The sequence below is a fragment of the Podarcis bocagei genome, assembly GCF_964188305.1.
Source record: "Podarcis bocagei genome assembly, chromosome: 11".
Taxonomy (NCBI): domain Eukaryota; kingdom Metazoa; phylum Chordata; class Lepidosauria; order Squamata; family Lacertidae; genus Podarcis; species Podarcis bocagei.
Genome location: NC_138136.1, coordinates 44529304 through 44799007, shown reverse-complemented (window position 1 = coordinate 44799007; position 269704 = coordinate 44529304). Strand labels below are relative to the sequence as shown.

The 269704-nt window shown below is 43.5% G+C and overlaps 1 protein-coding gene across 7 annotated transcripts; it reads left to right on the top strand.

The window, feature by feature from the left end:
• Positions 1 to 44012: 44012 nt before the first annotated feature.
• PARP8 (poly(ADP-ribose) polymerase family member 8) lies at positions 44013 to 207233 on the top strand. Of its 7 annotated transcripts, XM_081212747.1 has the most exons (27): positions 44013 to 44106; positions 44911 to 45012; positions 45967 to 46027; positions 130325 to 130362; positions 132443 to 132532; positions 135980 to 136050; positions 140013 to 140093; positions 149464 to 149558; positions 154927 to 154987; positions 157303 to 157393; positions 161410 to 161476; positions 162241 to 162366; positions 164918 to 165503; positions 168121 to 168174; positions 168277 to 168372; positions 184175 to 184267; positions 188236 to 188361; positions 189326 to 189391; positions 192000 to 192067; positions 193352 to 193400; positions 198522 to 198634; positions 198925 to 198997; positions 199828 to 199897; positions 201921 to 201997; positions 203119 to 203188; positions 204635 to 204719; positions 206781 to 207233. In XM_081212747.1, exons 2-27 carry the CDS (start codon positions 44922 to 44924, stop codon positions 206881 to 206883), a joined length of 2601 nt encoding a protein of 866 aa, XP_081068873.1. In that variant the 5' UTR covers positions 44013 to 44106; positions 44911 to 44921; the 3' UTR covers positions 206884 to 207233. The 7 variants fall into 7 exon arrangements, with proteins under 7 accessions (XP_081068873.1, XP_081068872.1, XP_081068876.1 ...); XM_081212746.1 differs by lacking the exon at positions 44013 to 44106 and having other exon boundaries at positions 44186 to 45012; XM_081212750.1 differs by lacking the exon at positions 44013 to 44106 and having other exon boundaries at positions 44187 to 45012; positions 45967 to 46021; positions 140016 to 140093.
• Positions 207234 to 269704: the final 62471 nt, after the last annotated feature.

Genomic DNA, 269704 nt, shown 5'->3' with positions numbered 1-269704 from the left:
TCGCCAGAGCAGCTTCGTCACGCTGGCCACGTGACCCGGAAGTGTCTGCGGACAGTGCTGCCTCCCGGCCTCTTAAGCGAGATGAGCACGCAACCCCAGAGTCAGACACGATTGTCCCGTACGGGCAGGGGTACCTTTACCTTTAGGTTCAAGTATCTGAAGAAGTCTGCATGCAACACAAAAGCTTATACCCAGAACAAACTTAGTTGGTCTGTAAGGTGCTACTGGACATTTTTTTTTATTTACTTTGCTTGCTTGTTACTCTCTGAGTTTCATTTAGGCAGGAGAGGGGAAGTGACTAGTAAATAGAAGAAATAAATAATAACCTGCATCTGCATTGCAAGGTACAATCAGTGTAGAATTCCTGACCAATGGCCAACCAGCCACTACTTAAATAAATCCAGTGAAGGTTTTGTTATAGGACTGGGGGCTGATTAAGCAACCTTTATCCATGACTTGGCTGTATTGCCATAGAAACAACTAACCAGTGATGCATTTAGTTGGAGATGGCCGGCATTGCCACCTTCCAACCTGGCTGGAGGCCACATCATCTGAGGTGTAGGAGAACAATAGACCAGGGACTATTTTTTGGCTAGGAAAGCTGGGAAGACACAATGGCTTGATTTATTGCTCTTTGCTGAACTCGCCAAGAACTCCAATGGGGGAGATCTGATTCTCTGGTGCTCAGCTTGAATATATGTGTAAATAAAACCATATTTAATAAAGACACCGTAGCCATAGTGACTTTCATTCCAAGGAAATGAAAACAAAGGTAAAAGTTGGTACCCCTGAAGTCTCTCACCACTCAGAGAAGTGTGTGTATCAGTACTTTTGCATGTATGGTTGAGGCACCACAGAACTAACCTCATAAGGTTATGAAGAAGAGCCCCTCTGGATTAAACAAACAGAAATCTCCCCCCCCCCCCGAATGCTCAGCCATATATAAGCAGGAACTGAAACAGGACAGCAACAGAAACACACACACCTCGACTCCACCAGCACTGTTTGTTTCCCATCAACAGGTATTTAGTGGCTCAGCAGTCTTTGGAGATAGCCATCCTGGCCATTGATTGACCAAGTCCCTTTGTCTTTGAATTAGCCTAATCCCCTGCTGATGCCTATTACATCTCCTGAAAGTGGAATTCCAGGCATTTATGTGGCTTGTGTGAAGATGTACTTCCTTTTGTCCTAAACCACCCATCAAGTGTAGAGGAAGAGGGAGATATATATTTTTCTAAACCTCCATCACAGAACCTCTTACAGCACAATTCTATACAGTAGTACCTCGGGTTACAGATGCTTCAGGTTACAGACACTTCAGGTTACAGACTCCGCTAACCCAGAAGTAGTACCTCAGGTTAAGAACTTTGCTTCAGGATGAGAACAGAAATCATGCGGCGGCAGCGGGAGGCCCCATTAGCTAAAGTGGTACCTCAGGTTAAGAACAGTTTCAGGTTAAGAACGGACCTCCAGAACGAATTAAGTTCTTAACCCGAGGTACCAACGTATATGTTTACTCAGAAGTAAGGCCCACTGAAGTCAATTCCCATGAAAATGGGCAATTGTACCCTGTTCCATTTCTACTCCAAACACTGGTGTCCCAAAATGCCTTCACCTTTCCCTGCTTTGTGATCGAGTCTCTTATCTTGACCCACACTTTGATAATTTTGCTTGCTCTTTCCTGCATCTTTTGCAGCTCTAAAATATTCTTTTTTTGGGCGGGGGATGCACAACTTATTCCCAAAGTCACTCCATCATATATTTCTATAAAGGCATTGCAGTATTATTCCCTGTTATAATTTCAGCCTTATATTTTATAATTTTTTCCTACCACTAAAGTTTTCATTGAGCTGTCCACCATGTTCTAAAAATTTTAAAGACTTGATTTGATTAGTTAATTAGTTAGTTATGAATGACATTTTGTATGCTGCTCCATAAAATGAGGCAGTGGTCTTCAGCTGGTGCATCGGGACTGCTATTGGTCTGCACCCTAATCTAAAGTGGGTCATAATAGCAGCACTCCACCATATGCTTTTTAAAAAAGAAAAGAAATGGGCTCTCAAATGTGTGCTCCGGTTAAACATGGGTCTCAGGTCTGAAAAGATTGAAGAGTACTGATGTAAAGTACTCTGTGCAGCTAATTCCAGGGACTCAGCAGGACTAACCTTTGATGCTTGCTGTAAATGTCAGAGCTCAGCCGTAAGCATGCTAATATTAATAAAATAAAATAAGAATACCTCAGACCATGCGCAGAGTGATTTTACCCTTCCTAATGAGATACTCTTGTCTCACCCAGTTCATCTAGATCAGGCATCCCCAAACTAGGCCCTCCAGATGTTTTGGGACTACAATTCCCATCATCCCTGACCACTGGTACTGTTAGCAGAATCAGCAGCAGAGCTAGCCCTTTAATGGAAGGGAGGTGGTTGAGGATTTCACTGGGTGATTTACAGGGTTTCTGTCTCCCAGTTGTTTCAAAGCAGCAGCAACAAAATAGCTTTTCTTGCTAAAATTAGGCTGCTGAACAGGCTTAGCAGGAGTGGACTTAACATGAAGGCTTTGTGAACTCAGGGTACAGAACTGATAGCCTCTTCCCAGGCTCAGGGACATTCTGTTTAATTTCCAGCTCTGGTTATAGAGTTGGAAGGGAACTTAAGGGTCATCTAGCCCAACCCCCTGCAATGCAGAAGTCATAATGATGATGATGAGGATGATGATAATAATAATAATAATAATAATAATAATAATAATAATAATAATAATAATAATAATAATTTATACCCCGCCCACCTGACTGGGCTTCCCCAGCCACTCTGGGCGTGGCTTCCAACAAAATATTAAAATACAGTAATCAGCAACTAATCACAGGTTAATAGACCTTGGGGGTTCTAGTGCTAAATGTGCGTTCTCTTCAGCTGTCTTGTCTTTCTTTAGCTGTGAAGCCAATCACACCAAATGATACTGAGGTCTGCCCAGCCCTGCTCAACCTGGACCCGGCTGGAAGTGGGCAATTTGGCCTGAGCCTGGAACTCAGCAAGGAATGAGCACAACCTGCCTCTCTCTGCCTCCTGCCATATGCACAGCCGAGGATGCACAGCTCAGTTTCATGTGGTGTAGAGGTTAGAGTGTCGGACTAGGACCTAGGAGACCAGGGTTCAAATCCCACTCATCCATGAGGCCCACCTTGGACTAGTCACTATCTTTCAGTCTGAGCTACCTTGCAGGGTTCTTGTGTGGATAAAATGGAGAAGGGAGAAGATTGTGTATCACCTTCGGAAAGGTGGTTGTAAGTGTAATAAGTATGCAAGCAAACATTCACAGTAAAGTCTGGCAAGTACAGTGGTACCTCGGGTTGCATACGCTTCAGGTTACATACGCTTCAGGTTACAGACTCCGCTAACCCAGAAATAGTGCTTCAGGTTAAGAACTTTGCTTCAGGATGAGAACAGAAATCGTGCTCTGGCAGCGCAGCGGCAGCAGGAGGCCCCATTAGCTAAAGTGGTGCTTCAGGTTAAGAACAGTTTCAGGTTAAGAACGGACCTCCGGAATGAATTAAGTACTTAACCCGAGGTACCACTGTACAGTGGACGCACAGGTTGAGAACGTGATCCAACCCACAGCATTCACAACCCGCGTCTGCGCATGCTCAGGTTGCGCTTCGGCGCATGCACAAAGCACAATTTAGTGCTTCTGCACATGCATGACCACCAAAACCCGGAAGTAACCCGTTCCAGTACTTCCGGGTTTCAGCAGTCCATAACCCAAAAAAACACAACCTGAAGTGGCTGTAACCCGAGGTATGACTGTATTCTGAGCACTAAATACATTGTAACATAAAAACAGAATAATGTTTCCATCCATTCTTTTTGACCCCTTACCATACCCGTGCATACCCTCCACAGTGATGGACTTTAGCATTAAAGTTTTGCCTTTGCAATCAATGGGTCATGAGTTTGCACAAAAATACCTCCAGCAAGTGCTTAAGGTTCTTTCAGACCATTTTTGTTTTGAAATTCCAAGGCAACGTGGAACCATTCAGACTTTTATTTATAAGCATAATCCACTAAACCCCACATTTTGGCATCCAGTGGTGTCAGCCTCTTGTGGCATCGAATATACAAGGAGAGAAGCAGTGACTAAAGAACAAAGCAAATCTAAAAGGAAAGGATTATATAGAAAAGAGAAGCAATTAAAAACATCTAAACCAGGGATTAAAAATGGCTGAGGACCAAATTCAAAGGCCCATTAAAGGTCCTGGAAGCCTTCCCATGCAGTCCTAGGGGTGTAAAACATCGACAAGCCTTTTAAAGGAAGTTGAATTGCAATCCCTATAAAGAGTGCTATTTCTCAGCTGGAGGATGTCAGAGTGCAGTTCCAGCACCTCTCAGGTATGCACCATGGTGGGCCACCACTCTTCTTGCCCGCTTCCTGCCTTTATGTGCTTCTGAGAAGCCCAAAATGAACATTTCAAGTCAAAACAGAAGCTGGCCAGCGTGTTGAAATAAAAAAAATAAAATAAAATAAAATAAAAATAAAATAATTGTCCAGTAGTACCTGGTCTCTAAGGTGCTACTGGACATATATATATATATATATATACCGTATTTTTTGCACCATAACACTCACTTTTTTCCTCCTAGAAAGTAAGGGGAAATGTCTGTGAGTGTTATGGAGGAAATGCCTACGGGTGGCATGCCTACAGATTTTCCTCCTCTAAAAACTACGTGCATGTTATGGTTGGGTGCGTGTTATAGAGCGAAAAATACGATATATATATATATATATATATATATATATATATATATATATATATATATATATATGTATGTATATGTATATGTATATATCGACTGCATCAGACCAACACAGCTACCTACCTGAATCTGGCCAGCATGTGTGAGTCCGAACTTCCTTTAGACTCTACCAAGCTCCTAGCTAGCTGCTCCTAGCCATGAATGGTCAAGCTATGTGGCACAACCAATTTGTATTTCCTTTTCAATTTGTCTCCCATGTAGCAGCTTTAAGCTTCCCAGTGGCTTTAAGCTTTCCAGCCAGGCCTCTACCATTGCACACGTGTGAGGGCCCTTCTGAGCTTCCCTAGCCATCCACTTGAATCTAAGAGAATATGGGAGGTGGGGGCACTTTTATTTGACCTGTGCCAGAAGCAGCGGCAACCCCCAAACCAGCTAGAGAGACAGTGTTATAAGAATGAGCAGGGGTTTTTTACTTATATCAACAGCTTGCCATAGTTTTTAGCACCTCTATGGTCAGTGAATTTGACTATTGTCAAACCAGCATCTGTTCAGGGCTGCCCCGAGTCGCCTGATGATTTACTGTAATAACTTCATGGTGAGTTCCTGCACCTATTTTTCTTGGAGGGGGGGAGAGCGCTGCCTATAAACAAATATATGCTAAGTAGTCAAGGAAGGCAGACAGGATTGATGCAATTTACCGGTAATCACGATCGTCATTTAATTCCATCCCATACAATGAGATTTACTCTGTTCCTAGACGTCCTCCGTTTAATCTTGAGGGCATCTTCAGGATGTGTGGTGAAGCTTGGGCCTCACGCAGGATTTAGGGCCAATGCAGCTGATGTTCTGTCCCATCCAGCAAGTGTACAAGCCAAGGATGATGGGAGTTGTAGCCCACTAAAATTGGAGCAGTTTGGTTACCAAAGATTTAGGGTCAAGGTCAGTCCATAATGAATGCATACAAAAAACCAAAAACCAAAAAAGGTATTTGAATGGATAAAAGTTGCATCTTCTTCAACTTACCTATGATGACAATATCTGCCCTCCCTTCCCCACAGGTGGGCGGGGTTTGTGGCACAGAGCGGGGCTCACCTTTGACCCGCCCTCAGCCAGGGAGGACAATCGATGGACGGACGGGGGTGGGCCTAAGGCCAAAAGAAAAGAGGCTGATTCGGTTGTCCAAGCCTCTTTTGCTGTTCTTCCTTCCAGGATCACCCTCCCTCCCTCCCTCAAATTAATAATTTCTTGCCTCCATAATTTCATCCTAGGTCAGCGGTCTTCAAGTTATTGATTCTTTCCTTACAGGCTAATATTTTGCGTTCCAGGTCAGCGGGCGCTGCTGCGGTTGTAAGATGGTTGCTGTATTCAGAAGCGGGAAGGAATTTTCCCTGCATTTGCAGGTTTTCCCTTCCCCGTAGCATTTCGTCAGAAATTTGATGAAAGCAAATACATTATTGTCCTGAAGCTGTCTTGTTTAAGCCACCTAGTGGTAAAAAGGCAGAACAATTATTTAGCCACTCACCTACGAGGAAAGGTTGCTGTGTTTGGGACTTGAGCCATGATAGAAGTTTATAAATTCCTGCATGAATAGAGAAAAGTCTCTAGAACTCACAGGAATCCAATGAAGCTGAATGTTGGAAGATTAAGGACAGATGAAAAAAAGAAAGTACAGTGGTACCTCGGGTTAAGTACTTAATTCGTTCCGGAGGCCCGTTCTTAACCTGAAACTGTTCTTAACCTGAAGCACCACTTTAGCTAATGGGGCCTCCTGCTGCTGCCGTGCCACCAGAGCACAATTTGTGTTCTCATCCTGAAGCAAAGTTCTTAACCCGAGGTAATATTTCTGGGTTAGTTTAGTCTGTAACCTGAAGCGTATGTAACCCGAGGTGCCACCGTACTTCACACAGCACTTTGTGAAACCACAGAACTCACTCCCACGCGAGGCAGTGATAGCTACCAACTTTGGTGGCATTAAAAGAGAATTAGACAAATTCATGGATGATAAGTATGGCTATCCTCATGGTCAGGCACAGAGTGCTTCTGAATAGCAGCTGCTGGAAATTGCAGGGAAAGGGTTTGCTGAGCTTGCCTGCTAGGATGATATGGATATTCAATCCAGACCGACTGAAGCTGATTTGGAATTTATCTGAAATCCCTAGGGTAGGAGTGGGCCACATCATCCACCCTTCCAAGAGCTGGCATGGTCAGTGTATATGCAAACAAACACACTGCATACACATCCCTCATCCACAGGTATGCAAACACAAACCATTTTCTCTCTCTCTGTCCCTTCTTCCTCTCACACTCAGGTTAGCCACTCCTGCCTCAGGGCACTATCAAAGTGAAGTCCCATTATCTCCACGGAAGAGTTAAGTACTGCTTACATTTATCTTGCTGAAATGAATGGGACTTAAGGGAAGGAGGAAAGATGCCTTGAGAGCCTTATCTTCCACTAAATAGTGGGACATAAATTAAGTAGGTAAATTAGTAACTAAGAGACCAGAATGCTGGCCTAATGAGGCTTTGGCTTCATCCAGCAGGACTCATCTTAAATTAAAAGTTCAGAATTCACTTTGGGTAGATTGCGTCCCTGGAGTATCAATTTTTTTTTAAATAAATTTTTTATTAAGTTTCCAAATACAAAATAAAGAAGTACACACAAAATCCCATCACCAAAGAGATAACAAACAAGAAAATCAAGACAAGTACACCAACAAACAATATAGAAAAGAAGAAAAAAATAAAAAAATAAAAAAGAAGTAAAAGAAACCCAACTATTCAAAGCATTTTTATATAACTAACTGGACTTCCTCACATCTCCCTTACCCTGCGTTCTTCATAATAAACATATCAGCAAATTATTACCTTGTTTCATACCTTATTTTGTACTTTTCAAATGCTATACTTCTAAATTTAAAATAACTTTTGTCAATTACTTATACCTTAAGTTAAACATAATATTGCTTTAAATTTCAACCTTTTCTTACTTATAACTTAATTTTCTGTTTCACAAAATCTAATTGCTGGAGCCGAATTTTTCTGGATCGTGCAAGTTCTTAACATTCATACAACTTATATTGTTTTTGTAAATAGTCCTTGAATTTTTTCCAGTCCTCTTCCATTGTTTCTTCTCCCAAATCTCGGATTCTGCCAGTCATTTCAGCCAGTTCCATATAGTCCATCAATTGCGTCTGCCACTCTTCCAGTGTGGGCAAATCTTGTGTCTCATCCCTGGAGTATCAATTAATACCCACATTGGACAAAACTGATTAATTTGTGGGGATCAGCAGACCCAGGTTGTGGAAGATGAGCGTTACCCTGGGTAAACCCCTTTCATGATCACACACGGGCAGAATTTATTGCCTGACTCCTCAGTCATGTCCACACGCTCCTCCTCACCAGTTGTGGCTTCATCCCAGGAGCTTCATTTTGTTAATGGTACTGAGAGTTCTTAGGATGATATGAAAGAAAGTACTGAAGACCAGTACTTTTTTCTGGGGGTACACAGCGGTACGCATACCCCTAAACGTTTTCTGAAGCTTAGTACTTTTGTCCATTTACTGTATTTATTTTTCCTGATTTGAACTATAAAATGGTGATTTTCTTGAGTCAAAATGAGAGTACAATGGTACCTTCGTTGTCAAACCTAATCCATTCTGGGAGTCGACTCCTGGAACCATTCAAAAACCAAGGCATAGCTTCCAGTTGGCTGCAGGAGCTTCCTGCACTTGACTAGAAGCTGTGTCGGATGTTCAACTTCTGAAAAGCGTTCGCAATTTATTTCTGGGTTTACGGCATTCGGGAGCCATTTTGTTCAGGAGGCAATTGGTTCGAGAACCAAGGTACCACTGTACCCCTAAACACACGCACTCTCTCTCTCTATATATATAAGCACTGCTGGAGACTCCCCATGCCTAAGTGAGTCCTCTGAATCAGAGTCCTCCTTGGGGTAACACTGGGACATGTTACTTAACTTCATTTATTTATTATTCATAACAATAATTGCGGGCGGCAATTTCATAAATTGCCAAAGTGGTTTACGACAATTATATGAAGCTGACTGGGGAACCTTGTGCCAGTCACTGCCTAACCTACCCCACAAGGTTATTGTAGGGATAACATAGGGAGGAAAACCCCAAGGATTGTGGTCCTTGAAGGAAAAGGTAGGATATAAATGTAATAATAAATAAATAGTACAATTAAAAACCACACAAAAATTAAAAAAATAAAACAGTACACCAGCTGACTACTAGAGAAAATGGTGTGTGTGTTTTTTAACCGTTTAAGCATCTAATAGTTTATTGCTAAACAAGTCAATAACAAACAAAAGTCTCTACTAAGAATAGAAATGTTTCTTGATTGTTTGCATAAGCCTGTTGGCAAAGAAGAGTTTTCAGCAAACGTTTGAAAGTTAGGAGAGAGGGTTCATTCCACAGGACTGGGGTGATAAAAACTAAAGGCTTGGTTCCATGTCAATGTCAAATGAACCTCAGAAACTTTGAAACACCAGTAATATTGGTGTTGTGGGGATGAAGGAATCACACACACAAACACAAAGGTTCCATCCATCATGGTGAGGCTGAACCCTCGAGTGAGGAACTAGGGCAGGGGTGCCCAAACTTTTCTCAAAGAGGGCCAGATTTGCTGAAGTGAACATGTGTGAGGGCCGACCAAAGTTGTTGAGCTATTCTTAGGATTGAAGTTGTGAGGTTGTTGTTGTTTTTTTTACAATTTTACCCCTGCTACGGGGGCTGGATTGAATTGACCGGCTGGCCAGATTAGGCCCCCGAAACGGACTTTGGACATGCCTGAACTAGGGCAAGGCCAGCAGGTTCAGAGGATCCTCTTTGTTGTGAGAGTTTTTGTGGTGACCTGTGAGTTTGTTTGGGCCCTGCCTGGGTGGAGTCCTGGGTGAGAACAAGGAGGCTTTCATACAGCAGCCCATAAACAACTGACTTTTACCGCAATGTTAAGGATTCCAGTAGCTCGGGAAAGTTTTCAATATCTGGGGGTACAAATTACCCATAATTTGAACAAGTTGTATCAGTCTAACTTAAAGATATTTTGTACATCAAGCAGTATAGAAAAGTTATTTGGCTAGAAACATATTTTTTCGAAGGAGAAGCCTGAACAATGGTTTTTCTCTCCCTCTCTAGCAGCTTTACATATTAGCTCCAGGAGGGCTTCCAACTCTTTAATTAGCTGCAAGAATCCTTTCAGGGGACTCCTCCCATCTTGCTGCTGCCTTTCCCTAAATATTCCTTTGATCAATGCTTGACCTGAAGAAGTCTTGGCTCCTGCACAACAGTAGCACATCTTAAGAAAAATAAGAAGAAACCAGAACAATCTTTCTTCAGCAGAGAGATCCCTCTGGCAAAGTAAATGCCGATTAGAGAGCAGACAACAGACCTTGTGTGGCTGGCAGCCTCCACACCCTATAATGAGCCATTTGGTGATAAGAGAGACTAGGGAAGTTTGGCTTTGGGTCAGACTGGAGTCAGGCGGCCAAATGCACTATTTCCTTGAACAATGTGTGGATGGCAATGATTAGACAGGCTCCTTAATTTTACTGTTTTCAATACCTGCTAAAAACTCTTCTGGTGTTTTGTTTTGTTTTAATTTATTCATGTATATTCATGTACTGTATATTCGTTTTTTAAAACCGTTTATTTTCATCTGCCTTTGGATCATTTTATTAGGCCTTATTAGTGTTTTTAGAGTCTGTAGATTTTATAGTACTTATGAATATTTTCCGTAATTTTATGTAAACGGCCCAGAGAGTTATTTTTATGGTTATTAAGCAGTATCTAGAGCATAGGAAGATACTGAATCAGACCATGGGTCCATTTAGTTCAGTCCTGCCACAGCTTTTCAGGGTCTCCAGCCCAACCTGGAGAATGAACCTGAGACCTTCACTATGCAAGGCAAGGCTGGAAAAAGAAACTGGAAGGGAGAGGAGGTGTGATGGACTCCCTACAAGGCTGGCTCAAAATATTTTGGCACCTGAGCCAGTGTGGTGTAGTGGTGAAGAGTGGTGGACTCATAATCTGGTGAACCAGGTTCGATTCCCCACTCCTGCACATGCAGCTGCTGGGTGACCTTGAGCTAGTCACACTTCTTTGAAGTCTCTCAGCCCCACTCACCTCACAGAGTGTTTGTTGTGGGGGAGGAAGGGAAAGGAGAATGTTAGCCGCTTTGAGACTCCTTCAGGTGGTGATAAAGCAGGATATCAAATCCAAACTCTTCTCTTCTTCTTCTTCTTCTTCTTCTTCTTCTTCTTCTTCTTCTTCTTCTTCTTCTTCTTCTTCTTCTTCTTCAACACAAAATGGTGGCCTCCTCCCCACCAGGGAAGAAGGGATGAATGAAGATCTACATCAGTAACAAGGGGGAAAATACAAGATCTACACTGTGAATTTGTTCATCATTTGCTTTGTTACCGTTAGACCCCCACCTTTCTTCCACCATGAAACCCCAAATGGGATTCACCCATCCAGACCCTAGACCCAAACCTGCTTCACTTCAGCAAGTATATTTTTAATATATAACAAAAGTAATAAACAAGTGAGCTCTTATGAGGAAGAAGGGTTAGTCAGAGTGTTGCTTCTGCCTCCCAGGCACTACGAAATTGACAGGCTATTAACTAGGGTATTCAATAAATAATGATTTGCACTTTGCACTTGCCCTTCATCTTGAAACTCTTGCATTAGTTTGACAGCCCAGGAACCTCTTTGCAAGAAGTGAGTATTGCTAAAAGCTCTCTTCTCCCTACTGCTGGTTGAATCTCTGCATATTTTCATTGGCTACTACATCACAAAAATCCCCCCCCCAGCCTTCTGCCATGCACCCACCTTCTCAATCAAGCTTTCCTCTTTGTGTGGTTTATAGGCTGCATGCCCCATTAGCCCAAGGATGCTGCAGGCCCTTATAAGCTGTGTTAATGGGGAAGGAAATGTCTATGCTATTTGTTATTCAAATAGCATTGTAAGTTTATGGTGAAGTGAAGTGATGGCATAGTCTGAGTTTATTTGATTGGATGTTATCCATTTGATCAGGTGTTTTATTATTATTTAATAAATTGTTACTTGTGGTTTTTTGGGGGCACTAGTACAGCTAACCAGTACAGATGGCTGATGAGTTCATGACGTACAAAACAATAGCGTGTTTGGTACCGTAAAAAGAAAACAACAACAACAAGCAGCTATGTATATGCCTGTTCAATCAGGCCGTGTGTTTTAAGAAGAAGAAGAAGAAGAGTTTCGATTTGATATCCCAGCTTTCACTCCCCTTCAGGAGTCTCAAAGTGGCTAACAATCTCCTTTTCCCTTCCTCCCCCACAACAAACACTCTGTGAGGTGAGTGAGGCTGAGAGACTTCAAAGAAGTGTGACTAGCCCAAGGTCACCCAGCAGCTGCATGTGGAGGAGCGGAGACGCGAACCCGGTTCCCCAGATTACGTGACTACCGCTCTTAACCACTACACCAGTTTTAAGACAACTTCTCCAAATAAATGACTTTATCTGCTTCCTGTAGCCAAACCAAAATAAAAAAATGAGTCTCAGCTATGCACAGAATTTCCCCAATAAAGGCATAATGCGATATTTATTACTGCAATGCTTAATGGAATTGGGCAATCCATCAGTAGGCAGATTAAAAGAAAGATCAGTTGCTTGACTATACATTTGAACTGGGCTCCCTTACTAACAAATGAGAGTTAAATATATTGCATAAGCTGAATTTAACCCCATAAGGGAGGGGGATGGAAGGAAATAATGTAGTTTAGGAGAGATGTTCAAAGTGAGTTGAAGACATATATTGCCACTACCCCAATCACTAATTATGTTTTATCGTTTATTGGAAGTATTTTTAAAAAATCATGCCTTCCCATTTTTACAACAAATCACATCAGCCCAAGCCACTACAGCTATATCGGATGTGTCTGATGGGAATTGCAGTCCAAAAGATCTGGAGGACACAGTGTTTGGGAAGGCTGGTATACGGAATATAAGTTGTGAATAAAAAATATACAGTATATTCAAGTAACTATGGGCCCCTTCAGATGAGCGGCATGCGTGAATGACACAAGCACACCACTCAACATGCGCACACGTTTTTTTGCATGTCACCATGGAATATTGAGGGGGCTCAACCCCCTCTTTGAAAATTTCAGGGGGTCCTCTACCCCCCTAGATGGCACTCCCGATATGGGTCTAGGTTATGGGAAAATATGTGGGCATGGAACAAGGGGGGAGGGTCTGTTGTGCATGGCAGGCAGAAATCAACAGATCAGGGTTTTTTTTAATGATCCTATATCAGCATTGTAGATTTCCGACCAAAATATAGTCTGCTAGAGTCACAATGATTCTATGCATTCTTATTATTTAATATACTGCTTAGATCCCAAATAGAATTCTTAGTAGTTTACACAGAGTATAAAAGCCAGTTACAGAAACATTAAAATACAAACAAAAATACAAAGCAATCTCATTATAACAACACAATGGCAGAAACAGGAAGCTCAGGTCAAAGAGATCAAGGGGATGGCTGTATAAGCAGGCTCATCTTCAAAAGGTTCATTTAAAAGGTTGCATGACCTGGGAAGGCCTTTCCCCCTTCACCTAAAATGACTAGCACATGAGTGAATCACCACATGGTGGCAGTGAAGGGGTATCCTCTACTCAGGTTTGGGGGAAGTCCAGGTTACATGAAGCTGGCTGCAAGCCATGCAGCGCCTTCTCTGCTCCAGCAGAAAGATGTTATGACCAGGCAGGGTGAATTAAGGGAACAGAATTACCTTAAAGACAACCCAGATTCCAGGTTCCTTTCACTTCCCCTTAGATTCGGACCTTTACTGCAGGAGTGCTGAAGACTGGAAACTGCCTGAATGGTCTGGCTAGCTCAGAATTGTCTGTTCTGTGTGGCAGTAGCTGCTTATCTTCATAAAAATGTCTCTGTGTGGAGATGCCAGGGATCAAAGTTGAGACCTTCTGCATGCAAGGCAGATGCTCTACCTCTGAGCTGGGGTCTGCCTGTACAGAATTGGAGAGTTGGAACATAAGAATAATCTCATCCAACCTCCTGCAATGCAGGAATCTTTTGCCCAATGTGGGGCTCAAACCCCTGACCCTGAGACTAAGAGTCTCATAATCTACCAGCTGAGCTGTGATGGACCCCAACTCCTATCTGACCCAGCCAACATGGCTAATGGTGGGGATTGCAGTCAGACAACAGATGGAGGAACATAGGTCCCTCACTCATTCTCTATCCCATTCATGCTATTCATGCAGTTAACAATTGTGTGAAGGGCTTTCCCCCCCAAAGTAAATTGCAAGCATAGGGGTCCTGATCCGGACCGGGGCTCTAGCATGCAGGCAGTTGGAGAGGGGCTTTCACCCTTTGCTCCCCACTGTGGTCATGCTCCAGAACACCCCCTGGCATCCCTGCTACAGTATCTGCATGGTGTATGTGTGTGCATGTGGGGGCGAATCTCTACTGCAGGGGTCAGCAAACTTTTTCAGCAGGGGGCCACTGTCCCTCAGATCTTGTGGGGAGCCGGACTATATTTTTTGGGTGGGGGGAAATGAACGAATTCCTATGCCCCACAAATAACCCAGAGATGCATTTTAAATAAAAGGATACATTCTACTCATGTAAAAACACCAGGCAGGCCCCACAAATAACCCAGAGATGCATTTTAAATAAAAGGACACATTCTACACACGTAAAAACACGCTGATTCCCGGACCATCCGTGGGCCGGATTTAGAAGGCAATTGGGCCGGATCCAGCCCCTGGGCCTTAGTTTGCCTACCCATGCTCTACTCCCCTCCATACCAGAGTACTGATCTTGAGCAAGCCAGTGGCTAATTGCACAAATAGGTTTTTCATCTAGTTCAGCCTCTAGTCTACATATGAACAAAAATGAGTTGGGGTGGAGGAAGAACCACATGTTTGAATGCTTTCCTTTCGCCTGCAGGTAGAAAGCTAACTCATTAGGGAATGAACTCTTCTGGAAATTTTCTCCCTTGGGCCTTTGGTTAGCCACTGTGGGAACCCAGCCTTTGATCTGGTCCAGCAAGGTTCTTCTTATACTTTGTTTTACACACACACACACACACACACACACTCAGTATATGGTATAAGTAAATTTATATGCTTTTTTGCCTTGGGGATTAATGCATTTCCTCTTTTTCAGTGAGTCATAAATGGCCTGGAGCTGGCCCTCAACCAAATCAGCAGAATTATTCTCTGTTGTTTCAGCAGGCTTTGGGTCAGGCCATGGCAGAAATCACAGTCCCTGCTGACATCCACAATGAATAGGTCATACAGAGACTGTAAACAAAATGATCAATAGTCATTAGCACAAAATTAGTTTCACTTTCTTTCCCTGTTGCTCTTGCCTGGGTATGTGTCAACCAATGTCCCAGGTTACTATTCTTGACAGATAATTGCTTAGTCTAGAGAGCCCTGCCAATCTTTCTCTTTCCCAGCGCCTCTCTACATGGACAGTTGCTTCCAAACTGCATATCAAAGTGCCTTTTGGAGAACTTTTGCTACACATAGCGAAAGGCAGGTGTGGGAAACCTTTGGCCTGCTAGATCTTGCCAGCATCCCTGGGCATTGGCTATGTTTTTGGAGATGGTGTAAGCTGTGGTTCAGCTACAATTGGAAGCCCAAAGTTTCCCCACACCTGACTCAAGGGATTTAATCATTTGTAGGGAGGTGGTGCAGGATTGTGCCCCTGGCCCCAAAGACAACTTCCACACATGTCCATCAGAAATTCAGAACAGAGCCTGCACCTGTACAAATGTATGTGCACATTTATACATTTTTAATTTGTGCATATTTATACCCCATCTTTTGAGTCTAACCTTGAATGGCTCAATTAACAGAACAAATTTTAAAGCCTGGGATTCCTGAAAAATAATAATTAAGGAAGCAAAACAAATTCCACATAGCAGTGCAGCAAGGGGTAAAAGTGTGTACAAATTGTAGACTTAATAGGCCCCTTAAAATGAACACAATGAAGGCAGGACCAATGGGTGTGATCACATTACCCCACCTGCATTGCATATACCCAGTTCACATCCATAACATACATTTAAAGCACCATGAAACAACTTTAAACAGTCATGGCTTCCCCCCAGTAATCATGGGAATGTTAGTTTATTAAGAGTGCTGAGAATGGGTTGGAAACTCTTATTACTCTCACAGAGCTACAATTCTCAGAGTTCTTGGGAGGAGGGATGGATTGTGAAATCACTCTGAGAATTAGAAGCCTAGTTTCTGGGTGCATGGCATGATCACACACTCTCTATTTCGAAACTTCTCATACATTTTACTTAGAGTAATTTAGAATTAATAAGCTTTAATAGGCTTTGTTGAGGGCTTTCACTTTCTTAGGTAATATACCCTAGAGCATGATCGGATACAGCTATTAACAACATAGTAATACCTAGGGAGGTACGAGCATTAATTATATCATTAGTAAGTAATTGTAGAATGTTTTATACTTAACGCAGAGATCTTGGGAGTTTCATGCTCTAAAAGTTAAACAGCGCCAAGGCAAATGAATTGCATTAAACATCTTGGGGGCAGCTAATATTTCTGCCCTCTTGGTTTCAGGGGGACCTAAATTCTACTCACTTACACTGCAAGCCTATGCCTGCCTACTCAGAAGCCCCACTGATTTGAATGGCACTTACTCCCAGACTGCTACAGGATTGCATTCTGAGTCTGGATTCAACCATTTGCTCATGAGGTTGCTGTCTGATTCCTCTCCCTATTCCCACCCCATAGCAATAACCAGGGTTGCAATCCTGCGCACGGTTAAGATGCTGTTGGAATCCTGTTCAATATGTAACTTAGCATACTGTGTGATACACTTGGGTTGGGGGCAAGGGGAGTTTTTCACCCTGAGGGATGCATTCCCTTCTGGGCAACTTTCCTGGACCACATGCCTGGATGTGGCAGGATGCACAATGCAGGCAGCAGCAGCAGTGGCAGAGCGGGAAGTAATGGCAACGGCGGCAGCCTTAGGTATGGCAGCACTGGTGGTGGCAGAAGCAGTGGTGGTGGTGAAACAGGATGCACTGGCCCTGGGAACCATGAATATAAATTTTACTTTGCACAACAGGCTATTTTGCATAACAGGCAAAGAATCCTGAAGGGCCACATTTGGGCCCTGGGTCTGAGGTTCCCCTTTAGATTTGTTGTGTACATCAGTTTATTTTATTGTTTGGCTTTCAAATTTCAGATCTTGCTGGAAACTTGCATACAGTTTTCAGTACCGTTAAGTGGGTGTGAGGTCAAATGGAAACTTTCTTTCTTTCTCTATGCAACAGAAGCTATAAAAATGAACGACAGAGCCTTACATATTTGCCTAGAAAGGTCAGGCTCTTAAAGTGGCAACATGCGTCAACTAACGCTGGAAAGTATGTGGTTTGGAAAGCCTTGTCATCCTGCCAGCAGCATTGCTTTTCTGATTCAGTCTGAGTGAAAAGAGGAGTTGCACTTTCCCTTTTTCTTTTACAATTCAGAGTTTTGTACCTTTCAAAAGAGCCATGGTTATACAAGGAAAGGTGTGTGAGTGTTCACTTATAATGAGCTGTAATACAACTGCTGAGCAATATTTGGCTATGACTCATATGAAGCTGCCACAGATGAAAGCCATTAGTTTAATCTTTTCTCCCAGCTCTGTTGTGGAGTTCAAAACAAAATGGGTGACAACCAGGAATTGAATCTGGGACCATGTGTGTGTGTTACCACTAGCCAAGGAGTGGGCAATCTTTTTCAGTTGAGGGGGGAAGCCTGCATTCCCTCAGGGTGGGGGTGTCAAGTATAATTGTTTAATTCACACTGAAATGGAGTATTTTTGAAAGGGTTTAACTGGAAGATTCAAGTGATGCTAAAGAAGAGCAAGAAGGGTTTTCTAAGCTCCTAGATGGGTTGATAATGAACTGTTATTGTTCTCTATTCTAACACATGAGTATTTAACCTTAAATCACATGGGAGGCTGTTGAATTGCAAATCACCATCTTGGGGAGATGGTTTTTGGTCTTATGTTCCCAGCCAGCATGGAAGTCAAATCTGATAATAAAGCTCTCCAAGGAGCTGCATAGCCTTAGGTGGGATGCAGGCTAATGCAGGCTGGTATGGGAGCATGGGCGTAGCCAGGGAGGCAGGGAGGGGCAGCTGCCCCTTAAATAAATAAAAAATCAATAAACATACATAGCAAACTGAGGTTCTGCCCCTCCCAACAAAAGGCTTGCCCCCCCATCAAAAATCCTGGCTATGCTCATGAAAGTTGGGCGGAAATCAGGGTCCAGCTCATTGTCTGGATCCAGTTCCCCACTTCTGCCTCAGGAATAATCTGTCAGAGGTTGCAGACCTGCTTTAGGTAGGCCTGAAGTCCCAGGGTGCGTGAAGTCCAGGGTCAGGTCAATACATTTGGGCACCTCAGAGTGACCTCAAATTATGCTCCCTCCCCACCAGGGAAGAAAGGGTGATGGAAGATTTACACCAGAAACAAGGAGCAAAGGAAAATCACTGGTGGGATCTGTTGCCCCAGTGAATCCTGCTGCCTGAGGCAGTCACCTCAACTTGTTTCATGGGTGGGCCGGCCCTGGTGAGGTCAGAGCCTAAAATGGATGGGACTAGCCTCTTCTCTCTCTCTCTTTCTCCCACTGTTATTTTCTGTTTCTTCCTCTCCTTGCTTTCTACAGGGCATTAGGCCTGGGGTCACAGGAAATTAGACGAAGGGCCACATGTTTTTCTTACGATACAAGGGGGCAAACAACTAAATATTACTCTTTACTATTAAGTTACTACTAGCTGCTACAAGAAAAGTGAGGCAATGGGGCACTTAAGGCAATTTTTTAAATCTTTCTGCTTAATAGTCTTACAGGGGAACTTTCTTGGGATGCTTATTATGTCATTTGCTTCAAAATGTGGTGACCCAGTGCTGACGCATTTTGGGGCCTTTCTGCTCATTATGCTGAGTGGAGCCCTGCACTTCTGCCCCAAAGTCCAGCTCTGATGGCACCACTGAAATAGCAGAAGATGTGAAGAGACAATAGCTGTCTTACATCATTTCCCAAGTGGTTTTGCTGCCACTCGAGGGAACCGGGGAGGGATAATGGTTACGCACAATGCATTTCCATCCCTTTCTCACATTTCACAAGCAAAAGACTGAGTCAAAATTAATGTTTTGTCATGGCTCATCTTTTGTTATCGTTCTAATCTGTGTGTTTATCTGTCATTTCTCATTTGCACTCGCTATTGTTTCAAAGTAAAGACGCTAGCTGTTTCGTGTTGAGATCACTTTGTGCCTATTTGGATGATTACCTTTTTCTGCCTGTTTCTTTGGGGAGGGTTGTGTCAAAATCTTCACAAGAGGAATTCCAAAGGGGAAGAAATCGGATGCAGGTACTGTGAATGAAAACAGAACATAATCAAGCAGTCCAGGGGAAAATGTCACACTATGGTCCCGCCAGACTTTTTGCAGGTGTATTCTGAACTCCCCTCTCACCAAACACCACCACCAATTTTTAAAATTTTCAATGGTTAGCTGGCAATGGATTTTCAGTTGACATTTTGCCCATTATTGCTGCAGCAGAATGTCGTTGATGCAGTAATAATAATGCATTAGTGCTGGATTGATACTGGGATGTGCACAAATCATTCCGCCTTATTAGTTGTTCTGCAATGCTTCCCCAGTGCTATTGTATTCTTGTTGTATGCAAGGGGCACTTTTGCACTTCAGTGCAACAAAAATGGGACTCTCTACCTGCCTGCCTGCCTCTCTCTCTCTCTCTCTCTATATATATATATACTTGTTTGTGGTATAAGAAGTTAAAGAATTTCAGCAGGGGATTACAGGGACTGGTTGGAAATGTATTTTTACGTTGTGAACCACCCTGTGATTTTTGAATTAAGGGTGGTATACAAATTTAATTAATAAATAAAACAAATGCAGTGGTATGCCTACTCCAAAACTCTTTCAGGCAAGTATTGAAAGCAGGATTGGATAGCTTGGATACCATCGTGATCACAAATTATCATGACCAAATGAGAAGGAGTTGGGCAGGCCCAGGAGGGAATTCACTGTGTTGCAGTTGCCCTTCATTAATTGTTGTCATCTTTTTCTCATCACACTGAGGTTTGGGCCCAAACATATTTCCTTTCTGATGCTTGTGAATGAGGCAGTCATTTCTATTTTAGAAAGCAGCACTTTGCTAAATTTGGACAGCAAACCAACTCACCACCAGTTTCATTTCTATGCACCAGCCTACTCCTGTGGCCCAGCAAAAGGTTGCTCTGTCGTTTATGGGCGATGTTTAATTTTGAAAATGAGAAAGGCTCGGTCCTCAAATCTGCATCGAAAAGCTTGCCCTTTGCATTAATCCCACATTGTGAGAGTGTACTGGGGAAATGGGAAAGCACAATCAGTACATAATCAGCAGTGCTTCCTGTTTAATATTATTTTCCTGGAGCAAGTGGTTATCACTGCTGGATCAGTCCCAAAGCCCATATGATACAGGGATGGAAAAATTGTGGCCTTCCAAAAGCTGTGGGACTCTCACTTCCCATTAACCCTAGTCTGTACAGCCTGAAGCATGGAATGACGTTTCTAGCCCAACAATATCTGAAGTGCCACAAGTTCCTTCTCCTTGATCTAATCCAACACGTTTTCTCCAGCTGTGGCTGTCCAGCTGTCCCAGAGGCATCTGGGAAGCTTACAACATGGTGCAGAATGGAAAGGAGCTTTCATTCCATGTCTTTCCCCAGCATTTGGCAATCAGAGGTGTTCTGGAAATGGATTGGAACACTAGAGCAGTTGGGTGGGTCCCAGGGTCACATTCCCCAGAAGAGCAATCTTCCGGGGGCCACATATCAGGGGTGGGTGAAGCCAGACTCACACACTGCTCTCTCCTAGTTATTGTTCCCCCACCCTGTTTTTGTTTGTTTGTTTTTGAAATGTACGACCTCATCCCCTCAAACATTTCTCCAATGAAAATAGGGAAATAAAGGAAATAAAGAACCAGTTGGCTGGAGGCACTATACAATACCTTGGAGCCTTGGCATTCTTCTCTTTCATGATGTGTTCCGTAAAATATAAACCTGTGGTCCCATATTTCTGCTGCACATCAAAGGATTGCTGGTAGAGGAAATGGGGTGACCAAAATGGCTCCCTGACCTGTACAGACCACTCTAGCCCTCTCAGAATTCTATGATTTGTACTATATATGTTGATCCAGATTTATTTCAACCTGTACAGCTGCCTGGCCTGGCCTGGCCAATGACATTATATCACCTTAGCTTTCCTAACTGCTGAGCCTTCATGAGGCACGGCACCTTGTTATATCAGTCTTTCCTATTATTTGTTTTTATCTCTCCAATGCACACAACTCTTTCTAAAAACGCCATTCTGTGCCCTGATGAAAGCCGCCGCTTCAATAAAATAGAACATTGTCACACTCCACAGCGGTACGATAAACACAGACCCTGTCCTCTTTTATTCTCATCTTTCAAAAAGGCAACTCTATATGTGTTATCAGGCCACAGTTTAATATTTCAAGGGATGACAGACTAATTCTTTAATCTCCTTTGACAATTTTAGTTTTGTTCCACCGAGTGTCAAGAGCAGCGGAAAACAACAGCCATGTATTGAACGGAGATGTAAAACAATCACGCCATGGGTAATGGGAACATTGGAGTTCTTCTTGGAGCCAAGTAACACCTGCATCTAAAATTCTGCTCACCAACCATTTTTAAGCTTCACTAAAAATTGCTGAAGTGGTTCCATTGTCAGCAGTTTGCCTGAAATTTTTATGCATGCAATTTGTCATCAGTTTGTTTCCCTCTTAGATTTGGCAATGATTGTTAAAATATTCTTTTCCAGCAGTAAATGATCATTTGAAATGCACTCAGTTTTGTTTTGTTTTTTTAAAAAGCTCTCTGGCAACTTGCAGAATGAATATGGAGTGGTGTTGGAGCTGTTATAAACTAGGACAGGTGGCATTCCAGACGCCGTTTATAAAACAAATGTTGCATTCAGTGTCACAAAGTTAAGCTGCCCTTGTTATCCATTTCACTCCTCGCTTGACACAGAAGAGCTGTCAAGCTTTTCAAGGAGAGGAGGGTGGCTCCTTGCATCTGGGAATGGGTAAACAATATGGCTAAACTTCATCATTTTATTGTTTGTTAAACTTTTAAATTGCCATTCACCTCAAAGGATTCTAGGGCAGTATACCAGGGGTCAGCAAAGTTTTTGTGGCTTGGGCTGGTTTACGGTCTCTCAGATGCCACAGTGGGCCACAAACGCTATTTCCAGCACTCCTTCCAGCCCGGAAGAGGCGTGTGCAGCTTCCCATTGGCTGCAGGAGCTTCCTGCAGCCAATGGGAAGCCGGCCAGCATCGCTGAATGCAGTCCCCAGAGCTGACCGAGCAGGCAGCGGGCGTCCATGGGCCAGTTAAACGACCCTCATGGGCTTCTTGTGGCCCATGGGCCTTAGGTTGCTGACCCCTACAGTATACAAACTAACACACAATTAAAACGATATAAGTACATTAAAGGGATGTGGGTGGCGCTGTGGGCTAAACCACAGAGCTTAGGACTTGCCGATCAGAAGGTTGGTGGTTTGAATCCCCACGACGGGGTGAGCTCCCATTGCTCGGTCCCAGTTCCTGCCAACCTAGCAGTTCGAAAGCACGTCAAAGTGCAAGTAGATAAATAGGTACTGCTCCGGTGGGAAGGTAAACAGCATTTCCATGCGCTGCTCTGGTTCACCAGAAGAGGCTTAGTCATGCTGGCCACATGATCCGGAAGCTGTACGCCAGTTCCCTCGGCCAGTAAAGCGAGATGAGTGCCGCAACCCCAGAGTCGGTCACGACTGGACCTAATGGTCAGGGGCCCCTTTACCTTTACCTAAGTACATTAAAATGCAATGCCCTACAAAACATTAGCAAGATCGACAAGACAGCGGCAATAAGACATTTAAAACTCAGCTCCCCCACAAACACCTGGATAAAATGATGCATTTGGAAAAGGGAGACCACCAGCAGCAGCAGCAGCCAGCAAGGAGTAGTAGGGTTATACCGGTAATGCTTACCTGGTTTTCCGATGCAGAGGTCACTGCTGGCAACAAAAGAGATGGAGGTCAGTATGATGCAGGCGCAGGACCAGAGTCACAGCCTCATTGAGAATATTGAAGCTCCCACAAACATTTTGGAATTTCTAGCAGGCTGTCCTTGGGCCTCATACCAGGCACAATTCTTCAACTCTGGAAATCCCTTATTTATTTATCAGACATGTTCTCTTTTAGCATCTATTGAAGAACTTCATTTCCCAAGAAGTAGAATTTTTTTATTTCTAGCTGTATCTGCATTGGACTTCAAATGGGTTTTATATACGTTGTATTGTAGATGTGTTTATTGTTAAATTGTTTAGGGATGTTTTTTGAGAAGTGTTGACCAAATTAAATTCTGGTTCCTAGGTGGATTCTTTTCCTGGAGAGCTATATGGAACTTAAACAGCACACACGCAGTCCTTCAATTTGTGTTGGTGTTGCACTGAATACCTGGATAGACAAATCTAGACCACCCAAGTTGTTCACACAGGTGTTGGTATTGCACAGGTTAGCACTCTCATTCACAATTAAGTTGTGAATTTTGTTGTGATCCGACATCAACAGCAGCTACACCAGGTGAGAGGGCAGGTTGACTGAGAAAAGACCCAGAACAGGTAACAACCTGAAGACATCTGACACATCTTCTCACCCTGCTCAGCTGTCTCCCTCTAGTCTAGACAGCATCTGACCATTGTACTGTTGTTTCTCACTAGAATTTTAGAAGCAAATTAGCACCCAAATTTATCCCCTAATTTTCATCACTTTTCAGGTACCTTCATTCTAGACTGTAGCAAGTAGCCAACTTTGGTACAGGTAAAAAAATAAGGCAAGTTGAGGATATTCTTTATTACCTCTGAGCCATAAACCAATCATTCCCACCCCAGCTCTGTTTAAGCTCCTGTCCTTTCTTGTTTCACAAATATAGAATGGTCTGTTCTTGTTCTGCCTCTCCTCTGTACAGTATTTTACAAGCAAGTTGATTTGTGGAAGGCAAAAAGTGGATGAAAACTGCTCCACAAAGTACATAACTAAAAATTACTGTTCCAGAAGGACTCGTACAGTTTGAGCACAATCTGGAGTACTCATAATTAACTCTTACTCTTTTTTGGTGGGGAAACAAACCAAGAATGTTGTCATAAATGCCAACAAACTCATCTAAATTCATGAACAGTCTATCCTAAGACTTATTTATGAGTGTCCTGGTTGTCTTTAGGTTGGCTTAATTTGTGGTAGGAATGTTACGAGCCATACAGTAGGGAATTAGATCAGCATAGCAAGTGAGGAAATCTTATGATCAAAACATGCAGGTGACTTGAAGCCCTTGATTCAGTGGAAGGAATGGTGGAATTGCTCATGGAAGAAATGAGAGAGAAGGGGATTCTCAGAAGTGCCTGACTTTTATGGAAGCTCAGTGCATTTTCAGAAATACAATTTCCACGTCAGGCTTCAGTAAACTTAGTCACTTTTGAGAATCCATTTGCTCATTTCTTTACTGCATGCAGCACTGGTGCCTGGTGCTAATCAGGACTGGTAGGGTGGAAGGCAGGGAGATCAAGAGAAGCTGGTGCCAGAGCCAATGACGGGCAGAACCATGTAAATGCACACAAAAGGTCTTTATTATGAGAAATTCATGCTTAGATACTGATGAATTGTCCTCAGATTGCTGCAGAAGGTGGAATACTGGATTTAAGATTGGACAAAAGAGAAAATGAAAGAATAAGAATGGACATTTTTGTCCATCGCTAGTTAGGACTGGGGATAAGGAGTTTGAACAAAGCATAGTGGAATTTGCTGCCAAGGAGTGTGGTGGAGTCTCCTTCTTTGGAGGTCTTTAAGCAGAGGCTTGACAGCCATATGTCAGGAGTGCTCTGATGGTGTTTCCTGCTTGGCAGGGGGTTGGACTCGATGGCCCTTGTGGTCTATTCTATTCTATTCTATTCTATTCTATTCTATTCTATTCTATTCTATTCTATTCTATTCTATTAACTGTTAGTGATGTTCAATGAATGCCAGTGAGTTTAACAGCTTCACAGAATCTTTTTTATTGTCTAAAAACTCTTGCAACAAAGCCACCCTTTAAAATATCCCCTGCCTTCCTTCCAGTCCTTCTGTGTTTCACTTTCCATGTCCTAGGCATTCTCTCTGCCTTCTCAGTAATCTCTCCTCAGGATCACATTTCACTGCAGCTTTGATAGCTTGTAAAAAGGACTAGATGTGTTCAGGCAGAGTTGGCCATGATAGCAATATGAAACCCACATAGACAGGGGCAGTATACCTCTGGATATCAGATTTGGGAGATAAAGGGGGCAGCCTAGAGAAAGGTTATATAGAACCCTTTTTATGAACTCCCTCAAAGTCAAATGCTCCACCTGCTGCTGGAAACTTTTAAAATATTTTTTATTAATATTTTATTGTTGCAGGAAACATATGGATCATTGGTCCGAACCATTGTTATTGTTATTATGTTTCTTGCTCTGCCATTTCATTGGCCCAAATGATTATTTTGATGGGATTTTCTTTTTTTCAAAATAAACCCAGAGGCTAACAATGTGAAAACAATACAGCGACAAACGCTAAATACAAATTTACAAAATATAATGATGCGCTGGCAAATGATGTTGTGCTACTGGTAATATTAACCAGATAGGGCTGCAGGCTGTCTGCACACACTTCCCATGGAACAAACCCAATAGGACTAACTTCTAAGTAAGTACGAATGCCAGCATGTGAAGGTTTGGATCCAGAAATCTGATGGTATTCAACTTAGTATTACTCAGAGCAGGCCTATTGAAATTAATGGACCTAACTTAGCCATTTTCATTAATTTCAGTGGCTCTACTCTGAGTAAAACCTGTTGCTGTTGTTGTTGTTGTTGTTGTTGTTGTTGTTGCTGTTTAGTCATTTAGTTGTGTCAGACTCTTCGTGACCCCATGGACCAGAGGACACCAGGCACTCCTGTCTTCGAGTAAAACTTAGCCAAACACTACTAAGGGCATCCGTCCATGCTGCTGGAGAGAATTAGGATCCAGCATCCGCTGCCAGTGGAGGAGCTACCATGGGGGGAAGGCTCCAAAATGGGGTGTTTTTTTGCAGGGTGGGGCAGGAACAGAGCTGAGTTAGCCAAGGAGCTGCTGGATCTTGATCTCTTTGTTGGCAAAAATTCTGTCCTGGCCAGCAGAATGAATGGGACTCTCATATTGCCACTGATGTTCCATTCCTTGCTTGATGTGTAATGAGCTGTGGGCAGACAATCATTCTTTTCAAGAAATATAATCCAGGTATGTCTCCTCTCCCCCCCCCCCCGTGTTCCCTCCCCGCTCCCGTTAGGTTTTTAAATGATTCTTGTATTGTTCAAAGAAGAGAAAAGAAAATACCAGTGAATGAATGAATGAATAACAGCATGGCACTGATATCCCATTGATTTCAATGGAAACTAAATGCAGCTAAGGCTGGAATTGTAAACCATTTATTTGTGAGTAAGCCCCACTGAACTTAACTGGGACTTGTTTCTGAGTGCATAGGATTGCATTGCTAGTCTGAATGCAACTCTAGGTGTTTTGACACAGTATAAAGTTTAGTTTTCTGAAATTTTGCTTCATTTTTGTTTGGGGTATGTGTGTGTCTGTGTTTTCAGACCATTTCAGGCCCTCCCATCAGATGTCAAAGAGATAAACAACTACCTGACATTTAGAAGATGTCTGAAGGCAGCGCTGTTCCGGGAAGTTTTTAATGTGTGACATTTTAATGTATTTTTAATCTTTGTTGGAAGCCGCCCAGAGTGGTTGGGGAGACCCAGCCAGATGGGCGGGGTACAAGGACTTGATGGCCCTTGTGGTCTCTTCCAACTCTATGATTCTATGAAATAAATTATTATTATTATTATTATTATTATTATTATTATTATTATTATTATTATTGAATCAATGTAATCTGAAGCACATGAATTTGCTCCAACGTTTGTTGTGAATTTGTAGACAATAGGAATACAGAGTCATTTGTGATTGCTTATAGGTATTCTCCACAGGTATCAACCCTTCCGCAGTCTTGGCATGGCATCGCCTTTGCAAATAGAAGGTCCCAAGTTCCATTCCTGGTGTCTCCAGGTAGTGATGGGAATATATCCTGTCTAAAATCCCAGAAAGTCTCTGCCAGTTAGCGTAGGTAATAGTGAGCCAGATGGGCCTCAGATCTGACTGAGTGCAAGGTAACTTTCTGTGTTCCTATATACAATAAAAAAAATTATAAACATAGATATCTTGCATGAAATTAACAAAGTGCTTGTTAATAACTTTATCTCCTAGCTACTGTCAGGGCAGCATTTCTCAATTTCCTAAATTCATAAATCGTAAGTATTTTATTTTTCCCTGTTTAAAGATTCATGTCAGTATTCCATACTGTGCCAAATCAAAGAGGTTTTGAAAATTGAGATAATTACTTAGGAGGATGGAAAATTAATTTCAGATCAAAATAGAGTTTATAAGACTCGACTGTATTTGTTGATGCATAGCAAAATTCACCAAGGCCTAATGACTGAGATAAATCTTGTTATGTAACATTTTATCATTGCTGTGCACACCACAACCTACCCTGTTACCAACTGCTATAACAAAAATGGCTTAACAATGACAATTGATGTATTAATCATTGATTGAAAGGAGCTGCAGATTTAGAAAGAGAAGCTTGATGAGGCAATAAAGTTTCCAATAGCACATTTCTCTCTAGTTATTTAGCTGTCCATGCACAGTTATGGCAGTGAAAGGTACTTATGGCATGGAATTGCAGTTTCAGAAAACAAGGGAGAGGTCAATCTATAAGAGGGCATGGTGGGGGAAGGCTAAATCTGTGTTCTTCAACCTTAGTTCACCAGACATTCTTGGACTACAACTTTCATAATTCCTGGTCATTGTCTATATAGTTGTACCTTGGCTGCCGAATGCTTTGGTACTCAGACATTTTGGCTCCCAAACACTGCAAACACAGAAGTGAGTGTGACCGTTCTTTGGAACCCGAACATCCAACAGGGTTTCCACAGCTTCTAATTGGCTGCAGGAGCTTCCTGCAGCCAATCAGAAGCCGCGCTTTGGTTTCTGAACATTTTGGAAGTCTAACGGGCTTCTGGAACGTATTCCTTTCGACTTCCAAGGTACGACTGTAATGGATATGGATGATGGGAGTTGTAGTCCAACAACATCTGGTAACTCAAGCTGAGGTCCTGCTTGCAAGCTTCCCATAGGGATCTGGCTGGCCACTGTGAGAACAGGACACTGGATCCATGTTGATTATTGAGTATTTAATTTCTAAACTGCTTAATATATTAAAAGTATCTCATATGTTCTTAAAACTTATGCTGATGATCATAGTCTTGATCATCTTATGACAAAATGGAATTACTGATGGTTGGTTCTTTATCTGACTTTGGAAGTAGCATTCAACCTTTTCTGGGTTGGATTGTGCTTTCACTCAGAAGCTCAGGTTCACAGTTGGGGGGGGGCGCTGTCAGGTTCCCCCCTCCAGTTTGGGGTGTTCAAGTGGCATTGGTCCCAAAGTGCCTTCTACCTATAACTTTGGCCACTGTTATCCATGTGATCTCATGTTCTCGAAAACTGGGCTACTGCCCTACATTATATGTACATGGGACTAATTCTGAAGACTACTCAGAAACTTTTGTTGGTCCAGAATATTCCAGGGGTAAGCCTACCATTAGATAGAGGTTAGCAGCCACCCCAGGCAACTGAATTTAGGGTCATGAAAGAGCAGTTGACTGTAATTATTTCTGAATTACTCCTACCAGACAAGAGGAGAGGTGCTTGAGGGATTTTCTGCCTCAGGTGCTAAAATAATTTGGCTAGCCTTGGGTACTATATGTACCTTAGCTTAGTGGCAAGGACAGAAGAGCATCATTTGCTGCTCTGCCTCAGGTGGCAGAAATTAATGGGCCAGCTCTTTGCTAGACTCTTGACCAGGACCATCTGGATGGAGTACATTATGCCAGTACTTTATTTTAATTTTTAGCAATCAGTTTGTTGTTAGTTTTATTGGGTTCTTCTGACAAAGTTATCCTGTTCACACAAGGATTTCTACTTATACAATGGAGCTTCATTTCCCAATGATTTCCCCTGAATCTGATTTGAAGTGTGGGAGAACCCCAAAACAGTGCACAGTGGGTGAAGAGTAAGTTCTGTTGCTCCATTGGAATTCTTTGCACAAACAGGGTGACTCTGTCAGATATAATCCTTTGTTTTAGCCATTAGCCACAATAACAGAAAGTGCAGGTTACCATAGCTGCCAATCATTCACTTAAATGAGAAAACATTAAAACTCTAGGGCAGAAGTTATGTCTTGCTGGTTAAAAAATTTAGCACAAAAATTGCTAAAATCTTCTGTTTTTTTAAAGCCACTTTATGGGTTCCATTGATGCTACCTTAAAATAATCTGGTTCTGGGAACAATGATCCATAGTCTTCAATATATCTCAGTGGTATTATTCTCTCTCTTGCAGTCTGCAAGTGCAGGAAACTACAGAAATATTGAGGAAGATTCTGAACTTGATTATTACCACAGTTACAGAAGCAAGACTTATGCCCACAGAGAGAAGTGGGGGGTGGGGTGGGCACTGAGAACAAAGAAAAATGAGAATTACTTTGAATTTTCTAAAGGCCATTAATTTTACTAGCTACTGTTGCACAGGGGCAAGGAAGCAGAGAGATCTGACCACCCGCAGGCTGGCTAAAGAGTGCAGCTGATATCTTCTGTGGTTTCATTCGAAAGAGCCAACTTGGTTCCCTGCAGAGGCTGTGGATTTGAATTCCCACCATCCCTGACCGTTGGCCAAAATATCAAAATGAAATATTGTAAATGAAGGTGAAATACAAAATACACATTTAAGGCAGCATGACTGACAGCAAAACAAAGCATTCCCTTAAACGTAAAAGACTTTGTAGATTAGTATGTCAAATGCAAAAATGCAAAAAAAAAACCAACCCTCCAAAAACACCATAATTAGCAGCTAAATAAAATAACTGAAACCAAAGAAGAAGAGTTTGGATTTGATATCCCGCTTTATCACTAACCGAAGGAGTCTCAAAGCAGCTAACATTCTCCTTTCCCTTCCTCCCCCTCAACAAACACTCTGTGAGGTGAGACTGAGGGGCTGAGTGAGTTCAGAGAAGTGTGACTAGCCCAAGGTCACCAAGCAGCTGCATGTGGAGGAGCGGAGACGCGAACCCGGTAATAATAATAATAATAATAATAATAATAATAATAATAATAATAATTTATTATTTGTACCCCGCCCATCTGGCTGGGTTTCCCCAGCCACTCTGGGCAGCTTCATTAGAAACAAAAAATACAGTAAAATATCACAGATTAAAAACTTCCCTGAACAGGGCTGCCTTAAGATGTCTTCTGAATGTCAGGTAGTTATTTATCGCTTTGACATCTGATGGGAGGGTGTTCCACAGGGCGGGCGCCACTACCGAGAAGGCCCTCTGCCTGGTTCCCTGTAGCTTTGCTTCTCGCAATGAGGGAACCGCCAGAAGGCCCTCGGCGCTGGACCTCAGCGTCCGGACAGAACAATGGGGGTGGAGACGCTCCTTCAGGTAAACTGGGCCGAGGCCGTTTAGGGCTTTAAAGGTCAACACCAGCACTTTGAATTGTGCTCGGAAACGTACTGGGAGCCAATGCAGGTCTTTCAAGACCGGTGTTATGTGGTCTCGGCGGCCGCCCCCAGTCACCAGTCTAGCTGCCGCATTCTGGATTAGTTGTAGTTTGCGAGTCACCTTCAAAGGTAGCCCCACATAGAGCGCATTGCAGTAGTCCAAGCTGGAGATAACTAGAGCATGTACCACTCTGGCGAGACAGTCCGCGGGCAGGTAGGGTCTCAGCCTGCGTACCAGAGTTGGTAGACAGCTGCCCTGGATACAGAATTGACCTGCGCCTCCATGGACAGCTGTGAGTCCAAAATGACTCCCAGGCTGCGCACCTGGTCCTTCAGGGGCACAGTTACCCTATTCAGGACCAGGGAGTCCTCCACACCAGCCCACCCCCTGTCCCCCAAAAACAGTACTTCTGTCTTGTCAGGATTCAACTTCAATCCATTAGCCACCATCCATCCTCCAACTGACTCACACAGGACCTTCACCACCTTCACTGGTTCTGATTTGAAAGAGAGATAGAGCTGGGTATCATCTGCATATTGATGGACACCCAGTCCAAACCCCCTGATGATCTCTCCCAGCGGCTTCATATAGATGTTAAAAAGCATGGGGGAGAGGACGGAACCCTGAGGCACCCCACAAGTGAGGGCCCAGGGGTCTGAACACTCATCCCCCACCACCACTTTCTGAACACGGCCCAGGAGGAAGGAGCGAAACCACTGTATAACAGTGCCCCCAGCTCCCAGCCCCTCTAGAAGGTCCAGAAGGATGTTATGGTCGATTGTATCAAAGGCCGCTGAGAGATCCAGCAGAACCAGGAAACAACTCTCACCTTTGTCCCTAGCTCGCCGGAGATCATCAACCAGCGCGACCAAGGCAGTTTCAGTCCCATGATGAGGCCTGAATCCCGACTGGAAGGGATCCAAATGGTCCACATCCTCCAGGCGTGCCTGGAGTTGTTCAGCAACCACGCACTCAATCACCTTGCCCAAGAATGGAAGATTTGAGACTGGGCGATAGTTGGCCATACTGGCCGGGTCTAAAGATGGTTTTTTTTAAGAAGCGGTTTAATGTCCGCCTCTTTCAGCGGATCTAGGAATGTTCCCTCACAGAGGGAAGCATTCACCACCACGCAGAGCCCATCGCCCAGCCCTTCCCGGCTTGCTTATATTAGCCAGGATGGGCAAGGATCAAGGAGACAGGTGGTTGGTTTCACGCGTCCAAGCAGCCTGTACACATCCTCGGGGGTAACGGGTTGAAATTGATTCCATGCAACTTGACCAGACAGAGCTCTAGCACTCTCCTGCCCCAGGTTCACCAGATTACGAGTCTACCGCTCTTAACCACTACACCACACTGGATGCATCCATCCCGCCCCCGCCCCTCACCAGTAACATCTATGATAATAATAATAATAATAATAATAATAATAATAATAATAATAATAATAATTTATTATTTATACCCCGCCCATCTGGCTGGGCCTCCCCAGGCACTCTAGGCGACTTCCATAAAAACCAAAAATACAATAAAATATCACACGTTAAAAACTTCCCTGAACAGGGCTGCCTTAAGATGTCTTCTGAATGTCAGGTAGTTGTTTATCGCTTTGACATCTGCTGGAAGGGCGTTCCACAGGGCGGGCGCCACTACCGAGAAGGCCCTCTGCCTGGTTCCCTGTAGCTTTGCTTCTCGCAATGAGGGAACCACCAGAAGGCCCTCAGCGCTGGACCTCAGCGTCCGGGCAGAATGATGGGGGTGGAGACGCTCCTTCAGGTATACTGGACCGAGGCTGTTTAGGGCTTTAAAGGTCAGCACCAACACTTTGAATTGTGCTCGGAAACGTACTGGGAACCAATGTAGGTCATTCAAGACCGGTGTTATATGGTCTCGGCGGCTGCCCCCAGTCACCAGTCTAGCTGCCGCATTCTGGATTAGTTGTAGTTTCCGAGTCACCTTCAAAGGTAGCCCCACGTAGAGTGCATTGCAGTAGTCCAAGCGGGAGATAACCAGAGCATGCACCACTCTGGCGAGACAGTCCGCAGGCAGATAGGGTCTCAGCCTACGTACCAGATGGAGCTGGTAAACAGCTGCCCTGGACACAGATTTGACCCGTGCCTCCATGGACAGCTGTGAGTCCAAAATGACTCCCAGGCTGCGCACCTGGTCCTTCAGGGGCACAGTTACCCCATTCAGGACCAGTGAATTCTCCACACCTGCCCGCCTCCTGTCCCCCCAAAACAGTACTTCTGTCTTGTCTAAAATAATAATAATACATTCTTAGCAACATTCCACTTGCAACCACACTCTCAAGCATCCCCACTAATGGAACAAAACCCAGCTAATCCTCAGTCAAAATAATAAAATAAATCTCCAGCAGGGTTAAGCACAATTTACAACATATTGCCAGGTGACTGAATGGAAGTCAGCAAAGAGCTTTTGGGGGGAAATGGCGGGGTTTTGAGTATGAGCACATTTTACAAGCATATTCCAAACCAGGCTACTTCAACACATTTGGTGACATCACTCATCTAACTTCTGACTGTGGGAGAAAGAACAGAGGAGTTAAATAGTTGACAAGGCAATGGTAACAAGGGGCTCAGAAGACAGAAGAGAAGAGCAGATATATCTGGAAAGGGTCGAGAGTTCTCTTGATTCATGTTGACTTGCTGTGACAATGTTTGAAAATCTCTGGCTTAGACCAAATGCTACAACAAGCATCTTGACGCACTCAGCAGCCACAAGTCCATTAGTCAGACTCAGAACCAAGGCTAAGTGAATATCTTTTTTAAAACACACACACACCCTTTCTTGGACATCACAGAAGTCAAGTCAACATCTGAAGAAAATGGAACCTGGTTGTAAAGCTGACTGATGAAAATTCTGAAAAGTTTTGGCTTATGAAACTATTGTGTTTGATTGTGTTCTGATTGCCTTGAAGACGGAGAGCAGAAATAAATCATTTGTTGTGTTCATGTATTATGACTGTGAAAGATTACTGGAACCTCTCACTTCAATACAAGCAAAAAACAAAATAAAACACACAAAAATCCAGTGATAATAAGAGTGTTGCGGTTTTTCCAAGTTTGGAAATGCTTGGTTTAATTTTCTCCTTTAGAAAACAAGAAGAAGCAGTACATAAAGAGTCCACTCTGGGCTACCTTCTGGTGGCCAGATTCCTTTTGGTGGATGGGAACAGAGGCAAAGCAGACCAAACAACATGTTTTTGTTTTTTTTAACTTTTGCACAATAAACTGGTTTCAACAATCCAGGCATTGTCAGGGTTCAAGGACTCATTCTAGTCAGGCAAAAATCCTTAAGGAAGCAGGGAGAAAGAGGGGCAAGGCATAGGGAGAGGGTAGTTATGATCAACTGGTGGAAAGAATAAACAAAGAATCCAGCAACACTTGACTTGAGTTATTTGCTGTCTAATGGTTTGTTGTCAAAGCCCACAGGTCACTAGGCCTGTGATCGAATTCTATAAAGCCCACCTAAACAAATGTCAAGCAGTGGTCTTAATTCTTTTCTTAAATTTGCAGTTCCAAGTGCTTATTAAAAACAATGCCTTTGCTCCCCCATGCTTGACATTAACTATACATGATTAATACAGACTAGCCTAATGGAAAAGCACTAAAGCAATTGTGCTCAATGATGAATAAACCATAGGCGCTGATTAGAAGAGAGAGTATGGTGTAAAAATCTACGTATATTCTTTTGAATTGTTAAACAAATCTCCTTCCACTAGATTCATGCCCATTTATTTGCTATGAATTATTCACCGGCCTCTTGGGCAGATGGGTATTAATTGGTTTTCCAGGTGCAGGGCTGGGTTTAAGGAACCTATTTGAATTTTACTGTGTAGTTTATACACTAGATTGCTGAAAGCCACTAATATGGATCTCAGGCACAAGCCACCAAAAGTTAGTCCCATGCCACCTCCATTCATTCCTTTGGGAAATAAGGCTGGTTTGGTACATCACTGAAGTTACAGTTCTGTATCCAACTTTGCTTGGAGAAAGTTCTTCTGAATTCAGCAATGACTCACTTCTGTGTAAACATGTATAGGAGCGTGCCGTAATTTTCATTTATGGTCAGTGAACATCTCCCATACAACCAGTGCAGAAGGGTGTTGTGGGTGAAGAAAAAACCCCTGGAATACGGCTCCCAACAACTGCATTGGAAAGTGTTCCTGCACAACCTCACTTTCTACAGTATACAATCAGTGCTTTCAGCCGTAACAACAGCTTGGGAAACAGATTTTAATTTATTTGTTTAACTTTTCTTACAGATACAGGTAGGTAGCCATGTTGGTCTGCCGTAGTCAAAACAAAATAAAAAAAATCCTTCCAGTAGCACCTTAGAGACCAACTAAGTTTGTTACTGGTTTGAGCTTTTGTGTGCATGTGTGTTCAGGTATCTGAAGAAGTGTGCATGCACACGAAAGCTCATACCGATAACGAACTTAGTTGGTCTCTAAGGTGCTACTGGAAGGATTTATTATTATTATTATTATTATTATTATTATTATTATTATTATTATTATTATTATTGTCTTACAGGGTGCGCATGCCACTTGTCATCTTGATTTGTCCCAGGCGCAGATTTGTTTTACGATGGGCCTGTGTCCCAAGTGGCTAGTAACAACCCTGTTGCAAGGTGTTTAGTTTTGGTCTAGGTTGCATCTAGTTTTATTGAGAAAATGAAGGGAGAGATAAAATTATAATACAATCCCAGAATTGAAATGGACCAAAAATGGTCCAACCCTAGGAATGTGGGAAAACCACAGTGAGATGAAATTTACAATCTGATAAGTCTATGAAGGATGACGAATACATTACTTAATCCTTGCTGTGACAGCATCTTAAAAAGCAGAAACATCACCTTGCCAACAAAGGTCCGTATAGTTAAAGCTATGGTTTTCCCAGTAGTGATGTATGGAAGTGAAAGCTGGACCATAAGAAAGCTGATCGCTGAAGAATTGATGCTTTTGAATTATGGTGCTGGAGGAGACTCTTGAGAGTCCCATGGACTGCAAGAAGATCAAAGCTATCCATTCTTAAGGAAATTGGCCCTGAGAGCTCACTGGAAGGACAGATTGTGAAGCTGAGGCTCCAATACTTCGGCCACCTCATGAGAAGAGAAGACTCCCTGCAAAAGACCCTGATGTTGGGAAAGATGGAGGGCACAAGGAGAAGGGGACGACAGAGGACGAGATGGTTGGACAGTGTTCTTGAAGCTACTAACATGAGTTTGACCAAACTGCGGGAGGCAGTGGAAGACGGGAGTGCCTGGCGTGCTCCGGTCCAGGGGGTCACAAAGAGTCGGACATGACTAAACGACTAAACAACAACAACGTGACTTTTGTCCAGGTGACATGTTTAATTATTGGTAAAGAGATGGGACTTCAAAGTAGTTTGTTTCTGAAGTACCAGTGGTTGGCTACAAATGTCAAGTGAGTTTACTCAGAAAAACAAACCTCCATGGCATTTTCTTCTAGACAAATATGTTTTGGATCAAGCTGCCAGCTTTTCCTGTTGCTTTGATCTAATCTGGACACTTTTCAGGAAAGTCTTTCATTAATTGTTTTCTCTCGTTGTAAGAAGAGCCCTGCTGGATCAGGCCAGAGGCCTATCTAGTCCAGCATCCTGTTATCAAGTGTGGTGGCTCTCAGAAGGGGCAGCACTCTTCTTTGGCTAGAAATGAGAAGACTGATGCTTAGCTTTACATACAAACAAGTTATAACAGACAATGGAAGGGTTGTTAGTTCCATGAAAACAAGATTGTTAGTAACAAAGTACTTCGCAAACATCAAATAGCTCTCAGACAATAGAAGGCTCATAGTGAAGGAGACACAGTAATGTATTGCATTATTGTGAAGTTTAAGAAATCCCTTTAATCCATTGTTTTCAGAATTAAGGAGTGCCATAAACGTAAATTCCCAGCAACATTCTTTAACCTTGCTTGCCATTGGGAATTTTTCAAACCTCTGAATTGCATGGCCTGATCTTATCCTTTATCAGGAAAAGTAGAAAAATGGATGGGAGCAGGAGAAGACTTGGGGCACGACACTGGGCCAGTCCAACATTGCAAATCAATTTGTCCAAGACAAGTTTCATGTGGAAAGAAAGCATCGAAGGGAATGTGGGGGATATGCAAAGGGCTGTAGCTCTGGGGCAGAGCACCTGATTTTTATGCAAAAGGTCCTTGGTTCAGTTTCTTGCATCTCCAAGTAGGACTGGGAGAGACCCCTGTCTGAAACTCCAGAAAGCTATTGCTAGTGAGTGTAGAGTTGGAAGGACTAGGGTCACGTAGTCCAGCCCCCTGCAATGCACTTCCCTGATACTGAGTCAGATCATTGGCCCATGCAGCTCATGCATACAAGCTAACAGCTTTCTAGAGTTTCAGACAAAGGCCTCTTCCCAGTCCTAGCTAGCAGGGATTGAACCTGGGACCTTCTGCCTACAAACAGAAGCTCTACCCCAGAGAAACATTCCTTTCAATTGACTAATGTTCTGAGTCAGCATCCTATGTTCCTATGTTCTGGTGCGAATGATTATATACTATTCATAGGAACAGGACTCAGCTCTTAACACATTGATATGAGGATAGATCCTACAAATTCAATAGCAGATAAACATATCTACAGACCAGAAAGAGAAGAGCAGGCTTGCTAGCCTTCTTCACTAGGTGGGGCTGCCATATGATATTTCTAGAACCCTCTTGCCAAAGTCAAGCGTTTAGGCTAGGCTTCCTCAACCTCGGCCCTCCAGATGTTTTGAGACTACAATTCCCATCATCCCTGACCACTGGTCCTGCTAGCTAGGGATCATGGGAGTTGTAGGCCAAAAACATCTGGAGGGCCAAGGTTGAGGAAGCCTGGTTTAGGCATATATTGGTGCTTATGAATTTTTTAGCATTGAAAGCATGCAAATTAAACAAGAACTTTTATTTTCTTGGTTCAGACACATTTCCCTTCTTACCATGACAATCTTCCTTAAGCAATCATTTCCTTAAGTTGTCCTTTACCCTATATTAAAATTCACAGATGAGTAATTGTAGATAAAGGAGGTGTGGTTGGTTTTTTGTTTTTTTTTCCAGGAACCCTTAAGCATGATAAAGGTCATGGTAATATTGAAACATTCACTCTGAACCATGAGGAATTCTGGATGTGTCTAATCTGAGTGAGGTTTAGAGCCCTTTTCTGGAGATGAACTATCGTGAGATATTTGGGAACTACTTGCCACTATATATACCGTATGTTACAAATTGCAAATGTATCTATCATTTTTTAAAAAGAGAAGAGTATATAATGTTACTTCAATGGAAACAAAATTTATACTGTTACTTCAATGGAAACAAGGTGTATATGTTACTTATATGGAAACAGGAAGATTTAATAACAAAACAAAATGCAGAGCTAGCCTTGCCTGCCAACCCAGATCTCCCTGCCCTTTCTTTATGTCAGTCTCCCTTGCTCAATGTTACTTTCCTCCTGCCCCAGCACTTTCAGGCACTGGACGACTAGGAAATTAACTTAACAATACTTTCACTGAGCCCTCAGCTGGGGTCAAAGTAATCTGGTCTGCAGCCAAGGATGGAGAACGCCAAGGGAGCTGTTCACATATGCAGTTCTGCAGTCATAAAAATGTGTCTGTGAACATAAGAACTTCTTTGCTGTACCAGACCAAGATCCATCTAGTTCAGTATTTTACTATGAGCCATGGCTAGCAGATGCCTATGGAAGCCTTAAGCAAAGGATGACTGTGGTGGCTGTCCTTCATTGCCTGTTCCTAGTATTCAAGAGTGTACAAGTGGGACCTGCAACAAAATGTTGCAGCATGGATTGCTCCAGTTCAGGGTGCAGCCAGCCAGCCATGCCTTCTTCCAGGAAGCTCTGTTATATTTCTCCTTCCATCTGAGTTTTCTGCAGAATTTTGAGAGACATGTACAGACTTCTCACTTTTGCAGATGGGGCAGGGAACCTACAAGGGACTGCATGCTATTAGAGATCTGAAAATTTTAGGCAATATATCTAGCCCAGCTGACAAATGTGCATGGAAACTTTTTGCCTGGGGCAATGCAAGACCTAGAGCAGTGAGCTGACTTGCAGGATCTATTTTGTTTTTCTTTGTGTGCAGTCATTTTATTGCTGTCATTGTTAAACAACCGGGAGTAAGAAATTCTTGACGACCTACTGGAAATCATAACAGCAGATCTGCATGCACACCATACCCTGAAAGCACACAGCTTTCCCCAAAGAATCATGGGAGATAATCCCTCACAGCAGTGGCATAGCGTGGGAGGTGCAAGGGGGGCAGGCCGCACCGGGCGCAAGTTCGGGGGGGGCGCTCGCTGCCTCCGGAGTCGCCGAAGAGCCTCGGGCGCAGGCTGTAGCAGAGCCGCATGTCTTGCGGAACCGACGAGCTGTGCGCGCGTCCGGGCTGAAGGCGCCCGGCAGGCAGCGGCTCTCAGCGCTCGCCGCGGAGGACGCGCCAGGCAGCCCCTCCTCACAGCCCAGCCTCCGCCGCTGCTGCAGCAGCTGCTGGGCCGTTGCATTTTCCTCGCCTCTCTGCCCCCCTCCTCCTCTGGGCAAGCAGCGTCGTTTGGGCGGCAGCGCCAGCGCCAGCGGCAACTCGCAGGTTAGGGGTTGGGGGGGCGCAAATTACGTGCCTTGCCCCGGGTTAGGGGGCGCAAATTACTTGCGTTGCCCCGGGTGCTGACAACTCACGCTACGCCGCTGCCTCACAGAGCTACAATTCCCAGAACCTTCACACGCTTACAGGAGGGAAGCCATGTGTTTTAAATGTCCTTGACATGAGTGGTATGGTTCCAACACCTTCTGCCCACCCCTGGCTTAGAGGAAACCTTCTGGCCATAGACAATGATACTATGTTTCATCACCAACAATTTGCTGCCCTTTCATGACCCCCAAAATCAGCTGCCTGAGGCAGCCCGCTGACTTGCCTAATGATAGAACCAGGCACACCCCTTGTTCCTGAGGAACATAGGAAGCTGTCTTATATTGAGCCAGAGACACTGGTCCATCTAGGTCTGTATTGTCTACATGGCTGACTCCAGAGTTGGCTCTCCAGAGTTTCAGACAAAAACCTCTCCCAGTCCCACCTGGAGATGCCAGGGATTGAACCAAGAACCTTCTGCATGCAAAACAGATGCTCTACCACTGATCTACCTGCCTTCAACTAAACTACAGTGCCCTAGTTGTGTTCTAGCCACTGGCTCACCCTTTGTTAGCCTACAGTTTCATTTTCTCTCCTAGCCAGTGGTGCATTTGCTGCTTAATCTACCTCTTTTCCCCACAGAGGCTGAAGGCATTTTGACACATCGCATTGAAAAGTGCTATGTGCATTTCCTGTGTTTGCAAATCAACTATACACCCTTCATTTAAAAATGACCTCTTCCTGTTTTTTGTTGAGCTTTAATCTCTCTCTCACACACACACACACACAAACTTGCACACTAATAGCTTGCCTCCTCACACATTGCATATTTTTGTTAAAGGGGCACACCAAATACATTTCAGGTATACATCTAACCACAGCCATATTGGGGTATTTGGCCTGACCATGCAAGGGCAAAAAAGTGGTCAAAGTGGTTTTGCCTGGCAAGCGGCAGTGAGAATACAAGGTAACCATCTGAATTTCCCACAATGTCCTGGAGTGTTAGGGACATTGCGGGGAATTAAACTGGTAGCACACAGGCCCAAAGGCATCAGTGCTGGTGGGCCATGGCAGCTGTCTAAGGGTGCTGGGTGCTGATGTTCAGCCTTTGCAAATGGGACGTAACGGGTAACAGCAGTAGAGACAGATCTTCTGCCATGGCTTAAAGCTTGAACAAGTAGACACATTCAGCTGCTGGTAAGAGGCCACAGAAATCTACATGCAGGTGATAAAGAAAAATCCTGGGGTGTGGATTTACTCCACTGCCCAGCTTGTCAGGGTGTCACTCCCTGCAGGTCTCTCCAGTCAGCAAAAGAAGGAGTCTCAAAGCCAAGTTAAAGCAAACAGCGGTCAATAGACCTGATCTTTATTTGTTGCAATAAGGTTCAAACACACAAAGAGTAGGAATCCCAAGCATGGGATTGCGTGAACTTTTAAGACCTCTCCCCATTTCCCATAATACATTTTTCAACAGCATCATCAATACATCACAAATATGTCACCAAGTAGGAATGTTTGGCATGTAGAAACATGAGCCCCTCACCCACCCCTGTCAATAACCCCAGTTCCCAACACCTTTTAACTACCCTCTTCCCCTAAGAACAATAAAACTATTTATACATCCACCTAGCTGCAAGGCTTTCCTGTGCTTCTCCTTTGAAAGTATCAGGATTCAATCCACCATCTGATAGATTTCTGTCTGGGATACGTGCTGCCCTTGATTGCCTCCTGCCTCCTATTGCGTGGTTAAGTTCACACCTTGTAAAGGGGCAAGGAGTATATAACCTTAAGCTTAAGGGATTAGGGAGGCGGGGGTGGGGGTGGGGGAGCCCTGGATTCCCCTCTTCCAGAGGAGTCATTAGGCATTGGAACCAAGGAAATCAGTCAAACTGTTGAATTTTGGCAATTATTAGATTCTATACAGTGGTACGTCTGGTTGCGAATGGGATCCGTTCCGGAGGCTCTTTTGCTACATGAAAAGAGTGCAACCCACAGCAATGCATCTGCGCACGTGCAGGTTGCGATTCGCCGCTTCTGCGCATGCGGTGACGTCATTTTGCGCTTCTGTGCATGCGCGAGCGGCAAAACCCAGAAGTAACCCTTTCTGGGACTTTTGAGTTGCCGTGGGACATAACCTGAAAGAACATAACATGAAGCAAATGTAACATGAGGTATGACTGTATTGGATAGTCAGAGGAAACAGTATGATACATGGTATCTGCTTATTGCTACCATTTTATAGACTACTTTTCTGAGCCTCTTTGCTGTTGCGTATGTATGGTGCTTGTGTCAACGGTCATTGTCCTGGCCTAAGTTAGAGGCTGTGATGGGGACTTGGGATTTTGGGGGGAGTTGTTTAACTGCCCCCCCCCCCATTCCTGGTTTTAACACAGGTGTGAACCAAATCCTGGTGAGGTCTCTTTAGTGTCATATGCAAAATTCTTGCAAGGCCCTGGATGTTGCGGGGTTCCTGAGTCTATGGATTTTGCAAGGCTGACATAAAGAAAGTCATGCTGGATCAGGCAAATTCCCCATCTAGTTCAGCATCCTGTTCTCAGAGTGGCCAACCAGATGCCTGCGGGAAACTCTCTTCTCCTGGGATTTCCAGCATCTAATATTCAGAAGACTGTGGAGGTAGATCATAGAGGTAGATCACTGTGTGAGTGTCTGGAGGCGGTTGGAGGATGGATGGCGGCTAACAGATTGAGGTTGAATCCTGACAAGACAGAAGTACTGTTTTGGGGGGACAGGAGGCGGGCAGGTGTGGAGGATTCCCTGGTCCTGAATGGGGTAACTGTGCCCCTGAAGGACCAGGTGCGCAGCCTGGGAGTCATTTTGGACTCACAGCTGTCCATGGAGGCACAGGTCAAATCCGTGTCCAGGGCAGCTGTGTACCAGCTCCATCTGTTATGTAGGCTGAGACCCTATCTGCCCACGGACTGCCTCACCAGAGTGGTGCATGCTCTGGTTATCTCCCGCTTGAACTACTGCAATGCGCTCTATGTGGGGCTACCTTTGAAGGTGACTCGGAAACTACAACTAATCCAGAATGCGGCAGCTAGACTGGTGACTGGGAGCGGCCGCCGAGACCATATAACACCGGTCTTGAAAGACCTGCATTGGCTCCCAGTACGTTTCCGAGCACAATTCAAAGTGTTGGTGCTGACCTTTAAAGCCCTAAACGGCCTCGGTCCAGTATACCTGAAGGAGCGTCTCCACCCCCATCATTCTGCCCGGACGCTGAGGTCCAGCGCCGAGGGCCTTCTGGCGGTTCCCTCAGTGCGAGAAGCAAAGCTACAGGGAACCAGGCAGAGGGCCTTCTCGGTAGTGGCGCCCGCCCTGTGGAACGCCCTTCCAGCAGATGTCAAAGCGATAAACAACTACCTGACATTCAGGAGACATCTTAAGGCAGCCCTGTTCAGGGAAGTTTTTAACGTGTGATATTTTATTGTATTTTGGGTTTTTATGGAAGCCGCCCAGAGTGGCTGGGGAGGCCCAGCCAGATGGGCGGGGTATAAATAATAAATTATTATTATTAATTATTATTATTATAGAAGCCATGGGTAGCCTTATTCTCCATGAATGGGTCCTGTCCTTTAAAGCCATCCACATTGGAATGCATGTGACTTCCACTGCTGGTAAAAGGCCTACCACATGGACTCTGCTATGTATAAACACATTCGCTATGTGGGGTGACCCATTCACACGCCTGAACTTGATGGAGCGCACACCAAGGAGTTAGGCGGACCCCCATCATGGCAGTCACATCTGGCTTGGCCCCAAGGCTGTGCTTAAGTTATGAGCACGAAAAGCCAGGAGAACTGATTTCAAGGTCCACTTCATATAGGATTCAGGGCAGGCATAAAAGCCCTTCCTTGCTTAAACTTCCAAAGTGTGACCATTAACATGTCTGTCTGTGTTATATCTCACCTTTTCACTGCTTTTCTCTCCCTCTGACTTTTTCTCCTCACAACATCTCTGTGAGGTAGTCTGGGATGAGAAGGGGTGCTTAACCCATGGCTACCCAGGGAGCTTCAGGGCCAAGTGAGAATTTATCGCAATGATGCATCACCTTTAGAATTGTAGAGTCCTAAGAGACCTTGGGGGTCATCTAGTCCAATCCCCTGAAATGCAGGTAACTTTTGCTCAAGGTGGGCCTGGAGATTAAGAGCCTCATGCTTTACCAACTGAGCTATCCTCACAACAACCCTGTGAGGTAGGTAAAGCTGAACAATGAGACCACCCAGGAAGCTTCATGGCTGAGTGGGGATTTAAACTCTGATCTCTCAGGTCAGGCATCAAGCCAGCACAAGGATACCTTACACGGGCATATGTAGGGATGCCAACTAGAAAAAAATATTGGGGGGCTCAGGTAAGCCCCGCCCCGATTACATGATGCAGCACGTGCACACCATCTGAATGTCAATGTCCATCAACTGGGGGAGGCAGGCCCCTCATATCTTTTATTGGAGGACCTCAGCCCCTGGGAGTTGGGCTTCCAGACGATGCCACACTCCAACTCCCAAGAGCTCCGGCCAACACGCCCAGTGGTCAGGGACGACGTGCGTTGCAGGCCAGCAGCCCCTGAAGGGCCACAGGTCCGTCCCCTTCCGCCCTAACCCCCCTCGCTTGGCCGAGCCGAGGCCTAACCTAACCCAGTATCCTAAAAGAGCAGCGCAGGAGCTGGTGGGACTCGCGCGCAAAGAAGCCTTTTTTGCCCCGTGCCCAGCACGAGCCGCCGCCTCCTCCTCTTCCTCTGGCCGCTCCCCGAGGGAGCCACCTCTCCCGGGAAGAGCCGCCTGGCAGGGGAGCGCGGCGGCCACTCGCCTGGAGACCTCTCCGCCTCCTCCTGCTGCTCCTCCGCCTCCACCGACTCCGGCGTCGGCGAGCAACAGTACGTGTGGCGGGCGGAGTGTCTGGGCTGGGAGCGGCGGCGGCGAGGGGAGGGGTTTGCGGCTTGGCGTCGCTGCAGAAGTGTCGGCCTCTCGGGGAGCCGCCACTGTGCGCGCGCGGGTGGATGCCGACGGGGGAAGAGCTTCGCTCGCCCGCCTGCCGCTTCCAGCTGCCGCCGCCGCCGAGGCTTCTTGGGGGCTGCTCTCCTTTCGCCTCCTCCTCCTCCTCCTCCTTCTCCTCCTCCTCCTCCTCCTCCTCTCCTCCTTGTCAACATCTCTCCCGCCCCGCGGTGGCGGAGGGGAGCCGGGATGTGAAGCCTCCGGTTCCGATTCGGTGGGCTCTGCCTCGATCTCCTGGGTGCTGCTGCTGCTGCCGCCTGGCTGCCTTCCCCCCGTGGCTGCCCGAGCGCCAGGATCCCTCTCGACCCCCTGACTCTCGGATCTATTGTCGAAGCCGGGAGGAGGAGAAGGAAGAAGAGGAGGAGGAGGACATCGCTCTGCACATCTGGGCGAGCGCATCTGGGCATGCAACATCGACCTTTCCTCCGGGGTGGGGAGCAAACAAGGAGGAGGAAGACCTTTCCCCCCTCGCCTTCTGGCTATTTTTCTTTCCCCGCTAACCCCCCATCCTTCCTCGGAGGTTTCCATCTTTTAACTGCCTCTTAACACTGGCAGAGAAGGAAGGAAGGAAGCCAACGAGCGAGCGAGGGAGGTGGTGGTGGTGGTGGTGGAGGAGGTGGCGGCGGCGGGGTTGGAAATCCGAAGGCTGCTCTTTTTTTTCTTTTTTAATTTTTTTCCTCCCCCAGGGATTTAGTTCATGGGGATGTGTTCAAGGCAAGAGAGGATTCAGAAGGATATTGACATTGTGATCCAAAAGTGCAAGGCGGAAAAGGACTGCCTGTTTGCAGGTGAGTTTGCCAGACGCTGCTTTTGGTTCTTCCTCGATGCCCCCCCACTCCCGCGCCCATGAAATGCTTTCGGGCGTGTGTGGTTGTTTTTTTTTTGGGGGGGGGGTCTTTTGGTGTCGCCTCCCCCTCCAAATGGCATCACGATTCTCTGTTGACAGTTCTCTGTGAGAACAACGCTGATCTTTCCCCCCCTGAAAGCTTGCAAGGATCTTTCCCTCCTTCCCCCCCACCCCGGTACATACAGACACGCACACACAACACTAATGCTCTGTGGGGACCTAAGTGATGTGGGAGTTGAACCTCAAGCACTGGATGCTTCCCTCAGTTAGGATGCCTTTTGATCTATTTGGTCAGATCTGCCATCTGGTTGATTTCTCAAGAGTCTCCCCCTGTTTTGTTTTTTGGTGTGTGTGATCAGCAGAGCTAAACAAAAACAAATATATACACCAACTGAAAATTGTGCCCATATTTTGTGTGCACGGGGAGCAGGCTGATGGTGGCATAGAAGAAGGCTTCTTCCAGGGTGGAACTTGAGAGATTATTATCTACAGATGTCCAGAGCTGGGCTGTCTTCCTTTTTGTGATCTTCCCCTCTCCACCCCATCTCTCCCTCCTCAATATTTGGCTTGTTGCTTTCCTCTATGATCATTACTTGCAATGTTTAATATGCGTTTAGCAGTCTGGCTTGTTGCTGCCTGTTGCCTTTACTGACAATGGAAATTCTTTCCGTTGCCATAGTACCGAGGCAGCACTTGTTGCAGGGAGGGGAGGGGGGTTCCTGCTGTAACATTATTTCTCTCTCCACCCCCCCCCCCACTTCAGACTTAATCCCTGTGCCCATATTGGTGGCCGGCTGGGGGTGGGCTGAACACGAGAGGCAAGTTCACACACCAGGCGTCATGCACAAAACGAACAATAAGCGTCCAGCAACAACACAGCTCTTTTGTGTTTCAGATTTCAGATACGCAGATTCCACTTTTACCTTCACCTACATCGGAGGATCCAAAAGGTATGAGTAAGTTGAAGCCGCTTAATTTCCTTTGACTCTCTATTGATTCCAAGCCAGCTTGTATTCAGTAAGTTAAGAATTCTCCCCGCTCCTTTTTTCCCCTTTGAAGATAGTGTTGATGCCTTGAGGCTTCCTTTGGAAGAAATATTGGTCTGGAAACAGGTGTTCTGTGGGGCGATGATTCGTCATCAGAGGCTCATTGATCAAGGGCTCTACTCTTCCTTGTTTTGCCTTTCCTTGCTCTTGCTCTGAATATATGCAGGGTTATTTTCGACAGGTGTAGAGGGAGGTGGATCACCAGAACAGAAAGTAAGTGTTTTGAGAGGCGTGGGTGTAGAAGAGAGCACAGTCAGGAATGAGTAATGTTTGTAGCACAATGCCCATGGAAATTCAGATCCCGTGTCAACCATCAGCAAAAGTAAAAGGAAGTAATGACAGCAGCGAAGGCAAGGCTGCAATATGTTAACACTGTTTGCAATTTTCTGTGTTAATGCTGCAGATAATTGAAATAAGGGGGGGAAATATTCAATAAAGTTTATGGTGCATATAACTATCACTTCTTTAACAGCTGAGCAATGAACCAATTAACTGTGACACACTTTGAAGTTATTCACAGTTGGTGGACATTGTTTTGGTTACAGTAATCTTCACTTCATTGAATAAATCTCACCCTGTGTTTCATTTTTTTATATAAAAAACCCCTGCAACAGCCATGTAATTTTTTTATTGCATAATGTGCTGTATTAATGGGCAAAGAGGCTTGGCTGCAAGGCAGAAGGACTTTCAAAGGAAAAGCTGTTGTCCATTGTCTAGATTAAGTTGCTTTTTGTGGTGTTATGTTGAGAGACTGACTAGGTTAACATTATCCCTCAAATGTCAGGAGCGAGTGGTCGGTTTTGAAATGGAAGCCAATCTTGGTGATAGTTCCAGCAGTTCCTACCTGGTTTGTAAAATATTTTCATGTGATCTCTGTAGAAGGAGAATACATTGAATTTTTATGAGAACAAGATGCCAAAATACTTTTTTTTTCAATTAGAATTGTCTCCCATACACCTGCTTTTCTACCCATGGGGCTAATTTGGGCAGTATATCTTTCTGTCTGCAGGTGGAAAAACAGTTGGGTCAATTTTGACTGGAAAAAGTGGCCCAAGGGGGGAAAAAGGTTAAGGGTGACAAAGGGTCTGGACACCAGGCCTTATGAGGAACAGTTGTGGGAGTTGGGTATGTTTAGTCTAGATAAGAGGAGACTAAGAGGAGATAGGATAGCCATCTTCAACTGTCTAAAGGGCTGTCACATGCAAGATGGAGCAAGCTTGTTTTCTCCTGCTCCGGAAGGTAGGACTCCGTGGCTTCAAGTGTCAAGAAAGGAGATCCAGACTAAACATCAGGAAGAACTGTATAATGGTAAAAGCTGGTCTCTCCTTCCTTGGAGGTTTTTAAGCAGAGGTTGGATGTCCATCAATTATGGATGCTTTAGCTGAAATTCCCACATTGCATGAGGTTGGACTAGATGACCCTTAGGATCCTTTCCAACTCTTCAATTCTATGATTTTATGATTCAAAGCAACACCTCCAACACGCGCTCACACACATCATATTTAAAGTCCCTGCCAGGTTTGATTTCAGTTTTTTAATCAAAATGTTGAATCCATATTTCCCAGCATCTTATCTACTTCAGCACTCTGGCCTGCATTCTTCAGATTAAACTGTATTTACCCATCGCTATATTACTCCAGTCCAATCCATAGCCCTATCATATGCAGAGCTAGGCACACCTAGATAAGTGGTCCTAGGCTGATGGACCCAACTGTTCACAAAATGAGGTTGCTGGTGAGAACTTCCGGCACAAGGTTCCTATGAGCTACTCTTTAGGGTTGCACCTTGGTCATTTCTGTCTGCCTTGTGGGGCAAGAGTTTAGCTTGTTGTTAAATGCTAAGGGCACCTTCCCTTCTGAATCTGCAGCCTAGATGTGCTTAAATAGTGGTTCGGTGGAATTGTTTCAGATTTAAAATGATTGGCAGCTTGATCCTAAGTACATGAGCACTGTAATCAGTCTATGTAGCCATTCTTGTAGGTGTTGCAGCAACAGCCAAACTTGTGTTGTGACAGCTATTGTGTGGCACCTTGTGTGACACAAGCTGGTCAGAGTTGGATTGTTCCAATATGTTTGTTTCCTCAACATCATTGGTGCACATATGTGCTAGCGAGAGGAGCTGGTGGTCCAGTTCACAGGTCCAAGGATGACACATCAGAGGTCAAAAACAAAACCTTTCTGAATTGTTTCTATGCAATGCAAAGACTGCCTCATCTAACTAAGGCTTGCTGTTGCCCCGATAAGAAAGCAGCATCTGCGATCATCTTCCAGCACTGGACAAGGGGACATGTTGACTTCTTTTTCAAACTCTGGTTCTGCGCTTTCTACTTTGACTGGCAGTGGGCTCTCCAGGGTCTCCGTCCAAGGTCTTCCTGATCACCTGCTACCTGATTCTTTTAACCCAGGGCTGGCCAACGTGATGGATGTATGGTGTGTGTTGCCTTTTTGATGGTGCTTCCCTGAAGTTCTGGGACTCTAGTTCTCAATAGCCCAGGCCAGCATGGTCAAAAGTCAGGGATAATGGGAGCTGTTGTTGGACTACACCTGTGAGGCTCCAAATTGTTTTAACAAGAAATGCCAAGACTTGAACTTGAGGTTTTCTGATTGCAAAATGTGTGCTGTATCCTTGAGCTGTGATCCCTCTTCTAGTGGCTAATAGCCATTGCTAGGCTTGCCTTCCATCAGTGTGTCAGATTCCTTTCAAAGCTGCCTAAGCCAACAGCAATCACCATGTCTTTGGGTGGTGAGTTATGTAGTGTGTGAAGATTTCCTATTGTTTGTCCCAAATTTCCCATTGTGCAACTTCATTGGATGCCCCTGGATTTTACAACTGTGAGCAGGGATGCTTGAGGAATTCCTTCTTTGTGAATTCCAGTATCAGTTGACCTGATCTACAATTCCAGGATGAATGTGCAGATCAAAATGCACTTTTCCGGTGACTTTTGCAATTCTCCATTTTTTGTGTGATGCCAAAATGCATATAATATGTTACTTTTGAGATAAGATATGTTCAGAAAAGCAAACTCAGAATGTGCGTTCAGAAGTACATGTTTTGTGAGAAAACGCGTTCACACACAATTTTTAATACTTTTTTTTTTAAAAAAGGCATAGGCTAAATAAGCTATCAGAGTGAGAAAAACCTTTCCCACTTTTTAGACACATAATTTTATAATACTCTGTGACGTTCACTCATAGTGCTCTTTTACAACTAAATGCCCCAGAATGCAATAGATTTTCTTTATAGGAGTAGGGCATTTATTTGGAAATAGCCCCATAAATTCCAATAGCAATACAGTGGTACCTCGGGTTACAGACGCTTCAGGTTACAGACGCTTCAGGTTACAGGCTCCGCTAACCCAGAAATAGTATCTCAGGTTAAGAACTTTGCTTCAGGATGAGAACAGAAATCGTGCAGCAGCAGTGTGGCGGCAGTGGGAGGCCCCATTAGCTAAAGTGGTGCTTCAGGTTAAGAACAGTTTCAGGTTAAGAATGGACCTTTGGAATGAATTAAGTTCTTAACCTGAGGTACCACTGTACTTTCCTTCCTAGTAAATACGTTCAGTATCGGGAGTAATATGTTGAAGATGCTATGAGTACATTAATGAGAATAACTTTCTATTACCCCAATTTAGCTATGGGAATAAGTTTAAATGCCAGTTACTTTTGCTGTATGTTTGTGACAAACACGGTTTTATATTTCCAGCGCAGGACAAATAGATGCGATTTCAGTCACAGGTGAGGTTTTTGAATGGGTGAAGTCTGCTATGAGAGGGGTTCAGAAATTGTGGTCTGTGGAGCTACATGGTGGTCTACGGGAGCTACATTTAGGTGGTCTGTGGTGTGTCAGTGAATTTGCAGTTGAAGACAAGAGGCGGCAGATCCATCACATTAAATGTTGCTATTGATTTTTAATTGGGTTCCTTTTTTGCGCTTCTTCGTTTCTTCTATTACATTTTATTGCATTACCATTCAAATCCTATGGAATTGAAAATGTAGTACAATAAAATGCAGTCTGTCTGGAGTAAAGGAAGCAATAAAAGTACAATTTAAAATCATACAGCATCTAGCACAGTGCATTACAATTGCTACCAAAGCTAGGAAAATTATTATGGTCCACCAGCGATTTTCAAGGGGTCCATGGTTGGTGGGGAGTTTGACAACCGCTGTCCTATGAAATGCAAACTGTTGTCTTAGGCTACAATTCAAAACAGAGTTACAGTGTAATCCTAAACATATTTACTCAGTAGTAGGACTTCCTTCCATGCAAACATGCATATGATTTCAGACTGAAATGTGTGTAAGAGTGAAATCTTTTAAGCATGTTTACTCAAAAGTAAGGCCAACTGTGTCCAATATGACACACCCGCTGGCGTGTTAGGATTGCAGCGTTAGGCTGCAGTTCTGTGGAAACTTATTTGGAAGTATTGTAAACCCCTATGTAATCAACGGGACTTACTTTTGAGTGCAAAGGATTGATTTTCACATCTGTTGAAATCCCTGAACTTAAGGTGTTTGTCTTGGACTGTGTACTGATGGGTGCGTGTGTATCTACAATAAAGTTTAAAATGTCTATCTAGTGGAAAAAAGCACTAGACTTGAGAGTGTTTTCAGATTTCACAAGATACTGGAATTCACATTAGGGTGTTTGACCTCACAGCTTTAGGTCCTTTAGCTTCAAGCAAGAAACAAATGCAAACAGCATTTACAAGTACAATTAAATTTCATAACCAAGGAAGTTAATGCATTTGCTTTCTCATCAGCAATTTAAGAGATGCTATGTACGGATGATCAATAGCTCAAGGCTTGGACTCAATGACCTTTTCGGTGCTGTGTGATTTATTGTGAAAACTCTTGCAACATTTTTAGTACTCAGATGGGTGCTGGTGATTTGGTTTGCTGATTATTATTATTCTTAGATACATGAAATTGGCTCCTAATGATTGTCCTCATAAGCCAAAATCTCATTCCTTGAACCTGCAATGGGTAATGAGCCTTGTGCATCAAATCACAGTGGAATGATGATATTGCTAAACACTCTATTGACTGTTCAAATAACTTCACATTATTATCTTGGTTATCTTTACAGCACTGTTGTGAGATAGGTCAGTTTCAGCTGTCCTGGGACCCTCATTCTCATGTGGGTTAGCTGCTATGCATGCCATCCATGTATTGGCATTCATAGACCTGTCTTGCATCACTGCATGTTCTGCACATACTTGGGCATCATTGTGGGACTGGATAGACACATTCTAGGAAATGGGTACTGAACGCCCATGATACCAAACTCCTGAACCAGGAAATTGTTTTCCCAATTATTTGTGATCGGATTCTGAGTCTGGGAACGACTGGCTTGTGTAACACCACGTAATGAATTCTTGACTGAGTTGAGAGTTGAACAGGGAGTTTTCTCACTTACGTTCTTCGCCACCATACTATACCAGCTTCCCAGAATTATTATTGTTTTTCTGCATGGGCAGTCCTCAAGCGTGGGAGATCATAATGTGTGAACTGGGCTACAGCAGTTAAATGCTAGGAGCAATTTCCATGATTGTTGCAGCTGGATGTGGTGTCATTAGAATCACAGCCATGCTGTTGACTGCCTCTGCAGATCAGGGCTGTTTGGATGAAAAGAGAAAAGGTGTGTGTGTGTGTGTGTGTGTGTGTGTGTGTGTGTGAGAGAGAGAGAGAGAGAGAGAGAGAGAGAATCTGAGGTCAGTTAACAAATTCGGAGACACATTAACACCCTTCCTCTTCACACTTCTGGCTTTTTCTAACCCTCTCTGCATCAGGGCAAATCCTCATTTCACAGAGGCCAGGGAAGGGATTACCTTTAAATGGCAACACCTCCTTTTAGTGGGCAGAGAGAAAAGGGAAATGAAAGAATAGGCAACAGAGATTAAAATAAAGACTGCAGCCAGTTTGAGCCAGTTTTGCTGTACCGAGAGATGATTGCATAGCTTTGCTTCTGCTGCCAATGGCATATGATCTCCAGGGACTCAGCTACATTGGCAAAGAGAAAGCGCTTTATAGACATTGTATATGCATTATAACACTGTGACACCAGAAGGCGCTGTAGAGTTCTATTTTTGCCAACCCAATTTCTCATAAAAAGTTTACAATGCCTTTAACTGAAATGCTTCTTTGATGTGTTGAGATCCAACCCAGGAGATGGACAGGGCTTGCATTATCAGTGTAATAGCAAAAGCTTTACTAGTTGGTGAGATAAATGGGCAAAGCAATCCTGACCCCTGCAGAAGTCCACCTGAGGAGGGTTAGGATGGGGTGGGACTGCTGTTTCATTGAATGTTCTATCCACTGCAGCTAGGCTCCCAGCACCCCCAAATAAATCTCCAGAAATATAGATGTCCCACTAAGAGTACAGCTCATTTCAGGGGCATGGCAGGGTATGGATCAAGAAGAAGCAGCTACTTATCCCCTGACTCCTGTGTTAAAAATTGAATCCTTCTGCACTGGTCTTTGCATCTGTCTTGTCTATAGCTCAGGATAGCTCAGTCAGTATGGCATGAGACTCTTAATATCAGGCTTGTGGGTTTGAGCCCCATGTTGAACCAAAAAAATTCTGAATTGCAGGGGGTTGGATTAGATGACCCTTGTGGTCCCTTGATTCCATGATTCTTATGACACGTGGGACTAGTGGGGAGGAGTCACTCTGCCGTAAGTTGGGGCGAGCAAACAGCTGCATCCATTTGAAGCTTCCAGAAATCTGCTCACTTTTAAAGCTCTTGAAAGAAGTATCTGCCTATAATATGCATTCAGCAGGTCCTCCAGCAGCAGAGGCATGGGAGTGGTGGAGGTAATGGGGCTTTTTGTGTCCCACTCTATGCAGCTGCCCTAGGATTTATGGTGCTATTACCACTGCCAACAGCATGCCAGGTGGGCAGGAAACCAGGTGAGCAGGTGAGGGGATTGGAGAGGAAGGGTTTGTGTGTTCAGAACACTGAAATGACTTTGTTCCTGCATCTACTTGTAAGAAAGAGTTCATCCAACTTTTTTTTTTTTTTTGCGTTCCATAGGATCGTAGAATTTGTGGGCTTCCGCAAGACAGTTTATTGTGGAGTTGGAACTAATTGTGCATGCAGGCTTCTCACAGTGTCTACACAACGCCCCATATTAGTTTTGCATTTAAACTGGATCTGCTGTTTCCCAGGAAAATCCAGTGTTAGCTCAGAATTCAGTAATGGCCACCTTGGAAACAGCGTTACCGGTATATTTTATCAGAGCAACTTGCAAAGGCCGAAGCTGAAACATTTTGCTGTCAGAATTTAGCAATTCAGTTTTGTCAGTCAGTGTAAAAGTATATATGGTTTTAGTGATTAACTGCACCCTACCAGGATCCAAAAGATACTTGTCTGATGCTTTCATATGTGTCCCTCTGTCTGGTAAATCTTGATTAAAAGAGTGCTGGAAATTGTAGCTCTGCAAGGCATAAACTAGAGTTCCCAGGATACTTTGGGGAAAGTAATGTGCTTTCAATGTGCTTTGTGGAAGCACCCTTTTAGAGTCGGAAGGGATGTTGGTGGTCAGTGCAGGATCGACAATGAAGGGTGCAACTAAGCACTTCTGACAGATGGTTGTGCAGCCGTTGCTTAGAGACCTCCAGCAAAGGGGCAGCCTGCGTCTCCACAGGCAGTATGTTCCACTGTCAAACAGATCTTCCCCTAAAAAAAAAGTTTATCCCAACCTGCCTCCCTGCAATTTCCACCCGTTGGCTTAGTCCTGCCCTGTGGAGTGACAGAGAGAACAAGACTGTTCCATCTTTTGTGTGAAGGTCTTTTCACTGCTAAGTTTAGATGCGATTGAAGGCCCTCAAATGCTAAACTGCCAGGAGTTCACATTGTTAAGTTTTCCTTTCACCTGCCTGAGTTAAGCATTTGAAAGTCGATTATAATTCTTGATGCCTGATGCTGAAGAGAGGGGAATTCAAACCGGCTGACTTATGACATTTTTATTAGGATGGATAATGTTGACTCTGTAAAGACCTGCATCCCTTGTGGCAGAGGCAAAGAGAGGTTAGCATTTCTTCCGTGACTGTGTGGCATGTTTCTGCCTGTGAAGGGAATGAAGAGCACTTCCGTCTCAACTGGCTTCGCTCAAGTGCATGCAGGATGGGATTCTCAGGCTGGCTTCCTTCATGATAGGGGAAAAAATATTTTCTCGTTTACTCTACTGTGCCCAGAAGGGAGATTCACAGCTGAAACTGTACGACCAAAAGGTAAAATTGGCCAAGGCTGATGGGCACAGGTTGACTTTGCATTTTCAGGGATGTTAAATTCAAACAGGCTGCAATAAGTGGAGAATTTGCCTTTTCCACAAAAGTGAGAACCAGTCTGCATATTTTCATAGTCCTGGTTTGTTGGGGTTCCCCTCCCCTTATTTTTATGGAAAGAATTGCCCATTTTATCTTTCTGTTTCATTCCTTGCTGTTAATGTTGCTTTGCCCAATATTAACGATGCGTGTCAGATTCTGTGCTTAAAATTGCAGCCTCATGACTACGATTGCATTCCAGCCTGCACATCGGTGGTAGGTGTGCATGTTCTGAATGCTGAAGGTCTCAGGTTCAATGTGTGGATCAGGGAAGAGATCACAGGAAAGATCCTTTGCCTGAGACCCTGGAGAGCCACTGCCAGTCAAAATAGACAATACTGGATCTTCCGGTCGAGTCACGGACCCGACGCAAGAGGGACTTTCTCGGGAGAGAGAAAGTCTGGGTTCTCGAGGGTAAACGGGGGTGCTACAGGGCGCGGTAGCCCCCCAAAACCTCTCTGGAGGGAAACCAGAGGGTCAGGAGCCCAGCGGAGCCATCTGCAGATCGCCCGGCCGTCAGGTAACTCCGTAACAGGAGCGAAGAGAACGGCGGGTGGAGAAAGCAGGCACCGGGGAAGCCATTGTCTCACCCTTGAGAACGCAGCCCCAGGCTTGCAGGGCGAGTGATCGATTCTCAAAAACAAAGAATCTAAGCCAAATTTGGATTTTGGAATATAATTGGAGCATACAAAAGGAAGGCTTTGGGAAAAGAAGGTGGAAAAAGGGGTCAGTTCTTATCTGAAATCGGAGAATGATGCAAGACTACGAGCGGAGCGCGGAGAGGAGGTTGGTAACGCAGCAAGCGGCTAGAACTTCTCCCTCTTAAAAAACTTGCTATAAGTGATATAAACTGTTGCAAAAAGTAACAAAGAGTTGCACAAGAAGGGAATAACTAAAGGAGGGAGCAGAGGGTAACTATTTTATGACTTTAAAAGGCTCTCGATATAACGAAGGGTCTGAAGGAAGTAAAAAGAAAGGATACTTCTCGGTACTTTCACTTTCAAAAAAACTGCGCAACAAAGTAGAACTTTTGTGCCTCCATTTTAACGGAAAGATAGAGTTACCCAGCTATAAGTAAAATACGGAAAGTTAAAACTAGGCAGCATAAATTACTGTCTCACTATTTTTTACCCCTGCTTTCAAACAAATTTAACTGTTTAAACACAACGGGAAAGGACTGTGTTTGAATGAAGGCTTTACCTTCGTAATTGGTTCCTTTTTATGTGTATCCGTGGAATGAAATGAGAAAGAGCTGCCTAACAGGCTGTATGAAGGACACTATTTTTATTTGGAGTTAAGTGAACCAGGATTTGAACTAACAAACTACTCCCTGTTATTTTTACTCGTCATTTTTATTTTTAATTTGATAGGGGAACAGTCTGGACTATTAAAAATCATTTTGCTCTCTTCTCCCCTCTATTTGTTTTGTACAACTGAACTTAAATTTGATATTTTTAAATATGGAGCCCTTGGTATCTTTTGGATTTATTTTTGGATAGATTCTTCTGGACATCTCCTCTTATTTCCTCTCTTTGGATATATTGGGTACTTTTGGGTCCCCTTATCAATACCTTCAGTAATTTTGGCCATTTAATTGGATTATTTTTATTGGATTACAATATACAGCTATTGGACTTTATTGGATACAACTAATATACAGATATTGGATTACAATAATTTGGGAAACACTATAATTGGGAGATTTATTTGTTCATAATAAACCAATATGGATTTAGCCTAAGTGGTGGCAAGAAGAAGGAAGAAAGGAAGAAAAGCTTTGGTGTGGGATTAGCCTCTTCAAAGTTGAAATTTATAGGTTAATAGGTGTTCCGCCATACAAGTAGAAATTATATCGGAAAAATTTATTTAGAAAAAAATTGTTTATATAAGTTAATTGACATATAAATTTAAGTGTATGAGAATTTAGGAGGGGGATCTTTTTATGTCTTTCTCTATCATTTATATCATTTGTGGAAAAATGTTTTAATGATTGCATATTTGGATTGAACATTTTATTATTATTGACTGCATATTAGGCGCTTGGATTTTGATTATAATGTCTCATACACAAAAGAAAGGGGGTGATGGGGGAACACTGGCAGAGAGGAGAGGTTCAAAACAAGAATCGGATCTCAAAGGGGAGGTTATGAAAATGTTTGCAGAGGTTAACTCCAACATCAAGCAGAGCGAAAAGAATATAGAAGCGAAATTGGAACAAATGGATAAGAGAATGGGTCAAATGGACAAAAAAATTGACGCTACAGTTAATGAGCTGAAAGGGCAACTGAAGGACGTGAGCAAGAGGACACAGAACTTGGAAGAAGGAATGAAAAAGACAAAAGTGGAAATGAGGGAGATGAAGAAGGAAGAAGAGAGAATATGGGCGGGAATGTCAGAAATTAATAAAACTCAAGAGGAGGTCTGGGGCGCAATTTCTATGAATGAACTCAGGCAGAGAGAAGTGAATTTAAGATTGAGACTTGTCCCAGAGCTGCAAGGAGAAAATATTAAAGAGAAATTAATAAAAGAAATTGCACAATGGATGGAGATGGATATAGAAGAGGTGACAAAATCTGTGCAAAGTGCATTTCGATTGAAGACAAGATCAGCTAAGGCAAGAAAGTTTCCAAGAGACTGCCTGATTACCTTTAAGGATAGGGAGATGAGAAACCAGATTCTACAAAAGAATAGAGAGAAGAGACTGAATATTGGTGTGATGGCCTGGGATTCCGATTCGGAGGATGAAACAGAGGAATCCCAGCCTGCACAGGAGTCCCCGCCTCCAGGGCCGGCTGAACTGGGGCAAGGCCTAGAGGCTGAAGAGCCTGCACCTGTGGCAGTGCAGCAGGAGCTGGCCCCAGGTGAAGTCCTCCTGGCCCCAGAGGAGCCTGATGACTCAGTGGCCACAGGTGAGCCTCCTCCAGGGCCCAGTAACCCTTCGGTCTCTCCTGATCTGCGGAGGCTTAGGGCAGAGAGGCGAAGGGAACTGGTTGCCCCCAGGAGGAGTGCTCGCCTTAAGGCCAGAGTAGGTGGGGCTCCTGGGGGTCGGGACCGCCCCTGACCTTAGAAGAGGATAAAAGCCCACTCATCCCGGCCCCAGGTTGCGGGAGCAACGTCGTTGTTGGCTACGGACCCTCCTGTGATCCTGATCCCTGCTCGGCCTCCTGTTCCTGACTAACCGGTACTCCTGTTCCCTGCTCGGCTTCCTGTTCCTGACTATCCAGTACTCCTGTTCCCTGCTCAGCCTCCTGTTCCCGACCATCCGGTGTTCCTGTTACCTGCACAGCCTTCTGTTCCAGCGTTCCTGTTCCCCGCCCGTCTCTCTGCATCGGACCTCGCCCCGCTTCGTGTGGACTCTGCTACACTCACGGTACCTTACCCCCGGGACCAGCACAATTGAAGGAAATTATATAATTATTTTTAAAGACATCCCGATCAGGCTTCTCAAACGGAGAGACCCATATAAACCAACAGTACAGATCCTAAAAAAGAATAACATAGAATTCAGATGCGAATACCCGGAAGGGATCTCCTTTGTCTACAAAAGTAAAAGACATAGACTCACGAGCATGGAAGAATTAGGGAATTTTTTGAGAAAATACAAAGAGCTACGAAGTGAGGACGAAGATGCGAGAGGAGCGGAACCAGGAATGGAGGCTGCAGGAGGAGTGGACCCGGAGGAGATAGAAAAAGAAAAAAAGAAAGAAGAAGAAGAAGAAAAAGAAGAAGAGGTAGACGGATTATAAAATTTTATAACAAAGAATTCAAAATGGCTAAAATGGAGCTGAATTTATGGACTTGGAACATCAATGGGATTAACGATAAAAAAACGTAATAAAATCGAACAACATTTAAAAAAGAAAAATTTAGATATTATCTGTATACAAGAAACTCATGTGGCGAGAAGGCATAAAAAAATTTTAATCAATAAAAGACTGGGAAATGAATTTATATCTTCAGATAAGAGTAAAAAGAGAGGGGTAGTTTTGTATATCAGGAAAAATATTGAAGCTCAACAAATCTTTAAAGATGAAGAAGGCAGAGTTATGGCAGTTCAAATAAAGTGGCAAGCAGAAAAAATAATAAAGACTTTTACAAAAATTTAGAAGAAAAACTGTTCGAACATAAGGATCAGAAAATCATAATAATGGGAGACCTGAATGGAGTGGTGTCAATGGAAATGGACAGATTGAAAACAACTGGGGTGAGTAAAGATGGAAAACTACCCAAGACTTTCTTTTCAATAATAAAGAACTGTGATTTGATTGATATTTGGAGACTTAGACACCCACTGGAGAAACAATTTACGTTCTACTCAGAACCAAACCAATCTCTGTCAAGAATAGACCAAATTTGGGTCTCAAATGAACTAACTCCAAGAATCTCGGAAGTTGAAATACAACCAAGAGTGATTTCGGATCATAGTGCAATAAAATTCGAATTAAAGGGCTTTGAAGAAAGAACGTTTAGATGGAGAATGAACGACTACCTTTTGGACGATCAGAAAGTAGTAGAAAATGCTCAAAAGTATTTGTCAGAGTATTTTTTGAATAATTGCAATAAGGGAACAAAAATGAACATGGCATGGGACGCCAGCAAACCAGTGATGAGAGGATTTTTTATCCAGCAGAATGCTTTGAAAAATAAAAATAGAGAGAAGAATAAGAAGGAAATACTAAAACAGATAATGGAGAATGAACAAAAATTGATAAAGAAACCAAATAATGAGAAGATAAGACAGAGTATAAAGACCCTACAAACACAATTTGCAATGATAATAAATAAGGAAGTAGAAGGGAATATAAAAAGAATGAGACAAAGAAATTTTGAATTCACAAATAAATCAGGAAAATGGCTGGTGTGGCAGATCAAGAAAAGAAAGGAACAGAATACAGTAAATAAAATCATCATTGACGGCACAGAAATAGAAAATCCGAAAGAAATTAGAAAAGGATCCTTGGATTTTTATAGACAATTGTACAAAAGCAAAGAAAAGAATAATATGAGAAAGATAGACAGATTCTTAAAGGAAAAAGAAGTGCAGAAGATCCCGACGGAGAAAAAAGATTTTTTGAACGCCCCAATTGAAACTGAAGAAATAAAAGAGGTAATAAAGAAATTGAAAAAAGGAAAAGCCCCAGAACCAGATGGATTTACAGCTAGATATTATAAGGAAATGAGAAGCATCCTACTTGTACCATTGAAAGAAGTCATAGATAACATATTAAAGAACAGCGAAATTTCGGAAACATGGAAAGAAGCCTTTATCACATTCATCCCAAAACAAGATTCGGATTTGACACAGGTCAAAAATTATAGGCCTATTTCGTTGTTGAATACTGATTATAAAATTTTCGTGAGTATATTAGCAAAGAGAATGAAAAAAGTACTGCAAGAAATTATACATAAGGATCAAGCGGGTTTTCTTCCTGGCAGACAGATGAAAGATAACATAAGAAACATAATAAATATATTGGAATATCTGAATGCCAGGAATGAAAAACAAGCTATCTTAATCTTAATCATGGAACTTTATGTTAAAAAATTTAGAGTATATGGAAATGGGCAAGGAATTTTATAATGGGATAAAGGCAATATATACAGAACAGAAAGCGAAGCTGATAGTAAACAACTATACTACAGAAGACATCAAAATAACCAAGGGTACAAGGTAGGGATGCCCATTGTCACCATTATTATTCATTATGGTGCTGGAAGTTTTGCTAAAATCATTAAGGAAAAATGAAGATATAAAAGGGGTGTCTATAGGGAAAAATGAATACAAAGTTAAAGCATTCGCAGATGACTTGGTAATGACGGTAGAAGAACCAGTGGAAAGTGTCAAGAGAATCTTAAAATAGAGCAATTTGGTCGAGTCGCAGGATTCTATCTCAACAAAAGAAAGACAAAATTATTGCTAAAAACATGGATCAAGAATTAATTGAGGAAATACAACAAAGGATAGAGATAGAAGTGGTGAACAAAGTGAAGTATTTAGGAATATGGTTAACCCCCAAGAACATTGATTTGTTTCAAAACAACTATTTACCTGTGTGGAACCAAATAAAAAGGGATTTGGAGGTGTGGGGAAGACTGAAACTCCTTTTGGGGGAGAATATCTACGATAAAAATGAGTGTGCTACCAAAGATGTTATTCCTTTTCCAATCATTGCCGATAATCATGGGGGCATCAATTTTTAAAGAATGGCAAAAAATAATTTCAAGATATATCTGGCAGGGCAAGAAGCCAAGGATTCAGTTTAAGTTATTAACAGATGCGAAAGAAAGAGGTGGCTTCGCCCTGCCCGACTTGAAATTATATTACGAAGCATCATGCCTCTGTTGGATAAAGGAATGGATCAAATTAGAGAATGGAGAGTTGTTAGATTTAGAAGGATTTGATAACAGATTTGGTTGGCCTGCATATCTATGGTATGAAAAGAAAAAAAATCACAAAGGTTTCGAAAACCACATCTTTCGAAGATCACTGATAGAGGTGTGGGAGAGGTATAAAAATTTGTTGGAACCTAGACTCCCCCACTGGATTTCACCATTAGAAGTGATGAGTGTGAAAAAAATCAATATGAGGGGGAGGTGGACAACATATGGAGAATTGGTAATAAGAGAGGGGGGAAATGGAAAATGAAAACTTATGAAGCGGTGAAAGAATCTGTTTATCACTGGTTACATTACTATCAGATCAATGAAATGTTCAAAAAAGATTGTAAAATGTGTGGGTATGAAGGTAAAGAATCAAAATTTCAAGTGGAGGTATTGAATAATGAGTATAAAAATCTGTCTAAAATGTTGCTGGAGTGGCATACAAAAGATGAAGAGGTAAAAGCAGTAATGATACATTGGGCAAGAGATTTTGGTTATAATATACAGTATGATGACTGGATGAAATTATGGAATGAAAGGTTAAAATTTACGGCATGTACTGCGTTGAAAGAAAATGTAATGAAAATGGTTTACAGATGGTATATAACGCCAGTTAAACTGGCTAAAATGTACAAAACATGCAACAAGTGTTGGAAATGTAAAGAAAAAGAAGGTACTTTCTATCATATGTGGTGGGAGTGTAAAAGGGTGAAAGGCTTCTGGGAAATAATATACAACGAATTGAAAAAGATGTTGAAATATACGTTTGTTAAAAAACCAGAGGCCTTCCTATTAGGAATGGTAGGAAACGAAATTAATAAGAGAGACTGTAAACTGTTTCAATACGCAGTGACTGCTGCAAGGATACTTCTGGCCCAAAGATGGAAGCAGGAAGAAATTCTAACAGTGGAAGAATGGAAAAGGAAATTGACTGAATATGCAGAATTGGATAAATTGACTGGGAAGATTCAATATCAGAAAGACCAAAAGTTTATCAAGGACTGGGGGAGATTTACAGAATATCTGAAAAACATATGTGATGTACAGACAACGCTTGTTGGTTTTGAAGAGACTCTGTGAGATAGTAAGAAATAGTGCAAAAAAGAGAGTAAGAGGGAAAGGAGTTCTAAAAGGCAATATTATGCTTAGAAATGCGTTAACAAATAGAAATTTTACGAAAGATTGACAGAGAAACTGAGGGAAGTCAAAAATTGAAGAATGAGTGTTAAATTATCTGCTGACTGTATAAAATTGTTTGGAAAATGAATAAAAATTATTTAAAAAACAAAAAATAAAATAGACAATACTGGCCTAGATGTACAAATCAGCCTCACCGGATATAAGGCAGCTTCTTTGAGAATGAAACTGTTAGACTACGCTGAGTTGGACAAATTGACTGGGAAAATTAGGTACCAAAGAGACCAAAGGTTCATCGAAGACTGCGGGAAATTTGCGGAACATCTGGAAAACATAAGTGAGGGACAGATAACGCTAGAGGGGTTTAAGAAAGTTCTATGAAAAACTAAGAAGTATTGTCTAAAGAGAAAGAAATTAAGGATATTATTAATGTCAATACATATTATGAAATGCGTATCAAGAATAATAACTATGGGGAAAGCTGAAGGAAGTCCTGAAAAGAAGTAATTTGTGAAAATTGGATGTGAAATTTTATGTTTGTTTTATTTTGTGTTAAATTAATAAAAATTATTTAAAAAAAATAAAAATAAGGCAGCTTCTTTGGAGTCTATGAAAGTTTTCCATTCCCCACAGGAAGCCTCCCTGCACATTTGGAGAATGGCTTTGCTGTATTAGACCTTCGAGCTTATCCAATGCAGTGATACCTCGTGTTACAGATGCTTCAGGTTACAGACACTTCAGGTTACAGACTCCACTAACCCAGAAATAGTACCTCAGGTTAAGAACTTTGCTTCAGGATGAGAACAGAAATCATGCAGTGGCGGCCCGGCGGCCCCATTAGCTAAAGTGGTGCTTCAGGTTAAGAACAGTTTCAGGTTAAGAACAGACCTCCAGAACGAATTAAATTCTTAACCCGAGGTACCACTGTAAAGCCTGTTGTTTCCAACATTGACCAGCCAGATGCCTAGGGAATCTCATAAGCAGGACATGAAAGGGAGAACAGTTCCCTGGTAACTAGAAATGGACAAATCTGTCAAGTTTGGTTTCTCCCCGTTTTTCATTTTTCCAATCTTAAGTTCAGTTCTCTACATTTTCAAATTGGTTTGCATTTTTTTTAAATGTCCTCATTAAAATTGTTTTGCATTTTAGTGCAAATATCTCCTAATGCTCACATTTTTGTATGCGTTTTCCTCTAATACACATTTTTTTCAAATATAATGCATTTATGTAAGTTATTTATGTGCATGTATGTGCGCACCTTTCTAATAGATGCATTTTTTGCACACATTACTTGGCTGGAGAACTGCACTGCGGAATTTGGAGAAGTGCAAATTTCCAAGGATGGCTGTGTTTTGGTTCTCGTATTGTTTCCAAAAGTGTGAATTAAGTAAGTTCGCCTTTAAATGTGAACTGAGTTGAATTTCTTCCAAATCCATCCCAGAAACTAATACTTGCTGGCACATTGCCTCTCAATAGGGAGTGGCTAACTGATGTTGTTCAGTTGGTGCCAAAGGACAGGTTCCTGGAAGTTAGGTTCGCTATATGCTGGTAGGATGAAAGACCTAGGAAAACAGGAAATAGAATGTAGGAAGTTGCCTTTATATTGGAGGCAGACCCATGGTCAGTATTGTCTACACAAGGGGCAGCCAAAGTGGTTTCCTCCAGATGGTGTTGGAGTAAGACTCTTGTTATCTCTTGCCATTGGCCATGCTGGCTGGTGTAAATGGGAGCTGGAGTTCAGCAGCACCACATTGACTCTGTCTGGTCTACACTGTCTGGCAGTGGTTCTTCAAGATTCAGATGGGGTCTTCTCTCCTGGTGCTACCTGAAGATGCTGGGGATCAAACCTGGAACCTTGTGCATGAAAACTACATGCTCTTATCACCAAGTTATAGTCCTTCCCCCATGTTTGGCACAAGGTCACCTGGTGAACGTAATAGCTGAATGGGTATTAGAAGGTCTCATCCATCTTAATTTGGTGCTATAACCATTGAACCACATCCATTCCCTTTGGCATAATCACTGTGGCCATGCAGAGTCATGGATTCCCTAGCAATTAATTGCTCAGGGCCTGATCTCAAAAATAGCAATGCAATGAAATTATTCGGGCAGGTAAGGAAAAGGCTTTATTCACCCTAGTTTCTGCACAGGATCTAAGACTGTAGTTTTGCTGTCATTTCAGTTCTGGCTTCCCATAGAGCCCAGCATGCAATTTTGGTGGTTGGATCAATAAGAACATCTTTACTCATAAACGGTATTGAGCTGCAATATTGTGGAAATTACGTGACAATCAGATTTAGACTGGACATAAATATGGGCAAAGCAGGGCTGGCATTTGAAGGAGTTTGTCATCCCCCCAGCTCCCACTTCAAATAAAGTTAAAGGAAGAAAAAAGAAAATCTCCTGTGGAGCTCAAGTCTGTGAATTGCATGGATTATCATAAATAATCCTTTCCCTGTGAGGCTTGAGTAATCATTTTTTGGCTGTCTGACTGGCCAGGCACTGCTTCATTTTTCGAAAAACGATCTGTGTTCACATTTCTGAATTATTGGAGCTGTTTGACAGGCCTGAAGTGTTTGCTGGTTTAGGAAGACTGTAATTAGGAATTTATTAGTCGAGAACATCTCTGTGGGATAATCTGGGCACTAAATATGGAACAGGACTGTATAGCAATTTTGATAATTTTTAAACTGCCATTTTTGGAAAGCTCTCAGACAAGTTGAGAGATCTCTCCCCCCCCCACCCCATATTGCATGATGCTTAGTCAGGTGCCATGACAGGGCAAGATTTACTTTCCATTTAAACAGCTTGGCTATTTATTTATTTATTTCCACAGGAACGAAAAAATGACATTTAGAATTGCAATGCGTATTTCTGTTGTTCTACTTTGCTGCCCTGCTTTTTGTGGGATGCTGGCCGTTCCAGAATCCAGCGGACTTTAAGGAGTGCTGATATGGCACCTTTGCAAAGGATGGCATATTGTGCCCTGGAGTCTGCAGATATTTGTACTCAGTTTACGTAAAATGAAGGCTTAGTACTTCTTTCTTTCTTTCTTTCTTTCTTTCTTTCTTTCTTTCTTTCTTTCTTTCGCTCCCTCTCTCTGTCTGCTTTAAACAGGGCTTTCCTGTTAACAAATTGATTTCTAATGGCCTCTCTGGAGCTGATTCCTGCACGATCAGGGTTTCTAAATCACGTGGGGAGACGTCACATGACTCCCTTCACCCTTAAACCTGATGTAGGGCTCTGCATGGAATAACACTGATGTGCGAGGGGCAAGGCTTGGCCGCAGTCTCCCCACACCCTTCCTCAGCTGTGAAAGCAGGGGCTGGTGGGAGCTGTGGTCTGCCCCATCTGGAGGGCACCAGGTTGATGAAGGCTGCTTTAAAGGTAAAATAAGTACAGTGGTACCTCAGTTTACAAACACTTCTGGTTACAAACACTTCGGGTTACAGACTCCGCTAACCCGGAAGTAGTACCTTGGGTTAAAAACTTTACCTCACGGTGAGAATAGAAATTGCGCACCGGCGACATGCATAGCTGTCAACGTTTGCCTTTTTTAAAGGAAATTCCCTTATTCTGAATAGGATTCCTCACAAGAAAAGGGAAAAGTTGACAGCTATGACGACATAGCAGCAGCGGGAGGCCCCATTAGTTAAAGTGGTACCTCAAGTTAGGAACAGTTTCAGGTTAAGAACGGACCTTTGGAACGAATTAAGTTCATAACCAGAGGTACCACTGTAGTTTCTTAGAAATGGACCACGAATTTCAGGAGTGGTGCAATGTGTTTCCCTTAGGCAGTCCCACTTGGTAACCAGCTGTTATTAAGATGGGAAGGCTGTAACTTACTGGTAGAGCATTTGTTTGTATGCAGGAGATCCCAGCTTAGTTTCTGGCATCTCCTTGAAGGGTTTGGAAAAAAATCCAGCCTAAAATCCCAGAGAGCATTACACTACTGGACTAGATGGACCAGTGGTCTGACTCAGTCATAAAAGAATTAGGATGATGGAGATCACTACCATTTCCTCCTGCTAGGAGACTTCATCTCTCAAACGTTGTTCTTTGCATATATTATTTTTTGCTGGGCTACTGTTGCACTAGAAGAAAGCTACTCCTATTGCTTTGTAATTCTGTACCCAGCCAAAATGTGAGGCAGAAAGCTTATAAGGTGGCAGAGACCATGAAATTCCATCTTATTCTTCTACCCCCAGTTTTATGTTTCTTGAATGTTCCTGGACTATCGTTCACAATTCTCTTCCACCCAGTCAGTAAAAATGGCAAGATTAATGTGGTTAAGCATGGATGTTTCCACTCCAAGGTTTAGGTTGGAAGATTTTCGGTGACATGGACATGCGCAGACGCGATTTCCGGTGTCTGGGCATGCGCAGAAGCAATTTCCGGAGCCGCGGAAGAGAGTCCCTGTGCCGTGCTGCGCCAGTTTAGCACAGTGCACGGGGACTTGCTGAGTGGGCGGCTCGGTTTGGGGGCAGCTCATGGGCCGGTTAAGCGACCCTCATGGGCTGCTTCTGGCTCAAGGGCCTTAGGTTGCCGACCTCTGGATTAGAACCTGTGGCCTGCCAGAGGATTTGAGACTTCTGCTGCCATGAGCACCAGCCAGCATGGCTAATAGAGATGATGGGCCCCATGATCCACCTTCTGGTTTAGGTGGTGGTGTGTTTGCAAGGCCTACCTCTTTCCCTTAAAAGAAAATGGTGTCAGGGTTCTGTTACATGCATTGGCATCTAACGTGTAGCTAGCTGCTTAACACAGCTAGGCTCATTTACATTGTCAAGGAACTGGCTTTTGCCGGAAAATATATTTTTCTTAGTTATTGGTAAAGGCAGTGGCGTAGCGTGGGGGTGAAGGGGGGGCCGGCCGCACCGGGTGCAACATCTGGGGGTTAGGGTTAGGGGGCGCAAATCCACGGGTTAGGGGGCGCAAATCCACGGGCTAGGGGGCGCAAATTACTTGCCTTGCCCCGGGTGCTGACAACCCACGCTACGCCACTGGGTAAAGGTCCACTATTCCCCACCCCCTTAAATAAAGATAAGCAGATGCTGTTTGTTCTGTTACTACTGCTAGGAAACTAATGTTATTGTTACAGTTACCCTTCTGAAAAGTAAAACCATCCTTCAGAAACAGATAACAGAGACTGAAAAACAGCTAAGGTCAGTCAATTGCAGTGGGTTGACATAGAAGGCAGATAAGAGACAGGGACAGTGCTCATGGTACAGGCGCCTTGATATATCTACTGGTTAAAAATAAATAAATCTGTGTCTGTATAACTGCACGGGTAAAAATAACAAAGGGAAAAAGGGGAGATGCTGGTAATTTCAGTTTGTGTGTCATACAACTAATAGTTTTAGCCTGATGAAGACCAACATCTTGGGTCAGGCGTCACCAGTACTCCAAACATCAGAATTGGTGACCGCACACTTGAGATGGCAAACAATCTTGTCTACCTGGGTTCTACAATAACCACCAACTTCTCCATCAATGCTGATCTGGGCAAGCATATTGGCAAGGCAGCTACAGCAATGGCTCACTTCTCCAAATGGGTATGAGAGAATGAGATTCTAACAACCAATATGAATTTGAAGGCCTACAAGGCTTGCGTGTTGGGCCTCCTGCTTTATGGTAGTGAGTCATGGGCAACTTACACCTACCAAGAGCAATGCCTCAACACCTTCCACAAAGATGGGCTCTCCCAAGCATTCCCAGCATGTTCACACTCCTGTCTCAGTGACAATTACACTGCCATGGCCATGTCCACAGAATGGATGATGGCAGGATCCCCAAGGAGCTATGGGGAGCTGGCTTCAGGCATTAGGCCTGGTGGCAGACCAATTCTGCATTACGAAGATGTCTGCAAATGTTCCATGAAGGTTGGCAACATTAACTTCACTGTGTGGGAATCCCTTGCAGACGACTGCAGTGCCTGGAGCTTGTGTATCCACAGCAGTGACCAAAGGAGGAATGATTTCTGGGAGGAGCACAGAAAGGAAGAAACGCTATGGTACACTTGCATCAGCACAAGTGGATACATTCATTTGCCCCATCTTCAGCAAATTAAGTCTCTCCCGTATTAGTCTCTATAGCCATAGCAGGCGCTGTGGCTCTCCAACAGTTTGACTTAGCCCCTGAGGGTATACTCTTCCATTGTCTCTCGAGACAAACAGATGCCAACCAACCAACCAACCAGCTGGAATTCTGTATATGGTAAATTGAGCAGAATCATCTTATGCTGTCCCTCAGATGGTATCTAGTACATGGGTAGACAAACTAAGGCCTGGGGGCCGGATCCAGCCCAATCGCCTTCTAAATCCAGCCCACAGACAGTCCAGGAATCAGCGTGTTTTTACATGAGTAGAATGTTTCCTTTTATTTAAAATCCATTTCTGTGTTATTTGTGGGGCATAGGAATTTGTTCATTCCTCCCCCCCCCCAATATAGTCCGGCTCCCCACAAGGTCTGAGGGACAGTGGATTGGCGCCCTGCTGAAAAAGTTTGCTGACCCCTGATCTAGAAGGAAAGTGGCACTAGGTTGTACTGAGTAGTGACAAATGGGCTGTTGCCAGTCCTACTCATGCCTTGCCAGGATCGGACCTTTGTGCAACACACCTGGGATGCAAAGGGGAAAGGGGCAGAAGTGCTAGCACATGAACACCAAAGATGGACTTGGTTATGGGATGGTCCAAGCAACAGGGAAGGTACCTGCTTGCTTTATGCTGTGCACCTCAGTCTCGCCACAGTGGCTCCTAGAATCAGGCTTTGAGCCAGAACTTTTCAGACTCCTAAACTCCTAGACTTAATTTTTTTTGTCAGCAAAATTCTCTCTTAGCTCTGCACAGCAGCTTTTGACCATGATGTGCTCTTCTCTCTACATGAGAGGAATGATAATAGCAATGGGAGTTCCAGGCGTGCAGGGAAAGCTGACTGCCAGGATGGAATTGAGCTTAGCAGTTCTTGCATCTGCGAGGAGCATTTTGGCTTAAGTGTCATGCCCTGAGGAGATGGCAAATAGTATAAATCTGCAGGCAAATATATCACGACAAACTTTTATTAATTTTTAAATTAAAAAAACAATGCAAGACATGCTTTAGGATATAGAGCACAACTGAAAAAGATTTGTAGAATATGTTGGAATGCTGAAGCCCTAAAAGGCTAATCACTCTCCCTTCTCAAATTTTGGAGCCACCCACAATTAGGCACCTTTAAATGCACTATACATTTAAAGCATCATCATGCTACTTTAACCAGTCATGGCTTCCCCGAAAGAATTCTAGGAAGTGTAGTTTGTTAAGCATTCTTAGAAGGCCTCTATTCCCTCACAGACTGGTTTCACAACCAGTCCTTCTTCCCAGGGAACTCCTGAGAACTGCAGCCCACCCCAACAACAATTAACACATAATAATTAATAGTTAAAAAGTGAGAATGAGAGGGTCAGAGAGATGCCAGAAAAATATTTTGGGACAGTAGCCCAATCTGCATTATACATTTAAATAGGTATCATAACAGTCATGGCTGTCCTGGGAGAGTTCTGGGAGGTGTTGAATGTTGAGGGTGCTGAGAGTTGTTAGGAGACACTTATTCCCCTCCCAGAGTTCCTTGGGAAGAGGGATTGATTGTTAGATCACTCTGGGAATTGTAGTTCTGGGAGGGGAATAGGGGTATCCTAACAACTCTTTAACCCCCCCCCATCTAACTACAGTTCCCAGGATTCTTTGAGGCAAGCCATGGTGGCTTAAAGTAGTATGATACAGCTTTACAGTGGTACCTCGGGTTACAGATGCTTCAGGTTACAGACTCCACTAACCCAGAAATAGTACCTCGGGTTAAGAACTTCGCTTCAGGTTAAGAACAGAAATTGTGTTCCGGCGGCGTAGTGGCAGCAGGAGGTTAAGAACGGACCTCCAGAATGAATTAAGTTCTTAACCCGAGGTACCACTGTAAATGAATAGTGCCGATGGGGTCTTTTTACTACATTTGCTGTGGCTCTTTTGCTGTACTATGTTTAGTGCCTAGACAGTTTGTGAACCTATGTCTGTCTGTGGCTGCCCTCTGCAATTTGGCACTTGCTACGAATAATGGAAATGTTGGTGTGGATGTTAACACTAAAAAGTTTGATCTGAAAATGGAAGGCAGGGCAGAAGATGGGTGTGAGAGGCTAGGTGTTTGTGATAATGTGGGGGCAGTCTAGATCAGGGATGAGGAACCTGTGGCTTTCCAGATGCTGTTGTACTGCAACTCCCATCAGCCTCAGTGAGTATTGACAATACACAGGGATGATGGGATTTGGAGTCCAGCCATATCTGGATGACCACAGGTTCTCCCAGCCCTGCTGTGTGTGCCTTCCATCTATAGTTAGGAGATTGGACAATGTTATGTATACACTCAGTCTATATCAGAACCTTGGACAGATCCTTGACATCGGTAGCTCTGTTCATGTTTTATAGTTGGAGAAGATCTCCCTTCCCAACAACCTAAGGATAAGTGGATTCTCGTTTGCTAATTTCCTCTCCTCTAATGGGATACTGACAGGATTTCTGAGGACCATCCATTACAACAGCTTAATTGAATTTACCATGTGATCGTACATGCAGCAGATCAAGTACACTGGAACAGAGAAACCTGTCATCTGCGCCATGGTTACCATGGTAAATCAAATCTTTTCAGGGGCCTCATTAATCAGGAGAGCTGATATACTGTATTATAGAGAGAACCAAAAGGCTTTTTGTCCTATTCCACAGGAGTGTATAACAAATTTATATGTAGCGCAGTTTCCCCCACCCCCCTCCAGCTTGTGCTATAGCAGGAAAAAACAAAGCCTTCTTTTCCAACGTTGTCCTTGGCTTTTTAGGCTGCAGTTGTTTAAAGTGATTGACTCCCTCTAAAATCCCCCCAGAGCTAATGCAGCCATCCTCCCAGGATCAGTGAGCTGTGTTCCTAGGAGGAAGAAAATTGGGAATAGCTGGAGGTAGTATCTGCACTTGATGCAGACACGTTGAAAAAGACGTGACTGAGCAATGCTGCTTCCATCATTGGCTGAGTGAGTTCCTGCTGCTCAGCCCCACTCCCTTGCCTCAGATGTCCTCAATGGGAACTGACAGCAAGAGAAGATTTACTCCAACATGCCTGGTTGAGTTCCAACTGTTCTGCCCCACAGCAATGTATTCAGTGCCCTTGGGGGGATTGCAGCTTTCTGCATGATGTCTGAAGGGAAATCCCAAAGGGCTACCATTCAGGGATGAGGACAGAAAATACTGCCTGAGCAATCCTGGCATCAGAGGGACACCCTGGTATTTCTGTTCCTGATACTGCACTTGAATGTAATTGCATTTTCCAAATCTAAGCCGATTTGAGAGCCTCTTGGGGCCATAAAGTGGGATATAGTGCATAAAACTATGTTCCAGAGTGTGGTACAAAGAATGACCTTAGTATCTCCCTCTCTGAGACATGTTTGTATTGCCCATAAATGAGCCAGCTCGTGTATCCCCTTTGCACCAGATTCTTGAGACATGGAATGGTGTGACTCACTTAAATGCCCTCTGTTATCAGTTCCATGTCTTGTGCTAAATATTTTTCAGATTGATCCCTTTCCCTGTCAGTTATTACATCATTACAGGTTCTAGAGTATGCTTATTCTATATAATTTCCATATTCATAGCTGGAGCTCCAGACACATAGAATTGGATCTTCCACAACCAACAATATATTTAGTACGGACCCAGTTCTCACGCTTGGTGCTATGGGCACAAGACACGAGAAACCTCAGGTGCAGCCCCAAGGAGAACAGAAGTGTCCATTTTAGGTCATCCACAATTTAGCCATATGTCCAAATGCTAAAATGTGATTAATTTTATCTATTGCTTCTGAAAGAAGCCAGCTTTTAAACCTATGGTGCAAAGTTGATTTGTTTCAATAAGGAGTCATCAAAATTAACCACAGTTTGTTATGACTGTGGTTAAAAAGGAAGCAAAAGCTTCCCAACTCTGGTTAGGCCAGAGGAGGAAGAAGGAACACAGTAGCTCAAGGATTAATTAGGCTTCTTCTTGTACTGCTAAACTCTGGTTTAGCCGTACAACTGAACCAACCCACTGGATGTTATATTGTCATTGATGGTTTGTAAGCCTCTTCAAGAATCTGTTGTTGGAGTTGCAGTCTGTTTTTAATGGTGTTACAGTATTCTTGAGAAGATGCAGGTTCACAGATTGGAAGTTCCCCTTGATCCAGCATCGCTTGATGCTGGTTCAATCCCTGGCAAGACCAGGAGAGAATCCTGTCTGAAATTCTGGAGAGCCTCTGCTAGTCAGTGTAGGTAGCACTGAGATAGATGAACCAATGGTCTGGCTCCTTAAAAGCAAACTTCCTGTGACAACTTGCTCTAGCTTAGGGTGGAAGGAGCATCTTCTTGGCTGATTATCCTCTTCTGGCTCCTGCTGCTGCTGCTGCAGTTACTTTTCTCATTCCAAATCCTGGTCAAGTACTTAGAGCACTGATGTATTAGAAATGTAATAGAGAGAGAGACGAATGCTAATTACAAAAAACCAAGTTAGTCAACTGTCACTGTGATAAACTATTGTAATCAACTGTTATTTATAGCTCACAGTGTAATGCAAATATAAACGTATGTGAATGATATTCCAGAGATTGAACATCTCCGCTTGGCTCTCATCCTGGAAACTTAAAGAAATATCTGTAACAGTTGCAAGACTTGTTTTTTAAAAACGAGATTAAACAAATAAAACACACAGGCAACTATAAACGAGAAAAGTTTGTGTTGGTTATGGTTTTGTATGCTGTTATAAAAGTGATTTAAGCAACCAAGGGGGTAGGGAAGTAAACCAGAGGGAAAACTCAACTTTTTTTTTTTAAAAAAAGGATAGAGTGAAGGGCAGGAGTGGTAGAGTATCTCCTTTGCACACAGAGGTTCCCTAGTTCAATCCCAGCACCTCCAGGTATGGCTGGGAGACAGCCCTGTCTAAAATCTTGGAGTGCCACTGCCATTCAGCAGGAAAATACTGAGCTGCATGGACCAAGGAGTTATCATTCTTACCATTGCTATCAGATGGCACCATGATGCAGTTTAAAAGATAACACTGCACAAAAGAGCATTCTGGGCATTCTGGAACAACTTGGCTATAGTCAATTAACCAGCACTGAAGCACTATATATTTGGAACTAACCACAGCTTCAGATAAGTGGATACTCAGTGGAAAACAGGGTAATAGTTTGCTAAAAACGCCTTCAGAACTATTCCCCGAGAGCCACTTTACACATTATAAGCAAACATATGAAGCTGTCCTTAAACTGAGTCAGATTATTCTGTCCATCCAGCCCAGGAGTTTCTGCTCTGACTGGAAGTGATGTTTCAGGGCCTCGGGGGGGGGGGGGTTGTTTCTCCAGCTCTGTTTATTCATATCCTTTAACCAGAAGTAACTGGAACCTTACCTTAAGAAAGCAGGACACACGCATGTTCTACCACCAAGCTATTTCTCAATTACATTATTACTTCTGTGAACTTACTTCTGTTTGTAAGATACAAGGCAATGCTTTGCAGCTCTGCACTTACCTCCAAGTAAACGTCTCTAGAACGGAAGGGTTGGTTGCAAGGAAGAAGCAAAAGGGAAAGGAAAACATTTGAGGATGGATTGGGCAGCTTGATGGGAACGATAGCATGTAGAAATGGACACCTGTGATGGCTTGGGAATGGCTTTTTTTTATAATCATATTTATTAAAATTTCCAATAATGACAGAATAGAAAAAATAGAGAAGATAAAGAAAAGAAAGAAGAAAAAAGACCAATTTTAAACCCTTATTTTCATAACCTTTTTTCTGGGACTCCCTCCTTCCCCTCCCGACTGTATTCCCCTTTCCCTAAGTTGGTTCCACAAGTTCTCATTCCCAATTTAAACCTAATATGTTGTGCCTATTAGCCAATTTAAATTACAATCTTAACATCGCTCCTCATCTTTAACAAAATAAAAAAAAGATTTTTCCCCCAAGATCTGCCCCGTTTCCTTCCACGAGTTCCCCCTTTTTTTTTCCAAAACATGTTAAATCAAAATACCAAAGTTATATAGAAAGATAAAAGATAAAAGATAGAAGAAGATTCAAAAAGTTGGTTACAAGCCTTTGGATTCTAGAATTCCCCCTCCCTTCCCTGGTTTGGATTCCCCATGTCCATCAGTCTGTATGTTGTCGGCCTGGAGGTCTCAAGTCCACAGCCAAATTTTCCTCAATCCATCTTGCCGGTTTTCTTTAAATTTGCTTGTTTTGATGCTGTTTAACTTCAAAAATCCAGTCCAATAGAGGCCTTTAATTTCCTTTGGTCGTAGTTGCTCCTCCCATTGTTCTTTCCGTGGCGTAGTTGGTCCTTTGCTCTTTTATTTCTTACTTTCTCAGGTTTCTGTCTTGTTCAGCTGCGAAACCATTCTTATTCCGAAATCTAGTATCTCTACAGAGGTTTGTTATTCAGGAACAAAAACTTACGTCCAGTTCCTACCTTGCTTCAATAGAAAAATTCTATTGTGTTGTCACCTCTGTAGACAAAACAATATTTCAGTTTAGCTGCTTTCCCAGGAGATAAGACCTGTACACATCCCGGAGTAGATTTCCACATACGCCACTTGTAATGTCCCAAAGCCCCTCTAGGGGGGTTGCAGTAACTTTGTATCCTCTAATCCAAAAGTCAAGTTGTTGTTTCTTTTCCCCCCCGACATTTTGTATCCATTTTTATGTCCAATTGTAACAAAGTTTACCAGCAAAATACTTATAACAAAGTCCTCTTTATATTCTCAAGATTTGACAGCTACTTTGACAGCTGTCAAATTCTCCATCTCTCTCTGCCAGGTTCTCCGAATCGCCCCGGTTCCCGGGGGGGGGGGGTTGCCTTTTCCCTCTCACCCTCGACTTTTCTCCTCCAGCACAATTCTTGTAATATCCCATCGTGGAATTGATATTTTTTGTCAGCAATAAGCTTCTGAATCGATCTTGGTTTCTCAGTCCTTGTTTTAGCATGTTTACAATCAGGGAGGGGACTGACTTCCTTTTTAGATCCCCCCCGCTCGTGCCGAATCCGAAAAAAAATTCCTTTTTTTTCCTCCTTTTATACCCGGTTACCCAATTACTCACGGGTTGTTGTTAAATGGCCGAATTTCCGATGGAAGAAGCCAGCGCTCTCCGACGAATGGCATGCGGCTGCGCTCGGCAGGGGAAGCGATAGACTCACAGCACCACGCCGCTCCCCGGCACCCGATCCGTAGCCTTTAAAAAGGCTCCTTCACGAGTCGGGAGGGCGCTAACGGTACCAGCCGAGTCCCCATGTCCACGGTCTCCGTGCCCGTGGTTTTTGAGGGTCCCCGCGTCGCCGGCGTGGTAGGACCCAGCCCCTGCCGAGCAGACTCCCTCCGGAGCTCGGAGGGAGTCCGCCATTCGGCGATAGCGCCAACCCGGAAGTCCTGGGGAATGGCTTTTTTTTTGAGGGGGGAGTAGATTTTGAGGAAAACTTTAAAGGAGATGGAGGGTGGACAGGCCCGGACCTCCCATTAGGTGCTTTGAGGTGGTCACCACTTGCAGGTAATTTGGGCTGTCACAAAAAGACTGAAAATTGATAGTTATTTATTATTGCTATCAGAGCTTTTTTTAGCCGAAGCTCAGTTCTGGCACCTCTCAGGTGGGAGCCATTGCCATTCTAAGAGAACAAGGGAGAAGTTAACAGTGAGCTCCAGTACCTATTTTTGTAGAAAATTTGCACTGATTATAATTTATATTTTGTTGTTGGTAGTGGGGAAGGCAGTTCTGGGATTTTCTGCATCAAGTGCCAAAATAACTTGGCAGACCTTGGGCATTAAACACCTTGAGGGTTTTTGGTTTTGAGGGGAGGGGCACACATTGGTTACTCGGACTAAAGTGACAACATTTCTTTGTCCAGCCCTGAGAATGGAGATTTCCATTCACACCCTGCACTGACAGCCTTCACCCGGAGGAAATACTTATTTTATGTCACCAGCAGTTTGTTATTATGATGTAGACTTTGAAATGAGAATTAATCTGGCAAAAGCAAAAACAAAAAAACACACCCAACAAATGTTTCTGGCCTTGCTTATACTAAATGAATCCCTGCAAAGAGCCTAACGATTGTGTTATTTCAGCAAGACTGACCTAATTATTTGCCTCTGAATGATGATGATGTTTTCTCTGCAATTTTCTTTGGACTGCATTAAAAGCACAAAGGAACTTATAGTGCTTCATTCAAGGAATTACGTGTGCTGAAGTCTGATGACACATGGCAAGAAGCTATACTTGATAAAATTAACACACGGCATCCAAGGATGGAGCCTACCATATAAATGGCCTCATCTGGTAGTACTAGTTAGTGGATTGGAGTCATGCCAAAGTAAAATGAAGACCATAAAATTATATGCCAGAGATATTGGCTGCAGTGCATAGCTCTGAAACGCCATATATGTGTTGGCACATCCCCTTATGCTGAAGTGTGCGGACATCTTTGATTGCATTGCTAGATGAGAACTTATTCTTGTTCTTATTAGTAGCAGTACTAGTAGTGCAATTGTGATTTCACTAATTTCCCACTGAATTCCATGAAAGCAGTACATGCTTTATATTCTCTGTATCATGTGTAGCTTGTAATTAAGGTAAAGGGACCCCTGACCATTAGCTCCAGTCGCGGACAACTCTGGGGTTGCACACTCATCTTGCTCTATAGGCTGAGAGAGCCGGCGTTTGACTGCAGACAGCTTCTGGGTCATGTGGCCAGCATGACTAAGCCTCTTCTGGTGAACCAGAGCAGTGCAATGGAAACGCCGTTTACCTTCCTGCCAGAGCGGTACCTATTTATCTACTTGCACTTTGATGTGCTTTCAAACTGCTAGGTGGGCAGGAGCTGGGACTGAACAATGGGAGCTCACCCCATCGCGGGGATTCAAACCTAGGCCTAGGCTCTGTGGTTTACACCACAGCACCACCCGCATCCCATAGCTTGTAATTGGCTTGCCATTAAAGTAAATATCAGAATTTCTTTTGATTTTAATAGGGTTGGCCTGAACTGATTGGTTCCAGTCGTCTGGGGCAGGGATAGGGAACCTGTGGCCCTCCCAGATATTGTTGGACCACAACACTTGACCATGCCAAATGCTTTTTAATAGGGTTTGCAGGCACCACTGATTAGCAGTGCTTGCAAATGCCCTTTAGGCCGAGCCAGGTTTTATCTACCCCCACACCTGATGTCATATATGATATTTAGTGCAGGACAGATGGGCATGGCTTGGCCAAAATGGCCTCACAGGCCAAATGGGAACCTGGTGAGCTTAATGAGGCCCATGGATTAGACATTTGCGCCTCCAGCTTTTGGACGGCAAGTCCCATCATCCCTGACCACTGGTTCTGCTAGCTGGGAATGATGGGAGTGGAGACCCAAGTTTGGGAAACCGTGGACTAGAGGTTCCCCACCCCTGGCCTAAAGGATAGCGAGAAAAGTTATTCTGAATCTAAAGGACAGAGAGAGAAGTTATTCTGGGTCATTGACTTTTCTGCTCATGGTAGAATATCTGATTTCCTGCTCTGTTTCTCTTCTCTGCTCCTTCTTTCTGTCTACTCTCTTTAATGACAAGGGTTCCTCTCAGCCATCCATGTTAAGTAAAGCTACACTGCTAATTGACATTGCTTTTGTGTCACATTAGAAGAATGAGTTGCAAACCAGACAATAAGCCTAATTGAGGGGGGGAAAGCATTTATTGGTCCAAATTCTAATTTCTGCAAAATGGATGCAAATCCAGAGAATCATCATTGGTATGTGGAGTGGAGCAGTAGATTTATTTCACTACAATTGAATAGTATGCTTGACCCTGAGTGTTCTAGTGTTTTGAAATGCAGGTAATTTTTCATGCTGGGGCAGTTATGATGTGCCCTGTTCTCTTTTATAACTGCTGCCTTTTGAGACATGTTCTCATTTTTGAGTACTTTCTTAGATGGTGGGAGACCTGCAATTTAAGGGAGAAAAGGCTTCCTTTCATGTATTCTTATCAAGTTCTTGCAATTTCAGAGGACAGAGATAGCTAGAAGGCTGCTTGTTGAAAGTCACATTTTTCTTTCAATACTTTTTCAACCTTCGTGTTGGAGAAACAGGATGTCACAGAATTAATTTCTAAGGAGGGTAATTTGTTAAATCTTTAAGCAAAGCCAAATATGTCAGTTCCATTGAATGCATACTTAATATTGAACTAAGTACCTAAAAATAGCTTCAAAATAATTTCTAGGTGAAACAGTAGCTGGAAGTTAAGTTAGTGGGGAGGAACAGTACATGCAAAATATGTCAGCTGAATTTTAAAAGAGACTAATATAAAATAACATAAAATGATTTTCATAATATTTGATATTATTGGGAAATAATAATAATAATAATAATAATAATAATAATAAAATAATAATAATGGATAGTATTTCATAAAGATATAAAGATCCATATTTATACTGAATGACAGAATTCTTTAAGCAATGGAGTGCAGTGTCTAGGAGAAGTAATCACTGAAATAATGAGGCCTGTTAATCTTGGGTAAAGATGGTGGGTTGTGAGGGTCTGTTCTAAAATAAAGAGTGTTCATATAAGGTGTTGTATCCAAGAACATGAAACACCCAATTCTTCAGAAATTGCCGCACTCAAAAACTCTGTTACTGTATATATAGCCTAAGTGAGAATCCTTCTTTTATTAAACCAGCCTTCCCCACCCCAATCGGGTACCAATGTTTTGGATCACAACTTCCATCAGCCCAAGCCAGTATGGCTGTGCTGTTAGGGGCTGATGGGAGTTGTAGTGAGAAACATTTTGAGTGCACCAGGTGGGAGGAAGCTGAAGGGATATAATGTGCCAGGGAAAGTAGCCTAGTTAATGATGCTCAGTTCTACTGCGAGAGCTGGAAGAAAGGGTTAAATGACTAGCATTATAATGAAGCCTGCAGGCTTCTCCTGTATGTTCATCCTTTTTTGTTTGTTTGTTTGTTTGTTTGAACATTTATCAGCCACCTACTCAAATACAATGATATATGCAGATACAATAAAACATAAGATATTGGGAAATCTCTTTCCTTTGTTCTACCTTTTTTGGTTCTTAAAACCCAAGATTTGTATTTCTCTTTAGTTCTTATGTGAATTAGCCATGAATCTCGCAGGCTGATGGTAAATTACTGCTGCGATTATCGGCGGTACAAAAGGTTATATCCCCATTGCTGTGGGGATTGTTGATTTATACATGAGCATGCCAGGCATGAGGCCTTGCGGGGAAGGTGGATTTTTTCCTATTCCCTTCCCTTCTGGCTGTGATTTCATCACAGTAATTTCAAAACAGGCAGGGAGCAAACAGTAAACAGCAATGAATTACAATACGATGGAATACTAATTTTTAGCATTCATATGGTGTCTGCAAGCGCTCAAAGTGTTTTACATACACTACCAAACTGTAACCAGTGGAAGCTGGTTCATTGGGACAACCAGGAGATACCCTTACCAAGTGAAATGCCATGCATTTTTTAAAGTCCCCCCCCCCCAATCTCAAAATTCTTTCACAGTCTCAGCCCCCAAGTACTGCTATGGTCAGAGGGTCCCACTCTTCTGTCTCCAAGCAGAAAAACAAAATACCAATACATTTGTATCTTACTGGAGCTTCTCCTCCATCCTCCAGTTTGTGAGGTTTTCCCTCACCTCATGTTGCCATGATATCCATAGGATATAATATTAGCAGGTTTGATGCTGCGGTAGACCCACTATCCGGTACCTCTGTTCTGAGCATGCTCAGAGCTCTTTCCCTGAAGGCCTTGCAACAATCTTGTGAGGTATTATTATTATTATCGTTTCCATTTTGCAGGGAACTGAGGCTGAGAGATAGTTGCTTGACTAAGACCGCCTAGAGTGAGTTCACAGCAGAGAAGAAATTCAAGCTACTCTTCTCCTGATTTGCAGTAGTGCATTTTAGTTGCTATGCTACATAGCATACAGTGGTACCTCAGGTTAAGAACTTAATTCATTCTGGAGGTCCGTTCTTAACCTGAAACTGTTCTTAACCTGAGGTACCACTTTAGCTAATGGGGCCTCCCGCTGCCCCGCGCCACCACAGCACGATTTCTGTTCTCATCCTGAAGCAAAGTTCTTAACCCGAGGTACTATTTCCGGGTTAGCGGAGTCTATAACCTGCAGCATCTGTAACCTGCAGCGTCTGAGACCCGAGGTCCCACTGTACATTTTTACAAATATGCATTATCTGTGTACAGTGGTACCTCAGGTTAAGTACTTAATCCATTCCGGAGGTCCATTCTTAACCTGAAACTGTTCTTAACCTGAAGCACCACTTTAGCTAATGGGGCCTCCTGCTGCTGCTGCGCCGCCGGAGCACGATTTCTGTTCTCATCCTGAAGCAAAGTTCTTAACCCGAGGTAATATTTCTGGCTTAGCGGAGTCTGTAACCTGAAGCGTGTGTAACCTGAAGCGTATGTAACCTGAGGTACCACTGTAATTTGTAATTCTGTATATTTTAAAATATCTGCTGGTATACCACTGAAATTGCACTGTCTGTATCTGGAAGCATTTGACAACAGTGAAATAAGCTTAACCCTAACCTTCTGAGGTTTTAAAAAGGAAGTTCTAAAGCACCCAGTTAATGAAGAAAATATAAGCCCCTGTAATGAGGGAAGAAAACTTTCAAGAAACTGTTGGATAGGTTTCAGCACAGCAGTAGCCTGGGGAAGCGTGAGGACTTGGTGGCATAAAACCCATTGCCTTGTTGGTTACTAAAGCAGTCCTGCAAATGAGGGCTTTCAGCCACATAGGTTAACTGCAACTGTTGTAATCCTTACAAGGTCAGTCAGCATTATTATGTCCATGTTGGTGATCTGGTGCGGAAGTTGTAAGAAGATGGTGAGATTTTCAACCAAGGACGTGCAAGTTCACAATTTCAAGATCTTAGCTGCAGCTCTAACCTGCCTGATGTTGATAGCTGCAAGGGAGCCAGCAGTAGGATGCAGTGCAAACTTTTGCCTTCCAACTTCCCCCAGTGGAGAGGAATGCTGCTGATGGGGTGGTAGGTAGGTTTTCCCCCCCTGAAGCAGAGGCCTGACTTCCATCCGACTGGGTGGAAAGTTATTGCCAGTGGTTCTCCTAACACCTGAATGGAGGCATTTGGGGGGTGGGGTACCAGTAGCAGGAATCAAAAAGCCCTGTGGTCTGGTTATCAGTCCCTCTCAGCAGTATCAGCCCTAGAGCTAGTGTGGCAAAACTGCAGAGAGAGGGTGGGGAAAGTGTCCTAAAAGTTATCAGTGGACTGTTGTTGGAGCAGAAGGACTTGGTAATGGCATTTGCAAGGCTTCAGTCTTGTCAAATGCATTGGATTTGGCCATTTGATCTCAATTGCTGAGGGTTTTCCCAAAGGAGGCTGGGGGTGTCCTTCCTTGTGACTCATCTGCCCCTCTCAATTTCTGCCTTCCAGTTCCATAAGCTGCAGGTCCCAGGAGCACAGTGTGTTATATATACTCCTGACAATGGCCAAATGCATTTAATCGCGCCCAAGATAGCTGAGGACACAGAATGGATTCTTCTTACTGCTGATCCTCAAGGGTTTTTTGAGCATTCCTATCAAACACTTGAAAATCCACAGAGGGATTTTGGAGTGTTCTCAAAAAGCAAGTTAGCTGTTCCGTCCCCTTCCCAGCCAGTCACACTTTCCCCAGTCCAACACCTACCCTTACCTTGAATTGCTATGAAGTCATCTGACCCAGAAGGGACGCAGGTGGCGCTGTGGGTTAAACCACAGAGCCTAGGACTTGCCAATCAGAAGGTCGGCGGTTCAAATCCCCACAACGGGGTGAGCTCCCGTTGCTCAGTCCCTAGCAGTTCAAAAGCACGTCAAAGTGCAAGTAGATAAATAGGTACCACTCCAGCGGGAAGGTAAATGGAGTTTCCGTGCGCTGCTCTGGTTCGCCAGAAGCGGCTTAGTCATGCTGGCCACATGACCCGGAAGCTGTACACCGGCTCTCTTGGCCAATAAAGTGAGATGAGCGCCGCAACCCCAGAGTCGGTCACGACTGGACCTAATGGTCAGGGGTCCCTTTACCTTTACGTTACATCTGACCCAAGAAATCATGCACCTCAAATCCTGGAGCTGAGACTGTGAGAGAACAAGCCCGGCTCTTTCTTGTGCTCGAATATGGCAGGAAACAGTTGGTAGTGGGCGGACGTCTTTCTGGGAAGATTGTACACCACTCCCAGTTTTCCCATTGGGGAAACATCTGAGAAACTTTCACAAAACTCATGCTGGAATATAGTTGTAACATCACTGCCCTAGATGTAGGCTACTTACTAAACTCTTCCAAATGTAAACAAGTATGCAATTCCCCTTCAGAAACTTGATGTGATTAATTGGATTACATCACTATAAATCACAGAAGAAGTTCGCCTTATCCTCTGTGAACATTTGGAAGTGGAGCAATCAATTGCTATGCGCCAAAAGGGCCATGCTCTGCGTCCACAACCAGAGGCACTAATGGTGCCGAATGGCAGTTGCTGGAAGCCATAGGTGGGGAGAGGGCTCTGGTGCTCAGGTCCTGCTTGTGGGTTTCTCACCAGCATCTGGTTGGCCATTGTGAGAAGAGGATGCTGGTCTAGATCCAGCAGACTCTTCTTATGTTCTTAACTTCCTCATTTTGACTGCAGTAGGAACAAGTGCCCTGTTCTCTTACTCTCTAAAGGCATTTTCATTTAGGCCAAAACAGTTAGTGCATGGGCATTCTCTTGATGTAGATATAGATAGAGATAGAGATAGAGATAGAGATAGAGATAGAGATAGAGATAGAGATAGAGATAGAGATAGAGATAGAGATAGAGATAGAGATAGAGATAGAGTGGTGCCTCGCAAGATGAAAAGAATCCGTTCTGTGATTCTCTTCGTCTAGCGGTTTCTTCGTCTTGCGAAGCAAGCCCATTGAAGGATTAGCGGATTAGCGCTATTAGCGCTATTAGCGGCTTTTAGCGGCTTATCTGCTGATCGGATCAGCTGATAAGCGGCATAGGGGCTTAGAAAAAAGGGGGGAAGGAAAAAAAACCAGCAGGAACTCGCAAGACATTGTCGTCTTGCGAAGCAAGCCCATAGGAAATTCGTTTTGTGAAGCACCTCCAAAACGGAAAACTCTTTTGTCTAGCGAGTTTTCTGTCTTGCGAGGCATTTGTCTTGTGGGGCACCACTGTAGATAGATATATACATACACATTTTTATTAGTTTTTTTAACATATCATTTCCAACAATCATATAACATAACTTCTTATCTTATACAATATTTTAGACTCTGATAATTTTCTGCTCTTTATCACTTATTCTGCATTTCATAATTTCTCTATTACTCTTAATTATCATTAACTAATAATTCTCCTCATAGTCTTTCTTGCAATATTTCAAATACTCCTCCTTACAGAACTTCTTCCAGTCCTACTAGCGTAATCTGTTCATTAAAATTGCTTTTCAAATAGTTCATATATTTACTCCAGTCTTCTAAGAATCTCTGGTCCCGCAGGTTTCGAATCCACTGCATGGGCATTCTCAACTATTGTGTTTTTTACCTCTGTAAACTTGTTTCTTGTGGTTTAAGGAGGATCCAGCCATCTTCTCACAATTTAGGTTTTCGCTTGCTGGGTTGTCCAGCATTCAAAGCACTAGTTGCTGTTTCTGGGGTAACATGCCTCTGTATACTGGGCAGAGTGATCCTAAATGGAGCCTGGGGAGGACTGGAGCAAGGGAGAGGCTTCCACATCTAAAGCTATTCCTTCTATTGCAGCTCAGGATGGGGGGGGGGGAGGCATTTGCATCTCTTCAACTTGCTGAGAACTGAGAATTTTCCTCTTTAATAGAGAGGATTCCATTTGCAAGGCATATTTAATTTTCCATTGCAGCAATTGGTTCAGATGTGTGAGAGAATCTGAACAGGAGGAAAATACTAACTGATCTGTTTGCAGCATTTCTAATTTCCTTATTAGATTAATTGATTTCACAGAGTTCTAGAGTTACAATGCAATTGACAGTGATCAGGCATTGCTGTAGCAACGGAGCATTCCAAATAGCAAACACTGAGCTTATTACAGCAGGTAGCGATTACAATGTGCTTGTGATTAATTACTCAGGGCACAATTCAGCCAAAGGTAAGCACTTTTAAGTCCTGGTGGTATCAATGGGTGATTTAAGTACATGCTTAACAGTGCAATCCTACGTCTGTTTGCTAAGAAGGAAATCCCACTGTGTTCAGCAAGGCTTAAGCCTGTACACACTTACCTGGAAGGAAATTCCATTGAATGCCCTGGAACTCATAGTTAGGGTTGCTGTCATCTGAACCACAGAGCCTAGGCCTTGCCGATCAGAAGGTTCGTGGTTCGAATCCCTGCAACGGGGTGAGCTCCTGTTGCTCGGTCCCGGCTCTTGCCCACCTAGCAGTTTGAAAGCACGTCAAGTTCAAGTAGATAAATAGGTACTGCTCTGGTGGGAAGGTAAACAGCGTTTCTGTGCGCTGCTTTGGTTCACCAGAAGCGGCTTAGTCATGCTGGCCATGTGACCCGGAAGCTGTGTGCCGGCTCCCTTGGCCAATAAAGTGAGATGAGCTCTGTAACCCCAGAGTCGTCCGCGACTGGACCTAACGGTTAGGTGTCCCTTTACCTTTATAAATGTTTTGAAATCAGTGAGACTCAAAAGGGCTGAAAGTGGTTTGACTCTTGCACACGGAGGTCTAGAAAAGTGCATGGCATTTTGAAATGCTCATGTTAATGCAAGGACTTTTTGCCCTTCTGTTTTCATGGCACATAACTTACTGTTAACATAACACAGTGGGGTGGGAGCTCATGATGACCTGCTTATTGAGCAGTTATCCTAATTTGTTTGCACAAAGCTTACATGGTGTTTAGACTATGTCTAGGGTGGGGGTGGGGTATTAACCAAAATTTTGTTAATGGAATGGTTATATGACAGTGAGCATTCATACCGCATTCATCCTGATTTGCTTGTGATATGTTTACACATCTTCCTGCTAGATTCGTTCCAGGGCAACAGAGTGCTTTAGTCCTTAGAGTTGTAGAGTTTGAAGGTACCATGAGGGTAATCTAATCCAGCCCCCTGCAATGCAGGAATCTTTCCCCCCAACGTGGGGTTCAAACCCACGACCCTGGAATTAAGAACCTTAAGCTCTACGGACTGAGCTATGCACTATCCACTGTAATTGAACTTAATGTTCTGCAGTATAGTGACAGACTGGGAGTGACTTAAGTGGCTATCACCACATTTGATGGAAGTTAATTAATTAATTAACAGGTTAATTAAGGTATGTCTTCTTCTGGTCTGTTTGTCTTCAGTGATGGGAACCCTGTCCAGAATGTTTGGTACCTTAGGGGATCTCCTTTCCCCCCACCCCTCACACAAATGTGTCATATGTTGCTGCTTTTGACAGTGGGAACTAAGGGCACCAAGGTACCAGCTCTAGACTGGAGTAAAGGCAAAGGGACCCCTGACCGTTAGGTCTAGTCGCAGACGACTCTGGGGTTGCGGTGCTCATCTCGCTTTACTGGCCGAGGGAGCCGGCGTACAGCTTCCAGGTCATGTGGCCAGCATGACTAAGCTGCTTCTGGCTAACCAGAGCAGCGCACGGAAACGCCGTTTACCTTCCCACTGGAGTGGTACCTATTTATCTTACTTGCACTTCGTGCTTTCGAACTGCTAGGTTGGCAGGAGCGGGGACTGAGCAATGGGAGCTCACCCCGTCGTGGGGATTCAAACCGCCAACCTTCTGATCGGCAAGCCCTAGGCTCTGTGGTTTAACCCACAGCACCACCCGCGTGGAGTACAATGCAGGAGTACCCCTTCTTTTTACCACAGTCATAATTATGTTTTCACCAGCACTGATCAGTTCAGTTCATAGATTGTTAAATAACACTGGTGGAACAATCTGTACTCAGCTGAGCCTGCATTAATTAAAGAGATTCAAACATGATTATTTTTTGCATGACCTTTTGCTCACACAACTTTGGGATTCTCCTTCAAGCAGCATCGTTTAGGATTAGCTTTGGGGGCACCGAGTTTTGTGTTTCTCAATATAATAAGTTCTAGCCGGCGTGAAGCTATTTCTGCTGGAGTGGCTAATGATAGCACAGATTATGATTTGAGAGACAGTATTTGATGGATAGAAATAATCACTGGTGTCTCTTGGGAGAGAGCTCAGAGTTGCCTTTATTTTGCCCTTTTGAAGTTAATAAAGTAGGAAGAAATAGCAAATCAGAAATAGCTTCTGTCATTTCCATGCATCTTAATCTGATCAGAACCATCAAAAATTTCCTGCCTTGTCTGAAAATATTTATACAAATATGCTACGCTATTATTATGGTAAGTGTGAATTTCCCCACAATTGGTTTCAGTCTGTCATTGCCCAAGAGCAGGATGAGGAAACTCCTCTCCCCGAGACTGAGGGCCACATTCATTTCTGGGAAAGCTTCTGAGGGCCACATGGCAGTGGTGGATAGGAACAGATGCAAAACTGAGAGGAGCAACAGAACTAAATTCTACCTTTGCACAGTAGGTTGGTTTCTGTGCACCATCAGATACCCCTCTTTATCCTCTGCTCAGACAAGCAGAAGGCATGATCAGAGCTCAAGGATATGTTTCAGCCAGGCAGAACACTTTGGGGTGTCCAGCAGGGCCAGTGAGGGGTGGACTGGGGAGAGTTCTTTGGACCAGTTTCATGAGTCCTGTGGAGATGTCTTGGCAGGAGTGGGACAGGATTGGGGAGGAGGAGTGGATGTCAGTGATGGTGAGTCCTGTCAAGGCCTCAGGAGCTGGGCATTTTCCTGACTGAACCTGAGCCTGCAAGGAAACCAAGAGAGGTAGCAATTTGTTTACTGCTGCCCACAAACTTTCACCTTTGTAGAATGTTATACCAGTGTTCAAAGTCTCTAGAACCTGAGACCCAGCTGCTGATTGTGGCCCTCCAGATCTTTCCCTCATGACTTCTCAGGTTGGTTCCCAGGCCATAATACCTCGCTCCAAGCCACACATTTCCCTGGCTCCACTTGACTGTTTCAAACTGGTTGAGATGTTGTTTGTTTAATTGTGATCATGCCTCTTGCTTGCCTAGATGAAGGACGGAGAGGTGTGTGCACACAGAAACCTTTTGTGTGGCTGGAATGTGCCCAAAAGCCAAGTGCTGCATGTGGTTCTCTGCCCACTTTTGCCTCTGCACCCATCTTCGGTATGCGGCCACTGGATGGTTACCCATGAGGGAATATGGCCCTTAGGCCAAAAATGTTTCTTAACCCTGATCTAGAGACAACACACCTTTCCTTTCCACTGGCAGTGTACCACTAGGCAATAGGTCACTTTACAGTAGAAATAACATGGAATTGTGATAGGAATCGTTCATGGGATGGGGAGGGGGGTGCATGGCTTTGGCAGTCAGCCTGTTGCCTGTGACCTTTAATTTGCAGCAGTTGCAAACAGGGGATGTTCATTTTATTGGAGCTGCATCATAGAGCATCTTTGGAACATCTGGCATCATGCATCACAGTTTGGTGGCAGCTGGGTAAATCAAATGTCATGCATTGCTGCAGAACTGTAATGCAGGAACATTGTTCATATTTAATTTTAACTTTGCTATGTGGCATCCTCAAGGGACTCTATTCTCACTAGCTACCATCTAGGGCAGCACTTCTCAGCTTTCATTTCAGCTTGGGGGGGGACTTTTAAAGTTACTAGTCCATAGCTAATGTTTTTGATAACCTGTGTTGGGGTCCCATCCAATCCCCACCCAGCTGCCAGCAGGACTTAGCAGCTGTGGTAGAAAGTTGGGGACAGGTTTGGATTTGTTGCCTTCACTTTGGGATCCCATGGATCCTCAACTGACTCAGCCCTTCCCTTCCTCTCAAACTCCCATTTCAGGACCTCCCATTGAACACTGCCAGTGGGGATCCTGGCAACAGCACTCTTGACCACTGTAGGCATCGGCCAGCAGGAGGCAGGGGCGTAGCTAGCTGCATGGGTGCCTGGTGCGGGGGCCACTCATGTTATCTGATGTCCTGCAGCCAGGGGCGGGGCGATCCGCCCATGGGGCAGGGCAAGCCCCTCCTCCTCCTCAGCTGTAGGGAGGCTGAGGGAGAGGCAGTAGGCAGATGCAAGTCCCACGCTGCCGTTTGAGGCAGCGCGGAACCTGCAGGTGCCTAAGTCACCACGTCACTCCTAAAACGTTTCATGAGCCCATTTTTTAAATAAAAAACCCCTCATTTTGTCAAACCCCCCCCCCAGTGATGACACCTGGGGTGCACCACACCCCTGCACCCCCTTCCTTCGCCACTGGCAAGAGGCCAGCATGAATCCAACCTGCCCACTCAGCGCAGAACAAGGGGGGCTTGGATTGCGCTGCCAAACATTTATGGCCCCAAAGTGACAAAACACACAGCTACTGTAAAGCTTTCCTGCTTGCCATATGCAGACAAGTGGCCTCACCCTTTCATTCTTTTATAAGATGCTTCCCTTATAAGCATATTATAAAGCCAAATTAGGCAACAGTAAATTGCACCCAGTTACAATAAGTACATCCAAACTGCACGTCAGATAAAATGAGTGGCTACAAAAGTTTTGAAAAAGCATAGTTCCTAATGGGTTCATGCCGTTTTAATTTGGCTTAAAAGCCAGTCATATTATGAGTTGTCACTGCCCCCTCACTCTCCCCCATGTCTTCTGCACCTGACAAATTGCTGCAGATCTTCTTGGTGGTATTGTACCCCCAGAGAGGTTTCATCTTCTGAGAACCCTTGACTCTTCCTCCTCCCCACCTTCCTCAGCACCGGGAAGGGAAGAGCTATGAGATAGATCCAAACCACATCTAGCCTTCTCACAAAGCTCTACAGGAAATGAAACAAGAACCACCAACCCATGTCTTCTGCATATACTTGAGAATCGTTGGCAAAATAAGCCTGTGCCTTGTTTCACTTCCAGTTTTGGCAGCAGTCTGTTGGCATCCGTCTGTCTCAGGAGACAGTGGAGGAATGTGCCTTTGTGGATGATTTCAAACCATTGGAGAATTAAAGCGCCTGCTGTGGCTGTAGAGACCCAATACAGGAGAAACATGCTTTGTTGCAGCTGGGGCAGATGCAGGCCTCTGGCTGTGTTGCTGCAGATGCACCATGACATTTCTTCTCACTGCGCTCCTCCCAGTGGCCATTCCTCCTCTGGTCACTGCTATGGATGCATGACCTGACTGCCTGTCTTCAGACATTGTGGTCATCCACAAGGGATTCCCACATAGCTGGGTGGATGTTGCCAGACTTCATGTCACATTTGCAGTCATCTTTGTATTGCAGAGTTAGCCTGCCCATGGGCCTGGTGCATGCAGCCAGCATCCTGTGTAGAGCATCTTCCTGCCATCTTGTGTTCTGTGAACATGACCAAGCCAGAATAATAATAATAATAATAATAATAATAATAATAATAATAATAATAATAATAATAATAATAATAATAATAATAATAATTTATTATTTATACCCCGCCCATCTGGCTGGGTTTCCCCAGCCACTCTGGGCGGCTTCCAACTGAATATTAAAAACAGTACAGCATCAAACATTAAAAACTTCCCTAAAGAGGGCTGCCTTCAGATGACTTTTAAAAGTAAAATAGTTGTTTATTGCTTTGACATCTGCTGGGAGGGCGTTCCACAGGGCAGGCACCACTACCGAGAAGGCCCTCTGCCTGGTTCCCTGTAACTTTACTTCTCGCAATGAGGGAACCGCCAGAAGGCCCTCGGCGCTGGATCTCAGTGTCCGGGCTGAACGATGGGGGTGGAGATGTTGCTGAGATAGACGTTGCTGAGACAGGAGTGAGAACTTGCTGGGGATGTGGGCTTCGGAGAGCACATCTTTGTTTGAGATTCTGTCCTGCCATTAGATGCCCAAAATTCTACTGATGCAGTGCGTGTAGAAGGCATTGAGGATTTTCCAGCTACTTGGAAGACCCCGAAAAACCCAAATAAACCGTAAAAGCATACAAAAGGGTTGGCATCTCCTTTGCATCTTGCGGGAGGCAGTGGAAGACAGGAATACCTGGCATGCTCTGGTCCATGGGGTCACGAATAGTCGGACATAACTAAACAACTAAACAACAATAATACTTGCTTATGCCTTCAGTCCTGGGTTCTATTCCCAGTGTGGTCAAGCATATTGAAATATTTTGTGTTTCTATTCCTAGTTTCACCCTTTAAACAAATCCTTTAAACAAATTCTTCCTAGCCTTGTGTATTTGGAGACTGGAGTATATATAACAATCCCATAAAATTCACCTGAATCAGCTGCAGCACAACATCCTTTATAAGCAATTCCCATTCTGAGGTGATTTCCCAGGCAATCGTTCATAAATTGTTACAGAGAAGTAAGCATATGAGATGGAGATTATCTTTCACAGATGGACGGCTGCATTAACTGAGTGGTGTAATTCAATCAGGAATTTATGAATCCCACAAACCGTATGATCGGAATGCAGTCGTTTACATTTAAGATCTCTGAATCATTTTGAGGATGTTTATTTCTGGCGTACCATAAAATGACATTGTGTTGTATCGGCGTGGACATCTGGGGCTCTCTACAGTGAACAGCACCATTGGGTCAATTCTGCTGCAGATCCTTAAAGTCAATTTGATTATGCAAATGTTGCCATAATTTCCCTTACTCTCTGGTGTATGTCTCAACCAAGGGTACTTTGTTGTCATATTTCATTATGTGGCATAAAACACTCAAGGGTTTGCAGAAACATTGCAGGAAATGCTGGATATCACTGTTGCCGTTGCCATTCTCGAGAATTTTTTTTGGGGGGGGGGGTGGAAATGATGCTCCACACTCTATGTATTACTTTGGATGCCCTTCAGGGGCTAAAAATAGACCAAAAATCAGATTGGGGCCACCAGTGTTACGTGCAGCAGCCAGCAGTTCCCAGCTGGAGCTGCTTGAACAGGGCAAGTACTAAATCATGATTCCAGGTGTCCCTTCAGAATGAAATGCCACCTCTCCAACACCTCAGGCTGAAAGACTGTCTCTTCCTCAAGAATCAGAAGGCATTGTTTAGCAGGAAAGGCACACTGTGTAGAGCTTTGTTCTGCAGTGCCTACAGAAATTAGCTCCTGACCATAGAACGAAATAAAAGGCACAGCTCTAGGGCTTACAATTTGAGAGACTAGCATAGGGATGGGAAACGTTTTGCATCCTGAGGGCCATGTTCCCTTCTGGACAGCCTTCCAGGGGCCACATGCCATTGGGGAACAGAGGCAAAAGTAGGCAGAACAACAAATACAAATATTACCTTTGTATGAGCCCAGTATGCCTGAAGGAGCGTCTCTACCCCCATCGTTCAGCCCGGACACTGAAGTCCAGCTCCGAGGGCCTTCTGGCGGTTCCCTCACTGGGTGTTTGATATGAATCAACATCAGTGTTAGAAACAGTAATGAAAGCTAGGAGCTAAGTGGCACCTTAAACCTAGGTTATGGCTGCAACAACGGAATGTCTAGGCGCACATTTTTATAACAAGAATACAAAGCTGAAAATAAATGAACTGAAACTAAAATATTATGTTCATTTTTTCACATGGTCTACCCTGTCCACCCCCCTAATATTCTGAAGAGGGTCTCTCCTCCGGTCTTCAGAGACTACCTGGAAGTGAGGAGGCAGAAAAAGGTCCTCTTTTCCTTCCACTCTGCAGTTTTAATCTGAAAACTTAGGCACAGTACTGCGCCTAGAGCTCAGGAACAGCTCACACTATTGCAAAACACGCCTAGAACAATGAGAGTTTTGAACACTGATCAATGTGCCTTTTCCTAAAGGAGCATTGGAGTGTCCTTCCTCATGACTGACCCTATGCCATCTGATTCCTACCTTCCATAAGGTGCAGGTCCCAGCAGTGCTGTGAAATGTATTCCTGACACATTTTATTGAGCCAAAGATTCCTAAGGACATAGGATGTGTACTCATCCTCAAATTAAATTGTTTTTGGAGGGTTTGTATCGAACACTTGAAAATCCTCAATGGGATTGTTGAGTGTTTAATATGAAGACTTGGAAAGTAATTTAGTTGTTGCTCCTCTGTCCAAGGCAGTCTCCCTTTCTCTAGTCCAACTCCTGACCCTATCTTGAATTGCTATGAAGTTGTCTGTCCCCAGAAATCTTCCATCCCAAACTCGGGAGCCCAGGCTGCCAGAGAACAAAGCCAATGCTTTCCTGTGGTTGCATATGGCAGGAGATGCTTGGACAGCTTTCTTCCACACCATTCCTGATTTTTCATTGGGAAGCACTTAATACGGCTCTCAGGAACCCATGCTTCCCTGGATTTTAGATTGAATATCACTGCCCTAGACGTAGCCTACATACTAGACTCTTCCCAATGTCAAAAAATGTACATTAATTTCCCTTTGACAAACCTGATTTGATTAATTGGATTACATTGGTATAAATCACAGAAGAAGTTGGCTCCAACTTCCTCATTTTGTTCTGCTGCAACTCCTGTAGTCAGTTGCAAATTCTAAGCAGAACAGCCGATTAAATCTTGGCAGAACCTCAAGGCACTTCCATTTCAGGTAAACAAATTAAATCAGAATTAATTGAGAGCTCGACTTGCTCATTCTAGCTTGGTCCCATTGTTGGCTTATTAAGCACTAAGTCTATTGTCACTTCCGTTGTTGGCAGCTAGTGACAAACGTCTATATGTGTGCGTAAAGATAAAGGGGGAAATTTAGTAAATGTGACTTTTAAACGTAACTATTCTTCAATCAGTGGAAACTAGTAGAAGCCAAGGAAGAGGTAAGATATGGATCAGCTTCTCTTGCACTGCCTGCTGATTAGTTGAATTTCTTGGCTAAGGTTTAAAGAAAGTCTAGAGATCCAGTAGATGAGATGTCAATGGTTATGTCTACTTCTAAGCCTGTGAAAATGTCCTTGGCTTATAACAAATTGAATGTTATTAGTGGAGTTAATCTTTAGCCATGAGTTAGGCCAGGTTGGGGAACCAACAGCCCTCCAGAGGTTGCTGAATGACAACTCCCATTGCCCCTGCCCATTGGCCATGCTTCCTAAGGCTGATGGAAATAGTCATTCAGCAATATCTGGAGGACCCAAAGTTCCTGCACCTGTGTTAGTCCATTCATATATATGGCTGTGTCAAAACAACACAGTGTATGGGAGTTTACATGGGAATTAAGGAAGCAGGGAGATAAACGGTGGACAGGTGGTGGTTTTACTCTGTTGGACTCTGGACTCACTTTATATGAGTGATGCAAGAGTGAGAAAGTGACTTGTATGGCAGTGGGTTGTACTAAATCTCTGCCTGCCCTCAGCAAAATCATTGCACTGTCCTTTTCATAAAGAAAACTCTTGAAAAGAAATCTGTGCTAGCCAATCTGGAGAAGTGAACTAATACCACTCCTTCATTTTCAGTTTATTAAAGACTTTTGAGTAAGAACTAGTGTCTTTCCCACCTATCCTTTAGTCAGCCCCTGTAATTTTGCCTCTTCCTTGTGACTTTGAGGTGCGATTTTGTGCTGTTTGTTTTATTTTCATGGATTTAAATCCATCAGTGAAGATGCCCCAAGCACATAGTTTTGTCATGGAGATCATTGTAGTCATGCTTGAATTAAACCACTTCATTTTGCTTGCCCATCTTTAACAGCCACCTGTTCCAAAATTTCATGTGGCTGTAACTCTGAAGCTGAACTGCAAAATGAAGCAGGTTTTCATTTGAAAATAGTAGCGCAAGCGATGCTGCTGGAACATTGGGAAATTAGTTCAGCACAGAGTGCTCGACATTTTGTTTGACAGAGGATTTAGCTTATCTATGACTATGATCTCTACATACTATGAATATTAAAACAATCCTTTGCGGTTCATTGTGGCACAGATAGAAAGGCCTATGTGTTTGTGGGGATCTTGCATTAAGTATTACTCGAATCAATTTTCCTTCCTGCTGAAAAGTGGTTGCAATTGTGCAGAATATACCTACTGTATGTATGTGTGCAGTATGTATAGCCTTAAAGGAAAGAGAAACATGTGTTGCTCACTGCTCAGTATGTTGATTAGCATGTGTAATTTAAGGGCTAATTCTACTTAAGAATTAGCCAACTGCAGCTAACCAAGGTGGTGGAAGTGGTGGAAGTGTTGCTTAGCAACCTGTCAGAGTGGCATGATCTTTGCTGAGGTAGGACAAGATCTGATTGGCTGTGTAGTTTTGTGAGAGTATTTCCCTGTGTGTTTAGTTGTATACCTTACCCTGCTATGTACAAAGGTCTGCTCTAAAAGCCGAAACCTCTGATTCTTTCTTCTCAAATTCTCCTTATTGCAGTAGCATAGCGGGGGGGGGGGGGCGGGGGCAAAGAGGGTACAGGGGTGGCTGCCTTGGGCACAAAAATTGGGCAAAATTTCAACACCCAGCGCTGTCTCAATACAGCTGTATATTTTCGTTGCTGAGCTCTGTTGAAAATGGCTTCTCCATGCCAACCAGGAAGTGATCTTTCCAAACCTCTCTGTGGCTCCAATCTGCAGGGTGACCCTAATGCCATTTTGCAGTTGAATGTGCATGGATACTCTGTCCTTTCCCCTCCCTCCCACCCCACTCCGCATGGTCCTGGGCACTGGCAACCCACACTATGCCACTGCCTTTCTGTGTTTTGTTCAGTTTCGTCAGTAAAGTGGTAATCCTTGCACTGATGGAATGAATTACTTGGATACCACCCCAACTCTAGATATTCCAATTTATAAATGAGAAACAGCAATAACATGCACCACAGGATTAAGCAAACAGCATTGTTTAACTGTGAGCCATTGAATTTCCTGGATTATTGTTTTCTTTTTAAAGTGTTCAGTGTAAAGTGATTTCCAATTCTTGAAGGGAGTCTGGGTGGCCTACTTTAAGGAAGCACAACTCTTGTGAAAGAAATAATGTTTTCCCCAATATTCATGCATTATTATTTTTTTAAAAGCATTTAAATCATTTACATACCACTCTTCATGCAGTTTGGATTCCAGAGTGGTGTGCAACAAGGCACACATACGCACATACACACACATTAAAATAACAAAAATAAGGAAAAGACCAACATCAAAACCATTACACAGGCTACAGTAAATAAAAATGTTTAGTTTGGTGCTGAAAGAATTTCAGTGTGGGTGAGTCTCATTACGGTGGCCATTCCAAAACTGAAGCTCCACCACTGAAATACAGTGGTGCCCCGCAAGACGAAATTAATTCGTTCCGCAATTTTTGCCGTCTAGCGAATTTTCCGTCTTGCGAAGCACGGTTTAAACGGCTTAACAAAGTCGCAAGATGTTTTCGTCTTGCGAAGCAAGCCCATAGGGAAATTCGTCTTGCGAGGCAAATCGCGGCCAAAAAAACCTTTCGTCTAGCGAGTTTTTTGTCTTGCGAGGCATTCGTCTTGCGAGGTACCACTGTAAGTCCTATCCCTTTTAACTGAATGATGCACTTCTTGCAGAGGAGGCAATTAGAGAAGGACTTTGATAGAAGATCTCAAGACACAAGCAACAATAGACTGTTGCTAGGGAGATGTGAGCCCATCTCCCAGCTCTGGAAGTCTATACACTGTCCCTAATGAATGTGGTGTGGTTCATCAGTGCGCAGGTGACATGGATACTTACTGTATGACAACTGTGAGATCACTGGTGAGGGGAAGGTGAAGTTTACCACTGCCATGTTTGCACCTTTTGAGTCTCAAAACACTTGATGCCACAGTAATGGAAGCTCTGCACAAGTGACCTGTGAACAAGAATTGGGAGACAATGTTCGTTCAGGGTTCAAAATGAGCAAAAGCATACTGTTCCACCCTGCTTTCAGCCTTGTTTCTAAAAAATAATTATTGAATCAGTACCATAAAATCCCACTGCGATTTAAAATAAGTTAAGTATCCCAAGTAGCTCTACATGAACGTTCCATCCAGACAAGGATTTCTGCTTGCAAAATGGAATTTCATCCCTCTCTACTTGCCCTGCACACCACCTAAATCTGTTCTATGTGTTCTCTCAGTCCTCTGGAGCAGCTTTGGAGGGTGCACATGGGGAGAGAAGAGGGAAGAAAGTTCCATTGCTCAAGTGAAAATAAATCCTTGCACTGATGGGACACATTAGTTGAACTCTCTCCTTAATCACCCAGTTCTTTGCAAAATATAAACACATCATATTTCTCTTTCTCTCCCCTTCTCTCTTTCTCCTATCTCCCCAACCCAGTTCTGTCTGCTGCAATTTGAGTTTGGCAATATGTCTTGTTTAACCTGAGATAAATCTTGACATCCCATCCACAAATATATTAGAAGTGATCTAGATTTAAGAGCTAGAAAATGCCTTAAGTGGGAGACTGGCTAACTATAAGAATTCATTAAAAACAACAACAGGCCAACTCGTATAGAATAAATGCTTGCAGTTTCCAGACAGCAGCTAGAAAGAACCCCAGCCTTTTCCAGCTTGGTCAGTTCATCCATAGATGAATTTAAGGATGTGCAAATGAATACCCCTCATGCATTGGTTGGGGAAGTAAGAAGCCTCCTGCTGGCTACACCCCCTGGACACTGATGCAGTTTTCCATTTTGAAGAACCACCATATATATGCACATCTGTATAGCTTCTTCACATTGCTGCTGGATGCCCAGCCACCGGCATGTGCGGGCCATGGTCAGCAGGCATGATTTGCCCCTGCACTGCCATGAACCTGTGAACCTGTAGAGAAGTGTGTGCCTTTGTCTGCCCTTGTTATTGGATACCAGTTCGAATATAGAAACTTTTCATTTTCTCTCATTGATTGTTCTGTTTTTATTCTGAAAGATTCTTAACTGCCTCTTCAACCCAGAGGTCTTGTTTCACTAATAGAAGGAAGTTTTCAGCAGGTCAGCTTCCTTCAGTAGTGGGAGGTTGGCTATTTGGGACTTGCCTTTTACAAGCAGTCCAGAGACAGCTCGGCCGTGGTGTGTTGCCACCATGAAGGTCTGCCTGGTTGGTCCCTATGGCCATGTGGCCTTTTCCAGTCTGTGCTGTGATGCTCACCTTGGTGTCAAACACTTCCATACATTGTGCTGGCTTGGAGTACAGCCTTATCTCAGTGGTAGGACACCTGCTTTGCATGCAGAAGGTCCTAGGTTCATACTCCAGCATCTCCAAGTAGGACTGGGACTGTCCCCTCTTCTCTTAACTACAGTCTGTTTTAACTGTGTCAATATAATATCTTAAAAATGATTGTAACCTACCCTGGGACTCCATTATGGAGAGTGTGCAAGGGCAGGATATATTATTATAATACTAGATTGCAAGTTATGCAAAACAAGAGCTGATGTTGAGTTTAATTTTGCTGATAGAATCCATGTGTAAATACTCTGTATATGCCAAAATGTCTGGTTAGTATGAAATGGTCATGGGTGTAATTTTGAGGGCTGTGTGCTCAACAGCATAGCAGCAGGGAAGGACTTATAATAGCTTCCATAGGGAAGAACTATTATTCTCCAGGGAGGCTAAGGTTCTCAATCAGTGCTCTCCCATTTTCTGATCGAAGCGGTTCCAATTGTGACCACATGGAGATCTCTGGATGCAGCTGATATCTCCATCTGGCTGGCCCCTCCAGCTTTCTTAAGCAGGTAAGCAGAAGGGCAGAAGAGCTTATTTATTGCATGTATATCTCATCCTTTTCTTCACTCCCCTCGTCAGTTAATTCTTACATTGACCCTGTGAGGTAGGATAAGAGGCTGTGACTGGCCCAAGGTCACCCATTGAGCTTCATGGCTTAGTAGAGATCTCCAACGTCCTAATCTGATACTCTAACTGCTACACCACACTGACACCCTACCGTACTTCTGCTATGGGGCAGCAATATAAATTAAGTAGGTAAATAAATATGAGGAAAGCAAAATGTCACTTAGAAAAGGATCTGAATTTTTTTTCTTGAAGCTTGGCTTTGTTTATACCAGATTGTTTTCTTTGATGTTTTAATGTGTTGTCAATCATTTTGAGATTTTTTCCCTTTAAAATATAAAGCGGTATAGAAATGAAATTAATAATAATTATAATTATTGCAAAGAAAAGGCGCCTAGACTTTCTGTTGTGGCAACCGTAACCTAGGTTTAAGGTGCCATTTGGCGATTTGCTTTTATAAATGAGTTTTCAACACTGCTCTCAATGGCTACTATGCTGTGCCTTCGCAATTGGAGGAGGTTGCTGGAAACCGCAGGAGAGGAGAGAGCTCTTCTGCTCAGGTCCTTCTTGTGGGTTTCCCACAGGCACCCGGTTAGCCACTGTGAAAAAAAGATGCTGCAGTTGATAGGCCATTGGCCTGATTCAGCAGGGACTCACTATGTTCTTAAGGACTGTTGCTCAGTGGTTGAGTAATTGCTTTGCATGCAGAATGTCCTAGGTTCCTGCTGGCATCTCCAGGTGGGACCACCCAATGTAGACAATACTGAACTAAAGACGAATGGTTTGGCTTGGTCGTGTGCATTCCAGGCGTGCCAGATTGCATCCTCAATCTTTTTTCTTTCTCTGTCTCTTCTGCCAGTTCCATCTTCTGGTATTTGAGTGCCAGGGAGTCACATTCCAGAGAGTCACATTCCAAACTTGGCAGCTTCATCTGAATATCCTGTGGTTTATCAGGATCCCCCACCCACTGCTATGAAATGCTCCAGAACGGTTGTCGCAGCTGACTCAAATACATGTTTTCTCCCCAAAGCTTCCCAAATAGCTCCAAAGCAGCTGGTGTCTTTTAGAATAAAAAGGGAACGCAACATTGCAAGTGAGGATATGTGGCTGCACACTTTATTCAATAGGGTTTTTCTGTATTTTGAATATAGCTAAAGGCTTTCGCAGGCTGAAGTGCTTTCCCAAGAGCGAAAGTATTAGTCTTATTAGTTAAGATGGGGTACTGATGGAGGGCTGGTAGGCTGGATTCAGGTTGCCAAGTAGTTTGGGGCGAGTTGCAAGAATTGTCCTGTCTGTTTACTGTGATTTTCTGGTTTCTCTAGTGACTCCAAGAACTTTAAGAATTTCCTTTTGTGCCTCTGATTCAGTTTTGGCCTGGTGTCCCAATCAAGGGAAATAACAGTCCCACTCTATTCTGCCTTGGCCAGACCACATCTGGGACTTGGCTACATTCGTAAGCACTTTATGTGTGTTATAACACTGTGACACCAGATGGTGTTGTGGAGTCCCGTCTTTCACCCATGGGATTTCTCTGTATGAAGTTTACAATGCGTCTAACTGTCTAGATCCAGTTCTAGAGTGTTGTGTCCAGTTTGGGGCACCTCAATTTAGGAAGCATATAGACAACTTGAAATGTGTGCAGAGGAGGGGAACCAAGATGATTGAGGGTCTGGAAAGGAGGCCTTATGAGGGAGTGTTGAAAGAGTTGGATATGTTTAGCCTGGAAAAGAGGAGAGTGAGAGGAGATGATTGTTGTTGTTGTTTAGTCGTTTAGTTGTGTCTGACTCCTCGTGACCCCATGGACCAGAGCACGCCAGGCACTCCTGTCTTCCACTGCCTCCCGCAGTTTGGTCAAACTCACGCTGGTAGCTTCGAGAACACTATCCAACCATCCCGTCCTCTGTCGTCCCCTTCTCCTTGTGCCCTCCATCTTCCCCAACATCAGGGTCTTTTCCAGGGAGTCTTCTCTTCTCATGAGGTGGCCAAAGTATTGGAGTCGATAGCCACCTTCAAATATCTAAAGGGCTGCCACATGGAGGATGGAGCAAGTTTGTGTTCTTTCGCTCTGGATGGTAGAACCAAAACCACTGGATTCAAGTTACAAGAATGGAGATTCCGACTAAACATCAGGAAGAACTTTCTGACAGTTCAGAGCTGTTTGACAGTGGAACAGACTCTCGCAAGGTGGTGGACTCTCCTTCCTTGGAGGTTTTTAAGCAGAGGTTGGATGGCCATCTGTCGTGGATACTTTAGTTGAGATTCCTGCATAGCAGAGGATTGGACTAGATTACCCTCAGGGTCCCTTCCAATTCTACAATTCTACGATTCTATGATTGATCTCCAGTGGCCTGATATCATGTATGGGTGGTTTTGCTGGGTGGCAGGGGACTTTGTGCATATATAATCACACATTCTTCCCCACCAGTTGTGAAGAACCTGTGAACATCCAGGTGTTGTTGGACTCCGACTCCCATCAGTCCCCAGCCAACCAGCATGGCCATTGCTCAGGGCAGATGGGAGCTGGAGTCTGGCAGCACCTGGAGGGCTGCAGGTTCCCCACCTCTGAAAAAGTACCCTAGAATAAGTAGTAAAAGATCCAATACATTTTGATCAGCAGTCAATAAATATAAATACAGTAGGCCAGGGATAGTCAACTTCTCCAGAAGTTGTTGGACTATAACTCCCATCAGCCCCAGTCAGCATGATCCATGGGTAAGGATGATAGGAGCTGTAGTCCAATAAGATCTGGAAGGCATTACATTGGCTACTCCTGTATTAAAACAACTGAAGACGACAGAAAAACAACACACACACACATCACACAAGCAAAGGCACAACAACCATGAAAATTAATCAAACTACCATAGATTAAATATTATCAACTGCACTAAAGGACGAGTCTGGTCAGTGCCTGGATGGGTGACTGCCTGGGAACTGACAAGTATGCTGCCTTGCATTCTGTGATGGAAGAAACGTTGGCTGTAAATGTAATAAAATAAATGTTTAGTATTATGGAGTAGGGTTGAGGGGATTTCTCCATATCCACCATTGCTACATTGTGCTTAATTGTATGAGTCACACACACACACACACACACACACACACACACACACACACACACTGTCCATCCTTGATTTACCTATTTGCTGTGAGCTCACATCAGATATCAGCTCTAAAGCTGTGAATGATTAATAGCAATACTTATTAGAGACTACTGGGAAGAGCTCTTTAAAAGTGCCATATTTATTTACTGCAGCAATTGAAAGTTATGTGTTTTCAGCACAAGCTTTGGAAAGGCACATCTGAGCACTGCCTCTTCCTCACCATCTCTCTGCCTTCAAGTTGCCTTCAAGTTGTTTGCTGCAGCCCAGGGGTTGGGTGGAAAACTAAAGCAGCACTGATTCTGGCTGTGAGCCTAACCATGTCTGCTCAGAAGTAAGCCCCACTGAATTAAATGAGGCTTACTTGCTGGTAAAGGGGATTAGGTTTGCAGCCCTAGTCAGGACAGAGAATTGGGAAAGTTCTGGAGATGGATGTGTGGGGTGTTTTTCTTCCCATGCGTGCTCTTTGCTGTTTTCTGAATTCTGAAACTACTTATGCAGAGATATTTTCTTTTTCTGTTTTGGCAGACTTTTCAAGAAATTATTTTGCTGTCAGATATCAGGCTGGTTGCAGCTAAAGCATGAACAGGGTTGTGGCGGGAGCCTGCTTCCCTGGCTTTCTGCATTTTATTTCTCTTTGCATGGTCAGTGCCAAATATATTGCATCCTGCTTTTCTTCCCAGAAGCTAAAGGCTGCTGGGTACATTTTTTGAAGTGGAAACTTGCAGATGAAATACATGCCCCTATAGCCCAATTTGTGCAGCTCACGCTCCCTCATCTTGAGGAAGCTGGCATACAAGGCTAGGCAGGGTCTGATGCCAGGATATACCCCAGAGAAAGTCAGACACATCTGAGCAATGACAGGCAGCTGCAAAGTGATATTATGGAATACTTGTTATTGCATAGAATTTTTTTTACAAGCACTGGGGAATGGGGAATTCAGACCCACTGACCCCAGCCATGACACTGGAGGGGGTAATTTGGATCTTCACGAATGGATCAAGGGGAAAATCAAAGGTGTCTTTGAAAACACAACTAAGGATTAAATTAAATTTCCCCTGCCCGTTATGGCCCTATTGGAGTTAGTGGGGCTTTTGAGTAGCAGGATTCTGTCATGATAAGCTATTTCTCCTTCCCTGTTCCCCTTCATTAAGCACTCCATTGAAATGAAATTATCATATTGCAACAACTTTCTTAAGTTTTAACAATCTTAAATTATCAAACTGCCACATGATAAAATTATGAGGCATTCAGTTGTAGTTTCCAAAGATGAAAGTACTTATAAGTGTAACGGACCTACTGGGAAAATGCATACACAGTATGAATGTACTGGGCGAAGTGGTTTCACTTGCATATATTCTGTAATGTCAAAAGGCTTTTTGAAAAACAAATTGATCTTATCTTTGGGTTTCAAACTGAATTACTGTTCTTACTGTTCTCATTCAACAAACCTGTGCAGAATTTATTATTGAAGCAAGGGCAGCAAATCAGTCCTGGGCAGCAGACACCATAAGTACACCTCTGATGGTGTTCGATGTTGGGCGAGCACACTTGTCCAGCAGTTCTTCCTTCCCTCCTTCCAGTTCCCCTTCTCCTGAAGCCTTCTCCATAAGTTAGGTAGGGGAGACCTTCTGAACATGGAAGGCTCTGCATTATGGGGCTGCAGCATGAGGAGGGAGTCACCCCAAATTGGGAAGCTTGCATGAGCGGTGCAAGAATCCTCCACCACATTTGGGATGATTCCCCCCTCTTACTCCAGACCCATAAATGCAATATTCAATAGATTCCCCTGCTTTCCCACACCCTCTGAAGTGGCTTAAAGAAGTGAGGAGTGTAGGAGACTGCAGGAAGAGGAGTGGCAGGGGAAGATCTGTTGGATGAGCTCCCTCCCACTCATACACTTCAACCCAGTATAAATAAGGAAATAGATAGAATTTCTCCTTTTAGAGAACAGGGACAGAGCAAAAGTGATTTATATAAGTTTACCTTAGCAGCCCATTGTCTTCATAGGAATGTCAACCCTCTTATTTCAGCTCCTAATAAATTTGATTAGAAAGGTTCATGATCATACTCATTCACTTGGATACATTTGGGGGTGGGGCGGGAAACAGCTTTTGTTTACATTTGTTGAATATTGGTTTGGTTTCCCTGCAGTGTTAAAGATCAGAGACTGAAATCTACGCCATAGATTGCTGCAGGTTTTCTAGGTTAGAACACACATGCTCTGGGATCCAATAAACTGCAGCTAAATCCATTTGTTTGTAAGCTCTTTGGAATAAAGGTCACAAATTTCTATAAAATGACCAAGGATGTGCCACTGAGCCTGAGTGACAACAAGGATATGAGAAGGAAAATTTAAAAAGTAATATGAGACAGGAAAATAAATCCGAGTTAAACTGACCAGAGCGCTATGCACACAGTGCGTTGAGAAGAGACACTGCATAGAAATCTCTAGGAACCGGAGAGCCCAGCCTGCTACCGAACCTGATTTGACCTTGAACTCTACAGCGTGAGATTGTACAGCAGCTGTGACTTCTGCCCCTTGTGACTCCTTCTACTCCTTTGCCACTTGTTGCAGCAAACAGAGTTTTTAATATCGACCTGCACCATTTGGGAAGAGAGCAGAAAGTAGTTGATCTGCTGGGAGCAGGAAATCTCTGAAGGCTTTGCTGGGGTTCCACATGCTCTTTTGATACATTACACTGTTTGAGGTGTGGTGAACTACCAATTTCCACCAAAAGGTCACCTGCTGTGGATCTCTGACCGTACCTCTTGCTTGACTGGTTGGAGGACAGACAAATGTGTCCATTGGTTACATGCAGAAACTTCTAGCTGTTGTGTGCCTCAAATAGACCCTACTCTACAAAGGGGAAAAAATCACTTCCCTTGCTCTGCTCATTCCCCACCTCCTCTGGTTCCATCCTCCTGAAGGTTGTCCATGAGGGAATATGTTCCTCAGGCGGGGGGGAGGGAAGGTTCCCTACCCTTGTGTTAAGGGACGCGGGTGGCGCTGTGGTCTGAACCACTGAGCCTCTTGGGTTTGCCGATCAGAAGGTCGGCAGTTCGAATCCCTGCGATGGGGTGAGCTGCCGTTGCTCAGTCCCAGCTCCTGTCAACCTAGCAGTTTGAAAGTATGCCAAAAAAGTGCAAATAGATAAATAGGTACCGCTCCGGCAGGAAGGTAAATGACATTTCTGTGTGCTGCTCTGGTTTCAGTGTTCTGTTGCCCCAGAAGCGGCATAGTCATGCTGTCCACATGACCTGGAAAAACTGTCTGCAGACAAACGCCAGCTCCCTTGGCCTGTAAAGCGAGATAAGTGCCGCAACCCCAGAGTCGTCTGCAACTGGACTTAACTGTCAGGGGTCCTTTAGCTTTTTTTTTTTTTTTTTACCCTTGTGTTAGAGCAAATAGCATTGCTTATACCAGTGTGGGTGCATTTGCTTTCTGACAGATGGCCACCACATTATTTTAGGTGCCTTGAAATTTCATGCTTCATTTTCTCAAACACATTTAGATTCTGAAATATGAGAGGCAGACTTTGCTGCACACCGGGACCTGCATTTGAAAGCAGCTTATCGCTCTGACTTTTCCAGATGAGGGGGAAAGAATCATGAAAATGTATTTTGGTGCTAAAGACTCTTCCAAGGCCTCATTGCCGGGCCCAGTAAAGTCTGGGTATCAGCATGATATATTTTCCACACTGAAATAAGTGTAGGCGAGTGTGTGTGTGTGCATGCGCATTACAGTTGTGCCAAGATCAAAGATAATCTGAAGCCTTTTATTTGTATACTTCGGTACTTGAGAATACGTTTGTTTCTGCTTCTCACATGACAGAAAGAATGGTAGCTTCCTGAAATCCCGCCCCCCCCCCGATGCCACAGGAAAATGTGGGCTGCCATCAGGAGTGGGTGAATAAAAAATTCTAAGAGTGCATAACTACTCCCTCTGAAGTGCTTGAGCTGCTAAAGTCAGAAATAGTATGACATGTCACCCAGTCTTTGAGTGGTGAGAGTCTGCAGGGTTTCTAGGCAGGAATTTGCACTTTCTAAATGTTCTGTTGTCCTTTATTAAGGGAAACATGATATAACAGGGTAGCTTCCCATTCAGTCTGATACATGACTACCTGGTCTTCTCTGATGCTGGTTGATTCCATAACAGAAGAACAGCAGGCACTCTGACTAATGCAGCTTCCCTTCAGATGAGATGGTGGGAGGAACTGAAGTGGGGTTGGTTTTTTTCTCCCCAGCCCTGAAAAAAAAAGTACCAAATTGAGTGGGTGATGGCAGCTCTAATTGTCCTTTACTGCAGCTTATAGCACCTAGCTCCTAGGATAATATGTGTGCCTTGCATCACAACAGTTTCTAACGTGCTAACATACCTTCTGGTATAGATTTAGGCAGTGCATGTTCCCTTTTCCCTGTCTATGTTGGAGCCGGGTCAATGATAACACGTTCCTTTGTTTGGAAAGAGAAATGGGAAGGAAAATGTAGCAATGAATGGGGAGAAATAAACTCTCTGCTAATGAGCCTAGCTCAATATAACCCAAGCAATAATTTTAAATAAAATCCATTAGGATTTAGATATCATTGGGCAAGATGATCAACTTTCAATGCAACTTACAGATAATGATATCGAGCTTCCTGATAGCTTCTGCCATATTATGCTCTGTAAGCCTGAGCATCTTGCACTTCAGTGGCAGAACTGCTTCAGGGTTTGAACTCCAAGTTACTTCATTTTTTTTTGTAGTTAGTGATGCAAACTTACTATTTGTTGTTTAGTCATGTCCAACTCTTCATGACCCCATGGACCAGAGCATGCCAGGCACTCCTGTCTTCCACTGCCTTCCGCAGTTTGTTCAAACTCATGTTAGTAGCTTCGAGAACACTGTCCAACCATCTCATCTTCTGTCGTCCCCTTCTCCTTATGCTCTCAATCTTTCCCAACATCAGGGTCTTTTCCAGGGATTCTTCTCTTCTCATGAGGTAGCCAAAGTATTGGAGCCTCAGCTTCAGGATCTGTCCTTCCAGTGAGCACTCAGGGCTGATTTCCTTAAGAATGGATAGGTTTGATCTTCTTGCAGTCTATGGGACTCTCAAGAGTATCCCCCAGCACCATCAATTCTTCGGCGATCAGCCTTCTTTATAGTCCAGCTCTCACTTCCATACATCACTACTGGGAAAACCGTAGCTTTTACTATATGGACCTTTGTTGGCAAGGTGATGTCTCTGCTTTTTAAGATGCTGTCTAGGTTTGTCATCGCTTTTCTCCCAAGAATCAGGCATCTTTTAATTTCATGACTGCTGTCACCATCTGCAGTGATCATGAAGCCCAAGAAAGTAAAATCTCTCACTGCCTCCATTTCTTCCCCTTCTATTTGCCAGGAGGTGATGGGACCAGTGACCATGATCTTCGTTTTTTTGATGTTGAGCTTCAGACCATATTTTGCGCTCTCCTCTTTCACCCTCATTAAGAGGTTCTTTAATTCCTCCTCACTGTACCACCAGTTATTGCTCACGTCGAACAACCCCTAGTGTTTACTTTATCTAGAACAGAGAGTGGTGATGTTGATTGTGGCATTTTTATGTGCTAGTTTTGCACGTAGGAAGAGTATTCAGACAGACAAACCCTGCATGTATTTTTGGTATGGATCCAGGACGACTGATCCATGTGATCAGGCCTGGAGCTCAGGTTACCTATTGTGCAAACTGAGTGGAAAGTGATTTCAAGCAGCCCCATCTTGTTTTCCAAATAAATATCCTGTTTGTGCTTGGCTGTGATCCCTCAGGGCACTGAGCCAGACCCGGAGTCGTCCAGTAACGTGTAGCTGGTCAAGAGTACAAGTTCCTGCTAATGGAAGCAGTGTTAGTCTCAGGCTCTGCAGGATCTAGGAAATCTCTCCCAGGGGAGGCAGCTGTCGATCTGATAAGAGCCCAAAGCCTAATTGAGCCCTTGTATTCCCCAGCAGAGAGCGATGAGTGCCAAAGCTCCATCACTCCCATAGAATTTTAAAATGGCAGAGTTCTGGTTTCAAGGCTTATACTGTGGCACTATTGATTAGCTTTGGACTGTGTGGACTTCTCTATTGGGTGCACTGCTTCTGATGCCGAATGGCACTGTGCAGACTCCAAAAGGTCCAATCTATCCCAAACTCGAGAGGATATAGGACCACCTAGGCAGATAGTCCAAACCAGTCTAAGGTCAGACTTGCACTAGAATGAGGTGGAAATGAGGGGTGTTTTGTACCACTTTGGATTACAGGTGAGGGCAGGGGCGGAGGAAGAGAGAAGAGAAGAAGAGAAGAGTTTGGATTTGATATCCCGCTTTATCACCACCCGAAGGAGTCTCAAAGCGGCTAACATTCTCCTTTCCCTTCCTCCCCCACAACAAACACTCTGTGAGGTGAGTGGGGCTGAGAGATTTCAGAGAAGTGTGACTAGCCCAAGGTCACCCAGCAGCTGCATGTGGAGGAACGGAGACGTGAACCCGGTTCCCCAGATTACGAGACTACCTCTTAACCATTACACCACCCTGGCTCTCATAAGAAGAAGAGGGGGCGGTCCACCCCAGGTGTCACCACTGGATTGTTGTTTTTTACAAAATGCCGGGCAGCACTCACCACAGGGCCTGCAGAACACCCAAGCCATGTGTCTCTCCTGGGAGTGATGCGGTGGCTTGGGCGCATGCAGGCTCCACACTGCCCCACCCTCCACTCACTGCCTCCCCCTCAGCTGTAGGGCAGCTGAGTGGGTGGAGGCAGGCAGTCTCCTCAGAGGCCCAGCGGAGCGTCCTGCCCTGGCTGGCCCCACACACGCCTCCCCAGGCACCCAATTGGCTTGCTCCACTGCTGGGTGAGGGATACCACTTTTGAATGTTTATCCCATGCAAAAACTAAGTCTCTGCAAAAACGTCTACTGGTATTTCAGGGAGAAAGAGGCATTTTTTACCTAACACTCTAGTTTTCTATTTGCAGGACAGTCACTTGCAGTTTGAAATGATGTCGTCTCTTCTCATACTGTTGTGTGTTTAGACCCAGCCAAGGTTTCAGGGAAGCAGGGGGTGTGGTGGTGGTGGTGGGGGGTTATAATGCTAGTGAAGAATGTGGAAATGGAAGTAGAAATAAAGAGATATGGAAGGGACCTGAAGCAACGTCTTATAATACCACTCCTGTAGGCTTGCAATGGCTTCTGTGACCCTGCACAGAGAAACCGTGGCATTGTGAGGTATCTGAAGAAGTGTGCATGCACACGAAAGCTTATACCCAGAACAAACTTAGTTGGTCTCTAAGGTGCTATGGGAATTTTTTAAAAAATTCAATTTTTTTTTGGCATTGTGAGGGTTATACTTTCCCAAACTGCAGGTATTCCTCACCTGCAGAGAACAGTTGGCAGCAGAAGAATCCAAAGTCCACATCATGTGAGAATAAAGGCTGACTGCACAATTTGCTTCAGTCAACAAAAGCACTTCAGCTTCTCTTCCTCATCCTCAGATGGGCTGCTGGTTGGGCATGTGAGTCATCCGTGAAATATTTTTTTCGACGGCAGCAGATAGGCAGGAAGTTTTGAGTGACCTCTCCTGAACTGCGTTTGAGATTGCGAAACCCGTCCTTATTCAAACAGCTTGATGCTGCAACTCAGTCCTTGTGTGGAGGCAAGACAGGACTATAAAAACCAGTGGGAGATTTTGCTCTGGAGGAACTGCTGCAGTCTCAAAAGACACAAAAATGTAAAGAAATAATAATATATAAAAAAGCAGTGGTTTGATGTATGTGTGAACTGAAAAATAATAATTTTGAGCTGGAATATTGTAGCCAGAGGATGAAACAGAAGAGCTTAAGATTGGAACAGAACATCTTCTTGTGATTTAGGCAACATCTCCCCAAGTGATTAATGACTCGGAGGGGAAAGGTTGTAGCTCAGTGGAGGAGCATCTGCAATGCATGCAGAAGTTCTCTGGTTCACCCTGTGGCATTTCCAAGTAGGGGTGGGAAGGGCTCCTTGCATGAAACCCCAAAGAGGTGCTGCCAGCCAGTGTAGACAGTACTGAGCTAGATGGACAAATGGCCTGACTGAGTTTAAGGTAGTTTCTTATACAGTGGTACCTTGGGTTACAGACGCTTCAGGTTACAGAGGCTTCAGGTTACAGACTCCACTAACCCAGAAATAGTACCTCGGGTTAAGAACTTTGCTTCAGGATGAGAACAGAAATCGCACAACGGCAGCGTGGCAGCAGTGGGAGGCCCCATTAGCTAAAGTGGTACCTCAGGTTAAGAACAGTTTCAGGTTAAGAACGGACCTCCAGAACGAATTACCGTATTTTTTGCTCTATAAGACACACCAGACCACAAGACGCACCTAGTTTTTGGAGGAGGAAAACAAGGAAAAAAATATTCTGAATCTCAGAAGCCAGAACAGCAAGAGGGATTGCTGCGCAGTGAAAGCAGCAATCCCTCTTGCTGTTCTAGCTCCTGGGATAGCTGCACAGCCTGCATTCGCTCCATAAGATGCACACACATCTCCCCTTACTTTTTAGGAGGGAAAAAGTGAGTCTTATAGAGCAAAAAATACGGTACGTTCTTAACCCGGGGTACCACTGTATTCCCAAATCATTTCCACAACTGAACCACTACCTTCACTACCACTGTGATCATGGCAGCCACTTCAAAGTGAACATGTGTTCTGATGGTGAGTGAAGTTCATTTTTATTTTAACTAATGGTCAGGCTCACACAGCCAAAAGGTGTTACTGTTGGGATGTTTTGATTTACCCTGCATTGGTCAGGGATGATGGGAGTTGGAGTCTGGCAACACCTGGAGGTACACAGATTTCCTATCCCTGTTCTACAATACATTATGATCAGCAATCAATAAATGCCAGGGATAGTCAACATGGTCTCTCCAGAACTTGTTAGACAACAACTCCCATCACCCCCTAGTCAGTATGATCCTTAGGTAAGGATAATGGGAGCTGTAGTCCCATAAGATCTGGAAGGAACTACATTGGCTACTCCTGTAATAAACCAGCAACTTGAAAGATTGTAGACAATACTGGACTAAATTGACTAAGTGACCTGGTGGGAAGCCGCTTCCTATGTTCTTAGGTGGGATGTGTGTATCAAATGTGTCAGGGTTTGCTCCTGGGAAGAAGGTCCCTGCCCACATGTCCAGAATGTTCAGGATGAGCATGTCCATGAAAAGGCTCGAGATTAGTTTTGCGGATGGGCCAGCGTTCAGAATTCATCAGTTGCATGTTGCACTTGGCTACTGGCCATTTGCAGCCAAGTGAAGGTGCCTGGATGGTGCCTGACATTTCCACCATCTGGAGGTGCAGGCCTAGGGATCCTTGAATCTTGCCTGTTTTCACACACTAACAACACATCCTGTAGAAGTCTATCCGTTATATTTTAACGGCACAAGCAGAACAAATTTCAGGAATCAAAAAGTTGTATTGAAAAATTCAACTTTCAAGCCATCTGGCAACTAGACATTCCATTTTGGCAACTGTAACCTTGGTTTAAGGAGCTGTTTGGCCACCTTGCTTATATATTTGAGTTTCTAACACTGAGTTGGGTGGAATGGGATGTTTTCCACCTGTGGCCTGAAGTCGTACAGTGAGCAACAGAAATATCTGACGAAGCTGCTTACTGTGTTAATCTAAGGACTCTATAGTGGCTCACAGTTAGGCACAAGTGCTGGTGCATTAATGAAAACTATTCCTAATATAGCACTTGTAACAATTCATATATTCTGTGATTACCTGAACACAGTTGCGAATGTTTCCTATCCCCCTCTCCGCCCTGCAGCAGTGCAAATAACAAAATTGTACAGGATGACAACCAGGGCTTGTAATTTACTTATTACTATGCCAGATTATTTTATTTGCAGAGGTCAAGGGCATTTCTTACAGGAAGCTAACTCACCTTTCTCCAGCAACTTAGAAGCTTTGTACGGTGATTAATATGCTCAGGATCACTTTCAGGTGTAACTGAGCTCTTGGAGCTCTCTAGTGTATTTTGCTTTATATGCTGCATGATTTAAGGGCGAAGCAATTTAGGCAAATCGTCATCCTGGCACCCCGACTCCCAATGTCATCTCTGTGAAAAGGTTGCTCATAAATCCCCAAAGATGATTGGTTCTCACTTTAAGTTCTCGGCAGCTGGCTATAAAGATGGCTGCTCACCTGATCCTTGTTAATGTCATTGCTTGAATATTCAGGCATCTCCATGCATTATTCATAAGCAGGGCTGTGTGTACATCGTGATACTACAGGAGCACAGGGAACTGGCAGAATGGAGTATCTTGCACACTGTTCAGCTTCCCAAGAATCTATGGGTATCTTTTCTTTAAAATAAATAAAAACAAAACAAAATGGAACAGTAAGGTTTCTAGTCCTTATTTTAATTTCAGGTCATCTTCTTTTGGGTCCTGTTTGTTGTTTGGGATCATGGTGGTCTTTGTGGTTCCAGCATTCCCCTCGGTTGCTGCCATTTTGGCTTTCTCGTCAATCCTGTTTCGGGTTGGTTTCTAATCCTGAAAGGGATGCTTTGAGATTTTAGAAGTGAGAGGGATGGCTGGATAAGATTTCTAGTTGTTGAGGGTGCTACTTCAGCACCCTCCAGTGCTCCAGTACTAGTAGAATGGGGGGGAAAAAATGTGCAACATAGTAAAAGTTAGCAGAACAGGCATAATAAAATATATCAATATTGAATGATAAGAGTTCGAAGGGAGATCAAAGATCATCTGGTCTGGTGCCTTGCCAATGCAGGGAATCCATTGCTACAGCATTACTGATAAATGATCATCTGACCTCTGCTTAAAAACCTCTGGTGAAGAGGAGCCCAATACCTTCCACAGTAGGCTGTTCCATTGTCAAACAGCTTCAACCATGAAGATATTGCAAATGTTTAATAGACATCCCTTTTTCTATAAGTTAAATCTGTTGGTTTGGGCTTTGCCCTTTGGACAAGAGAAAACAAATGTGTTCCATCATCATCTACAAAACAGCCCCTCAGGTATTTGAAGATGGTTCCTATATTGCTTCTTGGCCATCTTTTCTCCAGGTTAAACGTAACCACTCTCCCTAAACTGTTCTTCATAGGACAAAAGCTGCAAGCCTAACCATGTCTACTCAGAAGAAAGTTCCACTGAATTCAGTGGTGCTTAATCCAAGATACCTGGTGTTAGGATTGCAGCCTTAGACCACATCCACACCATATACTTGAAGCACTATGATGATACTTTAAACAGGCTCACCGTGATCAACTTCCACCCAGAAACCTATGTCCCCACTGTGGAAGGATGTGTGGATCCAGAATTGGCTTCCACAGTCACTTATGGACTCACTGTTAAGACCGTGTTCGTGGAAGACAATCTTACTTGGCTACGAGTTATCGCCAAAGAAGGAGGCCCCTATTCCCCTCACAGAGCTACAATCTCCAGAGTTTCAATCCCTCTTCCCAGGGAAGTCTGGGAATTGTAGTTTTGTGAGGAGAATAGGAGTCTCCTAACAACTGAACCCTTACAGACCCCTTTTTCAGCCATTTGCATCATACAATCTATAATATTATTTAAGTCTCCTAGATCATATTTGCTAGAGCATAGAACTATCACAGTTTATGTTGACCTTAAGAGGCAGTGAGACTATGTGGACTGGTGTATATGATTTGGTAAACCTGTTGTCCACACATCCTCCCATAAATGTCTTTTTAAATGCCTCTTTAACCAGGTCTCTGTGTGTGTGTGTGTCCATATATCTAAAAATGTCATTTGAAGCCTTTGCAGAAGCTAGAATGATTTTGAGGCTTTCACAGAAGAAGAAGAAAAAGATGTGTGTTTTTCATGTTAATTTTCCTGGTGCAAATAAAGGACACTGTTTAACTGTTCCTTTCTGCCCTGGGCACTAATTCTGGACACTTCAGTCCCATTTCTCCCAAGCTTAATGATACTATTGGATGATGAGAGGTGAGTGACCTTTCCAAATGAAAGAGCTATAATCGCAGTCCCCGTTCTGGTCTTCATTTGCAGCCCTGCCAAGCAGGATGAGTAATAGAGCCCTGTGGCATCCCAGTTGCTGGCTGTACAGGAAAATATACTTATCCATTGATCCAGACTCCCTGAAGGTGTCTGAGTGCAGATAAATGCAAAGGCAAGTGGGGAGTTTAACTTCAATATGCACAGATTTATATGTACACATCTTAAAATGAAAAGTTGCTTTCAACTGAGTGTTCTGCTTTCCAGCAAGCTTTCACGCCTCTGCCGTAACCGTAAGCCAGCTGTGAACCTCAGACCACATTTCTCACTCCTTCAGATTGCCCCAACCCAAACCTTTTTGTGCCACCAATAAGGCAGGTGGCGTGACAAAAAGGTGGAGACCTTGTACTCCTGTCAGCTTGGAAAGTTCATTACAGAGGAAGCTTGAGCTTTCAGGGCAGTGTGTGTGGACAGGTCCAAATAGGGGTGACCATAACATAGTGAGGAAAGATCCACACTATTGACTCCACCTCTGTTAAGCATGCATGTTGCCCTATAATGTGGGATTCCATAGTAGGGTTCCAATATAGGAACATAGAAAGCTGCCTTATCATGAAGTGCACCCCACTCCTTGCTTTCATGTGCCCGTGAATTCATGAAAAGCAACTTGTGAAGGGGGCTAATATATTTCCCTGTATCTAGAGATCTGTGCTACACTGAGGACCCTTTCTCTGTTAGAATTGAGGTGGACTCTACCAGCAATGGACACTCAACCTATGGCTGCACAGGCTGGTTTTCAGTTGCGGATTCCCATGCAATTGGGGATGCCAAGTGGTAAATGTGGTGTAGTGGTTAGAGTGTTGGACTGGGACCTTGGAGACCAGGGTTCAAATCGCCTCTCAGCCATGAAGCTCATTGAGTGTCCTTGGGCCAGTCACTCACTCTCAGCCTAACCTACCTCACAGGAATGTTGTGAGGATAAAATGGGGAGGAGGACAATGATGTGGATGCTACCGTGATCTCCTTCAAGGAGGAAGAGAATAGAAATGTAATAAACAAATCCATCTCCATTGTAACCCTGCCCTTTCACCACCTCATGCTCCCTGGCTCATGAACATCTGCATATATCATCCTGAATCCACAGTGTCAAGCTCCATGTTATCCAGAATCCTATGGAATCTTTCCTCTGCACTGAAACATACCACAAATCTCAGTGGAGAAAAGATTCATTTGTGGAGTGTCATATAATGAGCTCCCAATTTACACATGAACAGGGGTTTTAAATGTGTGTGTGCTTATGAACCAAAGTAGAAGACACAATCTCAAAGGCGTTGGGATTGAAGAGGCAGGAACCAGTGCTGTTCAGTGGGCCGAGTTGCATAAAAGATAGGAGTAGAGTGACCACTTATGAATTGCCACTGAGAGGAAATTCTTCACTGGGCTGTAGCTCTGTGGCAGAGCAGCTGCTTGGCATGAAGGAGGTTCCAGGTTCAATCCCCAGCATCTCCAGATAGGGCTGTGAGAGACTCCTGCCTGAAACATGGGAGAGCATCTACCAGGCAATATTGCAATCCTGAGCTGAGTTGGACCAATGTTCTGACACTCAGTTTAAGGCAGCTTTCTATGTTCCTACAAAAGAGGACTGAGATATGCATGAAAATTGTGTGTGATAGTTTTGAAATAATTACAATAATTTAAGTAGTAATACAGTGCACCTCACCTCAGTGGGGAAGATTTTGACAAGGTTACCCGTGTGGCTGCACAATCTGCTGTCCAGCTGCTGACTACAGATTAACATCTTCAGGGCCCCTGCTGCTCTCCGTCTGGCTCTTCATCTTTAAACAGGACTTGGACAGGATAGCCCTTCAAACAGAGATCTGTCCTCTGCAAAGTAGGACACGTGGCCTCCCTTGATGGGTCAGAGAGTGCAAGAACAGTAATTCCTATTCATTTCATCCTTTTTTCTTTCATTTTGAACTTGCAAGTAGTCACAGTATTTTCCACGGAAAGTGTGCAAAATGGCTGTGGGTTTCTCTCCCCCATTTCTCCTTCTCGTCTCTCATTGCTTATTGGAGCAAAGGCGTCGAGCTCACAAAACATTTCCTATGGCAGCATGTACCTGAGGAAGTGGAGGGATTTGTTGTGGTTTTGTCTTCTTGCTTGCTTACTTCCTTCAACTTTTGTTTTTTAACCAAAACTGTTCAGCACAGCTAAAATAGAGCAGCTGTAGAAGAACTAAAGCTTGCTTTTAGGTGAAAAAAACACACACCGCACAAACCCCAAATAATTGCTTGACAAGAGAGAATCGGGTTGCTGAATTGAGTGCTCTGTCTCAAGAGTTTCAGTTTGTTACCCTACCCACTCACTTCTCTGTGTCTTCTCAGAAATTATTTCCACATTTGTTTGTTCATTTGTTATTTACAATATTCTGATACAACTTCTATTTTTTAAATACACATATCTGACACCAGGAGGGACAGGCCTCCATAGAAACATATAATTAGATAAATAATAAACATAAAACTAGATAAATAAATAACTAATACAAGTAATACTATCCTTACAGACTATCCCTGCACAAGTTTGACAAGTTCTGTTCACAGTACAGGAGTTCAAGTTCTCCTCACAGTATCGGAGAAGTATTACAATCAATCATATCTTGCTTCATATTCCCAAAGGCCTTGAATAATTCCCATTCTTGCTCAAATTGATTAATTATCTGCTTCCTTCATTCTACTCATAAAACCCAAGTTATGTTACTGAACCTTGAAAAGTCCCAAAGTTTAATCAACCAGTCTCTTAGACGAGGAATTTCTTTAATTTCCCCCACTGTTTTGCATATATCATTATAGCTGCTAGGAGAGCTACCAATTTTCTACGATAATAGAACAGTTGACTGGAATTCGACATAAAATAACCTAACAGAAGGCCTGGGAGACCAGGATTCAGGTCCCCATTCAGCCACAGAGCTCTCTGGGTGACCTTAGGCCAGTCAGTGTCTCTCTAACTTATCTTAGAGCATGGATAGGCAAACTACGGCCTGGGGGCCGGATCCGGCCCAATTGCCTTCTAAATCCGGCCCGCTAACAGTCCAGGAATCAGTGTGTTTTTACATGAGTAGAATGTCCTTTTATTTAAAATGCATCTCTGGGTTATTTGTAGGGCATAGGAATTTGTTCATTTTAATTTTTGTTCAAAATATAGTCTGGCCCCCCACAAGGTCTGAGGGACAGAGGACCGGCCCCCTGTTGAAAAAGTTTGCTGACCCTTGCCTTAGAGGGTTGTTGTGAAAATGGGGAGAGGGAAGAACCATGTATACCACATTGAGCTCCTTGGAATACAGAATATGGAAAGACAGAATATAGATAGATATAGATATACATTTTTTTAAAAAAAATTAAAATAAATTTTAAAATCCCACAAAACCTACAATGCTAGAAGCAGTCGAAAAGAATATAAAAACATAGCAGACCATAAGGACTGCACTCACTGAAAAGCAAAAAGGGGTTATATCTCTGCCATTCCCCCCCATTTTCTTCCTTTAAAGGATTCCTGATTCTTTAATAGGTGCATGATGAGCAGAAGCTTAGCTAATGAAGCTTTCCCCAGTATGCAAATGCAGCAATTAGAAGAACGAGGAGAGCATTTGCAGTAGTGCTGTGCCAAAATCTGGTCCTCCAGTTTCTTGAAAGTTTCCGTTTTCTGTGACAGACTTCCACCCCCCCCTTGCTTCATTCACAGGACACATTTCATTGCAGGGTCACCATGGTGAGTGCTTGCATGTGTTTTTCGGTGCAGTAAACATTTCTCCGCTGCCTCCACAGCTGCTCAGGCTTCCTGATCTGAAAAAGTCCCCTTGAAGGAGTTATCTCAACTTTTTTCGCAATGCACTTTAGTTGAAGATCAGATTCAACTTATTGTGCTTGAAGCTGGTGTAATGAATCCTACTAGCACATTGGGACTTTGCCCCCTTCTCCCCCGGTGTGTGCCCAGTGTTCTCACCCAAATCTACTTGGGAGGGTCAGGAGAACACCCAGAACAGGACTCAAGGGGAGGGGAGGAGAGGAGAGGAGAGGAGAGAGAGAGAGTTCTTGTTTGGCAAGCAAAAAAATGCTTGTGCTGCAGCAGGGGGTGGGGCATAGCTGTCAACCTTCCTTTTTTTGGCGGGAAATTCCCTTATTCCAGTGCTGCTTCCCGCTATCCCGGATTGTTAGATATCCCATAGACTGTCTCCGGGACAAGTGAGGCTGCTGCTGATCCCATATTTTCAAATCTGAAAGTTGACAGCTATGGGGTGGGGGGGGGGGAGGAAATAGACCTCGATTGCTAAATGGGATGCAGCAAGTCTGGCATTAATATAAGCAACAAAGATATACAGTGGTACCTCGGGTTAAGAACTTAATTCGTTCTGTAGGTCCGTTCTTAACCTGAAGCTGTTCTTAACCTGAAGCACCACTTTAGCTAATGGGGCCTCCCGCTGCCACTGCAGGATTTCTGTTGTCATCCTAAAGCAAAGTTCTTAACCCGAGGTACTATTTCTGGGTTAGCGGAGTCTGTAACCTGAAGCGTCTGTAACCCAAGGTACCACTGTATATGCAAGTTGCTTTTAAAAATGAGAAGTTTGTAAAGGACTGTTTCAGCCTTTGGGTGCATAATCTACCAAGAATGGCCCTTTCACAACCTCATCTATTTGACTAAGGCCTGTATGGAAAAGAGTGCCTGGTGGATTACACCCTTCAGCTGCTTCTGCCAGTTCAGATACTTACGATGCTCTTTGCTCTTGAACTCTTGCGCCCTGTCAGTATTCTGCATACCAGTGTATATAGAAAGGGTATACTTTGAATTTTCATTTCCCTACATGTATTTCTAAAACATGACACCTTGAGGATAGCCAATGTCTATGCCGTTCCTCATTCTCTAGCAGTTCTTCCCATCATAGAATCGTAAGAATTAGTGATGGGAATCATATGGGTTCATGACCTCGCCAGTGCGGAACTGTTCCATTAATTATACTTTACAGCATTTTCCATTCCACATTTTAATGTTATTGAATGATGCAGCTTCCTTCTCTTCTCTTGGGAAGACTATTTTATGTTTTTGCGATCACTTTAATCAGCCCCATTACACTTGTCTTTTAATTTCTCCTTTGGGGAATCCAGTAAATATGCTAAACCTCTCCTGGTTTCCATACCAGATTTGGCAGACTTGTTCAGTACCGAGGGCCATGTCAGACAGAAATGGATCATAAACCAGAGGGCTGCAGCTAAATTAGCATGTTTTACACTGGAAGATGCCAAATGTATGTGACACACACACTCAGAATTATTATTATTATTATACCACCCTATACCCCCAGGTCTCAGGGCGGTTCACAGAATAAAATCAGAATACAAATCCACAAAATACATAATCAAAATGAAAGCAACGAGAACCCAATAACGCGCCCCCCCCCCATTTCAAAAGGCCATAGGGTGTCAATCAAATCAACCAAAGGCCTGCTTAAAAAGTATCGTTTTTGCCTTGGGGAGAGCATTTCACAGATGGGGAGCCACTGCAGAAAAGGCCTGTTCTCATGTGGCCACCCTCCAGACCTCTCGAGGAGGAGGCACACAAAGAATGATGATCTCCCTTCAGAAGGTGACCTCCCTCTGTTCCCTCTATTTCTGTCTATTTTGGTCTGTTAGGGCCTTTGCATATGAAAGAGCATAAGGGCCCCGCTGGATCAGGCCAGTGGCCTGATAGTATCCTCTAGTATCCTGTTCTCACAGTGGCTAAACAGATGCCTGTGGGAAACTCAGGAGCAGGACCAGAGGACAACAGCACTCACTTCCCTGCAAGTCCCAGAAACTGCTACCGTGGTACCTCGGGTTACATACACTTCAGTTTAAATACGCTTCAGGTTACAGACTCCGCTAACCCAGAAATAGTACCTCGGGTTAAGAACTTTACTTCAGGATGAGAACAGAAATATTGCAGCAGCGGCGCAGTGGCAGCAGGAGGCCCCATTAGCTAAAGTGGTCCTTCAGGTTAAGAACAGTTTCAGGTTAAGAATAGACCTCCGGAACAAATTAAGTACCACTGTATTCAGTCATACTTCCGGGCCCAAGTGCTGGTTTTCACCTATAAAGCCTTAAATGGCTCAGGACTGCAATACCTCATGGATGACCTGGGTTTAATCCTGAGCAGCTCCAAGTAGAGCCGGGTATGTCAACAGCCTGAAACCTTGGAGAGCTGCTGCTGGTTGGTGTAGGCATTACAGAGTCACTATAAGATAGCTTCCTATTTCCCTACTAGTCATGTATCGTCATGAATGATAAAGCAAGCTTCATGTCAGAAACAGCTGACAGACAACAATTGCCAACAGGGTTTTATGCGGAATTCAATTTATTCTATTTATTTATTGCTTAAGTTTAGTTTATATTTGATCTACGGACCTTAAACAGCAGCTGCAGTGTGAAGTTATCAAGGCAACCACAGCAGAGGAGAAAAATATTCACAATATACATGCACACAAAATGTGTCTTTTAAATCAAGGGTGTAATAAAACCTGCGAACAATCAGAGATAGTTAAAAATACAAACAATAATTGTGTGGTCTGGCATTAATAGTTATAGCAAGGAGCTTGGCTATGTTTTCCATTATAAAAACCCAACAGATTTTTATGTTGTATTAGATATTATGGTTTATTTATTTGAAAGAAAGCAGCTCGATATAAATACATTTAAAAAGCGAATTTAATTTTCAATCGTTACACACAAGCTAATATTGAGACGTTATGGTCTTATATTTGTATTTTTGTGTTAATCATTATTGTCGAGACCTTGTTTTTAGGCAGCATATGAATATGTTAAAAGATAAGTAAATAACTTAACATTAAACTGCTAGGCAAAATACCATATTCTGGATAGGACATAGATGCAGATTCATGAGATCTTCTTTATTTGTTTAATACATAATTTCTATTTTAAAACTACAGAAAATTAGACACACAAAAAATACTCCAGCAAAAGCCTTCAGCATGAAACAGAAGGTTTAAAAATCATGTGGACATTAAACAACTTTTGTTGATTGCTGCAAATATGTGAGTGCAGGGGGTCAGGTGACTATTTCAAAGAAAGGGCACCATAACGGAGAAGTCCCCATCCCCAGTCACCACCTGCTTCACCTCAGATGGTCATCCGTAGGAGGGTCTCCATTACCTAAATGTATGGGTGGGTTGGTGTGGTATTTCAGTTCCTACCTCTTCTTCCATTTAAGAGATTTCTCATAGAACCATAGAATTGTAATTGGAGTGTTGGAAGGAACTCAACTCATCTAGTCCAACTCCCTACAATACAAGAATCTTGCTCACTGCAATCCCAGGGTGGGCTTGAACCACCAACCTTCTGGTTAACAGCCAAGTGCAGTGACCCATTGTGCCACACAGGTGTTCCTTCAGGTACCCAGTGCCCAAGTCATATAGGGCCATACTTCAGTAGTATGCTTTGCATGAAGAAGATCCAATTTTCACACTCCAGCATCTCTAGGTTAGGAAACACTCTTTTCTGAAACACTAACTAGCCACTGCTAGTCACTGTTGACCCAGAATGTATTACCCCCAACTCCACCTCAGATATTGTTGGATTCCAACTTCCATCAGGCCCAACCAGAATGGCTGATGGTCAGAGATGTCGGGCAAGAAGCAGAGACCACCAGTATCGAAACAATGATTCTTCAACATCAATTCGTTCGACTGGTTATGTTGTTTGGATGCCTGATGATCGTCTTCTAAAGCAACTACTCTATTTCAAACTTAAAAATGGAAAGTGTAATGCTGGTGGTCAACAAAAGAGGTTTAAAGACTCTCTCACCAACAATTGGGAAACACTGACTTGCGATCACTTCAATTGGAGAACAACCTTTACCAAAGGTGTCATGAACGTTTGAACTCAGGACGAAAGTGAGAAACACGCTAAGAGGAAGGTGTGTTTGGCAAACTCACCATGATCAACTCCCACCTGGAAACCTATATCCCCACTGTGGAAGGATGCATGGATCCTCCACAGTCACAGACGGACACACCATTAAGGCCATGTTCATGGAAGACAATCTTACTCTGCTACGAGTGATCGCCGAAGAAGAATACTATATAGACCTAACAATCAGATTTGGTTTCTGTGTATGTCTTGCATGCCCTAATTACAAATAATTTGTCTTCTGGATTTGTTTCTACATGTATTCATTAGCTCTACCACCACCATCACTGTTGTTATCCATTTAATACTCCTTGGGATACACTGAGGTTATTGCTTCCTGAATTCTCTCCAATTGGTTTGACGTATTTATGGCACTGGGACTCCTGGCATCTATTGCAGACGTTTTAAGCTGTATTTTGCCTTCATCCTACAGACTTGGACTGTCTCTGAAATTTATACTTGTGGCCAACAATATAATGCAGACTTTCAGTTTAACTACTGCTGTTGGGTGCTTTATTGTGGCATAAAAAGTAACAGGGTCCTGCTTCATTAAAAAAGGAAAACCAATCCAAAATGGGGTTTTGTGCTCCAACCCAAATATCTCACTTTCTCTCTCCTTCTCTGGAACTAAAAGGATGGCAAAACTTAAAATGATGCCCTTGGGTGCTCATGTTAAAAACCAGGAGCCCAGATAGGAACATATTATTGGATACTTTCTCATTATATATGCATATGCATATGCATATACTCACAATCAATTTCAATAGATTTTTTTACAAACACCCATTTTGATTGCTTCTATTCCATCTTTCAGATCGGTCAAATTCTCTAAGCTGACTACAGATTAAGATAATTTATGTTTGTCAGCCTTCTCATGGTCCTGATTGAACTGCTCTCCTATTTCTAGTGTTACTAACTATCTGCAACTGCCGGGAACTGGTGTAGTGTTCACCACAGGCTGGTCTTTATATAGTTTCAGATAAAAGATTTTTTTGTAGGGAGATACTGACTTCCTCATATATTTATGGCTTCTTTTATTTCCTAGCAGGACTATCAGGGATGCAGGTGGCGCTGTGGGTTAAACCACAGAGCCTAGGACTTGCCGATCAGAAGGTTGGCAGTTTGAATACCTGCGACGGGGTGAGCTCCTGTTGCTCGGTCCCTGCTCCTGCCAACCTAGCAGTTCGAAAGCACGTCAAAGTGCAAGTAGATAAATAGGTACCGCTCCGGCGGGAAGATAAATGGCGTTTCCATGCACTGCTCTGGTTTGCCAGAAGCGGCTTAGTCATGCTGGCCACATGACCTGGAAGCTGTACACCGGCTCCCTCAGCCAATAAAGCGAGATGAGCGCCGCAACCCCAGAGTCGGCCACAACTGGACCTAATGGTCAGTGGTCCCTTTACCTTTACCTTTACTGACTTCCTCAGATATTTATGGCTTCTTTTATTTCCAAGTGGGACTATCAGTGGTCTGTTCTTAAAGAAAAATAAAATAAAGAACAATGAGTTCATGTATGTACCCAAAAAGCTGGATTCTGTAAGCTTCTGTATGCAAAGGTGCTTAATTTGCTTATTTTGCATAATTTATTTGGCTTCTGTCATGGTGAGAAAGGAGTGTGGTATTATGCAGAGCAGCGAAGCCTGACCCTGTGACCACAGGACTTTCTACTTCCCATCTGGTTTCTGTTCTGCTTTTCCCATTCACATTAACCCTGTTCATTATGACCTTTGTGCATTTATCCCTCTGAACCTGTGATACTGGACCGGTCACTTCACTAACCTAACTTCTTTTCTTTTCTTTTCTTTTCTTTTCTTTTCTTTTCTTTTCTTTTCTTTTCTTTTCTTTTCTTTTCTCTTCTCTTCTCTTCTCTTCTCTTCTCTTCTCTTCTCTTCTCTTCTCTTCTTCCCTCCCTAGGATAGTAGTCCTTAAATAGTGATTATGCAATGAATGGAATGACATTGCAACACTGTGTAGTCCAATGAGATTTGACTGCAGCAGGGATGGGGAAAGCTTCTCCTCATCCAACCCTGCCCCTTGTGCAGTAAACAGGCTTGGGGGAAAAAGTCTCACATTGGCTTCAGTGGATTGGTGGTGTATGTGAGAGTGGGACAAAGAGACAGTGAATGAATTGGTGCATGTATGAATGAACAGGTGTGTGTTGTGTATGGGAACGAATGAAAATAGGGACATCCTAAGAAAAAGCAGGACTGTCCCTGGAAAATAGGGATGCTTGGAGGGTCTGTGGGTGTTATGTGTGGACGTGTTTGAATAGCTGTGTTTGGATATGAGGAAGGGAGAGTTTTGTGCAGTCCCACTGGTCTGATTCCTTGATATAGTGGTACCTCTTGGTTGCGAACGGGATCCATTCCAGAGGCCCATTCGCAACATGAAAAGAACGCAACCTGCAGCGGCACGTCTGCACATGTGCAGGTTGCAATTTGCCACTTCTGCACATGTGCATGATGTCATTTTGCACTTCTGCGCACGCACATGCGGTGAAACCCAGAAGTAACCCTTTCCGGTACTTCCAGGTTGCCGCAGGGCATAACCTGAAAGAACGTAACATGAAGTGGATGTAACATGAGGTATGACTGTATATATATTGATCATCCACACATTGGTATGTGAATGATAAAAACCTATATCTGTAGGTTAACTGCTACCAGGTTTCTTTTTTCTTTACTTTTAAGTTGACATTCTTAATATGCCAAACAGCATACATAGTGTCAAGATTCTGTGCTTAGGTGGTGCAGCTGCAGAATGTACATATTATCCTGCCATAGACTGACCTTCTTCTGTGTTGCTGGCCGGCTGTTGTCATTTATCTTTTCTATAGTGCCTGTAACATACACAGGTACTTACAAATCCTCTTTTTACTGCTGCCACTCTTGCTGTTGGCTTTTGTGGCTGCAATCCTGCACCCTTCGTGAGTGGATTGCAGGGAGCTCAGCAACTCCCAGGGAGAGCAAAAGCAACACTCATCTCCAAGCTGCTGCAGCTCTGGTCATAACACAGTGTTTGGTAGTCAACACTATTCTTGAGCCGGCCGAGTGGGGGAGGATCACAGACTTTGTTGTTGTGTGAGTAACGCTGAGTCTCCCTAAGGTCTCCCTAAGTGAAAATAAACATGAAAGAGAGTGAAATTATATAGAAGGTAGTGCTTATCAGAATGATGATAAAGGAACCGAGCGACTCATAACAGTAAATGTTCACTGGCTATTGGCTTTGGAGACTAGGACTAGGGGGGGAAAGTGCTATGCATTGAGAGACATCCAAAATTGGGTTGAGGCAAAAAAGGTCTCGCTAGATGGCCTGAGCTGATTGACAGTGTTGAGCAGATTACCTGGAAAAGGTGGTGGTTTTTAAGCAGAGGCTAGATAGCCACTTATATGGCAAAGCATGTTCTCCTTCATGGAGAGCATGTGTTGTGGTTGGGGCCGACAGGACACTCCAAAGTTGGGGGCGGGCTAATTGATCGTTGGCCACTGATGCGATTGGGCTTCCCTTGTTGTTGGGAAGAAGTTAATGTTGCCATTTGTTGATTGACAGCCAGAAATGCTAAAACTCCTTGCACGAGGCTAGGGCTTCCTCTTTTCGCCCGTGCATTGGATTGCCCGTCCCACCCCCCTATATTTAGGGTTGTTCGCTTTGACCTTGCTATGCCTGTCATGGGGTCGTCTGCTCTTGGGGCAGGGGCCAGGTAGAAATTTTGTCCATCTGGCTGATTGGCTGGGGCCATTTGGTTTTTGCCTACTGTATAGCAAATCGTCACAACTTGTAAGGTTGCGGTTAGGCATTGGTTTATGGTTTGGTTGGTTGAGAGGCATGGATTTGCTGTGCCTGCCCCTCTAATGCTGCTGCTGCAAGGGATTCCGTTAAAGGAATCAGGGGCTAACTATTGCTTGTCCACCCTGTCAAGGGGGCTCGGGCCATTGCAAGAGCTCCAGGTTGCATTTGGGGAGGGCTGAGGGCAGGTTCCCTGCTCTGTCACTACCCCCAAGTGTATTCCCCTTTTCTGACTTTTGCAGGCATGCGGAATGTCAGTCTGTCCCCCATGGGGGGGGGGCAGATAGTCACAACCAATGCTTAAGTAACCACTCACATTTTTGTATTTTAATAAAGTTGTAGCCAAAATTATGCCAAAAACCGTAAACAAAAATTTCTGTGTGATGTGTGAGTTATTGGGGTGGCCCTGGGGACCTCGACACGCAAGGGGTTTGTCTAGCTGAATTTTCAGGTTGCTTCCAACTTTATGTTTCTAGATCTTGATTCCCCCCTAGCAATTGCTCATCCTTCCTTTGAGAGAGGCCAGAATTTTAGAGAAGCCTTCACCACTGTTGAGAAGTAAGGAAAACTTTTTACCAGATTGGTTTGACTAGCGAATATGACCTTCCAAGGTGCTCTCATCCTAATGCCCTAAACAAGTGGTTAGCGGTGATGCTATAAACAGCATCTTAGAAGTGGAATCGCTGTGAGCTTCTTTTGTAGTGGAAACTTTGCAAAGCAGAGGTGGCTGTGCAGCAGAAGCTTGCCACCAGTCCATTTGCATGGCAGGTTAATTCAAGCATCAATTTACAAGTGATACTTGCAATTTAGTTCACTTGTGGTTGAGTCACATGGACAAGCTAACTGTGAGAATTATTCTTAGTGAAAAATGCAAATGTTCAGTACCTTTGACTCAGCATCTGTGTTCCACCAAGAGGCACTGTAGCAAAGGAGGGGGCCGAAAAATTTTCAACGCACGACTGGCTTCTTGCTCATGTATCATGTATCTGTGGTTTAGCTTGCCAGCCCAAAGAATGACAAATTTGCTTATGGGCAGTCTAGGTATTACAGAGCATATATTGCTGCACCCCTTGTCCAGGTTCTCATTAGGCAGCTTCTCAGCACCTTGTAGGCAGTAGCTGTGACATCACACTTGAGAGACCTTGAGCCACTGGAAAGTTTTTGTCTATGCAGTGACTATGGGATAAGCTAGAGGCTATATATAAATCACACTGCTCATCATGCAAGATTCCACTTCAGGATATCTGCAACACATCATTAATTTACTGATTTCCAGTAACAATAAGTGCAAAAATGATCCGGGCCAGAAAAGCACTCCCCCACCACCTTTATATTTCACTGAATTATTGCATTTTTCTCCAGAAACAATAGTAGAGTCATCCAGTTCAATATTTTCTATTTTTTTTTTCTATTTTCTATTTTAGCTGCTCTGCACTGAGTTGGAATTATCTTTAAACTATGAGTAGTAATAGTAATAATAATAATAATAATAATAATAATAATAATAATAATAATAATAATAATAATAATAATAATAATAATGTATTTATACCCTGCTCATCTGGCTGGGTTTCCTCAGCCACTCTGGGCGGCTCCCAACTGAATATTAAAAACACAATACAGCATTAAACATTAAAAACGTCCCTAAACAGGGCTGGCTTCAGATGTCTTCTAAAAGTCAGATAGTTGTTTATTTCCTTGACATCTGATGGGAGGGCGTTCCACATCGTGGGCACCACTACTGAGAAGGCCCCATGCCTGGTTCCCTGTAACCTCACTTCTTGCAGTGAGGGAACCACCAGAAGGCCCTCAGAACTGGATCTCAGTGAATGATGGGGGTGGGGACGCTCCTTCAGGTATACTGAGCCGAGGCCATTTCAGGCTTTAACGGTCAGCACCAACACTCTGAATTGTGCTCGAAAACATACTGGGAGTGACACCCATTACTAGAGTAAACCCATCCAACTCCAAGAATTCAAGTTGCTTACAGCAATTGATTTCAGCTGGCATACTCTTTAAGTTTGAATAATACTGGATAGTACCCAGTATCTCTATCCACCTATTCTGTATCACTCATACAAAAGTATGCTCAAAGGTGAAGGAAAAATTATTTGTCCTAGATCAGTGGTTCTCAAACTTTGTTTCTTTGATGATCCCTATTTTGATCAGAGTTGTGGACTCTCCTTCTTTGGAGGCTTTTAAGCAGAGGGTGGGTGGCTATCTGTCATAGATGCTTTAGCTGAGATTCTTGCATTGCAGGGGGTTGGACTAGGTATCCCTTGGTGTCCCTTTCAACTCTACAATTCTATGACTTGCTTCTTCTTGGTGGACCACCACCTTTTCTTATCTCATCACTATCAAATGGAGGAGTGGTGCTTGACATGTCCCTTCTTCACTTCTTTCCCCTCTGCTGGAACCAAATTCCCACTGGTTCCATTCCTTCTATTCTTTGGTGTTTCCATTGTTGACACTTGACTTGCTATGAATTGGCAGATTACTTGGATGGCTTTGAAAGAGGATTAGAGAAATTTATGGAGAACAAGGCTACCAGCAGTGATAGAAATACCCTACCTCCTGTGATGGAAACAGCTTCTGAATACACATGTGTCTAGGTAGAGCTGAGAAATACGTCCGGCTGAAATTATGGAGAGCTTGATGGACCTGTGGTCTGACTTGATATAAGTCATCTTTCTATGTTCATATTATAAGATCCTTAAAATACTGGATCCATTGTTGATTTAGAATAATAAGTGGGGCAAGGGAAGCTTTCCCCTCCTAAGAACTCTTCCTCTTAAAGCAAAACAGATCAAAGCAAGCACCTATCATTTTCACAAGGTGCTGAAACGGCAGAGTCTACTTGGGGGACATTATGACATTTGTTTAATATTTAATGTAAATAATTATTTCAGCTTTTCATAGGCACCAAAACAAGCGGTGCACACAGTCTTCCTACTAAGCAGTAAAAAGACTGAACTAGTGCAAAAATAAGAAATGGTGGCACCCAACAGCTGTACAAGTACCCATGCAGAAAGAGTCAGCAGTTTTAGGCGAGACTGAGCTCATGCCATCAATTTCACAGACTCTTCTGTTTGCATTACCTGGAATAGTTGCTGCAAATTTTGGCAAAGAGGTCATCCATTGATTTAATGTTACCCTCTACATTTTTATAAATCTTCTCCAATGAGAGTGGGCATTTTTCCTGGCACCAGGAACATTTTTTTTATTAGTATTTCTAAAATTACTGAATATTCTTAAAGCACCAGTAATGGATCGTTTATTTTATTTAAAGTTCTCTTTCAAGCACCTCTGGGTTCATGTGCTCCTCCCCTCCCACTTTTGGCTTGGCTATGTGGAGGAAGATGGGAGATTAGTTTCCACCTTTGATTAGTTTATTGTGTCAACTGAACCTGGCAATTTGTTTGTTGGAAAGTATGGTTTCTTGGAAACAAGTCAATTTCAAAGCATTGGTTATGGAGCTGGCAAGTCAAAGCAGCCCATAGTTGACATGAACCACAGTTTAAGGTTTAGATGTAATGCTAAACAATGGTTAATTGAAATTAAAAGTTCTTTGCAGCTGCACCAGAAGAAGAAGGGAAGGGGGTGGGGGTTGTAAGCCCACAACTCATTGTGGCTTCTTATCACACTTCAGTGTGATTTATTGTGATGCCTGAATTACAATAATTACAATATTTTTTCACAATTTGCACCTTTGATTACATTCCATTGGTTTATGCATAGCTTTGTACAAATGTAATTTGTGTTGTGTTTTATGCAATTCTGGATTCTGAAGTATGATGAACACAGTTGTGAACATATTCCTTTACATGGTACCCACAGCCTAGTACATCCTTTGTGTCCCATGGTAAAAGCCAGACATACTCTTAATGTATGGGAGGGTAGACAGCGATGCTCAGTCTCCACCTTTAAAAGTCTGAGGCTAGAGTAATTTTGCCAGGATTCAGATCCAACTTTAGCTACTGTGGCACCAGTTGGTGAGAAAATTCGTGCGCACATGGTCATTGGTTGTAGTATCAGATCCTGCAATGAATGTGGCATTGCAGGTTAATCACCACTTTTAATATTGCCCAGTGCCATTTAAACACAATACTGACCAGTGGCCAGAATTCAAATAATGGACTAAAAGTGGAGTCCATCATTGTTTTATGGGATGCACCTCTTTTGCTGAATCTATACTGTTCTGTTCTGGCTGGAATGGTTTCACTTGCTTTACTTATCTTTTTTTTTAATAACTGTAATTGTTTTCTTTTTATAAATGTGTATTATACTGTTGTGACAGCTGTAGCTCAATGGATCTTCTTTTGCATGCAGAAGGTCTTAGGGTCATTCCCCAACATTTCCAGATGGGGCTAGGAAGACTCGTCTGAAATCCTAGAGCAGTGTTTCCCAACCGGTGTTCCGCGGCACACTACTGTGCCGTGAGACACCGGCTGGTGTGCCGTGGGAGGGAGGCGGGCGAGAGGCGGCGGCGAGAGGCGGCGGCGGCGGCGAGGATCCGCGTCGAGCCGGGGCGGCTCCGCGGTGGTGGTGCCGAGCGGCGGGGCAGCGCGCGCAAAAGGGAGGCGCGCGAGACAGCGGAGGAGGAGGAGGCCGGCATGTCCGGGCAGCAGCAGCAACAGCAGCAGCAGCAGCAACTCCCGGCGACGGCTCCTCCTCCGCCCGCTATCGCAGCCGCCGCCGCCTCAGCTGCCGCCGCCGCCTCAGCTGCCCTCGCTCTGCTGCCTCCTCCCACCCCGGCAAGGGGGAGGGAAAAAACTTTCATTTCTGTGCGTCCCTCCCGGCGTGACGCTGCGCGCTGACGTCACGGGGCGGGGCTTTAATGGTGGTGTGCCGCGAGATTTTTTTCCGGTAAGCAGGTGTGCCGTTGCCCAAAAACATTTGGGAAACACTGTCCTAGAGAACTGCTGGCAGTCATTGTAGACCTTTGGTTTTCAGCCGGTGGGTTAGTACTCATCATGGCCTTATCTATGATGAGTCATGGTAGCAAGACTGCCACCCTACAAAGGCAAGTTATAAAAACACAGAAAGATGGGTCCAAAAATGCATGTTTGGATTAAAGGTGGGTCTGAAAAGGCTGAAGATTTTGGTGTAGACAAAAGTGAGCTAGATAGACTGATAATCTAACTCCGTATAGGGTTGCTTTCTGGAGACTAATGCATAAAGAACAAGCCATGGCATGTTCCTTCAGGAAGAAGAGCATGTCGCACAGTTTGCAGGATGATTAATTTCCCCGACTTCCTAAAAAAAGAAAGACCCAAGACAGTAAGTGAATGATAGTTGTCATTGAAGGGACAGGCTACTCCTTCACCAGTTGCGCTCATAAGTTTGGGTCCAAAGGCTGCAGTACATGTAACTGCAGACTGCAGGCTATAAGAGAGCAGTCGTGGAAGAATTCATAAATCTTTGCAGGGACTTTGCTCGTAAGTGATTTGTAGGTTGCAGCCCTAATATGTTTTCCTTTAGAAATAAAAATAAAAAAAGACAAGAGAGAAGAGACGGTGCAGAAATACTACTCTGAGCTCATGAGCAGTCAATCTCCATTCTTTCTCTTTTCCCGCCTCCCTGAAATGTGGTTTTGGATTAGAGTGGCACAATTTTAGTGGGGGAGGGGGAAGCAGTGCTAGCACTGTGTTTGGTTATTTATTTATTTGTTTGCATGGCATGCTCTAAAGCTGTCACACTAGTAGTCTTACAGAGCTGTCAGAAATCTATAAATAAACATTGACAGTTCAGTACAATTACCGTATCCCACCCCCCGCTTCTTACAGTCTTCCTTATCTATCTTTCCTTTTTCTTCTCAACAGCATATCCTATTCGGTGCACGTCTCTGAGGATTATCCAGGTAAAGTGCTACTTTCCGTGCCGCTGCTGTTTTTTTTATATATATTAAAAAAAGATTCTGCTGAAGGCATTTGAAACACCATTGTTGTGCCCCTGCATCACCTTTGTGCTAATCACATTCCATTAGCCACTTCATTTGCACTGTTATTTCTGTTTTTCTGCCTTCGTTTGTAGGCAGGGTGAGAATGAAGGAATCCAATTTGTGAAAGGCTGTGTGAGAAAGAATGTGTTTAAATGTGTGTGTGTGTGTGTGTGTGTGTGTGTGTGTGAGAGAGAGAGAGAGAGAGAGAGAGAGAGAGAGAGAGAGAGAGAGAGAGAGAGAGAGAGAGAGAGATTTTCTCTGCCTACAGCCATCAGTGATGGGGCAATCTACTGCCAATGTAACTAAAGGGCCCATTCTCTGATCTCATTCAGAAGCTAAAGGGAGTTTCTAATCTTCATGTCTCACTTGATAACACACGGACAATGTTTCATAAAGGCTTGAGGGGCTCAGATCTTTTGCACAAATCTTTGCCTCTCTCATGTCGCTATGATTCGTCTGCCACTGGTGAAGTGGTTTGCTAAGTGAAACCATCAAAGGCCACTGTGTGGTGCTAGAGTGGAAGGGAATTTTCCTAGTGGGAGGGGGCAGTTGGTGCGTGGGACAGGGGTGCATGATGGCTGAGGAGAGCAGCAGCCCCCACTCCGGACATTGTCCCTTCCACCCAGTTCCCTCAGCCGCCCCCTGCCTATCCAGACCCCCCCATTCCCCTAGCGCACACACTCAGGCAGCTCTGGCAGTTGCAGCTCCTCGATCCACATTCACATCTGCCAGCGTGGAGTAAATACGGTACATACCGTAAATACTGAGACAAAAGTGCAACACACAGGCAGGAGAGCTGGAGCTGCAGCTACAGTGGAGTTACACTGAGCTGACAGGAGCAGCAGCAATTACACAACTTGCCTCACTGCTTGATGTTCAAATATACGGTACTAAATAAACTGGTGTTTTGAATATTTAATAAAATATCAAAATTGTTCTGTTTGGTGTTTAAAATATTTATTTCTTAATTTTGGGCTCAAAAAAAGAGTCGTGTTATATATATATATAGAGAGAGAGAGAGTGCCTTAACTTTAGTATATTTTTCAGAGTGCATGGGGAAAATCTTTACAGCACACATGCAAGCTAACAATACACATAGTGGAAACTAAAAGTTCCATTACTAAGAATCAATGCAATATAGCACACTGACTCTTTTAGGAGCCCTTTAGGAGTCATTATAGTTTAAAGAGTAGGTTCCAATGAATAACTGCTCGAGCTAATGCCTGGTGACAGACATAGGCACTGTCTCTTATACTAAGAATCTGTCTGGGCTCTGCAAACTAGCAAGAGGTATTCCGAGACCTAAGCCTCCTTTCTCCTCATTGCCAGCAGATAGAGAGCCCCCATCCTTCACTTACTGAACTCAGGAAGGGTGGAATTTTCTCCCCTGAACAGTGTGTTCATGTGCCTTTGCAAAGGCTGTGTGCCAGCACCAAGGTGTGCCCTGGTAGAGACAAGATAAAGTAAATCAAAAATAATGGGTATCTTTGTTTCAGGTTTTATTATATCCTGAAGGGGGCTTAAACCAAATAAATCAAAGAGAAATGGGTTCAGGTGGTGGTGGGGAACCATTTTCTAGTTTCCAGATGAGACTGAAAATCAATGAACAGCTAGAAAAAAGGTAGTTTAAGGCCTCAACTAAGTGGGTTATGGATTGCAGCCTAAATCTATACAACTGATTATTGAGTATGCTTTTTCTCATGTATTTATCAGAGGCAAGGAAAGGCTGTTTCCCACAGTTTGGCTTTCTGACTTTGGTATGTCAAAGCTAGTGCTGGGCTGCAATTTCTCCTACAGGGTTTCTAGGGCTCAGGATTTGAATTGCAGGTATCTACTGCTTGGCTGGGGGGCAGGAACCAGAAAGCTTAATGATGAGCCTGTTTTTATCCTAAAATGATGGATGCATGGCATGGAGTGCTTGGGGAGTGTATGTGATCTTTGTACATTAAATCCTTATACACATTAAATTCATTTGTTGTTTTTCTTTTTCCTTTTACAGACAATACCTACGTGTCCAGTTCAGATAATGATGAAGATGTATTAGTTACAACAGAGCCAATTCCAATAATTTTCCATAGAATTTCTACAGGTAATGCTGAGATGACCAGCTGTATTTTGTGATGCATTGAATAAGGCAGACCTTAGCACCGAAGAGGTGGGAATGCTTGGCTTTGGCAGTGGAAAGCTCCTTCAACCATGGAAGAAGACCTGTTCAACAATTCCCCAAGGCTTATCAAAAGGCAAAAGAGAGAGAAAAAAGCAGTGTCTTATACCAATGATAATTCAGTTGTTAGTCAGGGCAATCCATTCCTGACTCCCTTGCAGCTGACTGATGCAACTTCTATCAAGGATGACTGATGATACCTAGAACTTGGCCAGGTGTAATTTAACAGAGGTTAAAGATATGCATTCATATAAGAGTAGTAGCCAGTAGGCAGTGCCACCCTGCTACTCTGCCCACCGCTGCCGCTTACCAGGACAAGTGCAGTGGCTGGGTGGCAAGGAGGTTGGGACTTTGTGGGTACACCAGAGGAAAGTCTACTGTTGCACCAACACATGTCTGACCTTGTGCCTTCCTTGCCCTGCTTTCGGGAAGGTAGCTGCATAGCACAATCGCACTGCACTGACTGCTCTTGCATAGTAAGAAACATGAAGGTTGCAGCCAGGACATAGATATCAGTAAGTAAGGGGATAGGTGTGATTTCAGAATTAACTGGGAACTCAGCAAAGTCAAGGCCCGAGGACTGATATTTTGGGGACTAAACTTTGGATTTTCTATTTTCTTTGACGTGGCTATATTCTGTGCTCCATCGTGGTTATTATAAGGGTGGGAGGTTTCTTTTATCACATATGTTGTTTAACCTCTGAGAAGTAAAGTCTGAAGTGGCAGTTCTCACACTTGTTGGCTGTGTGGGACTTATAGTGAGTCTTTTGGAACTGGTAAAAGACCGGTGGGTTTCCTTTGGCCCTCAACATTGTAAAGCAATTAATGGCAATTGGGAGTGATGGTAAAATGACTGCAAGGAAGAACAGATAAAAGAGACCTAAGATCCAGCATGATCTTCGGGCTTTCAGTCAAATGTGAGCTTTGGGGGTCTTGTAGTGCTCATTTCAAAGAAGAGTTGAGCATCGGGAACTCCAGAAACTCCTTCACCTTTGATTAAAATTCAAGATGAATGCCAAGCTTATTCACTATCATCCAAGTCCTCATCCTGCCCAAACACCCTCTTCTTTGAAAGCCCCACTTGCTCCTGAGCACTGGAGAGGGAAGAAGAGAAAAGACCCATCTCTCAACAACTATTTGCAGTGCCATCACTCACCCAGTCTGTAAGTGGGGCTTTTAAGGGAAAGAAGGAAGAGGTTTGAAGTTCAGTGGCCTCGGTGGGAGAGACTTTCAGCCTTTGTAGGCTTTCTTTGCAAAGTTGGTCTGGATTGCAAGATAAGCTATTCCCCACCTTTTGGAGGGAAGTTCTTGGTTTGCTTTCTAATCTGACCTGATGCAAGCCTAGGATAAATCTCATATTTCTAAAGCTACACAAATCAATACCAGCAGATGAAGAAGACTGGGATGCCATGTTTTAGATCATCTGGAACTGACTGTATTCCTGTGAGACACACCAGGAACCAAGTTTCCCCAATATACTTGAGGGTACAAATAATGCAGAAGAAAAAAGCCTTGAAGATGCCAATAGATGGCAAAATGCTTTCTATAAGTAGCAGGTGGGTGATTATTTGGGAAGTGAAAGGGCAAAAGAAGTATAAGAGATTATAAAACATTGGGAAGGATTGTTGAGGAGTAGCTGGTTAGTATTTAACATATAATTATTTACTGGCTATTATTTAGCAGGTTGCTTTAAGATTGAGGGCTTAGAGTGTTGCACAACAACTATAATAATACATATAGGCAGGAATCCTACATTCACTCACCAAGAGTAAGCCACATTGAACTCCAATCAGACATGTATAGGATTGTGCTATTAGATGGATGGGAAACCAATGGCTCTTCAGGGGCTATTGGACCACAGATCCCATTTCCTTTACTCTTGGCCAGGCTGGTTGGAGCTGATGGGAGTTGGAGTTGGTTCTCTACCGTGTGCTATTTCAATGCCAAAATGTGCTAAGCTAGCTCTGATTGGCCACAGTAAACATAGACCATTTTCTTTACACATAACTTGTTAATTTTGTATTTTCCATCCAGACTGGCCATTTTTACCTCCTTGGTTAAGAGTATAAATTATATTTGGAATACATTCACATTAGCTTTTACAGGGATTGTAATTAAAATCAACAACTCAGATGTGATTAGAACATTCATTCTACATTAGTTTTAAAATAGCACGGTAACACTAGCTGGCGGGAAAATAAAATGTGAGATTTACAAGAGTATGAAATATTTACTTGGGGCTGATGCCTCACACTTACCATGGGGATGGCACTGGGAACATCCTCCCTGTGGTTTGTTAATCACACCCTCTTTGTAACATTTTGAGTGCCTTGTCACACAGATCATCACCACCACATTAAGAGGCTCCACGCCCCTGCCAGATGTTTCTGGCAGCCTCAGGCTGGAATGTGAAGATTCTCAGTGGAAGGCGGCAGTACACAGGGAAGGTGCTCTCTAAACACAGATGGGCACTGAAAAGTCAGTGTCTGGAATCTGATTTTTAGCAAAATCCTTGAGGATTCTTCCAGTTATTGTACTAGCCTTCCCATATGCACCAGAACCCTGTGTCTGTGTATGCAACTACTGCTGCAAGAATGGCATTCGCCCAAAAATGGAAAAAAGAAGTCCCAACAAAAGAAGAATGGCCAAAGAAATTAATGGACTATGCAGAAATGGCCAGACTTAACTGAAGAATTAAGAAATCAAGACAACAAACTTTTTATTAAGGAAAGAAAATCGTTTATTGAATATTTACAAACAAATTGTAAACAAATTAAGACATTAGCAGGGTTACTGGAAAAACTTGCAGTTTCTAAAACATATATGAAATAGATGAGGAAAAGAATAAATTTGAGTTAACTGGGATATACAAAAGAAGAAGAAGGAAAGAGGGTAAATTCATGGAACCGCTGAAAGAGGGGGAGAGAAGTCAACGTTTGATATGTGAGAACTGTTTAATTTTTGTTGTTGTTGAAATGTAAATATAAAAAACAGAACCACATGTCTGTTTCCCTGTGCCACTGCTTTCTGCACATCAAATAGAAAAAGGGACAATAACTCAGTGGTAGAGCACATGATACATACACAGGAAGTCCCATGTTCATTACCTTCACCTCCAGTTGGTGGAGGTGGGAAAGACTTCTGATAGACAGTCTTGAGATCTGCTAAGCCAGAGTGGATAATACAGGCATAGATAGATAGACATACAGGAACAGACAGACAGACTGACCCAGTCTCAGGCAGATTCTTATGGTTTAGTTCTCTCTTGCAGATATTTATATCAAAGTCCAGGGTCACTGAACAGAAAGTTTCCCTTCACACCCTTACCTGCTAACTTTGTCCTCTTTCCCCCTTTTTCTTTTCTTTTTTTAGAATTGCGAAAAACCAGTGATGTCAACTGTTGTTTATCCATAAAATCAAGGTTGCAAAGGGAAAATGGAGAGGTACAGTATTGCTTTGTTAGTGCAGTGCTTGCAAACAGATCGCAGAGTACATTAAGAAAAGTCAGAGAAACCACTTCTGCCAAGTTAGCATGCTCAGAGGAGCCCCAGCTTTTGTCCAAAGGTCTACTCACTCTTTCGTGGAATGTGCACATGGAACTGTCCCTGCCAGTGAAATGAATAGGATGATATTATGTCCATGGAACCTATGTGTACAGGTTATCTGGTGTGAATAAAAAGTCTGAAGACTGGCTGATAGTCCAGTTGTAAATAGAAGTTGATCAATCAAACAATAAATAAAAGTGGTGTGATCTTCCATCACTAGGGATTTTGCAGACACTTGTTATGATCTGGTCTAGAATACAAATTTGTTGACCTAGTAACGCTCAGAAACAGTAATTGCCAAATATTATATCTCTCCCAAGTTCTTTCCAGCTCCAAATGGGAAAACAAGATTTTGAACATGTTCAGAGAGCTGCTTTTTGGTTTTTTGTTTGCTTGTATTGATTTTAATGCTGGCAACCAACTGATTCGCACACACCATATCAAGTGGGTGGCAGGGAGAAGAGAGATTTTAAGGTTGTGGAAACAGGTTGAAATAAGAAAGCACTACTGAAATAAGAAAGAGAGCCAGTGTGATGTAGTGGTTAAGAGCAGTAGTCTCGTAATCTGGGGAACCGGGTTCACGTCTCTGCTCCTCCACATGCAGCTGCTGGGTGACCTTGGTCTAGTCACACTTCTCTGAAGTCTCTCAGCCCCACTCACCTCACAGAGTGTTTGTTGTGGGGAAGGAAGGGAAAGGAGAATGTTAGCCGCTTTGAGACTCCTTAAGGGGAGTGAAAGGCGGGATATCAAATCCAAACTCTTCTTCTTCTTCTTCTACTGGGCCCTACTGGGCCTATTGGAAGAAAGAACAAAAGGTTCTCTCACCAAGCTTTCGGAATCTTCATCTTCCAAATATCTAACTGCATAAAGAGACTCTGCCTGCTGTTTCCCTCGCTTGGTCAGTGATCTTACTCAATATAAAGCAGTTCCTTATGTTCCTAGAAGTGTCTCAACTTGTTGCATGGCAGAGACTACCTTGAAGCCAAACAGCCTGGAAATGGATTTTTTAAAAACATAGTTTAGCTGAGCGGGTTCAATCTATTAGGTGCCTCTCTTTAATAAAATTCAGTGCTGCTGTGAAATTCTCATTTCAGTGGGAGTTGTGCCCACTAACATTCACAGCATGTTATTCCATTTTATGATTTGATCATCTGTGATGAAGATGCATTTGAGAAGGCTTATTTGTTACGGCGAACTGTAGATGTTGCAGCATGTTTCCCCCATTCGTTAAGGTTACTTATAGGGAGAAAATAAAATAAATCAGCATATTTTTTTCCAGAAAATTGGGTGATCCTTTAAAAAAAAAAGTTGTTGTTTAATACTTCTTGACAATACAGTTTTCCTGTCTATGTACATGAAGCACATACTGTAAAGCAAGAATTTGAAGATAACTGTAAAAAGATTAGAATCACAAGCTGTGGAAATTGCTGGCAAATGGAATGTGATTTTGAGCAGATCTCTCTTGCTTTCACTCTCTGATAGTTACACAGCTGATTTCCATTCAGTTACAGACCTGTGTACAAGACATGAATGAAGAAAGTACAATAGCCTAGATCAAAAATGGTTTTGATCAAAGAGGGAAATGTGGGTAATGGGATTCTAATATATACAGTAATGTAGTCATTATGTAAACTGCAGGGATATGACATTGCTAGTTACCTGCTATGTGTCCTCTGTGTAGCTCAGTGTTTATAGATCCTTGTTTAAATAGCTGTCCTCCTGGTTCTGCAACCTTCTGATTATTCAAATGCTGAAATTTCCTCCAAATAGAGAAATGAACGAAGCATGCTATTATGTGAAGGGTTCCTCCAGGACAGTCTATTGCATGAAGAGTTGGGAAACTATTTTAAGTTTCTCAGTGTCTGAATTGTACATTTAGACAACAGTTTTGCAAGAATGGAAAAATGCTAAAATGCTTAGGGGCCAGCACCAAGTATTTAGATGCCCAGGATTTATTTATTTTGTGGACCTTGGCTGCATATGTTACAAGTCACTGTTAGTACATAGGAATGACATAAGGCTAATTCACTGGATCAAAAAATAAACTAAAATACTACACACAGTTGTGCATGGAAAGAGGAGGAGAGAGGGAGAGAGAGAGAGAAGGAAAGGAAAGGAGAGAGAGAGAAAAACTAGTATGAATGAGTATACTGAGTGTGATTTGGACATGCCTTAGATTGGTCAAACAATTCTTCATTAAACAGGAGCTGACACAGTTACTACAGATAGAAAAGGAGCCCAAAGAGTTGCTTTATACATTTATTTTCATGTAAATTCTCTGATATTTAGAATGTAGCTGCAGTCATTGCACTGAGCATTGTTAATGAGCATTTTACATTGCTTGGGTAGGTTCTCTAATATCTGGTATATTCCATTTTACACACAGGAAGCCAGCACCCATTTCCATATACTTTCTAGGCTGTTGTGATCATATAGAGATCTTGTGCATTCAACCTGGGCCATGCACCATTTACAGTCACGCTTGTGTACACAGTCACACTTGTGAACTGTATAAATTGGGACATCTCTTTACTGCTTCAGAGAATCCCCAAGAATGTAGTCACAGCTAATAATAGCCTAGTGCCTAGATCAGTGTGTGATGGCATTGTCAGGTAGCTTGGTGTTTCCTTTGGCTAAGCTCCTGCTGACCTCCCTGAGGCTGACCATTTTACATGGGATACTCTGAGGCCTAAGGCGAGCGCGGCAGTGACCTAGCTTTGGTAGAGACTTGTTTCTTTTTAGTAACAACACTTCACTTCTGTGTAGCTCTTTCAAGTGTTCAGAGCACATCACATTCATAGCTGTGATTCTTCAACCACCCTGTAAATTGGCAATATTATTATTCCTCTCTCACACACATACAGCCCATATTATAGATCAGGAGTGTGCAACCTTTTTTCAGCCCAAAGGTCCAATTAGTTCCTAGGCAACATTCCAGGGACCATATAGTGAGCAGAGTCAGATACAAAAGTGGGTGGAACAATAAATACAGTGTTACCTTTGTACCACAGGTCAGCTTCCTCTTCCCCCAACTTCCATCCCATAGCATTATTAAAGGATGTATTCATCATCATCAAACCTTTATTGGCATCACTTACAAACATTCAGAATAAATAAGCCAGTGTGATCTCATCGCCATTTCAACAGTACAGTAATTTGCCAAAGGGAAGAAGAGGAGAGCAATCTGTTTCATCTCTGTGGGTCTCTAGCAAGGGCAGGATCCTGTAGGGTACTTCGGTGACAAAAAAAATCAAATAGAGGAACATAGCTATGGTCTTGGTGAGCTCCTTGTCTCTCCCCTGTAATAAGAAGTGTATAACCTCCATCTCTGGTTTCCATGTTGGAATACATAGATGGTCTAAAAATTGTTGGCAGAGTTCATCATACATTTTACATTTAAGGGCCATGTGAGCTAGAGTTTCCACATGGGCAGATCCCATCTCCTTCTGCCATACCCGCAAACCTACCCCAAAGGAGGTTAGAAGGATTAGAACTGAACCTAGCTAGTGAAAAAGCCCTTCTTTCTTGTGGGTTAAACAAAAATTGTAAATAATTAAGGTTAAATTCCTGTGCAAGGATGTATTCTAGCCAGGCTAAGAAACCACTCAATAAGGATGTGAAGCAAGGTTAGAGGGAGTCCTGAGGGCCATAGGGGAAGTCTTAGAGGGCTGTGATAGAAGGGCTTACCTAAAGCTTCCTAGTGAATTCATGGCAGAGGTATCATTCTCATTCAAACCAGGGACTTCCGGGCTCATTGTTCAGAATTAGCTAGTGCTGCACAAGCTTCCAATAGTTGAAGAAGAGGAAGGTAAAAAAGGCTGTATTTCAAGTTTACTCAGTTCATCTGCTTTTCTTTTAAGCAGGAATCAAGGCACAGTAGTGCGGTTGAAGAAGATTCAGAAGGAGATAATGACTCAGAAGAGTTTTACTATGGCGGGCAGGTAAGAGAGAATAATTATCCATCTTGTTAAAAATCAAAAGCAGAAGTAATCTGGAGAGTGTGCAGGTGGGAAATCACCTCTGCAGCTTTTTTTTTTTCATCTTCCCTTTGAAAAATACATTTAATTTGGTAAACATTTATTATTTAAAAGAAAAACCCACACCCCTAGTTTTGATGGTAACTTGCTTTGAAATAATTGAGCCATCACTTCCTAAGAGAGATTTTAGTGGCATGGCACCAGTAATAACACAGTACTGGATTTCATTGATTTGAAGCCTAGTTGCAGCATCACAGTGCTCATGTGATGATTGTATATCAGTGATTACCGTATTTTTCGCCCTATAGGACACACTTTTTCACCTCCAAAAATGAAAGGGAAATGTATGTGCGTCCTATGGGGCGAATGCAGGCTTTCGCTGAAGCCTGGAGAGCGAGAGGGGTCAGTGTGCACCTACCCCTCTCGCTCTCCAGGCTTCAGGAAGCTATATGCAAGCCCAGGAGTTCCCGTGGGCTCCCCAGGCTTGTGGATAGCAGCCTGCATCCTGAAGCCTGGAGCGCGCTGAGCAGCACGCCCCGGACTTCGGGCAGATATCCGCAAGCCTGGGGAGGCCGGCGGGAGTTCCCAAGGCTTGCGGATAGCAGCCTGTTCTGGGGGCTGGGGTCGGGGGAAGCTCGGGCTTCTCCTGCCCCAGCCCCGCGCCTGGGGGGAAATGTTTTTTTTCTTTATTCCCCCTCCCCCCAAAAAACTAGGTGCACCCTATGGGTCGGTGCGCCCTATAGGGTGAAAAATACGGTGATCCTATGTAGCTTGCCTATGAAGCTGTAGGACAGGTCCCTTTGCTACATTTGTGAACAAGCCCAGTCCCCCCATAGCACGTGTACCCATTGCCTCTTCCTGTATGGCTATGGGGGGGGGACTGGAAGCTTTGACTTTTAGATTAACCACAGTTTAGTGTTTCATCCAAACACTCAACTGTGGTTACTTTTAACTATGTTTAGTGAAGCAAGCCAACTTCATTAACTATGGTTTGAAGATGGCTTCTTTCCACTAAGCATAGTTGCGTTTAACCACAGTTTGCATAGGTTTGTACATCATGGCAAGCTGCAGTTAATCTTATATGAACACAGAAGCTTCTGATCTGCTTGGCAGTATTATTATTGCAGCCGTGCCAGAGGAGGAGGTGGGAGCAGGTGAGCCTGGCAGTTCTTACAATTTTTTTAAAAAAAGACACATGCAAGCGCACACATGTAATGGATTGACAGCAGATAGATAATGGAGGGTTTAGCAAAGTCTATTTACAGAAAATACATTCATGCTTTTGGACTGCTTATTTTTGAAGACATATGCATGCTTACACATGTAATGGATTGAGCACACATACCTAGAAAGGGTTTCACAAAGTCTGTCTTCTGGAAAAGACCAAGTAATTTATCAAAATCTTAAAATGTGATCTGAAGAGCTGAGTTTCATATATTTATCCTTAACACATTTACCCATCTGCAACCCTAGACTCACTTATCTATGAGCAAGCCCCACTGAATTCATTGTGATATACTTCTGAGTAGATATGCATAGGTTTATAGTGCAGCTTGGAAATAAAACCCCAGTAATTCCAGTGGAATATAGCATTCAAGTAAATGTGTTTAGGAACTTCAGCCTTAACAAAATGGCACTAAAAACCCCCAAGGTGTTATATGGTTCCCACTGAGCTAAAAATGTACCCCAGTATTTTTCAATATTAAAAAGTCAGTTACATAACTTTTTTTCCCCTCAATCCGGAATAGCAATGTCCATTTTGGAGCTTTTAAATCTGATTCACCTTGAGATTTGCTGATTATTATTATTTTTCCTTTTTAAAGCAGGACTGCATTTTTTCCCCTGCCTTGTTTCTTGCTCTCTCAGTGGAATTGAAAATACTTAGCACAGCCTCTTTCCAAAAGAGGAATGAAAGTGCTGTCCCCATTCTGGTGTCTTTTGTGAGAACAATGAAAGGTTTGATTAGGGCACTTTCTTCAACTCATCTTTTTGGTGCTCAGAAGTTGCTTCTCATGCTTTAGGTCCTTTGTAAGGCACATTTGAAACAAAATGTCAGTGAATCTGTACAATCGTTAATGAAATATTGTTGGAAAGACTGTCCTCTATGAAATCCTCTAAACGCCGGCTGGGAACATTTCAGGCCTTTTTGTGTAACCTTCCTCCTCTGTATTCTGCCTTTGATCCTTTGCCATTTTATTCCCCTTACATAAGAAGGTAAAACTTGCATTGCTGGATCAGAACAAAGTCCCATCTGATCCAGCGTACTCCCTTCAACAATGACCTACCAGATGCTTGTAGAACAGGGGAAAGGAACCTCAGACCCCCAAAAGCATGTTAGGAGACCTCTATTCTCTTCACAGAGCTACAATTTCCAGAGTTCCCTGTGAAGAGGGATTGACTGTGAAACCACTCTGGGAATTGCAGCCCTTGGAGGGAAATAGGGATCAACTCTCTCAGCATTTTAAACCAAACTGCAGTTCCCAGGATACTTTTCAGGAAACCATGACTGTTCAAATTGTCCTGACATGGCTTTAAATGCCTAGTGCAGATCATAGAATGATAAAGTTTGAAGAGACCCCCCCCCCCAAAGCATCTGTGACAGGTGGCAATCCATCTGTCCCATTTAAACAATTCAAACTGTATATCCAGTTGTTGTTGTTGTTGTTGTTTAGTTGTGTCTGACTCTTCGTGACCCCACGGACCAGGCACTCCTGTGTTGTCTTTGTCCATGGAGTTTTCTTGGCAGGGATACTGGAGTGGCTTGCCGGTTCCTGCTCCAGGTGGATCACGTTTGGTCAAAACTCTCCACTATGACCTGTTCATCTTGGGTGACCCTGCATGGCATAGTTCATGGCTTCTCTGAGTTATTCAAGTCCCTTTGCCACGGCAAGGCAGTGATCCATGAAGGGATATCCAGTTACAACTGCAGTATATAATGGAAGGCTTAAGACAGGCACCCCCAAACTCAGCCCTCCAGATGTTTTGGGAATACAACTCCCATCATCCCTAACTAATGGGACCAGTGGTCAGGGATGATGGGAACTGTAGTCCCAAAACATCTGGAGGGCTGAATTTGGGGATGCCTGGCTTAAGAGGACAGTCTCGTCAGTAGGCAAGACAACTCTTATTGCCTCTCTTAAACAGGACATAGCTGTAACAGGAAATTCCTGGCTCCATCCATATACAACTAAGTTCAGTGATGCTTAGTGACTGCACCCTATAACGACACAGTATGAAATTAGCAAATGATTGGTAGTGGAATTTTGGGCAATAGCTATGCAGATTTATTTTTTTTGAGAAAGTGAATTTGTGTTATGAATCATTTTCTCTCTGTGTGTTTATAATATCCTGGAGGAATTCAACCAAGAGAAGTAGCAATAAAGTGGATGCTGGTGTGGACAAACTAGCAATTACATTTGTCCTAAAGGAAAACAAAATGAGTACAAGAGGCATAGTTTGTTGGCACTCAGTACGCAAGACACCAAAATTGTATATTCGAAGGCAAATAGAGTATGAGGCAAGATGAGGGATTAGTACAAACGAGCGTTCAAGAGGGAAAACAGGCAGACAGGTTTCGAAATGGAATTTTAAAAGGCAAAGCCAGAAAGATGAAACAGAGTCGAAAGAAGATGGTAGGTGAAGGAAGGAAGGAAGGAAGAATGAAGGATGTCAAGCAATGGAAGCCTAAGATAACAAGTAATGAACATCATTAGGAAAAAGGATGCTATGAAATTGCACAAGTTCTCAGTTTTTACTTCAGAACAAACTGGTGGGATTCCTGAATCTCTCATCTCCTTCTTGTAAGGGGGAGGTCTGGGAGCATTTACTTGCCCAAATCTTGCCGGGGGGGGGGAGGGGAAGGGCGGGCGGAGATCTGAGAGAAACAACTGCTCAGTGGCGGAATCAGCTTCCTTGGTCTCAACCCTTAATGCAGAAAGTAGGCAGGGCATATATTCAACTCCAGTTTTGGGGGTGTAGACCACTGTGAGGCATGGATCAGACCATGTTGTAGCCAGAAGGGAACTTCCAATATTCCTTGTTACCATCATAAAGAAGCTGCAGATGTAGATGCTGAGAGCATTGAAACTATGGATTTCTTGGAGGATAGTATCCCTGTTGCTGTGTGACTGTATTTTTCTCACCCACAAAGAAAAAGGTCCCTGTGCAGTATTTTCTCTAAACATTATCCGTTATTTTTTGTCTGGTGGCTCCCTCCTGCTCAGTGTCACACAACAAAGCTAGGTCTTGTGGAGGGTCCAAGATGGCGGCCAGTCTGCCCTGAGAAAACTACTGGAGAAATTCACTGAAATGGTCTTCCAGATTTCTCTGTGCACAAACTGGGTGAAGTATTTCAACAGGCCTTTTATGCACAGCTCCAGTTTTTAGTAGTCTGAACCAAACAGAAGTGACACGAAGAGCTGTGAGTGATGGGGAGATTATAAGACAGTGGCGGCGAAGAAGAAAACTCTGCTTTGATCTTTGATAAAAGGGTTTCTTTACTCCTGCCAGTCACCTGTGCAGAATTCTTCAGGAGAGAAAAAAATGCTTTCCTTCTCTAGAACAACAGTCAAAAATCTATATCATGTCTCGGTTTAACGGCTCATCTCTTCTAAACACAATCCATTCAGACACAGGAAAGTGATACCTTTTATCTTCGCAGGTATTTTACTTTTCACTGTGAAAGTTTTTGTTTGCTCTTTTCTCTAAATAGCATGTATGGTTAGTTTTTGGCTGTGCTGCTCCTAGAATCTGTTCATTGACAGACAAAACAACAATCCTATATTTAAATTTGACACTCGCCAGCTATTTGTATGTGTTTCTCCTTAGAATGAGTGACACTATATGTATTTTACTTATAACATGTGCTACTGTTGAATTGGATTCTGTTTCTACTCACTAAAAGTGTTATGTTAGAAATAGTTTTGTTTTATTTAAGACATTTATATATCACTTAATTATTCACATTTCTAAGGAATATAGAGAAAAACAATCCACAGAACAAGAGATAATAAAACAATAAAAAATTATCACAAAACCCAAATGCTACCTTAAAATGCTGCCTTAGTTTTAAGAGTCTTAGTCATACACCTGAAGCAAAGAGGGTACCTGGGTGGAAATTATGCAGGCCTGGCGCCACTACATTGAACACACAGCTCCTCATAGTTAAAAGGCATGTATCTCAGTCATGGGGGACCATCAACAGATCTCGGTGATGAGACTGAGATATAAGGGATCAGGTGATCCTTGAGATAACCTGGACTCATGTTGTTATGGGCCTTGTAAACTGATTCAAGAACCGTGAACCTTTTGAAACGCGATACACAGGCATCCAGACTGTACATCATCTGATTCTCTTACCCCATCCCACCAGACGTTTGAATGTATCTATATGCAGATAAGTGTTTCTTTAAATGAAGATACCAAACCTCTTCCCCTTCTCCCAGAAAAAAGGCTTATTCAAACATACCTAGAGAAAGAAAAGATTTGCCTTTCAAAGTTCCCAGACAGATGGATAACACAAGCAGAGACTGGTGCACAGGCCGTCTTGACAGACAAATCCCTGTGCACACACACACACACAAAGACAGATCTGAAACACATACCAATGTAGGTGATGGAATGATACACACAGAGACATCTGCTGCTTGGGCAAATGCATCCTGCTCCATACCCATGAACAAAGCTCTTTCATTTCTCAAGATACATCGCTGTACTCTTCAGAGTGCAGGTAAGGGACCACATTTTTAAAGGCTTTCCCCAAGAAAAGAATTTCCTGGTGCCCTCCAGGTATCCCATCAGTCCTAACTATTTCCTGATTTCAGCAGTATCCCAGACAGAAGCTCGGATTCCTGTCTTATATAAGTGTTGCTAGTATGCATCTCTAATAATCCTGTTTAACAGGTGTGTTCCTAGCCAGCATCCCAACAATCATTGGTTGAGTTTAACTAATCTGGCTTTTTGACTTGTTAGCTGCCTCAGAAGTACGTTTTTAAACAAACAAACAAATAATATATTAGCATTAAGCTTTAGGCCTAGTTATGTTAAGCAGCTGCTGAATGTGACTTCTCTGAATATCAAGTCATTAGCCCCTTAGCAGGAAGACTGAATGTCATATTCACTATTCTGATTAAGGTCTGAGACTCCCCGACATCATCACAGGCAAAATTGCACATTAGCGTTTGACTTTCTACAAGATACAAGACCACCCTGTTCTCTCCTATTTACACCATATTAATGTAAATCTATTTTGTATTGACTTCATTGGAGTCTTAGCTTTATGGGCTGTTAGAGTCATTGAAAATTCCCGTGGGTCTGGTTGATGAGTTAGGGATAATGAAAATTTTCAAGTCATTACTTGGATGACTAATATTTTCTAATATCTGCCGGACCAGGTTCATAGCAACCATAGCTTTTTACATTCCAATTCAGAAGACGGCAGATTGTCTATAATTCTGTTGTAAGTTTATTGTGAACCCCTTTCTTCTTTTTGTCTCTCTCCCACTCTCTTCTTACCATCCCACCACCAGTTCTGTGGCTGCCATTCCTCAAGGCTTTCAATGGCAATGTAGTTATTAAAAAAAAATCAACAAGATGTGTGGCTGCTTCCCATGCTGAGATTTCCCTTTCTCGCTTGATGCTGTAATAACCACATAATTTGCCACTGTCCTGTGTCTTCTAAAAGTGTTGAGTGGAGCAATGGAAGAGGCTGCTCTCCTAATGCAAACATCTACTCCAGGCATCCCCAAACTCGGCCCTCCAGATGTTTTGGGACTACAGCTCCCATCATCCCTAGCTAACAGGACTAGTGGTCAGGGATGATAGGAACTGTAGTTCCAAAACATTGAGAGAGCCGAGTTTGGGGATGTCTGATCTACTTCCATTGTGGGGAAAAACAATCTTTAGATTCTTGCTGTGGCATTTTGAAATAGAGCACGGTGTCATTGGTCCAGGAAGACTGGGGGTTAACTCTGCATGACATATATGAAGTTTTATTAGGGTAAGCCCTAAGTGCACCCAAACAAATAAATGTACATATACCTGCCCAGTACAAAGTTCAGTGCACCTAGGTTGGGAATGGGTGGATTTCCTTTTGGTCAATGTCACTTTCATACATCACTTTCATACTCAGGTGTCAGTTCCATCCCATTTTTGCATTAATTTGTGACACCCCCCCCCGATTTTCTCTAAAATAATGTTTTGTTCAAAACAGGTAATTTAAAGCACATTTTGATACTTTTTTTTAGTTGTGTCACAACATTGGAGAAGTGCAAGATTCAATAGATAGTTCTGTTGCAATCCGCACATTCTTCCAGGAGGTGCATAGCTGGTCAGTTCATATTAGAATTCACAAAGATTTAATTCTTAACTTCCCTAAATCAAAGAAAACCTCTCCTGAAGCAGGATAGTTTAAATCAGATTTTGTTTGAAGGAATGCAGCCTCTTTCTTGTCATTTTAGCTCCACAGTAATGTGCCTTAACATTATTATATGAGCCCTATTTCAATTTAAACAGGCCAAATAATGTTTGCATCACTTTCCTTCCTTTTCATTTTTACCCAAAAGACCCAAAACCCTTTCATTTACATTTCCAAGAAAAAATAGACTATTTAATGAAGGATAATTAATTTTTAAGGGCTCCAGATGAGGTGAAAATACTGCTGAGGGGGACTGAATTTTTTGCTGGTACTGTGTGGGATTGTGGTACAGAGGGAATGCAAAATAATCCAATAAATGAAATTCCCTCTGCAGAACCTCTTTCTCTCTCTGTGTGTGTTTGACTTTGGAGATCACACAGCAAAGAGATTCCTTTAATCAGAGTTTTCTGTCATTGGGCGATCATTGACAGAAGGTATTGCATTTATTTAACCTCCCAAAGACCAGGAATCTCTTATGACCCTATTTTTTTTGGTGGTGGTGTTACCAGCCTGGGGTCTGTGGTAGAGTATGCTTTGTGTGCAAAAGGTTCATTCTTTGGTATCACCTGGTCAGGCTGAGAAAAGATCCTGCCTGAAGCCCCAAAGCGCTGTTGCCAGTCGGTAGCGACAGTACTGAGGAAGACAGGCCAGTGGTCCATTTGGTATAAGGCAATTGCCTACTGCCACAGAGGAAGCCGGTCAGTAAGTCACACAATTCAGGCTGGAGTTAACTCCTCATTAGCGAAACATGACCATCACAGACTTGGCTGAGTTTCAGGCCTAATGAGCACAGCAGCTCTTGCCCTGTAGGTCTTGCTCCATTAAATAGTTGCTGAGACTAAAAGCCCCACTGCCTCACAGCTGTCTCCTCCTCCCTAGGGCTTCTTGCAAGCAATCGGAGACTGCGCCTGTGTGCAGTCAATCTCTCCTCCACTCTTTTCATGCCTCGTCTGGTTCTGGGAGACAAGGGGAGAGGAAAGCTTCTTGCAGCAGGAGGGGGAGACACCCATGCCTCTCAACCAGCCTGACTCATCTCTGCCTCTCAACCTCCCTCCTTCCACTTGTCTGCTTCAGCTTCTTCCTCTGATTCTTGACTTCTCTGTCAAAGATTTTCCCAACTCACTGAGCCCTTTTACCCCTTCGGCTTCTGACACCTCCTCTTCCCAGTCTTCTCCTCCTTCTCTCTGTGACCACCCATCACTGTCCCACCACCAGTTCCCAGACTCTGAGCCTTCTTCCCTTGGTGGTTCCCCAGCTGGTTCCTCCCACTATTCCTCTGTATTTGTATAAGACCACCCAACATTATTGTTCTCTGTATTATGTAACTGCAGGATAGCTGTAAATGCCAGTTGCTTGGGGAAATCAACAGGCAAGGCCTGTTGAATGTATTTCAGAATTTACAAGCTACTGTACATTCAGTGAATACCCGAACAGTGTATACAGTGGTACCTCTGGTTAAGTACTTAATTCGTTCCGGAGGTCTGTTCTTAACCTGAAGCACCACTTTAGCTAATGGGGCCTCCTGCTGCTGCCGCGCCGCTGGAACATGATTTCTGTTCTCATCCTGAAGCAAAGTTCTTAACCCGAGGTAATATTTCTGGGTTAGCGGAGTCTGTAACCTGAAGCGTATGTAACCTAAAGTGTATGTAACCAGAGTTACTACTGTACAATCAACCCTTTTGCCATGCTCTTGTTGTGGGCATCCTAAACACACTCGCCTAGTTTTGCAGGAAAAAAAGCAGACATTTGGTATCATCCACTGAGAATTCTTTTTTAATGCTCTTATACTTTTTTGCACTTCCCTGTGTTTCTGCCACAAGGTGACCTCAACTTTGGGCCAGTCGTTGAAGACGGGTTGTGGGGGGAGTTAATAAGAAAGAAAACCTCTCAGCAAAACATATTTTTCCCTTTTCTCTGCAGGTTAGTTATGATGGAGAACTTCACAAGCACCCACAGTTGGAAGCGGACTTGGCAGCAGTGAGAGAGATCTATGGGCCAAATGCAGTTTCTCTCAGGTATCTATATATTTCTTTGTGAAGGTGAATTAAGGATGGCTTTGTAGCTAAGAAGAAGATGGCAAATTAATATAGCTTAGCACTGAGGGCAAGCTGTATATCTGGTATCTAAAACTGAGTAAATAAAGGCTTCTACAGGGAATCTCGGTTTCAGAACAAGCAGGTGCATGCCCTGTCATTTCCTGCATATACAAAGGAAAAATAAATTGAATAGTGTTTTGTTTTTTCCAGGTATCTGGATTTCTCCCCCTTTGGTTGTATTGGATTTACTGAAATTTAAGATACTGTTCTTGGCTTCACTGCTAAATGTCTTTGGCCATTTGAAGACTTCTGAACATACAGTGAAACCTTCGGGTGATTAAATAAGCAGTTTTTGGCAGTTCAGAGCTGCATCCTAAGCACACTTGCTAAACTTCTTTGAATATACTGGGACTTCACTTCCAAGCAAACATTCATCGGATTGTGATGCATCATAGCTAGCCAAGTTCACCCATAACACTCAGCCAAACCATGGATTAGCACAAACAAACAAAACAGAGAAGATGGTGTCTGCTTTGTTCCTCCTCTGGTCCTGTTGCTACAATGCCTCCGTGAACTGAGCCACAGTTTGGCTTAAGCATTAATGTCCGAACATAAGTTTGTGGCTTATCTCCCCCAGACAAACCACAAGTGGTAAGCCATAGTACAAACCTGGGCTACAGCTCAAGGTTTGTTTGGAGCAAGATAAACCACAAGCCTGGGTTTGGTTGGCAAACTCTGACTTAGTTCATAGCACCCACACATTTGGTTATTCATGCTAAACCATCGTTTGGCTGAGCATTATGTCTGAACTTGGTCAGGCTGCTAATTCATAAACTCTATGGTATCTGTATAGCCAACATAATTTTATTGAAAGAGATTAGTCAAATGTCTAGTTAACTTGAAGAACACCTAAAAGAACAGTCTGCTTCTGTCATTGTGTTTAATTTGCCATTTCATCTTCATGGATACAGTTCCTAAAGTACTTTACAAGTGACCATTCCTCATCACCGTTTCAGCCTGTCTCTATTTTAGCATAGAATAAAATATAAAAAGTTGTCAGAATTTGAACATGAGCTGTGCATATGTTGCTCTCTCCATTTAGTGAAGCCAAATTAATATTCCTTAGAATTCATTTGTTTCATTCTGCTGAGTGGCATATGAATTGAATTTGTGAATGTATGTTGCAGTTCCTTAGACAATACGACTAAAGGAAAATCTTACTTTCATTACGTGCCGTTTTGAATTAAGTGGAATTTCATTAAGTACAGAGCGTATTGGAAATTAAAGGCCAGACATGGAATGAAGAAGATAATCATTTAATTGCAAGGCTGATAACAGCTATAGTTGGGGAAGTTATGCATACCTTCATAATAAGCTCCCTCAGGCTCCACAGGCTATGAAAGTAAATGTTAACTTCTTATAAAAACGTCAGCATGCTCAATTTCTTCAGTACCTGCTTCATTATAATTTGTGTGATCTTCTGAGGCCCAGTTCATTTAATAACTGGCTGCTTCTGGCTTGCAAAAGGAAAGAATAAAACCAAACAACCCCAAAACATTTTACATTTCTTCTCTGTGCCACTGTTGAAAGTGCTTACAAGTTCCTTCGTGGTCAAAACATGCTCCTCTGAATTTTCATTCTTTGCATTGTTGGTTATTCTTTGGCCTGCAAGTCCATCTGGCACCTAGGGAATATCTGCAGTTTCCACCAGAATCACCTTGTGATCTTTCCTGCCCCACAGCCAACCAGCAACTTCACCACATTTTCCAACCTGCGACATTTTCTTTAGCTGTGTGACCATTACATGACTTGTCATACAGGGATCATTAGTGTCATGTAAGGCTTAGAGGGTACATCAATCAGGAAGCTAGACAAGAACTTTATTGCCTCTCTTCAACAGTACCAGCAGTAACAGGAATCTCCTGAGTTCCGTCAACATGCAACTCAATCCAGTGCCACCTAGCGGCTAAACCATATAATGACATTATCCACACAGTTGGCCTAAGACATCTTGTGCCTAGAATAGAAAATCCAAATAGCAAATCTCCAGTGTAGCCTCCCCATACTTGACTGGACAGATGCCATGATATTACTGCACTGAATGATCCACAGTATGTGCATTGAGGAAGAACTTAGCAGTGTTACAATATTAGGAGGAATAATGTATATGGCTGGTACCTTGATATACTAACAATTGATGAGTTTTTAAACATAGCCAGTATCTCTCACCATCCAACAGACTATTATTGGGGCTTAATTGCTTTATCTGGGATTTTAACTTCTTATTGCTCCTGTTGATTCTGTTGTGATTTTACATGATCTTTGTACTCCCACCCTGGGATCATGCTGTGATGGGGGTGGCTTAAAAATACTGGGTAGAGATCAGCACCAGACTATTACAACTGTTCCATCTGGGCATGCAATGCAGCTTGCCAGATGGAAATATCCTCACTCTCCTCCCAATTGCGTGCTGTTCTGAGTGTTTTCCTCACCTCCCCAGAGCCAGTTTCGGGGGGTATACATGAGAGGAGAGGAGGATAAGCCCCATTGTGCAAGTGGAAGTCCTTGTACAGGACTTCTGTTGATCAGGTGCATTGGGTGAATCCCACGCCATTGTAAACAAACAAAAGAAATTAAACATGCCCCAGCCATGTACTTAATGAGAACCTGAGTAAAGAAACTGTGTCCTGTATATTTATTCAGAACCTAAGCAAACACGGAAGACCCATAAAAATGTATTCTTAATCTCTTGGCTTTACTCGATAGGTTGTAGGTGTTGTTAAACCAATTTTTATCTGTGTGGCCCTATCTCTCAACACTCAATGTGTAAAGTGTAGCATGGAAGCATAACTGGCACATGCAATCTTGTTGAAGTGCTAGAAGTTCTTGCATATATTAAGCATTGGCGAATTCTGCGCTTACTGCTTGTAGCAGGAAGGGCAGGCAGTCAATGACCTTGATAGCTTTAGGAGGAGGACTTCAAAGTTCAGGTTTTCTTCCCTCCATATGCATATTGATCAAAATATTTAATATAGATGGGTTGCTCTTCTTCTAAAATACTATTCCAATTTTCTTCTTGATTTTTTATGTGTGTGTGTGTTGGTTTATTTATATGCCACAACAGCTACCAGCCTTTTAGAAGACATCTGAGGGCAGCCCTGTTTAGGGAAGCTTTTAATGTTTGATGTATTACAGTATTTTAATATTTTTTTGGAAGCTGCACAGAGTGGCCAGATGGGCGGGGTATAAATAATGAATTATTATTATTATTATTACTATTACTATTATTATACCAGATGCACCCAAAGTGTTGAATGACATATTAATACAGGAGAAAGAGACAAGGAAAGCACAGTCAATGCAATCAGTCAATCAAAACAAAATAAAACAGCAAAATCGTCAAATATTCGCCAGTCACACTGGATGTGCATTATTGAATTTCATTCACACTCATTTTTACAGTCACTGTTGGAATAAAATCTTCTCTGTATAGCTTACTCAACAAGAGAACAGTCAATTGATTTTGCCCTAATATTTCAAGTTACTGCTTTTATTGTATGTTTGTTTTATCATAAATATTTAAGATTTAGTCCAGCTAAATTTAAAACAAACCACTTTATTTCAGTGGGAGAGTTCAGTACATTGTTAAACGGCTCAGGACTGCAATACCTCAAGGACTGCCATTCCCCATATAAACCAACCCAGACATTAATCAACTTTGACCCATCTTTGTGTACCTCCTCCATGTGAGGTCTAGAGGATGGCAACACGAGAATGGGCCTTTTCTACAGTGGCTCCCCATTTGTGGAAAGGGAGGTTTGTCCGGCGCCTTCATTGCATAGTTTTAAGTGCCGGGCGAAAATGTTTCCTCTTCAACCATGCCTTTGACTGATTAATATTCTGTATCCATTTGACTACAGTGGTACCTCAGGTTAAGTACTTTATTCATTCTGGAGGTCTGTACTTAACCTGAAACGGTTCTTAACCTGAAGCACCACTTTAGCTAATGGGGCCTCCTGCTGCTGCCGCGCTGTTGGAGCCCGATTTCTGTTCTCATCCTGAAGCAAAGTTCTTAACCTGAAGCACTATTTCTGGGTTAGCGGAGTCTTTAACCTGAAGCGTATGTATCCTAAAGCATATGTAACCTTAGGTACCACTGTATTTATTTGTGCTTTTATCTTGTATTTTTATCTGCTGAAACTGTCCTGAGATCTTTTGATGAAGGGTAGTATATAAATCAATCAATCAGTCAGTCAGTCAGTCAGTCAATCAATCAATCAATCAATCATATCTTATCCACTGAAATCAGTGGATTCTTCCTGAAATGTACCTTGGTGTGTATGCAGTTCTCCCCACCCCCTTTTCTTAATTTTTTTTTTTTTTGCATGATTGAACTGCTTTACATATACTATTTTAGTCATCCTTACAACAGCCATCCGATGTAGTCTAGTATTATGAAGTGATTGCACTGTGCCTGACTAGGCTTTCCCTTACCGTGTAGAACAATGGTTTTGTTTCCACGAACAGACAAAACAAGTTGAGGTGTACAAAGAATGACACATTGTGTATCATCCTGAACCATCCTTTCACAAGAGGGGTCCATTTTGTGTGACTTTTTCCAAAACTTAATGATTTCAAAATAAAAAGTCAATAATATGTGGCAATGCTGCTTCATGACTTCCTCTTTGGGGCTGCGGCATTGCACTAGCTGTGTCTGAGAATGGAAATTATTTTGGCTGTTTTGGATTGCACATTCTTTTCTTCCATTTCATTTTTGTGGCTTAGCACGAAACAACGTTTTCACTGTTAAAACCACATCTCCAAACGTGAGCTAAAATGCCACTCATTTCCCAAAGGCTTCCTGTTGGAGGTTATCCTGCCACAATCTCCTCCAGCTTCTTTATGCTGAAGACACAAGAAGCTATTGTCTATCAGATCAGACTATACATATGTCCATCCAGCTCACTACTGCAATGTCTGCTGTGGCTGTTAGTATCTCTCTGGGGTCTGAGGCAAGATATATATCTCTTCATTTGCTACCTGAGCTTTTTATCCAGAGATACTGGAGACTGTACATAATATCTGCTGTGTGCAAATTATCAGCTCTGCTACTGAGGTATGGTCTCAGCAAAAGCCACCCAGAGGTGACATTGGAACCATTTTGGCGCAGGTGCAACAGAACCTATTCAATACTGCAAGAAATCCAATTTTTATGCTGGAGGAAACCGGGTTATATATACGGTTGCCTGTCTTCTAGTTTTATATTCTTCAGTCTGCTGATAGGATATCTCTTTTGGATGGTCACAAGTATCAAAGTTAGCTGTAACATGCTGTTCTTTCCTTTCAGGGAATATGGAGCCATTGATGATGTAGACATTGATCTGCATATTGATGTTAGCTTTCTTGATGTAAGTAATTGAACCATATGGTAATATAGCAACCATTAATACATAACTGCCTTTGTTTTTCATCAAGTTGTGTAGTCAGCCACACACTAGCACATCGCTCTTTTTTTTTACCACCAGAAGCTTCCGTTGCATGAGTCTGTTTTCAGTGGAAACATTGTTGTGATAGGTTCCATGCAACTCTTAAATATTTGGTGTAGTTGTATACATTTATGTCAAGATGACTTAAAATGATACTGCTTTCTCCATTAATATCAAAAGTTTACAGCAGGAGACAAGGGACCTGGTGTCACAGTCCTCTGCCATAGTTCTCCATGTTAAGCTTTGGTTTGCCGTGTTTGCAAGAAAGTGTGTAAAGTTTAGGAAAGACAGGAAAGACATCCCATGGGCCCTACTGCATATCCTCCGGCCTTTTACTCCATGGACGGATGGGTTTTGGTCCAAAAGTGCCTTTTTGAATGGCATGTGTCATCCACAGAAGTGGCCTACTGAACACTAGGGTAGAGCATGCCAATTTAGGAGGTAAAACTTAATTTTTGCAAATTCCTTCAGTGGAGGGTTCTTAAAAATATGTTTTTGGGTGTGAGGAATTCAAATCTGCTATTATTTTTGTGTGAGCTTGGTAGGTCTACATTTGATTAAGAAGCTCATAAACTGCTTTCAGAAAACCAAAGAATTTAATTTTACATTCTGAAAATTAATAATAATAATAATAATATACAACTACAAGTACTTGGCAATCATTTTTAGTGATTTCTATGCAATTTTACACACATTTTCCTTACCAAGCAAAACTAAATTATATTAATTTAACCAAAATATCTTTTGAATTCCTAAATCATGTTAAAACTTTTCAGCACCCCTCATTTTGGGAATTTGAAAGTTGAAAAATTCAACATGCCTTAACACTAGTGTGGCATGAGAAAATGTGTGTGTGTTTTCTATTTTGTACACAAAGGAGCACGAGAATTGTGACAGGACCTATCTTTTGTAAAACTGTGTGAACTCTTACCAGACAGTGCTAGTGTCTGTTTTCCTTCTACGCCCAGAGGGAACGGATTTTCAATGACAGGGAGGAGTTGTGTTCATCTCCATCTTGGATTAGTATCTGAACTGAAGAAGAATTTGGTGGCATGCGTGTGGCAATGCTTGGCTCTTATAGGAAGGTGATGAGTTGCCAAGATTTGTTATCCAAGCCAAGAAATGCAAAGTTCAGGCCAAAATCTCTATGAAAGAAAGCACTATTTTGTTTTAAATGTAGTGGAATAAAATTTATCATTTCTTCATTGAAAACCATTTTCAACCTTTTCCATGACTGCAAAACCCCAAAGGTTTGCTCAGTTGGCTTTTAATATCTGTGATGTTTAGTTCATTCCAAAATTTATCGGTATAGAGATAATAACTGTGACCAATAAATCAGGAATTGGATTCTAATCATCTTTTTATGTAACTTTGACTATGTTCAGAATTAACATTTTTGATGTGGCTTGTAGATGGCAATCTCTCATGATTCAAATGGTTTGTAAGATCTTTGTCCATTATCATATTTAACAGTGTACCATATGGGAATGTATGTTCCTTCAATAGTTCTCACGCTTGAAGAAGAACTTTTATTTTAAATGTAGATATTTCATGGAGGAAATTCAGGGCAATTTGTGGGAACAAAACAGCCCACTTTGTTATAACTCACACCTTGCTAAGTAAAAGCTGTTAACCATAGGCTATAGTTTAATGAATCCATCCTAGTTCTGACTCTGAAACTGGAATATATATTTGTAGTATATATATATCCAGAAGTAATGGGATGAATTTATTTGGACAAAGGCAACCATCCTATACTCACAAGGCGTAAGCCACTGTGGGGGTAAGTGGGACTGACTTCAAGTAAATCTGTATAGAATCAGGTTGCATGTGACTGGAGATGGAAACCATAGTGCCTGCATAGCCCATCCCTCGCCCCCCATTCTGGGGGAATAAAACAAGAAGACTAACTTTTGTACAGCTTCATTTCTGCAAACCTATGGGATAAAATGATGCCCATGGCATAGATTTGTATAGGTACCATGAGAAGGGGAAAGTTCCATATTCTTTTCATTTGTGAATCCCATTTCTGTCAAAATCCAGTTCATGCTTTATTACTGACCTCTTTCCAGTTACTAATATCATGTAGAAGCTGATAGAACTCATGCCTTGGCAAATCAATCTAGACAGCAACTTAGGCCAGCACATTCATTTCCTTTGCCAGCCCTGGAAGCGAGAATGGCGGAATTTGAACCTGATGATAATGGCTAATGGCTTCTGTTGTGCTCTTGATTCAGGAAGAGATTGCAGTGGCATGGGACGTGATCCGCACAGAGCCTATAATTGTGCGGTTGCACTGTTCACTCACGCAATATCTAAATGGCCCCGGTAAGTCACTTTTGTTGTTCCTTTTTCCTATGCGATGCCTTTGTAGGGAGTCCTGCATATGGCGCCCATGATGATTATTCTCCACCAAGCAATTATGAGATCCGATTGTAGTGCATAATTATATTCTCAAGAAGAGAGTATTGGCTTCTGAAGGGCTGTTTAATTTTAGCAGACGGAGACATAGCAATAATCAATGGGTGGATTAACTACAGAAATTCAATTATTAAATCTGTGTGGGCGATTATCAGTCAGAATGGATTGCTAATGAAGTAGAGTGATGGACTCCCAATCAGGTCAGGATTCCGGATCCTTGTTAAGATTTAACTTTGCAACTTCCTACTCTCAGCAAACCCACAACCCTTTTGCATTTGTTTACCTTCTGAAGAACCCTGGTGCCTTGCAGAGAATTCTGGGACACAAATCTGTGGCAGCTTTCCATTCACACAGGGCTGCAGTGAGGACAAACCTACCCACCCTTTCCATGGCTACATATTGCACTGGAAGATCAGTAAAGGCTGGCAATCTGTGTTTCCCCCCACTGTGGTGATCTCATTGAGGAAGCTCTGATAACCTTGCAGGAAACTCGAGGGTTTTGAGGAAAATGGTTTGAAAGTCAGAAGATATTGTGGAGAATGCATGCCTACTGCTGAAAACTTCAGCCAGTTTCTTCCTTTCCTTTTCTGTGTATCACGTAATGCTCCAAAGGCTGTGGTGCTACATCACTGGGCGTCAAGTTTCCCCTTTCCTAGAAAAAGAGGTGTCAGAATGCACCATGAACACACCTTTATTCTCTTATAATGGTAATGGTGCCCACCTGAGAAGTGCCAGAACTGAGTTCTGGTGAGTTCTGGCTGAAAAGGAAAGCCCTGAGACACAGAGAAGACCCATTGAGTGAGAAAAATTCAGTTCCCTACAAGCAATAACATGTATCGCTAAGATTTCACTGTAAGTCTTAAACCAAGCTGTGTTATGATTTTTCTATGCATAGAAAATTCATTATAGCAACAGTCATAGGGGACCAGCCTTTACTCAGTTTTTAAAAACTTTGAAATGAACTTCTGATAAGCTCTTATGTCACCAGCACAATTATTTGATAAGCTGTTCATTCACCCGCACAATTAATTTCATCACTTGACAAAACTATTCTTTCTTTATGAGTATTTCTTTTTGCACTCTCTTGTCTAAGCATCACCATTAGCGCTAATTCAAAGCAATTGTTAGAGGTAGCATCCTTTTGAAAATTAAGCAAGAAGTGTTTAGGGTTTTTTAATCAAGTGGTAGATGAACACTTATTATCTTTGTACTAACAACCGTCTTTCAATAGTTGTTTACTTTTTCACATTTGTGAAAGAATTTAGCCGTCTCCTTGTTATAGCAATCTGTGCCCTGTTTATATTTTTGAGTTGACCTGTGAGGTCATTTCCCCCAAGCCGTATCTGTGACACCATCTGGGGTTGGGGTTGAATCCTGCATTGGCTGTGCACTCCTGTCGCCAGTCCAAAACAGCCAAAGGAAAAGGATTTCAACACCTACCCACTCATCACTTGTATCAATGGGTGCATTCAGACGTGAGGAATATTGTGTTGTTTTTCCTGCTAATAATGCTGGCACTTCTGTCCTGTTCTCTGATGTTCCTGTCACATTGCAGTATCGGTTGTCTTATGAAACTTTTAGACCAATATACTGCTATGCCACACTAAATTTCATTTGCACCAGGGAACCATTGGACAATGTCACTACTCCCCACCCTTTCTGCATCGTCTGCTGATGCCCCAAATTTTGTCATTTTACTCCTGCAGTTTTCTAGATTAATGCGCTATATTTTGGAAGTGGCTTTCACACTCTCTGAAAGGTCAAATACAATCCTGGAATAAACAGGGAAATGTAATAAACTGCTGTGTGAAAGCAGCCAATTTTTATCCACACCAAGTGCCTTGCTTTGTAAATTATACATTACCTTTCCATACTTTTGTCTCCCTTTCTGTTCTCTCTGCTCCCATCCCTCTTGTGTCTCACCAGTACTTACATTAAAAGCCTTCAGGTGATGTTTTTCCTGGAAGCAGGAGAGGTTCTCTCTCCACAGCCAAGTAGTGACTCAAATAATATTGCACGTGTCCAAAGACAGACCTGTCCATAGTCTCATGAAAATCATATGCAGCCAAGCACTCCAGTAGATGGGTGTTGTAACTTGCAGGCTACACCGCTCTTGGCTTTATATCCTTGTTTAACTTCTTGCCTGAGCTAGTTTTCTGTTCTGCAGACTGCAAATGCTTGCTCTTTATTTCGTTGAGCCTAACAATGGTACTGCCCTTCTGTGGATTTTGGATCACATCCAGCAGTGAAGCAGGCACAGTCAGTGGCAGAGCAGCCAGATCAACACCTGCCTTTCTTGCCCTTGCAAGAAATTAATGTGGCAAGCCTTGATGGCGCAGCTGAGTGCAAAAAGCACTTGAACCCTATGGAATAAAAATGCCAGGCTAATGCATGTGTAGAGGTTGGGAATGTGATTTAACATACAAGTATAATAAAGCTGCTCCTGTTGTAGCTAATGCCAGTTTCCTAAAAGCGGATGAGTCCTGCTCCACATTACATAAGGTACAAATATCCCCCCCCCCTCTTTCCTCAGCTGGTTTCTTAAGAAGTAATAACCTATTTAGGATTTTTCCTCTGCTCCTCTTTGAGCCTTTTTGAAAATCCAGGGATTCTGACAACACTAGTGCTGGACTGCCATGGCCTCCTCTTTTCTGCAATTCATCTGGTAATTTTCCAGATTTTGTTTTGCTTTGCTTTGCTTTTCAGAAAGCCTTATCATCCATCATCCTTGCCTTTTCTCTAAGGGTACTTTTCACCCATCTTGGAATTTTTTTTGAAGTTGTTGACCCATTGGGAGAGTTTAGGGTATGAACCTCCCTATTTCAGAACTGACAGGCAAATTATAAACTAGGCCCATGTCTCTCTGAAGTTTTGGGTTCTGGTCACAATTTGGTGGACTTAAGTACCAGAGCTCTTCCCAACACCACAGAAATCCCTTTCCCTCTTAAACTAGCCTGGTGAAGAGAGTGGCCCTGGGAAGGGCAGCTGATGCTTTGAAGACCTGTGGAAACAAGGAAAACATCTTGTTATGTCCAGGTTGGTGTTTCTGCAGCATCCAAATGCCTGGCTAAAACCACCACAGCAGTCTTTCTGGTTGACTCCAGTACTGGGAATCTGAGTGGGGGAACGTGCTGGGGGGTTGGAGGTGTGTTGTGTTCTTGAGAATGTGACATAACCTGAAGCATTGCATGTGCCCAAGATTAAGGTAAAGGGACCCCTGACCATTAGGTCCAGTCGTGACCGACTCTAGGGTTGCGGCACTCATCTCGCTTTATTGGCCGAGGAAGCCGGCGTACAGCTTCCAGGTCATGTGGCCAGCATGACTAAGCCGCTTCTGGCGAACCAGAGCAGTGCACGGAAACGCTGGAGCGGTACCTATTTATCTACTTGCACTTTGATGTGCTTTCGAAGTGCTAGGTTGGTAGGAGCAGGGACCGAGCAACGGGAGCTCACCCCGTCGCAGGGATTCGAACCGCCAACCTTCTGATCGGCAAGTCCTAGGCTCTGTGGTTTAACCCCCTGTGCCACCCGCGTCCCATGGACCCAAGATTGAAACAAGCTAATTCAGAACCTATCTCAACAGTGTCCAAATCCCCTTGCTTTTAGCAATGCCATTCTAAATTGAATCCAGTTCCCTGATGCTGTCTGGCATGGCCTCTGCTAGGCATCATAACCTCTATCAACACAGAACCTGTGGGGAAGGTCCTTTCCATTGGTATGCAGGAAACTCACAATGTTCCACGAGTCTCAGTGTTCCAAAACCTTTTCTCTGTTCAACTCTTCTACAGTCTTGTGAACTTAGCTTGTACACAATTTTCATCAGACGTAATGGGGACTGGGCTCTAATACTCCACTATAGTAATGGTAGGCTTTGGAATATGTGAGCTTTTCTCAGTTTTTCAATGATATCTTCTGTCCTACAGTGCCCACCGTTGATGTATTTCAGATCTCTACTAAGGAAAGATTTGGACTGGGGCATCAGCTGAAGAAGTGAGTTCTGCTAAAACTAAATCCCATATTGTGTGTGTTTTTGTTGCAACGTATTGTGTCTGGCTGTTTTTGGACTGATGCAGTCTGAATTAATAACAGTATTGCCATGAGGACCTGTTTTCCAAGGATCCAAAGAAAGACAGATCTAGGTGTATCATGTCATACCTTTATTGATGTAGTCCAGGCTTCTTTAATCTGGCTCACTCCAGACATTGTTGTTGCCCCCAGCTAGCATGATCAATGGTCAGGGATGATGGAAATTGTAGTCCAACAGTATCTGGAACACAACCAGTTGAGGAAAGCAGAGAGTAGATATTCCTTCACACATTGCAGCAGGGGTGGCTAACAAGTAACGCTTCCAGATGTTGTTGGATTCCACCTCCCATCAGCATATTCAGTAGTCAGGGAGGATGGGAGTTGTGGTCCAACCACAGCTGGAGTGCCACAGGTTCCCCATCCCTGCATTACAGGGTTGTCATTGGTTGTACGACAGTAGCCAATCCCAGCTGGAGAAGCTGGTTGGAAGCCACACCCTGCCTTAAGGCTGATACAACTAAAACACTTTTTATAGCTTCATCACTTCTCTCAATGGCATGTTTAAGGATGGCTATCTCTATATATGTCTTGTATGTAAGAAACATCCAGTGAGCCAAATTAGAAAGAGCAAATCTTCAGGGTGAGATTGGGGGAAAGGGACCCTTTTGAGTCTTACGTACATGTCCAGATGCACATCAAAGATTTGTCTCTGTGTTTTCAACTTTCAGAATCATGCAAACGTTTGTCACGCAACAATGGAAAAATGGCAAAGAGAAATCAAACAGTACGCACAACAAAAAAATGTCAGAGAAGAAGGTGAAATCTCCTCTGCACATCTTTTCTACACTGCGCAGGTAGGCACAAGTGATCATGGAGCAGCACGGTGCTATCCTACTAGAAGATTGAATAACGTCTTTCAGGTTCCTTAAGAGAGAGGTTCACTCAGATCGTTGCAAACATACTTTCCATGTATGAGGGGACCACAATGTCATACCAGTGAGACCCCCTCCCCTAATTCTTGATGTGTGCATCTGACTAAGCCCCTACTAGCTGTGCGTTTGGCAGCAATGCAATTTGGGCAAGGCCATTTTCACATATTGATGTTCCTGTGAAGGGGTCCCCCACGCAAGGGAGAATCCTGGGCTAATCAGGATTCCTACTAGATTTCATGCTCTACTGAGCAGGAGTGCTCTACTGAGCCATTGCAGTGCTACTGATTTGCAGGAGGTGGGGCAAATCACATAAACTGAGTTCAGAAGGTTGTGGCTTTCTCAGACTTTTCACACAATAAGTTCTTTAGGTCCCCATTGCACAATCTCTTTCATCCCACTTCCTGTAAGGGCTTCAGCTGTGCCTTGTTGAGTTCTATTAACAGCAACCATAGAGGTGGTGAATACTGCAGAGTGCAAAAGTGCTAAATATGATTTTCAGCTCCTGCTGCTAAGTGCCTACCATAAGGAGTGCTGCAGATCAGCTTGACCAGCTCTGGGGGGAAATTCACACAGGCGTGATATAATAATTAAGGTTTTACACTCCAGCTTTTATACACACACACACACACACACACACACACACGTGTGTGTGTGTTGCTATAATTGTTCTCTGTTTTATACACATTATATATATATAAAAATATAAAGTATAAGTATAAAACAGAGAACAATTATAACAACAAAAATAGAAATAGAAAAACAAAACCTTAAAATAGGCATGTAGAATGAGTAGTTTCACATGAGTTAAAATAACAAAAGTCCAAGTAAAGACTTTCAGCGTTATCAGATCATCAAGTATAGTTTCAGATTTGCCAGACTTGTGACGCGGGTTGTCTTGAATATGATTGTTCCACAGTATATGTCATAAAGAAATGCCAAAACATATAAGAAAATGTCTGGAGGTACCCGTCCTTATTGCAATTTCAAATTATATGTCATCTTCTCCATTAGATTATTTGCATTATTGTGTTAAGTGCCTTGTTCACTGTCTTGTGGGTAATTTGAATGACTCAGATCTTAAAACGTTTTCTGCTGGTGGAATCATCTCTTGAGCAGAGTTTGATTGCTCCTACCAGCAGGAGAGATAACATACATCAATTCCGCCTTTCTCCACAGCACTTTCTATACCCCCTGCAAATCTCTTTCTGGTGGCTTCCAAAGATTCTCCAGAGCAGGAACAGTTCAGCTGGCTTAAGGGACTAAGGGGGATTCAAAGAAATTGCCATCCCAAATTTTGCTGGTGGAATCCACTGTTAGGTCTCAATTCCATCACCCATGCATGGAAAGAACCCTTCTGTACATGGGTACCTAGTTGAAAGCGATGCCATTATTTCTTTAGCATACCTTAGAAAGGATGGGAGGGAGATTGGCCAACCTGTTGGCCAACCTGTTGCTCTCCAGATGTTTTCAACTACAACTCCCATCAGCCCCTGCCAGGTTGGCCAAGGCTGGGCTAAATTATTCAATATATTAACTAGTTGGATTCAAAGGTTGGCATTAATTGATTAAATATTTTTTGGTGTCTGTGATTAATCAAGCAACGTAGTTTCTTTCAAAGATACTGTTTTTAATTTTGGTAGATATATACAAAAAGCTGCAGAAGGCAATTGTCTCTGAACGCTCTCAAGCACATGATGATGGCCAACCATTCTCTATAGTTTATTTGTCCTTAGTACAGTATCTAATTATGAGAAACATTGGCTAGTTTACTCAGCGTAGACTCATTGAAATTAATGAGTCTAACTTATTCAAGCTCATTAATTTCAGCGGTTTTACTCTGAGTAAAACTTAGCTGAATACCATGCGTACTATCTCCCTCTAATTTCAATAATTTCATTTGGTTAACCTGTAAACCAGTGGTGGCCAAACTCGGCCCTCCAGTTGTTTTGGGACTACAGTTCCTATCATCCCTGACCACTAGTTCTGTTAGCTAGGGATGATGGAAGTTGTAGTCTCAAAACATCTGGAGGGCTGAGTTTGGACACTACTGCTGTAAACCAACCTTTTATGAATTTGTCAGTATTTTCTTAAAGCTATGTAAGCTACTAGTCCTTACCACATTCTGTGAAACTGAATTTCACAAGTTAGTCAGTCGTTGTGTGAAGAAGCATTGGGGTTGTGCCTCTCCTGAAGCTTCATTTAAGAGCAGATGTTATCCAGTAATAGTCTTAATTGCTCATGCTGTGAAGTAAACTTGGATGTATACACTCTACTACTCAATTGTGGCCTTCCCGTTTGGAGCTTGGCTTGACGGTTTGTTGACAGGCATTCACAAGAAGGACCTGGGGAAAGAATAAGAGGGTTCACTTCCAGGTCAAAACAACAACTGAGACCTGAACAAAAGCAAGATGTTGTTGGTATTTCTCATAGCAAGCTGTGCTCCAGTTAATTTCTCTCTCTGCCTGTTTTCAAGGTCGCCGAGTTATCCTCCACCAGGCTGTGGGAAAAACAAATCAAAACTGAAACCCGAACAAGATGGCATCTCAAAAACCCACAAGTTGTTGAGAAGGACTTGTTCTAGCACAGTTAAGGCTGAGGATGCGTGTGTCACCAAGTCCCACCGAACCTTTGGCCGCTCCTTGTCTAGCGATCCCAGGGCTGAACACACCATGACCATTAAATCGCACAAACTCTTGAACCACTCGTGCTCGGCAGCCATCAAGCAGGACGAGTGTGGCACTTTGAAGCCCCACAAGTTGCTCAGTAGACCATGCTCTGGGGATACTCGATGTGAGCACAACAGTACTTTGAAGCCCCACAAACTTTTGAGCAGGTCTTACTCCAGTAACCTTAGGATGGATGAATTAGACGGGCTGAAGAACCACAAGTTGCTCAGCAAGACTTATTCTGGTGTCCCCAAGTCTTCTAAAATGGATCTTTTCAAAGAACCCACCATAGCAGAGGGCAGGAGGCTCTCTCTTACCTCAGGGCTTATTGGTATCTTAACACCATCTTCATCATCCCCATCACAATCTGCTGTGCGTAACCAGTTTTGTTCTGTGGGTTTTCTTTTTTTCTTCTCCACATATTTCTGGGTGTTGGGGGGAGTTAAACATACAATACATGCAGAAGTGGAAACAGAGTTTTGGTAAACTGCATGAAATTGTACCTTTGTTCATAGACGTGTTGTCACACAGTCCATTTTTAACCATTTTCTACTTAAGTCCAGCTTGAATATATGTTATTGATTGCAGCCTTAGAAAACATTTCAGCTTCCACTCACAGTGGTGAACCTTTCTGATTTGATCTGTCCCCTTGGGACTTACTATTAACAAATGTATTGCATGATATTTTGCCATGTTAACATTTCTGTGACTAAAATAATGGGCCTTGTGATCTTGCAACAGAAGGCAACCATTAACCATGGTACTATGTGCCAATCCTGCCGCAAAATCATGTCTGAATGGTATATATTTAATCCATATCAAGAAGATAAGAAGATATATTCTGGGAATATCTCCCAAGGAAGTATTGAATCATGTCTAAAAAAATACTACAAAATATTATGAGGAATCTCTAGGTATAATGATGGCATGGTCTGTTTGTCAACAAGGAGTAGGAAAATGACAATGGAAGTAATTTTGCCATGACTTTATTATTTTGAGTGCTGGTACAGATATTTAAAATCTTATTCATGCAGACAGCTGTTATTTGCTCTGGGAAAATAATGTGAAGAGAATGAAAGGTGTGAGATTCTCTCTGCCTCTCCATATTGGTATTCCTGCTGTTGCAAATTCATGGATAAAGTACAGTAATTAATTTTTATAATACGACTTTTGATGATAGTTTAGCCTTTGGAGAAAGGACTTGTTGCACAATACAGCAGTCACAACCCAATAAAATGGGTGCCTCCAGAGGGGTAAGTTTGTGCTCCAGGCTCCACAATGGCTGTGTTAAGAGATCATGAGGAAAAAATGGTTTATATGTGATGGGAATGAGCTTATGTAAGCCTCCATTTCCCCCTCCATCTTCAGCACGGTTGGAAGGAGGAGACTGGAAGGTTTCACCTCTGGCTTTGATCAACAGCACTAGCATAGCATCTGAAACTGAAACTATGCTTAATATAAGTATAGCTGCACATCCCATGATTAAAAGTTAGATTGTTTCAAAGATTAACCGTAGTTTCTTGGATTCAGGTGACATGCTAATCTGTGGTTAATCAAAACTGAAAGAGCTTCTGAGCTCTTCTTGGTGTTCTTGCCAGAGATAGAAATTAGGGGGTGGGGGATAGCCCCAGAGGAAGCTAGGCTCAGTCATGCCATGATAAGCAATGTGGGCACACTGCCATGAAGCTTCCATGGGTTGACCTTGGGCTGCTCATGATCTCTTTCTGCCTAACCTCCCTGATATGGTGATTGTAATCATAAATTTGGTGGGTGTCAGGAAGCAGGCACATATGCTATCCTGAGATCTTCAGAGGAATATTGGGATAGAAGTCAAAGCTTTTATATTCCCCATTGTGGGCTCTTTGGAAGAAGGGAAGGGAGACTCATTATCATCACATTTAACATGTTTTAGCGAATGTCTGATCAAGGCTACTGGTTCATCTCACCCAGTATGGCTTCACTCAGGAGGTAGCATCACTCCCAAGATCTCAGGCAAAACTCTTACCCAGTCCTGTCCTCTTAGCCAGAGTTTGATGATGATTAAATCGGGAACCTTTTGCTTTCACACCATATGCAGTTCAGCAGCAGATGTTCGTACAACACCCTTTCTGATCTCTGTAGTCAGTATGAAAAGTGGCATGCGAAGCCCAGCTCCGATCAACATTGGCCTCACTCAGGATCTGGTTATGGATGCGTAGAAGTGCGGTGTTAAAAGGACAGATGTTTGCTTTTTTCTTTAAAGAATGGTGTGCAGTTTCCTTTGGTAGAACATAGAACGGCATTTAGGTACAGGTGCACAACTTTCAGAAAGGAGGGCCAAACAAGATGCAGTGCCATGCACACATCTGGCAAATTGCATGAATGGCTTCTTTGAATTGCTTTCAATTCAGGCTATGACTCAGGCATGTGGTTAAGGTGGGCAGTCCTCCAGGCCACCTACCCTGCTTTGTCCCCTCCTTGAATATTTTTGCCCAGCTAGAATACGTCTTGGAGTTCCAATAATGCTTCTTGTTTGCCTCAATGGAGGATACAGATGGGTGTGTGTACAGATACTAGCCTATTCCATGAAAGTACAATTCATGTTTGTTGCACCACACACTTTTGCCATTGACTCCACCCATTACTGGCATATGGTCCCCAAAGGGTTCTTGGAATCAAAAGTGTTCCCCATCCCTACTTTAAACCTTTGCCTTCTCTCCCATTCCTGACCTCACCTGCTATTTACTTTTGAAAAGACATTCGTGCAGTTTGCTAATTGTGCAAATGGTTTGGCCCCTGTTTTCTTTGTTTGGCCCCAATTTTTGTTGCTGCTACTGCTGCTGTTAAACATGCTCAAGTGAAAACCATTGGAATAAGACATGGATTTCCCTTGAGTGCATTCCAGGTGCAAATATCAACAATTTCATGCTTTATATAATAAAGACCAATGCATCTCCTGTTTCTGAAACTAATGCTTCAGTATACCAGACTTGCTCTAATGCTGCTGCTACTTTTCTCTCTTCTAAAACAGCCAAATTACGGTGCAAAATCCATTCCAATAAGAGACCATGGCTTCCTCGTACAGGTAGGACAGAATGCCTCCTCTGTTTCAGAAAGCTGGAGGACGTGGAGCTGCTTGTTAATTATTTTAAGCAGATTGTATTGTTCTCTTTTTCGTTGTCCTCAGACGATTGAGTTTGCAGAACAGCGGATTCCGGTGCTCAACGAATACTGCGTGGTCTGCGACGAGCCACATGTGTTTCAAAATGGGCCCATGCTGAGGGTATGTTGTTGCTCTTTGAACTAAAACAGCCTCCCCAACTTGCTACCTTCCAGATGTTGTGGATCACAACTCCCACCAGCCACAGCCATTTTCTGTAGCCCAAAACATCCGAAGGTCACCAGGTTGGGGGAAGCTGAATGCAACCATGTGGTGTGTTTTTGTGCGTGTCTGCATGTTCCTTAGTACTTTGGAGTAAACAGCTGGTAAAGCACACAGGGGCATTTGTACCTTGCGTTCAGTGAGTGTACAATCTGTGCATCTACTTGCTCAATTACTTGAACTGTATGCTCATGCAGTTCATTTATTTATATTTATTTATTTAAAATGGACCCCCCCCCCATAGAATACCAAGGCAGTGTACAACAAATTGTGTGTTGGCTCCCTGTGCCAACTGGAAAAGCCTCTAAACCTCTGTAAACCCTTGAAAAATCCTTTAAAAAAACAGTAGCACTTTCCAAACTCCATCAGACTCCACCACAACTGATCCCTCCAAACCTCCTTGCTCAAACTCAAGCTCTCCACAGGCCTCAGCAGTCAGTGCAAGAGCTCCTGGGATTGCAGTTGCAAAGGCTCACAGGATTGCTAGGCACCGTTTTTGTGCCTTTTTGCCATTTCTGGGCCCTTTTAGGGACACTTTTGCCATTTTTAAAGTTGCTTCTAAGTTTGGTGCAATGCGCTCATGTGTGATCGTGTGTCAGTTGGATGCGCATGTATGTAAGCAAATAAACCATTCACTTCTTTCACTTCAGATTTCAGAGATGAAATGAAAGAAATGTGCTAATGGGACGGTGTGATGTCCTTCGTCTAGCAGTGCAGCCAGAACTCTTCAGGGGCCTTTGGTCTTGGCACTCGGCTGGTTCTTTTTGAAACGTGACTGGGAGCCAGGATTGTGGCCTAGGGTGATTGTAGTCCATCCATAAAATGCTCCTGTCATAAAAAATTGGTTTGCTCATACCCTCCAGTGTTGTCCTCTGTCATTGTGCAGATAGATGCTCTTAAAACAAAACAGCTAGAAGGTCAAATGTTACCCATTTGCCTCTGGAACTAACATATACTATTTTATTTTCTATTAGAGCATTTACATGTACACCCATCTTCTAGTGTAAATACATCACGTCTGGGGGCTTACAGCATATAGGCCACGGTGACGTTGTGGTTAAGAGTCAGACTAGGCTCAAATCCTCACCCATCCATGAAGCTAACTGGGCCAATGAGAGTACTTCAGACTAATCTACCACACAGGGTTGTTACTGTGAGGATGAAACGTGGATGGGGAGAGCCATACAGGCCACCTTGAGCTTCTTACAAGAAAGGAGGGGATAGAAATGTAATAAATAAACATAAGCATAAAATCACAAAAAACCTCATAAAAACGGCACCAAAGGGCAGGGTCAACATATGCTTAATTCATAAAAAAACCAGCTTGGATTTTTTTTAAGGTATTCAACAAGCAGTGAAAAACAGTGAGGGAGCGGAGCCTACGGTGTTTCACAAGGCAAAGTGTTCCCTAATCTGGGTGCAGCCATCAAAAAGGAACCCTCTCTTTTCCTACCCAGCCAGACACAGAAAAACAACAACAGCTGAGATTGTTAGGCAAAGTTAACTCAAAGACAGAAGTGAGGGGGAAGAGAGAAAGATATTTGAGTGGAAAGGAGGCAGACATAAGCAGCCAAGTGGGCTTGCACATACTGACCATCACTGCCCAGAGAAAGTGGTGGCTACATCCAGGTTTGGGCAGTGGGAAAAGGCCTCTGTGCCAGTGCCATGTGGCACAGGAACTGAGCCATCTGTAGCCACCCCTGCACAGATCTGACTGCAAATCAGCAGTGGTGGAAAGGAACATTACTGCGCACAGTCTGTTTTGGCTCTTGGGACACCCCTTTCCTTTCCAGCTTGTGTCTGGCTAAAAAGCATCCTCTGGAAGGCAGGATGTGTGTGTGTGTGTTCTTTTCAGGTTTCCACCAGGCACCTGGTAGGCCACTGTGAGAACAGGGTGCTTAACTACGTGGGCTGTTGGCCTAATCCAACAGGCTCTTCTTGTGTGTTTGTTTTGTGACTGTTGTGTGAATGGAATGTAACCTTAACCGCCGCTGCATCTATTGCTCTGCCTACTCTTGCGTTTGGCTCTGGCATGTGGCCCCCAGAAGGTTTTCCATAATGGAATGTGGCCCTCAGACTGAAAAAGGTTCCCCACCCTTCAGCTAGCTACCCTAGAGAGCCAGAGTGGTGTAGTGGTTAAGAATGGTGGACTTGTAATCTGGTGAACCAGGTTTGATTCCCTGCTCCTCCACATGCAGCTGCTGGGTGACCTTGGGCTAGTCACACTTCTCTGAAGTCTCTCAGCCTCACTCACCTCACAGAGTGTTTGTTGTGCAGGAGGAAGGGAAATGAGATTGTTAGCTGCTTTGAGACTCCTTAGGGTAGTGATAAAGCAGGATATCAAATCCAAACTCTTCTTCTTCTTCGACACACTAAGCCCGCACGAACTCTGCTGGTTTTCACAGCTGGCAACCTTTCCTTGGTCCTTGACCACCAAAATCTGCTGGAGGCAGGTTGCTGACAACATTGACCCATGTCTCCTCCCGGGTTTCCATCCCCCTTTGCACTCAGGACAGCCAGAGTAACTTCAGGCTGTGCGCTAAAGAACTTGCATGGGCAGCAAGTTGAAGGGAGGCAGAACTTTCCGCTGAAAAAGAGCAGCTGGCAGACTGACACTGAGCGTTATATCCAGGGTGGATTTCTTACTGTGCCCCCACCCACTCAGCACTGCACCCCACACCACCACAAACACCCTCCATCTCTATTCAAGTAGAGCTGCCGGGATATTTTCATTTCATTTTCTGCCCGTTAGGCATGGCTCTTTGAGGGGGAACCTCAGGGAGTCAGGATTTCTCATTCAGCTGCTTAGCACATAGCAGAGAGAGCGCTGGCCTCGGCTGCCTTCTCCCTTTAGATAAACAGCTTCAAAGGAATCCCAGAATAACAATGAAGGAGATTAAGAATTGACGAGGTGACAATCCACAGCTGGACCTAAGCAAGCATGCAAGCGGGCTAGCAAACAAATGCTATTGGGGAGGAAATTGGCTCCCTGCTTTTCTTTAAAAAACAACAACAACAACACAGACTTGTGGCAGATTTCAGCTTGGCCAAGCCATTTATTTATTGTTATTTTTTTCTTTCTAAAAAAGGCAAAGGACAAAGGCATCTGATTTGACCTTTAAAAGAGACAAAATGCTAATTGCGGCAATAGAAGTTGATGGGGTTTCCTTTGGACTTGGGAATGCACCAAACCTTGGACTATTCTTTTCAAAGAGGGCCCAGCTAGGGAAGCCCATCCAGCCACACAGGTGTCAATGTGTTTTAGTACTTTTTACTGTTAATTATAAGTAAATGACCCCAGGATTCTTTGAAGGGGTTATGCTTTAAAAGTTCTTATATATATATTGTGTATGCAGCCATAGTTAGCCCTCCATCCTCCCATTAAGTGTTAACTTCATAGCTGATAAGAGTTTTGGCTTAGGGAGAGCTTACTCTCTTAGGGCAAGATTAGAGGCAGGAAGAGGATGGGACCTGGTTCTCCAGCATTATCCTGTTTATATTAGCCCATCTTTGTGTATGCTGCAACAAGGTAGCCCACATCCTGCAGCAAGCTAAATTCAATTTGTATAAATTAGGGATTCCTTCCCCACCTTCCACTTTGACTTTTGAGAGTTATTCTCCGTTTTCAAGACATTAGATGCTGGCATTCAGGAAATGAAATCTATGATCTGATGCTTGCAGAGAATGCACACTGCCCTAAATTTATCCTTGGAGGCAGGACATGCAATTTCTTATTGTACCAACTTGATTTTCTGTTCAAAAGCAGATAGCATATTTCCCCCATATCTCTTGGGTTTTCAGTAGAGTTAAGCACGCAGCACTCTCTGTTAGATTGCAGCTTTGGATTGTAAGATCCTGAGGGCAGACACCTTGTTTTGCTTCTGCTACACTGTGAAACGATGTGCATACTGATGACACTAGATAAAAGTCTGAATCATCCACATATTAACATCCTGGTGGCCTTTAAAAGTGTTTGTGGGTTACAATGGCTTTGTTTTGGTTTTGGTTTATTACACATTTTGTGTTTTTGTTTTCCATTTTTATGTTGTGAACCGCCCTGTGATCTTTGGATGAAGGGCAGAATAATAATAATAGTAATATAATATATAAATAACAAACAAGAAGCATGCATGGAATGCAACCTTGATATTCTAGGCCAGGCATAGGCAAACTCAGCCCTCCAGATGTTTTGGGACTACAACTCCCATCATCCCTGACCACTGGTCCTGTTAGCTAAGGATGATGGGAGTTGTAGTCCCAAAACATCTGGAGGGCCGAGTTTGCCTATGCCTGTTCTAGGCAGGTCTGGCTCAAGATATGTTGGCACCTGAGGTGAACCCCAAAATGGTGTGTGTCTCCGTTCTTCCCCCACCCACCGCCCCACCGCCAGAGAACAAGGGGAAGGAAGATCTAAATTAGGAACAAGGGAGAAATAAAGTTCTACACCAAGAACAAGGGTGGGAGTAGACTAGCAGTGCCTCCTATTCTCCAAGAGAAAAGAGGAGGCATGGGGGTGGGGTACTGAAGAGGTGCCAGATCCAGCTTCCATGCAGCATGCCACAGCTTTTGCTGCCACTGTGGCAGCGGTGGCTGCAGTGAGTGATGCATTCCTTGGAGGCTGGATCTGCTGCCCCTGTAGATCCTGCCACCTGAGGCAGACACCCCACCTTGCCTCATGGATGGGCCGGCTCTGGTTCTAGGGAACAGTTCTCTTAACACTGCAACCATTTGAAGCTTCCACACATGGTTCAGATCCTCAGACCCTTTAGCCCAGAATAAGCTGTACTGACAGAATCCATAGGAGTATTATTGTTGTTGTTGTTTAGCCATTTAGTCATGTCTGACTCTTCGTGACCCCATGGACCAGAGCACGCCAGGCACTCCTGTCTTCCACTGCTTCCCACAGTTTGGTCAAACTCATGTTAGTAGCTTCGAGAACACTGTCCAACCATCTCGTCCTCTGTCATCCCCTTCTCCTTGTGCCCTCAATCTTTCCCAACATCAGGGTCTTTTCCAGGGAGTCTTCTCTTCTCATGAGGTGGCCAAAGTATTGAAGTATAGCTCAATGTTGCCTACACTGACTACCAACAGTTCTCTGGGGTTTGGGGTGTGGAATATTTTCAGCAGCCCCATGACAGGGATGGCCACGGATTGAACGTGGGACCTTTTGCATGCAAGGCATGCTCTGTCACTGAGCAAAGGTCCTTCTCCTGTATGTTATCATCTGCTCCTTGAGATACTCTAAAGAAAAATGCTGATAACTAAAGATGCTATTTAAGAAAAGGAGGTCATCGTGACGGTTAGTGTCGTGACACAGTGAATCTGCCCTCTCAGTCTCCTTAAATTATGTATGTTCTGTTTGCTAAAGTTCTTCTGCATGATTTCTGAATAATTTACCTAGCAAAAAAGGCATATTTGGAATAGTTCAAAACAGCACCAGCAACAACCCGTGTCTCAGGCATTAGCATGAATGGTATACCAGATAAGCTGATGGAACTTTTCAGTAAGCGGGGGGTGGGATGCGGGGGCGACAGGACGGGGACCCACAGGAATATGCCTCAATGCTTTCTCAATCAACTTGCAAACTCTCCTCTAGGGTGCCACCTTGTGTTGAAATCTCAGACTATCCCCCCCCCACCTTCCCATTAATGTCAAAGAAGCAGGAAGATTGGCAATGAAGCTCATAGGAACTTAGTTCAAAAGAAGATCTCTATCACGTCTCCTCTTAATCTTTGCTTTTCCAAGCTAAACATCCCCAACTCCTTTGACCATTGTGCATAGGAATCTCAATCACCTTGGTCACCTTCCTCTGATCACAATCCAGTTTCTTGAAATATGGTGCTACTTACACACAAGTAAGCTGCCTTGAACTCATTTAGGCTTACTTCTAGGGAAACATTTATAGGGGAAATGTGTAAAATTGGAGGGGGAGGAGTTCTGAAGAATAAGCATACTATATTATTAAATGATGCACTCTCATAATTGACATCTCACAGAGAAGATGTGTGGTTGTCATTTTTAAAGTATTTTAAAATAGTTTTATTTAAAATAATTGGATTTGTTTTTTAAAGAAATCTTCAGAGCAATCAGCAACTCCTTTTGAGTTGATCTTTTTAAAAAATAGAATCATCTGACCTTTTAATTAAATAATATTAGAAATGAACGAAATGTGTCAAGATATGCATTGTAGAGGAGAGTCAATGTAGTTTGACAGCCGTGTATTTGAACTATAAACTTGCATAGGAATCAGCTCAGTTGCCTCCTCAGCAAGTCACTCTCTTTTAGCTACTGCCTTTAGCTTTAGGACCATGACACAGATGTTACAAGTTCAATCCCTGACATCTCCAGGTAAGACAGTGAGAGATCCCTGTCAGAAACCCAGGAAACCCACTGCCAGTCTGTGTAGAGTGACAGTACTGAGGTAAAAAGATGGACCTGTGGTCTGACTTGGTATAAGGTAACTTCCTATGTTCCCTTTGGAATCTGTAATATGGACAGATGAATACTAACCTACATTACAGGGTTGTTTTGTGTTTTATTAAGATCACTGGTTTGAAGCCCTTCAAATGCTCTATATCTATCTATCTATCATCTATCTATCTATCTATCTATCTATCTATCTATCTATCATCTATCATCTATCTATCTATCGTCATCATCTATCATCTATCATCTATCATCTCTCTCTCTCTCTCTCTCTCTCTCTCTATCTATCTCTCTCTCTCTCTCTCTCTATCTCTCTCTCTCTCTATCTATCGATCTATCGATCTATCGATCTATCGATCTATTCTTAACAAGCCCTTGAGAATCTCAAGGGGTGATAGCTGGCAGAACTACACATCAGCTTAATTGCAAAATGCTGACCTTTCTGCGACGACATTTCATTGTTGCCCATTGTGAATGATAGACTGTTTAGCAGCTGGTGATCACTGTTTTCCGTTGTTGGCACAAGCTAGATGTTCCACTGCTTTACCATTGCCACATAAGGTCCTGTCTGGATTGCCCTTAAATAAAAAAATGAATGGGTCTGGGTCTAGATCAGCACAACTCTCCTGCAATCCCAATTGCTCTGTGGCCACTAATGCAAGAAAAGTTGAAGGAAGGTCACAGCGGAGTTTTAAACTTGCTTTTATCTGTCACAAAAAACACACTTTAAGTGTAGTCATTTCAGTCTATGTCTTCTTCCTCAGTCTCCCTCAAAAGGTGGTGGACTCTCTTGCATTTGAGGATTTTAAGTGGAGGTTGGATGGCCACCTGCCATGGATGCTTTTGTTGAGATTCTTGCATTGTAGGAGACTGGTCTAGATGACCCTCACAGCCCCTTCCAACTTCTATCATTCTTCACTGCTGGCTGGCTTGTGCAAACTTTGCACAGCCTCTCTTGGGATGAGATGCAGGATGTCGCCACAAAGCACAGGAAGGCGAGGGTGCGGGGCAGAGAAGAGCACTGAGGGCTGAGAGACAAGGCTTCTCTTCTGCCCTGCTTTTATTCCTCACATTTCAGAGAAAGAATCTCACTTTTGCAAAGTTGCATCTATGCAGCATTTTTCTCTTCTGCTGGGAGAGTTCCCCCTCCTCCCCCATCCAATGCTTTGAAGGCAAAAGGGAAAGGCAAATCCAATGTCAAAACATTTTATCTGAATTTGTAGCCTCCAGCTCTTATGCACTCGGGCTGTTTTATGGCACTTCTGGCATAATGATGGGGATGCACTATCAGAATCTGGAAGATTCAAATGTAATTTTCATGCTGTCGTGCGGTAGTGGAAAACTTCAGGGTCAAGGGCCAAATGCAGCTCTCTGGGGCTCCCTTTATGGCCCCCAGAAACCTCCCCAAACCACAACCCTCAGTGGCTGCCCAGCTTTGCACTCCAAATATTTTGGCTTGGTTGGAATGTGTCTTTGAACCCTGATAATACCTCTTGCTTGCTTGGATGGGGGATAGAGAATGGTGTTTGGAGTGTGTGTAGAAACTAGATTCTCAAGCACTTTTTCAAAACTGTGGTGTCATGTTGAGACAGGGTTGGACTAGGACCTGGGAGACCAGGGTTCAGATTGCCTCTCAGCCATACCCTTGGGCCAGACCCTCCCTGCCCCTCAACTTTGCTTACCTCTCAGGGTTGCTGCATGGACAACACGGAGAAAGGGTATGCCGCCTCCTAGCTTATTGCAGGAAGAGTGGGATATAAATGTAATAAATAAATAAAGACAAGAAACTACTTCCCCCTCACCCAAAGACAATGAAGCTGAATTTTCATCATTAAGAAAATGAGCGGTTCTGTATATATAAAACATTTCTACACATAAAAGAAAAATAAATGCAAGGAAATTTGAAGAAACATCTTAGTTCTATAGCACAGAGGGCAAACTAAGCTGGGGGGGACAATCCTCCTCTTCTTAACTTTTGGCAGTAAGTTGATTATAGTTTCCTCTATTAGTCTCATGAAGAAAATGTCCTCATAGCCAAGGAACGGAATGGGGATTGCCTTCAAGGCTGATACCCACTGCAAAAAACTTTTAAAAGTAGAACTCGGGAAACTGTTAATGCTTCCTTTTTCTTTCTTAATGACAGCTGCTATGAGATTACCGTTCCTTTCGCTACATTATTTTTAGATCAATAGTATACTTTGGAGTGCCAGTTATGTCCTAGCCTTATTAGTGTCCTTGTAACCATTCCTCGTCTGAGCTTCATAAAAGCTTTGAGAAATTAACCGGATAAATTGGATCACTTCCTCCAATAGGATTGGAACTTTGTGTGTCTGTGTTTAATGGAAAGAGAACTGGAAGGCTATAAATTAGCACAAACAGCATGCCTTTGTGGCTGGGATATCTTGCCCTCCTGCTGTCCAGCATATCATTGAACGAATGTCACATCACTGCCAATGTTTCACATGCGAAAACAGAGACATGCTTGGAGCACCTGTTCATAACAAGGATCATTGCCTTGTTATGAAACTCACCCCCTTCCAGAAATACAGATTATTGAAGGTTTAGCCTCATGTCTGCTGCATTCGTTTGCTGTGCAACCGCCAGCCCTGCACGGATTGAAAAAGCAAAGCCAGTGTGTGCTATTTTGATTCAAGGTACATTAGAAAAACCAGCAATTCAAAACAGAACTCAGAAGCTTCAGTGTGTGCAATGTAAGAGCCATAATTTGCATATTGTAGCCAGGTATTTAGCCATTCATCCAGACTAACATGGCTACCCATCTCAATGGAATTCCATATAAGCCAGTGGTCACTCTGTATGGTTTCCATGAGACCAGTGGAGGACAGGAATTCTGTCTCTTAGTTCTGCCCTTTTCTGCCAATCCACTTGGTAGGAAACTCCTGCCCCATTAGCCTGTTACCATGCTAGTTTTTTAAAAATGGCAGACTAGTAATTTTTGTGGGCTTATTTATGAGGCTTCTTTAGTGTTCATGTACATCAGGGCAGCCAATGTGGTGCTCCCCAGATGTTGGTGAACTACAGCTCCCATCATGCCTGCCCATGGACTGTGATGGCTGAGACTTGATGGGAGATGTAGTCCACCAACAGCAGGAGGCTGCCATGTTGGCTACTTTGGATGTTCATGTATTAACGTTGATGGACAGTAAGGATAAGACCAGCTGTGGCCTACCAAAAGGCTGATGTTCTAGAGATGTTGGGAGAGGGAGCTGAAGTCTGAAGAATGGGACAGCTCTAATGAAAAAATTGAGAAGGCGATTTCCTCAGGTCCCAGAAAGAATGGACACTTGAACAGTTCGATTATGACTCAGGGGTGTCCAAACTTTTTTCAAAGAGGGCCAGATTTGGTGAAGTGAACGTGCGTGAGGGCCAACTGAAGTTGAGCTTTCTTTAAGATTGAGCTTTTTTAAAGGATTTTACCCCAGGAAATAAACTACCACAGGAGCCAGATTAAACCAACCAGCGGGCTGGATTAGGCCCCCAAAATGGACTTTGGACATGCCTGGATTATGTGATATTCAATACAGTGGTACCTCAGGTTAAGTACTTAATTCGTTACGGAGGTCCGTTCTTAACCTGAAAATGTTCTTAACCTGAAGCACCAATTTAGCTAATGTGGCCTCCTGCGCCGCCGGAGCATGATTTCTGTTCTCATCCTGAAGCAAAGTTCTTAACCCAAGGTACTATTTCCGGGTTAGCGGAGTCTGTAACCTGAAGCGTGTGTAACCTAAAGCGTATGTAACCTGAGGTACTACTGTGCTTTCTTGCACAATCTAAGTACTTTACTCTCCCCATCCCACCTTATAGTATTATGTGGCCAGTGGGATAATTAAGTCATTACACACACACACACACACACACACAAACAAAAGAAACTGATGGTTGAGTGGTTTACTGGGCTCCATTGTACTGAATGTGCCTCTCTTTCAAACCCACTGTGTTTCTGGCCACAATTCAAAGAACCGGTTTTGACTTGTGGCCTCCCAGATATTGTTGAACTCCAACTTCTATCAGCCCCAGCCCCCAAATGCCTGAGACCAAGCATACCTGGAAGATTTCCTCCTTCCCAAACAAACCTTCCCATTTACTGAGGTCTTCACTGAGGTGGCTCACCTTCGGAGCTTAAGTGCATAAGTATCAGGGAGAAGACCTTCTTTCCAGTGGCGCCCCAGTCATGGGACACTATTGAAAGACAGTTGTTTTGTGTCTGCTCCTCTATCTTTTAGGCACCAAGTTAAAACAAAGTTATCCTTTTGAGCTTTTGGGAAGTAATAGCTAGACTTTTTCCCTGTCTCGCTGCCTGATTATTGCTGCTGGTTTTGTTACTGTCATGTGGCGCGTGCGTGTTTAGATTGATTGCCCAACACAATGTAGCTTTTATCTGGCATTGTATTTTGGATTGCATTGCATGTTCGTGATGAATGGCTGAGACTGTGAGAAAACCACCTAGAAGCATTCACGGTGAAATGCAGGATAGAAAAAGCAAAGTAGCTGGCCTCATTCACTGTGGTTGAGGGAACAGAAAAGTTTCACATTGACCTGTTTGGGTTCAGATCATCCATTGCATTCCTGAAATGGAGCTGATTGTACTTGTGAGCTGCCCATGTGTTCATAAAATGGTATACACAAAAAATGATTTATACGTAACATTAAACATACATATAAAATTGGTACATATTACTTGGGAGAGAGCACTTTAGCCTCATAGATCTAAACCAGCCACCCCCCAACCTGGTGTTTTGGGCAGCAATCCATTCATCCCTGACCACTGGGCATGCTGGCTGGGGCTTATGGGAGTTGTAGTCTAGCGGGTGGCACTGTGGGTTAAACCACAGAGCCTAGGGCTTGCCAATCAGAAGGTCAGTGGTTTGAATCCCTGCTACAGGGTGAGCTCCCATTGCTTGGTCCCTGCTCCTGCCAACCTAACAGTTCAAAAGCACATCAAAGTGCAAGTAGATAAATAGGTACCGCTCCAGCGGGAAGGTAAACGGCGTTTCCATGCGCTGCTCTGGTTCGCCAGAAGCGGCTTAGTCATGCTGGCCACATGACCCGGAAGCTGTACGCCGGCTCCCTCGGCCAATAAAGCGAGATGAGTGCCGCAACCCCAGAGTCGTCCATGACTGGACCTAACAGATCAGGGGTCCCTTTACTTTAGTCTAGCAATACCTGGAGTGTACATCCAAGCAGTACTATAAGAACATCAATAAATAAACAGCTCAGGGTCACGTAAAACAAGATTTTCAAGAATATTTTCAGACAAAAGCAGCAAATAAATAAGTTTTGAGGGCCCCATTTTAAAAGCTGACCTTCAGCAGCCTAGCAGAATTATTGCAGGAAAAGCATTCCATAACAATGAGGCCATTATCAAGAAGGCCCTGGCTGATCTTACTGCTGGCATTGGGGAAATTCAGGGTGATTGCAAAGAATAACCCCCCTTGCAATCTCCCTGCATTGCACGGTTTGCCTCTTTTAGCTCCTACATATTGACTGTTGAGACCAGGTACAGAGAACCCAAATGGATCCCAGAGTGTGTTTAAAATAATAAATTGCGTACTGCCTCCATCAGTGCAACACCAGTGGGCCATTTCCAACCTGCCAAATGCCACTCTTTAACCTGCCTATATATGAAACTGCTGTGTACCAAATCAGCCCATCTAGCCCAGGTCTATTTACATTGAATGTCTAGGGTCTAATGCAGTATGTTAGCTGTCACCAGCTGCTGCCTGACCTTTTAACTGGAAATGCCTGGGATCGATTCTGGTATCATGTGTTCAAAGCAGATGCAAATTTGGGCTCCTGCATCTTGAATTCAGTATGGCCACTTACACATCACCCAAAAGCGAATTACCAAAAAACAGAGCAAAAGTTGACAATTTTAAAAACTTAAAATATGCGTATGCTTTCTATGGATTTATGTTATTTGTTAGTACAAATTTAACTTACAACAATAGTAACAGGTTGCGTTCTGGACGATTGTAACAATCCCATTTGTCAAGAATGTGATCTGTCATTACTGTCGTTATGAGTTGTACAGTGGTGCCTCGCAAGACGAAAAGAATCCGTTCTGTGATTCTCTTCGTCTAGCGAAGCAAGCCCATTGAAGGATTAGCGGATAAGCGGCTTTTAGCGGCTTTTAGCGGCTTTTAGCGGCTTATCTGCTGATCGGATCAGCTGATAAGCGGCTTAGTGGCTTAGAAAAAGGGGGGAAGGGAAAAAAACCAGCAGGAACTCACAAGACATTGTCGTCTTGCGAAGCAAGCCCATAGGAAATTCGTTTTGCGAAGCACCTCAAAATGGAAAACTCTTTTGTCTAGCGAGTTTTCCGTCTTGCAAGGCATTCGTCTTGCGGGGCACCACTGTATTTGAATCAACAAATAGAAAAAAAATCCCATGCAGATGCTTAGTTTATAGATCCAATTAATTTGAAAATAAATACTATAATTTAAATAACGTGATCTGTTGCTATTGTTAATAGCTGCATTTGAATCAGCTAATAAAAGAACTAAAACATCCAGATGCTAATTTATATTTATAGATGCAAATCTGGAATTAATTGCTAGAATTTAAAGAGAGATTCAATCTTACGCCACAACCAGGTAACCTGTCTGCCTGCTCAGTCTGCTTCCCAGCCTGCACCCCTGCTCAGCCTGCTGTTAACTGTGGATGGACAGCCCTTCAAGAAGGGGCTTCTCCCCAAAAGAGGATCATCCTCTTTAAAGCCAGACACGCGGCCACTTTGTGAGTTGTGTAAAAGAGATTTTTTAGCAGGCGTAGCTTTCCTTAGCTGCATCTCTCTTAGCCACGGCCTTTCCCTTAAATGTTGGGCCAATCCTATCACCATTCTGTCTCCGAGGGTTGTTAGCCATCCATGTTTAGGGGACAATTCCTCAAGGCCCGGGCAGGCCCACCCATGAGGCAAGGCGAGAAAAACACCTCGGGCAGCAGGATTCACAGGGTCTGCAGATCTGTCCATCAAGGAGCACATTGCCTGCTGCTGCTGCTACTGCTGCAATGGCACTCATTGGAAGCCAGGTCTGCCAACATCTTAGCATCCCCTGTCATAGTTTTGATCCATAATGATCTAGAGCAAGACACTGAGGGAGGAAGGGGCTGTGGGGGCTGTGGATCGCCCTGGGTGTCATCATTGAGGGGGGTGACAAAATGACCAAACTATGAGTTTTTAAGAATACTAATAATAATAAATTGGGCTAACAAAACATGGCTGGTACTGGGCGCCACACTGTGGGAGCCAGCACATACCATGGGGCCTGCAGGGTGCCAGAGCCATGCATCTCTCTTGGGAGTGATGTGGTGGCTTGGGTGCCGGCAGGCTCTGCACTGCTTAAAATGGCAGTGTGGACTTGCGTCTGCCCTCTGCCTCTCCCTCTGCCGCCCTACAGCTGAAGGGGAGGCAGCAGAGAGGCTCCACACAGGGCATCCTGCCCCCATGGGTGGCTCGCCCCACCCCTGGCTGCAGGACACGTACACAGCACCCGGCACCCGAGTGGCTAGCTACGCCGCTGACACTTAACACTTAAACATACTTAGTTCCCACACAGGAACTAAGTAGAGAGAACCAAGAAGGAAAGAGAGACAGTAAGTAGAAACTCAGGCTTCTTGTGGCCTGTTCTTATAGTCCAGAGCATGACCTTGAGAGAAAGATAACAGGACCAGTTTGAACCAGCTTAACTCAGCTTCTCTGAAGGAATAACTGAAACATCAGGAACCTTCAGCTTGTTTCCAGGCAGAATGGAAACTTACTTGGCAGATAGAAACTTCTAGCTTGCACCAGCTTGTATCACACAGAGAAGTTTCCAGAAGCTTCTTAAACCAAACAGGAAAGATTTCTACACATTAAACCAATATTTTCTGTACCCAAAAAATGCAAACCTGACATCCCCAACTTGATGCCACCTCTACAGCGGTGTCTTGGCGATCAAGAGGCATTGCTTGTCTCCTTCCCCCTTGTTCCCAACATAGATCTTCACTCACCCTTTCTTCCCTGGTGGAAGCACCGTTTTGTCGGTGGGCTATTGCTCCCATCATCCCTTCACACGGAGCATGACATTGCAGCTTGCCTCAGGTGCCAAAATATCTTGGCCCAGCCCTGCCCAGGGTGATAATTTCAGAACTGGGCGCACTGAAGCACATGGGCCAAATGCAGAGTAACTGATTGTATGCCTGAGGCTCCTAAATAAAGTGTGTGCACGTAGCGCCACTGGAGGTAATAAACACACTTCTTCTTCTGTTACTAGAGTGCCATGCTACAGTGAATTGGATGGTGTTCAGCTTCATCTGCTGCCTAATTCAATGTAGCACGGCAGATGAGATAAATCAAATGACTGATGCCGTATAGGACTTGAAAGATGATGGCTTTTCTAAAGCAATCTCTGTGAAAATATTTCAGTGTTGTAGTCATCGTGCAGTCATTGAGGTAAAGAGAGGAGGGGAAAAGTTCCTGCAAACAAAATGGTTTAGATGCTCTCAAAATGCAAGGGGAATCTTGGTGCGAACATCTGTGCAGCCAGGGATGCAGTTTTTAAAATTTATTTTTCTTAGAGCAAATCCCTTCTATAGCTTTGTATTTATTTCTTCCAACACTTGGCACACATTCTTGTTTGGTTTTCATTTCTGCCGAGAGTGACCCCTAGAGCAGAGTAAGACAGATTCTTCAGTTATCCTGATGGCAGCCAAAGGCATAAATGCATTGGCAGGATAAGCCATGGAGTGTTTTCCATCTCCAGAGCATAAAGAGTTTTACAAGTAGCTGAGAAGTTGTTACAAGTAGCTGAGAAGTAGTTTTGAGCTGTTAAATTAGATTGAGTTATTTGCATTGCTTCATACAAACTTGTATGGATTGACAGGGTTGTATTTCTGTATTTGATATTATTGTTCTTTATAATTGTCAATTGTTTGTCGTATATATTTCTTGAATTGTTAAACCTAATGGTTCACCTGGTGTGTTGTGAGCTTCTTGAGGCAAAATTCTGTAGGAAAGTGCCATACAAATGAACACAATGATTGTGGTGATAATGATAATTCTTTTTTTCAAAGACTATAGAGACAAACTGTTGTTGTTGCTGCTGCTGCTGCTGCTGTTGTTTTATAGCCTGCCTTTTAACCCAACAAAGTCATATACATGTATGTACTCCATGAAGCCCTTGCAGTATACAAGCCTTCATAAGGCTGGGCATTTTCCTAAATTTTCATGAACGCAACTCATGCAGATTCTCTCTCTCTTTTTCCACCCCGATCTTAGCCTACCGTGTGTGAACGGGAGCTGTGTGTATTTGCTTTCCAAACTCTCGGTGTGATGAATGAAGCAGCAGATGAAATCGCAACAGGGGCTCAGGTAAAGTGAAACAAATACACGATCATGAATGATGTTTGCATTGCCAGCTCAATTATTATTAAGCATCTCCCCATCTTCCCATGTCATTTTGCTACATTTTATTTTTCCCCTGTTGCATCCAAAGCACTGAGGACTAATGGTGCTATGATTTTACTGAGCAGCTGGTATTTTCAGAAGTGCTCGAATTTCACCCTACAGCAAATGAAAAGTTGAGTTAAAAGTTCAAGCTTTCATTTTATTCTTTTGAAACTCTTCCTGTACTTGAAGTATAAGAAATCTCACATTAAACGCAGTGTTATTTAGAGCGGAGCCAAAATATCACAGATGACGTTTTCCTGAGAAAACGGCTGGGACTTTTCTTTTTCTCAACCCTTCTAGGAAAATATCACTTTATCCAAAACCCTCCAGGGAATGAAGAGTATCTTCCAAGCTGGTTCTCCTAACCCCAACGCCCACCCCAATTTATCTTCACAACAGCCCTAAGAGAGTGGTCAGGCAGAGAAGTTACCCAATGAACTTCATGGCTGAGTAGAGAGATGAAGGAATTTTGATTCCAAAGTCTTCACAGTGACATGCCCAATTTTTGCACAGATTTTTGTGGAATGGGAACCATTGCCTATAGGCTCCCCTTGGAGCACTTTGGGTACAGCAGGGGTTGCCAGCCTTTTGGGAATCGGGGGCACCACACATACAGCCCAACCTGTGCCCACAGACCCTGTGTTAGAGTGAAAGAAGCCCAGACTACTGGTTGCTGGATAGCTCAGTCAGTAAAGCATGAGACTCTTAATATCAGGGTAGTGGGTTCAAGCCCCATGTTGGGCAAAATATCCCTGCATTACAGGACTAGATGGACCAAATGAGCCTTGTGGTCCCTTCCAACTCTGCAGTTCTGTGATTCTATGGTGACGTAGTATCAAAGACCAAGAATTCCTGCCTGAGTGATAGCCCTTTCCTAGAAGATGGGAAGCCTACAGTATTACTCTTTTCCAAATTCCCAGATCTAATCAAAGCCATTGCCTCTGACTCTATAAAGACAGCGCATTGTCAAGACAAGTAAGAGCAGGGGTCGTTTTCCTTATTTTAGCCTTTTATTATATATTTTAAAAACTATTGTATGTTAATAAAACAGGATGGAACTTTGGATATGCAGAATACATTAAAAATAAATTTAAGGGACCACAGAAAGAGGGGGAAGGAAGTCAAGTTTTGCAATGTTAAAATTATTGTGAAATTAGTGAAATGCATAAACTGAAAAGCATAAATAATTTTTTTTAAAAAACAACTACAAAACAAAACAGGACAGCACAAAACGTCAAAAGTAAGAATGGATCAAATTTCCCTTCTCCTAGCATTTTAATACTAAAGCAAGTACACAAGCGGATAAACAGAGCCCTGGCACAGATGAGTCTTGCTTCCCCAATCTCAAATCTTAAACCATTCTCTCTCTCTTCCTGTGCTAAGACCTTGGTTACTTGGTTACTATCTCAGTCTGGAATTCAAGCATGCTAGCAAGGATAGCTGAGCTGTTAGTTTCCACAGCAGACACCCAGATAAACACAGAGACTTAGTAGTCTCCAAAATGTCTCCCTAAGATTCACTCTGTCCACTTGTTCATAAATGTGCAACAAGATGTTCTTTTCTCTGGCTCTCTTTGGAGACTTTGATTCTCTGTTAAATGGCTAAAGAAGAGGTGAGCAGTCAACTGGGCCATTGGGTCTGTCACAATAGTGGTCACCACGTTAGATAACAACGTAAGAAGACCCCTAAATCAGACCAAAGACCCATCCAGTCTGGCATTGTTCTCGTGGTGGCGAACCAAATGCTAACGAGAAGACTACAAGCAGGACCTGAGTACAACAGTGCTCTCCCCACTTGTGATTCCCAACAGCTTGTAAACTAGTTTTAGAATTTCAGTGGGTCAAGCTACCTTAAAGTACCATCTATCTACATTTGCCTGGAGCAGGCATGGGAAACATCGGGTCCTCCAGATGTTGCTGAACTGCAACTCACATCAGCCCCAGGAAGCATGGCCAATGGCCAGGGATAATGGGAACTGGAATTCATCACCATCTGGAGGGCCAAAGGACATTAGGTACCCAGTGGTTCTTTGACTAAGCTGGTATTTGAATCCATATTTATTGGCAATTCATTCATTTAGTCTTCCTTCTGGGCAGCACTGGTGTGCTGGTTCACTGGCAACTAGACGATGACAATTGTTCCAAGTGTGCAAAGGAGGATGAGGAATGCAGCCTTGATCTGCCTCCTCTTCCGGGTGTTTTTCCTTTTTTGTTTCACTTATTGGAAGGATCATTATTTTTTTATTTCCCTCCAGAGATCTGAGCATAAAGGTTTTAGAACTGGCATGAGTCAGAGTCTGTCTGGGGCTGTGGGTGGAACCAGAGGGAACTGTTAATCAAAATCCATCTTCTTTTTTAAATGGGTTTAGTGAGTGAAATATTTTAAATCTAAGATAGAAAGACAGAGGGAGGGACTCTGAACCAAATCATTCATTTCTTTTCGTGCCATTTCAGAATAATAATATATGTGCAACTTAGAATTTCAGGATATTTGGCAGGTGATTTTTCTACCTTACAATTAGTTGAAATCAATCTTAACATCACATGGTCAAATCATTTATTTATTTTAAAGTCCTCCTTTCTTTCTTCAGAAATGGTCTCCTTTTGGAGTGCCATTATTTTTGCTAACTAATTTATCCAAGTAAGTTTACAGCTACATTTTGAGGAATCATTCTTTCCTTGTGTTATGAAAGATAAGATTCTCAGCTCAGGACTTTATCACTAGCTGAGAGTGATATTTTGGAAGTAAGCAAGTGAATGCCCTGCACAGACAGCTGTATAAATGCAGAGGGCTTTCTCCATGTGATCAGGAACTGTGCCACCAACTATGTTTCTGGTCCTGTTGAATGAGACCTCTGTGATGGCACCATCCAGTCATTAAGTGAATGAGTGTATCAGGAAGTGTGAACTTGCTGCTCTATGCTTATTGGTTGAGTAAGTGATCTGATCCCTGAATGGGGTTTCTACCTGAGGAACATGGTGAGGAGCCAGCCCAAAACTAGCAGCTTTATATAATTGGGTGAAACCCAATTGGCCCCTTATGTCACTGGCCTACTGAGTTGATAGCTGCAGTATTACTTCCTAGCCATCTGCAGTGGTGGCTGTGCATCATGACATAGCCTCCACTCAGTCACATCATTACCGTATTTTTCGCTCTATAGGACGCACTTTTTCCTTCTAAAAAGTAAGGGAAAATGTGTGTGCGTCTTATGGAGCGAATGCAGGCTGCGCGGATAAGCCCAAAGCCAGAACAGGGAGACGGAGCGCTGCGCAGCCCTCCGTCTCACTGTTCTAGCTTGGGGATGGCTGCGCAAAGCCTCAACAGGGCAGTGGGGTGAAGGCACCCTGCTGCCCTGCGGAGGCTTCAAAGGCTGTCCCCGAAGCCAGAACAGCAAGAGGCTATCCCAGAAGCCAGATCCCTCTTGCTGTTCTGGCTTCTGGGGTTCAGAATTTTTTTCTTCTTGTTTCCTCCTCCCCAAACTAGGTGCGTCTTATTGTCCAGTGCGTCCTATAGAGCAAAAAATAGTCTATAGAGTGAAAAATATGGTATTTCCCATGCCGCAGCCCTACTATCCTAAAGTGTTTTTGCCTTGCTGGAATGTATCCTTGAACTCAGATAATGCTGCTTGCTTACTTCATTGGAAGAAAGAGAGGGGTGTGTGAGGCTGTGTGTAAAGCTAGTCTGTTGTATATATTTACATTCTTTGCTCTGCTCCCGTTCGCCTCTGGTCATGCTCACCAGTGGAGTGTGGGCTCCTGAAGTTGCCCAATAGAGAATGTATCCCTCAGGCTGAAAAACGATGAATCAGCCATGGGGAAAAGGGTCAAAGATATTATTTCTCGTAAAAAGAGAGAAAGAGAGACTGTGCATGTTTCAATTTTTATCTCCAGGTTGTAGACTTGTTGGTCTCCATGTGCCGCTCTGCATTGGAATCACCCAGGAAAGTTGTCATTTTTGAGCCATATCCTTCTGTAGTTGATCCTAATGACTCTCAGATGCTGGCCTTTAATCCCAGGGTAAGTAATTTCTACATTTTATGGTTTTTGAGTCTAATATGTTTTGAATGTGAATCCTTCTTCAGAGGCACGATGCAATATTCAGAAAAGGTATAGCTTTGTGCAAAAGGATGAATGGATCACATTTGGGAAACAGCCCTTTCTGAATGCTTAAAAGAGTGCTGTAGAGCAGTTAGAGAGGGCTGGGGAACCTGTGGTCATCCAGATAATGTTGGATTGCAATTTCCGCCATCTCTTTTCCCTCCATAATATTTTATTAAAGCTTTTACATAATACACTAAGAAACTAAGCTAAATAAAAACAGAGAAAGAAAAAGAACACACAGAGTCCTCTCTCAAAAATAGCTCTTAAACCTTGCTACCTGAAGAAAGTGGTGGACGCTTCTTTCTTCTCCTGGCCTCTCACCCTGGGAGATCTTCACTTCCCAGCCATTCACTCAGGATTCCTCCACCAACCAACCATCGCCCTCATGTGTGTGTAATCTCTGGACCCCAACAATGGTCCAGGGCAGAGGACACCAAAGAAGACAAAACAAAAGATTTATTTAAAAAGATATTCTACCAGTCTGATGCACAGCTACTCAACAAGGCAGCTTACAAGCAGTGAAAATCACAACAGAACAATATAACAATATCAGTGCTATAAAAACCACAACATAAGCATCACAAACTAAAAACAGAATAGAAGGAGCAAATCAGTTATCACACAGTTTTCAACTTAAGTTTTCAATTCAAAAGCCTCCCAAAATAAAGAAGTCTTCTCAAGCAAAGATCGGCCCATCCAAACCTCATTTGCAAATAGGCAGATGTTTATTATAGAAGATTATCTGTAATGCATGGGATCTATGTACTATTGTACAATGATTCCTGCTCTTTGTGAGTACACTGTTAGGGTTTTTTTAATGCTTTGCATTTAATCCAGTCATAATCTATTGTGTTTAATCTATTCATTTGTTTCACCGTAGAAGAAGAATTATGACCGAGTCATGAAAGCACTGGATAGTATTACTTCAATAAGAGAAATGACGCAGGTAAGCATAAAACTCATTTTGTTCCTTAACTGTTGGTATGTTACATCTGTTTATGAGTTTGCAATGTTGTTTGCGCGGTTGTTTTACTAGAGCTGTACAAGAAAAGCCTATCAAAGTAATAGACTTTGAAAGTCCAGCAAGCTACAACATAAAATCAATGAACCAGAAGGCAGGCGCATAAAGCTCAAATGGAAATGAGCAAGAGTTACACAAAAGTATTTATTTTCAGCAGAGGCTGCTTTGGAGCAGTAGATTGTTCCCACCATCAATGGAATGGAGCAGTGATCAGTGGCTGCTCAGTATATTTGTATATATTTATTTGAATGCAATATGACAGCCAAGCCAAAGCCTTCTAAAGGGCCAGAGGTGAGGGGAGACATTGGATTGGTTCATAGTTAGCTTAATTCTCATTGATGCCAATGGATGTGCTCTGAGCATGGCTCCTCTCTGGATCCAACTCTATTGATTTTGTGATGATCTGCTGTGATGATGGCTTTACAACTAAAAGTGTGCTTGCTTAAGTAAAAGGGGAGTGGGCTGGGGGTTGTAGTGTGAATTTCTCAATACTCAGTAGAAGCTGGTTTCTGTTATATCCTTTCAAGTTGTGCTGTAAACCTGACAAAGTGAATGCCTTGCCATACACTTCACTAATCCATGAGTCCATAAGAATTGTACGTTAGGAGAGTACACAAGATTGCTCTGGACAGTTTGGTTCAGGTGTGATGCATGATTTGTCATTATTTGCATGAGCAGCAGTAAATCTCAAGGTCACGTGCTCTCTCCTCCCATCTCCTCCATCCACATAGCTGTGAAGGGAAGACTGAAGGTATCCTCTTCCAGTTTTAAACTAATCAGGACTTCTTGTGAACATCCAAAGTCAAGTGCAGGGGAAGCTCAGAAAGACTCTGTTATCTCTGAACTGGTGGGAACTCTTATTTGTTACAAAGCTGGGATCATAAACCAGGGTTGGATCCTGACTTCTCCAAGCAAACAAAACTAAGCAGAGTTCTCACTAATTTATCTGTAAGACAAGCACTGGCCAACCTAAACAGGATGTAAAGGCATCTCACCTTCTCACAGTCACACTGGAAGGGAGTGAGGAGCAGCACTTGAATTTGAGACCAAGTTTATCATTACATCCAAAAAGAGTAAGTGTAGACATAATCTAGTTGCATAGACCAGTGTTTCCCAACCGGTGTTCCGCGGCACACGAGTGTGCCGTGAGACATCGGCTGGTGTGCCGCGAGATGCCTGGAGGGAGGCGGGCGAGTCGGGCGGCGAGAGGTGGGGCGGCGGCGGCGAGGAGAGGCCGCGCCTCCTGCTGCTGCCTGGCGCTCCTCCTCGCAGCCGGCAGCGCTGCCTGGGCGCCTCCGCGCGACTCTGCCTCGCTGGGTTTGGTCTCCCAGCAGAGACGGGTCACACGCGCACCTCCCTCCCTCCCTCAGCCTGCGCGGAGGAAGAGCCAGAGAGAGGCATCGCTCCTGCGCGGCGGGAGAGGGAGCAGCCGGAGCGATGCCCCAAACGAGCTGAATTCCGAGCGAGGGACTGAGGGGGGAGGGAAAAACTTTCACTTTCGTGCGTCCCTCCCGGCGTGACGCTGCGCGCTGACGTCACGGGGCGGGGCTTTAATGGTGGTGTGCCGCGAGATTTTTTTTCAGTAAACAGGTGTGCCGTTGCCCAAAAAAGTTTGGGAAACACTGGCATAGACAACATTTCAGTTAGAATTCTCCTGTAATAATTCTAGTATTTAATTCTTCCCGTGGTTCTCTTTAAACAATTGTGCATTCTTTCCTGAGCATGCTATCTTTACCGCTGTTTTGCAAGGATCCACTCATGTATTTTTGTGAAGGGTTATGAGTCAGTATGAAGCATAAACAAGTGAGATGACCTTTACAAAACGGGGATAAAGATAGTTTGTCATATGAGGATATCATTGTGAATGGATCTCTAGGGAGACTGGCCTGTTGTCTGAGTCTTACAAGCATCTTTAAAGCTTTGAAAGTGAAGCCACTATTAACTGGTCCTTTTGGTGCACATGAATTCTGGTTTCAGTGATGAGTCTTGGTGAGCTGCAAGTCAATGTGTCTTAGAATACAAGAAGAATGGTTTCCACACCAAAAAAGATAGCTCTGTCTACACTTGGCACTGAATTGCTTCCTCTGTTAGCAAGCTCAGGTGTTGAGCGCCAACAGAAATGCAGCCAAAGCAAGTCCATGAGGGGAACAGAGGCTAACAATGCTTTAATCAGAAAAATGTCAAGACTTGCAGAAGTACCAAACAAAAAAATCCCTTAAGGTGCATGCAGCCCCCTCTGAAAAATACCCAGCCCAATGAGAACTGAGCATGCTCAGCTGCAGCAGACTATTGAGTGAAAGTTGGAAAAGGAAACTGGGGAACTAGGGCTGGCTAACTGGAACCCTGAACAGATTCCCATTAGGAGGTAAGGATAATGGCAAGATTTTGTTGGGCGATTCCATTTGTTGTGCATATTGGTGAAACCTCCTGCACCTTTTCCAGTGGGGAGAGTTACCAGAATCCACCCTAGCTTCTGTCGTCTAGCTTTCAGAATGTTTCCTTGGCTATCTGTAACACTGTTATTATTTCCTAGGCACCTTATTTAGAAATAAAGAAGCAGATGGACAAACAAGACCCACTTGCTCATCCTCTTCTGCAATGGTAAAGATCTCGCTTAGATGGCATGCTAAGTGTTTGATGACATGATTCATTCTTAGCAGATCCCATTTGTCATTAATGTAGGGCACAATCCATCACCTCCTGTGAGAGAAGATCTTGCCATGTTCAACACAGCCCTTGTTGCAGTGCAGTTTGCCTGACTATTTGGTGTAATGGGAAGTCCATTCATACTTATTTATCCTGCACATACAGCAGCTCCACTTCATTCGTTGAATTTTTAAGGTTGCTTTTTAAAGACGGATCTGGGCCATAGAATGGGCATATGGCAAGTAGGCGCAGGCTTCCCATTACTCGAAAGGAGTGCAGTTGTTGGGAAAGTTAAAAGCAACCCTATGGGGATGAATCATGCCATTCATTTGTGAATGTCAATTGGGAAAAAAAATATTGAAAATGAGCCCCAGAAAAAATGGGTTGACTATCCAAAATCATTTCACACCTGTAAATTCTCACTTGCTGCATACACAAGGAGCCCATGAAGTTAAATGCATTTGATACATTAAGACGCTGATTTAACGAATGCATGGTAAATCCCCATTTCTGCTTGGCAGAATGATACAAATGGCCAAGCTATCTTGGGGTGAGGGAGCCAGACTTTGGGGGCTTTCCATCATCTGTGTGGGCTTAAATAAAATGGAATGAAGGTACCTGCCAGTATTTTTATAGGAAAACCAACCTGATAGTTGGTACCTGTCTTGTTTCATATACAGTGGTACCTCGGGTTACATACACTTCAGGTTACATATGCTTCAGGTTACAGACTCCACTAACCCAGAAATAGTGCTTCAGGTTAAGAACTTTGCTTCAGGATGAGAACAGAAATCGGGCTCCAGCGGCACGGCAGCTGCTGGAGGCCCCATTAGCTAAAGTGGTGCTTCAGGTTAAGAATAGTTTCAGGTTAAGTATGGACCTCTGGAATGAATTAAGTACTTAACCTGAAGTACAACTGTACAGGGACCTTAAGGGCCACCTCTTCCCATATCTGCCTCCCTGTGCCCGAAGCGTTTAGATAGACACCCTTCACTATGACCTGACTAATGTGAAGGCTCAGCTAATGGAAAGAAGAGGAACGACCCTCTTTGTGTCAGTGCAGAGGAACTCTCTGCCCCTCACTTGACAATACCCTCATCTATCAGTGTTTTACTGTTTAGGCAAGCTTTTCCAAAAACAAAAAATTCTTTATATATGATTTTAGTTGTTGCTAGTGATACTTTAGTACTACAACAGTGGGATATCTTTTATATATATATAATTTATTGTTATTTTCAGGGTTATTTCAAGTAACAGATCACATATTGTGAAGCTACCTGTGAACAGGGTAAGTGTTATGTTGGATCTTCTGTAATATAAAATTAAAACACTTTGCGGGGGGGGGGGCATATTTGTGAATCGATTGCATAGAGATGTAATGGCAGAAATGGCCTTATCATACAGGGAAATTGCTTTCCTTAACAGGCAGCAAATTGTTGTTTTTATTATATATGTTACTACATTTTATTGCCGGGGAGGGGAAGAGGTGCTTGTGGGATTGTCTTCTTCAGGGGCCAAATAAAGTGACCAGTCTTAGATACTAGGCTGGGGGTTGGAGGAGGGAAAGAGAATCATAGAATTGTAGAGTTGGAAGGGACCACTTGGGTCATCTAGTCCAACCTCCTGCAGTGCAGGAATCTTTTGGCCCAATGTGGGACTCAAACTCATGAACCTGAGATTAAGAGTCTCGTGCTTGACTGACTGAGTTGCTGCAACCAAATGTCTTGGGCAGGCAATGAATGCTGGCTATGAGACTGCTTTTTAACATTCAGCAGCCCATCACCCAGTACAATATATATTGAATGCTTCTGAATCCATTGCGTCTGGCTATTGGTTTGGTCTTGTTGCATATTCAACAAGTCCTACTGATTTCAAAGGAATGTCCATGTACGTGCAGCCACAGCTGTTCAGACTAACCTCTGGCCTGTTTGCTAGATGTTCATCCTACTGCTGCTATCAGGGAGCTGACAAGGAGAACAGGGCATTTACTTCCAGTAAACGTGCAAACGATTGTGCTGGAATTGGACTGAGGAGCCTCATATGAAAATAACTAACTAAATAAGCAATTAAAAGACAGTCATTAAAATATTTAAAAGTCAAAATCCGAAGACCATTTAGCACCTGTTCAGTTCCAGCCACTACAAGTCAATTCTTGAAAGATTGGCAAAATTGGAACATCAGGAAATGTCCAAGCAAGTGAGTTCAACAATTATGGTTTCCTCCCTGCCTGCTCTCATTATAGGCATGAGTTATATTGCAAAATAATGTTAGACCCTTCCAAGAGCCTTTAAAATGAATGCATTTGACTGTGTTTACAGCTGCAATCCTATACACCCTTACCTAGAAATAAGTCTCAGTGGACTTAACAGAACTCATTTTTTAGGAGATGTGTGTAGGACTGTTCTGATAAGTCCCATTTATTTCAGCAAGACTTAGCCATGCTTCACTTTTTCTGGGCTGCACTCCTGATAAATAAATCTCAAATAGGCAGTCAGTTGACTTCAGAGGATGGAACAAAATGTAATAGATGAAATGTTCACTTAGGCATGTAGGCTCCAATTTATTTTGATGGGTAATAACTGCATTAAAGCCATCTCTGTGCAGCCCACTGTTAATTAAATGTCTCGGAACAAGCCGTGTTAACTTAGATCATCTTATGGATTATTGGCTCTGTCTTTCAATATAAAGTATTCCATCCACCATCTGATAACACTGGGTGGTGACATGATAGGTTGGATATAGAAATGACAATGGATTTTGGAAAGTGGGGAGAAGGGTTTGAAGTACAAACTTCTCCCACCAAAGTTTGGAAATCTGAGCTCCATTGTGAACAGAGCCCAAACTCCCACCAAGCCAGCCAGCCACTGCTGCTACTTTCCACTGTCTCCCTGTGCCAACTTATTCTTCTAGGTGGTGGGGAAACCAGATTTCTCAAGATACCATACATACATTGTAGGACTCATCTTTAAAGCCTAAGTTCTAGTAGGTTCGTGAGCATCATTTTCTAGTGGAATTTGTTGGGCAGAGATCTGGAAGACCCACTCCTTCCCTACAGACCCTGGTATTGAGATCAGGAGAAAGGAATGCTCTTGGTAGTTTCACTGCTCTCAGAATTTGGGGTGTGTTGTGTTTTTGAATTGCTCTTACCCGCCCTTGGACTTCAGGGCAAAGAGTGGCTAAGAAATCATCACCACTATCTTTTTTTTAATTAATATTTTTATTGATTTTTACAAATAATTTCCAAAAATCATATAACATACTTTCTTATCTTATACAATGTTTGGGACTTCCATCAACTGCATCTGAAGATTTTCCAGTCTTTATTTTCGGTATTACATTTAATACTCCTTCACTAATAATTCTTATCATAGTTTTCTCTGCGATATTTCGCATAGTCCTCCTTACAAAACTTCTTGCAATCCTACTAGCATAATCTGTTGATTACAATTGTTTTTCAAATAGTTCATACATTTACTCCAGTCCTCTGAGAATCTCTGATCCCGCAGGTTTCATTTTTTTTTTATAGAAATTTTTATTGGTTTTTCACCTTTTATAAAGACAAATACACACAAAAAAGACAAAAGACAAAAACATGTATAATTTCAGAAAATCCTACTTTCCTAACCTTGTTCCCTGACTTCCCCCCACCCCCCTTCATGCATCCCCATTCCCAGAATTGTGTCAGCAAATTGGTATTTCTCTTCTTAATCATCTTAAAATTACATCTTTTATAAAAAAGTAAATTTTTTCTAAGTTGGACTCAAGTTCTCTTCCATTGATTTCCCAATTTGTCTTAAATAAAAGTCATCTTAACTAAACCCAAGGGTCTTGAGTGTTTTTACAGTTCTATTCTTCCCTCCCTCCCATCCCCGGTTTTCGTCCCTTCCCAGTACATATTCAAAATATCAGTTCTTAGCCTGGGTTCCTCACGTCCGAGGCTTTCAAGTCTCTTTCAGTCCCTCTCCGCCGGTCTTTTTGGTAATCCTTTATGTCGGTCGTCGAATCTCGAAAAAGTTCTGTCACCATCCAACCATATTCTCTTCCCACAAGAACATTTGGAAACAGCTGCTGGAAAATTTCCACAAAGTCTGCATCTTCAGAGTCAAAGTGGAGGCCCCCATCATATTTCTTTATTTTAAGTTCCTGTGTTCCATAAACTCCCGGGGCCTCCTTCATCTTTTGCATCTTTCGCAGATTTGTGTTAGATGTAATCCAAAAGTCTCCTTGTTTATATTCCACAGATGTCAGCTTCTGGTTGGTGCTTTCCAACTTTACTTTCTCTTTTTCTTGTTTAGTCTCTTCCACCTCTTTAGATATCATTTCCGATTCAGCTGTGGATTCTTTCTCATCCAGGTCCTCAATACAATCAGCAGAGCTGCTTGTTCCAGAAGTCAAGGTCATAAGTTGTTTATTCATAGCCAGACTCTGCTCTTGTAAGACTCCCACCAGATGAAACATTCTTTCGATTTCCACTAGTAACTTTCCATCCACAGCCATTGTAATTTCACAGAATTCCCCCTAGGGGGAATCTGGTTACTTAGTAATCTTTCTCTAACAATCCTCCAACTTATTGTTATTACTTTGTTTCCAACAAATTTAACTCAATTGCAACTCATTTTAATCCAGAGGGATCTTAAATAACGATTTTTCCGCTTAATCTGTCCGTTTGACAGCTTTGACAGCTGTCAAACTCCGCACCTCTTCCACAAGCTCAAAAGCAGGAAGCTCCCGGGCCCAGGAGGGAGGGGGTTGTTTACAACTGAAAGAAAGCTTCCAACACTCCACTCTCCAGCTCAAAATTTCTTTTTGCCAAATCTTGGAAGTTAATGTCTTTTTCAACTCACCCCACAAAAGGTAGGCACTCCAGCTTAGTTCTTATATCGTTGCTTTAGATCGTCTGCAAGAAGGGGGGGTGCGGACTTCCTTTTAGCACACCCCCCGGTCGTCTCAAATTCACAGGATAATATTCAAAAAGTCCAATTCCGTTTTACTCACGGGTTATTCTTTTCAGTCCGAATTTCAAGGAAGGGAATCAGTGCTCTCCAGTCATGGCTCGCGGCTTCGCTCAACCGAGGTAGCGATCGACTCTCAGCACCACGCCACCCCCCGTATCCTCTCCGCAGCCTTTAAAAAGGCTCTTCGTGAATCGGGGGCGCTTAAGGTGCCCACCGAGTCTTCAGTCCGCAGGCTTCAGTGCCTGCGGTTTTTGAGGGTCCCCGCGTCGCCGGCGCGGCAAGACCCGTCCTCAGTTGAGCCGATTCCCTCCGCAGCTCGGAGGGAATCCGCCATTTCCAGATCGCGCCAACCCGGAAGTCTGCTGATCCGGCAGGTTTCAAATCCTTCCTGTCATCTTATCCAATTCTGCATAGTCCATTCATTACGTCTGCCATTCTTCTTTCATCGGTAGTTCTTCTTGTTTCCATTTCTGTGCCAAAGAAATCATCGTCACTATCACTTCCCTATATCTCCATGCCAAATCCATTAAATTAAGGGTCATGAGAAATGGCAGGTCTTGTGCAATTCAGCAGGCAACAATGAACTCTCCGTGGTGACATTCCTGAGCATGCTCAGGATGATCCAGGCTAGAAGGAAGAGGTCTGCAAGGTGTCTGCTATAATAAGTGAACCTTCTTTCCCCCACTATGTAGCAGTGTAAGGTTGCTTTGAAAGGACTGGGAGAAGTCATTGGCATATGCCCCCCCAAAATCTGGTTTTTAAAAAGCTTTCTCAGAAGAAACCAGAACAACTTAGAAAGTCCCAGGCTTTTCTTCTGAGATGTTTTGCAGAAAACTCAGAAAAGCGTAAAGCGAGTAGGACCAAGTTCACCCATCTTTAGCTGCATGCCTTGTCACAGTATAAACGATGTCATGGAGAATAGGAAAACACAAGAGGTATTTTCCTTTTTTCCTTGTTAGATTTTTTAAAATCTCCAAACTCAAGTTTTTTTGATAAGCTGAAAATAAAATGTTAGACGTAGGAGCTATGTGATTGTTATATCCAACAGGGTATTTTTCGGAGATTAGACTGTGGGTTATGGGAGTCAGGCAAGGTGAACCCTGAACAGTTTTCCTGGCTGAACTCCCATCTCATACTCCCATTGAATCAACTGCTGTTGGCTTTTCTTCAACAAAAAATACAGATATATGGTTCCAAGCATATTTTTCCTCAGGAATAAATAGCAATCAAGGGCAGGGTGGGCAGGTAAACAGTGCAAAGGAGAAGGAGTTAAGGGCCACAGAACTAATTGCATATCAGGGATGAGATGTTGCTTTGATCTTTTAGCTCTTGTTTGCAGATCCCTCATTTTAAGCCTAGTTTGACCCTTAAAAATATGTTTACACTAGAGAATTCATGAGAATTAGAATATGTCACTAACCTCCCTTTGCTGGTTTGTCCCTATTCTTTTTCAGCAATTGAAGTTTATGCACACCCCACATCAGTTTCTTCTGCTCAGCAGTCCACCAGCCAAAGAATCCAATTTCAGAGCTGCTAAAAATCTCCATGGAAGTACCTTTGCATTTCAGTGAGTATCCAAAGCTGCAAATTTTTAAAAAATCACCAGTATGAAATATTTTGAAAGGCATAATTTTCTTCTTCCAGCACATGGTTTTAGAGCAAATGGCTAGTTTTATTATTTATTGATTTTTAAAAAATTTCATCTGAAGATCACAGGGCTGTTTGCATCATAAAAAAATACAAATTGAGAACACAAAATGCATAATAAAAACAAAAACTAAACACATTGTTTTTTCATTTTGGTTTCTCCATGACAGTACTAATTTCCTCTCTCTGTGTTTTTCCCCCCTCTGAAAGTGGGTCACACATTGAAAACTGGCACTCTATCCTGAGGAATGGCTTAGTAGTTGCTTCCAATACAAGACTGCAGGTAAAAGTAAAACTGAAAAGGAAAATATATGGGTTGTTTCTTAAAGGCAGCTTTGGGTGCGAGACATTGAAGTTACAAGCTTATAAACAGCATTCCTTATCTGGAAGAAAGTCTCAATAAACTCAGGGATCTTTATTTCTGAGTAGACTTGTATAGGATTGAATTGCAACACAAAGTAGATTCCAGACAGACAAAACTGTACTACTTCACATAATGCAGCATGGGGGAAGCTGCAACCTCCCAGTTGTTTTGGGGCTACAACTACTACCCTTGACCTTTGGCTCTTCTGGCTGAAGTTGGTGGGTTCTGGCATCCAAAAACTTCAAAGGGGCCACAGGTTTCCCACCCATAATGCATTGCTTGATGTGTAGAATTTGCTGTGGCAGATGTAGCAATGGCCACCAACTTTGATAGCTTTGAACAGCTTAAGCAATAAGGATAAGGGTATCAAAGGAACATACCATAGATCAAGTCAAAAGATTATTCCAGCTAGCTTAGCAAGGCCTGCACTGAGTAAAAGAGGCTGTGCAAGATTTCAGACAGGGTTCCCTCCCAGCCCTACCTGGAAACGGCAGGGTTTGAACATGGGACCTTTTGCATTCAAAGCAGATCCTTAACCACTGAGCTACAGGTCCTTTGGGTACAGCTCTCTATAGTGTTAGCCATTATAGATAACAGCAGTTCAAAGACTGTATACCACTGAATACTAAATAAATTGAGAGTTTGAGATGAGACTAAAACAATTCAAATGTTGTATGCTCTTATTCTGCAGCAGGTCTAAGAACTGTACCGATTTAAGAATGAGCTAAAAGGTCCTTGTTTTGTTGCAGCTCCATGGTGCAATGTTTGGAAGTGGAATCTACCTTAGTCCATTGTCAAGCATATCTTTTGGTTACTCAGGTGATGTTTTTAAATCTCTCATATGTGCAGAGGGGAGTGGGATATGGCAGAGTGAATGTATTTTTAAAACAGAACCAAATGCCTGCTGAATTAGCCTGTGGCAACTTTCCTCCTCGTTCTATATATGGCTCAAGGCTGTGCCTGTTGCAGAGATTAAAAGATGGAGGAGAGAGGAGGAGCAGGAGTGGAAGTCAGATAGTCAATATCTCACAGGAAGACTTTGTGGAGGCTGCAAGTTGCTGCAGTTTTCTGGCCCAACAGAGGGAGTTGAATCCAACTAAATTATTGCATGTGTGGAACAACTTTCACAAGCCCAGTGGTATTAACCCTGCTTTCCTTTACCGGCACACACCCCGCACTGCCCCCATATCTGCTCTGGGATCCCACAGCTAATTCTCCCCTGGTCTGCTCACTGGCCCAAATACGACTAATTTAGCCACCTAGCCCTGGTGATCATCTAATGTTTATTGGATGGATTTCCCCCCTAAATTGGTTTTTGAATTCAGAATTTATTGTTATTCACGTTTTATACTGTATGCTGCTTTTTGTTGTATCAAGTAAGTGTTTTAAATTTGTTCTTAGCTGCCCTGAGCCCGGTTTTCTGAACTGGGAAGGGTGGGGTATAAATAAAAATTTATTATTTATTATTATTATTATTATTATTATTATTATTATTATTATTATTATTAAAAATGTTTCACTTGTCTTCTGCAGTTTGGTTTAATGCCTTCCCCACTCATACTGAACATGCCAGCTGTGACCAAAAAAAGTCATCTGCCAGATTGTCATGTAAACCCCAGGAGCATTTACAGCAATAGTTTGGTGGAGAGAGGGAATGTATTCCTAGGTGTAGGAGATATCGCTGTGCCCTCCCAGAAAATTACTGCTTACTTCCAAGCAGGTGACTGATTGGGTGATTGGCTAATCCCAAACTGCAAAGTCCAGGGGAGGTGGGTAGGATTTTTTGCTGCAGTGGGAGGGGAGACAGCACCTGCCTCCCACATTCCCAATTTTGTCTTTGTTGCTAATTGATTTGGTCTCCACCACAAGAAAAAGTGTACAAATCAAAAGAGAACATCTCTTTATTCATATGGTAGTGTATTTGCTTTGCAAATATTTATAGTAAAACAATAATCCTTTAAAAAATCCAAGGCGAGCTGAAATGAAATGAAGTATTAGTTATCTACTAGCTATAAAACACTGAAAATCCAAAGCAAATAATAAAAATAAAAATCCATAGGTTACAGAGGGATTCCAGTTTGTTCCGTGACTGTTTTCCCCTTGTTTTAATATAATGTGGTTAATTTAGCTACCCGAGCAAATTTGCAGGGTCCCCCCCCCACTATTTACTCCTTTATTGTAATCACCTTTATTGTAATTTTATTCTGCTGTTGGCCAACAAAACTGCTGCCCCCCAAAAAGCCATATCCGTAGCTGTCAACCTTTCCCTTTTATTGTGAGGAATCCTATTTGGAATAAGGGAATTTCCCTTTAAAAAAGGGAAAAGTTGACCGCTATGGCCATATCTCTGTGCATGAAACTCAACTCTCTTAGACTCCTTTCTGATAAAATATAGTTTTGAAATCCCTGAAATAAAAACCATGCAGAGCAATCCAAACCCCCAATCTGCCATCTGAGGGGGGATGTGGGTTTGGCTGTCCCTCCACCCAGCACTGCCTAGCCCTGCTGGTGGGGAGAGCTGCACTGCTGAAGAGTGCTTCAATGCACCTGCACCAAAGGTGGGCAGGCAGGCGTTACTACGTATGGCAACACTGCTGGTGAGGGTCAGTGGAAAGTCCTGAAGCAGGAATGAGACAAGGACTGAGCCAGCACAGGTTGCAGAGGAGATTGTACCATCTCGGCTGGCAGCATAGAAAGCGCTCAATTTACCAGGATTGTCAGCTGCTGGGAAAAAAAAGAATCAGCTGTAACATCCGTGTCTGCATGCACTCTCCATTTATATGAAGTGGAACATCTGACATTTTACGCACCAGTATGTCTGATGTAAATCTAATGTCTTTAGGGATGAACAAGAAGCAGCAGAAGGTGTCAGCGAAGGATGAGCCTGCTTCAGGCAGTAAAAACAGCAATGTGTTACAGGTAAAGAAATATATGAAGCATTTCTAAAAGACATTTTAGTTTTATGTCCTTGCTAGGTCAGGGCAGGTACTGGAGATGAGGCTTATTTAGCCCCAGAGCATTCATGTGCACATGAGATAGTGGTGATGGAGGAATCCATAAGGGCATTGCACTGACAACTGAGAACTCTACAAGAACTGTTTTCTGTGTCAATTAGTAAGTTGTTGGACTGTCGTTCCTCTGTTGCAGGGATGGGGAACCTGCGACCCTTCAGAAGTTCCTGGACTCCAGCTCCCAGCATTCCCAGCCACCATGGCCAAATATCAGGCATGATGGGAGTTGTAGTCCATCCAGTCAGATGAGTGGTATATTATTATTATTATTATTATTATTATTATTATTATTATTATGACAACAGGTTCCCCATCCCAGTATTGTTGCCCTGTGCTCTATGTTGGCACTAACAGACATAACAGGTATATATACAACTCCACAGAATGGGCTAATAAGAGTTCAAATATCTCATGCTTGATTGGTAATAAAAAAAGATTTACACTGTCACATATATTATCCTAATTTGGATTCTTTCGTTCATCTGTCAGCAGATATATGTCTCTTGTAAGGAAATCTTTCTGCTCTCCTACTGCTAGGAGAAATTTGATCTGTTATTAAACCAAGGATTGAACTGATAGCTATGAGCAATATTACAGAGAATGTTTATAGATTTGCCAGAACAGTAATGCTATCAGTACTTATAGCAAGAATATGTCAACAGGACCTATTAATAACTCCTTCACTGGCCAACATTGGGGTTTGTTTTTTTTAAAAAAGCACTGTACCACTGGAACAGAGGAAGCATTCTTAAAACCAAATCAGACCATTAGTTTAGTTTAGTACAGTCTACACTGACTGACAGCGATTGTGTAGGGATCCAGGCATCAGCCATTCCCTGAGGTACCTGGGGATGCCAATGGGGATTGTACCTGGGGCATTCTGCATGAAAAGCCGTTGTTCTACTACTGAGCTGCAGCCCTTCCTCCAATTGCTTTCTTTTTAGAGCACAATGTCATATTTAGTAACTATTTAGTCGGTGATCCGTATTTAGTATAATTTTGTCTTCCAATGTTTGCCTTCCCTTACAGTCGCAGAAAAAAGGACAGCAGTCTCAGTTTTTGCAAAGCCGGAACTTAAAATGTATAGCCTTATGTGAAGGTAAGCAAGAAGAACAATAAAGACAAGACGGGTCTTCTTCCCGCAGTCAGAATGAAGCAACTACACCTCAGACCTAACTTGGTTGCATAGTGACATCATTTCCTCTTCACAGGAAGCCTGGGAATTGTGAAGGGGTGGTAGGGGTCTCTAAACAGAGAATTCTCTACAGCTGGTTTGAATTCTGCAGGTGCTTAGAATGGATTTATTCTCTTTCTTGGTTCCATTGTTCTCTTGTGCCTACCCCCAGTTCCTTGGTCTCCAAGGCAACAATAGTTTCTTCTGAATCACCTTGATTGAAGGCTCTGGTGCGAAAAGTTACCTCAATTGGTCCATCACCCTCATACCTGGCTACCCATGGATTTAAAGGAAGCCAAATCAATGATTAAGCAGAGGCATCTGGATATGGGTTTCCAAGGGATCTTGTTATCCCAAGTCACTGCAGATACCATGCCATACTTGGGGTGGTCATCTATTCCTAAACATAGGAAGACTTTTTCTCAGGAAAAGTTTAATGATCTCCCCTCTAATTTCTTAGATGGCAGATATAATAAAATCTCAGATGCTGCCCCCTGTAATAATGCTGAGGTGGATTCTTTTCTTGCATGTCCTTTTCTGTTATAACTTTCATCAAGGGGCTAGGAACGATCTGATATATTCACACAGTCCATCCCCGATCACTCCTCTGACTCTCTTCTGATCACTTTGCTTCAAGGCTCTATCTAATAAGTCAATCACAGAGCAAGTGGCAAAGTTTTTGAATACTATTAGACCTTCTCATGACTGCCTGACATATGCACACTGTCTAGCATTTTAAATCAGTGTTTTTCGCTGTATTTACATTTTTATTAAGAGACGCGGGTGGTGCTGTGGTCTGTTACTTAGGAGAGAGCACTTTAGCCTCATAGATCTAAACCAGCCACCCCCAACCTGGTGTTTTGGGCAGCAACTCCTTCATCCCTGACCACTGGGCATGCTGGCTGGGGCTTATGGGACTTGTAGTCTAGCAGGTGGCACTGTGGTCTAAACCACAGAGCCTAGGGCTTGCCGGTCAGAAGGTCAGCGGTTCGAATCCCCATGACGGGATGAGTTCCTGTTGCTTGGTCCCAGCTCCTGCCAACCTAGCAGTTTGAAAGCATGTCAAAGTGCAAGTAGTTAAATAGGTACCACTCCGGTGGGAAGGTCAATGGCGTTTCCGTGTGCTGCTCTGGTTTTGCCAGAAGCGGCTTAGTCATGCTGGCCACATGACCCGGAAAAACTGTCTGCGGACAAACGCCAGTTCCCGCGGCCTTAACTTCCAGGGGTCCTTTACCTTCACCTTTACTTTTACATTTTTATTAATGTCATCATTTGTCTTGTCAGATGTTTTAAAACGCTTTAATGGTCTGTTGACCGCTAATCAGGAAACTCAGCAGGCATTTTGTCAATATTTTTTCCTCTTCTTTATAGTGATAACTTCACCTGATCTGCACAAACATGGGGAGATATGGGTAGTTCCCAACACTGATCATGTGTGCACGAGATTCTTCTTTGTGTAAGTACAGAGGACTTTCAATTGCATGTTAAAAAAAAAGTTTACTGCTTTGTAACTTTCATAACTTGCTATTCTTTTTCTTTTTAAATAAACAGCTTGCTAAAATAAGAGAGGATGCAACCTGCCTGTTTTCCCAGTCAAACAAACTGCTTTGGGCTTCACTTAAACCCTTCGAGCAGGCCTAAGCCTTTAGTGCTTTTCTTTTCTTTTTTCTGTTCTTTTTAAAAACATAAATATATTTTTATTCACCTCCAACTTTCCTCCCCCCAGGACAGATCAATCTAATCAAGTTTGCCAAAGTCCAATCTGTGATTTTAGTAGCTGCCATTATTCAGGGTTATCAGTAAAGTCTTTTATAAAAGGAAGCCATATTCCCAACAAAATCATCTAGACCATTTGTATTATTGAATGTGTGTAATCTCTTTGTTAATTTTTCTCATATGTCAATAGACCATAAATTCTGTTTCCAACAAGAGATACACAGATGTTCCCATCCTTTCCAATTCTGTACCACTAGTAGGCATTCCGCTACTAAGAGAAAAGTAATTATTTCTTTATTGCAAAGGTTAGATTGCCCTTCTTTAAAAATAGTTAACACATTCTAAACTTGGGGTACATTACACATGTTGACCCATAATATAGCTCATTTCTGCAAATACCCTCTGCCCAAAGGGCTTTATATGTTCACACATCCACCACATGTGAAATGTTGTACCTATACTATTGCAGAATCTCCAGTAGTTTTACTAATCTAGCTACACTGCAATGGCGTCAAATGCCATCAGTGTAGTAATTTAAAGGTATTTTCTCAGATCCGAGTTGATTCTGATTTTAGTGGTTTTTTACCCTGCAAATTATTCCAAGCTACCTCCACAATCTCTATCCCTAGATCAGATTTGCATTGCTGTTTCACAGAGCTACAGTCTCCTAGGATAGTGGTTTTCAAACTGTTCTGGGGACAAGGGACTGCTGATACATCTCCTTGCCAAGGGTGCAAGGGACTGGCGGGGGTGGGGGGAGCCTAGGTACAACTCTGCTTCCACCACCACCCAGCTAACACAAGACGTTTGTCACAAATTCTTTATTGAGTTGATCATGGGAGACACGACCAAATGATAACTTGCCCACCATTTATATAACATCTCCAAATGCATATTAAACGTTTGGATAAAATACTTTTTTAAAAAAATGTGTGTTCTGTTAGCCTGTGCAGTAGTTCCTCCTTGCTTCTCCACTTCCCAGCCTCACTACAGTGGTACCTTGGTTCTCAAACAGAATCCGTTCCAGAAGTCCGTTCAACTTCTGAAAACATTTGGAAACCAAGGTGCAGCTTCCGATTGGCTGCAGGAGCTTCTTGCACTCAATCAGAAGCTGTGGAAGCAGAGTTGGATGTTCATGTTCCAAAGAACGTTCGCAAGCTGGAAAACACACTTCCGGGTTTGCAGCATTCAGGAGCCGAAACGTTCGAGTCACAAGGCATTCAGGATCCAAGGTATGATCGTACTGTAAACTTCCAGAAACCAGAAACATGGCACAACTCCTTCTCAATGCAAACCATATACAGCAGGAGTAGCCAATGTAGTTCCCTCCAAATACTTCTGGACTCGAACTCACCTCATTCCTGGCCATACTGGTTGGGGCTGATGTGAGCAGAAGTCCAACAGCATCTAGAGCATGGGTACGCAAACTAAGGCCGGGGGCCAGATCCGGCCCAATTGCCTTCCAAATCTGGCCTGCAGATGGTCCGGGAATCAGCGTGTTTTTATATGAGTAGAATGTGTCCTTTTATTTAAAATGCATCTCTGGGTCATTTGTGGGGCATAGGAATCCATTCATTTTTCCCCCCCTTCAAAATATAGTCTGGCCCCCCACAAGGTCTGAGGGACAATGGACCGGCCCCCTGCTGAAAAAGTTTGCTGACCCCTGATCTAGAGGGCCTCACTCTAGCGACTCCCCTTATTCAGGTGGAGGATCACACTGTTTCTTGTACTGTGGAAAAATTCGAAATATCTTTTTAAAAAATTAATTTTGTGCACTTTTCTTTCTTGCTTTCCTTTTTAGCTATGAAGATGGCCAAGTAGGGGATACAAGTATAAACACTCAAGAGCCAAGCATTCATAAAGAAATACTCCGGGTCATTGGTAATCAAACTGCTACTGGTTAAAAGGACCACTCTTAACTCCTTGATGTGATTTGGAAGCCTTCCTCAGTCTCAAAGCTGGATTTTGAACTGAAGAAGAAATTTTGGGGTGGGTGGGGAAAACAACCCTAATTTATTGTTATTCTGAACAAGTTAACCCTTTGAATACTTTTTCTTACTTAGCATTTCTTATCACACCGGGGAGAGGGGAAAATTAACAAACCTGAAAGGGATCTAAGCAAACAACTGTAGGGACACAGAGTCTGTTGGTACAAGACAGCTGATAGTCAAACAGACGCTTCGGTTGTTCACAATAAACAGAATTTGAAAAGGAGTTTTGTGCTGATATTTTTATATTAAAGACTTGAATTGGATCATTTTAGTACTGTATTACCTGTATTTTAAATTTACAATGACTGGAACAGAAAGTCTTTTTATAAAACAAATAAACAAAAGTGGAAGCCTACGTAGTACAGGATATTTTGCAATAAGTAGAATATTCACATTTTAATACGCCATAGAAACTGGTTACCTGGAATGTAAAAAAAAAAAGTGGGAAAATTAGCTGTAATATATTCATTCTGCTATATACAAATCATGTACACGACCCACAATGTTACAGGAAAGGGACTTTTCTGTCGTGCTGACATATATGCCAACATGAAAATGATTATTTTGCCGATGATCAGTGTAAGGGTATGTGCTTGGTTCTGCGCGCTTCTCATTCCTTTAGGTGCAGCTTTTGGAGAAAAGGTTCCCAGTGGATTCAGCCCGAGCATCCTTCTTTCATTCATGTGAAGATGGTCGACTAAGTCCTTCATGGATTTTAAAGGGCGGAAAAATCATGCAATCATCACAGTGGATCAATATGTAAGGGGCTGCCGAGTACCTGAACTGTCAGTGCTGCCCCTGTGAAATCTTCATGTTCCAACAGGTGAAGCCCTGAGTCTTTATTGCTTGGAACGTCCAGCTGCCTTCTTAGGTTTCTTATTGAATTGTGTGGCAGTAGCCCTGTTCTTCAAAGCAGGAATATGCATAAGTGTTTTACAGAAGCCTCTGTGTGTTTCCATTCGTCTGATACTGGTACTTTTTTCATTTATTTTGTGAAATGGAAATGTACTTTTGAATCTACCATGTTCTTTTAATCCATGCATCCACAGAGAGAGAGAGTCACATATATCGGACTTGTGGAGCTGCTTCAAGTGCAGTGTGTAGTTTAGGGTGCAGAAGTGAGTTTCATGCTCACAGGTCTTCCTACAGTGTGCACAGCTTTTTAATGGGAGCTGGGGACCACACAGGTACATTGCTTTCATCCACTGCCTTTTTTTTGTGGCAGGCAGATGATTCAAATGGCTGCTAGTTACATGGGCATTGATTCACAATGAAAAACCTATTTGCAATGTAGGAGGATGCATGGGTCTAAGGCTTGCATCTGTCTTCAGTGCATACGTTACCGAAACCAGTGGGCAATGCAAGAACTGGCACGTTTTGATTTATTTTTTTTTTGCCAGATTAAAAGTGGAGGTTCTTTCCTCCAATAATGTGAAAACAAGATCACAGCCAGGCATAGGGACCAATCCTACATTACGCTGAGCATCTACTGTCCATCAATTTCAGGACTATTATTAGGCCTTTTGTTGCTGACAGTAAGGCAGTCGCCACTGCAAAGAATAATAATTTTCTCACTTATACAAAATTTCAGCCTGCTGGAAACAAAGCACTGAAACGCAAGATTTCCAAAACCAGAATTCAGCAGAAACAGCTACATAGTAAAACTGATGTTCCCTAATAGTTTGAGTACCTAATAAGGGAGACAGTGCATACCTAATGGAATGCATTTCAGCTGATCAACCCAATGATAATTGGCTAGGAGGGCATTCCCACATGAGAAATCTTTCAAATTATCATTTTCTATTCTAGGCGTAATTTAACGTACCAGATTTGTCTTGCAAATTTCCTGGATGCCAAACTAAGCTTTTAGTAAAATGAATGGGTAAAATGGCCTTTGCAAAAGGTAAAATCCTAAGTATTCTGTATGTTATTGTAAACGGGCGTGGGGGAACGGGATCTCTAGGTGACATCCCCCTGCACAATGAGATTTGCCCTTCCTGTGTGCTGCAGGATCTGCTCTGGGGGGTTGGGGTAGCCTCCACAGATTTGTGTGATAGTGGGGGGGGGGGGGCTTCAGGGAGGAGAAGAGGAAATGGAAGTTTACTTGCATTGTGATGGGTTATCACTCTTGGTGAATGTTGACATGTGCCAGTAATTCCAAAGATTTTATGAGACCCATTGAAAATTGCTGACCTTTTTAATATATTTGAATTCCAGAAGAACACATTTCCTGCGGGCCTCTAACTAAGAATTGTCAGTATGCAACAACATTCACTTATTTTTTAACACTTGCTATAGCATATACACATGCAGACATAGTCTGAAACAATGACATTTTTAGAGTAAATCTAAGACGCCATTATTTCCCAGGTTAATGGGCTCAACTGTATTGCCCAAATCCTTGCTTCTTGCTACCAACAAATCCAGCTCTTTCTCATCTGCTTCCTCAATTTCATCATTCATGGCTGGGGAATCTGTGAACCTCTTGATGTTGTTGGACTCCAATTCCCATTAGCCACAGCCAGCATGACCAGTGGCCAGGGATGATGAGCGTTATAGTCTAACATCCATCTGGTAGGCCATAGATTCCCCATTCCTGGCATAATTCCTCTGACAGACTGCCACCAGCTCTATAGCAGAGATGGTGCCACAAATTTTCTGGAGAACTTCAAACTCCTCTTTGTTGAACAGCAACCAGGCTGGGGGAATACATTTTTATATATTGCTGAATTCCCCAGTTTTTGTTCACTCATTGGTTTGCTACTATGGCTGCAAGAAGGTCACACATGGATCTCATACTTAAATTGGCCTTCGTCAGCTTCAACGCCACCTGCAAATCAGTCTCGCTTGAGTCAGAAATAGATTGCGGTGCCGCACTTTGTATCTTGATGCCACTACAGTGGAATCTTGAAATTAAGAATCGGCTGAATATGTTTATGGCAGGGGGAAGGAGTAAACAGTGGTATTCTGCAAGTTCAGCAATTCTTTCCTGAGCCACCCTTTGCTGCTTTCGTACTCCTTGTATCCAGCTCTATGAAGCTTCACCATCTCACCAGCAGTCCCTAAAACAAAATTCCATGGCTCACTCATTCTCTCCTGCATATATACACAGTAAATGAGGATCAGACATTGGCGGGATGCCCCCTTTGCATTCATCTCTGCAGTGCAGTGTTCTCTCATGTGGCTGTAGCATTTGTAAATGGTGTAACCATATCCCCAAGGCCGATCTTGTAGGGGTTCTTGATGTAATGGGAAGGACTGACTGAGTGAAATGGCTAGATCTGTGCAAATTGGCCCTGACCATGTGATGGCATCATGCACATCATGGCCCTGTGGGACTGTTTTGCAAGGAATCTCCTTTCCCCCACTATGGTGTGTGAGGCTGATCTATCAGCAGTGTCCTAAGTGTGATTTTTATACTGCTTGGTTAATTTCTTTGGTTCAGTTCTCTGGAGTGCTGTTGTATTTCATTGTTAAAATAAGACCTTGGCATACAGCTTGTCCATTAGGATCTCATCAAGTCCTTTCTTCTGCACACATTTCATACCATCAGATGGCTCTGAATACCAGCTGCTGGGGAACAGCAGCTGGAGAGGGCCATTGGCCTCATGCCCTATTTGTCGGTTATTTCTGAGAGGCATCTAATTGGCCACTTCGGGAAGCAGGATCTGGGACAAAATGGACAATTAGTCTGAATCAGCAGAGCCATTCTTCTGTTCTTACAACAAGGAGCACTGACATGCTATTGTATCCCTCAGCACTGGTGCCCCAGTTTCCAGTTTTGTGCAACATGCCTAATTATACCAGCAAAAAAAATGGTGCAGTTACACACAGCACTGCTAATAGCTCCTAAGCAAAAGCAGGGGGATTTTTAAAGAAAAGTAATGCTGAGAATTGCAGCATGAGCTAAGCAGGACTGCTACCATTCCTCAGGCTGCAGTGCCTTTTGTTGCTGAATGTCAGGCAGAATTTCAAGATGCACAATATCTTTGTAGTAGGGGACCCAATATCTGTTGAATTTCTGCTTGCTATTCAGCTTGCCAAGGCAGCTGAGTCCTTTAGGAAATAGGGAACCTGTTCACATGCCCAAAATGCTTGGAATATGTCCTTGTTAACTGTCCATTTTGGAATTTGCCATGCTTGTGGAAAATTCAGTGATGGGGGTAAAACACGAGCCAAAAATAGAGCAGTCAACTTTTCTGTGTGGACAGGGCCCTGTGCACTGAACATCTGGTTGCCAAGTAGAATGTTTCTCCTGTAGGATTTATGCTTGCTAGACTGTTTTTAAAATGTGTCTGGGAGCAATTTCAATGTCCATTACATCAGAGAAATCCCTTCTAGATTCTGCCGCTCCCTTCTGATTCTCTCATTGGGAACCCACCCATTGACAGTGAGCCATTTCAAATGCATTCACTGACATGGTACAGTCCTCTCATGAGACTCTACCACTCCAGAATGTGCGAGGGAAAATGCTTTCCTTGTCTGTGGGGAAAGTAAACATCAGAGAGATGTCCAGGCCAGCTCCCCCCATCCCAAGCTACTTTAAAATGAGATAACCCCATCTGAGGTCTTACACCTTGGTTCAAAGTAGTCACCTGTCTCGTTGAAAGTCTCCAATACAAACACTACCTCAAGATAAAAGGAGTACAGCCTGATACTTGGGCTAAAATCCTGCACCTAGTTATTGCAACTGACAGGATACAGGGGGTGTCAGGATTGCACCCCAAATCTAACATAAGGTGTTCTGTTTGGATGTGGAATTAGAACTTGGATACTTTTGTTTAGTCTAGTTTAGTCCAGTTTTTTGGAACTGATCTAGAAATGGTGGGGTGGTGATTTATACCTTCATTTATACCTGGAACCTAAAAGAGCAGGGGGTGGGACCATTTATATACGCTAGCTAATGCAGAGCTAACAAGTACTGATTCTTTTCTCATTCTGTTCTACTGCTATGTCTTTAGCAATGGCTTGATGTGCAGTAAATGGTGATGAGCATACACCTCCATGCCCTGAAAGCATCCTCTTCTCATTCCTATGTATCAAACTGCTGTTGAAAGCACAGTGATGGGGTGATTCTGCACTTAATCAGAATAGCTTATGTGGTGTTTAGCTCTTGTTCCTCATTGACAAGCTGTGTCCTAATTTTCTGTTCCCCATCCTTTTACAAATCTGCTCCTTTTACAATGCTAAGAAGGTGTGTTGTCACTCCCAGGAAAGTAGGGAAAATCAAGAGGTGCTATGGAGGTGAAATACATCTTATAAGGAGCCAGTGACACCCCAAGATATGTTGTTGACACATCCTCTTTTTCATGGGTAGAGTCATCATAGCAATCCATAGTTAAAAGTAGAAGTCGGCAAAAGTGTCCTCTTTTTTGCTTTTCAAAATATGGCAGTCCTATAGCCCTTTGCACAGAGCAATCCACCATGATTTCTGAATTGTATCCGCCTACTTTGGGAGCTTTATTCTATCCTAGGAATAGAATAGAATCTCCGTGCATCATCCTAATCACATCTGTCCTAATATCAGGACCATTTACAAATTGACTTTTTTGGTGGGTTTCACATGGATATTGCAGATGTTCAAACTAAGATTGCACATCTGGGCTGTACCAAACAGCTCTGGGACCTAAAGTGGTCAGATACAACTCTTCTTATCTATTGGACCACCCTATTGGGAGGCCAGGTTGTCAATGAATAGCTTCAAAGCAGTGGTGAGATGGCATGATTTGTGGAATGGAAAAGTGGAGATTGGCTGAACTTTCTGCTGGAAACTGCATCCTCTCCTAAGTGCTTCCTGGATGCTTATTTGCTGCTTTATGGGGGAGGGGTGTGTGACAAATTTTAGGGAGAAAGTTGTGGATGATAGAGATCTGAATACTTCGCTGCCACTTCACCACATCTCCAATGTGAACCCTTGCCACTGCTGCTTCGCAACTGTTTGGTGACAACCTAACTACTAAAACCTATGTTTGTGGCCGATTGTCTAGTTTTGCTCAATCTTAAAAGATTTCCAGTGATGTATTGGCATCAGATCACAAAACCCATTAAACTGAAAAGCAGGCTTGTAAAAACTCATAAATGTTCTGTTCAAGTCAGTGTAGGGGGTTTCTTCAGTGACCTGATCCTGCTCTCAGGATCAATGGGAAGAGGACACTTCATGCCTACGGATTGTTACTGCCATACCCATGGCAACTCAGATGGAGATTAGCTCTAGTTATGCATTCCTTTGGTCTTCAAAGTTGACCTTCTCATTAAAGTGAAGGGGGGGTTGTGCATGCAAGAATTCCACTTGCACATCACACTGGACACACAGAGAGTTATGGACTGGGGTTAGCTCAATGCTCAGAGTGCCAGAACTTGCCAGAGTTCCTGAGTTCCTGGGAACACGGCAGCTGCCTTATCCTAAATCAGCTCAACATTGTCTACACCAGTGTTTCCCAAACTACAATTCCCATCATTCCTGACTACTGGTCTTGCTAGCTCAGGGTGATGGGAGTTGTAGTCCAAAACCAGCTGGAGACCCAAGTTTGGGAAGCCCTGGTCTTCAGTGACTGGCAGTGGTTCTCCAAGATTTCACAGAGGGGGCATTCCCAGCCCTACCTATGGATGCCAGGGATTGAACTTGAGACCTTCTGCATGCAAAGAAGATACTGTGCCCCTGAGTTATTGTTCCTTTTATTGTTCCCCTCCATTGTTCCTTTTATTGTTTGTGCCAAAGACAGGGAACAGCTTTTCCAGTCAACATGGTGAAAGAAGACCTAGCTGGCAGAATATGTCGGGTCTGATCCACTACAGGTGCAACTGTCTTCGTTAATTTTACCTCCTTGACTAGGGACTATTTGACTAATTTTACCTACTTGACTAGGGAGACTGACTACAAAGGAGGACTTCAATAGCAGTGCGGAAGGGGAGATTTTTGGCAGGTGCTATTTTGTCATCCAGGTGTGGCAACAGCTACTTGAACTTCTCCCATCCAATCATTAAAGGCGTAGGAATTGGTGGCTTCCATTGCTGCTGTACAAGGAGGAAGCAAAGCTTTTATATTTTTAAGAATTAATGGCACTGGCTTCTGGTTTGCTCTTAGGAGTTCAACATATGAAGTACCGTATTTTTTGCTCTATAACACGCACCTGACCATAACATGCACATAGTTTTAGAGGAGGAAAACAAGAAGAAAAAAATTCTGAATGAAACAGTGGATGTATCATTTTTGTGCTTCATGCTGTGGCCACAGACATGTGATTTGACAGTGGGTTTGGGGTAGCCCAAAGCAAAAATCCTGAGAATCCATGTGGATCTGTGCTTTGTAACCACGTTTTTGCACCATTGTGGCCCCAGGCAACAGTGGGTGCGTGATTTTTTTGGTGCAGGTTGTAGCCATGGACATGCTATGTGATCTGATGGTGAATTTGGGATGACCCAATGCAAAGATCCTGAGGATCCATGTGGATCCGTGCTTTGTAGCCACATTTTAAGTGGGGAGGGAAGGAAAAACACAGAAGGGACAAAGAGCACGAGAGGGGTGTGCAGCTGGCTAACAATGCAGGAGAGGGGTTTAACGGGAGGGAGGAAAGGAAGGCAAAAGTTTTCCCCAACCCACCCAAGCCAGCCCTCCCTCTCTCTCTCCCACCTGCATGTTTTCCGGCTACCTGCGAGTCCCTAGAATGCTGGGCGCAGCAGCAGCAGCACGGAGAGGAGGAGGTGGTGGCTGTCGGCTGCGCTCCTAGCCGATGGAACCTGAGCCGGTGCGTGCAGTGTGACTAGGAAGGAATTGGAAGGAAGGACGCGATCCTTTCCTTTCCCCTCTGCTTGCCAGGAGGGCAGGGGATTTCCCTGCTCTTTGTTGCGTTTGAGCAAACACAGCAACTGAAAACAGAAGAGGGTGGGCAGGAAGACCCTGAGGCAGAATGCAGGAAAGCAGTTGCCTCGCTTCTGAAGCCTTCCCTCCTCCTCAACGCGCGATCTAATTTTTGCCCCTGCACTCAGACCAGTCTTCTCCAGGGACCACACATTCGCTCAATAACACACACAGACATTTCCCCTTACTTTTTAGGAGAAAAAATGTGAGTGTTATAGAGAGAAAAATACGGTACTTTCCATATAGCTATACATAACCTAGTTTCATAGGTTCTTCTCTGAATCTGGGAATGGTAGTTGAAGCTGGCAAGAGGGAGCGATCCCTAATATCAAGCTACAATTCCCAGAATTCTTTGGAAGAGAATTCCATTGCAGTTCAAGTGGTCTGAGACTGAGCTAAGTCTGCAGTCTGTTTGGCTTCTGTTTATCATTTGCGCTGTGGGATGTGCGTAATGATGGCTGGTTTGCTGATGGGACCCAAGCAATTTTTTATTTAAGCCTAGTTATTGAGTACTAAATGGGTCGCTAGCCAGTTGCTTCCTGCTCCATTTGAAGCCTGCTCAGACTTAAGGCAGCCCAGATGTACATTACAATTTGTCCAATTCTGCACTGGGGTTTTGTAGTTCAGTGGGGTAGACGTTAGCCTTTTGTAGACAAATACATTTCACGTAGCTGTCAGAAAGGAACAGCAACAACAACACAAACCCTAGAATGTGAAACACTGTTAAATACCCAGGTGACATCAAACATCTACTGCCAGCAGTTCCGATAAAATGGAGTCTTTACACACCATCATTGCAGCATGTTGTGCTCTTTAAAATAACGTTTAAAAATAAAATTTAAAAGATACAATTACCCAATTCATAACAGTATACAGTATTTGCATTTTAAAGAAAATGCAGCCACTCCCATGATTTATGCATTCATAGGCCTCTGTTTCTCAACAACCTGTTTTCCAACAAACATCCTGAATTTTGTGCACAAAACCTTCTCGCAGTCTGCTAATTTTTAGCCTATGGTGCCTTCAGATTATTACAGATATTGAACAATTTGTACATACTGTAAATAACTGCCAAAAGATCACTAAGGCCAAATATTTTCTCCAGTCACTTTTTACCACACTTGCTTTCTTATTGCTATTTAAGCTGTTTTATTCAGCTTTGTAACAGTTATAACGTTGTAGCCAATGCAAATGTTTACTTTCAATAAATCCTGAATTTGTTCAATGTGTGCCTAGTATCTGAGTCTTGCTTGGGAAACACTGCAAAATGCTTCAGAAGCATGAGGCCTGGCCTTATGTGTTTTTTGGTGAGTAAGGCAGGAAATCAAACAGACCTTCAGCCAGGCTCTCAGGAATCTTCCCTGTGTCAGTGAGTCCACATTCAGATGACTAAACTGTCCCAGGTTTCCTTGGTCATCTGGAATTTTACAACCCCTCATGAGATGATTTGTGGTAAAAAAAACACCATGTGGAATATGTGCTAAAATGGTTTCCTTTATTTATTACATATAATGTATGTAGTGTTTGATTTTTAAAAAAACCAAGACAAAACCCAAAACCATTTAGTAAAATAATAAAATTATCAATAAAAACAGACTTTCCAAGTGCCCCTGTTTTCCAGGGATGACCTTGATTTAGTAGCTGTCCTGGTTTCTGATTTGATCCCAGAATGTCCCACTTTCCCTTAGGATATCTTTATTTTCATTGGAGAAATGTTGGAGGGTATTATCCGACCCCCAATGAAACTATCTGACCCCCAAGGAAACTAAACCAAAGAGAGTGAGCCTGGCCCAAGGCTATTCAGAAGGAGAGGGATGATTTGAACTCACAGCTTTCTAAATAGATTTCATCCAGTGGTTTTATACAGCACATGATGGTCCAATGTGGTGCAGCATCGCAAATGTGAAGAGATTGCCATGCAATGGGTGTTGGCTTGCACTCAAGGATGGAAAGCAACCTCTCTGAAAGACCCAAGCAACTCTTGGAATGCATCTGCGTTTTGTCAGCAGAAATCCACAGCTTCACAGTGGCACATCTGTCCACACACTTAATCGCAGGAGATTTCATCCTTGTTCAGCAAACTGCAGTTCATCAAAAGGCAATAGGAAACCTCAATGGCTATTTGGAAAGCAGTGTTTTACATCATAGTTTGACTTGACCACCTACAAGAATTAGTGGAAATGGGACCACTAGCAGAGTCTGAAGCAACAACAGCCTGAGCCTCAAGGGATCACATCTGGAAAAATCCACTAACTCTTGACTTAAGCCCCATTTTAATGAAAGTCAAGAGTTATCATCAGCGGAACATGTTTAATATCCACTAGAATGCTGTTTTCCAGGCTTCCGGTAGTGGTTTCAGACTTTCCTTTTCTAAATTAGGCTTGCAGGCAAGAGTATACATCCGTCCATCACCACTAAGTAACCATGACCAGCTCCAAGAGATGTGGATCAGTGGATGATGTGCTTTGTGATGGGCTGGAGACTCAGTCGCTTCCTCCTCTCTACAAGCCAGCCTTCAAAAGGTTCTCCCACGCAACCTTTCATGTTCTTGCTTTCAGGGAAGAACAAATTCCAAAATTAGGCTATGATCCCGGATCTCCTACATGGTGTTAAGATGCCTTCCTTTTCACTATTGTGCCAGCTCTGAATCTCAGCTGGAGGAATGATGTCTGTGAGTCTCACTGCACCTCTGATAATTATCTAAGAGATATTGGCAGAGTTTTATAGCACAAAATATCGACAAAGGTTTTGCAGAGCTTGGTTTGGATGCTACAGGAAGCCCTCCTCATCTGGCTGTAGATTTGTGGGGACTTAGCTCTAACCTAACTAGTTTGGTCAAGAAAATAAGCAAGCAATTGTATAATAGTTTTGTTTTGTGTCCTGGCCTGCTGTCATAATTTTTGTTCATAAAGCCTACATTTTAAAGGCAAGGATTGGGCTTTGTTGCTATTTCTTCTTTGCCTTTGGTGCATATGTGCAGAATGCACAGTGAGTCGCATCCATTCAATAGGTTTACTTTGAGTAGAACTTACTTGGGTGCAACCCACCCTCAGTAAAGTGCCCCAGACAGTCTAAAGATCTCTATATATGCAACACTAAATGTTATTATTGTTCCTTAAATGAAGTGCTGCTTGAAAAGATGAAATAATGTATTAGAAGGCATGAATCAATGGTCTCTCTCCTCTGTACATCCTCAGCTGCATTCCTCTGGCACTTTCCCCCATTTCCCTTATAGGTAATTGTGTTGTATTCCTGTTCTGTGATCAATTTTTAAGTATAAAAGCATCTTGTTATGACAGGCTTCCAATTCTCCAGTCAAAAGGCCTTGACTGATATTGCCGTAAGAGAAAATAAAATCTTATCAGAAATGGACTACAACTTTAATCCCATGCAGGTACATTAATTTCAATGGCTTTACTCTAAGTAGAACTTAAAGGTAAAGGTAAAGATACCCCTGACCATTAGGTCCAGTCGTGGATGACTCTGGGGTTGCGGTGCTCATCTCGCTCTATAGGCCAAGGGAGCCGACGTTTGTCCACAGACAGCTTCCGGGTCATGTGGCCAGCATGACCAAGCCACTTCTGGCGAACCAGAGCAGCACACAGAAATGCCATTTATCTTCCCACTGGAGCGGTACCTATTTATCTACTTGCACTTGATGTGCTTTCGAACTGCTAGGTGGGCAGGAGCAGGGACTGAGCAACGGAATCATAGAATCATAGAATCATAGAATCATAGAATCATAGAATCATAGAATCATAGAATCATAGAGTTGGAAGAGACCACAAGGGCCATCGAGTCCAACCCCCTGCCAAGCAGGAAACACCATCAGAGCACTCCTGACATATGGTTGTCAAGCCTCTGCTTAAAGACCTCCAAAGAAGGAGACTCCACCACACTCCTTGGCAGCAAATTCCACTGTCGAACAGCTCTTACTGTCAGGAAGTTCTTCCTAATGTTTAGGTGGAATCTTCTTTCTTGTAGTTTGGCTCCATTGCTCCGTGTCCGCTTCTCTGGAGCAGCAGAAAACAACCTTTCTCCCTCCTCTATGTGACATCCTTTTATATATTTGAACATGGCTATCATATCACCCCTTAACCTCCTCTTCTCCAGGCTAAACATGCCCAGCTCCCTTAGCCGTTCCTCATAAGGCATCGTTTCCAGGCCTTTGACCATTTTGGTTGCCCTCTTCTGGACACGTTCCAGTTTGTCAGTGTCCTTCTTGAATTGTGGTGCCCAGAACTGGACACAGTACTCCAGGTGAGGTCTGACCAGAGCAGAATACAGTGGCACTATTACTTCCCTTGATCTAGATGCTATACTCCTATTGATGAGGCCCAGAATTGCATTGGCTTTTTTAGCTGCCGCGTCACACTGTTGGCTCATGTCAAATTTGTGGTCAACCAAGACTCCTAGATCCTTTTCACATGTACTGCTCTCAAGCCAGGTGTCACCCATCTTGTATTTGTGCCTCTCACCCCATCTCAGGTATTCGACCCACTGACCTTCTGATCGGCAAGCCCTAGCCTCTGTGGTTTAGACCACAGCGCCACCCGCATCCCTAAGTAAAACTTGGTTGGAGACAGTCCATTGATTCTTCTCTCCCCCCCCCCCGCCCCAACGATTGTGACTGGAGTTCCTTAGCCTACTGCTTTCTCCCCTTATTTCTTCCCTCCCAGCTTGGTTGCTCATTCTGTTGCTCACTAGGTGTAAGGGGAAGCTTCCTTCCTTCCTTCCTTCCTTCCTTCCTTCCTTCCTTCCTTCCTTCCTTCCTTCCTTGCTGTGTTTTATCAGTGCATGCATGGGGAATCACTCAGCAACCTAGATTTGGGTGGGGAGCAGGGGAGTTGCAGATGAACCCAAGCTTGGTGCTGCATATTGTACATTCTGCAATTAATTTTATAATCATTTTCTAGCAAAACTGGCCTTCCCAAGGAGTAGAACCCAAGGCACAGGAAATCCACAAAGCAATAGAGAAATTGAAGAACAGAACCCTGTTAAATGTTGGTTTCTCCTTAGTTGGCAGGGGGTAGGCTTTGTTAGAAATGCAGGTTCTTTCCTGGGTTTTGATGGACTGTGCTCTGACAGACAAAACACAGGTGCAATTCACAGCGAAAAGCATAGCTTTAACACCTGCTGACATACCAATGACGTTTATAAGAGTATTGGTCTACATTTTCAGGGAATTTAAGCACTGGGGAGTGCTGGCAGGGGGGGAATAGAAGGAAAGAACTGCTTTCCACATTGCAGGAGGTCGTAATGAGGAGCACACATGCGACATATTCAGACAAATCCTGCTTGTCACCATGTCCTGTTGGCCTCTCAGAGTAGCCCCCAAATCTCTATACACAAGCCAGCCACACATAAAACTGCCTTGTGTATAACCATGTCGGGTCTTGCCCATCACATCTGTGTTTCCTCTAATTCCTTTTCCCCCCAGGTTTCATTAAGTGGGGAAAACACACGCACATCAGCGTGCTAATAAAAGTGCTCTGCATTTAAACTGATCATTAATCTTCCAGAATGTGCAACCAGGGTAATAAAATATAGGATTTGGTTTAGATGGCCTTAGAGGCTGCACATGTCGGCCAACGGGTGGGGGGAGGTTGGGACGGGGAGAGAGGGGCTCTGTCCTCTGCCCAGCCTACCAAGCAGCATACCCAATACATCTTGCCAGATGTCTAAATGTGAGGCAGATGAACACATTTGCACAGGGCTCTGTGTACATATAAAGACACCAATTATGTTTTGAAACAACATCAACGCCAAATTGCATAAAAACTGAATGGTGTGTTTGTTTGATATCTCTTCCTGGAGATGCTTGGGACTGAACTCTACCACTGAGCTACAGCCTGCTCATTGCTCTTTATTGACCACACAGTGTCTGCCTGTTCTTTAAGCATTTAATAAACGATGCCTGTTGCTGATGATAGAGATTGATTAATCCCCCTGCCACACACCTAAGCAGAATCTAATTTAATTTACTTAAAATGTTGCGTTCAGAATGAGCATCAGTGTCAATGGTACGGTTATTATTTCTCATATTTCTATCCTACCCAGCCCCCTTCACTTCCTCCCAGGAGCTCAAGGTGGCTATCTGTGAAGGCTATCTAATTTTAGCCTTCCTACAACACTGTTTCATAGGAATGGTAACCTGACCCAAAGCCTCTCACTAAGCACGGAAAAGAGCACTAAACCTCCACTAGATTCTGCCATGTTTCCAGAAGCGTTTTTGCATCGTGTCAAAGATCACATCAAACACAAACATTTATCAGGTGAACAGACATTGGGAAAATGGAACGAAGTGCATCAGTGCATAGGAGAGGGAATTTTGGTAGGTACAGCTTGTCAGGTAGAGATGACAAAATCTGCACCTGCCAAAATTCCTTCATCTATGCAAGTATTATAGGTACAAATGCACCGCCCTCGTTTCCATCGGCTCACATTAGAAATGATCAGTGCTTCGCCCCCCGCCCCCCTGGAAAACTATGCAAAGTAAGGGGGAAATTGTCTGGGGCAGTTTTTATAGTTCATATTTTACACTTGGGTGATAAACAGTGTTAGTATTTTTTTATTTTGTTTAAAAAGGAGAAAGGAAAGAGAGACACTTTTATCATAAGGGTGATATAAATTGGATTTTTTTCAGTGGATTTTAAAAAGACACAAATACAATTTGGAATGTTCCAACACAGACCAGATGATTGCAGAAGTTCTGGAATTATTATAGCAATTCCAAAAGAACTGCTATAACAAGTTACAGCATGTCAGGTAACACCTTTATACAGTGGTTGTATAAAGGGTACTCTCATTTTGACTCAAGAAAAGCACCATTTTATAGTTCAAATCGGGAAAAATAAATACTGCCCCTCAATGAGGCCAAACTTTCATCAGTAAAACACCACACATCCACATTCCACACTACTTCACACATTAAACGCTTGCTTCTGACTGAGACTCAGGAAACACTGTGACAGGAAATGAGGCCTCCATCAGGGATAGCAACAGAACTGATAATTCACCGTGCTAGAGAAGAAACCTTTAATATATATATATATATATATTAGTTTTTTCTGCCTAGATTCACTAAATGTTTAGGGATATGAGTACCCCTGTGTCCCCCACCCCGAAAAAAAGCACTGGCAATGATCCCGGCATCAATGACTCACATCTCAATATTCCATGATAAACTCCCCATCCAGAAAGTATTTATTTATACAGCACCTAGCTCCCTGTCAGTGCTATGGCAACCAAGCCCCACTCCTGGTATGATTTGGCAAGTACACTTGGGGAAATTACTATAAGGCTGAGGCCTTAGCTCCTCGTCTGTAAAATAATTTGTAAAATGGGGATATTAGTCAATTGCTTCATCCCTGGGCTGTTACAGGTGAACACAATGAAAATGACCATCAAGCACTTCAAAATGTAACAGTGCCATAAAAACAGTAGTTGTATAATGTGGAGCAAACACAAAGTTTGAATACTAGTAGAGTAAAGGTAAAGGTAAAGGGACCCCTGACCATTAGGTCCAGTTGTGACCGACTCTGGGGTTGCGCCGCTCATCTCGCTTTATTGGCCGAGGGAGCCGGGTACAGCTTCCGGGTCATGTGGCCAGTATGACTAAACCGCTTCTGGTGAACCAGAGCAGAGCACGGAAATGCTGTTTACCTTCCCGCCAGAGCAGTACCTATTTATCTACTTGCACTTTGACATGCTTTCGAACTGCTAGGTTGGCAGGAGCAGGGACCGAGCAACGGGAGCTCACAACGTCTCGGGGATTCAAACCACCGACCTTCTGATCAGCAAGTCCTAGGCTCTGTGGTTTAACCCACAGCGCCACCCGCATTTCAGCACTAGTAGAGTAGTGCTGGGAGATACTAGCTTTGATTTGATGCTTATCTCGAATATCACTTGGTATAGCTAGTATTTCCTCCATGCTGCCTTTTTGTATCTCCTTTCTCATATAGTGAGGCATTGCAAACCTATACCCTGAAATAGCACAGTCTGGTCAAACCACACGAGACTTGGTCTGTTTTTGTACGTTTCCTCTTTACCGAGCTGTTTGTTCCTCCACTCCATGAAGAATGTATTTCCTTTTCTCCTTCCAAACTCCTTGTTTATTACTTAATTTATTTGCTTTGGTTGGGGAGGGTGGGAGGAGTATATTACATTTTCAGCTGTTTGCCTCTGTAAACTAATTTCCAAAGACTGGGAAACAAGGCCTCCTATGAGCAATGTCTGCTGAGAGGCCTCTCACCTTAATTTCTAGCAGTCTCCAGTGATCCCTGTGCCTTCTGCTTCAGTCTTTCCCAGCATCTCAGCACTTTCTGCATTTCCTGGGAATGTCAGATAATAGGTAGTAAATGAAAATAGCAGAAATAGAGAAAGCCTAATATGTGGCAAGAATCATCGCCTTTTCAATGCAATATTGTTCTCATAGTCAGTCTTCCTGTACTTGGCAATTGCTCAACACTTCCTCCTTAGCTTGGTTTTGCAATCTAACTATATTTCCCAAATCTGTTGCAAGCCAGTTTTGTTGTTATTATCCAATAGGATTGCTATTGTGCACTCCAAACTTCCATGTGGCAGGAAGTTCCAGGGGCAGCATTGCTACTGGTTTCTTTGGAATGTGAGGCCACTGGAGAGTTAACAATGCATTTGTAGTCTCTATTGCAGATATTAATACTGCACAGTTTGAAGTGACTGGAAGCATAAGAACTGACGCCTTTTGGAAATAAAGCATTGTCCAAACCCATAAAAATATTATTCAAAGTTTTACTGGCATAACTATTCAAAACAAAAGAGAAACATCAAAATATACATCCAAAAGTCTTAGAAAATATGAAATAATCCAAACAGACCTATAAACCAGGCATCAGCAAACTTTTTCAGTAGGGGGCCAGTCCACTGTCCCTCAGACCTTGTGGGGGGCGGACCATATTTTTTTGGGGGGGGGGAAATGAATGGATTCCTATGCCCCACAAATAACCCAGAGATGCATTTTAAATAAAAACACACATTCTACTCATGTAAAAACACCAGGCAGGCCCCATAAAGAACCCAGAGATGCATTTTAAATAAAAGGGCACATTCTACTCATGTAAAAACATGCTGATTCCTGGACCGTCCACGGGCCGGATTGAGAAGACGATTGGGCCGGATCTGGCCCCCGGACCTTAGGCTGCCTACCCCTGTCCTAGAGGAACAAGAGTTGCAGGCTAGTAATGGAAGCAAGCTGAAAAGCCAGAGAAGCAGAGCACAATGCCAGATATCTTTTTGAAGGCTGCAACTATGGCATACACAAGACCCTTCTGGGGTGTTGATGCTGTAAGCCCCTCCATCGTCGGCTCAGGTGTAAATAAACCATATATCACAAACACACCACAGTCTCCGCTGTGCCTCATTTCCAAAAGCAAACTTGAGCCCTGGGTGAGTGCAAAGAACCCCTGGAATCTCACATTGCTTGCAGATTGGGGTGGTGTCTACAACAATATGAACTGGGAAGCAGGGGTAGAAATGTACTTTTAAGCTGCACCACTGTCAGCTGCTCTTGATCTTGGCCGAAGAGTCACAAGAACATTTCAGTGTTTTATAAGAAATCATGCTGCTCAAGTAGAGTCCCCCCCTTTTTTCTTTTAAAGAGTCTGCTTAAACCTCTCCTGGCCTGTCACTCTGTCCTCAGCTTCAGTGTCTATAATCACATTTCAACATAATATTTATGGGGTTTCTTTCCTAGGGCATTAATAGCTTCTTGAAGATCTCTTCTTTCTAACAGTGCTATAAATAGTTCTTCCAGGGCTGGTCTTACCATTGCTGGCGACCTTCAGTAAAGGATAACATTAGAATCTTAAGGGAAAGAGACAGTTACACAGAAAGAAACCAAGAACTATATTATGAGAGCACCGCAAGGACTGGATGACATACAAAAGCATAATCCACTGTGAACTGCATGGTGCACTGCAGAAGTGACCCTCTAGATGACTCCAACTCCCATCAGTCCCAACCAGCATGACCAATGTTTGATGGGAGTTGTAGTCCCAAGAAAGCACTTTTTCGGGGCCGCAATCTTGTGTGGGTCCCGTGACTTGTGTGGGAGTGTGGCAGTTGGTGTCCTGGTTTTCCATCACGTTGTGTTGGAGGGCATGAAGTTTCTGACCCAGCTTTCATGGCTGTCAACAGATCAGCCTGTCCTCTGGCAGCTGAGAGCTGCATAGGGAAGGAGACTTCTGCATACATGGGCCATGAAAATATACATCATGATATGCCCCTGGTCATTATCTGGGCTTCTATAGATGCCCCCTTAGATTCTGTAGTGGAAGTGGGGATTGCAATTGGCTTCATTGTTACTTATTATTGTTCTGAAACTCTTATAGAGAATAAGGTGAGAATAAGATCCCTCCAGACTGGTAATTTAATGTAGATGTATTCTGCAACAGGGATGTGGGTGGTGTTGCGGGTTAAACCACAGAGCCTAGGGCTTGCCGATCAGCAGGTTGGCAGTTCGAATCCCCGCAACAGGGTGAGCTCCCGTTGCTTGGTCCCAGCTCCTGCCAACCTAGCACTTCGAAAGCACATCAAAGTGCAAGTAGATAAATAGGTACCACTCCGGCGGGAAGGTAAACGGCATTTCTGTGCGCTGCTCTGGTTCTCCAGATGTAGGGATGATCGCGGAGTGGGGAGTGGGGTCCGGAGGGAGCACACTCCCCACCAGCAGGCAGCCACAGTCTGCCTACACGCATGACCTTGGGGTGCGGGACACACACACCCCAGACAAGCCACAGCTGTCTGAACATCATTCCCTCTGTCTAACCTTTTGTGGTCTCAGTAGTCTGTCTGTAACCTTTGTCTCTGAGACCTTTTGTCTCCTTTGTCATACACTGTGCAAGGGGAAAATGACACAGTGGAAACAGGTGCCAAAATAACTTTGTACCACCCCACGATCTCGGGACCGGAAGTTGTGTAAATGTCACAGGCCAAAATGTATCTGCTTGGGTTCGCATAAAAGGAGGCTCCACAGGGCTGGCCGGCAGCTTGCATGCAGCCCACCTGTGCGCAGCTCACCTGCTTTATCAACTCCTGCCTCATGTCCTTCACGTCAGCCAGAAGCAGCTTAGTAATGCTGGCCACATGACCCGGAAGCTGTATGCTGGCTCCCTTGGCCAATAAAGCGAGATGAGCGCCGCAACCCCAGAGTCGGTCACGACTGGACCTAATGGTCAGGGGTCCCTTTACCTTTACCTTATTTTGCCACAAATACCTAACACAATAATAGTGCACTAGTGGCAGATTTTTCCCCCCTGCTTTTGTTTGTTCTGTGATATTTCCCCAATGCCACCACATAATTGTTTTCCAGGAGACGCTGTAGAGCAACAAAACAGGAGAAAAATAAATCAGAACATGGGTTTATAAAAAGCTACAGGATTTCTGATAGGGCTGGTGCAATATCCTGTCACACACACTCTTGTCTCCGTGCCTGAGTACAACAACTCCAGGACATGGGCAGAATGCAGCCGAGTAGCAAATGCTTGAAGTCCAACTCTCCATCAGAGTTCAAAGGAAAACACAAACACACAGGCAGTAGAATTCTTCAGTAATAGCTTACTGAGGTTCAAAGGCACATAGGATCGTACTGGATCAGCAGCAAGGTTCAAAACTGCAGCTCATAAGAGCACATCCAGTTACAGAAGCAAAAAACAACAACCAGGATAGACAGACAAGAAACAGAAAGAGAACATAGAACTGAGCTCAGTGGCAAGTAATATATATTACCCACCTTGAGTATCACAGATAAACAATAGCTGCGAGCATGTTTTTGAGAAAGCTCAAGAAAGTTCTGTACCCATAAAACTCACAATCCTTGACAATTTCAGCAGGATGTTACAGGTTAGGCACTGATGGGAAGTGTAGCAGTGTGGCGACCTCAATACATCTGTGACAATAAACAGTATTGAAAGCAGGAATGCGTGTGACTGCCCCCATGGTATCAAGAGCACAATTCATCCTGAATGTGCAAGAAAAGGAGAACTTGAGAGGCCCTTAAAATAAATTATATGAAATTAAATGCCCATTCCTATTTGGGGTCAGGTGTCAAACTGCACAGTTACAGGTGAGAAAGAGCTCTTTTGGATACCCACTCCAAGTAAATTAGTGGTGCAATGCACATGTCTACTCTGAATCCCACTAGGTTAAATGGGTCTTACTTCCAGGTAAGCACATATAGGATTGAAACCGAAGGATGTTATATATGATCAGTTCATAAGTCAAATGCTGGTGGGTTGCATACCCTCTATGAGCCTAGGGGTTGGCAAACATTTTCAGCAGGGGGCTGGTCCACTGTCGCTCAGACCTTTTGGGGAGCTGGACTATATTTTGAAGAAAAAAATGAACGCATTCCTATGCCCCAGAAATAACCCAGAGAGGCATTTCAAGTAAAAGGACACATTCAACTCATGTAAAAACATGCTGATTCCTGGACCGTCCGTGGGCTGGATTTAGAAGGCAATTGGGCTGGATCCGGCCCCCGGGCCTTAGTTTGCCTACCCATGCTCTAATTTGTACAAGTAATAGATTGGTTGGTTGTTTTTTTAAGCCAAACACCACCAGCATGACTGAGGGCTGAAGACTGAAGAAGAAAAGATAAGATACTGAGCCAATCTAAACTCTGGGAATTGGCAATTTCTAGTTCAAGTTAAGCTGGAGCAGATGACCTATATATCACATGCAGCCAAACAGATTTTGATATACAAATAGATTTGTTGTGGCACGTTTTTTAAGGATAATATCGCTTTGAAGGCAAGGCAGCTGTGCGGCAAGATAGGGAGAGTGTTCATATTTTGTTTATGAAGTGCCAAATCCTATCAAGATTTCCTTGAATTTTTCATGCTTGCTATTGCAGGGACACAGCCTTCAGCTTCCCCTTACCGGAGCCCTCATGAATGGGATTTGAATCGAAAGCAACAGCCGCTGTAAACAACGACGTTCTCTATTAATTGCAGAATCGGCTTCGCTTTTGATTTGCTTAATAGGAGGGAGGCCTTCTAGGTGTAGCGGCTGGAAAACTACAGGGAGACTTCCATTCGGCAGCTGTCTCCCTCCTGACATCACCTCTCAGTGGCTAAACTTGCAAATGTTGCCTTGAATGAATCTGGCCAGGTGAAAAAGAGGGAAGGCACACACACACACACACACACACACACACACACACACACACACGGCACCTTTAATAGTGGTGCAGGAGAGAGGATTTCATCTGGCGTAGCTTGTCATGCGGCTATTAAAGATGCAGGAACTCTATCTTCTTTCTCACACACGGCCAGTGGCATAGCATGGGGGGTGCAGGGGGGGCCGGCCGCACTGGGCGCAACATCTGGGGGTTAGGGTTAGGGGGCGCAAATCCACGGGTTAGGGGGCAGAAATCCACGGGTTAGGGGGCACAAATTACTTGCCTTGCCCCGGGTGCTGACAACCCACGCTACGCCACTGCACACGGCACCTTTAATAGTGGTGCAGGAGAGAGGAATTCATCTGGCGTAGCTTGTCATGCGGCTATTAAAGATGCAGGAACTCCATCTTCTTTCTCATCTGTCCACCTCTGGATGCATAAAGGGGCCTACCAGATGTTTGATGCAACTTTCCCATTTTTCACCCCCATGAAGACAGCGCAAACAGGAGCCTTATCACGCCCCTAATACATGATGGGTGGGCTTCACTGGGTTTGGTGAAAAGCACTGCAGGCTGGCCTTGAGCCCTCCTTTTTCCTTGCTTTTATAATTCCTGACGTCGTTTAATTAAACATCTGAAGGCGGCTTCCTCTTCAACTCCAAATGCCACTACATCCTTGGGATCCTAATCAAGGAAGATCTCTAGCACAGCAACCTTGTGTTAACCTTTAAAAAAAGTTCCATGGCCTAAACCTCTCCCTGAACAGATAGTGGACTTTCCCTTCATTCCAGGTTTCTAAGCAGAGGCTAAATGGCCACCTATACAAGTCCTGTAGTAGTGGGTGTCCCATATTGGCAAGGGGCTTGACTAGATGGCCTTTGAGGTGCCTGCCGCATCATGGATTATTGCTATGAAAGCTGTTGCTGGCTTCTTTCTGTCTTATGAGACAATGGAGGAGTGCAGCTTTGGGGGTGAGGCCAAGCTGTTGGAAGGTTGCAGCGCAGTTGTCCCTATTTTCCAGGGATAGTTCCAGATTTACAGATGCTGTCCCAGTTTCTGATTTGATACTGGAATATCTTGCTTTTCTTTAGGATGTCCCTACAGTGGTACCTCGGCTTAAGAACTTAATTCGTTCTGGAGGTCCGTTCTTAACCTGAAACTGTTCTTAACCTGAAGCACCACTTTAGCTAATGGGGCCTCCTGCCACCACCATGCAATTTCTGTTCTCATCCTGAAGCAAAGTTCTTAACCCGAGGTACAATTTCTGGGTTAGTGGAGTCTGTAACCTGAGTCTGTAACCCGAGGTACCACTGTAACCTGATGAGACAGGGGCCAGAGAGGCCTGGGCAGGGGAAACATCTGGGGGGCATTACAGCATCTGCAGTGCCATAAGTTCTGCATCCCTGATCTAAATGCTTGTGGAATGTATAAATCAACCCAGTCACATGTTGAATCCTTATTCTCATTTTAGACACATAGCAATGCAACTAAAAACTGGGCAGTGATTGGGTGCAGGCGGCCAGGGATGGGAAACCACAGCACCTTAAATTTCTGATGAACAAATCTGTAAGGTATTGTTGCATTCATCAAGTTGTCCACAAGAGGTCAGTGTAGTCCATGCTTTGTCCTTAAAAAAGAAAAGCATATATGAAGCTCTACCTCATGGGTAGGCAAACTAAGGCCCGGGGGCCAGATCCGACCCAATCGCTTTCTAAATCCAGCCCGTGGGAATCAGTGTGTTTTTACATGAGCAGAATGTGTCCTTTTATTTGAAATGCATGTCTGGATTATTTGTGCGGCATAGGAATTCATTCTTTCCCCCCTTCAAAATATAGTCTGGCCCCCAACAAGGTCTGACGGACAGTGGACCGGGCAACTGCTGAAAAAGTTTGCTGACTCCTGCTCTACCTTATCTTGGTAGCTCTTTAAACTGCACGAAAAGTAGCTTTGCAAAAAGACAAGAGTGGAACCATCGTAGATGAAGAAACAAGCCCAGGAACAGATACCAAGGAACAAACCAAAGGAAAAGTGGGATATATTTTGTAAAGGAAGTAAAGGATATATTTAGTAAAAAGTGGGATATATTTAGTAAAGGAATGCATGCAACAAATATGGAATAATCTGGTGTGATGCTCATAGCTTTTCTGCATCAAAGATTGTGAGGGTCTTGGAGATAAATTCCTGTGAGGAAAAGTTGAAGGAACTGGGTTTGTTTACTCTGGATAAGGGACAATTAAGAGGTGACAAGATAGCAATCTTCAAATATTTGAAGGGCTATTACATGGCTGATAGATTCAATTTGTTTTCAGTAACCTCAGAAGATAGGACCTGAGAGAATGGATTAAAATTGCAAAAAAGGGGGGGGATTTCGACTAACAATAGGAAGAATTTCCTAATGCTACAAACAGCTCAACAATGCAGGTGTGGAAGGTAGAATGCTCTCCTTTGTGAGAGATTTTCAAGCAAAGCCTCCAAACAGTGGATTTCCTGCACTGGCAGGAGGTTGGATTAGATGCCCTCTGAGGTCCCTTCCAACGCTATGATCAAATCGCACTTCAAGTGCATAAAAAATTACATTCTTTAACAGATATGGGAACTAAAAGGCCAAGAAAAATCACTAACAAAATGGGAAGTGTAACCATCATCACAGAGGAATAACATAAGTTGCAATCCTAAACCCACTTGCGTGTTCAGACCTTTAAACCTTCCCCTTAAATAAATTCAGACAAGACTCAAAATTTTGTTTTTGGCAGAATTTAGGCCACAACTTTATTGATTACAGCAAGTGAGTGGTTGCATAGGCTCTGGTTCGACTAGCTCCCTGCACCGTTGCAGGTAGCGCTGACCTAGGGCACCTAGGGTGAACACCCGGATAGGCGGAAAGCCAGGAACAGGCTATGTCCACCACCCAGATGTCCCCTTGGACTCAGGCACGGGCACAACCCCCTCACTGGGTTGGCCAAACCATTGAGTCCCTGGATTCCTTTAACAGAATACCCTTCACACGGGGATGGCAAGAGTGTTTCCCCATCCCTATCACCTGAACCAGAACCTATCCGCAACCTTACAAGTTGTGAAGATTTGCTACGCGGCAGGTGAAACCCAAATGGCACCAGCCAATCAGACACGTGGGGGAAATTCCTGCTGTGCCCCTGTCCCAACCAGACAACACATGACGGCATAGCAAGGTCAAGCGCATGGCCCTAAATATAGGGAGAGGTGGGCGGGTGTTCCGATGCACACACCTAAAGAGGAAGCTCTGGGTCACTTGCATAGGTATATATAGAGCCAACAGTGTGACGCGGCAGCTAAAAAAGCCAATGCAATTCTGGGCTGCATCAATAGGAGTATAGCATCTAGATCAAGGGAAGTAATAGTGCCACTGTATTCTGCTCTGGTCAGACTTCACCTGGAGTACTGTGTCCAGTTCTGGGCACCACAATTCAGGAAGGACACTGACAAACTGGAACGTGTCCAGAGGAGGGCAACCAAAATGGTCAAAGGCCTGGAAACGATGCCTTATGAGGAACGGCTAAGGGAGCTGGGCATGTTTAGCCTGGAGAAGAGGAGGTTAAGGGGTGATATGATAGCCATGTTCAAATATATAAAAGGATGTCACATAGAGGAGGGAGAAAGGTTGTTTTCTGCTGCTCCAGAGAAGCGGACACGGAGCAATGGATCCAAACTACAAGAAAGAAGATTCCACCTAAACATTAGGAAGAACTTCCTGACAGTAAGAGCTGTTCGACAGTGGAATTTGCTGCCAAGGAGTGTGGTGGAGTCTCCTTCTTTGGAAGTCTTTAATCAGAGGCTTGACAACCATATGTCAGGAGTGCTCTGATGGTGTTTCCTGCTTGGCAGGGGGTTGGACTCGGTGGCCCTTGTGGTCTCTTCCAACTCTATGATTCTATGATTCTAAATAGGTCCCTTGATCTGTTTAGCTTGCGTCCCATTAGTCTGATTGAACCCTGCATCAAGGGACCTACCAATTGGGTGTTGTAGCTATCCAAACATACCCACCCACAACACAGGGTTTGGTTGCCAGGTCTCACTGCAACACATGCCCTCTTTAAGGGAGGACCCGATTTACCAAGGAGTCAACACTGTTGAACTAAGTGAGACTTACTTATTCAGAGGCAAGCAGAGAATTACACTGAAAGTATACCTACCCAGTCTGTGCAGTAAGCACAACAACAAGGTTTTATTGTTTGGACACAGATGCAAAGACTGGAGGCAATGAAAGTGGTGAGAATGAGCAATATTCCTCAGATGCCTACATTGGAGGTCCCCTGAAACAACGCCTGATCCACTACTAAAGAATTGGCCAGGGATGATGGGAGTTGTAGTCTAACAGCACTAGTTTCCTCTGCCTCTGCTTTTAAGACCTATGGGAATGAGAATGGAATGAACGAAATCCATTGAAATAAAATTCACATGGGCATGGATTCTTAGCGACTCGGTTTGTCATGTGAAATATGGAATCTGTTACATGGGTGTCACACAGTTAAAAGCATTTTTAGTTGATGACTTGTTGGATTAATTGATCACAAATCAATAAATGTGCACATTACCCAGGCCTCACTCTCCTGCCGCTTGACAACAAGAGCCTTTAAGGTGGCTTGCCCAAAATATAATAAATCATTACTACCACCGCCACAACTAACATTAATGTTAATAAAATCTAGTAAGCATATTAGGGTTGGGCCCAAATCCATCCTTCAGTTTCTTAAAAGTGTTCTTCCCTTGTGAAACTGGCTTCCGTTGTTCTGCCTCCTTCTCAAAGCAATTGAAGGCTTCCTTAGAATCAATGGGCATGTGGTTTGGAGCTCACTTTATCATTGCTGGGGTGGAGGATGGAGGCGGGAATAGGGCAAGGAAAGGGTATGTCCCTGGCCAGCCCAGTAAAAATTTTTTCCAGCACTCTGCAACTTCCCTGGCTTCCTTATCTGAAAAGACCCCATGGGTGGGCTTGTCCTCATCATGTCTTACCCTGGGAAGTGGGGACACCTGGGAAAGCTAAGGAGAAGAGACCACTGGTGAAATGATTTGTAGAATGAAAGACAGGACACTCACAAACACCCCTTGGCTACATCAAAAATAACTTAAGAGTAAGGAAAGTCCTGCAATTGCCCTGTGGGAATTTAACCATCATTTTCTCTCAATTTTGGCAATTCCTGGATGTAATTTACTTTCTCCATAATGGAGATGGTAAAAGGAACAACAATACACACTGAACTTTTTGTTGCAGCGTTAACATTAGCAGGAGGCAATATCCGAGACAGTTTTAGGCTTCAATCCTAACACCACCTACTTAGGAGAAAGCCCCACTGAAGTCAATGCGACTTATTCTGAGTAGAAATGGTTAGGATTGGGCTGTGAGTTCCAAGCTCAAAAGCCTGGGGAAATGAAACTTGTTCTCTTATCTCTCCCACAGAGCCAAAAGTGCTATTCTGACATACCTCCTTCAGAGGGAAGTCCTACAAATAAAACTCTACTCCTGAAAAAGATTTCAGTCTCGTTCTCCCTAGTTTTGTCCCAGGAGCAGATAGCAGCCAAAGAAATATCTACCACTCTCACTTTATGGGGGCAGCATATGCTCCAAGATTTCTCTGATGGAAATAGGGACCTCCTATTTCATTGATGATGATGTTGTTGTTGCTGCTGCTGTTGTTTATATCCCACTCATCTGAAAGCCCTCTGAGTGGCTTTCAAAAACATAATTAAACATTAAACATTAAAAACATTAAAAAGACCTTCCCTATACAGGGCTGCCATCAGACGGCTCAGGGGTCAGAAAACTCTCTAACTACCCTCCAATGAAAGGTTGTATAGTTACTTATTTCCTTGCCTCAGGGATCACATAATTCCATACCCTCCAACATTTCTCTAATGAAAATACAGTGGTACCTCAGGTTACAGATGCTTCAGGTTACAGACTCCACTAACCCAGAAATAGTACCTCGGGTTAAGAACTTTGCTTCAGGATGAGAACAGAAATTGTGTGGTGGCAGCTGGGGCCCCCATTAGCTAAAGTGGTACCTCAGGTTAAGAACAGTTTCAGGTTAAGAATGGACCTCTGGAATGAATTAAATTCTTCACCCGAGGTACCACTGTAGGGACACCCAAAAGAAAAGCAGGATATTCCAGGATCAAATCAGAAACTATCCCTGGAAAATAGGGACACTTGGAGGGTCTGAGGCAGCGAAACATATGTGAGCAGACTCTTCTTTAAGTTTAATGTTCATTTCCCTTCTCCATTTCCCACTTCACTAGCTCCCCATAACTAAAATATGCTTTTTTAAAAAAAGCCATCACTATCACACCAAATCAACCTAGCCCACCTTGATTAATTGACTAAAACTTCTACTGATTAAAATGCTAGACTGAAAGCCTTTATTCACTTAATTGAGAGTCATCCCTATTGAATTCAGTGGGATTTACTCCTGAGTATACATGCGTAGGATCGAGCTGCAAAACAATGAAAGTGTGTAGCTTTAATAAATACGATCAAAAGGAATAGAGTTGTAAAATTATGTTAAGATACCTTGGGCTCATAAATGAAGGAAAGAAAGAATTCCTACTGCATTGTCTATTTCTCTCAGGAATTATGAGTTTTGATTGTTTTGTCCTCTCTCTCTCTCTCTCTCTCCCCCCCCCCCCGCCACCACCTTTTCTCTTGTATTTATCTAGGTGTCCAAGATGAAGAGAGCAAAAATACTTGACAAGAATAGTGGGTGATGAAGTTGAATAGAACTGCTTAGTGATTGACCATGGCAGTGGTCAAAATTCAGAGTGCCAAATCAGCTAACTGTGGCGGGGATTAGCACCCTGCAAAACCGTTGATTGATGAGCACCCTCCTATTCTTCGTATCCAACACAACATGACACTTTCTCCAGCCGGCGAATTTGAAACATGAGATTGTTGAATGATCTTGACTTGAAGGGGAAGGTGCTCTTCTAAGGAAAAGGGAAAATTAGAAACAAAAAGGCTTGATGATAAGCACCATGATTAGAGGGTCATGAGAATGATAGCACCCAATGAAAGGTTAGCCCTTAGTTTCCTTTTCTATACAGCCATCACAGGCCATCAGTACAACGTTATGCTGTGGCTGTGCATCTTTCTCTCTCTGTGTCTCTGTCTGTTCCAAGAGGAATGTATCTCTCCAGCAATTTCTTTCTTTCTTTCTTTCTTTCTTTCTTTCTTTCTTTCTTTCTTTCTTTCTTTCTTTCTTTCCCAATCAAACATATGGCACAATCAAAGCAAGCCCCATTGAGTAAGGGATGGGTGGATCTGTCAATTTCAGTTTCTCTCGGTTTCTAATTTTCCCCACTCTTAAGTTTAGGTCTCTGCATTTCCTCATTAGTTTGTGATTAAAAAACAGAAACAGAAACCCCCCTCATGAAAATTCATCAATGTTTAGTGCCCATTTCTCCTGGTTTATGCAATATTTGCCTGCAGTTTTGCCTAATATGTTTATATATGTCATTATTGATCCAGAGTAGATTCCAATGTACAGTTAGCAGAGTAACAACTTATACATGTTGCAGGATTCCCCCCCCCAAAAAAAATAGACCAGAGTGATCATTTTCCCACACCAGAGGCATTTCATCCAGCAGAGCTTTATTGCTACTGAAGGCAAATGAGCATAATGGTCACAAAACCAATATATTCAGGATCGGCACTGTCCATAAGAAATCCAGTTGCAGCAGACAACTTAAACTTACAATAACTCCCCCCAATATAGTCTGCCCTCCCCACAAGGTCTGAGGGACAGTGGACATGCCCCCTGCTGAAAAAGTTTGCTGACCCCTGGACTAAACCTTAACACTACATACAGAACACCACACCAGAAGGAAAGAGAGGAAGAAAGAGAGAGCCAGGCTCCTTCTGGCCTATTATTATAGTCAGCATGAGCTAGAGAGAAAGAGATAAGAGAACCATTTTAAACCGGCTGTACTCAGCTTCTCTGAAGGAATAACCCAAACATCATGAAGTTTCTTTCACACAGAGAAGCTTCCAGAACCCTCTTGAATTAATTAGAATAGGAAAGATCAATCACGTTGGCGAAAGACAGAACTCCACAGCTTCATCTGATGTCACAGTGTTATAACGCATATAAAACACTTTTTCTTTACTAATGTATCTGAGTCCCAGTTGTGCTGCTGCAGATGCACGTTTCTTCTCTCTGTGCTCCTCCCAGTGGTCATTCCTCCTTTGGCCACTGCTATGGATGCATGACCTAACTATCTGTCTCCAGGCACTACAGTCAGTTCAGATTCCCACACAGCAGATTAGGTAGGGTCACCTTTTAATGTGAACTGAACTGAACTGAACTTTCCCCCCATCCCTACTTTCAAGAAACTGAAGAGCAGATGTTAGCATAGCATTCGACCATGTAACTTGTTCCACATGCATGGTCATTTTTGACTCTAGATTCAAAACCAACAGTAGCTAAAAAGGAAATAAAACAGGTGTAACTTCTATGTGTCTGGGAGAAGAAGAAGAGAAGAGTTTGGATTTGATATCCCGCCTTTCACTCCCTTTAAGGAGTCTCAAAGCGGCTAACATTCTCCTTTCCCTTCCTCCCCCACAACAAACACTCTGTGAGGTGAGTGAGGCTGAGAGACTTCAGAGAAGTGCGACTGGCCCAAGGTCACCCAGCAGCTGCATGTGGAGGAGCGGAGACGCAAACCCGGTTCCCCAGATTACGAGACTACCACTCTTAACCACTACACCACACTGGCTTGCCTAAACAAAAATGTTTAAGTAGGCATCACAAAGGGCAGAGTGACAGTACCTGCCTGGTATAATTAGGCAAGGAGTTTCAAAGTAAAGGTTCTTTTTTTCTTGCCTTATGTTAATGGAAAGAGAACTAAAAGCCATACCGCCAAGAAATCTTGCTTTGTAGATCAGTGCGATAAGAAATAACAGGGACCATTTCCCGTTGGATAGCTAGAAATCTCTTCAAAATTGTTCACTTTTATATCATTCCTTCATGCTGAGGTCACTTCAAGAAAAATCAGTGATTTATCTGTGGATCAGACATAGAATATTTTTGAGCACTGCCCTGAACTGAAGTCCAAAAGATAATTGTTTTTTATTAGCAGAAGTAACATTAGTGATATTTTGTTAATTAGCATCCAACTTTCCTGGCAAAATTGCTTTGGGCCTGATGTTAGAGACAACTGCCTTTTGTATGCCCTCCCCCTTCCCCCCTTTACTAGACTACCACCTACAAAACGCTCTTAAACTAGACATAGAAAATAATAATAAAGGATTCCAGATGTTGGAGAAACAGCTTGGCTTGACTGAGAGGCACTATGAAGGTGGAAAGTACCATTTCGTTTCCTGGAGCTTTTGCACAAAAGATGCAAGAAGGTGCATGCCTGGAAGCGAAACCTGTCCAACCCGTTATACACAAAGTAGTAAGCCCCATACGTTTGAACAACTCTATTGGTAAGCGACCGCAATGAGGAAAGAGGAGGGTGAAGTGACAGTTTGAGGCATGGTTAAACTGAAAGGATTCTGGAATTCTGAACTGTGAGTTGGAGTCAGCCCAAGACTGCACTCCTAATAACATTGACTCAGATACTATACATTTAAAGCAGTACAGGCATCCCCCCCCCATGTGAATTCTACTCGTGTACAACTGCATATATGTGCAGGAATATTTTTTTTTCCAGATTTTACAAACAATTATCAAACATAAAAAGAGAATTCCCGAGAATCTCCTGGACTTCCCTCCTCCCCTTTGTGGGTCCTTGTATTGATCTTTTCCCTCCAGCATCTTATATAATTTACCTTAAAAACCACTGTAAACCATTAAAATTATGAGTAGGGCTGCAATAACACTTGTAGTTTAATGTTGAGATTTGGGTATAACGGAGACTTAAAATATTTGGATTATCATAAATTTTCCCCATTCCTTTTTAAAGTTGTGGTCTTTCAGGAAATAAATAAAGAGAATAGTATACCAGGAAATGGCAGGAGAGAGCTGGAAAGCCCTCATGCCTCCAGAGGAGATCTTCCCCAGAGCCTGAAGAGGACGTCAGTGAGGGCGGAAGAAGCTCCAAAGAGACCAGAGACACAGTGGGACTTTGTTTAGGCTGCTCAGCCTCTCCGCCTAACAGCTGACATGTGGGGTAGCTCAGCAGCTGCTGCTGCTTTCCTGTGCATCGTCCAGCTGGCCCCAGAGATTCAACTCTAGATATTTTGGTCTGGACTGAAGAGAGAGTGTGTGAGAGTGCAGGGGGCATGTAGAGGCTTTTTAAAGGGTGTTCCCCACTTTATGCAATTTCATTTTTTCGGGGGGCTCACCATAACGTAACCCCTGCATAAGTGCAAGGAGGGGCACCCGTATCATACCACTTTAAACTGTACTGGCTTCCCCCAAAGAATCCTGGGAAGTTCAATCTGCAAAGGATGCTGAGAGTGGTCAGGAAGCCCTCATTCCCCCTCACAGAGCTATAATTCTCAAAGTGGTTTAACAACCAATCTCTCTTCCCAGGAAATTGAATAGGGGCGTCCTAACAATTCTCAGCACTCTTTACCAACTACAGCTCCCAGGATTTTGGAGGGGAATCCACAAGCTTTTAAAGTGTTTTGATGCAGCATTAAATGTATCATCCCAGTCTCAGGAAAGTGGGGTTAGGACAGCAGCCCAAGTAACTTGCTCCTAAGTGAGCAGAAATCAATGGGAAAAGTTAGACATGACTTAACAAGCCCCACTGATTACAGCTGGAAATAAGTGCAACTAATTTAGCCTCCATTTTATTTGTTTGCACCGTCTATTTGAATACCACTTATTCCCAGAACTGTCCCTAAGTGGCTTACCAAACAAACAAATGGTTGTATCCAACTGAGCACTATCTTAGGGAAGACCCACTGAAATCACAGCACATACGCCCCCAAAAGCATAATGGCACACTTTGAAAGGAGTCCAGGAAATGCCTCAGCAGCCTGGCCACAAAGTCCCTGTAAGGTGGATGAAGGCTCAGAGGCACATATGGTCTTCAAATTGCAAATGATATAAGTTTCTCTCCTTTTACTTGCCGCACTTTATCCCATTGCATTATACTGTTTCTAAACCCATAGCAGAGACTATTTATAAACCATCACCACCAGGGTCTTGCAGGTGCCCCGGACACTTGGAAACATATGGACCACTGATGCTCTCAAACATATGTGGATTAACCGCTTTGATACCAAAGATCTCCTTTTCTGTCCCAGCTGGAGTTCTGTGCTCCCTTGCTAATCTGGGCATAGTGTCCCATTCTACGATGCTGTAACCAAGCCATTTAGAACAATCTCTTCCATAAAAGCAAGGTAGAAACAGGGAAAGGGGAACTTGTAACCCTCAAGATGTTGCCAGACTACAATGGCAAGAAAAGCTGATGAACTCTGCAGAATTGACTAAACTAACAGATAACAGGGAACCAGGCAGAGGGCCTTCTCAGTAGTGGCACCCACCCTGTGGAACGCCCTCCCACCAGATGTCAAAGAGAATAACAACTACCAGACTTTTAGAAGACATCTGAAGGCAGCCCTGTTTAGGGAAGCTTTTAATGTTTGATGCATTACTGTATTTTAATATTTTGTTGGAAGCCGCCCAGAGTGGCTGGGGAAGCCCAGTAAGATGAGCGAGGTATAAATAATAAATTATCATTATTATTAAAAACTATGAGAGAAGAACAAAAAGGACTTCAAAAGAGTCTGGGAACATTTGCAGAAACAACAGAATGGACTGGATTCACTGGCAGGATTTGAATAAAAGTTCACAATTTCATTTGACTAACAGATATTTTAGAGAACTGATAAGGGATTTTATTTTTGTGTAGGAAAAGCAGGATACAATAAATAAAACTAAATAACTCAGGAGAGGGGGAGTTGAAGGAGGTCCAGAGGAGAGGAGGGAGAATAATTGTAAATAACATGATTAATGAGATTTGCATCATTATTTGTTATAAAATTCAATAAATATTTTTTTTAAAAAAAAAGATGTTGCCAGACTACAATTTACATAATTCTTTTCATTTTAATGCAAACCTAAATTCTCATTTCCTAAGACAATACACAAAGCAAAATACAGCTACCCATTGAAATATCCCAGTCTCTGGATTTGGCAATGCACTTATCCAAACTCCCAAAATGTGTACAAAAAATGAGTCTGGAAGCCACCAAGTTGGCTGGCTACCCCCATGGGTTGATGATGCATTTTGTCACTGATTGGGTCAAGTGTCATTACGAAAGCAGGGCTCACAATTTACAAGTCTTTGTCATAGCCATATGTTCAAAACAGTGCTAACCACATGGCTTGGAGACCACCCTAGTGAGAAAATGAAAGATTAGAGTGAAATGCCATTGCAGTCCCCATTGGAGCTTCCAGTTTAAAACTGAGCTGGTTCTTTATCACGACTTTCAATGCAAAGTGTATATCATTTTCAGATATTTCACATGTGTTGATTATTCCTGGGAAGGCTTCCAAACATTTAGAAGTTCATTTCGGATAATCATCAAAAGCCTGGCGCATGGGAAATTTGTAGTCTGGAAATCATAGTGAAACCCTCACAAGCTTTCAATTTTCTTCCCTTCAATACTTCTTAGTTTTGCTTGTTTCTCTTCTATCTTACACAACAAGCAATGCAGTAACTTAAAAGTATACATCTGCTACCAGACCTGACCACAGGGAGCCATTAAGCAGATCCCAGTCCCAGCCTCCTGCGCCACAGCAGGTTTACATCTGCTCTGTACATGTTTTGTTTGCATGAATATTAGATACAAAAGGAATGCAGGAGTTTTAATCAGATGACCAGCCTTGTTTGCCCCATATGGGAGATAACCAAGGGACTGCTGGCTGACAGTGCAGCAGTGCAGTCCAGGTGAAGCAGGAAGCAGGCAGGTCAAAAAAGAAGGGAGCTGGCTATGTGACTTGGTGTTTTACCAGGTCTGGAAAGGTCACGTCACTAGTCACATGCAAAGGAAAGGATGCTCCAGGCCAGGTGTAACAGGAAGTTCAACTAGCAGGACCAACATTCCCCTGCATGTCTACTCTAGGCAAACAGGAAGTTTTGTACTTGACTGCTCCAGAGGATTACATCCCATATCAATTATGCAGGGCAGAGCTTACCTGGCCCCTCCCCCAATATTTTATCCAAGTTGGCACCCCTGTGTTGATATGATCACTTGAAAGCTGGTTGGCAACCTGAAATATACTCAGAGTCGAGAGTGGATTTCATGCTCTTTATTCAGCTCATAGTGGTGAGGAGGAATGAAAGTTTCCCCAAAATATCTGCTTTATATATATTATTTACACAATGGGCTGCACGTGATTGGCTAATTCTGGGATTCTCCTGTAGGCCAATCAGGTTGTGGGTTCACTTCCACCTGGAGCTGGATTGGGTGGCTCCTGCGGACCAATCATACTGCTGCATTGTTCTAGGACCAATCAGACTGCTGCATTTTGGATCCTATTCAACTCAGTACATAACACCACCAATGTTTCAGTAGAACCATTTTCCCCTGACGGAATGTGCAGTGCCGAATGTGCTTGAGCTGCCTACATAGCTAATAAATCTATCCCACCACCGTTACAAAAGCTGAGACTCCAAATTCACTGCGGATGCACCCCGGCTGAATTGATGCTCTCGCAAGGGTCTGGAAAACATGCTTGAATCCAAATTCTCGTTTTGCATTTTAGGTGATTTGGAGATCGTAAAGGTTGAGTACAGTCAGCTCCTGCATCCTTCCCAGTCCCCCAACCTCCCAGCCTCTCCCTAGGATGCCTGCCAATTGAATTGCAAATCTGGCAGGCCATGCTCAACTTCTTTTGAAGCCAGGCCACCCACTTCACCACCAACACTTTGCCTTGGAAATAACACCCATTAGGGAAGAGGAAGACCTCCTTGCCAAGAGGAGAGAGGAAACACACCTTGATTGCCAAGCAGCAATCTGCAAAAAGTGGGGGAGTATTTGGATCCAGGAGGAGGAAATCCCATGGTCCTTGAGGGATTATTTTTTCCCCAAAAACAGTAAAAATAAAGCACTTCAGCTCAGCCTCTGTGACCTGAAATCAGGGCTGCGGGTTTCAATTAGCAGGTATGTGCAACTCCAATAAAGATCAAGTCTGCACTGCAAATTTTAAATATTTTCATGGATGTTCAAACTGCCCCCAGTTGAGAAAACCTGGAAAACCGTCATTCTTTGGAGTGTCGGGCATATCTAACACAGAATTCTTGACATGTATAGAACTGCATTCCCACCAGGGTCATCTCCAGGTTTGGAGTGTAGGTGGGGGCTTGGCAAAAGACTTTCCTGAGTGGCCTCATCTTCTTGATGCTGTTGTTGACTTGCCCATCCTTGTAAACCAAAAATGACATCATCAGCTAGGGCAGGGGTGGGAAACCTCAGGCCTGGCAAAACAGGAATTGTTGGTTTGACTGCAGTAACATCCCCCAAAAGGAGCAGGGTAAGGTCAAGCAGAAGCTGTTTTTGTTTCCCCACTGTCCTGTTACTGCTCACTTACTTAGGGCAGGTGAACAGGAAGCAATATGATGGTGCTCAAAGTTGCCTGCTTGGTTGCAAATGGTGCAGGCTGACTCGCCCAGTTCATGTTCGTATCACCTGAGAGATAAAGTATGTTTGTTGCTTTTTTGGACACTTTCTTCCTATGTCAGAAGTGGTCCACTGAGTGGAGCAGAACCACTATGCTAGCGGTGCAGTTGGCAAGGTGCAAACACACCAGCAGGATACCAGATTAGCTCCTTTGTATCTTTTGCACTGCAATGACCTCCATGCTCTCTTGACCCTCTTCCTCTGCCTTCTAGTACTTAACGTTGACTCACCTGTTGGAAAGCTACTCCAGCAGTTCCACCCCATGTAGAGAGCCATTTCTACTTCCTGTACTGCCATTCATGTGCTGGACTATGGAACTGGAAGCTCAGGCTAAGGAGAAGTGTCCTCAGATGATGCCTCAATTCTTCCCCTCCATGGCGTGTTCTCATTATCTGTAGAATTTTGTTAATTTATGAATTGCCTTTCACATAAGTCCCAAGGCAATTTACAACCGTGCAATAAATATGACTAAAAATATGTTTGAAAAAGATAAGCTCCCCCGCCTCTCAAGATAGATACTTCCGCTGGTGGAAAGATTGAAAGGGAAGCACATACCCTTTCTCCAGCTAGCAGTGCAATACTAAGCCAATGCCAGCTATACTGGTGCTTCCGTCTATTAATCAGGCTGCCCTCTGAGTGATTTCTACAGGAAAACGGCCAAACTTCACAACAGGCAATCAGAGGAAGGCATCTCTCCTTTTGAGCACGCTGCAATCCGGAGAATGAAATATTTCCTTTTTAAAAAGTAACTCTCAATCACACACACACAAACTGAAAACGGTTTTTTTTTAAAAAAACAAAACCCATCATTCAAAAATGTAGAGCTGCAGACGTTCTCATAATAGTGGTGTAGAAATTAAGAACATCATACTATGTGTCCACCACCTTCTCAAGTCCTGACCTAGCAGGCTTGATTTAAAAGAAAATTTACCAAAATGTAAAAGGTTACAATGAATTCTTAAAAACAGGTGAATAAAATCAGCAAGAGCTTAAAAGAAATAAAACAAATGTAACTCCTATGTGTCTGCATAGGCTTGCCTAAAACAAAAACAAATATTTTAAACAGGTGATGGAAAGAGAGGGGTCTGTCTGATGTCAATACGCAGGGAGTTCCAAAGGGCAGCTGCTGACACACTATATGAACCACCACACACAGAAGTCTTGTTCTTTGTTGCTCTAGATGTCGGGAGGAAATGGCAAAGAATCAAATTCTGGCTCACTATTAGAAGTTGCTTGACCGTGGAAAAGACAGTGTCATGGGACATGGTGGACTCTCCTTTGCAGAGAGAAAGAGGGCCTTCTTGGTAGTGGCACCTGCCCTGAGGAACACCCTCCCATCAGATGTCAAGGAAATAAACAGCTATCTGACTTTTGGAAGACATCTGAAGGCAGCCCTGTTTATGGAAGTTTTTTATGTTTGATGTTTTATTGTATTTATTTTATTTTTAATATTATTAAATATTAAAAACATTATTTTTAATATTAATATTTTGTTGGAAGCCACCCAGGGTGGCTGGGGAAACCCAGCCAGATGGGTGGGGTATAAATAATTTATTATTATTATTATTATTATTATTATTATTATTATTATTATTGCAGCTATTTCATGTATCCTCCACTGTGGAGCCTGTACTATGGCCTAGGGTTGGGCTAGATTACTGCTAAGGTTCTTCCAAGCTCTACAATTCTGTGATCCTAAGGTAACATTCCATGGGAATGTGCCCAAAACTTGCAGAAGTGCACAGTGGTGGCAGTGGGGGACAGAATGAAAATAAATAAAAGAGGGTGGGAGGAAGAAAAGGCAAAATGCTCCTTATTTCTGCTAGGTCCATTACTAAATACTCACTTTGCCATTAGAAATTGCTTTTCTATTTTACTGATGTATAACAGTAACATTGTCTTGCACTCCCTCACTCAGCTTTTACCGCAGTGGTTGTTAGGTTGGGGTTTTTAAAAGTTTATTGGGTACATTTCCTAGGCAGCAAAGAATCACCAGTGCGAGAATAACCCCGGGTAGCTGTTCAGCTAAGGTGTTCAGCGAAATATTAACTTTCTCAGGATTTCACGGGCCTACATTTTAAGGTCCCTAAGTAATAGTGAGGCATCACAGCTAAAAGGCTTCGTGAAGCCGCGGAAGTGAAAACTCAGGTTAATCAATTCTCATCAATTCTCAGCCTGAAATACAATGCTCACACTACAGGCTGCCTCCTCCCTTCTTCCCTTCTGTACTTCAAACAAACAGACCTCCTAGGAAAAGCTCAGGCCGGAAGCCATTTCAGTAACCTGTCTGCAGATGTGCTGCATCCTGTTCTCATTGGGATGCTCACCAGCTAAGGAGAAAGCAGGGAGCTCAGTGGTAGAACCTGCGTAGAAACATATAGACATTGGCATAGCTAGGGGGTGCGGAAGGGACAGATTGCCCTTGGTGGCCCTTGGTGGCACCCGAGCCATCATGTCCCAAGCTGCCCGAGCTCCAGGAGAGACACAGTCACTCTGGCACATGGTCTACCCCCACAGGGTCCCCTGCCCCCCTGGCACAGCACACTCTCCCTTGGCATCAGCAGGGCTTGCTATGCCAGCATACAGAAGGTCCCAGATTTTATCCATCTTGATAGTGAGTCCTGGAAGACCTGCTTCCTGCCTTGCAGGCCTTTCCCCACCTTGCCTGGGTAGGCACCGCCTTGACTGACTCCAGCTACAAAAGCTGAGGCTTCGTGGACAGATTCGTGGGCTGGGGTGTCATTTTTTTGTATCTTTATTTTAGATCTTCTTTCAACTGGTGTGGAAATTGTTTGGTGTGGCTGTGTATTTTTTGATGTTTCGTTTATTGTTTACGACTACAGTGGTACCTCGGGTTAAGTACTTAATTCGTTCCGGAGGTCTGTACTTAACCTGAAACTGTTCTTAACCTGAAGCACTACTTTAGCTAATGGGGCCTCCCACTGCCACTGCGCCACCGGAGCACGATTTCTGTTCTCATCCTGAAGCAAAGTTCTTAACGCGAGGTACTATCTCTGAGTTAGCGGAGTCTGTAACCTGAAGTGTATGTAACCTGAAGCGTATGTAACCCAAGGTACCACTGTACTTTTGTTACGGTTGCAACCAGTGCCATTTTTCTAGATAAGGTGGTGCCAGAACTCACCACAAACACCTCCCACCTTGAGCCTGGTTTTCACTTTGGAGAGGTGGTCTAGAAATCAGTCAGTTGCCTGATAATCCTGACTTCTCATATGGAACCTGGGAGAGATGCTGCCAGCCAGTGTAGACATGCTGAGCTAGATGGGCCAATCAATGTCTATCAGTATAAGGCAGCTCCTTTATGGGAGGGTAGAACCCATGTTTAGCTCCAGCATCTCCAGGTAAGATCAGTGCTGGATTAAACCCTGTGGAGGCTCCTAGGCAGTCGAAATCTCAGGGGGATAACACTGAACTAACAAAGCTTGATTGCAATTTTCTTTAAAGATCAAAGCAATATTTTGATCCGTTGTTGCAGAGCCCCTAAAAGGTGTGGGTCTCATAGACAGGTGCCTGCTCTGCCTATCTAGTAATTTGGCACTGGGTAAGACTGGCGGTTCGAATCCCTTCGACGGGGTGAGCTCCCATTGCTCGGTCCCTGCTCCTGCCAACCTAGCAGTTGGAAAGTGTGTCAAAATGCAAGTAAATAAATAGGTACCGCTCCGGCAGGAAGGTAAATGGCGTTTCCGTGCGCTGCTCTGGTTCGTCAGAAGCGGCTTAGTCATGCTGGCCACATGACCCAGAAGCTGGTTCCCTTGGCCTATAGAGCGAGATGAGCGCCACAACTCCAGAGTCGTCCACGACTGGACCTAAAGGTCAGCGGTACCTTTACCTTAGATTTGGAAAGAGTCTTGACCGAAATCTTGGTGTAATAAACCGAGCAGGGGTGGTTTAATCCCTGTTTGGGGGCCTGGCTCCAAGAACCCCACACAAACCCCGGCTCTTGGAGACCCCACCCATTTTATTGTTTGTGGGGGGGGGGGGGAGAAATAGACTGATGGGTTGGGCAGCAAAACCCACCTAATTCTGCTGCATGCACAGCCACACTTTATGAGCACGTTTCTTTGCCTAACAGCAGAAGCGAACAGTCCATTTGCCTCTCAGTCCGCTAAGGGACAGCATCGCTCCGCTCTTAATCGCCTGCTTTTTCTGAGTCACCATTCGGGTTCCCTTGAAATACGCGCTCTGGTCGCTAAACCGCGCTGTTGCACAGGTTTTCCCAGCCGCGGAGATCCAGCGTTGCGTACGATAATAGCTCGGAAACTCGGTATGTAGCAACCCAGAGCGCGCACCCGCCGCCCATCCCTACCCCGGAACGTCGCTCCTTTTTTTTTCCAGTGGAGAAGCACATTTAAACACCTGTCCCATAAAGCGGCTCTTTCAATATGAACGATGGGGCTATTATGGGAGGAAGAGGGCTTCCTCCCACCCACATCCTATGGATTTTACAACTTGGATCCACAGGTCTGGAGGTTGCATGCATCTCCCCCCACCCCGAGAGAGAGAGAGAGAGAGAGAGAGAGAGAGAGAGAGAGAGAGAGAGAGAGAGAGAGAGAGAGAGAGATTTGGGGAAATAAAACCGTCGCCAACAGCGCGCAACAATGGCCACATTAATCTTGCGCAATTAGCGTTATAACCCTTGGCAGCTCTACAGACGCGAAAGACAAAGCTTTATGCAAATAGACCTTCCTGTCTCCCATCCCCCCCTTTCTTCTTCTGTGAGTGGATCTCTTCGCACCCCCGAACTCCCCCCCCCTCCGCACAACCCCCCAATCATCTCCCTCCCTCCCCTGTGTCTCTCTGGCGCTGCTTTTTCCCCCAGACTGTTTTAATGATACGGTACATTGACTAACTTAAAATTAATTATAAGGTTCTTGACCAAGAGCGAGAGAGAGAAGGAGGAGGAGGAAGAAGAGGAAGAGGAAGGGAGTGGGAGAATCAAAGAGAGACAGGGTTGATGTGGGGTGGGGAGAGGGGAGGCTGCGCTATTCAGAGGGTTTGGTATTCAGAGAATGAGCCACCTGCGCTTGGCAGCGCTGCCCAGAGAAAAACAGACAGTATTGTGCGCACCTCGGGAGGGATGGAGGGCACTTGAGGGATGGATGGAGCCCGGCTCAGTTTGGCTGCAGATGTTGCGGATGCAGCGGGGAAGGAAGGATGGATGTCCAGGAGGGCTTGCAGAGAGAAGCGGTTCTCCGCGGGGTGCGCACCGGTGCTTCTTTCTACAGGCCACCGGGATGAAAATATTTCTTGAGCGCCAGAGAGGAAGTTGCGGTTTAGATCTGTATCCAAACTGCCCAGGAGCTGTGGCGCAAAGGGACTGAGGGGAGGGGGCTTCTCTGCAAAAGTTTTTGGCTTTGCTGGGAACCGGTCCTGGCCCAGGTGCCCCGTTGGCTCGTCGCTCCCTAGCGCGGCTAAGGAAAGGCTAGCACGACCAGGTCAAAGTCCTTGCGCCGTTTGTCTCTCGCGACTCCATTGCAAGGAGGGGGGGGCACACACTGAGATTCAATGGAGTGACCGGATTTTTTAAAATGTGTGTGAGAGAAGTGGAGGTGGGACGAAAGCAGGGGCATTTTGTGATGGGGGTGGGCAGAGTTATAATTCTGCTTCTGCACGGAAAGTGGGACGCAGTGCCTTGCCTTTCTCCAAAGAAGGTTCCTCAGAAATGAGGGGTTGAAAGCGATGTGCCGGGACCGGGGTTGGGGCTGAGAGTTAAAACTGGGCAGGGGAAAATAATCTCTGAATTTCCCCGCTCTTCCTTCCGGTCGATACTCCGGTATTCTCCCCCCCCCCCCCAATGGTTCTGCTTTCAATTGGCTTCAGAAAGTGGCGGGTTTCACCGCGCAATCGGTAAGTATAAATGAATCGGATTTTGCCACCACCAAGAAAGAGAGAGAAAGAGAGAGAGAAAGAGAGAAAGAGAGAAAGAGAGAAAGAAAGAAAGAAAGAAAGAAAGAAAGAAAGAAAGAAAGAAAGAAAGAAAGAAAGAAAGAAAGAAAGAAAGAAAGAAAGAAAGAAAGAAAGAAAGAAAGACGAAGTGGACGAGTTTGCCTTCCAGCAGCAATTGAAACTGCACCTGTCCGCTCCGGATTGAGTTGCCCGTCTCCTCCCTTTGGCGCTGGAGGGGAGAGTTTGGGTGATTTGGCGCAGGGCCTTGATTTATCCCCTTTCTATCAGTGATTAATGCGGCTTAATTAGCTAATCTCCAAACCATTATTTACAGCTGGTGCGGACAAAGGGAAAACCTGATGAACCAGCACTTAAGTCGCTTTGAAATTATGGAGTTGGAGGAAGGAAACGGGCGTTGGGACGGGAGCCACAGAAGGGAAGGGCTCCTGATTTTGAACAATTTGGGGAAGGAGCATCCTCTGAACGCTCAGACCAAAGTGGTCGTGCGCTTCCGAAAGGCGACTTGCTGCCTTTTTTAAAAAAAGGAAGCAGCAAAATTGAAACGACCGTTCATGTGTCCGGCTTGCAGCTCGGTGCACCCCTTACCTACGAGTAAGTCCTACTGAAATAAATATGGCTTCCTTACTCTGAATGAGAAAACATGTAGAGAGACAACGGGCTCCATAATGGAGCCATAAACAGTGTGCAAAGGTACTTTTGGATCAGTGTGCGAGGCGCGCATTCCTAGCTTACAGGTGTTTGACGCACACCAGAGGTATATAATTAGGCTCGTATAGGAGTGTGTGTCCCATCCATGTAGGTTCGGTAGAAATGGGAAATATCCTTCCCTGGGAAATGCAAACAATTTCTAATGTATTGTAGTATGCATCTGTGTGTTTCCAATTTTAAAATCGCCTGCCACTGGCAGATTTCCTCTTGCCAGACTTTCTTCATGCGCTATCAACTATATAAGATTTGTAACTCAGAATTGCAAAAAAGAGAGGGGCTCCCTTAAATTGCGCTCGCTTGTTTTTGGGATTTATTTTTTGTTGTTTTTTACTCTCCCTCCCGTATGTCCCCTTTTGTCTTTTTCTCTCTCTCTTCCTTCCCAGGCTTTGTAAAATCGCCACCTCGGTTTCAGATAAGAATCCCCGGTATCAGATCAAATCGAAACGACCCAAGACGTAGCAGTGATGCGGAGAGTTGAGTCCTTCTCTCCTCGTTCGTTCCGTAGTCCGGCGCTTCTCCGTTAATCGGGAGCTCTCCTGCCTCAAATGCTCAGTTGCTTCTTCCGCCGCCAGATCTGCAGAGGATGCGGACGCTGGCAGGGGAATGTGGGCGACGGCGACGAAGTTATTTACAAGCAGAAGGAAGGAGTCCGCAGTTCTCCGAACTCTTATTCTGGGATGCCATCCCGAACAATGCGCCACCTCTAAGATTTTTGTCTCCGTTGGCTTCTAGTGACGAGAAAGGCACAGCCTGGTCTGTTCCCTCTCTCTTCTCCTCCCCGCCTCCCAGTATTTATTATTGTCATTATTAGGATTATCATTAGGATTGGTGGGGGTTTTTTTGTTTTAATTTGGTTTTTGAAAGCCTCTGGGGCTTCTCTATTATTATTATTTAGGAGGGGGAAATAATCTGAGCATATATATATATATATATATATATATATATATATATACATATATATATGGCGAACTGGAAATTTCAGAAGAAATTTCTCGTTGTTCATTAAAAAAAAATTTAAATTATTTTTAAGGGCCTTGAACTGGCGAGGACACGTTAGAATCAAACGCAAACTTTTTTCTTTTTCTTTTTAAAGAAAAGTAGAAGGATTCAAGAGTCGAAGTGTTATCTGGATCAACCCTAAGCCAATGGAGATTCTTGGAATAGGAAAGATAAGAACGAGGGAAGGGAAGATATAGCCAAATCTTGCTCAATCACGATTCCCCCCAAATGCTAAAAATAGGAAAATAAAATCTGGAAAGAATGGAGAACAGATTCCCCACCGACCCAAAACCATAACTCTCTTCCTCCTGTTCATCTTTCCTGGAAAACTCCCCGCCACACACACGAACGCGCGCACACACACTCCGAAAGTAAATTAATGACGGAGGCTTAATGGAAAATAGTGGATACTAAATAGAAAGGCATATACAGTATTGCTTCAGCGTTAAAGGAGATGTCCTCTCCCAAAACCCAGCCCAAGTATTCCAGGCAGGGTATGGGTCTGCTTCGCCCCTGGCTGATTCAGAAATGTTTTAAACGTTCCGTAGTATTGATTTGTTTGGGGGGGGATATCAATAGGTCGCTTTTCTTAGTAGAACTTTCTCAAATGGACAGCGGCAGTTATTATGATCGTCGTCATCGTTATTTTCAACAACAGGGAAATGGTTCTTTTTCAACTTCTTTCTCTCCCCCCGCGCCCCCCCGTCTTATATTAAATTATGGGAAGTGAGAGTGCAGGAGCGGGTGAGGGGCGGCGGGGCATCTGTTTAATTCGGAGCAACCCCGATCCGATTGTTTTGAGAGATGAATGGGGTGGGGGAGTCGTTTCCATGTTTGACGATTATTAATCCCTCCCTCCACTTTCAATTCTGATGGAGGGGGGGGCAGGAGAAAAAGAAGAAGAAATGGATTAGAAATGGTATCAAGAGGGATTATTCGTTTATATCAGCCAGATGGAGCCATACGGGACGATTGGAAAGCAACAAAGGGGAGAGGATTTTTATTATTCTTTTTTGTAATGGTTAGGAGGAATTATTTTTTGGGGGGGAGGGGGGGAGATTTACAAACAAGCAAGCCACTGAGTTGTTGCAGAGATGGCGAAAGGGGAGTGAAATGCCTCTGGTTCCTTTAACTCTGTCGCTTCTCTTTAACTGGATATAACTGTTTACAGAGAGAGAGAAAGAGAGAGAAATGGCGCAATTCTGGATTTAAAGCGGGGTAAGCGACAGAGGATCTCTCCTCCCAAGCACGCATCTCTCTTTGCTTGGGTTGGCACAAGCTACTTCTATTTTATCTCCCCATCACCCACTTCCCATCATTATTTTAAATTAAATACAACCCCTGGAAAATGTTTCGAGTATCATCTACTTAGGACGAATACAAGTTTGGGGGGGGGCGGAGAAGGGATGAGGAAGAGGGGAAATCCATTCAACCATCAGTGACCTCAGAATGCACCTGCTGATTGGATACAAAGAACTGGGGTGTGTGTGTGAGGAATTAAGAGGGAGACCCCCCCCATCTCCAGCCCTCCCCTCCATGCGGGCTTATACGATTACAAGGGGTGGGGGATGATAGTTAACCAAAGCCAACCCAAAACGTCCTTCAAAGCTGATACCTACCTACCTATCTATCTATCTATCTATCTATCTATCTATCATCTATCATCTATCTATCTCTATCTATCATCTCTATCTAAAACTGAGAACTAGAGGAATATTTTTTTAAAGAGAGAGAGGGAGAGAGAAGCCTTCGATTAAATAACAAATCTTCTAAATCCGAATAAATTATTGTTGTTGTTCTTGAGGGTCACGGGTAGGGTTTTTTGTTTTTGTCCCCCCCAACCCCCCCCTCATTCACTCCAAAACCACCCAATTGAAATAAGCCGCACCACCCTACAAAACAAAACTCTTCGGCGCTCGCAACAAAAATGCACTAAAGGGATGTGATCTTTCGTGCTTAAAATGCTTTATTGATTGAAATAATGGAAGCATTATTTGGATTTGTTCTGACACCGACGCTGATTTAAAGATTTCTCCTCTTATCGATCGTTGTCCCGGCGCAAAAAAACACGCTGTCCGATCTGAGCAGGAATCCATCTATCTATTCCCTCTCTCCTCTCTGCTCATATGCAGAATAAAAATAATAATAATGCGCTTATTTATTTGTTTTTATGTCGCGTAGTCCCACCCCCTCTTTCTACTCTTTCAGTGGTAAATCATCCCAATTAATCCCTTCGCCGCTCCCTTCGCCATAGAGCCTCTTATCTTCGGTGCATCTGCTTTCAGTTTGCACGTTCAGTGAACTGCGGCGGACAATAGTTGCAGGGAGGGCGGGGGAGGAAGGGGAAAAAAATCCCTCAACATAGAGGGAGGAGAGATGGCAACTCCCCAGCTGTGTTCCATTTCGGCCGCTCCGGGCCGCGAAGGAAAAGGAAGACGCCCCCTCCGCTCAAAGATCCCCTCCTGCTCCTGGCCTGCGCCGGGAAGCCACCCCCAGGCTGCGGAGGAACCTCTCTAATGAGGCGGAATCGGTGGAGGCGGTGCGTCCGCAGGAAGAGCGGCTCAGGCCAGTGGAAGTCTGCCCAAGGTGCAGTGGCGTAGCGTGGGTTGTCAGCACCCGGGGCAAGGCAAGTAATTTGCGCCCCCTAACCCGTGGATTTGCGCCCCTAACCCATTGCGCCCCCTAACCCTAAACCCCAGATGTTGCGCCCGGTGCGGCCGGCCCCCCCTGCACCCCCCACGCTACGCCACTGCCAAGGTGGGCTTCAGACCCAGGAAAGGATGCGAATGGTACCCAAATGGGAAGAGAGCGCGCGAAGCTGGTGGGGAGCGAAGGGGTTAAGTGGGCAAGGAGAGAGAGGGAGAGGGAGGGAGGGGAGAAAAGTAATCGAACAATTAGGGTGTCAGTATATCTGCCCCCCCCCCAGATCCGACGTTGTGACTCTGCACTATCCAATTCTTGCACATTTATTCCCCTTAAGTCTGCCATATCCTGCGGGCTTTAGCCAACTAAATTCTACTCAGAGTAGAACACACTGTATTTAATGGACCCAGTTTCACCATGTCCATTAATTTCAGTGAGTGTATTCTGAGTATGGCTAACATGGAATGCATCGCAGCCAAAACATCTTTCTTTCTTTCTTTCTTTCTTTCTTTCTTTCTTTCTTTCTTTCTTTCTTTCTTTCTTTCTTTCTTTCTTTCTTTCTTTCTTTCTTTCCACAGCCTCCGGCCAGAAGAACTGTTTTGACTACTTTCTCTAAATAAATACTCGAAAACAAACAGCCCACCAGCTTTTGGTTGGTCCCCCCTCCCAACTATGCCTGCTCTCCCATAGGTTTCTCCGGAGGGAATTCCCATTGGACGAGAGGGAGGCATTGGAAACCCATCGAACGTGGCTGTTATCCTCCTTCTTCTCCCCCTCCCGGTCGCTTCGGAAGGTGCCAATTGCGCGGTACCCTAGAAAAGGCAGAGGACCACGGCATTCCCTGTTTGCCGGCGTTCCCTGAAACATAGAGACAGATGGAGGGGTGGAGTGTGTGTGTGTGTGTGTGTGTGTGTGTGTGTGTGTGTGTGTGTGTGTGTGTGTGTGTGTGATGTGAGGGAAGAGGGAATCCGATTGTCTGTTTCCACACACACAAACACACCCCTCCCCAGCGCAGCAGATCTCGTTTTGGCCTGGAAAAGGCGGTCTAACTCCACTCAAGTCCGCTTGGGAAAGTAAAAGCTTATAGGGCGGGGTGGGGGGAAGAGGAGGAGAGAGATGCATGTGGCTTTAATAGCAGTGAAAGTATTACAGAGGGATCAGATTAAGCGAGAGAGGGGGCTTTTGAACATCTGTCTAATGCAGCCAATAGAGATGACATTAGTGATATTGGAGGGAGAGAGGGAGAGGGAGAGGGAGCAACAAACAGATCGAGCCGGGATTATGAGAAACCCTCCCAATCCGATTACTCCCTGCCCCTCTTCTTTCCCTCTCTCTTTCTCTCCCCCCCTCTCTGCCAGCCGGATCCTGAGCCCAGGGAAGACTAGATTGGATAATAACGTGCTGTTAGCACCCTGCGGTTGGGTTGAGGCTCTGCAAGCCCAGAGGCTGGAGGAGAGAGAGAATAACTCACAAATGATGCTGCAGCGGTAGAGACAGAGGAGCCCGGTCTTATCCTGCCCAGGAACCCTCTTGCCTGCAGCGGAGCGCGGAGGGTCAGGCTACAAGTCGCCTCGAGCTAAAGAATATTAAGAAGAAAATTCTTCTCGCTAGAGTAGAGGGCTCCAGCGTTCTCTTCCAGGCAGGGGTGTTGTAGCTTTGCCCTGCTGACTATTCTTTCTAAGGCAACCTTTCTATGGACTCTGACTCCCATCAGCCTTGGCTGTCACAGCCAACTTTGGTCAGGGATGGTGGCAATATCTGGAGGACCACGAGCGAACCACCCCTGCACTGATATTTTGCTCCTGTACATGGAGGTTCTGGCCAAGTTTCCTTGGCCAGTGGCCAGTAGAGCTTTCAGCCTGGCTGGTGGTGTACTGACCTAGTTTGGAAGTAGGTCTCCGAAACCCAGCCCCAGAACATTCCCCCCCCCAAATCTCCCCCCCCCATTATCCTTTTAACTGAGCATGGTGCAGTACTGAACCTGAAGTTTTCTCTATGCAGATTAGTGTGGGTAGAGTGTCGGATTAGGTTCTGAGGGACCATGATTCAAATCCCCACTTAGCCTTGAAGTTCACTGGGTCACCTTGGTCTAGTCACCAACTGGCAGCCTAACCTACTTCATAGGGTTGTTGTGAGGTGAATATTGGGGTGGGGGGCTTGCACACCGCCTTGAGTTTCTTGGAGGAATAGTGGGATATAAATGCAATAATAAAAATCCCCACAAAAATATAAATGTACTGTAAACTGCCTTGTGAAGGACAGCGTATAAATTTAATAAATAATAATATTAATAATATTAAATAATAATAATAATAATAATAATAATAATAATAATAATAATAATAATAATAATAATAATGGGTCGTGGGTGGTGCTGTGGATTAAACCACAGAGCCTAGGATTTGCCGATCAGAAGGTCGGCAGTTCAAATCCCTGCAATGGAGTGAGCTCCCGTTGCTCGGTCCCTGCTCCTGCCAACCTCGCAGTTCGAAAGCACGTCAAAGTGCAAGTAGATAAATAGGCTACCTTCTCCGGTGGGAAGGTAAACAGCATTTCCGTGCGCTGCTTCGCCAGAAGCGGCTTAGTCATGCTGACCACATGACCCTGTATGCCGGCTCCCTCGGGCAATAAAACGAGATGAGCACTGCAACCCCAGAGTTGGTCACGACTGGACCTAATGATCAGGGGTCCCTTTACCCCTTTACCCCTTTAATATTAATAATGTGCCCTGCTTGGAGAATGACCTTTCTCATGAACTACGAATGATAAGGCCAACTGCTGGAAGGGCCATGGTTCCTGCTGAGAAGATTTAGATTTCCATTGTCATCTCAATGATGCTACTTTTTAAGCAACAGTTTTAGAGGAAAAAGCACCTCTAGCTGCGGCGTATCCGTGGCAGAACACTTTGTCACCTTTTGTGTGTCAATCGACTCTGCTGTGCCTACACTGGCTACTTTCGACAGCAAACTCCACTCAGGTGGTGTTGTAAAAAGGAAGTCCGAGATGGGACCTTCTTTCAGCAGGGATCCAAAATGGCAATCATGTAATATTGTTGTTGATGTGTTGCATCAGGTGGCTTTAAAAAGGGAGACAATAAATTCATGGAAGTTGATGGTGACTAGCCATAATGGCTATACAGTATACATTCTACATCCAGTCTCAGAGTCAGCATACCCAGAAGGTCGGCGGTTCGAATCCCTGCGACCTGGGAATAGCAGCCACTGGGGAACAGGTGCAAGAGAGGGCTATTGTGCTCCTTGTGGGCTTCTCAGAGGCATCTGGTTGGCCACAGTGGGAAACAAGATGCTGGACTAGATAGGTCTTTGGCCTGATCCAGTAGAGCTCTTATAGGATATCTTCTTTCTTGGAGGCTTAGCATGGGCAACAGGCCAGAGAGAGTTGGCACTATGACCACTTCTCACTGGTCCAGTATGTGCAATCCAACACAGTAAAGCTTCCCTTCTTCTTACCTCTCTTAACCAAGAAATCAGACCACAGACTGGAAAGTAAGCTTAAAATATAATTTACTCACTCAACAGTCTTGCATTAGTTTTCAGCTACAGCAGCATTAAAACCTATGCAGGTAGAATACTTATATTTACAGTAAAAACAGTGCCTGGGACTGGAGCAAGCATAGGGTATGTCTGCCCTCACAGCTGGTCAAGGGAAAGGGGGAGGAAACAAAATGTTAGATATGTTCCTTCCCTCCCAAGAGATTTGGGGAAATGACATCACACAGAACCCTCTCTACCCACTACATTTTCTATGGTTTGAGTATCTGCCTGTCAGCAATACAGCTCTGTGGTTTTAGTGCCTTCTCATGCTAACTAGCAAGAATATGCATTTGTTAGGTTTAGCTGCTAACCTTCCACAAGCAAGCAGAGCTATTTACAACCTTGGCATTTCGTCAGCTATGCCCTTAAAATGCCAAGAGTCATTCTCATCCCAGCACTGGTTTCTTGGTGGAGAGCAGGAGCAGAGTTTGGTAATATGGCACTCTGAGCAAGGACAAAATTTGGCACCCCCTAACATTGAGTAGGTACCTGTACAAATGTTGTTGTTGTTTTGTCTTGCGCCCCCTCTGCTTGGCAGCCTGTGGGTGGTGGGGGGGACAGCCTGCATCAGCCTACATCCAGTGCTGCGGAGTGGTGTAGTAATGGAACATAACATGGACACTGCAAATATAGCATGCAGACTACAGACATGCTCAGAGACACACCAGAGGGCCTTGATAGGCTGATGATCCCAAGCATGTTACTCTGGGAGTTTAAGAACATCAATCTATCCTTTTATAGGGGAAGGAAATGCCAGCGTAACACTAGCACAGCCAAAACAAATCTGTTTATCATACAAAGCAGTTCTTTCTCCATTGTGATCCTGTATAATAATAATAATAATAATAATAATAATAATAATAATAATAATAATATCCAGGAGGTTGGCCGTGTTAATCTGTTGTAGCAGGAGTAAGTGTCTTGAGGCACCTTAAAGACAAGCAATTTTATTTTGGCATAAGCTTTCCGGTACCACATTTATCAGATGCACGGAGTGTAATCCTAAAATAGCATGTTGATATATTAAGAGAGGAGTGAGGGTGAGGAGATATAGAGATGTCAGGTCAGAGGGAAAATAAATGCAGAGAGAACAGACAGTGATGACTACTTGAAAGCAAAATAATTTAATAACAATAGAAATAACAAAAATAACAGCACACTTCTACAGAACAGGGGTGGGGAATCTGTGGCAGAGCAGTGGAGGACTCTATACATGATCAATAACTTATTGTGGTGCAGAGAGCACTCTGCATGTACAAGCATGCAGGGTCTCCATAGAAATGTTTTTAATTCTTTTAAAAATGTTTTTAATATTGTGTATTCATGCTGTACCAGGCCCTGGTTAAGAGCAGGAAATAAATAAGAGCAATTAATGTGTGTTGGTCCAGGTGGAAAGCCCACTTCTTCCTCTATTCTACACAAATGAATGAATGAATAGTTTACAGCAGCCTTGGCTGACCTGGTGCCCTTCAGATGTTTCTGGCTGGGTAAGGGCTATAGCTCAGAGGCAAAGCATCAGCCTTGCATACAGAAGGTGCCGGGTTCAATCCCCAGCATCTCCCAGTCATGCCTAAAACCCTGGAGAGCCTCTGCCAGTCAGTGTACTGTAGACGATACTGAATATGATGGACCAATGGTTTGACTCAGTATAAGGCAGTTTCCTATGTTCCTCTGACTACAACTCCCATCAGCCCTAGCTCCCACAAAACCTGGTTCATAGCACCCTGGACTGTGGCAGCTTTCACCGAACTGGTGCCTCCATTTTTATTTTTATTTTTTGCCAATGGTCAGGGAGGATATGAGCCCAGAAACAACTGCAGGCAGGGGTGCCATGCTTTGCTGCTTGAGGTGAAACCAGAAGTGCTGCCTTGCCCTCCCACTGCCACTGCTGCTACCATGCCTGCCAACTCTGCTGCTGGAGGCCAAGCTATGCTGGCATCAGTACCAATTCTGGAGGAGATCTTATTCAATTTGCACAGGTTCTTTTGTGCTCCACAAGTACTAATATTGGTGCTGCTACTGCGCTGGCAGTGGAGGAGGCAGAGCACTTATGGGACTCCCACTTTGGGGCGTCTTCTACCTGAGGCAACCACATCAGTCTACCTAAGGGCTGGGCCGGCTCTGAATGCAGGGTACCAGGTTGGGGGGAAAGCCAGCCAGGGTTTCTTTCACACTAGTATAGTGGTACCTTGGGTTACAGATGCTTCAGGTTTCAGACGCTTCAGGTTACAGACTCTGTTGTTGTTGTTGTTTAGTCATTTAGCCGTGTCCGACTCTTCGTGAACCCATGGATCAGAGCACGCCAGGCACCCCTGTCCTCCACCGCCTCCTGCAGCTTGGTCAAACCCATGCTGGTAGCCTCGAGAACACGGTCCAACCACCTCATTCTCTGTCGTCCCCTTCTCCTTGTGCCCTTCATATTTCCCAGCATCAGGGTCTTTTCCAGGGAGTCTTCTCTTCTCATGAGGTGGCCAAAGTATTGGAGCCTCAGCTTCACGATCTGTCCTTCCAGTGAGCACTCAGGGCTGATTTCCTTAAGAATGGATACGTTTGATCTTCTTGCAGTCCATGAGTCTCAAGAGTCTCCTCCAGCACCATAATTCAAAAGCATCAATTCTTCGGCTATCAGCCTTCTTTATGGTCCAGCTCTCACTTCCATACATCACTACTGGGAAAACCATGGCTTTAACTATACGGACCTGACTCTGCTAACCCAGAAATAGTACCTCGGGTTAAGAACTTTGCTTCAGGATGAGAATAGAAATTGTGCGGCGGTGGTGTGGCAGCAGCAGGAGGCCCCATTAGCTAAAGTGGTGTCTCAGGTTAAGAACAGTTTCAGGTTAAGAACAGACCTCTGGAACAAATTAAGTTCTTAACCCGAGGTACCACTGTATGTGAAAGTCACGCTGCTGAATTCAAAGAAATTCATGGACACTCCAGATTCTCTAAGTGTTCCTATTTTCCAGGTATAGTCCTGGATTCACAAAAGCCACCTTCATTTCTGATATGATCTCGGAATATCCCGCTTGTCTTTAGGACATCCCTATTTTCATTAGAGAACTGTTGGAGGGTATGTTAGGACATCCCTATTTCATTGGAAAATGTTGGAGGGTTGAGTTATGCAACTCCACTGAGCCAAGGAGATGTGTAACCTTTAGAAGACATCTGAAGGCAGCCCTGTATAAGGAAGTTTTTAAAAACATTTAAAGTTTTATTATATGTTGGAAGCTGCCTAGAGTGGTTGGGGCAACCCAGTCAGATGGGTGGGGTATAAATAATAAAATTATTATGATGATGGAATAGGGCGTCCCTATTTTCATCAGAGAAATGTCAGAGGGTATGAGAGTCTCATCTTTTTCTTGAGTTCATCTTCCTGGAGGAACTACTTCCAAGCCAGATCTTTGAGCTGTTAGCGAGAGCAAAGTGGAGCTGTGCCCCTAAAGCATGGATGACTACAAATGATGAATGTCACTCCTTGAATCACCCTCAGCAACAGCACCTCACATTTACAAGTTTTATTCCTCAGTCTTCCTGCCAGTAAGCTGTACCACCCTGAATCATCTATCCCAAGTATGACTCAAAGGCTGATTAGCATCTAGCTCATGAATTACAGAAAAGGATGTCCTGATTAAAATTCACAGAAGTAATTCGTTTTTTGCAGAGGTGGCAGGCGTCTTCGCTTTACCTTTAAAGAGAGGAGGAGAGAGAGAGGACGAGATCAGGAAAGAAATGACAAGCTCCCTCAAGGGTAGTTACTGTCGCGCACGGGAGGGAGGCCCCAGAGTTACACATTTGTGTGCACAGGCAAAGCATGAGTTTGCAGGCGCATCTCCAAAAAGCACTGCACATCAGCTTCATGTTTTCTAAGTTATAACATATAGTCCACATCTATCTCTGAGGAGGACTGTTGTCATACGACTGCTGCCTCTTTCCCCACTGAGTGTGCCTAGTCACTTGATCTTATTAGTCTTTGCAGTAATATGCACCAAAGTGACGACGGAACAAAATTACAGTGGTACCTTGGGTTACATACGCTTCAGGTTACAGACTACGCTAACCCAGAAATAGTGCTTCAGGTTAAGAACTTTGCTTCAGGATAAGAACAGAAATCGGGTTCCGGCGGCGCGGCAGCAGCAGGAGGCCCCATTAGCTAAAGTGGTGCTTCAGGTTAAGAACAGTTTCAGGTTAAGAACGGACTTCCAGAACGAATTAAGTACTTAACCCGAGGTACCACTGTATTTGATTGTCCAGTGTGGGGTATTTGTCATTTCAAAGGGGACAAGTCATAATAATAATAATAATAATAATAATAATAATAATAATAATAATAGTAATAATAAATTTTATTTATATCCCGCCCTCCCCAGCCAAAGCCGGGCTCAGGGCAGCTAACAACAATAAAACAGTACAAAAGTACAGCATAAACAACACTCTAAAATCATTCATTATAAAATTAATTAATTCAAGCCACTGGCAACCATTGGGCCAGAGCTCCGCGAAGATTGCCGAGGGAGGGAGTCAGGCTGTGCCCTGGCCAAAGGCCTGGTGGAACAGCTCTGTCTTGCAGGCCCTGCGGAAAGATGTCAAGTCCCGCAGGGCCCTGGTCTCTTGTGACAGAGTGTTCCACCAGATCGGAGCCACGGCCGAAAAAGCCCTGGTTCTAGTTGAGGCCAGCCTAACTTCTCTGTGGCCTGGGACCTTCAAGATGTTTTTATTTGAAGACCGCAAGTTTCTCTGTGGGGCATACCAGGAGAGGCGGTCCTGTAGGTACGAGGGTCCTAGGCCATATAGGGCTTTAAAGGTTAAAACCAGCACCTTAAACCTGATCCTGTACTCCACCGGGAGCCAGTGCAGCTGGTATAGCACCGGGTGAGTGTGATCTCGCAGCGAAGACCCCGTAAGGAGTCTCGCTGCAGCATTCTGCACCCGCTGGAGTTTTGGGGTCAGTCTCAAGGGCAGCCCCACGTAGAGCGAGTTACAATAATCCAGTCTGGAGGTGACCGTCGTGTGGATCACAGTGGCTAGGTCAGGGCGAGAGAGGTAAGGAGCCAACTGCTTAGCTTGGCAGAGATGGAAAAATGCCGCCTTTGTTATAGCTGCAAACTGCGCCTCCATGGAAAGGGAACACGAAAGCCTGTAGCCAGGAATATTGCAGTTAGGAGGTAGGAGAGTCCACTGAGACGGTGCGTTGTAGGAGCAAATGTCTGTGCAAAATACCTATATGCAAGTATTCTAAGGTATTTAAATGAAAGTTCTTTGATTTATGGAGGATTCTGAATAAAACTACATTCGATTTTGTACATGTAGACACACCAAAGCTAAATGATATTTGGTTGGTTATTATCTCTCAGTGTAATCTACCTCACAGGGTTGTTGTGCAGATGAAATAGGGGGAGAAGGATCCATGTACTAGTGTGTGAGCTCTTTTGAGGAAATGCAGGACAAATGTTAATGATGAAGATGAGTTATATTGTATATGAGTTATATTATATTCTAGAAGGCATATAAATTTGAATTAATTTTATTTAGTCATTTTCTTAATAAAATCACATTCTATTTTAGCAGTGTGCCATATATCCTGGGACCAGGTTACCTGAAAGACTGCTTGCCCATGTGAAACCTGTAAAATCACTTAGATCATCTTGGAAAATTATATTTTTGGAACTGAACCCTCCAAAGGCTGGTCACCTGAAAACAAGCATTTTCTGCTGTTGCTGCTGAACTGTAGAACACAGCCCCTTTGCCATTCTTGAAGTAGAAACCACCAGTTGCTTTGCCCCCCCTCCATCTCTGAATTATCAAAATTCCCTTTTTATTTGCTTTTTAAAATTATGTTTATTTTATATTGCTGCTTTATGGAATTTAGCTTCAGTGTTTTTGCTTTAGTGATATATTGTTTGTCTTTTAGATTGTACACCGCTGCTCAGGGCAGCTAGCAAAAATTAGACCTAAGTCTGCAAGTCAGATTGTGTCTATGCTTCCTAAGTCATTTTGGAGAAGGAGCTAAGCCATTTGGGTTATCCTCAACATGATGAATTGCACCCAGAAACGAACCTGGTAAACTGGTGCAGCCCTCACAGCTTAGGTGTAACATGACCCCACTAGCCTTTTTTGCTGATGGATTCTGGACCACTTGCTGTTGGACGGAAAAATCAGTAGATATGAGAGTTAAGAAAAAGAACCCTTGGGTAATATCAGGTAAGAGACAAAGGCAACACTAGAAACATACGAGTATGTCTGCTGAATTCAGGAAGAACCTCCATCTGCCTCCTGTAAGTTCCTGAGCCTTGAGATCCACTGCACAGTTTATCTTGGATGTGGCTCCCAGCACATTGCCCTGAAGCAAATGTGGTCCTCAGGCTGAAAAGTTTTTCCACCCCTGTCTTAGGACTAGGAGGTAGAACTCATGGCCTCCTCATATAGTAGGACTATATCATCACTGACCAGTGACCACATTAGATGGGGCAGATGGGAGCTAGAAGTCAACAACATGGGAGGGGCCTATAGGGTCACCCACATACCTCAGAAAGCAAATGATTTAACAACATTTAAGATCACACCATATTAACTTTGTGAAGGATGAGTAGAAAATGACAGAGCACTTTTACAAAAGGATGAAGTCCTTATCCTTCTATATTTTGAGAGTCCGTATTGCTGCTTGTCAAACAATGGATCTGGCAAGTCTCTGTTATTAAGCTGAGCCAAAGCATGTTAGCTAAGTCATAAAAATCTAAGGCTCTGATTCTTTTAGGAACTTAAATGAATTGATTATCCACTGGTTTTAATTATATTTGCCATTGTAATTTGTTATTATTCCACAGAATGCTTTTGTGTGTGTCAGAGGTTGGCCAGCAAGGCCAGCACACCCATGAAGCAATGTGAAGAAACCATATCAGGTGGCAGGATCCACAGGGGCAGCAAATCCCAATATTGGTGCCCCCTGGCTTTGCCCATGGTCATGTTGCAATCTGTCTCAGGTGCCAAAATGCCTTGGGTCAGAGCAGTGGTGAAGCTGCATGCTCCAGCACCAGGGGCAGAGAGCAGGCGGGGGCCATGGCATGTGTCCTGGGGGCGTGACACGCATCCTGGGGGCATGGTGCGCTGCCTACGGGGGGTGTGTGCCCAGCATGGTGGGGGGATGCGCGGTGCGTGTTGGGGAGTGGCGGCCCTGATGGTACCCCCCTCCCCCAGGGCAATAGGTTTGAACTCACCATTATGTACCATATGTTTCAATGTACTTGCCTGATCTGTGCTGTATCTTCCAGGAAAGCAGCACTGGATTTAGGGTGGTGCAGGTTGTTCCCCCACACAGGGCACTGAGCCGAGGGGGCAAAAAAAATTAGAAGATCCATAATTGAGAAGATCCATTTGGGGACGCCAAATTTTGGCTTCGCACAGGGCGCCATTTTATGAAAGATTACCAAAGTTTGCCCCTGCATCAGTATGCACTTTGAAGGGGAACCTTTTGCAGTTCAGATTGTACTGAGCTGAAGTGTCACTCCAAGAGTAAATCACCTCTCTGCCTTTTTGACCCTTGATCCAGAAAACCTTTGACACTGCCAGTTTCTCCTTCTCACATTATTTTAACAGATCCAGATTGCTCTAGGTGGACCTATTCTAAACTAGGTTGGTACAGGTTTGCCTCAACCACACCAGGTGAATCCCAGGTTGACCCGAATCACCCTGATTGAATTCAGGATTTGACTGGAGCCATTGCATAGCCTTCATAATCAAAATAAAGGCATCCAATCATTGGCATTGCCCAAATGCCTAGGAACGCACTCTTGAGAATGTCAAGGGAAACTAAACTTTTGATAATACTGGAGTTTCTCAGGGTGGGTTGGAACTATGCACACAGTGGCGTAGCATGGGGGGGGGTCCAGGGGCAGTTGCCCTGGGCGCAAAATTCTTAAGGGTGCAAAATTTCAACACCTGGTGCTGCCTCAATACAGCTACTTGCTTCTGGTATTGAGCTTATCCATGTGAATCAGGAAGTGACCTCTCCAGTCAATGGAATGACTTCTCTTTTCTTATCACTGTGGCTGTGATCTCCTGGATGACACAGACACCATTAGGCAGTTGAATGCACATGTGTACTCTGTCCCTTTCTCTCCCCCGCCCCCTCCGTCCACACAGCCCCAGGTGCTGGTAACCCACGGTATGCCACTGTGTGCACATTCCCAGGCTGTGAGTGAATTTCACCCATTTCCCTCCTCACAGCCATAAAAACTCTTTGGTGGCCCTGGGTAAATTCCTCCATCTTGACCTCAGTTCCCCCTTTGTACAATGGGACTATTAAAGACCTGGCTTGCATAACTGATTTGAGGATGGATGAGGAATGAATTGTTGAAGTGCACTGAAGATAAGAGTTCAGCTATCTGGAGCAAAAAATAAATAAAATCCAAGGAGCATCACTGCCATCCTACCCTCAGGTCCAAGCTGCAGCTTTTTTCTGCAGCGTTGCTATAATGAAAATATTTAATTCATTTATAATATTTAGAATGTCAGCCCCAAAGTCCATTTGATAACATAAATTTTGTGTTATTTATGTGGCAGACACTTAAGGATTTAAATAATTCTTTAAAATATTTACATTTTTGTCTCCTGACATCTTGTTTCACCCCGTGTTTTATAGGTCTCTGCTTCTATTTGATGTAGGCTTCAACCTTGAGATTTATAGTTCGACACCTCGCAACAAATTTTGTAAATATTTCATGGGGGCTTGATCCTTCAACATAAACACTCCTTCCTATTGGGGGCCCTGAGGAAAGCCAGACCTCCTCATTTATTATGTGATATCCCAAAGTCTAAAGGGATGTTGATCTCTCTTTTCCAAGAACATCTTCTTCAATAAGAAAAATGGAATGTCACCAGGCTAAGGTGAATCATAATAAATGTTATGCCTTGGCTGACACTGGAAAATAAATCAAAGAAAGTTGTGAGAAATATTGGTGACTGCCCCCCTCCCCTCCGCCAGGGTTTGGATTGGCTTTATAAATTAAACACTATGCGATGACAGCATTGGGGTAGTAAGTAAACCAGTTGGGAAGATAATCACCATAGTAACCAGAAAAAACCGTTAACCATCTACAACCGAAATAGCACATCTGGGTGTAACTGTTTAATATAGTAGCAGTGGTAAAGAGTGCTTTTAGCTGATTAAAAATGATACAGAATAATTAGAGCATAAGCGTGTTAGATAGTCTTCGTCTGGCAATGGGGGAGGTCAGGAACCAACGAACAAGAATAGAATGGGTTTGATTTAGGCAGTGGCGTAGCGTGGGGGGTGCAGGGGGGGGCCGGCCGCACCGGGCGCAACATCTGGTGGTTAGGGGGCGCAAATTACTTGCCTTGCCCCGGGTGCTGACAACCCACGCTACGCCACTGGATTTAGGATCTGTTTTCCTTGTGGATGAAATCCCATTTTTTTCTAAGTGTGCAACTTCTGAAGTCTGAGTTTGGGAAAGGAAGACTGGATTACTATGAAAATGAAGGGACTTGGTCTCATTTTAGCATGACATCTATATGAAGAAGAAGAAGAAGAAGAGTTTGGATTTGATATCCCGCCTTTCACTCCCCTTCAGGAGTCTCAAAGCGGCTAACATTCTCCTTTCCCTTCCTCCCCCACAACAAACACTCTGTGAGGTGAGTGGGGCTGAGAGACTTCACAGAAGTGTGACTGGCCCAAGGTCACCCAGCAGCTGCATGTGGAGGAGCGGAGACGCGAACCGGGTTCCCCAGATTACGAGACTACCGCTCTTAACCACTACACCACACTGGCTCTCTGGGCACTACACCACACTGGGACTGGGCAGGGCCTTTTGGCATTCACATCCACCCTAATGATCTTTCAGATGTGTTTGTGGCAGGGGGGTTGGGTTATTTTTTTGTTTTAGTTTTGTTGTGTATTTTGTGTTCTCATTTTGTGTTTTTATGTTGTGGACTGCCCTGTTTTATTCAGATGAAGGGCAGTATACAAACAAACAAATCTCATGAACTTTACTATGTCCCTTTGCTGTTCACTCCGAAATTCCCCCAAACCCCCCCTTCAGGAACGTTACAGAATGTAATAGGCACAGAGTTTGCCCAATTTCTAACCCATTCTTTACTTGTATGACCACAGAGGCTATTCTTTCACCTTGTCCCTTTAACAGTTCTTGCGCCTTTAACAGTTTTATGACAGAAAGAAATTCAGTAGCATGGAAATGCAGTTATGGGGAAATCTTCACCATTACTATGCTCTCTATAATTCTGTTTTGCCCCTCATGGCAACAATTTTGTATCATGCCATGCCCCCATGACAGCCATTTTGGGACTAGTGAAAACATCACTCCCTTAGCATTTGAAATGTGCCCACTGATCCAGAAAGGTTGGCAGGCCAGCCCCTGATTTAAAGTGATCTTGGTATGGGTTCTTTGATCTGTTGTGGCCATATCACATACGTAATTCATCATATGAAGTTTCAGCAACTGAGTGAAGAACGTGTGCAGAGGAACACCATGAGCTACTCAACGAGCTAACCAACACTTGATTCTAGAATTGGCAAAAATGTGAAGATTCAGTCATTCAGACCCCTCCAGCGCTTGATAATATTACTCTGGCTCAGAAATCCCTTACTAGTGAAGGGGTTAAATTACATTTATACATTATATTTCTGGACTCTGTGGAGTTTCATTTGCACCTGCCAATGGCTTACTGATAAATATACACTGGTAGAGAAATTCAACAGCAGAGGGCCAGAGGGTTAGATAAATACCACATGACAAGCTAAGCACGGAAAGGTTAGTACTTTCCCAGCTCTTATTCTGACACGTTCACCATTGTAAACATTCAGACAGCTAGTGCCTAAGAAACTGAGCTGCAAAGCAGGAAGTCCCTAATTCAAATTCATAGGTGGCCCTAGGCTAGTCACATCAACCCTCACACCTGCAACATAACAACAGTAGCCAGCAGAGGAGGGTTTAGGGCAGTATGAGGTGTGCGGCTGTACTGGGTGCACAGCCGAGGAGGGCGCCTCCTCAAAGCCTGGTAAAAGTTTGTCTGGCTTCGGGAAGGAGGCATGAGAGCTCTGACAGGGTCCTAGAGATCAAGTTTAATCCTTGACAACTGGTTCTCAGGCTTGAGGCCTTGTAGAGCTGTTGTCTGTCAGAAGTTTATAAAATTAGGTATGGCATAGAGAAAGTGGAGAACGAACAGTTTTTCTTTCTCTCTGGCAACTCTAGAACTCTGTGAATCGCCCTGAAAGCTACAGAAAAAGGGCAGTATATAATAATAATAACAATAATAATAATAATAGGAGGAGGAGGAGGAGGAGGAGAAGAAGCAGAAAAAGAAGAAGAAGAAGAAGAAGAAGAAGAAGAAGAAGAAGAAGAAGAAGAAGAAGAAGAAGAAGAAGAACAACAACAACAACAACAACAACAACTACTACTACTACTACTACTACTACTACTCATGGACATCCAATGAAGATGAATGTTGGAAGAGTCAGACAGATTTTTTAAAGTACTTCTTTAAACAGCACTTAATTGAACTTTGGAACTTGTTCCCACAGAAAGCAGTGGTGTCCACCAACTTAGATGGAGAGGAGGAGATAATGCTCCTGTGCTCAGATTCTCCTTGAGGGTTTCCCAAAGGCACCTTGTTGGCCACTGTGAGAGCAAGATGGTGAATTAGATGGGCCATTGACTGGCTCTTCTTATTTCCTGAGTAGACCAAGGGAAACTGTGGCTATTTCATACAGTGAACTCCAACTCCATCAGCCTCTGTCAGCCAATGATCAAGGTTGATGGCAGCTGTCTTCAAGCAACATCTGCAGGGCCACAGATTCCTCACTCCTGGAGTAGACAATCAATATTGAGTGAACTAGATAAATCAACAGTGCAACAATACAAGGCAACTTCATGTGAAGTATTGTAAAGAGTATTGGAATAATGGCTTTTATCCCCTGTTAATCATACTCAGAGGAGACTCCTTGGAATTAATGGGCATGACTAATTTAGGTCCATTAATTTTAATAGGTCTACTCTGAGTAGAATTCAGTTGGGTAGAACGTACCCATTTTAAAGTGCTTTGAACAGTCGAAAGAGCTCTATATATGCAATGCTAAGTGTTATTGCTGTTGCTTGGAACTAGGTGCTGCTTGGAAAGATTAAATAATGTATTAGACAGCATAAAATCAATGGTCTCGCTCCATACATTTCCAGCTGCATTTCTCTGGCAGTTTCCTCCCATTTCTCAGATAGACAATTGTATTGTCCTTCTAATTTGTAGTCAGTTTTTAAGTATAAAAGCATCTTGTTATGACTAGTTGCCAATTTTCAAGTCGAAAGACCTCAACCGATATTGCTGTAAGAGAAAAGAAAATATAATCAAAAAATGACCTTCAACTTTAATCAGATATAAACAGAGAATTTGCTTACTTTACCATGGAAACGGATGTGATCCATCACAGTAGCCCATAAATAATGTGTCAAACTGTTGCACTGATCAATGACGATAAGTAATTGAAAAATAATGTGATCTTAAGTCCTCCATGTAAATGTTTGCGGTGCTATTTCAATTTTTCCAAGGAGTGTTTTTTTTCCTTTTTGGCTGAATTGTTCCTTACACGCTAAAGTCGTAGAATTAAACACATATATTCAGACTTTATCCATTGCATTTTGCTTTATCCAGCACACTCACAAACAGCTTGCTTGAGCTTTGGATGTCTGCCTGGGCTGAACTCCCACCCTAGCTGAGAACTAAGTGGGTGGCCTTGGGCAATGCATATGTAGCTTATGAAATTCGCCACTAAAAGATATTCTGATGGTCTATACCTTTGGTGGTTTTAAAAAGAGCTTGGACAAATTCATTGAGGGTAAGTCTATCAAGACCTATTGGTCATAATAGCAAAATAGAATCTCCATGTTCTGGGCTGGTGTACCTGTGAATATTACATACTGGTTGGGTGAACTCTGGGATCAATGACAGATGACAAAAATAAATAAAATAAAATAAAAGGCAACAATTATGAAAGTTGATTGACTTTTTTGAAGGTGATGGGAGACATGATTTAGCTCCTTTTTTGTGAATTTCACTAAGCCCCCCCCACCTCTCTTTTCCTTATCATATGAACCTTAAACTGGATGTAACCACTTGCTACTCAAAATTCCATATCATTTCAAAGCTGTGGGATTTCTACAATATGTGTGCAAATCAGAGATGGGTGAATCTGTCAATATGACAAAATACTACCCTTATGAATGAATTCCACAGCCCACAAAACGTTCCTTTTATTAG

Excerpts from the sequence above, each read along its gene's own strand:
- PARP8 (XM_081212747.1), top strand. The coding sequence starts at position 44,922 with ATGGGGATGTGTTCAAGGCAAGAGAGGATTCAGAAGGATATTGACATT. Across the intron at positions 46,028-130,324 it reads GGAGGATCCAAAAGGTATGA|CATATCCTATTCGGTGCACG; the intron begins GTAAGTTGAAGC and ends TCTTCTCAACAG. Across the intron at positions 165,504-168,120 it reads TGCGTAACCAGTTTTGTTCT|CCAAATTACGGTGCAAAATC; the intron begins GTGGGTTTTCTT and ends CTTCTAAAACAG.